The following is a 250847-nucleotide window of genomic DNA, read 5'->3' as shown; positions in this document are numbered from 1 at the left end:
TACTGAGCACTCCACAGTTCCGACTGCCGTCACGGGCGGGAAGAAGGAACTGAGGAGCGGACGGGCCGGCTGGGGTATATATTCAGCGCTATAGCGGCGCCACTCCAGGGGGCGCCCAGCCGGCCCGCCGGAGTTGCTAGGGTAAAAATCTTCCGAAGAGCCGTGCACGCACGGCGCGCACACCTAACTGGAATGCATTGGAGCAATCACTCGAAGAAGATCCCAAAATGCCATTAGCCTTCTTGGCAACAAGGGCACACTGTTGACTCATAGTCAGCTTTTCGTCCACCGTAACCCCTAGGTCCTTTTCTGCAGAACTGCTGCCCAGCCATTCGGTCCCTAGTCTGTAGCAGTGCATGGGATTCTTCCGTCCTAAGTGCAGGACTCTGCACTTGTCCTTGTTAAACATCATCATATTTCTTTTGGCCCAATCCTCTAATTTGTCTAGGTCCCTCTGTATCCTATTCCTACCCTCCAGCGTATCAATCACTCCTCCCAGTTTAGTGTCATCTGCAAACTTGCTAAGGGTGCAGTCCACACCATCCTCCAGATCGTTAATGAAGATATTGAATAAAACCGGCCCCAGCACCGACCCTTGGGGCACTCCACTTGATACCGGCTGCCAACTAGACATGGAACCATTGATCACTACCTGTTGAGCCCGACCATAAGAACATAAGAACATAAGAAAGGCCGTACCGGGTCAGACCAAAGGTCCATCTAGCCCAGTATCTGTCTACCGACAGTGGCCAATGCCAGGTGCCCCTGAGGGAGTGAACCTAAAAGGCAACTATCAAGTGATCTCTCTCCTGCCATCCATCTCCATCCTCTGACGAACAGAGGCTAGGGACACCATTCTTACCCATCCTGGCTAATAGCCATTTATGGACTTAGCCACCATGAATTTATCCAGTCCCCTTTTAAACATTGTTATAGTCCTAGCCTTCACAACCTCCTCAGGTAAGGAGTTCCACAAGTTGACTGTGCGCTGCGTAAAGAAGAACTTCCTTTTATTTGTTTTAAACCTGCTGCCTATTAATTTCATTTGGTGACCCCTAGTTCTTGTATTATGGGAAAAAGTAAATAACTTTTCCTTATCCACTTTCTCAACATCACTCATGATTTTATATACCTCTATCATGTCCCCCCTTAGTCTTCTCTTTTCCAAACTGAAGAGTCCTAGCCTCTTTAATCTTTCCTCATATGGGACCCTCTCTAAACCCCTAATCATTTTAGTTGCTCTTTTCTGAACCTTTTCTAGTGCTAGAATATCTTTTTTGAGGTGAGGAGACCACATCTGTACACAGTATTCGAGATGTGGGTGTACCATGGATTTATATAAGGGCAATAATATATTCTCAGTCTTATTCTCTATCCCCTTTTAATGATTCCTAACATCCTGTTTGCATCTAGCCAGTTTTCTATCCACCTTACCGTCCATTCATCCAGCCCATACTTCTTTAACTTGCTGGCAAGAATACTGTGGGAGACTGTATCAAAAGCTTTGCTAAAGTCCAGAAATAGCACATCCACTGCTTTCCCCTCATCCACAGAGCTGGTTATCTCATCATAGAAGGCAATTAGGTTAGTCAGGCATGACTTGCCCTTGGTGAATCCATGCTGACTGTTCCTGATCACTTTCCCCTCCTTTAAGTGGTTCAGGATTGATTCCTTGAGGACCTGTTCCATGATTTTTCCAGGGACTGAGGTGAGACTGACTGGCCTGTAGTTCCCTGGATCTTCCTTCTTCCCTTTTTTGAAGATGGGCACTACATTAGCCTTTTTCCAGTCATCCAGGACCACCCCCGATCGCCATGATTTTTCAAAGATAATGGCCAATGGCTCTGCAATCTCATCGGCCAACTCCTTTAGCACCCTCGGATGCAGCGCATCCGGCCCCATGGACTTGTGCTCGTCCAGCTTTCCTAAATAGCCCCGAACTACTTCTTTCTCCACAGAGAGCTGGTCACCTCCTCCCCATACCGTGCTGCAGAGTGCAGCTGTCTGGGAGCTGACCTTGTCTGTGAAGACAGAGGCAAAAAAAGCATTGAGTACACTAGCTTTCTCCACATCCTCTGTCACTAGGTTCCCTCCCTCATTCAACAAGGGGCCCACACTTTCCTTGACTTTCTTCCTGTTGCTAACATACCTAAAGAAACCTTCTTGTTACTCCTAACATCTCCGGCTAGCTGCAACTCCAAGTGTGATTTGGGCAACTCCAAGTGTGATCCTTACCCCTCCGGTTGGGAAGTTGAGAACAAGTATGTTTAGCTATGCAGTGCTAAGACTGGGATGAGAAGTTGAAAATGGGCATGTTTGGCGCATATTAGGCTCACAAGGACTTTCCAAGGGTTTTTTTTAATTCAGCTGAGATCACCACATTGAGATGAATGGGCCACTTCACACGTTTCTGAGTCTTCTATGTTGTAGCGGGATCTGTACAGCCCCTTCTGTGTACACTAGGCCCAGATCTGGGGTAAGGGCTTTGCATCTCCACTCCTCTGCTCCCACCTACCGCCAGCTAATACATACAGTCTCCACAGCCCAACCATCTTCTCATGGCTCCTCCAAGTTCACGAGGGACATGGTGTGGCAAGGAAGAGGGGGCAGCCAGTGCGGGGGTGAGAGCAGGGCCAGTGCAAGGATGTTTTGTGCCCTAGGCAAAACTTCCACCTTGCGCCCTCCCCCAGCCCCGAGCCCCCACCCTGAGCCCCCCGCGGCAGCTTCCCCCCCCGCCCTGAGGCACCCCCCCGCGGCAGCTCCCCACTCCCCACACTCTGCCCTGAGGCCAGCCCCCACCACAGCTCACCCCTGCTCCTCCTCCTCCCCGAGCACGCCGTCGCCGCTTCACTTCTCCCACCTCCCAGGCTTGCAGCGCCAATCAGCTTAGGCGCCGAAAGCCTGGGAGGCAGGAGAAGTGAAGCAGCCACGGCATGCTCAGGGAGGAGGCAGGGCAGGGGTGAGCTGGGGCAGGGAGTTCCCCTGCGTGCCGCCGCCACCGCCCCTACTTACTGCAGGCGGCCCTCCCCGCGCTCCCCAGCCCCAGCTCCCTCCGCCTAAATGCCAGCGGCGACCGGGGCAGCCGAAGATCTGGCCGCCACGGTCGCTGCCGAAGAAAATGCCACCCCCCAAATCCTAGCGCCCTAGGCGACCGCCTAGGTGGCCTAAATGGTTGCGCCGGCCCTGGGTGAGAGGCTCAAAGTAGCAGATGTGTGTAGGGATGGATTGGAACAATGGGCGTGGTTGAAGGAATGTTGGAGGAGTTGGAGCTGTGGTAGGTGATTCTGACCATTTGGGGGAAAGTGGGGGTCAGAGCAGGGAGTGGGAGGTGTTGGAATAGTGCAGTGAAGAGTCAGGTAAAAAGGAGGGAGTCAGAGCTTTGCAGTAGGGACTGTTGGGAGGGCTTCAGTTTTGTTTGCCCAAAACCTCAATAGATACTTATGTAGGCTTGGCCAGATTTGATTTAGATCAATATTTGTCGGTAAACATTGGTTTCTGCAGACCTGCTGAAATTGCCAAAAAACATATTGATTGGAAACAGTTGGTGAGAGAACAGCCTTCCCCTTGCACCTGCAGGGATCAGGAGTCACCAGCTCTGCTGTCATAGCCCTGCCCTCTCACTCCCATGAGAAGGACGGGCCCCTAGCCACAGCAGAGGCCACCCCACTGCTGTATGGCTCCTGCCTGGGACAGAGCCATTCAGCAGCAAGGTGGCCTGTCCCCTGGCCAGGGACACAGCTTCCCCCCACCTTGTGCCTGCAGGGATTGGGTGTCACCAGCCCTGCAACCATGCAGAGAGCCCTCTGTGGCTGCAGGGTCACAGCCCCATACCTTCAGTCACCAGCGAGGGGAGGTGGAGCTGACCCCAGATAGGAACTGTTCATCCGTGCCATTCACCCTGCTTCTCGCACGCCAGTGTCTTGGGCCCCTTGGCTGAGCCAGGAGCCCTCTGCAGCTCCTCTGTCAGCACTGCCCTAAGCCTAACATTAAGGGGAAGGGGTAGTTTCCAGCAATCACAAACATAAAAATAGAAAAAAAATCTTATAAATAAACATTGATAGTAATCATCACATTTAGGAAAAAAACCCCAAATTGAATTATGCGAAGCCTACGTGTGTCCCCGCAGTCTCTGAGCACCTCACAATCTTCAATGTATTAATTCTCAGCACCCCTGCGAGGCAGGGTTGGGCTAGTATTCCCATTTTTTATGGACAGGAACTGAGACAAGGAGAGATGAAGGCCTAGATCCTCAAAGATATTTAGGTCCCTAACTGGTGCCTTTGAGTTTCTGGGCCTAAAGTGACTTGCCCAAGGTCACACAGGAAGTCCGACAGAAAGGAGGAATTTGAACCCAGGGGTCACAGGTCCTAAGCACTGGCCCATCCTTCCTCTCATGCCCTCACTCCATGTCTGTCCCTGCTTTCAAAAAGTGTCCATACTGACTCCATGCTGGTCCCTGCTCCCTCTCCTGTTCCTCAACCAAAAGGTCTTTTAAAGGCTGACGCCTGCCTCAATGTGAAGAGGACAGCTGGGGAGAGAGAACCAGGCTGTGCTGGCTAGGCGAGGGATGAGGAACTAACATGCAGCCAGTAATCACTGCCGGTGAGCCAGAGGCAGTGGAGCAGGCAGAACTGGGCTCTGGTAAATAGGGGTGCTGAGAATATTTTTTATGCAAGGAAATGAGATGTCCAAAAACTTTAACAGAGTTAAGGTTTCCCAGCAGTGCCTACTGGCCTTCCAGAATGTGCAGAGTGGTTAAACTTAAACCTCTGAAAAACCAGGAAATACAAAGTTAAGGTACCTGCCACCTCCACAACACAACCTTAACTCTTCCTTCTTTGAGCACTACCCCAGCACCCGAATAACACAAATACTAGCATACTACCCACACAGATGCCACAGAACACTTTGAGAACAGAGTGCATGAGCGTTATAGGACAAAGTCTATCACCTGCTCTTTGCTAAGGCAAAACTCAGGTTTAGGTCAGGCATAGCAAACAGGGGTTACCTACCTATTCCTAGAATCACAGAACCACAGGGTTAGAAGGGACCGCAAGGATCATCTAGTCCAACCCCCTGCCAAGATGCGGGATTTGTTGTGTTTAAACCACCCAAGACAGATGGCTATTCAGCCTCTTTCTGAAAGCATCCAGTGTAGGAGATTCTATGACCTCCGGAGGCAGTTTGTTCCAGTTTCATACTATTCTTACAGTTAGGAAGTTTTTCCTGAGATTTAATCTAAATCTGCTATGCTGTAGTTTGAACCCATTGCCTCTTGTCTTGTTCTCTGTGGCAAGAGAGAACAATTTTTCTCCATCTTTTTATGGCAGCCTTTCAAGTATTTGAAGACTGCAATCCTATTCCCCCCTTAACCTCCTCTTTTCCAAACTAAACATACCCAGTTCCTTCAGCCTTTGCTCATATGGCTTGCATTCCATCCCTTTGATCATCTTTGCTGCTCACTTCTGGATCCTTACCAGCTTCTCTACATCATTTCTACACAGCAGTGACCAAAATTGGACACAGTACTATAGCTGAGGCCTAACTAGCACTGAGTAGAGCAGTACTATCACCTCCCATGACTTGCATACTATGCCTCTGTTCATGCAACCCAAAATTGGATTTGCTTTCTTTGCAACAGCATTGCATTGTTGACTCATGTTGAGGTTGTGATCCACCACAACACCCAGATCCTTCTGAGCAGTGCTGCTGCCAAGCCAGTTATCTCCCATTCTGTATTTCTGCATTTGGCTTTTCCTTTCTTAAGAGTAGCACCTTACATTGTCTTTGTTGAATTTCATTTTGTTGTCTGTAGCCCAGTTCTCCAACTTATCAAGAACCCTTTAAATTTTAGTGTTATCCTCTAAAGTGTTTCCAACCCTTTCCCCCACTTTTTGTCATCTACAAACTTGATCAGTATGCTCTCTATTCCTACATCCAGGTAATTAATAAAGATGTTAAATAACACTGGACCCCGAGCAAATCCCTGTGGAACCCCAACTGACACCTCCTTCCAATCTGACATAATTCCATTAATAGTTACTCTTTGTTTGCAGTCATCTAACGGATTATGTATTCATTTAATGGCAGTTCTACCGAGCTCTCATTTCTCTAGTTTACTTATGAGAATGGCATGTGGGAAACCTTAAGAGATAAAAATAGATGCCTTTTTACCTCTCACTGCTTCTTTTACTTTGTTGTTTAGCCACAGTAGCACTATTTTGGTTCTCTTACAATGTTTTTGAATTTGGGATATACATTTGAGTTGAGCCTCTATTATGGTGTCTTTAAAAATTTTCCATTCAGCTTGCAGGGATTTCACTTTTTGTGCTAGCAGCAAAGAATCCTGTGGCACCTTATAGACTAACAGAAGTTTTGCAGCATGAGCTTTCGTGGGTGAATACCCACTTCTTCGGATGCAAGCAGTCAGTCTATAAGTCTATAAGGTGCCACAGGATTCTTTGCTGCTTCTACAGAACCAGACTAACACGGCTACCCCTCTGATACTTTTTGTGCTGTACCTTTTAAGTTCTGTTTCACTAACTTCCTCATTTTTGTGTAGTTCCCTTTTCTGAAATTAAATGCTACAATGTTGAGCTGCTTTGGTGTGTTCCCCACCACAGGGATGTTAAATTTAATTATATTTTGGTCACTATTACCAAGCGGTCCAGCTATATTCACTTTTTGGACCAGATCCTGTGCTCCACTTATGACTAAATCAAGAATTGCCTCTCTTCTTGTGGGTTCCAGGACTAGCTGCTCCAAGAAGCAGTCATTTAAGGTGTCAAGAAACTTTATTTCAGCATCCCGTCCTGAGGTGACATGTACCCAGTCAATATGGGGATAGTTGAAATCCCCCATTATTATTGAGTTTTTTATATTAATAGCTTCTCTAATCTTCCTCAGCATTTCACAATTGTAGATTGTGATTTATGCATTATCTTTAGAGCCTTGTCCTCCTGGCATTCCAGTAGTTCCATTTCTACAGTAGATATTTCTGTAACCACAGTTTTGGGAACTGGACAGCTCTTGTTGATCACATCACAGTTTACAAGAAAGGCAAAGCAGGATCTCAACTTCTGCAAGTCTTCAAACCTGGCCTGAAATTCATTAAGCAATCCTTGCAATTTACCTTTGTATTCCTCGAGTTTGTGATCTACTTCCATTTCAGGGAATGTGTTTACCCTACTTTTGAGATAGGGAGTGTTGTTGAAGTCTCTTGGCATTATGTTTCTTTTCAGAAGTTTTAACTTATTCTGGAAGCTGAAGACTGTCTGAATAAGGACAGAAATAATCTTCTCCTTCCCTTGGAGTGCTAAATTGAGAGTTTGCAGATGCTACATAATATCAGTGAAAAACATCAGACCCTGCATCCATTGCTCATCTTCCCATTGTGGATAAGACTTTTCTTTTTCTTCAAGGAAAGCATTGATAGACTCCAACAGTTCCACAAACCTATTTAAGACACTGCTGGTTTATAACCACCTCACAATACAGTAGAAAGAGATGTCACTAGGTTTGTCTTCAAGCTCCAGCTCTTCGATGAAATTTTTGAGTGTCAATGAGTCTTCCCATTTGAGCAGATGAAATTGACAATTTCTAGGACCATTTTTGTAACATTTCATAGTTGAAGTATCTGCCTGTGAGATCTTCATGATGGATTACGCAATGAAGAGGGAGAAATTCTGGAAATTTGGGATCACTTTTCAAGAGTCTGATAAGGCCTACTTTTCCCCCAAGCATTGCAGGTGCTCCATCCATTGCAACACTGACAAGTTTATCCAATGGTACATCAGCATTTGTCAATGCTTTGTCAAGTGCATTCTTTACGTCAACACCGTGGGTTATTTCTTTTAGCACCACTAAGTCCATGTAGCAGGGCAGTCACCCCGTTCCATCTCAGAAAGGGTTAAAAGCCACCCCTTGGAGGGGGCTGGGGCTGAGAGCCAATCAGAGAAGGCTGTGAGACAGCCAATCAGAGCTGGCCAAACCAGGATAAACGGGAGTAGACCAGAAGGGATAGTCAGTCTCTCTCCAGCCTTGGAGAGAGATGAATCTGGCTGCCTGATAGAGAGAAAGGGTATCTTGGACAGTGCAGTGCTGGGGAAGGGCAGGAGGAGCTGGGGGCACTCCAGCCTGGCAAACCCCCAGGCAGAGGCCTTGCTTTCAGGGCTGGAGGAGGTACTAGGGCTGTGGGGAGGCAGCCAGGGAAGGAAGAGGCAGCGGATCCAACCCCGTGGCCGATGATGACTGGCCATTTCAGACTGCAATTTGCCCCTGAGGGGAGGGGCTAGATGAAGACTGGCAGTGGGTCACTGAGGCAAAGTGGGTTTAGGGGATTGAGGTTCCCCAGGGAGGGGGAGGATCCCAAGTGCACCACGGCCAGTGAGGGATGTGGGGTCAGAAGTACTATAAGTGGTGGAGATTGACCAGGAAGCAGATGCCGGTAGGGAGACACCAGTCAGCAGGAGGCACTCTGAGGCTGGGATGAGCTAATTCCTAGATGACCGGGAGGAGGTGCCGTGGCGGTGAGTGCACACCGTGCTACAGTCCAACATTTCTTCTTTCAATTACATCAGTGAAAACATAGGGAACAAATATCACTAGTTGTGGTTTATCTTGTACATCTGTAGGTTCATGGAGAGTTCAACTGAATGCTAGAGAATTCTTTAGATCGTTTTGCATCTTGCTTGCAACATCATCACTGATCTGGGAGATACACCTCTCTGCAGTATGGCACAAAATTGGAATTCGCTTTATTAGTCAAAGTTTTGAGTTACTTGGATCTAAAATTGCAACCACTTCTGCAACATTCTTCTTAACAAATTCTCCATCACAATATGGACATTTAGCACGAGAGATATTCCATGACATAACAAAACTAGCTTCACTCATTGTCAGCTTCCTTACTGAACGCCAAGAGTAGTGTCTGTTGACTGTTTAGGCATGATTTTAATGCTTGTTTATCCTTAATTCTAATTCAGGAGGGTATTTAGATGAAAAGTTATTGTGATTCATTCCATAGTGATGTTTCAAGTTGCTCGCTTTATAGTGAGTGAGCAATGCATTGCAGTTAAGGCATAGGGGTCTGCCACCTTTAACAGTGAATGCAAAATCTTCCTCCCATTCTGGCTTAAAACTTCAGTTTTCTTCTTCACGCTTGCATTTCTTACAATTTGAAGATATCATTGTCATCCACAAAATTAACGTATAGTTAACATTTAAATCTAAAACTATTCAAATGAGATTTGTGAACAGTAAATACAGCTTGTACTCTGTGGAATGCAGGGAGATTGTGAGCATATGAGGGCCGCACAGCACAACATTTGAAAACAGAATGATGCAATTTCCTGATATAATGCACATGTGAGAGCTTCTCTATCGGCCTCACTCTCAAGGTTGCTCAGGGCTTAAAATCTTTTGAAGTATTTCCTGCCCACCCCCCAATTCTCTGCCTACCAGATGTGGGGGGGGGTCTCGGGATTTTAGCCTGGGGGTGGCGTCGGGGCTCTTGGCTTCTGCCCCACAGGAGGCACCAGGGCTTGGGGCTTCAGCTCGTGAGCCGCACTTTAACTGTAAAAAAGCTGCATGCAGCTCGCGAGCTGCAGTTTGGCCACACCTTGAATAGGTCTGTCAAGGCTGATTCCCCACTCTGGCACTCTGAGTGCAGAAGGTGGGGGCCCGCAAGGATTCTAAAAAATTAATACCGGCCACTCCAAGCTGGTATTAAACTCCCAAGGTTACAGCTTTTCTCTCCCCTTGGATGGATAGATGCTGCCACCACCCAAGTGCAACCCCCCGCCCCCGCTTTTGAGAACCCAGGAAGGAGCACTTGGGAATCTTGGGAATTCCTTCCTGTGGGGTACCCTCAAGCCCTTTCACACCCCCTCTGGGGAAAAGCTGAGAAAGAAAACAAGGAAATCAGCTGTTGCCACCAGCTAATTAAACAACATATGCACTAACCCAGGGGGAGGCAACCTATGGCACGTGTGCTGAAGGCGGCATGCTTGCTGATTTTCAGTGGCACTCACACTGCCCGGATCCTGGCCACTGGTCTACGGGGCTCTGCATTTTAATTTAATTTTAAATGAAGGTTCTTAAACTTTTTAAAGACCTTATTTACTTTACATACAACAATAGTTTAGTTATATATTATAGACTTATAGAAAGAGACCTTCTAAAAATGTTAAAATGTATTACCGGCATGCGAAACCTTAAATTAGAGTGAATAAATGAAGACTCGGCACACCACTTCTGAAAGGTTGCCGACCCCTGCACTAACCTCTTAGGACACAAAAAACCCAATCCTGTTCTTAAAGATAAATTTTATTAAAAACAAAAAGAAAGAAAATACATCTGGAATTTAGGCTATTGCTAGATTTAAAAAGAGCAAATATAATAATTAAGCATCAAGAATGATTTTCTTGAGGTCCAGTTTAAAGGTTACAAGCAAAACAAAAGCACCTGGAGTTAGCACAGAGGAGTCCACAAGACAATAAGAAATAACCCTAATCGCGTCTTCCTAGACATTCTCTGATTTACTTACATATCTGGGGTTTCAGATACGCAATTCCTAGGTATGCTTTGATGGTTTTCCATACCTGGCTCAAAGCTCTTACAGCATAGTCCCAGCCCTGCCTCTGCTCTGTACCCTCTCTCTGGAGAATGACAGACAGACAAAGGGAAGTTTTTTCCCAATTTAAAAAAGTTCTAGCCCTTCCGTTGACTCTTTTGGTAGGTGCCCACTCCCTTTCCTCTACCTATGGGCTTTTTAACCCTTTACAGGTAAAGCAAGTAGAGAATAGCTACCAAGAGGGATTTTATAGCTAAGTGGCTGGCTGGATGTCCATAAAAGGAAGCTACCCCTCTTCATTTATCCCAAGATCTAGAGGTCTTTTCTGGCCCTGAAATCTATGAAATGTCACTGAGCCACAGGAGGCCAGAATCAAAGCCTAGGTGTTGCATGAGACTGCAGTCTCATAATAAGTTGCAAACCTTTTCTAAAATAATTAACTTTAATCTCCAACTCTGACTACTCACAATGACTCATCTCTTATACATCATCCAACATTCACGATGGCGGTCACTGCCAGTAGAGCCTCTGCTTGGACCTGGAGCAGTAGTACTGCCCAGTTTTAGAGAATCCTAAACCACCAGAGGTGGGGAGAGTGGCATTGAGCCTGTATGCATGAGGGAAGAGCTGTGAGGGTGTAAAGGAGAGCTGTCAAAACACCTGGGCATAAAATTCCCAGGGACAGTAATCCCAAAGGACAGAACCTCCATAATTCCTTGTGTCTTGAATACCCATCTTGCAAATAAAAACATGTTAATAAAGTAATGCATGTTCAGTTGACAATTTTATTTGAAGAGATTAATACAAAAGTAAGAGATAAACATGAACACAGATGCACAAGGCCATCTTATTTAAAATGGGCCAGAGGAGACTAGCAGATAGGTCATTATAGAATCAATCACTGAATAATAATTCAGGTCCCCTAACAAAGGCATACATTCTACAGCTAGTCACAGGGGCACTGATGGTTTCATACAGAAACTATCACTGGATCAATTATATCAGATTTAAAATGTACAAATTACAATTCCACATGGAAAGATGAGGCTCTTCTGTAACAGGGAGCTGAACAAGTGAGCTCCAGACTCCCTGCCAATAGGGAGGGAAACTAGAAATGAAAGCCGCACTTCTCTCCATACCGCTCAGCTTGGAAGGGACTTTTCCTTCTTGTAGGGGACAGAATAAAGAAAGTTCCTTTTCATTCCCTTGCTCCTCTTTGTTCCACACAGAGACTGCTCCTTCTGCCCTCCCATCCCCCATGAGCAACACTGGGTTGACCTTCACAAATCTGAATAAAGGGTTTGCAGACATGGAAGAATCACAGGTGACAGATGTTAATAAGGTCACAATGCACTACAGGAAGGAACAGGGATAGCATGATGATAGGCACAGGGTGAGAACCTGAACAGAATAGAAGAGTCTTTGGTCTGCATCATATTCTGACTGTACCATTATACCAACAGGATTCCCTGAAACATCTGCCTTTTTTAGCTGTCAGATAAACACCTTCTTTGCTGTTCACAAGAACAAAGAGGAATCATTTAGGTTACTGTCTCTCTCATATTGTCTCACCCAGGTGAGGAACAGGCACCAGATATGACACCAGGATACAGCAGGATGGTGTGAGCTCTCTGCTACTACCTGGGCATAAATGTTGCCATGAGGAGCAGAGCACCAGACTTCATTCTCTTCATAAACTGAGAATGCTGCAGAATGTGAGAGACATCAGGAAAGCACCAGCCAGGTCTCCTTGACAGCTTATCCCCCCATTCGATGCAACCTTGAAGGGGAAAAAGAAGTCAAATGGGAGTTTCCAGTATGTGCTGGGCTGGCTACGTGGAGGCTCTGGCCATTCTGTCATGTCAGTGAAGGAAACAACGGTTGTCAAAGGCACCATGGTCATGTTGAGGGACTGCAAGAAAAGGAAAACACCAACAGCTTAGCATTCCTAGAGCCACAGATGCATCTTCCAACCTAGGGCATGTTTCTGCAAAGATAATGGCTGCCCAAAACGACTGGTGCGGCTCCAAATAGCAAGCAGTCTCCACCAGCTATTATTACCTTCTTCTGCAGATTGATCATATTTTCAAAGTGAAAAGAACTCTGACACTGTGGTCAGGCATATCACAGGGAAGTGTTTCAGTGAGGTATAAGAGAAATGTAATACTTCCATGTGTGGGTATGTCCCTTTACCTTCCCCCTTCAGAATGAAGAACTGGGACACTTTACAGAGCAGTGTAGGACAAGAATAGTTACTTACCCTGCAGTAGCTGTTGTTCTCCTAGATGTTTTTGTCAGTGTGGTTCCCACTGTAGGGTGCACATGCACCTCATACATGCAGAACCAGACTTTTTTTTTATTGCCTTGTCCATTGGGGTCACACATGAACCCTGTGCTGCCTGATGTTTCCATGAGAGGGTGCAAAAGGCAGAGCAGCCATGACCACCTCTCGGTTCCCTCACAATTTGAAGCTCCTGGTAACCAAGGATTCCGAGAGCAGACAAAATCTAGAAGAATCACAGTTACTGTAGCGTAACTAACTATCCTTTCTTCCACTATGTATCAGTGTGGAGCCCTACTATAGGTGATTTGAAAGCAGTATCCCCTCAGGACAGTGGGAATGAGGAATTCCAGCTACATCAGTCAAATAGGGATCGTAGTTCTTGTGACCTGTTGTGCCTGGGGCAGCCCTCACTGGTAATGCCAAGGTCAGGGCAGGCTGCAAAAGGGAGAGCAGATACTCCCAAAACTGGTGGGTAACACTGAAGTTACACTCCCCAACCAGTCACAAACTGTGCTTCTGATCCCCCACACTGGTTATCAAGAAGGAAAAAAAGAAATCACACAGCTCCCTTTATTGCATTCAAGTTCTCTGCTCCCAATCAGCACCTAGGTCCAGTACAATGAGAAGTTATTTAAAAAACTCTGCGCACATATATAAAATGTTCTTCTGACCCCAAAGGGTCAGCCACGTTACCAGGTCAGTATGGGTTTGGATCTTACCACGCTGCCAGCCAATCCATTAGTGTCTAAAATGTAAGGTTTCTTATAAAGAAAAAAGAAAGAAGAAGAGAGATGTTAAAGGGTAAAACAGTCACATACATACAAAGACTTCAAAGTCCATATATCAGGTTCCTAGCAGTATTGGTGAGTTTGCTGGCTTGAAAGTCCCTCTGGAATACATCCACAGCTTGGATGGGTCATTCATTCTGTTATTCAGAACTTCAGTTTGTAGCAAAGTTCCTCTAGAGATAAGAAGCAGGATTGAAGACAAAATGGAGAAAATGCAGCTGCCTTTTATAGTCTTTTGCCATGCGGCCTCTGCTTCCTTTGTTTCCAACACAAGCTGCCAAGCACATGGCTTGGAGGACCTTTTCTGTCCATAGGCATCATGCCTTGCTGAGTCATAAGGTGTATCCTCTGCCGTCTTTCAATGGGTCAGTTGTATAGCTGATGGTCCTACATTGGCAATCAAGCAGGCTAGGCAGTGCTGATGCCAAACTGTCTGGGGGTGTCACCCAGAAGCATAGCACAAGTTTGAAATACAGACATACATAAATATATATATAACTCATAATACAAAGGCGATATAAACTCATAAATGAGATTATCGTATCTGGCAAATTATAACATTTTTGCAGATACCATACATAGCATATCTGGCATAACTCATCACAATTTTACAATATTGATATTCATAATATCCACAAGTGTCTCCCAGATTCCATACAGTGTCACAGTTCTACTCTCCTAAACTTGGCATCTGATCAGATAAGTCCAAGGCACAGTGCTTGACAAAAGTCAGTGGTTTACTCCACATCTCTGCCTTGCAAATATCTGATAGTGGCACATGTCTGAAAAAGGTGAAGAAATCACTTGAATGCTGGTGGAGTTAGCCTTGATATTTAGTGGGAGAGGTACACTACCCAACTAATAACATGAGGATGCATCATGTGATCTGTTTCAATATTCTTTGAGATTGAAGAGGTTGACCTTTTGAATGCTCTGGTATTGGGAGAAATAGGGTGACAGGTGGAATGATTTAGTTCTGTCAATAGAGCAGAGACCTGGAAATGACTAGTGTGAGTCATTTCTTTTCTCCCAGTGATAAATGTGCTTTTCAGATGGAGACAGGCAAGCTGATGAATTGGCTCAGATGGACTTCTGAGATCATATTGGAGCGGAAGTTATGATGAGGTCTCAGCATTACCTTATTCCTATGGAACTGCATTTGGGTTCAGCCAAGAGCACCTGAAGCTCAGGGTTAGGGTTAGGGTTAGGGTTAGGGTAACCCTAACCCTAACTCTTCTGACTGAAGTGATAGTGACTAGGAAGACTGTTTTCAGACTGAGGTGGTCCAGGACGCATTCTGAGAAAGGCTCAATGAGAGTCTCAAGAGGACTATATTGAGGTTCCAGGCAGGAGAGGGTTCTCTGACCACTGTGTGAGCATGTAGTAGCTCTTTAAGAAATTTTGATATCATGGGGTAAGAGAAGACCAAACACAATTGCACAGGCAGGTGATAAGTTGAAATAACTGTGAGGTGCACTTCAGTAGAACTGAGTAAGAGACTTGTCTGCTTGAGATACAGTAGATCTTCAAGGATCTTTGGTACTGAGGCCTGGGCTGGGTCTAGGCCATTTTGGGCTACCCATATTGAGAACCTATTTCCTGTGCAAGAATATGTCCTTCTGGAAGATGTTTTCCTGGACCTGTATGGAGCAGTTTCTCTGTGGTGGTCAATCACCCACTAGCCACACCATCAGGTGCAGAGACTCTGGTCTGCATGATATGTCTGGCCACAATGCTGCAAGATCAGACCCAGGCTGCCTGAGAGATGGATCAAAGGCTGAATGGACATCTGGAGTAGGTCTTTGAGCCAGAACTGCCTTGGCCCATATAAAGCCACCAGAAAGATTGTAGCTTTGTCTCTTGATTTTGGAAATCACCCTGGGAATCAAGGGAATTGGTGGGAAGGCATACAAGCAAGCCCTTGTTCCACTGTAGCAAGAAGGCATCTGTTAGCATTCTTGGACTCAGGACTCTTGTGAAGCAATAAGCTCTTGCATTTTGCATTGTCCTTAATAGCAAAAAAGTCTCTCATGGGAGTCCCCACTGATGGAATACCAGTTCTGTGGTAGATCTGTGTAATGACCATTCCTGGTTGGTCACTGACTGTCCTGATTAGGAAGTCTTCTAAGTTGTTGCTGATTCCTGGGAGGTGAAGGGATATTGGTCTTACCACACTCTGATGTTACCAATTCCAGAAATCGGTGGCCTCTTGGCAGAGGAGCAAGGAGTAGGTGCCCTGTTGCTTGTTTATGTTGTTGTATGGCTGCCATGTTGTCTGTGAAAACCTGCATTATCGAGTTTGAGGACAGGCAGGAATGCCAGACAAGCTAGTCAGATGGCTCAGAGATCTAAAACATTCATATGAAGCCCCATGTGATTTGGGGATCAGGTGTCTTTGATCTGCTAGTGGTCCAAGTGAGCTCCCCAACCTGTCACTGATGCATCCATGAGCAGGGTCTTTGTTTGGGAGGGGATTGAAAAAGGGACCCCATTCCATATGATTGCAGGTTCAAGCCACACAATCAGTTCTGCAATGACATGATGTGGTACTATGACCTTCTTGGCCACTGGATGTTTAATCGATGAATAGACAGTCTTGAGCCAGAACTGGAGGGTCCACAAGCAAAGTCTGGCAAGTGGTGTCATGTATATGCATACCGACATGTGGCCTAGCACTGTGAGGCATATTTGTACTGTTGTAGTTAGTTGTGACATCAAATGAAGTAAGAGTCCTAGTAACAACTGGAACCTGTCCTCAGGCAGTGCACTCTTTCTGATGTTGAGTTGATTAGCATTCATAGAGCTGCTATTATCTGCGACAGCATGAGTGACAACTTTTCACAGTTCATTAGAAGTCTCACCCAATTGAACAGGGACAAAGCACAGTCCTAGCTCACTGAGGTCTTCCATTGTGACCTGTCCCAGATCTGTCAGTTGTCCAAATAGGCATTGACATGAATACCTTGACTCCTCAGGTGGGCCATTATCACCAAAAGGTATTTTGTGAAGATCCTTGATGCTGTAAAGAGTCCAAATTGTCATACCTTGTACCAATTCTGATTCAACTCTACCATAAATCTCAGGTACTTACTTTAGGCCAGGTGGATGGCAACATGGAAGTAAGTACACATCCTGCATGTCAAGAGCCACAAACCAGCTCTGAGCCTGCACAGATGGACTTAATGGATTCACAGCTTCACAGATTCCAAGCCCAGAAGGGATCCTTGTGTTCATTTAGTCTGACCTCCTGTATATAATGGCACAAAGAATACTCTTTTATAAAGTTTGTGGACGATATCAAACTGGGAGGGGTTGCAAGTGGTTTGGAGGAGAGGATTAGAATTCAAAGTGGTTTGGACAAACTGCAGAAATATCTGAAGTAAATAGGATAAAATTTAATAAGAAGTAATTCAAAGTACTCCACTTAGGAAGGAACAATCAGTTGCACACATGCAAAATGGGAAATGGCTCCCTAGGAAGGAGTACTGTAGAAAGGGATCGGGGATGATAGTTGACCACAAGCTAAATATGAATCAACAGTGTAACACTGTTGCAAAAAGAAGCAAACATTCTGGGAAGTATTAGCAGGAATGTTATAAGTACGACACAAGAAGTAATTCTTCCACTCTACTCTGCGCTGATTAGGCCTCAACTGGAGTATTGTGTCCAGTTCTGTGTGTCACATTTTAGGAAAGATGTGAACAAATTGGAGAAAGCCCAGAGGAGAGAAATAAAAATGATGAAAGGTCTAGAAAACATGACCTATGAGCAAAGATTGAAAATAATTGGGTTTGTTTAGTATGGAGAAGAGAGGACTGAGGGGGCACATGATAAGAGTTTTCAAGAATATAAAAGATTGTTACAAGGAGGAGGGTAAAAATTTTTTCTCCTTAATCTTTGAGAGCAGGAAAAGAAGCAATGGGCTTAAATTGAAGCAACAGAGGTTTAGGCTGGACATTAGAAATAACTTCCTAACTATCAGGGTAGTTAAGCACTGGAATAAATTGCCTAGGGAGGTTGTAGAATCTCTGTCATTGGAGGATTTGAAGAACAGATTAGACAAACACCTGTCAAGAATGGACTAGTTATTAGTCCTCTGTCGAGTGCAGGGGACTGGACTAGATGACTTACAGAGGTCTCTTCCAGTACTATACTTCTATGATATGAGTCTATAACACAGGCACAGAACTTCCCCAAAATAGCTCCTGGACCATATCTTTTAGAAAAACACCCAATCTTGATTAAAAAATAATCAGTGATAGAGAATCCACCACAATCCTTGGTAAATTGTTCCAATGGTTAATTACTCTCACTATTAAAAATGTACACCTTATTGCTAGTCTGAATTTCTCTTGCTTCAACTTCCAGTCACTGGATCATCTTTTACCGCTCTTTGCTAGACTGAAGAGCCTATTATTAAATGTGTTCCCTATGTAGGTATTTACAGACTAATCAAGTCACCCCTTAACCTTCTTTTTGTTAAACTAAATAGATTGAGCGCCTCGAGTTTCTCATTATAAGGCAAGTTTTCTAATCCTTTAATCATTTTCGTAGCTCTTCTCTGAACCCTCTCCAGTTTATCAACATCCTTCTTGAACTGTGGACACCAGAATTGGACACAGTATTCCAGCAGCAGTCACACCAGTGCCAAGTACAGAGGCAAAATAACATCTCTCTGCTTCTACTCAAAAGTCCCATTTCTGCATTCAAGGATAAATTAGCCCTTTTGGCCATAGCATTGTACCGGGAGCTCATGTTCAGCTGATTATCTGTCATGATCCCACAAAAAATTTCAGGGTCACTTCTTCCCAGGATACAGATACAGTTTTTGTTTCCATTCCTTCTCTTTTGATTCAGATCTCAAAGCCTCTTTGGATTTTTCATTAATAGCAATAATACCTTATCGGAGAAACTTGCTATTTCTGATCTGCTTGTTTGGAAGTTTTCAATATAGAAGATGGTCTTGCCCGTAATCCTTCGCTGGCTCTACAATACCTTCATTAATAGGTAAGGCTAATCATAGAATCATAGAATATTAGAGTTGGAAGAGACCTCAGGACATCATCTAGTCCAATCCGCTGCTCAAAGCAGGACCAACACCAACTAAATCATCCCAGCCAAGGCTTTGTCAAGCTGGGCCTTAAAAACCTCTAAGGATAGAGATTCCACCACCTCCCTAGGTAACCCATTCCAGTGCTTCACCGCCCTCCTAGTGAAATAGTGTTTCCTAATATCCAACCTAGACCTCCCCCATTGCAACTTGAGATCATTGCTTCTTGTTCTGTCATCTGCCACCAGTGAGAACAGCCTAGCTCCACCCTCTTTGGAACCTTTCTTAAGGTAGCTCTGGAAAGATTTTGAAGTCTAATGTCATAGGAGTAAACAATGTAGTAAGAGGAGGCCCTAAGATATAAACCTTGGTATCAGAGGCCTGGTATGAGGCCTAAGGCCTAAACTAAAGTAATGGTCAAGACTTCGCTAACATAAAGCAAAGTTAAGCTGTGAGCCAGAGGCAGGCCCTGCTCACAGAAGCTGGCAAGGAAAGGGCTGATGCTGCAAGAAGATACGTTACCTAAAAGGTACTGAACACTAGATATCAGAACATTCACATACTTGCACATTCCACACAGATAACAAAGAACAGGCTGGCCCATCCCAATGACAGGGGCAAAAGGGTAATATGATGGATAGAGTTGTTTTGATCGAACCAACATGTACAAGGTGAGAGGCGGCACCTTACTACGTAAAGGGGTTGTACCTTGCTGCGTAGAGGGGTTGCCCCTCAATACGTCAGGTGTAATGTGTAACTTGTTTGTATCTGTGTATAAGAATGCATCCCTGGGGCGGTGTCTTTGTCCAGCCGAGGAGGCAGTGGAAAGTCCCGCGACTGACTGAGCCGAGTCCATTGCCAAGAGGCACTTTCTCGTAGTATGCCCTGAATTAGGCTAAGAAACCTACAGGGAACTGCCATTGTGTCCAAGGTCGCAATAAACCTAGTCGACGTGACTTTGCATCTTACTAGACTCTGTGGTTACTGGGGGTTCTCGTCGGGTCTGCTGTGTCAGCTATCTTCGAAGAGCTGGGGCAGCACACAGAGGGAACCATGCACGCAGCCGAGTGATATCAACATTGGAGAAAGCAGAGCACCACACCGGTAGCACTCTGACAACAGGTGGGACTGGCACCAATGCAGGCAATGCCAATTTTGGTGTTTGTTTCACTGCCCCTGCCTACCTCTCGCTGCCCAGAGTGTGGTGTCTACTTGGAGAGGCACTCACTGAGCAGAACCTCTCTTTGGCTCCCTGGGGGTGGATATCTCCTCCAGGTCTGAGGCGATGCTGGTTGATTGCTCAAGCAAGTGAAGTTTGGCAATGAATCCCTTGACTTGCATATCCTCAATGAAAACTATTTTCACAACACACAATTATCAGGAATGCAACACTTCCCTCTGACAGAAAGGGCACTGGCTAAGCCCCTTGATGAGAGGGAAGAGTCCATCACAGATCAGCAGAGCTTACATGCTAAAGGCTTGCAGTCTGCCATGGCAGTTGGTGCAAAATGTCTCTTCCTGCTTTAAGGAGGGTGTATCAGGGAGTGGGGTGTCTCCTAGTGTCTCGTTCCTTCCTTTCTTTTTTATTTTTGTGTGGAATGTCCAGATCAAGGTATTCTTCAAAAAAACACACTAATCTGGAATTAGTCTGGAGGTCAAGGAAGAGTAGGGATGCAGACACTCACCAGGTTCTGTCTCACTGCCATTCGAGAGAACTGAGGGAGGGTCACAGCTGCTTTGCTCATTATGCCCTTGCATAGAAGCATGAAAAGGCACATGATACATGTGTGCCCCTGACAGACACTGCTATTACGCAATCCAATCTTGTGTGCATCTACAGTGGAATTCACACTAACACATACTCGAAGAACAATACTTACCTTTCTGTCACCAATTCACTGTTTTCTCCTAGCCCCAACCTCTTCCCTTACCACCTTACCACAAACCTCCAAGCTCAGAAAACCAATTTCCAGGCTCACAATCCTTCTTGACATCCACCACTACCAGGTTCAGAACCTTACCCACTGCTTGTTGCTGGTCCTGGAGAAGCAGGAGCAGAAGCAGCAGGGAAGAACTGTGGCTACAGGGAGTGAAGTGGATGTGAAATAGTCCCAAAGAACCCTGTATCCCCTGCCTCATCCCTCTTCTGACTGCAGTCTATGTTCTGCAGGGCCAAAGGATCCTGGTGGCACTGCATCCTCCAGGAGCTGAAGCAGCCTAGTACACCAGGAGTCCTCCAGTGGCAATAGATGGTACAGCACCCTGCAGCACACCAGCCAAACTCACCAGTTCTGACATCACTGGTAGGGCTTAGCCCTTAATGACTGTCTCTCTCTTTCTTCCTCATACTCCCTTCCAGACTGGGGACATGTTTCTTCCTCTGTCTCCTCAGCCCTAGTCCTAGGAAATGCTGATCAAAGCCTAAAGCTCTCTATTATTATTGTGTTCTGAATGACTCCAGATGTTCAGCACACACATACTCTCCCCACCACTCAGTGGCATTCTGTAACTGTTTTACAGATTTCTAAACTGCAACCAAGGACCTGCTCCCAGGGAGGAATAGCCTGTATGGCATCCTTACACTTTTAACACATTATGAGCTGGGTGGGTGTGGGAATGAAGAAACTGTAGGCAACAATTCCATGGCAGGGACCTCTAACTTCACCCCAACACTCATTCTATAGAGTGTGGCTGAAGATGAGACATGGTCTGTGCCAAGGGCATGGGCAGAAAGATTACTCCATAGCTGTTTGTTGGAGAGCATGCCCAACTCCATGGCACCAGCTCAGATAGATGGGCACTGGTGCATTGTGGAAGTTAGGGGTTGTGTGCAAAGGACTTGTTTCTCCTGTATGATCCAAAAAGATTGTTAAACTTATACTTGATACTTCTAACCATGTTTTCCTCCAAAAGGAAGAAAAAATAACTTAGACCATAAAATGACAGTATCTGAGAGTGGACCCTTATCTGGAGTACTTTGTTACCTGTGATCACTTCACTTAAAAATATATATTAGAGAAAATATATATTGAATGAAGTATAAAATTTTAAAGACTAAAATGAAAATTGATCAGCCCCTTAGGAGCCACTAAAAATTAAAAAGACAGTAATTTCAGAACCAATAAAAAGGAAATATTTCCTTCTGCAGCACGTGGGCAGCCTGTGGAATTCCTAGAAAGAGAAGGTCAAGACAAATTTTGTGTCAGAGTTTAAGAAAAGAGGGTAATTCTATGTTTACATAACTTTAAAGGTACATAATGTGATGACAAGAATAACCAAGAGTTTAATGTTTCAGGCCTAAGGTGGAAGAAGCTGCTCAGGGATGGGAAGGAGCTCCCCTTTGCACAGCCATATACAATTGGTTAAGAACATTATGGGAGATTTTGTCCACCGTCTTCTCTGGAAGCATTAAATACTTGCCACTGCCAATCTATGTGGACAAATGGTAAGATTCAGTGAACTCCAAACCTTCAATACCAGAGCTATATGAAGGATCTCTCAGACTTCATGTAAACCATATGCCCCATGTTATGGCCTTTGGGGGTGGAGGTGCATAATAATGGAGCTATACCTTCAGAGACTGACACTGATACCAATACCGTGCTCCCAGCACTTGACTTTGTGGGTTGGACTGGAGGCCCACCTCAGCCCACAATACCTGGATCTTCAAGGACACAGGAACCATACAGCAGGAGGCACAATTCCCAGCCTGAGAAAAAAAAGGGGAACCCACGTGTTTTCATAGATTTTAAGGCAAGAAAGGACCATTAAAATAATCTAGTCTGACCTCCTGCATAACAAAGGCCAAAGAACCTCACCCAGTAATTTTAGCATCAAGCACATAACTTTTGGTTGAGCCAGAACATATCTTTTAGAAAGATATCCAGTCTTGACTAAAGACTCCAAGTAATGGAGAATCCACCATATTGCTAACTAAGTTATTCTAATAGTTAATTACCCCCACTGTTAAAGATGTGCACCTTATTTCCAGTCCGAATTTGTTCACCTTCAGTTTCCAATCACTGGATCTTGTTATGTCCTTTTCTGCTAGAATAGGGCCACCTACTATGAGAAATCTCTTCCCCATGTGAGTACCTGAAGACTATGGTCCAGTCACCTCTTAATCTTAGGCTAGGTCTACATTAGAAATGCTATATTAGCACAGCTGCAGTGCTGCAGCTGCACTGCTGTAGCATTATAGTGTAGACACAACAGCGACAGAAGGGGTTCTTCTGTCACTGTAGTAAATCAACCTCTCTAAGAGGCAGTAGCTAGGGTGACCTAGTGCTGTCTATATTAGGACTTAGGTCAGCTTAACTACGTCCCTAAAGGATAGTGATGTAGCTGGGTCGACCTAACTTTCTAGTATAGATCAGCCCTTAGATAGATAAACGTTGGATAAGGTAAGTCTCAAAGGACAATAATTCAGCAGGATAACTCAATGGTCAGACAGAGCCCAATATTAACACAAATATTATAATACTAGCATTATAACAACAACAAAGAAGTGGGTAGCGTGAGCTCTACTGCACACAGTCTCAGAACTGCCCAGTAAAACATTGGCTGCAGTATTAGACCTCTCCTAACCATTTATACACTGGTAACATGGAGTTACAAAAGTTAATCCTGCTGGTTCTCTGCTTGCCTAGTCAAAGATGAGCCTCTAAATAGCATGAGTGCGGAACAACAACAACATCTGTTTGTATGCATGAGGGCCTCTGAACTGGGTCAGTGGTCTTGACACACAGAGTAATATGTACCCTGTTTGACTCCAATAGAGTGCTACTAACAAGAAGGAAGAGCAAACTCTGACTCTTCCCACTCATACAATCCCCAAAGCAATATCATCTTGCATGCCGAGCTCAGAAGAGAAGAAGTTGGGTTCAGAGTTGGCCCTCCATTGTTATTACCTGCATACTGCAGTTCCGGATAATGATGCTGGTCCATTGATCGGTCTGGGTTGGCTCAGCACTGCCAATTATGGCCAGAGCCTGTGGGCTGCTCACCCCTTGGAAGGCCTGGTATAGCTTCTCCTGAAAGTAGCTACAGTTTCCATCCTCCATTGTTTGGGATATGCTGGAAATGACACAGAACACATCTTTGGCAGTCTGAGTCCTTTGGAGCAGAGAAGAAGCCAGTTCTTAATACAGAGCATTTTTCCTCAGTAATGATGCCATTTCAAGGTGTCTATTACTTTGGTAATGACTGCAAGGAGGAATTTTGGAAATGTTAGTGTACAATTCTGTATGAATTCAGCCCATGTCCTCCATGAAAGTAGAAGGGAGAAAAAAAATTAATTAATTAATATTTGGAGATATACCAATCTCCTAGAACTGGAAGGGACCTTGAAAGGTCATCAAGTCCAGCCCCCTGCCTTCACTAGCAGGACCAAGTACTAATTTTTGCCCCAGATCCCTAAATGGCCCCCTCAAGGACTGAACTCACAACCCTGGCTTTAGTAGGCTAATGTGCAAACCACTGAGCTATCCCTCCCCACAAGAAGAATGCCCAAAACACTGACAGTGATTTGCTGCATGTTGAGGAGACTGATGGAGTGCCTCAGATATCCTGTCACCCTGGTTTTTTTGTTTTTGTTTTTTGTTTGTTGGAGGAGAAGGGTATCTCCACTATCACCAGGAAGAGAATGAACCAAATTATTGACCCTGTAAGTCATGGAATAGGAATATCACTTCCTAGAGTACTTCATATAATGAAGGCTTGGCAGAATTTATTTTACTTACACACACACACACACCCCACTTTACAGAAATAAATTTTTATTTTTAAGCATTTTTCTCAATCTTCTCCATTTAAATTTGCACAGATGTGGAAAATTATGGGGTTGTGGTCAGGCAATAACAGCAGTGTGACTTTGCACTCCATATGATTTATGGAAATATGCTCATGAGTGTGAATATGATGTAACTGGAATATACTTTATGCAAGAGGTCTCTTGTAAGGTATCACAACAAAGGTTACAACCTCCTGAATATATTCCTCCTGTTTGTATGCATGTATCATTCTTGTATCTGAAGCTAGAAATATGAAGTATAACTCTGAAGTCCTAGTGTAATTATGCAAAGTGGGGGCCATTAATGGTGGTTTAGAATCTTGATGGCTCTCCTTGACTAGGACAATTGTTTGTAAATAGTTTTTTACCTGCAAACCTTTCTGTCTATACGTGAGCCAACCCAGGAAGAATGGAGACGAGGGGTCTTACATGTGACCATGCCACATAATCTTGGAATCTACCTTAATCCTAGTACTTTTCCATTGATGAGGCAGGGGTGGGGACAAGCACACACAAAATATTCCACCTTGTGCAAAAGCTATAAAAGGGGGTGTAGCAGGACAAAGGGGGCTGCCAGTCATGAGAAAACCCCTGCTTACCACCTGAGATGTCTGCTGGAGCTAACAAAGATTGTACCAGGGAAAGGACTGGGCCCAGACTAGGAAGGGGTCTTGTCTGTGAAAGCAGCTTATTGGAACATCTTTGAGGGTAAGATATTACCTGTAATCAGTTTCTTAATGTATTAGGCTTAGACTTGCGAGTTTGTATTACTTTGCTTTTGTGACTTATTTTGTTCTGCCTGTTATTACTTGAAACCACTTAAATCCTACTTTTTATACTTAATGAAATCACTTTTGTTTATTAGTAAACCCAGAGTAAGTGATTAAAACCTGGGGGAGCAAACAGCTGTGTATATCACTCTATCAGTGTTATAGAGGGCAGACAATTTATGAATTTACCCTGTATAAGTTTTATACAGAGTAAAACGGATTTATTTGGGGTTTGAATCCCATTGGGAGCTGGGTGTCTGGGTGCTGGAGACAGGTAACATGCTGAGCTGTTTTTAGTTAAAGTCTGCAGCTTTGGGGACATGGCCCAGACCCTGGGTCTGTGTTGCAGCAGGCTAGTGTGTCTGGCTCAACAAGGCAGGGTTCTGGAGTCCCAAGCTGGCAGGGAAAATGGGCTCAGAGGTAATTTTGGCACATCAGGTGACAGTCCCAAGGGGATCTCTGTGACCAAACCCGTCACAAGCAGATCTTGAGATTAAAAAAATTCAAGCTTTATAACCATTAAAACACACATTGTCAACAACATGTGTCAAAACATACAAAGTAAATAGCTTCAAATCAAACTCTTAAGTGTTTTACTTTGCCTATCTGTAAATGTCCATTATTATCAATGGAAATATTTTTCATCAGTTTGTGTGTATATGGTGCAAAATGGATCTTTAGTGATATTGAATAATAAAAATCTAATTATTTCAAGCCTAATTATAATACTACTCCTCGAATCCAAGCCCTGCATTCCTGTATTGTTCTGTGCAATACATGCTTAGAACTGGAGCCTCAGAACCTCCCCAGCAGACCTCCACAATTAATAATGTTCAAGTTGCTCTGAAGGGCCCTCTCTTGTAGAGGTTCCTTGTCTCCAGTGCTGCTCAAACCCTTCAAGCATGTGTGAGAGAGATTATCTGAGCCCCATGTGGGGATTTATGAGGAAGATACTACATGAGCTCCACAGCACAACCTGAGCCCTGCACACCCTGTGTGGCAATGACAGGAGAGGGTGCTACCCAAGCCTTGCAAACTTGTCTGAGGATTGGGGAGGAAGGAATGGTGGAAATAGTTACCTGAGCTGGCAGCTTGTCCTCACATTCATTCCAAACTGTACCTTGTGCCTGAAAGTCTGAGAGCATATTCCATCACCCTGGCTCTGTAAGATAGTCACCTGAGGGAAGGGGCTATGTGTCAAGAAATCAAATAGAAGGGAAGTTAAACAGCATAGGTTACCCAACCAGTCCTCAACAAGATCATCCATTAATTAGTAGCAACCTCCTACCAACAGTGCCAGTTATTGTAGCACATCTACCTAACCCACCCCTAGCCAAGTTAATCACTGTGAACAAAGAAATATCCACCCAAACATCAGAGGGGTAGCCGTGTTAGTCTGGATCTGTAAAAAGCAACAGAGTTCTGTGGCACCTTATAGACTAACAGACGTATTAGAGCATAAGCTTTCGTGGGTCAATACCCACTTCGTCAGACGCATGTGGTAGAAATTTCCAGAGGCAGGTATAAATATGCAGGCCAGAATCAGTCTGGAGATAACGAGGTCAGTTCAATCAGGGAGGATGAGGCCCTCTTCTAGTAGTTGAGGTGTGAAAACCAAGGGAAGAGAAACTGCTTTTGTAGTTGGCTAGCCATTCACAGTCTTTGTTTAATCCTGAGCTGATGGTGTCAAATTTACAAATGAACTGAAGTTCAGCAGTTTCTCTTTGGAGTCTGGTCCTAAAGTTTTTTTGCTGCAGGATGGCTATCTTTAACTCTGCTATTGTGGGTCCAGGGAGGTTGAAGTGTTCTCCTACAGGTTTTTGTATATTGCCATTCCTAATATCTGACTTGTGTCCATTAATCTTTTTACGTAAGGATTGTCCAGTTTGGCCGATGTACATAGCGGAGGGGCATGGCTGGCACATGATGGCATATATTACATTGGTGGACGTGCAGGTGAATGAACCTATGATGTTGTGGCTGATCTGGTTAGGTCGTGTGATGGTGTCACTGGTGTAAATATGTGGGCAGAGTTGTCATCGAGGTTTGTTGCATGGATTGGTTACTGAGTTAGAGTTGCTATGGTGCGGTGTGTGGTTGTTGGAGAGAATATGCTTAAGGTTGGCGAGTTGCCGTGAGCGAGGACTGGCCTGTCTCCCAAGGCCTGTGAAAGGCCTTTACACCAGCGACACCATCACAGGACCTAACAGATCAGCCACAACATCATAACTTCAGTTCATATTTACACCTGCCTCTGGAAATTTCCAGCACATGTGTCGGACGAAGTGGGTACTGACCCACAAAAGCTCATGCTCCAATACGTCTGTTAGTCTATAAGGTGCCACAGGACTCTTTGTTGCTTTCCACCCAAACATGCCAGTGACACCCTCAACAAAGTTAGAGAATACCTAAAATCCCCCTTAACTCTTACACATGTTTCCAATCCACTCATGGTCAAGACACCTTCAGTATTATTATCAGCTATTTGTTTTCAGTAGTGCTTTCCAATGCTTCCCAAACATGGTCCTTGCTCTGAAGAAATACACAGAGAAATGGACAGAGGGTACAGGAAAGCTCCCAAAGTGGAACATGGCTATTCTTGGCAGATACCCAAAAAACCAAACAAGCGCTGTGTTAACTACATAGATATTCCTTAGTACTCACAATGTTGCTATAGTCTGCCAGTTAATTTCTTGTAGGAGTCAGGGTAGAAGTGGGTCTTCAGGAGGGAGTTGAACAGGGAGAGGGTGATGACCTAATGGATGAGCTTAGGGAGGGTGTTCATGTGTAGAGAAACATCTGGAGATCCCTGTCAAAGAACCTTTCCCATTATCCCCAAGGGAAAAGTTAGACAAAGGCTGCAATGTGACACTCATGTAACACTTCCCTAGTTAATCCAAAATCTAAAGGGTACAGCCACGCTAGAAGGTGATGGTGAAAGGTAAAACCTGATATCAGAAAGGATACTTGCTGCCTGGCACCACTATTTAGAGACAAGAGTGGTGCCCCAATGATATAGCCAGGGTTTCCGCTTCTTGGCAAGGTATATGAAGGGGTCCTGCTCTGCTGAGAGGCAAGCAGAAGAGAAAAGCAGGAGAGAAGGAAAGAAAATGTTACAAAGGTAAGTGACACCATCAGCACCAGGTAGATCAGACCTTCATTCAGCACAACTGATCAAATTCAGCCATGGAATAAACAGGAAAACTCTTTTTCAGACAAGGGAGTCAAGCCTACTTATGGCAGCACTGAGTGTGACTAAAGGTTTTGTTTTTTTTAAATCACCCTATTAAAAGTCTCATTGAAAACAAACCCCCTATCTCAGTCTGTCTCAGAATCCTCTTCCATACTTAACCAGCACCTCTGCAACATAGGAGCTGGCAAGCCAAACTGCAGCCTGCCCTGACACTTGGGTACCCATGCCCCAGAGACAGTTCCTGAAGCATCAGACTCCCACTGCCTAAGATTTTTCTGCAACAAAGTACTAGAGCCTGAGGAATTCTATAATCACACTTATGATCCATGTTACGCTGTCTCCATATGGAGTTAGGTGGTTCTCCAGAAATGAACTTACTTACTTACTTGTAACCAAGTTTCTTTGAGATGGATGCTACATATTCAACTCATTGGAATGCTCCAAGTGGTGCGACTTAAACTGTAAAATTCTACTAACAGTAGCAGTTGGAGCAGCCACATGCCTCCCTTGCCTCCTTCCCCTCCCAAACTCTGGACATTCCAGGGCAAGGCTTAAAAAAGAGTGTGGCACTCACCTGACTCAGTGTCTTCCCCCGTGACCCCAAGCCATTTGGTAAGTAGGGCTCTGAGGCAGTGGGGAAAGGGAGGCATGGAGTATGATTATGCAGAGTCCATCTCAAAGAACCATGGTCACAAATAAGTAACCCTCGTTTCTTCCTTTGAGTGTCTTCTGCATATTCCCACTCACGGGATATATTAATAAGCACTACTTTGACCCAGGATGGTAGGACCCAAAGTTCTAGTTAAACAAGGAATGCAGGAATGCCCTACCAAACTTCGCGTCCAATCTAGATTCCAAGTCTAAAGAGTAATGTTTAGTAAAAATGTGGACAATACTCCAAGTTGTTGCTCTACTTGTCTCTACGAGAGGAATATGTCTAGGGAAAGCCATGCAAATTGACTTTGATCTAGTTGAATGAGTTTTGATGCCTTGAGGAAAGGATAATCTCTTCGATCGCATGCTCTGGATGTCCCTAAGCCTCTAATTGCCAGAAGCTGGGACTGGATGACAGGGGATGGATCACTTAATAATTGCCCTGTTCTGTTCATTCCCTCTGAAGCATCTGACATTGGCCATTGTCAGAAGACAGGATACTGGGCCTAGATGGACCATTGGTCTGACCCAGTATGGCCATCCTTATGTTCTTATTAATCTTATAAATTGAGCATAAGAACATAAATACCTAGCCTAACCCGCCTAGAATCTGTACAGAAACGCTTTTACCCTTGTTTTTTGGTCTCTAAGCTCTAAACAGCCTTGAGCACTGTCTAAATTGTTTAGCCCTGTCTAACACCATGTCTACACTTACAAGCTTACAGCACCACAGCTGTATCGATACAGTTGTGCTGCTGTAAGAGCACTCGTGTACCTGCATTATGCCGATAGGAGAGAGCTCTCCCATCGACATAATAAAACCAGCTCAATGAGAGAGGTTAGCTATGTCGGCAGGAGAGCATCTCCCGCCAACATGGAGCTGTGCAAATAAGCACTTATGGTGGCAAAACTTATGTCGTCCAGGAGTGTGTTTTTTTCACACCCCTGAGCGACAAACGTTTTGCCAACATAAGTGCTAGTGTAGACATGGCCTAAGTAAAAAGATAATGCTCTCCTCATAACTAATGTGTGTAATTTAACTTCCCCATCATGAGTATGGGGTTTGGGGAAAAAAATGGTAAAACTCTAGATTGTTCTATGTCAAAATCGGAGACTATTTTTGGTAAAAACTTAGAATGAGTGCAAAGAACCACTTTATCCTTATGAAACACACTGAATGGTGGATCATCATTAATGCACGCAGTTGACTTACGCACCTGGCAGAAGAGATTGCTAAAACAGAGTTTTTACAGATAGGGGAAATAAAGACCAGCTCCCAAGAGCAGGGGAGGGCAAACTTTTTGGCCCGAGGGCCACATCTGGGTATGGAAATTGTATGGCGGGTCATGAATGCTCACGAAATTGGGAGTTGGGGTGTGGGAGGGGGTGAGGACTCCGGCTTGTGGGTGAGGGCTCTGGGGTGGGGCCAGAAATGAGGAGTTCAGGTTGTGGGAGGGGGCTCCGGGCTGGGCAGGGGTGCGGATGGGGAGGGTGAAGGCTCCGGCTGGGGGTACAGGCTCTGGGGTGGGACTGGGGATGAGGGGTTGGGGGTGCAGGAGGGTGCTCTGAGCTAGGACCAAGGGGTTCGGAGGGCAGGAGGGAGATCAGTGTGGGATAAGGAGTGCAGGCTCCAGGCAGATAAACGGTAAACATATTTGATATACATGTAGTAAGATCCCTTCCTTGGATGACACTTTTATTAACCAGTTGTCTAGGTATGGATATACATACATCCCCTGCCTTCTTAGAATCATAGAATATCAGGGTTGGAAGGGACCTCAGGAGATCATTTAGTCCAACCCTCTGCTCAAAGCAGGACCAATCCCCAACTAAATCATCCCAGCCAGGGCTTTGTCAAGCCTGACCTTAAAAACCTCTAAGGAAGGAGATTCCACCACCTCCCTAGGTAACCTATTCCAGTGTTTCATCACCCTCCTAGTGAAAAAGGTTTTCCTAATATCCAACCTAAACCTCCCCCACTGCAACTTTAAACCATTATTCCTTGTTCTGTCATCAGGTACCACTGAGAACAGTCTAGATCCATCCTCTTTGGAATCCCCTTTCAGGTAGTTGAAAGCAGCTATCAAATCCCCCCTCATTCTTCTCTTCTGCAGGCTAAACAATCTCAGTTCCCTCAGCCTCTCCTCATAAGTCATGTGCTCCAGACCCCTAATAATTTTTGTTGCCCTCCACTGGACTATCTCCAATTTATCCACATCCTTCTTGTAGTGTGGGGCCCAAAACTGGACACAGTACTCCAAATGAGGCCTCACCAGTGCTGAATAGAGGGGAATGATCACATCCCTCGATCTGCTGGAAATGCCCCTACTTATACAACCCAAAATGCCATTAGCCTTCTTGGCAACAAGGGCACACTGTTGACTCATATTCAGCTTTTCGTCCACCACTGTGGGGAGCTTGGTTCTGTTGAGCTAGGAGAGGTTGTGGGGAGGTTGTCTGTAGGCCAGAAAAGGGGGTTCAGGAAAAGACGGTTACTCACCGTAGTAACTGTTGTTCTTCGAGATGTGTTGTTCCTATCCATTCCAGTTAGGTGTACGCGCCGCGCCTGCACGGCTCTTCGGAACATTTTTACCCTAGCAACTCTGGCGGGCTTGCTGGGCGCCCCCTGGAGTGGCACCGCTATGGTGCTGAATATATACCCCAGCCGGCCCGTCCGCTCCTCAGTTCCTTCTTGCCGGCTACTCCGACAGTGGGGAAGGAGGGCGGGTCTGGAATGGATAGGAGCAACATATCTCGAAGAACAACAGTTACTACGGTGAGTAACCGTCTTTTCTTCTTCGAGTGATTGCTCCTATGCATTCCAGTTAGGTGATTCCCAAGCCTTACCTAGGCGGTGGGGTCGGAGTGAGACGTGGCAGAGTGTAAGACTGCTGAGCCGAAGGCTGCATCGTCTCTGGATTGCTGCACCAACGCGTAGTGGGAAGCGAAGGTGTGGACAGAAGACCAGGTGGCCGCTCTACAAATGTCCTGGATGGGGACATGGGCCAGGAAGGCGGCCGACGAGGCTTGCGCCCTCGTCGAGTGAGCGATGAGGCGGCACGGTGGCACGCGAGCAAGCTCGTAGCATGTCCAGATACATGCCGTCACCCAGGAGGAAATCCGCTGCGAGGAGACCAGTTCGCCTTTCATGCAGTCGGCAACTGCTACAAACAGCTGTGGCGAACGCCGGAAGGGCTTCGTCCGCTCGATATAAAAAGCGAGGGCCCTGCGGAAGTCCAGGGTGTGAAGCTGTTGCTCACGAGGTGAGGCGTGCGGCTTCGGGAAGAAGACCGGAAGGAAGATCTCCTGATTAAGGTGAAAGGCCGACACCACCTTAGGGAGGAAGGCCGGGTGTGGTCGAAGCTGCACCTTGTCTCCGTGGAAGACGGTGTATGGTGGACTAACCGTTAGGGCACGGAGCTCAGAAACTCATCTTGCCGATGTAATTGCGACGAGGAAGGCTGTCTTCCAGGAGAGATAGAGTAGAGAGCACGTGGCCAGGGGCTCGAAGGGCGGTCCCATAAGCCTGGCCAGAATGAGATTCAAGTCCCAGGTCGGGGTAGGACGCCGCACCGGCGGGTACAAGCGGTCCAGGCCTTTAAGGAAGCGGGAAACCATCGGGTTGGAGAAGATGGACCGACCTCCCATGGATGGACGAAAGGCGGACACGGCTGCCAGGTGCATCTTCAAGGAGGAGACCGCGAGTCCTTGTTCTTTAAGGTACCAGAGGTAGTCCAGGATTGTAGGGATAGGGACTAGGAAGGGATTAAGGCCGCGCTGATCGCACCAGAGCGTGAAACGCTTCCATTTCACGAGGTAGGTGGAGCGAGTGGAAGGCTTCCTGCTTTCAAGTAGGACTTCTTGTACTGCCGCCGAACAGTCCCTCTCTGCGTGGGTCAACCACGCAGGTACCAAGCTGTAAGATGGAGGGACTGAAGGTTCGGGTGGCGGAGTCTGCCGAAGTCCTGCGTGATGAGGTCCGGCCATAACGAAAGGGGAATGGGATCCCGAACGGAGAGCTCGAGCAGCAGGGTGTACCTGTGCTGCCTCGGCCAGGCCGGAGCGACGAGTATGACGTGGGCCCTGTCCCTCCGAAGCTTCAGTAGCACTCGGTGTACGAGCGGGAACGGAGGGAAGGCGTAGAGGAGGTGATCCGTCCAGGAGCAGAGGAATGCGTCCGACAGGGAGCCTGGGGAGCGACCCTGGTATGAACAAAACAGATGGCACTTCCTGTTCTCCTTGGAGGCAAACAGGTCTACCTGGGGAAAGCCCCACCTCCGGAAAATTGTGTGCACCACATCCGGACGAAGAGACCACTCATGGGAAAGGAACGATCTGCTGAGATGGTCGGCCAGCGTGTTCTGCACTCCTGGAAGAAAGGACGCTTCCAGGCGAATCGAGTGGGTCATGCAGAAGTCCCACAGGAGCATGGTTTCTTTGCAGAGCAGGGAGGAGCGGGCTCCGCCCTGTTTGTTCACGTAGAACATCGCCGTCGTGTTGTCCGTGAACACTGCCACGCAGCGGTCTTGCAGATGGGCGCGGAAGGCGAGACACGCCAAGCGGATCGCTCGCAGCTCCCGGACATTGATGTGGAGGGAGAGCTCCTGGGGCGACCAGAGACCCTGGGTGTGAAGGTCGCCCAGGTGAGCCCCCCATCCCAACGCCAAGGCATCCGTGGTCAGTGTGACGGATGGACGAGGAGGGCGGAACAGGACTCCTGCACACACGACCTCTGGGTCCAGCCCATAGGCGGCAGGTTTGTATAATTTTTGGTGGGGCCCAAAATGATGGTGCCCCCCCGCTCCCGCCCTGTAAGCTGATATAAAATGAAGCTACAACGCGTCAGTGCCACAAGATTACAAGGGTCAATTAAAAGTGGAAAGTCAGAAGCAGCACTTGCCTACTTCAATATACAGTATTATATTTTGTTGCACCTGTTGTGATGAAGTGGGAATGTTCTTAATATTTTCTCTGAATACTGTGTGGGTGCCTCAGTTTCCCCTGCAAGATGCCAACTGAAGGTGTTGGGGACAAAGAGATCAGGTGGCCTCCTTGTCTGGAAGAGACACAGAGGCCAGAGGAGGGAGTGTCAGTTTGGAGCTGGCTGGGGAAATGGGGAGAGACCCAGAACTTGGTTCTGGGCTCCCCACCCCCCAAGATGGACCTGACAGAGGGGTTCTGATTTCTGTACCAACAAGCTCTGTTTAAACTGTGTTCCCGTCATCTAATAAACCTTCTGTTTTACTGTCTGGCTGAGAGTCACATGTGACTGCAGAGTTGGGGTGCAGGGACCTCTGGTTGCCCCAGGACCAGCCTGGGCAGACTCGCTGTGGAAAGTGCATAATGTGGAAGGGCATGCTGAATGCTCCGAGGTCAGACCCAGGAAGGTGTAAGCTTCTTGCCCTGGAGACAGTATGCTCCAAGAGAGGAGGCTCCCCCAGAGTCCTGACTGGCTTTGTATGGAGTTGTTCCAAAGCATCACAGCATCCCCTTCCACACCGTGCACTTCCCAGAAGTCCACACAGGCACTGACACTCCCTCCTCCGGCCTTTGTCTCTTTTCCAGGCATTAGGAGGCCACCTGATCTCTCTGTTCTCCAACACCTTCAGTTAGCACCTTGCAGGGGAAACTGATTTGGGAGAAATGAAGTAAAAGCTGCCCAAACCGAGCTTGAGCACTCCTGAATTTTGAGGTGTTCAAATCTGGAAGGCAGGTGCTGGGGGTGGGAGAGGGCTGTGGGCTCCATGGGGGAGCATGGCAGCAACTGTCTGGAGCTGCACGGAGCCAGAAACGCTGGTCTGAGTGGCACAGTAAGCGGTTTGGGGGTTGGAGAAGGGGTAGGGGGTTCTGGGGGGCAGTCAAGGGACAAGGAGAAGGGGGGGTTGGATGGGGCAGAGGTTCGGAGGGGCAGTCAGGGGATAGGCAGCAATTGGATAGGCATGGGAGTCCAGGAGGTTTATCAGGGGACAGGTAGGGGGTGGGGTCCTGGGGGGAAGTTGGGTGGGGTCTCAGGAGGGGGCAGTTGGGGACAAGGAGAAGGGAGGCTTAGATAGGGGCTGGGGACCCAAGGGGCAGTTAGGGGCAGGGGTCTCAGGAGGGGGTAATCGGGGGACAAGGACCAGTGGTGCTTAGATAGGGGGTGGGGGTCCTGGGGGGCAGTTGGGACAGGGGTCTGGGGAGGGGGCAATCAGCGGCCAGGGGCTGGGATTCAAAGGGCTCTGGGCTGCTGGCAGCCGCGGGGAGCCCTGAGCCCTTTAAATCCCAGCCGCCGCCGTGGCTGGGATTCAAAGGGCTCTAGGCTCCCTGCCCCTGCGGGCAGCGCAGAGCCCTCTGACTCCCGGCCACAGCTGAGATTTAAAGGGCTCTGGGCTCCCCGCGGTTGCAGGCAGTGCAGAGCCCTCTGACTCCCGGCCGCGGCTGGGATTTAAAGGGCTCTGGGCTCCCCGCGGTTGCAGGCAGCCCAGAGCCCTCTGACTCACCTGCGCTCCAAGCAGGGGAGAAACCTAGCTCCAAATATTGGTGGAGTAGAGCCCCTGATTGTGAATATTCCTGGGGCTTTAGCCCCACGAGCCCATATAAGTTGGCGCCCATGGTCCAGCCACCAGCTGAGCGAGTCGAGGGTAGGCTTCGTGACCGTGACCACCATGTCTATGGGGTCGCGATGTGGGCAGTACACCGCCAGCCAAGATTGAAATGGGCGAAGGCGCAGCCTGGCGTGCGTTGTCACGAATGTGCAGGACGCCATGTGGCCCAGGAGGCGTAGGCAGAACCGCACCGTCGTCGTGGGAAAGGTGTGTAGGTCCCGGATGACGGAGACCATTGTCTGGTGCCGAGATCGAGGGAGGCAGGCCCTGGCTAAACTGGAGTCGAGGACCGCTCCGATGAACTCCACTCGTTGCGATGGAGTTAGGGTGGACTTCTCGGCATTGATGAGAAGGCCCAGGGACCAAAATAGGGATAGTATTTCTGTCATCTGGTCCACTACCAGCTGCCGGGACGTCCCGCGAACCAGCCAGTCGTCGAGATACGGGTAGACATGTATGTGACGACAGCGGAGGGCTGAGGCAACCACTGCCATGCACTTGGTAAAGACCCTTGGCGTGGTTGACAGGCCAAAGGGTAGCACCGCAAACTGGTAGTGCGCGTTGTTGACTACGAACCGCAGGTAGCGTCGATGGGGAGGGTAAATCGCGATATGGAAGTACGCGTCCTTCATATTGAGGGCGGCAAACCAGTCTCCCGGATCCAGGGAGGGAATGATGGTCCCCAGGGTGACCATGCAAAACTTGAGCTTGAGCAGGTACCTGTTGAGCTCCCGGAGGTCCAGTATAGGATGTAGACCTCCTTTCGCCTTGGGGATGAGAAAATATCGGGAATAGAATCCCCTGCCCCGCATGTCGTGAGGCACCTCCTCTATGGCACCCAAGCTCAACAGAGTCTCGACCTCTTGTAGGAGGAATTGCTCGTGAGAGGGGTCCCTGAAAAGGGACGGGGAAGGTGGGTGGGAAGGAGGGGGCGAAACAAATTGAAGGCGGTAACCAGACTGGATTGTACAAAGCACCCAGTTGTCCGTTGTTATTTGGGACCACGCCGGAAGGAAGTGGGAAAGGCGGTTGCAAAATAATCGGGAAGGATCCGGTACAGAGCCTGATGGGCCGTCCTCGGGCGTCCCATCAAAACGCCTGCTTGGGGCCCTGAGGGGCCTTCGAAGGCGGGTGGGTCTGGTTGCGCCTGTTGCCCAACGGTCTACGGCGATTCAGGCCGGGTCGCCGGCTATTATAGGGTCGCGACCTGGGCTGATTAAAGGGCCGGTAGGGTTGCTGTCGGAATGACCTTCGCTGGGTAGCCGGTGTGTGCATACCCAGAGTGCAAATGGCAATTCGACTGTCCTTGAGGGTCTGAATTCTGGAATCCGTCTTTTCCGAAAACAGACCCTGAGTGTCGAAGGGGAGGTCTTGTAAAGTGTACTGCACCTCCGGTGGCAGGGTGGAGGACTGCAGCCAGGAGATGCGCCTCGTGGTCACTCCTGAGGCCAGGGTTCTGGCTCCCGAGTCCGCCGAGTCCAGAGCGGCCTGGATGGAGGACCTGGAGGATTTCTTGCCCTCTTCCAGGAGGGCCGAGAATTCCTGGCGTGGGGCTGTCGGGATCAGCTCCGAGAATTTCGCCAGGGACACCATGATGTCGAAGGTGTATCGGGCGAGGAGGGCCATCTGGTTGGCAATCCGGAGCTGGAGACCCCCCGCTGAGTAGACCTTTCGGCCCAACAGATCCATGCGCCTAGCTTCCTTGGATTTCGGCGCTGGAGCTGGCTGGCCATGTCTCTCCCTGTCGTTGACCGATTGGACCACGAGTGAGTCTGGTGCAGGATGGGTATACAAATACTCGTACCCCGTGGGGGGAACGGAGTACATCCTTTCTACACCGCGAGTGGTGGGAGGGACGGACGCCGGTGACTGCCAGATGGTAGTGGCGTTCTTTTGAATAGTGCGGATGAATGGTAAGGCCACCCGCACTGGGGCCTCAGCCCCAATTACATTAGTCACCGGGTCATCATCCTCAGCGACCTCCGCCACGGGGAGGTCAATAGCCTTCGCCACCCGGTGAAGAAGGTCTTGGTGGGCCCGCAAGTCAATAGGTGGAGGGTCCGCCGTAGACGCCTCCGCCACCGCCTCGTCTGGCGAGGATGACGAGGACCGACCTTGGACCACGGCCTCCGAAGATGGTTCCTCTATGGGGTAGGCAGCTGTCTCGGACCGCGGATGCTCCGCAGGACCAGGTGGCGACTGGGCGTCACCTGGTGGTGATGGGGGGGGCCTGCTTACTGTGGCGTCCGGCACCCTGCGTTCGGAGGCTGGGGTCCGCGGGGGGCAAGGGAGCCCTTGAGCTTCGTACTGGGCCCAGGGGACCCAAAAGCCCCACTGCTGCGCACCGTGGGCTTGTCCTCGCAGGGCAGCCTGAAGATGGCCATTGCTGTCTGTCTGCGAAGCGACCGAGGAGTGACGAGACGGCCACGGAGGAGCGGAGGCACTCATGGACTGCGCCGTCGATGCTGGCAATCTGTCCCCGGACGGTGCCGAGGAGCGGTGCCGGTCGTCGCGGTGCCGAGATGGAGAGCAGAACCATCGACTGCCGTGGTGCCGGGAGCTCGACCGGTGCCGGGAGCTCGACCAGGATCTCGACCGGCGGTGCCGGGAGCGGCTTCGGGAGTCACGGTGCCGGGAACGGTGCCGGGAATCGGACCTTCTGCGGTGCCGACGGGCTGGCGACCGGGACCAGGAGCATCTCCGGGAGTGCGACCGGTACCGCGATGTTGAGCAGTACCGGGATTGCGACCGGTGCCGAGAAGGTGAACGGTACCGCGATGGTGAGCGGTGCCGGGACCTGGAGCGGCGTGATGGTGACCGTCTTCGGGACCGGGATCGAGACCGAGACCTGGAGCGCCGTCTATCCCGTCCGTCAGGGGAAGGAGGCCGCATCATAGCTGACTTAACAGCCCGCACCGGCGGTGCCGGGGGCCAGAGGCTCGGTGCCTCTGTGAGCTCGATGAGCTCTCTCGCCGTCGAGAACGTCTTGGGCATGGACGGGAGCTGTAGCTCGACCACGGTTGGCACCGGGGAGCAGGGTGGTACCGGACTTAACGGCCCTTGCGGCGCCGGAGTCAACGGTACCGTGCACGGTCTGTGCACCGCCACAGCCGGTACCGGAGGCGTCGGTAGTGGCTGGGCTATTGGTCCCGGAGGATGCGGCTTCGAGGCCGTCTTCGCCGGCTTATGTTTCCTCGTTGGGGAGAGGGAACGGTGCCGGGTCGCCGGTGCCGGTTGCGGAGGTCGAGGAGCCTCGGTACTGGAGCGGCTCGGGGCCGCCGGTGCGCTGCGTGCCGATGATGACTTTGGTGCCGCCGGGGTCGGTGCGGGAGGCTGGAGCGTTGCCTCCATAAGGAGCTGCTTTAAACAACTGTCCCGCTCCTTTCTTGTTCTAGGCTTAAAGGCCGTGCAGATAGGACACTTATCTGGACGGTGGGTCTCCCCGAGGCAGCGCAGGCAGGAGTCGTGCGGGTCCCCGACAGGCATGTGCCGCTGGCAAGTCGCACAGGGCTTAAACCCCGGTGCCTTGGGCATGAGCCCGCACCGGTTGCGGAAGAAGAGGGGTAAACCCCCCTTATTCCCTTATTCTATACTATAGCTAACTAAACTTATTCAACTAAACTAACAACTAAGTAAACTAAACAACTATGTACACTCAAGAGTAGAGAAACGCTAGGGCTGTGGAGGAAAGGGAGCACTCCACTGTTCCAACTGGCCGTCACGGGCGGTAAGAAGGAACTGAGGAGCGGACGGGCCGGCTGGGGTATATATTCAGCGCCATAGCGGCGCCACTCCAGGGGGCGCCCAGCCGGCCCGCCAGAGTTGCTAGGGTAAAAATGTTCCGAAGAGCCGTGCACGCGCGGCGCGTACACCTAACTGGAATGCATAGGAGCAATCACTCGAAGAAGAAAGATTTCTTTCAGTGTGGAGTTTTAGTTTGATGATAGCCCATATGGGTTCCAGTGTGAGGTGGTAGGTGACAATGAGGGTGTGTGGTCAAAGCGGGTTTTATTTCTGTATTTAAGCAGGTTCTCTTGGGGTATTTGGGTGGCGCATTCTATGATGCAATCTACTTCTCTGGGAGTGTCCTTGTTTGGTGAAGGCAGTTTTGAGTGTTTTAAGGTGTATATCCTGGACTTGCTCCTCAGACAATATTCTATGGTATCTGAGTGGCTGGCTGTAGATAACAGAGTTCTTGGTGTGTTCGAGTTAGCTACTGGATCTATGAAGATAGGTGTCATGATCTGTGGGGTCCTTGTATATAGTTGTCTGTAGGGTGAAGCTGATTATGGTGTAAAGGAAGTTGATGCTAGTGTAGGACTGTTCCAGAGAGAGTTTGATGGATGGGTAGTGGTGGTTGAAGTTGTGGTGGAAATCTATGAGGGAGTTTAAGCCGTATGTTCAGAGGATAAAAATATCATCAATGTATGTCAGGTATATCATTGGTTCTGTGATGCCTTTGTCCAGTGGTGCAGTCCTAGGACTACAACGGTGATAATGGGCCACTTCACCTTCAGTGGTCCCTTAGAAAATGTGGTAACTACTTATGTTAAACTATCTGTTCGACCTTGTATTTAGCTGTGACACTCTGAGTACCTTTCCCAGACCTCAGGAAGAGCTCTGTGTAGCTCAAAAGCTTATCTCTCTCAGCAACAGAAGTTGGTCTGGTAAAAAAGATATTACCTCGCACTGCTTATCACATTACTGCTTAACAGTAATACTATGCAGAGCAGTGCTAGTTAACAAACCCTCCTGAGTTCTCTGAATTGGCTCCATAGATCTCACCCTCATGACAGGCTCCTCTGGGTGTCTTGTTGGATCCATAGAGGAATGGCTCCTAGCTCTGCACTGAGCGCTTAAATCAGAGCCTGGCTCCATAAATTAGATTCTGTCCTAGTAGGTCCTTCTCACTCAGATTGACTCTTTGTAATAAGGCTGACACTGGGAGGGCTGCAAATTTTTCCTCGGTACTGCAACTGAGTCTCTCTGAAATGGGACAGCTCTGGAAACAGTCTGTCAGTGATCCAGACCTTTTTTTCAGATCCTGACTGTGACGTTATGACTGTGATTCAATGAGATATTGTATGATGACAGGGCCAGAAAGAGTTAATTAACTCACAGACTGACCTGACCCATGGGTGAACCTTAAGGACTGGTTAGGAAGATATGTAAATGAATAGAGCTTTGAAATGCAAGTCTGCATTGTTAGAGGTAGAAGGGGGATGTTTGCTCAGGTCTTGGGATGCAAGCAAACAAGTCTTGTCTATTGCTATAGTTTTAATTCAAAGATCAAAAAAAGGAATATTAACATTTATAATGATACTTGAGTAAAATAGTATTATTGTCTATGTGTCTCTTTGAAGGTTGTGCTAACCTGTATCTGAACTGTTTAATGGGTAAATTACTCTGTGCTAATTGCCAGGATGTTTGGGAGAAGGAATTAAGCCTATTGTTTTCTCAGGCCGAAAGGCTGCTGGAAATGTATAAGAACCCTGGGACACGATCCTTCTTCATCTCAGATCTGCTTTGGGTTTCAAGAGGGGGAAACCTTAAGCCACAAGGATTGAGATCCCCAGTCACTGACTGGAGCCACCCTGAATATGGACATTGGACTATAACCTATGGACTATTTCTAAAAGGACTTTTGGCAACTACAAGCTTATCTCTGCTGTGTATCCGAACCTCAAGAATTGAATTCAAGTCTGTCTGTAGATTAATCCTTTAACCAACACTCTCTCTCTTTTCTTTTTTAATAAATTTTAGCTTAGTTAATAAGAATTGACTATAGCGTGTATTTTGGGTAAGATTTAAGTTATAATTGGACCTGGGTATGTGGCTGATCCTTTGGGATTGGAAGAACCTTTTCTTTTATATGATGAAGTAAGATTCTTAGGAATCATCATCATATCTGACAGGTGTGTCTGGACGGAGGCCTGAGGCTGGGCACTTTAAGGGAACTGCATGGTTTGAACTTCTAAGTGACCAGTAAGGTACTGTAGAAGCTGTTTTGTGCTGGTTGGTAAATCTAAGTATTGGAATAACCACCAGCATTTGGGGTTTGTCTGCCCTGTTTGGTTTGCAGTTCACCCTAATTGAGTGACCTCAGCTGGCTCCCACGAGCAGCACCGTCACAGTGGCGTAGTCGTGCAAGGATCCACAGAACCAGGTCAATTAAGCTTTGGGTCAGAACCCCGCGCTATCCAAATTGGAATTTTGGTATTGAGAGTTTGGTTGGTTAAGGAGCAGTTGCAATGGATGAGCAAAGAGCATATGAGGGTCTTGACAAAAAAGCCCTGGAATATTTGTGTTCAGAAAAGGGGATAAGCTTTAGAAAGAAAGCTACAAATCAAGAAATGAGAGATCTGGTAACGGCCAGTGATCAGGAGGCAGGAGCACAGCCCTTCCCTGATGCTACAGAAAATGCAGAAACAATTAGAATAAATAAGGCAGCAAATAAACTGCAACTGGAGCATGAACAGAAACTAGCAGATCTTCGATTGCTGGAAAGGCAAAAAATAGCTGAATTCGAAAGAGAAGCTGCTGAAAGAAAGAAGGAGGCTGATGAGAGAGAAGAAAAAGCTCGTAAGGGGCGTCTGGAATTACTGGCTGCTGAGGAGAAAGCTCTACAGAGGCAACAGGAGACCCACAAGATGGAACAGGAGACAGCTAAACTCCGGCTCCAAGTAATGGAAGAGCAGAAAAAGTCATCACCCCCTGGTACTCCACTTACCCACCACCGGGAGAAAAGCTGGGAAAGGATATGTCCCATCTACAACGATACTGAGGATATAGAGGAGTTTTTGTCTACTTTTTGAATGCCTCTGCAATCTGTACCGGATCCCCGATGATCAGCGAATGCCTGTCCTGCTGACCAGACTGACTGGAAAAGCCAGGGAGGTATTTAATGAATTGGGGGAACAGGAAGCCTTGGATTATGGGCGGTTTAAAGATTCTGTGTTAAGGCGGTTCAAGGTTACTCCTGATTCTTACAGAGTTAAGTTTAGAAAGTTTAAGATGACTAATGATTGTACTTTTGTGGAATGTGCTCATAAGCTGATGGGTTTTGTTAAAAAATGGGTTATGGGAGCAAAGGCACATGGGAGTTTTGAAAAGCTGCTGGATTTAATAACTTTGGAACAGTTCTTAGACATTGTGCCTGACCATGTGAGAGCAGCTGTGTGTGATAGGGACCCTGAGTCAGTCCTACGGGCGGCAGAGATTGCGGATGCCCATACCCAAAACAGGGCTCAAGAAGGGTGTAAACCCCCGGGGAAAACTAATCACCATTCTCCGCAGTTCAAGAGGAGGGAAGGATTTAAAGGTAAACCGGGCCCTGACTCTTATAAGGTTGCTCACAGGGGCCCAGAGGGTGGGAACTCTCACCCCAAGAATAAACCGGTTAAATGCTATCACTGTGGTATGCTTGGCCACATAAGACCAGATTGCCCGACCCTAAAGAGCAGCCCAAAGACAGCAACCCCAAAAGCCACAGTAAATGCCAACTCCATTACCCTGAGCTCCCAGGCTGAACCAAGTCCCAACAGCTCCACCTTAAGTCCAGGTGCAAGCAGAGCAGTGGCTAATGCCAACCCCATCATCTCCAGTGGTCTGGGAGGAGGTGATGAGCTCACCACTTATGTCAGGACTGAGGCTTGGCAAGGAAGTGAGAGGTTTATTAAGGAGGCAAAGGTCAATGGTGCTGAATGCATGGGGTGGCGAGACACTGGCTCGGATGTAACTATAGTCAAGGGACACCTGGTGAAGCCAGAGGACATGTTGCCAGGGGAGTATGTGACGATAGTGGCCCTATCTGAGTACTCCGTGGACCTGCCAATGGCTAGAATCCACCTTGAGTGGGATGGCTTTAAAGGGGATGTGAAGGCTGCTGTCCGGGATTTGATTCCGGCTGATGTTTTGGTAGGAAATAACATACTGGGGGTGCCTGGCCAAGTTAATGTGGCGACCAGGTCACAGAGAAACTGTGGGTCTGTGGCAGATACCCTGACTGACTGCAGTGAGGGGGATGGTGAACAGACAGAGAGTGTCTCTCAAGATGGATCAGGCGAGGGTTTGTCTGAAATATCAGAGATGGTTCTGAATTTAAACGAAACCCAGGGTAAATTCATTGTGGCTCAGCAGAGTGATGTGTCGTTAGAGAAAGCCAGGAATGATGCTCAGAGTCAGATCCCAGTTAATAAAGAGAGAGGCAGGTTTTTTATGCAGAATGGGCTGTTGTATAGGGAACCTCCTAGGGGAAGGAAGAATTCCCAAGCAGCAGTTCGCAAGCAGCTTGTGGTACCTGAGAGTTACCGCAGTGATTTGTTGAAGTTGGCTCATGATGGTCCTTTTGCAGGACATCTGGGTGTAGGCAAAACGTGTAACAGACTAGAGCAAAATTTCTACTGGCCTCACCTCTTTGGGTCGGTGAGAGATTACTGCAGGAGCTGTGAACTGTGCCAGAAGCGTAAGGGGTTAAGGGGGCCTAGCAAGGTGCCCCTCCAGCCTCTGCCCATTATAGGGGAGGCTTTTGCCAGAGTGGCTGTGGATATTGTGGGGCCATTCCCCAAACCTTCCAGAAATGGGAAGAAGTACATCCTGGTGTTGGTAGATTTTGCTACCAGATATCCTGAGGCTGTAGCCTTGGCTAATATTGAGGCTGAGACAGTGGCAGTGGCTTTGTTCTCTATTTTTAGCAGAGTGGGTTTTCCCAAGGAAATACTGTCTGACCGTGGGTCTAACTTCATGTCTGTGGTTTTCAGGCAGTTGTGGGAGTTATGTGGGGTAAAGCACCTGAAAGCTGCTCCCTACCACCCCCAGACTAATGGCCTAGTGGAAAGGTTCAACGGAACCCTGAAGTCTATGTTGAAAATGTATGTGGATAGACGCCAGAATGACTGGGATGTCCTGCTGCCGTATCTATTGTATGCATACAGGAGTGTGCCCCAAGAGTCTACAGGGTTTGCTCCCTTTGAACTGCTCTATGGGAGGCAGGTCCGGGGGCCCCTAGATTTGGTCCGTGATTCATGGGAAGGTAATGTGGAGGAGACAGAGCAGCCCGTGGCAGAATATGTGGCTCAGTTCAAGGAGAGTTTGCAAGAGATGATGAAGTTGGTTGAGCAGAATCTGAAAGAGAGCCAGGATACTCAGAAAGCCTGGTATGACAGAGATGCTCAGGAGAGAGCGTTTGAAATAGGGGACATGGTGTTGGTGCTAGATCCTGTCCGGAGGAACAAAATGAAGGATGTTTGGACCGGACCCATGGAGGTAGTGGAAAGGATTAATGAGGTTACCTATGATGTGAGGAAACCCCATGGCCGGGGAAGTGTGCAGACAGTGCATGTGAACAGAATGAAGGCCTACCATGCAAGGGAGGTAAATGTGAACATGATCTGTTGTGCTGAGGAAGAGGCAGTTTCTGTCCCTTTGATTGACATGGTTGCTGAAAGCCAAGAAGAAACGCCTCTTGAGAGCATTGAGATGGGGGAGGGTTTATCCACCCCTCAAAGGAAGGAGCTGCTAATGTTATTAAAACACCACAAGTGAACATTCTCCAACAGGCCAGGGCTCACTGATAGGATAACACACTCCATTCAGACGGTGGGTCCCCACCCAGCTCCCAGCAGAGCGTACAGGGCCAAGGGAGAGATGCAAAGGCAGATCCAGGAAGAGGTGAAAAGCATGCTGACAATGGGGGTAATTACCCAATCCATGAGCCCCTGGGCCTCTCCCATTGTGATGGTGCCAAAAAAGGATAAGACCATGAGATTTTGTGTGGATTACCGGAAGCTAAATGCTATCACTCAGCCTGACCCTTACCCCACACCCAGAATAGAGGATCTGTTAAATACGCTGGGGGGGGCCAAGTTTATAAGCACCCTGGATCTGACTAGGGGGTACTGGCAAATTCCCCTAGATGCTGATGCACAAGAAAAATCCGCTTTCATAGTGGAATCTGGCCTGTATGAGTTCAAAGTGTTGCCCTTTGGGATGCGTAATTCAGGGGCTACTTTCATGAGACTTATAAATGAGGTCCTACGGGGATTAGAGTCTTTTGCCAGGGCCTATATAGACGACCTGGCCATATTCAGCAGTTCATGGCAAGATCACCTTAACCACATAGGGGTTGTGCTGCACCGGCTCAGAGAGGCCAATCTAACTGTTAAGGTGTCTAAATGCAGAATGGGAGCTGCTGAGGTGACCTACCTGGGGCACAGGGTGGGCAATGGGCGACTGCGCCCTGAGCCTTTGAAGGTGGAGGCCATTAAGAACTGGCCTGTCCCTAGAACTAAGAAACAGGTCCAGTCGTTCATTGGTCTGGCCAACTATTACAGGAGGTTTGTTCAGGGATTCAGTGACGTTGTAGCTCCCATCACAGACCTGACGAAAAAGGAAAAACCAGACCGGGTGCAGTGGACGGAGGCCTGTGAGCAGGGATTTCAAAGCATAAAAAGTGCTTTGGCCAAAGAGCCTGTTTTAGTCAGCCCAGATTTCAAAAAGCCTTTTTTGCTATGTACAGATGCTTCCAATATTGGGCTGGGGGCAGTGCTAATGCAAGAGGGGGTGGGGGGTAAGAGACATCCCGTAGCGTACTTAAGTAAAAAGTTGTCCCCCACTGAGCAAAATTACACTACCATTGAGAAGGAATGTTATGCCATTGTCTGGGCTGTCAAGCAGCTTAAGCCCTATTTGTACAACCAAAAATTCACTGTGTTGAGTGATCATGCCCCTTTGGTCTGGCTGCACAAGGCCAAAGGTACCAACTCCAGGTTGCTGCGCTGGAGTTTAGCCCTTCAAGAGTATGAAATGGATATAATCCACATAAAGGGGAAGGAAAATATTGTAGCTGATGCATTGTCCCGGATGGGGACTCATTAGGATGCACTCAGCGATGTTTGTGTCATCCCTTCCTGCATCAATTTTGCGTTGGGGGTGTGACGTTATGACTGTGATTCAATGAGATATTGTATGATGACAGGGCCAGAAAGAGTTAATTAACTCACAGACTGACCTGACCCATGGGTGAACCTTAAGGACTGGTTAGGAAGATATGTAAATGAATAGAGCTTTGAAATGCAAGTCTGCATTGTTAGAGGTAGAAGGGGGATGTTTGCTCAGGTCTTGGGATGCAAGCAAACAAGTCTTGTCTATTGCTATAGTTTTAATTCAAAGATCAAAAAAAGGAATATTAACATTTATAATGATACTTGAGTAAAATAGTATTATTGTCTATGTGTCTCTTTGAAGGTTGTGCTAACCTGTATCTGAACTGTTTAATGGGTAAATTACTCTGTGCTAATTGCCAGGATGTTTGGGAGAAGGAATTAAGCCTATTGTTTTCTCAGGCCGAAAGGCTGCTGGAAATGTATAAGAACCCTGGGACACGATCCTTCTTCATCTCAGATCTGCTTTGGGTTTCAAGAGGGGGAAACCTTAAGCCACAAGGATTGAGATCCCCAGTCACTGACTGGAGCCACCCTGAATATGGACATTGGACTGTAACCTCTGGACTATTTCTAAAAGGACTTTTGGCAACTACAAGCTTATCTCTGCTGTGTATCCGAACCTCAAGAATTGAATTCAAGTCTGTCTGTAGATTAATCCTTTAACCAACACTCTCTCTCTTTTCTTTTTTAATAAATTTTAGCTTAGTTAATAAGAATTGACTATAGCGTGTATTTTGGGTAAGATTTAAGTTATAATTGGACCTGGGTATGTGGCTGATCCTTTGGGATTGGAAGAACCTTTTCTTTTATATGATGAAGTAAGATTCTTAGGAATCATCATCATATCTGACAGGTGTGTCTGGACGGAGGCCTGAGGCTGGGCACTTTAAGGGAACTGCATGGTTTGAACTTCTAAGTGACCAGTAAGGTACTGTAGAAGCTGTTTTGTGCTGGTTGGTAAATCTAAGTATTGGAATAACCACCAGCATTTGGGGTTTGTCTGCCCTGTTTGGTTTGCAGTTCACCCTAATTGAGTGACCTCAGCTGGCTCCCACGAGCAGCACCGTCACACTGACATCTCTCTTGGATACCATGCCTGACATAGGCCTTGGCTACACTTGAGAGTTACGGCACTGGTGGTGGCTTTACAGTGCTGTAACTTACTCCCCGTCCACACTGGCAAGGCACATACAGCGCTGTATCTCCCTGGCTACAGCGCTGCATGTACTCCGCCTCCATGAGAGGAATAAAGAGAACAGCGCTGGTGATGCAGCGCTGGGGTGCCAGTGTAAACAGTGATTAATCTTACTACGCTGTAACTGACCTCCGGAACCTTCCCATAATGCTTTTAAGTAAAGATAACACTCTTTGTTTTGTTCTGATGCCTCTGTTTTTTTTGTTGTGAGCTCGGGGATCCCGGAGCTGCTTAGCTAAAAAACAAACACAGCTACTGTTTGCTGTGAATGAGGCAGGCAGGGGGATCCCTTTGGAATGTCCACAGCTAGTGTTTGCTTGAGGAGAGAAACAGCATTGAGGGCGGGGGGAGAGGGGTCCATTTCGGAGCAGCTGCTTATCTGGTCTGTGAGGAAAAAAACAAAGGCGGCTATTTGCATTTAGTGAATGAGAGAGAGGTGGGGGAAGGGGTCGGAACTTGCAAGGCAGGGAATCTACTCTCTCTCTGTCTCCCCCACACTCCCTGTCACACTCCACCCCACCCCCATCTTTTGAAAAGCACGTTGCAGCCACTTGAACGCTGGGATAGCTGCCCATAATGCACCACTCCCAACACCGCTGCAAATGCTGCGAATGTGGCCACGACAGTGCGCTGGTAGCTGTCAGTGTGGCCACACTGCAGCGCTTTCCCTACACAGCTGTTAAAGACAGCTTTAACTCCCAGTATCTGAAAACAAGCTGTCACTTCAGTGCTTCATGCAATAAAGTTGCCTTGAGCCAGTTTTGTCTCTCTTTGCCCTTGTGATAAATGATGAGAAGTTTGGACATTTACAGGGAGAATGCCCTTCCCCCAAACATGTCAAGCATCTGGGATATGTGCCCGATGCTAGGAATACACCTTGGCACCAGATGCATCTTTTGAATCCAGGCTCCTTAGCCTTCTGATCTGTCATGCTATCCTTTATGTAATCCTGTGAACTTATGTACCAACTAACCTATACAAACTGCCTATCTACTTATAGGTTCTGAAAGGATCCTATAGCAACAATGTAATGGTCCAGCTGTCCACAGTTGAAGGCACTGAGGCAATGAAGCACCATGCTCCTTTTAAACACTTGCCCTAGAACAGGGGTTCTCAAACTGGGGGTCAGGACCCCACAGGGGGTTGTGAGGTTATTACATGGGGGGTTGTGAGCTGTCAACCTCTACCCCAAACCCCGCTTGCCTCCAGCATTTATAATGGTGTTAAATATATTAAAAAGTATGTTTAATTTATTTGGGGGGTTGCACTCGGGGGGTTGCACTCAGAGGCTTTCTATGTGAAAGGGGTCACCAGTAAAAAAGTTTGAGACCCATCGCCCTAGAATGTCTAGAATTGGGGAGGGAGGTTGGGGGAGGAAGAGAAGTGGGACGAGCAAGGAACGCACATGGATGCTCCAATGGCTACTTCTAGTAGAATTTTACCGTTCAGGCTGCTCTGGTCAGAGCATTCCCATGAATGGGAATATGCAGAGGATACTCAAAAGAAGAACTCACCCTTGCCCTTCCACAGCCCTGAAGTTTTGGGTCACTGATATTCTCTCCTGCAAACACACACTTATTACTCTGTCCTCACTGGAGAGGGGTTTTGGGGACTACTTCAACAAGCTTCTGTTGTTCTGAGTCAAGCAAACAACCTCACACCTTCCACATTATACATTGTCCTCCAGCCTTAGAACCTAAGGAGTTGGAAAAGGTCACTGACCCTACAAGGCAATTCCCATCCCCCACTGCCAGGGCACAGGTCAAGTAGCATCTGGAAAGGACACCAGCAGCTCTGCTCAGAACAAGTGAAATACAGCACTGCTTCCTATCCTCTCTTTACATAACATGTCTGGGACAAAAATATTGACCCTGATCTCTTCCCTCCCCTCCCCCAGAGACCATCCAAGAGCAGAACACCAACACCCTCCAACCCTGCACAAGACCAGGGCACTGAGCCCACCTGTCCCTACCTTGAGGACCTACCCGAGACCAAAACACTGACCCCAATACCCCACAGGACCCATATAAGATTGGGATGTTGAGCCCTGATTCCTCAAGGTCCACATGCTCTCATGGTACTAACCAGATCTCCTCACCCAAGGACTCAAATGAAGTCAGGACACTAACCCCAGCCCTTGCAAGGATCCATGTGAAACTAGGGCACTGACCCAGAACTGAAGTGTGAACCGCTGCTGCAGAGAGTTCCCAGAGACGCTGGTCACTTTAAGCTGGACAGAGACATTCTGGATTCCATGGGTCCCATTGAACTCTATTTCATAGATCACCTGCAAGTCCAACACAGAGGACGATCAGAGAAAAGGCAAGGACCTGGGGCCTTAACTCCAGCCCTGCACTGCCTCAATAATGGTGGAAGGGTGGTTCAGGTACCTCAGAAACAACATTGTGACAGGTGTTGCCATCCATCTGGGGAGCTCCAGGCTGTGTGACAGGGGTGATTCTCACCTGGAGGCAGAAAAAATAAAAAATCAGTTAATCCAGTAAAGAGTGGAGTGTGACCATCCATCCCTGATGTGGACGTTACTTACCATAACTGGAGGTTCTTCAAGATATGTGGTCCCTATCTGTATTCCTGACTGAGGGTATAAGAGTCAATGCAAGTCAACACTTCTCCAGTTCCTCTTCTTATTGCAAATCCAACAGGATCTGAAGCAGAGGGGAGGGAGGGCAAGTAGTGGAATACAGCTAGGGACCACACTTCTCGAAGAACCTCCAGTAACAGTAAGTAAATTCCACTTCTTTTTCAAGTGATGGTCCCTGTGTGTATTCCATACCTGGGTGATCGGCAAGCAATGTTCAGACTGCAGGAGGGTGCAAGGAAGCTGGCAACAAAGATGCTTGCAATACTCCCATTCCTACCACTTCATCCACAGCTGATGCCTGACCTAGAGCGTAGTGTGTTGCAAACATGTGACCAGAACTCCAAGTTGCTGCCCTGTCCTGCAGTGGGACATCAGATAGGGATGCTATAGAGGCAGGAATTCTTGCTATTTTGTAGCACTCTAAAGATGCATCCCAAAACCCACTTAGAAATTCTCTGGGAGTATATGGCTTGCCTACACAATCTTTCTGATACAGCAGTAAAAAATCTCAGAGATTTCTAATGGATTTGGTTCTTTGAAGATAGAACACCAGGGTGTACTGGACGTCAAGGGAGTGAATCTCTTCTCTTCGGAGGAAGCATGGGGTTTTGGGAAAAATACAAGTAAGTGTATTGCTTGATTGATGTGAAACTCAGAATCAATCTTGGGGAGAAATCTGGAGCATACCCAAGGGAAAATTTCTCTTGTGAAACACTGTACAGGGAGGGTCTGCGATGATGGCTCCTAGCTCACTGACCCTCCTGGCTGAAGTGATGGCCACTAAAAACACCACCTTCATGGACAGGTGGGTCATGGCACATGTTACCACAGGTTCGAAGGGTGGTTCTGTGAGTGTCAACAGGGCACGGTTAAAGTCCCATTGAGGCACAGGTTTAAGGATTGGCGGGAAGGTCCTGATCAAGACCTTCATAAATCGTAACATTGTTTCATGGGTGCTAGGTGTACCCGCAGCAAACTAAGAGCTAGACCTGAATTCTTCAAGAATGGGAGCGAGTCCAGAACAGCCAGAATGCCCATAGTATCTAGTAAATGTCGGTGGAGTCATGCCCAGGCCAAAAAGCACCTCCATTTGGTTAGATAGCAGGTTGTAGTGGAATTCTTTCTACTTTGATTAAGGATTTCCTGAATGGGGGCAGAGCATAAGCATTCTATTTCTGATGCTCATCCAAACACCAGGCCATAAAGTGGAATGAGCCAGGTTGGGGTGGTTGATTTTCCCCCTATGCTGGATTAGGAGATCCAGAAATGGGTGGTCCTGATAAATGGGTGGGTGGACAGTTAGAAGTTCCATGAACTGTCTGGTCCAGTAAGGTACTATGAGAATGATATTGACTTTGTCACTGCATATTTTCTCTATAACTTGGTGTGTGTGTGTGGGGGGGGGGGAATAGGAGGAAAGGAGGATCTGAGGCCATCCATCCAAGACAGCAGGGGAGCAGCACCCTGGGAGTTGCAACCTATGGCTCCCCTAAAACCAACATAAGAGAAGCTTTCTGTTTATCTAGGATGAAAAGAGATCCCATGGTGAGCACCTCATTGTCTAACTATCATGGTTAGAACTGAATCATGAATCTCCCATTCACGATCTGCAGAAAATCTTCTGCTTAGCTTGCCTGCAATGGCGTTGTGAATACCCAGGACGTATACAGCCTGCAGTGTGACATGGTGCCTAACACACCAATTCCAAAGACTGATGTCTTCCGGACAGAGGGGATGAGATCTTGCTCCTCCTTGTTTGTTTATATACACCACCACAGTGATATTGTCCAGCATGAAGGGAAGGAAGGCCTTGCACACAAGGCAGACTGCCCTCAGTTCCAGTAAGTTTATATGTAGCCTGGCCTCCCATGGGGTTCAGGTACCCTGAGCAGTGTAGTTGTTCAAATGAGTGCCCCTCATCCCAGAAGGGAGACGTCTGTAACAAGGGTGGTCCTAGGTGCAGGAGGGCTGAAAGAAGTCCTCACAGTAACCTTTTCTGGATTCGACCACTAAGCAAGGGAGGAGATAACTCTGGTGGGAACAGTAAGCTGGAGTCGATGTGGTCCCTGTTCGGTCAGTAAATCGAGCGGCGCCAAGTTTGCAGACACCATAAGTGGAGTCTGGCAAATTACACCATGTAGGTGCATGCAACCATGTGGCCTAACAGAGAGAGACCTGTGCACCATCATTTCCAACTACTCAGGTAAGCAAGTGATCCATCCCTTGTCACCCATTCCCAGCTTCTGGCAAACAGAGGCTAGGGACACCATCCCTGCCCATCTTGTCTAATAGCCATTGATGGACCTATCCTCCATGAATTTATTAGTTCTTTTTTGAACCCTGTTTTAGTCTTGGCCCTCTTCCACTTTCCACACACCAGAAAGAGAGTCAGGCAACTTCTGAGTTAGAAACACACAGGGATTGAAGATATTACTAGAGATTGGCTGAAGTTGAGAGAACAAGTTTTCCCCAACCTCTCAATATGGGGCTGGTGTCTGGAGTTCAGATAATATTCAAATACAGAACAAAGACCCCAAGGTATTGATGCTAGCCTTTGGGGAAAAAAACAAACAAACAAACACTGGGTGGGTTTTCATAGATTCCAAGATTAGAAGGGACCAACCACTGTGACCATCTAGTATGATCTCTGTTATAACACAGGCCCCAGAATTTACCTGAAATAATTCTTGTTTGTACTAGAGAATCTTTTAGAAAAAGGTCCAATCTTGATTTAATAAATTACCAGAAATGAAGAGTACACCATAAACTTTGGAAAATTGCTCCTACTGTTGATTACTCTTACTTAAAATGTAGGGCTGTCAAGCAATTAAAACAAATAATCATGATTAATCGCACTGTTAAACAATAATAAAATACCATTTATTTAAATATTTTCTACATTTTCAAATATATTGATTTCAATTACAACACAGAATACAAAGTGTACAGTGCTCATTTATATATATATATTTATTTATTTATTACAAATATTTGCACTGTAAAAACAAAAAATAGTATTTTTCAATTCACCTAATACAAGTACTGTAGTGCAATCTCTTCATTATGGAAGTTAAACTTACAAATGTAGAATTATGTACAATAACTGCATTTAAAAATAAAACAATGTAAAACTTTACAGCCTACAAGTCCACTCAGTCCTACTTCTTGTTCAGCCAATCGCTCAGACAAACAAGTTTGGTTACAATTTGCAGGAGATAATGCTGCCTGCTTCTTGTTTACAATATCACCTGAAAGTGAGAACAGGCATTTGCATGGCACTGTTGTAGCCGGCATCGCAAGATATTTACATGCCAGATGTGCTAAAGATTCATATGTCCCTTTATGCTTGGACCACCATTTCAGAGGACATACATCCATGCTGATGATGGGTTCTGCTTGATAACAATCCAAATCAGAGCGGGCCGATACCTGTTCATTTTCATCATTTGAGTCAGATGTCACCAGCAGAAGATTGATTTTATTTTTTGGTGGTTCGGGTTCTGTAGTTTCTGCATCGGAGTGTTGCTCTTTTAAGACTTCTGAAAGCATGCTTCACACCTCGTCCCTCTCAGATTTTGGATGGCACTTCAGATTCTTAAACCTTGGGTTGAGTACTGTAGCTATCTTTAGAAATCTCACATTGGTATTTCTTTGCATTTTGTCAAATCTGCGGTGAAAGTATTCTTAAAATGAACATGTGCTCGGTCATCATCCAAGACTGCTATAACATGAAATATATGGCAGAATGCAAGTAAAACAGAACAGGAGACATACAATTTTCCCCCAAGGAGTTCAGTCACAAATTTAATTAATGCATTTTTTTTAATGCACATCATCAGCATGGAAGCATGTCCTCTGGAATAGTGGCCAAAGCACGAAGGGGCATATGAATGTTTAGTATATCTGGCACATAAATACCTTGCAATACCAGCTACAAAAGTGCCGTGAGAACAGTTGTTCTCACTTTCAGATGACATTATAAATAAGAAGCAGGCAGCAGTATCGCCCGTAAATGTAAACAAACTTGTTTGTCTGAGCAATTGACTGAACAAGAAGTAGGACTGAGAGGATTTGTAGGCTCTAAAGTTTTAAATTATTTTGTTTTTGAGTGCTGTTATGTAACACACACACACATACACACAAACATCTACATTTGTAGTTTCAACTTTCATGTTAAAGAGATTGCACTACAGTACTTGTATTAGGTGAATTGAAAAATATTATTACTTTTGTTTATCATTCCATATTTCATATAGTGAAAATATTTGTAATAAAAATAATATAAAGTGAGCACTTTACACTGTGTTGCAACAGAAATCAATATATTTGAAAATGTAGAAAAACATCCAAAAATATTTTATTAAATTTCAATTCGTATGCTATTGTTTAACAGTGCGATTAATCACAATTAATTTTTGAGTTAATCACATGAGTTAACTGCAACTAATCAACAGCCCTATTAAAATTTTATGCCTATTTCTAGTTTGAATTTCTCAACCTTCAACTTGTATACCTTTGTCTGCTAGACTGGAGAACTCATTATTCAATATCTGTCCTCCCTAGGTATTTACATACTGATCAAGTCACCCCTTTAACCTTCTCTTTGTTAATCTAAATAGATTGAGCTCCTTGAGTTTCACTATAGCAACCAGAGATGAACCCGTGGTGATGTAATACATTTCACTTTAAATAAATAAAAGGCTACAGGAAGTTTATCTCTGAAGTCCGTGAGCCTGAAGTAGTTATTAAAGTCATATTTCACTAACAAAGGTTGGTAGTTAAATGACATAAAATTGCAGACCTGTGGAGGAGAAGACCTTCTTTACCAGGAGGTCTAGTTTCTCAGAGCCCTTATCTGCCAGGGTGAATTTCTGGTAGTGCAGCCAAGCTCTGTCTGCAGTCACCTGTACCACCACCAAGTTGAATATATCCTCCAGTGTTACATAAGTAACAGCCTAGGGTCCGAGGAGTTACAGCAGTTACACCTGAAGGACTCAGCTCATCTGTGGCAGTTGAATGATCTTTAAATGAACAAGACAGTGCTGACAATTGGTTCGGACCAGGACTCACAGAACCAGTGGGCATCTGTGCTTTACGCTTTGGTACCACCTTCAGAACGGGCAGATCTTTTTGCCCACCTTGCCTTCCAACCTGGGGGTCTTTGGCAGAGCTGGGTCCATTGGTTCTGAGCGAGACACGACATCTCACCCAACCTGGACTGGCTCAGGGAGGAAACACATTTCTTATTGACCATCCTTTGCATGGTTCTGTCCTTGTGCCCATCAGAGTGCTCTCTACTTTCATGGGGAGCCCTGAAGGAAGAGCTCTTGGGCTTCAGTGTTAGAGGCTCCACTCCAAGGCACATGCTTGGAGGGCACGGCTGGTTGGTTGAGGCTGACATACAGGGGGTTCTCCTGGGCCTGGATCAGAGAGGGGCCTCATAGCCTCCGCCATCAAGTACTTTCTTAGGCAAAGCCCCCATGCCTCTCAAGTTCTGGGTGGTATGGATCAACAGATACTGCACTTTGCAGAGATATGTGCTGCACTCAGACACAAGCACTGTTGATGTTCATCATTGATGGAGAAGGAGCAAGGGCAGGAGATGCAGTTCTTGAATCCCAGGACTCTGGGCATAATCCTGGAACCAGGGATGGTTTCCCTCAACTGGGGAGGAAAAAACTACTCAAAACTTATTAGAAAATTAAACTACTAAACTACAATATAAACTACTTAAAAATATTTTCTACTTTACAGGTTATAGTGAAGGAGGATATGACTCCAACTCAGGCTATGCAGAGGTAAGAAGGAACTGGAGAGGCATTGACCCGCCCTGTCTCAGATATCCTTGGTCGGGAGCACAAGGGAAACTACTGCACGTGCAGCTCAACGGACACTGCTTTTGAAGAATTTCCGGACTCGAACCTGCATGTGTACCCATGTGTGGAAAACACACAGGGATCATCACTTGAAGAAGAACTGGGGCCTTCCCCCGCCTCCTCTTTCCAAACCACTTCCGAGTCTGAGACCTTTCCCTTCTCAACCACATTTCTGTCTGTGACCTGCCCCTCCACTCCCAATCTATCCCAGAACCAGAGCCTGCTCTCTACCCCATCTCTGCCCATCCCAGGCCAAAGATCTTCCACTCACTCACATACACATCACCTTAGAGTATACCCCATCTCATATCTGAAACCTTCCCCATATTCCTTTTCCAGAGACAATGTGGCTTTCTCCTCCAAAACCTTGTCTCAGACACAGAACTTTTCCATTCCCCCAAAGTGCTTGGCTCAAGCAGCTCATTCTGCATGCCTCAGACTCAGGATTCCCTTCATCTCAGATGCAGGAATTATTTTCATTGGCAGAGTCTCACCTGCATGAGCTGGACAACGGTCATATTAACTGGGACCTGGAAAAGAAAAATCAACAGGTGTGTTTTAACTGTAAGTGCCCAGAGTCACTAGGAAATCACACACCAGTGTCTAGATAATATGGTGATAAGCAGAGCCCTGCCTATTCCAAGGCTATGGAACTTACCACCAACTTTGTGCTCTAGAATCTAGAAGTATGGTCTAGTGGATACGGCACTGGTCTGTGACCCAGGAGATCTAAGTTGTTTTCCTGGTTCTGCTAGTGACCTGCTGTGTGCAAAGCCAAATTAAGGTACTACAGGCCTGTGCCTAGGGCTCCCGCAACTGGTGTCAGATGATTACAGAAGAACTTCAGCTTTCATTTACGAAAATGTAATTTTCTAGGTCCCATGGTTGTGAAGTAAATCTTGAAAATACAAACCAAGTGTAACTGATGCAGTGACATCTGTTTTACTCTGCAGACATTCTGAAAAAACAATTCTGAGAGGAGCAAACTGTCTCATCCATTTCAACAGCATATTAATATTTAGACCAATATTAATTTTAATAAATCTTGGACTGCCAGGGAAATTCCCATAGAACAGCAATGATGGTGTGCCAATATTCAGAAACGGAAAACAGGAGGATCCTAGTAAAATAGGCCAGCTAGCCCAACATCAACCTCAAGAAAAATAATTGAAAAGCTGATATCAAATCAATCAAATTCTGGGAATATAATTAATGCAGTCAACATGGTTTTATAGAAAACAGCTCTTGACAAACAAACTTGATTTAATTATTTGATGTGATTGCAAGTTTGGTTGATAAAGGTAACTGCATAGATGTAATAGATTTATACTTTTGTGAAGCACTTGACTGGGTATCATACAACATTCTGATTAAAAAATTAGCACTATACAATATCAGTACAGCACATATTAAATGGATTAAGAGCTGGCTAGCTGACATATCTCAAAGCAGTTATCAATAGGGGATGTGTTTCTAGTGGGGTTCTTCAGAATCGGTTGAAACCTGATGCTATTCAATCTTTTCATCAATGACCCAGAAGAAAATATAAAATCACTGCTAATAAAATTTGTAGTTGACACAAAGATTGGTGGAGTGGTAATAATGAGTAGGACAGGGCTGTCATACACAGTGATCTGGATCACTTGGTAAACTGGGCCCTGTCAAACAAAATGTGTTTTAATACAGCTACCTGCAAGGTCATACATCTAAGAACAACGAATGTAGATCACTGTTACTGGGTGAGCTGACCTTTTTCATGGGTTGGACCTCAGTCAAATCCTAGTGAGGCAAATACAAAGGAGCACAAACACTGCCAAATTAAACGCAAGAGTGTAATAGGAAAAGCCAAAGAGGAGTTTGAAGAACGGCTAGCCAAAAACTCCAAAAGTAATAACAAAATGTTTTTTAAGTACATCAGAAGCAGGAAGCCTGCTAAACAACAAGTGGGGCCCCTTAATGATCGAGATACAAAAGGAGCACTTAAAGACGATAAAGTCTTTGTGGAGAAACTAAATGGATTCTTTGCTTCAGTCTTCAAGGCTGAGGATGTTAGGGAGATTCCCAAACCTGAGCCAGCTTTTGTAGATGACAAATCTGAGGAACTGTCACAGATTGAAGTGTCACTAGAGGAGGTTTTGGAATTAATTGATAAACTCAACATTAACAAGTCACCGGGACCAGATGGCATTCACCCAAGAGTTCTGAAAGAACTCAAATGTGAAGTTGCAGAACTATTAACTAAGGTTTGTAACCTGTCCTTTAAATCGGCTTCTGTACCCAATGACTGAAGTTAGCTAATGTAACACCAATATTTAAAAAGAGCTCTAGAGGTGATCCCGGCAATTACAGACCGGTAAGTCTAACGTCGGTACCAGGCAAATTAGTTGAAACAATAGTTAAGAATAAAATTGTCAGACACATAGAAAAACAAACTCTTGAGCAATAGTCAACATGGTTTCTGTAAAGGGAAATCGTGTCTTACTAATCTATTAGAGTTCTTTGAAGGGGTCAACAAACATGTGGACAAGGGGGATCCGGTGGACATAGTGTACTTAGATTTCCAGAAAGCCTTTGACAAGGTCCCTCACCAAAGGCTTTTACGTAAATTAAGCTGTCATGGGATAAAAGGGAAGGTCCTTTCATGGACTGAGAACTGGTTAAAAGACAGGGAACAAAGGGTAGGAAATTAATGGTAAATTCTCAGAATGGAGAGGGGTAACTAGTGGTGTTCCCCAAGGGTCAGTCCTAGGACCAATCCTATTCAATTTATTCATAAATGATCTGGAGAAAGGGGTAAACAGTGAGGTGGCAAAGTTTGCAGATGATACTAAACTACTCAAGATAGTTAAGACCAAAGCAGACTGTGAAGCACTTCAAAAAGATCTCACAAAACGAAGTGATTGGGCAACAAAATGGCAAATGAAATTTAATGTGGATAAATGTAAAGTAATGCACATTGGAAAAAATAACCCCAACTATAGATACAATATGATGGGGGCTAATTTAGCTACAATGAGTCAGGAAAAAGATCTTGGAGTCATCATGGATAGTTCTCTGAAGAGGTCCACGCAGTGTGCAGAGGCGGTCAAAAAAGCAAACAGGATGTTAAGAATTATTAAAAAGGGGATAGAGAATAAGACTGAGAATATATTATTGCCTTTATATAAATCGATGGTACGCCCACATCTCGAATACTGTGTAGAGATGTGGTCTCCTCATCTCAAAAAAGATATACTGGCACTAGAAAAGGTTCAGAGAAGGGCAACTAAAACGATTAGGGGTTTGGAGAGGGTCCCATATGAGGAAAGATTAAAGAGGCTAGGACTCTTCAGCTTGGAAAAGAGGAGACTAAGGGGGGATATGATAGAAGTATATAAAATATAATAATAATTGGAGATATACCAATCTCCTAGAACTGGAAGGGACCTTGAAAGGTCATTGAGTCCAGCCCCCTGCCTTCACTAGCAGGACCAATTTTTGCCCCAGATCCCTAAGAGGTCCCCTCAAGGATTGAACTCACAACCCTGGGTTTAGCAGGCCAATGCTCAAACCACTGAGCTATCCCTCCCCCAAATCATGAGTAATGTGGAGAAAATGGATAAGGAAAAGTTATTTACTTATTCTCATAATACAAGAACTAGGGGTCACCAAAAGAAATTAATAGGCAGAAGGTTTAAAACAAATAAAAGGAAGTTCTTCTTCACGCAGCACACAGTCAACTTATGGAACTCCTTACCTGAGGAAGTTATGAAGGCTAGGACTATAACAGCGTTTAAAAGAGAACTGGATAAATTCATGGTGGTTAAGTCCATAAATGGCTATTAGCCAGGATGGGTAAGGAATGGTGTCCCTAGCCTCTGTTCGTCAGAGGATGGAGATGGATGGCAGGAGAGAGATCACTTGATCATTGCCTGTTAGATTCACTCCCTCTGGGGCACCTGGCATTGGCCACTGTCGGTAGACAGATACTGGGCTAGATGGACCTTTGGTCTGACCCGGTATGGCCGTTCTTATGCCCTTAAGGGCAAGATTAGAAAGGCAAAGGCACAAAATGAGCTCAAACTAGCTACAGGAATAAAGGGAAAGAAGAAGACTTTTTATCAATCCATTAGAAGCAAGAGGAAGACCAAGGACAGGGTAGGCCCACTGCTCAGTGGGGAGGGAGAAACAGTAACAGGAAACTTGGAAATGGCAGAGATGCTTAATGACTTCTTTGTTTCGGTCTTCACTGAGAAGTCTGAAGGAATGCCTAACATAATGACTGCTAATAGGAAGGGGGTAGGTTTAGAAGATAAAATAAAAAAAGAATAAGTTAAAAAACACTTAGAAAAGTTAGATACCTGCAAGTAACCAGGGCCTGATGAAATGCACCCTAGAATACTCAAGGAGCTAATAAAGGAGGTATCTGAGCCTCTAACTATTATCTTTAGAAAATCATGGGAGACAGGAGAGATTCCAGAAGACTGGAAAAGGGCAAATATAGTGCCCGTCTATAAAAAGGGAAATAAGAACAACCCGGGAAACTACAGACCAGTTAGTTTAACTTCTGTGCCAGGGAAGATAATGGAGCAAGTAATTAAGGAAATCATCTGCAAACACTTGGGGCAGGTCTACACTATTGGGGAAAATCGATATAAGATACGCAACTTCAGCTACGTGAATAACGTAGCTGAAGTCGAAGTATCTGATATCGATTTACTTACCGTCCTCACGGCGCGGGATCGACGTCCGCGGCTCCCCATGTCGACTCCGCTACCGCCGTTCGCGTTGGTGGAGTTACGGAGTCGACATGAGCGCATTCGGGGATCGATATATCGCGTCTAGATGAGACGCGATATCGATCCCCGAGAAATCGATTGCTACCCGCCGATACGGCGGGTAGTGAAGACGTACCCTTGGAAGGTGGTAAACTGATAGGGAATAGCCAGCATGGATTTGTAAAGAACAAATCATGTCAAACCAATCCGATAGCTTTCTTTGATAGGATAACAAGTCTTGTGGATAAGGGAGAAGTGGTGGATGTGGTATACCTAGACTTTAGTGAGGGATTTGATACGGTCTCGCATGATAGTCTTATCAATAAACTAGGCAAATACAACTTAGATGGGGCTACTATAAGGTGGGTGCATAACTGGCTGGATAATCATACTCAGAGAGTAGTTATTAATGGTTCCCAATCCTGCTGGAAAGGTATAACAAGTGGGGTTCCACAGGGGTCTGTTTTGGGACCGGCTCTGTTCAATATCTTCATCAACGACTTACATATTGGCAAAGAAAGTACGCTTATTAAGTTTGCAGATGATACCAAACTGGGAGGGATTGCAACTGCTTTGAAGGATAGGGTCATAATTCAAAATGATCTGGACAAATTGGAGAAATGGTCTGAGGTAAACAGGATGAAGTTTAATAAAGACAAATGCAAAGTGCTCCACTTAGGAAGGAATAATCAGTTTCACCCATACAAAATAGGAAGAGACTGTCTAGGAAGGAGTATGACGGAAAGGGATCTAGAGGTTATAGTGGACCACAAGCTAAATATGAGTCAACAGTGTGATGCTGTTGCAAAAAAAGCAAACATGATTCTGGGATGCATCAACAGGTGTGTTGTGAGCAAGACACGAGAAGTCATTCTTACGCTCTACTCTGCGCTGGTTAGGCCTCAACTGGAGTACTGTGTCCAGTTCTGGGCACCATATTTCAAGAAAGATGTGGAGAAATTGGAGAGGATCCAGAGAAGAGCAACAAGAATGATTAAAGGTCTAGAGAACATGACCTATGAAGGAAGGCTGAAAGAATTGGGTTTGTTTAGTTTGGAAAAGAGAAGACAGAGGGGACATGATAGCAGTTTTCAGGTATCTAAAAAGGTGTCATAAGGAGGAGGAAGAAAACTTGTTCACCTTAGCCTCTACGGATAGAACAAGAAGCAATGGGCTTAAACTGCAGCAAGGGAGGTTTAGGCTGGACATCAGGAAAAAGTTCCTAACTGTCATGGTGGTTAAACAGTGGAATAAATTGCGTAGGGAGGTTGTGGAATCTCCATCTCTGGAGATATTTAAGAGTAGGTTAGATAAATATCTATCAGGGATGGTCTAGATAGTATATGGTCCTGCCATGAGGGCAGGGGGCTGGACTCGATGACCTCTCGAGGTCCCTTCCAGTCCTAGAATCTATGAATCTATAAGTATTGCAGTAGGACAAGGTTTAGAGAAACAGTCTCTTGACACCTTAAATTATTGCTTTCTAGAGCACCAGGAGAGGCTATGTTTGATCTGGGCCTAACAATCACACTATACCTATTGGGTTCTGGGCCTAACAATCACACGGTAGCAGGTCAGTTACTCTGCTCCTAGAGAAAAGGCTAGGCTGATTGGGGAAGCAGCCACGGCTGGGGCCGTGCCCCAGTCAGGCCACACCTGGCCCTGTTATAAGGGCTCAGGGAGGAGCTGGGTCAGTCTCTCTCTAGCAGTGGAGAGAGAAGGACCTAGCTGCCTCGGAGCAGGGTACCAGAGGTAGAGAGGTACTGGGGAAAGGCAAGAGGAGCTGGGGAGCTCCAGCCTGGCAACTCCCCAGGCTGCAGGCCTTGTTCAAGGCCTAAAGAGAGGTACTGGGCTGCAGGGAAAGGCAGCAGATCCAAAACCTCCCTTGCCAGTGATGAGTGGTTTACAGACTGCAGTCTGCCCCAGTGAGCGGGGGGGCTAGATGATGACTGGCAGTAGCCACTGAAGCAAGGTGGGGATAGAGAGTTGGGGGTTCCCCTGGAAGGGGAGACCCAGATTGTGGGTTACTTCTGGGGGCAGCCCTCCCAAGGTAAAGGGCACCGGGGTCTGGGAGGGGCACGGGGGGGCAGCAGCAGGTGATCCACTGGCCAGCAGAGGGCTCTCTGGGCTGGAATTGAGCTAATTCCCAGGATAACCAGCAGGAGGTGCAGCGCCGGTGAGTTGTCGCCTCGCTACACGTGGTGCAGAATGTGGGCATGTACGGTCCGCCCCTGATACAAGGGGCAGGGCAAGAACTGTGGGACTATTGCCCAGAGATCAGGAAAAAGGGGATGATGGATCCTGGCTATACTGGGGTTTATTTTGCAGAGGCCCAAGGTGCTACCCCTGGTTGGGAACAGGCGTCAGTGCCCTGGTGAAAGGGGGCTGATGACCCCCAGAGACTCTGGGAGGTGCAATGAACAGTTGGGCCAGCTGGCGGAGGAGCAGCAGGCCCTGGTAAAGCACCACCAGAGAGAGGGGGACAGAAATCCCAGCACCAGGACCTGGAGGCCAGGCAGGGAACGTAGGGCATGTTATGCCTGTACAAAGCATAGACATTTAAAAAGAAATTGTCCCTATTGGGCTGGGGGCAGGGCACCTCATCCCAAGTAGGGACAGGGACAAGTCCCTATAAGAGTCCACTAGCTGAGGGAATCCAGGCGGCTGTGGACATGTTGGGCCTGTGGGCAGCAAGGGATTGCCCAGGCCCAGGAAACATGACCCAGGGCAGCCCAGGGAGGGCTAGGCCCAGAAAGGAGGGGAAAAGGCCCAAGGCAGTGAGGAGGCGGGGAGCCTGCTGGGGCTGCCAGAAACTGGGCCACGTTGAGAGACACTGCCCCCTCAAGGACAGGGTGGAGGAGACAGAGATAATGGCTGACTGGCCATTGGCCCACCCACAAGAGGTGGGAGAGGCAGCGATGGAGACGGTTGGGACCCAGACCGTCACTGAGCCAGTTGCCAATGAGGAAACCCAGACAGAGTGAGCCCTGCAAGAGGCCGGGACCCAGGTGGTCGTGGTACAGGACACCAAATGAACCCAGACCCTGAGGATGGAGGGTCCGGGAGATACAGACCTGAGGGCGCAGCTCAAGGCATGGAACAGGCCAGCCGGAAGGTGGAAGCCCACATGTGGGAAATGGTCAGAAGCTGGGAGTCTTCAGAGAGGAAGCATGTGGGCCTGGAGTGGCAGCCCTGGAGGGCCATCTTCGGGGTGCCCAGGCCAAGAGTCCCCCCACCCCCACGGGTGGAGATTTTGAGGAGGGGTATGTGTAGCAAAGAGTTACCCTATTCCTAGAGAAAAGGCTAGGCTGATTGGGGAAGCAGCCACAGCTGGGGCCACGCCCCAGTCAGGCCACACCTGGCCCTGTTATAAGGGCTCAGGGAGGAGCTGGGTCAGTCTCTCTCTAGCGGTGGAGAGAGAAGGATCTAACTGCCTCGGAACAGGGTACTAGAGGTAGAGAGGTGCTGGGGAAAGGCAAGAGGAGCTGGGGAGCTCCAGCCTGGCAACTCCCCAGGCTGCAGGCCTTGTTCAAGGCCTAAAGAGAGGTACTGGGCTGCAGGGAAAGGCAGCAGGTCCAAAAAACCCCTTGCCAGTGATGAGTGGTTTACAGACTGTAGTCTGCCCCAGTGAGCGGGAGGGCTAGATGATGACTGGCAGTAGCCACTGAGGCAAGATGGGGATAGAGGGTTGGGGGTTCCCCTGGGAGGGGAGACCCAGATTGTGGGTTACTGCTGGGGGCAGCCCCCCCAAGGTAAAGGGCACCGGGATCTGGGAGGGACACGGGTGCCAGCAGCAGGTGAGCCACCGGCCAGCAGAGGGCACTCTGGGCTGGAATCGAACTAATTCTCAGGATAACCAGCAGGAGGCACCGTGCTGGTGAGTTGTCACCTCGCTATACACACAAGTAGTTCAAGGACTACTCTTGTGCCATTAAGTAACACTGGTTTCAATGTAATTAATGTCAACATTCCAGGAGAGCGGGGATGGGGGAGAGGGAGGGAAATCACAACAAGTGCTGTCACTGGATACTATACTTTAGATCATTTTTGTTGTCTTTGTCTAGCTTCCTCATTGTAACTAAGTCAAAAGAAATTAAAATGCTCAGAATTGGCATGGAGTCTACTTGAGCAAGTCATAATAATAATCTCAAAAACTCCATGCATTCCCCAAACAAAACAAAAAAGGCAAGGAAAAAAAAACCCTGTATAGTTAAATGATAAAATACACCTGTACCCCGATATAACGCTGTCCTTGAGAGCCAAAAAATCTTACCATGTTATAGGTGAAACTGCGTTATATTGAACTTGCTTTGATCTGCTGGAGGACGCAGTGCCCCCCCACCCCCCCAAAGTGCTGCTTTACCGCTTTATATCGGAATTCGTGTTATATCGGGTTGCGTTATATCAGGGTAGAGGTGTACAAGAGGTTATTTGAGTCAAAGAGTTATCCTTCAGAAAATGGAAGTCAAAAAAAAGCAGCAAATGCTGTGGCAGATAAAGCGTTAGATGGAAATTAGGAGGGCTAAAGGAGCAATTTTTGAAGTGCAAATAGTCAAAAACAGAACATAAACAGTTAGCCAAAAACTCAAAACGTAATAGCAATTTTTTTCAAGTACATCAGAAGCAGGATGCCTGCAACAACTAGTGGGGCCACTGAACAATCGAGGTGCTAAAGGAGCACTCAAGGACAATAAGGCCATTGCGGAGAAACTAAATTAATTCTTTGCACCAGTCTTCATGGCTGAGGATGTGAGGGAGATTCTCAAACCTGAGACATTCTTTTTAGATGACAGATCTGAGGAACTGTCCCAGATTGAGGTATCATTAGAGGAGGTTTTGGGACAAATTGATAAATTAAATAGCAATAAGTCACCAGGACCAGATGGTATTCACTCAAGAGTTCTGAAGGAACTTAAATGTGAAATTGCAGCTTCTGTACCAGATGACTAGAGGATAGCTAATGTGACGCCAATTTTTAAAAAAGGGTCCAGAGGTGATCCTGGAATTTACAGGCCTGTAAGCCTGACTTCAGTACCGGGTAAACTGGTTGAAACTATAATAAAGAACAATATAGAGTGAACATAATTTGTTGAGGAAGAGTCAACGTGGTTTTAGTAAAGGGAAATCATGCCATACCAATCTACTAGAATTCTTTGAGGGGGTCAACAAGCATGTGGACCAAGGGGATCCAGTCGATATAGTGTACTTAGATTTTCAGAAAGCCTTTGACAAGGTCCCTCACCAAAGGCTCTCAAGCAAAGTAAGCTGCTATGGGATAAGAGGGAAGGTGCAGTCATGGATTGATAACTGGTTAAAAGATAGGAAACAAAGGGTAGGTATAAATGGTCAGTTTTCAGAATGGAAAGAGGTAAATTGTAGTGTGCCCCAGGGGTCTGTTCTGGGACCAGTCCTACTCAACAAATTAATAAAGGATCTGGAAAAGGGGGTAAACAAAATGAGGTGGCAAAATTTGCAGATAGTTAAGACCCACGCAGACTGTGAAGAGCTACAAAAGGATCTCTCAAAATTGGGTGACTGGGCAACAAAATGGCTGATGAAATTTAATGTTGATAAATGCAAAGTAATGCACATTGGAAAGCATAATCCCTACAATACAGATAAAATGATGGGGTCTAAATTAGCTGTTACCTCTCAAGAAAGAGATCTTGGAGTCATTGTGAGTGGATGTTTTCAGAGAACTATCCAATGTGCAACGGCAGTCAAAAAAGCGAACAAAATGCTGGGAATAATTAATAATGGGGTAGATAATAGGACAGAAAATATCATGTTGCCTCTCTATAAATCCATCTTGAATACTGTGTGCAGATGTGGTCGCCCCATCTCAAAAGAGATATATTGGAATTGGAAAAAGTTGAGAAAAGGGCAACAAAAATGATTAGGGGTATGGAACGGTTTCTATATGAGCAGAGTTTAATAAGACTGGGACTTCTCAGCTTGGAAAAAAGACGGCTAAGGGGAGATATGATTGAGGTCTATAAAATCATGACTGGTGTAGAGAAAGTAGATAAGGAAGTGTTGTTTACTACTTCTCAGAAGACAAAAATTAGGGGTCACCAAATGAAATTAATAGGCAGCAGGTTTACAACAAATAAAAGGAATTATTTCTTCACACAATGCACAGTCAACCTGTGGAACTACTTGCCACAGGAAGTTGTGAAGGCCAAGACCATAACAGGGTTCAAAAAAGAACTAGATAAATTCATGGAACATAGGTCCATCCATGGCTGTTAGCCAGGATTCTTCGACCATGGGATGGGTGTTCCAAGAAGGAGGAGTGCTAGGCAGAGACGGGCTCCACTTAAGGAAGAGAGGGAAGAGCATCTTCGCAAGCAGGCCAGCTAACCTAGTGAGAAGGGCTTTAAACTAGGTTCACCAGGGGAAGGAGACCAAAGACCTGATATAAGTGGGGAAATGGGATACCGGGAGGAAGCACGAGCAGGAGAGTGCAAGAGGAGAGGACTCCTGTCTCAGACTGAGAAAGCGGGACAATCAGCGAATTATCTTAAGTGCCGATACACAAATGCAAGAAGCCTGGGAAACAAGCAGGGAGAACTGGAAGTCTTGGCGCAGTCAAGGAACTATGACGTGATTGGAATAACAGAGACTTGGTGGGATAACTCACGTGACTGGAGTACTGTCATGGATGGATATAAACTGTTCAGGAAGGACAGGCAGGGCAGAAAAGGTGGGGGAGTTGCATTGTATGTAAGAGAGCAGTATGACTTCTCAGAGCTCCAGTATGAAACTGCAGAAAAACCTGAGAGTCTCTGGATTAAGTTTAGAAGTGTGAGTAACAAGGGTGATGTCGTGGTGGGAGTCTGCAATAGACCACCAGACCAAGGGGATGAGGTGGATGAGGCTTTCTTCCAGCAACTAGCAGAAGTTACTAGATCGCAGGCCCTGGTTCTCATGGGAGACTTTAATCACCCTGATATCTGCTGGGAGAGCAATACAGCGGTGCACAGACAATCCAGGAAGTTTTTGGAAAGTGTAGGGGACAATTTCCTGGTGCAAGTGCTGGAGGAACCAACCAGGGGCAGAGCTCTTCTAGATCTGCTGCTCTGAAGCCGGGAAGAATTAGTAGGGGAAGCAAAAGTGGATGGGAACCTGGGAGGCAGTGACCATGAGATGGTCGAGTTCAGGATCTTGACACAAGGAAGAAAGGAGAGCAGCAGAATACGGACCCTGGACTTCAGAAAAGCAGACTTTGACTCCCTCAGGGAACTGATGGGCAGGATCCCCTGCGAGAATAACATGAGGGGAAAGTATCAGAGGGGTAGCCGTGTTAGTCTGGATCTGTAAAAGCAGCAAAGAGTCCTGTGGCACCTTATAGACTAACAGACGTATTGAGGGGGAAAGGAGTCCAGGAGAGTTGGCTGTATTTTAAAGAATACTTATTGAGGTTGCAGGAAAAAAACATCCCGATGTGTAGAAAGAATAGTAAATATGGCAGGTGACCAGCTTGGCTTAACAGTGAAATCCTTGCTGATCTTAAACACAAAAAAGAAGCTTACAAGAAGTGGAAGACTGGACAAATGACCAGGGAGGAGTATAAAAATATTGCTCAGGCATGCAGGAGTGAAATCCGGAAGGCCAAATCACACTTGGAGTTGCAGCTAGCAAGAGATGTTAAGAGTAACAAGAAGGGTTTCTTCAGTTATGTTAGCAACAAGAAGAAAGTCAAGGAAAGTGTGGGCCCCTTACTGAATGTGGGGGGCAACCTAGTGACAGAGGATGTGGAAAAAGCTAATGTACTCAATGATTTTTTTGCCTCTGTCTTCACAAACAAGGTCAGCTCCCAGACTGCTGCACTGGGCAGCACAGTATGGGGAGAAGGTGACCAGCCCTCTGTGGAGAAAGAAGTGGTTCGGGACTATTTAGAAAAACTGGCCGAGCACAAGTCCATGGGGCCAGATGCGCTGCATCCGAGGGTGCTAAAGGAGTTGGCAGATGTAATTGCAGAGCCATTGGCCATTATCTTTGAAAAATCATGGTGATCGAGGGAGGTCCCGGATGACTGGAAAAAGACTAATGTAGTGCCCATCTTTAAAAAAGGGAAGAAGGAGATCCGGGGAACTACAGGCCAGTCAGCCTCACCTCAGTCCCTGGAAAAATCATGGAGCAGGTCCTCAAGGAATTAATTTTGAAACACTTAGAGGACAGGAAAGTGATCAGGAACAGTCAGCATGGCTCCACCAAGGGCAAGTCATGCCTGACTAACCTAATTGCCTTCTACGACGAGATAACCGGCTCCGTGGATGAGGGAAAAGCAGTGGACGTGTTATTCCTTGACTTTAGCAAAGCTTTTGATACAGTTTCCCACAGTATTCTTGCCGGCAAGTTAAAGAAGTATGGGCTCGATGAATGGACTATAAGGTGGATAGAAAGCTGGCTAGATCGTCGGGCTCAATGGGTAGTGATCAATGGCTCCATGTCTAGTTGGCAGCCAGTATCAAGTGGAGAGCCCCAAGGGTCGGTCCTGGGGCTGGTTTTATTCAATATCTTAATTAACGATCTGAAGGATGGCATGGACTGCACCCTCAGCAAGTTTGCAGATGACACTAAACTGGGAGGAGTGGTAGATTTCTATCCACCTTATAGTCCATTCATCCAGCCCATACTTCTTTAACTTGCCAGCAAGAATACTGTGGGAGACTGTATCAAAAGCTTTGCTAAAGTCAAGGAATAACACATCCACTGCTTTCCCCTCATCCACAGACCCAGTTATCTCCTCATAGAGGGCAATTAGGTTAGTCAGGCATGACTTGCCCTTGGTGAATCCATGCTGACTGTTCCTGATCACCTTCCTCTCCTCTAAGTGCTTCAGAATTGATTCCGTGAGGACCTGCTCCATGATTTTTCCAGGGACTGAGGTGAGGCTGACTGGCCTGTAGTTCCCTGGATCCTCCTTCTTCCTTTTTTTAAAGATGGGGACTACATTAATGATTCATTAAATAGCAGCAAGTCACCAAGACAGGATGCTCTTGATCCAGGAGTACTGTAGGAATGTAGAATGGAATGAATCCTTCATTAAACAATCCTTCATTAAAATCAGTTTCTGTACTGAAAGACAGGCCAAGGTGATTGGGAGACCCTGAGAAATGCACACAAGTGAGCTCTACTTTAGTAATAGCTAAATTAGCTGAAGAGGCGGTGGCAAAACAGTGCTGAAGTCAGGAGAACAGGATGTCAAGTCACAGTACAAGAAGCTGCTGAGGGTGGGGAAGACGATATGCACCTTTAGTATAGTGAAGTCATGGTAATATGAGGTTGCGTCCAGGGTAGGATCAGTGGTGCAGCTGCTGCTCAGGTTGGTGAAGGTCCGAGTACAGCTTGTGCTTTTACTCTCCAGGAAACCTGAGAAAAGGGAACAAGAGACATGAAAAAATAGCAGTAGGAAATGTCATCCTCAATAAAGCTGGAACTGCTACCACCACCACACTCACCAGCAGGATTCCCATCAATACAAAATCCATTGGCACCCATTCCCACTGGCTGTCTTAGTGTGCTCAGTACAGATGATGCTGCAAAGTAGGTCTGGATTGGATCACCAGCCTGAAAAGGAAATTTGGAGAATTTACAAAGTATTCATGGAACACCCATACCAAGTGCAAGGGGCTGAACACCATCAATGCAGGAAGGAATTATAGCAAACCATCAGGTCTGCTAGAGTTAAGATTTAGACCAGCTTTCTGTTTAAAGCTTGACTATTTGAAGTACTCTAAAACCTGCATGGTTACTTGGATTGCCTTGAAATTTGGTGTGCCTCATTTGGGGGTACAGGGGTAGAGTTAGTGACTCAAATTAATTGGTGATCATTTGACCAAGAGTTCCCAGAATACTGTCCCCTGTGGGGAAAAAAGTTTCCTGAAGGTTCGTTAATTTTAATCAATGTATTGTTGTCCAAAGATAGGGCTCAAGCCATGGCTGAGATCATCACTCTGGGGTCTCAATTGCTTGAGAGTTATCCCCCTGTGCTTGTCACATACTAGGCCTTTGGAGGAGCAAGAAAATCATAACATTATTAGCAGAAAAGAGTTGTGTCCATTCAACTGCACACCCATCACCCACAAACTCAGTGGTTACACTCTGCAGGCAGAGGCACTTGTTACCCCCATATTTTCCCCTCCCAAGTATGTCAGGATCTTGTGGGGGGCTGCCTCTTTTGAGAGGGCTGAGCCCCCACTCCCTGAGAGTCAGGATATGGGGAAGAGACCACCAGAGGGGCATGGTAAGCCCTTCCCCCTGCCTCCCCTGTGCCAGGATCTGAGGGGCCTCTGCCTGTCTAGGTGGATTTGACCCCCACTTCCTGCCCCCTCATGTAAGCTGGAGTCTGGGTGAGGCCTTGCCATTCTGGGGGTGCCTTGTCCCTCTGGGAGGTCAGAGCCCCACTTCCTGCTTTCTATGGGAGCCAGCATCTGGCAAAGCCCTGCCCTCTGGGTAGGAAGCTAAGGACAGGCATGCTGGGAGCATGCATCAAGAGTACACTGCTACTGAGAAGTTGAGAACAGACAAGCTTGCTGCACATCACAGGTTTCTCGAGCACTGGGGAGATGGGGATGGGAACATCCACAGAGATGACTGAAGCAGTTGACATCTCAGAACTATTGTTTCTGGCTATATTCATCTGCAGGCGGTGTTCTTGTTCAGCCAAGACAATCTCAGAAATGAATGGGCCACTTCACACCTCTCGCAGCCTCATATACTTTCAGGATTATTCTGTGCTGGATCTGGAGATACCAAAATTGTTGCTGATGATTAAATTCATACAATATTATAGCAAAGTACCAGCTCAGCTGTAGTTAAGATTTAGAAGAGTTTTCTGTTTAAAGGACAACTTTTCTAAGTGCTCTACGAGCCCCACACTTTCCTGATTGTCTTGAAATCTGCTGTGCCTCATGGGAATGTAGGGTAGAGAAGAGAGAAGATGGGAGTGGTGACAGGGAACTTGGAGGATTAGAGGAGGTATGTCAGCCCTGAATTCTCCCCTTCTGTGTGAGCTGAGATCTGGGGGAGCCTTTCCCCTGGGGGCTCTCCCTGACTCCTGTATGTCCTGAGATCTAAGAGACTCTGCCCCTATCAGGTTGTTTGAACCCCTCTCCTTGGCCCATATGTCAGCCAGGATCTGGGAGGCACAAGAGTGGGGACATCCTAAGCCAACACGTTTAAACATCTGAAATCCAGGAAATAAATAGTTACGGTGCACATCATTCCTCTGGGAGAGGGAGACTGGCCAGAGTGTATAGGGGAGGGTTCTGGTTTCAAAATGAGGGGGTGGGGAGCCTGAGGAAGTTGGCTGAGGCAGAGGCAGGAGTCCCAGCTGGGGACCGGTGGTGGAAGTGAGGGGCCCAGATCAGTGGTAGGTTGGTAGGTAAGAGATTAAAGTCCAGGACCTACACAGCAGCATTTTCTGAAATGCTTCCAGTTTCACATGCAGGACCAGAAAGAGAGGCAGAACTGCAGAGTCTCAATCTGTTGATGAGATGATGGTGTAGGGAGGAGGGTTTTAGGTTTATTAGGAAGTGGGGAACCTTTTGGGGAAGGAGAAGCCTATACCGGAAGGATGGGTTCCACTTAAACCAAAACGGAACCAGACTGCTGACATGTAAAATTTAAGAAGTTGTAGAGGATTTTTTAAACTAAGGGCTGGGTGAAAACTGACAAGGGAACAGATTATTCCCCCAGTCCCTAGGGATAAATTTATTACTATATTCCAGTAAAGAGGATAAGAAAGATGTTGGTAAAGTACAGGTAGAAGCTAGTGAGGAAGAATCAAACATAACAATCCTAGTTAAATGTGTCAAATATCAGAGGGGTAGCAGTGTTAGTCTGGATCTGTAAAAGCAGCAAAGAGTTCTGTGGCACCTTATAGACTAACAAACATATTGGAGCATGAGCTTTCGTGGGTGAATACCCACTTCATCGAATGCATGTAGTGGAAATTTCCAAGGGCAGGTATAAATATGGAAGCAAGAATCAGGCTAGAGATAACGAGGTTAGTTCAATCAGGGAGGATGAAGCCCTCTTCTAGCAGTTGAGGTGTGAACACCAAGGGAGGAGAAACTGCTTTTGTAGTTGGCTAGCTATTCACAGTCTTTGTTTAACCCTGAGCTGATGGTGTCAAATTTGCAGATGAACTGAAGCTCAGCAGTTTCTCTTTGAAGTCTGGTCCTGAAAGGTTTTTTGCTGCAGGATGGCTACCTTTAAATCTGTTACTGTGTGTCCATGGAGACTGAAATGTTCTCTTACGGGTTTTTGTATATTGCCATTCCTAATATCTGATTTGTACCCATTTATCCTTTTACATAGGGACTGTCCAGTTTGGCTGTGTAGTGAGCAGGTGTGGCTCCCTGCCGCCCCGGAGGGGGAAGAGCCCATCCGGAGGCCGGAGTGGGCGGAGCTAGGGAGCTCTGAGCCCGCCCCTCAGAGGGTCAGGTGGCGACCCACAATTATAAAGGCTCGTCCTCAGAGCTCAGTAGGGCCCCAGCTGTCGGAGAGACCAGACGTCTCTAGCCCAGCCCGCGACTGGGAAAACCCCATGGCCCAAGGCGGCTGGCCGGGCCTGCCCTGTGCCTGCTATCCAGAGGAGCTGCCGGACCTGCCCTGCGCCCGCTATCCGGAGGAGCTGCCGGACCTGCCCTGCACCCGCTATCCGGAGGAGCTGCCGGACCTGCCCTGCGCCCGCTATCCGGAGGAGCTGCCGGACCTGCCCTGCGCCCGCTATCCTGCCGATCACACCCTGCCCCGAAGAACCCATGGTCCTGGATCCCCCAGAGGCCAACGCCAGGACCCAGGTATGCCCCGAGGGGGAGTGAGGAAGTAGCCCGGGGGCAGCCGACCCCAATCTGGCTGCAGCACTGCCAGAGCCCATGTCAGTGTGTTGCAGCCAGGATCCCCACTGACTAAGCAGTGGGTCTTCTGCTGCTGCTAGGGCCCCAGGCTGGGACGCAGTGGAGTGGAAGGGCCTGCGTCCCCCCTGCCACCCAACTCATGGGTGGCAGACTCCCCCTCGCCCAGGCCTGAGGAGGCTTGGGCCTATCGCTATTGCTCAGCCCTGCCTGAGGGTCTGAGCTCCTGACTCAGTGTTTGTTGCCCTGCCCTAACCTAGGGCCTGGGCTTATTGCTACTGTTTATAGTGCTAGTGCTCAGCCCCGGCCCAAGGGCCTGAGCACCTGATCCAGTGTTGCCCTGCCCAGACCTAGGGCCTGGGCTTACAGTATTCGTTCTGGTTACAGCAAGGGCTGCTGAGGGAGACCCCGCGGCGAGACTAATTTCCCAACATCAACTGTGTGTAGTGAGCCGGTGTGGTTCCCCGCCGCCCCGGAGAGGGTTGAGCCCTGGTGAACCCTTGTACAGGCCAATGTACATAGCAGAGGGGCATTGCTGGCACATGATGGCGTATATTGGTGAATGAACCGGTGATGGTGTGGCTGATCTGGTTAGGTCCTGTGATGCTGTCGCTGGTGTTGATATGTGGGCAGAGTTGGCATCGAGGTTTGTTGCATGGATTGGTTCCTGAGTTAGAGTTACTATGGTGCGGTGTGCAGTTACTGGTGAGAATATGCTTCAGGTTGGCAGGTTGTCTGTGGGCGAGGACTGGCCTGCCACCCAAGGCCTGTGAAAGTTTGGGATCATTGTCCAGGATGGGTTGTAGATCCCTGATGTTGCGTTGGAGGGGTTTTAGCTGGGGACTGTATGTGATGGCCAGTGGAGTCCTGTTGGTTTCTTTCTTGGGTTTGTCTTGCAGTAGGAGGCTTCTGGGTACACGTCTGGCTCTGTTGATCTGTTTCCTTATTTCCTCATGCGGGTACTGTAGTTTTGAGAATGCTTGGTGAAGATTTTGTAGGTGTTGGTCTCTGTCTGAGGGATTGGAGCAGATGCGGTTGTACCTCAGTGCTTGGCTGTAGACAATGGATCGTGTGATGTGCCCGGGATGGAAGCTGGAGGCATGAAGGTAGGCATAGCGGTCGGTAGGTATAACGAAAACCTACAAAATCTTACATCCAGAGGCTGTGTTTGAACATCCCAGGAGTGGGGATTCTCACAGCAGAGTAGGTAAGGCTGGCTCCCAGAGTCAAGGATTGAAGTGGCCTAGCAGATGACCAGTCCAGATAACACCAGGGGAACGTCTCAAGGAGAAAGAAAAAGAGAAAGCATGAACTGGCCTTAATGGAATGGAGGAAATAGAACCCCACACTAGGGGTTCAACCTCTCCAAAAATCCACAGGTGGGAGCGATTGTGTCCTGCAGACAGCGAGTTTGGGGACATTATTGAATATTTTATCACCTTTGAGAGGCTGTGTGTGCTCCATGAGATTCCTGAGGATCAACGGATGACCATCTTGGTTGCAAAGTTCTCTGTGAGAGCTCTGGATATATTCAATAAAATGTCAATTGATTATGGTAAATTTAAGGAATTGGTTGTAAAACAGTTTCAGATTACACCTGAAATTTACAGAGTAAAATTTAGAAGCTTTAAGAGAGGGGCTGGATTGAGTAATGTGGCATATGTAAACTAAATGGGAGATTCACTGGATAAGTGGGTAAGGGGAAAAGGTATTTCAAGCTTTAAAGAAATGTGTGTTTTGGTGGCTCAGGAACAGTTCCTGAATATGTCTAATGATGATGTAAAACAAATGGTCAAAGAACTTGCAACTTTTGCTGATGAATTTGAACAATCCCAAGCATCGATCACAATCCCAAGGTATCGATCACAGGCAGAGGGGTTTAAGTTTATTGGGAAGCAGACTTCCTGTTTTACCCCTGGGAAGGAGGAGGGTGGATGGGAGGCTGGATGCTATAAAATCATGAATGGTGTGGAAAAAGTGAATAGGGAAGTGTTATTTATCCCTTCACATAGCACAAGAACCAGAGGTCATCCAATGAAATTAATAGGCAGCAAGTTTAAAACAAACATAAGGAAGTACTTCCTTAACACACTCAACCTGTGGAACTTGTTGCCATCAGAAGTTGAGAAGGCCAAAAGTATAACTGTATTGAAAAAGGATTAGCTAAATTCATGAAGGCTAGATCCATCAATGGCTATTAGACAAATGGTCAGGGACGCAACCCCATATTCTGGGTGTCCCTAAACCTGTGACTGCCAGAAGCTGGGACTGGACAACAAAGAACAGATCACTCCAAATTGTCCAGTTCTGTTCATCTGGCACCAGCCACTGTAGTGGGTTAGATGGAGTAGTGGTCTAACTCCTTATGGCATTCTTATATCCCCCTTGCCGCCACCAAGAACCCCAGAGAAAAACAATTAGATTTTTGTGAGTGCTCTTCCAACTCACCCGGTAAAACGCAGAGGAAGATGGCAGGTCTTGTGATGGTGGAATGAATGATGGTCCGCCATACTGTGCCAAGAACACAGAGAAATCTGATTTTTTAACTTTTTGCGGCTGCTGGAAATAGTTCAACTTTGCTAAAGTTGGGGAGGGAAAAAACAAACAAATCCACCATCAAATCACTAGACAAAGATTGTGGAAAGGCTAACGTTGTGCCACTATTCTAAAAGAGATGACTTGGGTAAATATAGGATTGTTAGCCTGACATCAATGCCATGAAAAAAAAGGAAAAGATGATATGCAATTAGTAAAGGAAGATAGTATATTTAATGCCAATCAACATGATTTCAGGGAAAATATTCTGTCAAACAAATTTTATCTTTTTTTTATTACAATACAAGTATGGTTGATAAAGGTAACCGTGACATAATATGCTTAGACTTCTGTAAAGCATTTGACTTAGTCCCACATGATATTCTGATTTTAGTAAAAATTAGCACTCTACAAACCAATGTAGCCCATATTAAGTTAATTTAAAACTGATTAAATGATAAATCCCTAAGTAATTATAAGTGAGGATGTGACAGGGTAGTCTACCCCTTAAAGGCAGTAGCTCAGTAGTAGTCGTCAGCGCACCCGACCACGTGGCATGGCCCTTCAAGGGTTTGAAAGGTCCAATAGAAGGACCAAATGGGGATGTGGAGAGGAAATAGTCCTGGGAATGAGCAGTTCTTGGAAGGAAATCCTGTAATTATATCCTTTAAGGGCCTAGGGCCAGGAGCCATGCAGAGAGGGAAGGGCAAGGCTCCTCTCTCCTCCCAACCAACTGAGAATGAGCTGGGAGAATGTTTATATTGTGTGCTTAATACACACCACATATATTAATATGTATTAAGCACACAATATAAACATTCCATTATATTGTATTGTATTATATTTCTAGCACTTACATGGCCTGAATTGGCCTATGTCTTTTCATAATCCTGTTCATTTACGTATAGCACTTTGCAAAGTTGAAGTCAGCTTTGGCATTAGGAAATGGAAATCCTGTCAAAGGCAAAATACATTAATGTTCTGCCCTAATACAGGCTGGGGAGAGAGGTACATTACCTTCAAAGACCAATACCTGGAATGCTAGTATCCAAAACAAAGATAAGGAAGGTACAGAACAAGTTAAGGAACTGGTACAAACTAGATTTTAGTGATGTGTAAGGAGTTTTGTAACTTATAAAATCATCCTATGAATACTACCAGCGGAAATGTGAAATTTGGAAGCACATCTTCTGCGTAAGATTAATTTTAAAATGCTGAACAATATAGCCTTCCAGAAACGGATATCATGTTGAATCTTTTTCCTAGATTATATTATTAATTTTTAGCAATAAACCTGACTGATATTTGTTATTTGGCCTCAAGTAAATTACATAAAGAACCAAAAAGTGTGGACAAACAATCAAGTATGCAATTTACAAAATATGTCATTGATGTATAGCCTGGTATAAGAAGAGAGATAGGAGGATCGAGGATCCTGCGATAAGGAGAGAGAGAATGACTGTTTGAAGCACAACTCCAACTCAGGGAAGGGGGGTGCTCTCCTGAACTGGCACAAAGAGGTGACCAGGACTCTTACTGGGAGTAGGGTGATCTGGGGGGCTACTAACAAAGTCAGTCGCCCTCTGTAGAAAATTTAATAAATCAGACTCTACGAAGGGTATGGATGTTTCTGAACCAAGCTAAGCCTGGTAATTGAATGAAAGAACTGAAAGGGGTATGGAGTGCACCAGTAGAGCCACAAAGAGGCATGCTGGAGAAACTTATCCCTTGACAGAGGAATAGTCATTGGGGAGCGGGGGTGAAGGGGCTTTCTAGTGAGGTCTCACAGGGATCTCTTCTCAGCGCAATGCTATTCAATAACTTTATAAATTATCTGGAACAGATATAAAATTGCAACTAGCAAAACTTCCAGAGGGCATACAGTTGCAGAATGGCAAATAAAGGGGCTAAATCAGTTATATAGACCGATCTGGAGAGTTTGGTAAAGTGGGTTCATTTGAACAACGTGCATTTTAATAGTGCTGAATCCAAGGTCATGCATCTAGGAACACTAAATGTAGGTCAAACTTACAAGATGGGGGCCTGTGTCTTTGAATGAAGTGACACTGAGAAGGATTTACAGGTCATGATAGATAAGTAGCTGAACATGAGCTCCCAGTGTGACCCTGTAGAACATAAGAACAGTCATACTGGGTCAGACCAAAGGTCCATCTAGCCCAGTATCCTGTCTGCCGACAGTGGCGAATGCCAGGTGCCCCAGAGGGAATGAACAGAACGGGTAATCATCAAATGATTCATCCCATCACCCATTCCCAGTTTCTAGTAAACAGCGACTAGGGACACCAGCCCAGCCCAGCCTGGCTAATAGCCATTGATGGACCTAAGGGTATGTCTATGCTACAAAAAATGACCTGCAGCAGTGAGTGCCAGAGCCCAGGTGAACAGACTTGGGCTCATGGTCCCGCATTACAGGGCTAAAAATAGCAGTGTATACTTTCCCACTCAGGCTGGAGAGAAGGCTCTGAGACCTGGCCTTGCCCAAAACATCTATACTGCTATCCTGTAGCGCGAACGCCAGCAACCCAAGCCAACTGACCTAAGCTCTAAGACTTACTGCCATTGGGCTTTTTTTTTTTTTTTTAAGTGTAGATGTACTCTTTTAGGGCTAACATAGTCCTTGGATGCATCAGCAAGGGAATATCAAGTTGGGGTAAGGAGATGGTAACGACCCTGAAAACAGCATTAGTGAGACCATTACAGAAATATTATGTCCAGTTCTACTGTCCACTCTTCTAAAAGGATATTGAAAAAATGGAAATGACTCAGAAAAGAGCACAAGAATGCACTGAGGTTTGGGAAAAAGGAACAGGAGTACTTGTGGCACCTTAGAGACTAGAGGTTTGGGAAACATGCCTTATAGGTGAGAACCTTACAAAGCTCAATGTATTTAGTTTATCCACTCAAGAAAGAGATCTTGGAGTCATTGTGAATAGTTCTCTGAAAACATCCAGTCAATGTGCAGCAGCAGTCAAAAAAGCTAACAGAATGTTGGGAATCATTAAGAAAGGGATAGATAGTGTGACAGGGTCGGGCCAGATGGCTACAGGAGTGATAGAAGGCAGATATATTAGACCCAGGTTAAGCAGGTCCCTTTTCCCTGGGCAAGGTAACAGAGGCAGTTCCAGAACAATCAGGAACTTGCTGGAACAAATTAAGGCAGACAGGCTAATTAGGACACCTGGAGCCAATTAAGAAGCTGCTAGAATCAATTAAGACAAGCAGGCTAATCAGGGCACCTGGGTTAAAAGGACCTCACTTCAGTTAGTGAGGGGCGCATGTGAGGAGCTGAGAGTAAGAGGCACAAAAAGCTGAGAGTGAGTAGGAGTACTGCTGGAGAACTGTGAAGTACAAGCGTTATCAGACATCAGGAGGAAGGTCCTGTGGTGAGGATAAAGAAGGTGTTGGGAGGAGGCCATGGGGAAGTAGCCCAGGGAGTTGTAGCTGTCACGCAGCTGTTACAGGAGACACTAGAGACAGCTGCAATCCACAGGGCCCTGGGCTGGAACCCAGAATAGAGGGCGAGCCCGGGTTCCCCCCATTCCCCTCAGTGGCATTCTCTGCTTGGGTCACTACATCCTTGTATGGTGGAACTATTCCTGTTTCAGCCATCATCACTGCAGCCTGGGTTCAGCAAAAGGCTGTATGACATGCAAGGATTTTGGAAATCTGTTTCCTTTTGATGATAAAAAGCCACAAAACACCATTTTCTCAAGAAGGAAGAGAAGAGACTATTCCAAGGGGAAGGAAGAAGGTCTTGAAGTTAAGGCACAAAACAGGGAATAAGGAAATCTAAGCTCTGTTCTTGTCTCTGCCACAGACTTTGTCTGATCTTGAGCAAGTGCCTCCGGACAAAATTTTCCAAATCAGTCTGATCCTGGGTGCCTCTGTTTCTCAATACCCAACTTAAGACATCGATGGTCTGATTTTCAGAAGTGCTGAGTGCCTACACCTCCATTAAATGGGAGATGAATATTTTGTTTTGTTTTTTTAAATCTGGCCCCAGGCATCCCAAGATCATAGAAAATTAGGGTTGGAAGAGACCTCAAGAGATCATCTAGTTCAACCCCCTGCTCAAAGCAGGACCAACACCAACTAAATCATCTGAGCCAGGGCTTTGTCAAGCTGGGCCTTAAAAACCTCTAAGGATGGAGATTCCACCACTTCCCTAGGAAACCCATTCCAGTGCTTCACCACCCTCCTAGTGAAATAGTATTTCCTAATATCCAACCTAGACCTCCTCCACTGCAACTTGAGACCATTGCTTCTTGTTCTGTCATCTGACACCACTGAGAACAACTGAGCTCCATCCTCTTTGGAACCCCACTTCAGGTAGTTGAAGGCTGCGATCAAATCCCACCCTCCCTCTTCTCTTCTGCAGACTAAAGAAGCCCAGTTCCCTCAGACTCTCCTCGTAAGTCATGTGCCCCAGCCCCCTGATAATTTTTGTTGCCCTCCGCTGGACTCTCTCCAATTTATCCACATCCTTTCTGTAGTGGGGTCCCAAAACTGAATGCAATACTCCAGATGTGGCCTCACCAGCGCCGAATAGAGGGGAATAATCACTCCCTTGATCTGCTGGCAATGCTCCTACTAATACAGCCCAATATGCCGTTAGCCTTCTTGGCAACAAAGGCACACTGCTGACTCATATCCAACTTCTCATCCACTGTAATCCCCAGGTCCTTTTCTGCAGAACTGCCACTTAGACAGTCGGTCCCCAGCCTGTAGGGGCATGGGATTCTTTCATCCTAAGTGCAAGACGCTGCACTTGTCCTTGTCAAACCTCATCAGATTTCTTTTGGCCCAATCCTCCAATTTGTCTTGGTCACTCTGGACACTATCCCTACCCTCCAGTGTATCTACCTCTCCCCACAGCTTAGTGTCATCAGCGAACTTGCTGAGGGTGCAATCCAGATAATTAATGAAGATGTTAAACAAAATCACCTGCAGGACCAACCCCTGAGGTACTCTGCTTGATTCCGGCTGCCAACTAAACATCGAGCTGTTGATCACTACCCATTGAGCCCAACAATCTAGCTAGCTTTCTATCCACCTTATAGTCCATTTATCCAATCCATATTTTTTTTAGCTTGATGGCAAGAAGACCGTGGAAGACCGTATCAAAAGCTTTGCTAAAGTCAAGATATATCACATCCACTGCTTTCCCCATATCCACAGAGCCAGTTAGGTGCCCATATTAAGATGCACAATATTAAATATTAAAAAACACCCTGAAAATTTTGGCCTTACCTTTTGGTGAGCTGAAATATGAATTGAAGAAGCAGGGGGCTGCTTCAGCTAATACATCACCTAGTACACCACATCCTTGCTCCTCCTCCCTCCCCCCAGAGCCTCCTGAATGCCGCAAAACATATGATTGCTGCAGGCAGGAAGTGCAGGGAGGGAGGGGGGAGTTGTTGATCCATGGTGCCGCTGGAGGGTGGGAGGGGTTGGGGGGGTGGAGGGGTGCTGATAGGTGGGCTGCCAGCCCACCTTGGTTCCAAGCTCCGAGGGCCAAACAATGTGATACCCAAACATTGCGAAAATTTAAATAAGTATGTTCTCTAATAGATCAGCGACGTAACAATGAAGCAACGTTAACCGGGACGACGTTAAGTGAGGAATTACAGTACAGGAGAAGCATGTTTTAGAATCCATGAGGTGAAAAAAAAATAAACTAGACCTGTAGATGGGTTTATTCCCTGTTTTATATAAGTTTTTAATGTCATCACCATGATCCAGAACAGGGGTGGCCAGCCTGTGGCTCTGGAGCCACATGCACCTCGTCACAGGATGAATATGTGTCTCCTTGCACAGGCACTGACTCCGGAGCTGGAGCTGCAGGCGCCAACTTTTCACTGTGCTACAGGGCGCTCACTGCTCAACCCCTGGCTTTGCCCCAGGCCCCGGCTCCACTCCACTCCTTCCCCCGACCCTTCCCCTGAGTCTGCCACACCCTTACTCTTCCTCCCTCACCCTGCACCCCGAGCCTCCTGCACACCACAAAACAGCTGATCGCAGCGGGCAGGAGGCACAGGCTTGGAGGGTTAGGTGCTGATCAGTGGTGCTGCTGGTGGGTGGGGGACGCTGGTGGCGGAGCGGGGAGCTGACGGGGCTGCTGATGTGTTACTGTGGCTCTTTGGCAATGCACATTGGTAAATTCTGGCTCCTTCTCAGGCTCAGGTTGGCCACCCCTGATCCAGAAGAAGTAATACCACATGGCTGATAAACCTCTGCAGGCTTTTTGAAAGAGAAATTGTTACATTGGTATATATATTATATAATGTGATATACTGACTTCAAAGCACTTTGGCTCAGGCCCATAGCAAGTAAGTAAAACATTTTTGTTTTTTTAGCCAGATGAGTGTAGGCCATATGAATCTGTATATTTGACTGGATCCTTGAAAGAGCAACAAGTGAATGAAAAACATATTATACATTAAGGAAATGTGAACTTAAATATCAGAGGGGTAGCCGTGTTAGTCTGGTTCTGTAAAAGCAGCAAAGAATCCTGTGGCACCTTATAGACTAAGAGACGTTTTGCAACATGAGCTTTCGTGGGTGAATACCCACTTCTTCGGATGCAAGTGAACTTAAATACAAACTAGTAGGGAGAGTCAGGGGCAGGCACAGTAGCATAATACAGAAATTTTCAGATTACATGAGCAAATAGTCTGATCTAGTCGGGTCTCAGTCTCTGACAATGGTCATTGCCAAATGCTTCAGAGGAAGATGTAAGAAAACACATAATGGCCCATTATGGAGTAACATGCCTCTGGGGCAGCTGTTTTCTAACTCAAGATTTATGCCATGAAGCCAAAGGGTTTATACCCCTTTTAGCATTCTTATCTTCTTTACTATCCTTGTGAATGTTATAATTATTCTCATAGATGTCTTAACTTTTTAAATCTCACTGAGCTCTTGCCTCAATAATACCTTGTGGCAATCTTGTAGATTTCTTGGCCAGCTTCAGCTCAAAGGTGCATAACTCCTTCTCTCACCCTTGGCCTGTAGTGATGCTGGCAAGTGCTGTGGAACAGCTGACTGTTCACCCCTCATATTCACAAGATATTACAGAACAGATTCCCTGATCAGGGAGAACTTGGGAATTCAGTGTGCGGAGGGTAAGACTACTTACAATCACTTAGCTGCACACAGAACAGAGACTCAGATCCGCTGGGGTCAGTGACTACTTCAGTGTGATGAGGGGTGTTATTTCTGAAAATAAGAGACTTCTCCACGCACACTTGACTCACAATTCTGCACAAAAAACAGAAGAGAGAGAGAGATAACGCTAAGGATACACTTACATTCCATGTCCCTCCACGCCCCAACCAACTGGATACCGAATTCTTCTTAATTTCCTAACACAAGTTGTTTTGCATTATTAAACAGTTATTGTGTCTCACCCTAGAAGGAGCTGTGGGTGAGAAGTGATCTGTATATTTGCGAGGCACTTTAGGATTCTTCATACAATGCAATATAGGGCCAGCATGGATCTCCTCTGTCCTGTCCACAATCTCATAATCGCAGGAGTATGAGCCTTCTCCCAAATCTCCCCCTTTCTAGAACAGTCCAGCCCAGCCCAACCTCCACCCCCTTCTCTCCAATCTGTCTCCCTATCCCCTGCCTCTCAGTTGCCATCCCTAATTATAAAGTCATCACGTCCAGCCTTGCAAAACTGTCATGACAATGTATGAACCCTGGCCAAACATCCCCAGCTCCTCCCTCATAATCATTTAATTGACCTCAGGCATTTGAACATCAGGAGAAAGATCACACAAACACCAAGTGATATTGAAATAACTGTGCTGGATTTTAGTTTCTATTGGAAGTGTTCAGACAGTGAGAACGCAAAGAAAAAACTGGACATGCACCAGTCCATGGGGCCAGATGCAGTGCATCCGAGGGTGCTGAGGGAGATGGCTGATGTGATTGCAGAGCCATTGGCCATTATCTTTGAAAACTTGCGGCGATCAGGGGAAGTCCCAGATGACTGGAAAAAGGCAAATATAGTGCCCATCTTTAAAAAAGGAAGAAGGAGAATCCAGGGAACTACAGACTGGACAGCCTCACCTCAGTCCTGAGAAAAATCATGGAGCAGGTTCTCAAGGAATCCATTTTGAAGCATTTGGAGGAGAGGAAGGTGATCAGGAACAGTCAACACGGATTCACCAAGGGCAAGTCATGCCTGACCAAATTGATTGCCTTCTATGACGGGGAAAGCAGTGGACATGATATACCTTGACTTTAGCAAAGCTTTTGACACAGTCTCCCACAGTATTCTTGCCAGCAAGCTAAAAAAATATGGATTAGATGAATGGACTATAAGGTGGATAGAAAGCTGGCTAGATCGTTGGGCTCAACGGATAGTGATCAACAGCTCAATGTCTAGTTGGCAGCCAGTATCAAGAGGCGTGCTCCAGGGGTTGGTCCTGGGGCTGGTTTTGTTCAACATCTTCATTAATGATCTGGATGATAGAATAGATTGCACCCTCAGCAAGTTCATGGATGACACTAAGCTGGGGGGAAAGGTAGATACACTGGAGGGTAGGGACAGGGTCCAGAGTGACCTAGACAAATAGGAGGATTGGGCCAAAAGAAATCTGATGAGGTTCAACAAGGACAAGTGCAGAGTCCTGCACTTAAGACAGATGAATCCCATGCCCCGCTACAGGCTGGGGACTGACTGGCTAAGCGGCAGTCCTGCGAAAAGGACCTGGGGATTACAGTGGATGAGAAGTTGGATATGAGTCAACAGTGTGCCTTATTGCCAAGCAGACTAACAGCATATTGGGCTGTATAAGTAGGAGGATTGCCAGCAGATCAAAGGAAGAGATTATTCCCATCTATTCGGCACTGGTGAGGCCACATCTGGAGTATTTTGGCCAGTTCTGGGCCCCCCTACTACAGAAAAGATGTGGATAAATTGGAGAGAGTCCAGCAGAGGGCAATGAAAATGATTAGGGGGCTGGGAGGAGAGGCTCAGGGAACTGGGCTTATTTAGTCTGCAGAAGAGAAGAGTGGTGGGGGGGTTGATCGCAGCCTTCAACTACCTGAAGGGGGTTCCAAAGAGGATGGAGCTTGGCTGTTCTCAGTGGTGGCAGATAAGAGAACAAGGAGCAATGATCTCAAGTTGCAGTGGGGGAGGTCTAGGTTGGATATTAGGAAAAACTCACTAGAAGAGTAGTGAAGCACTGGAATGGGTTACCTAGGGAGTTGGTGGAATCTCCATCCTTAGAGGTTTTTAAGGCCCAGCTTGACAAAGCCCTGGCTGGGATGATTTAGTTGGGTTTGGTCCTGCTTAGAGCAGGGGGTTGGACTTGATGACCTCCTGAGGTCTCTTCCAACCCTAATCTTCTAGGATTTTATGATTCAAAGTGTTACTGCAATCGCCTTGCACATATGTATGTTAGTTACTTCAGTCAGGCATCAGCATTATCATGGTCCCTTAGCCATTGCTTAGCCAAGATGTCTGCATGCAACATGGAAGTGTATCAGGCAGTCAGTCCCTCACACCTCAGCTACTGCTGCCTGGGAGATAGAAGGAGGCGGCTTGTTATGAGTGGAATTAAAGAAAAAACAAACCCTTGAGATTGTGAATTCACCCTTCAATTAATGTAACTGTAAGCATAAACCCCACCCAAGACAAAAGGTGTATGTGAACCTTCCCAAGAGCTTTTGGCTGAATATTGGGGTTTTTTGTTGTTGGTTTTTTGGGGGGGGGGGCAGGGAAGGGGAGAGAATACACAGAAACTGAGACCAGACCAGAACCAACTGGGGCTATGTCTACACTACTGACCTTACAGTAGCACAGCTGTATCACTGCAGTTGCGCCACTGTAAGGTATTTTGTGTAGCTGCTCTATGCTGGTGGGAGAAAGCTCTTCAGCCAGCACAATTAACCCCCCCCCCCCACCCCAAACGAGCAGTGGTAGCTACGTCAGCAGAAGAGGCTATCCCACTGACATAGCGCAGTCAACACCGGCACTTTTGTCAGTGAAACTTATATCAGTCGGGGTGTGGTTTTTTTCACACCCCCGACCAACAAAAGTTTTGCCGACAAAAGTGCATGTGTAGACAAAGCCTGAGAGAGCGACACAGCCTCAAGGTGCAGCTGAAAGCATGGTGGCTGACCCAGTAGGAAACCTAGAAGAGAATGCTCTTAGTGCTGTAGGGAAAAAAAGCCATTTCCTGCTATTTGATTCTCTCTGCATTCAGAGACACAGAACTTTGTACATTCTTTGTGTAACACCAACAGACCCTGTTCGTCAGCAGGCGGGATTGAACCTGGGACGCTAAATGCACGAGCCTCTACTGCATGAGCTAAAAGCCCCATGGCCCTTAGCTAAGGCTGTTGATCAGACTCATTAATCTCTAAGTGGTCTCGGTGCCATTAGATGGGACAGAACACCACACCTAGGAGGTGTGTGGGATACATTTGTAATAAACAAAACTGCATCAAAGATATACCTGCCTATCACCAATTTCTACTCCCGGGCCCCAGACTTTGACTAGCTGCTTGGGTTGAAAAGGGGCAAAAATGCATTACAGCAGTCTGGCATCAGCACTGCCCTGGGCCTTTCACCACTGCTTTGCAAGGGTTTCTGTATGCAGCACTGAAGAGCATCAGGAAGCTGGGCCCACACACCTTACCTGGTGCTGCCTGGAAGACAGAAGGAGAAGACAGCCCTTGAGTCCCCCAGATCACAGCCAAGGTTACAGTCAGTATCACAGCAGCAGTTTATATCACAGGATCCAGAATGCAGGTTGCAGATACAGGTGGGCAAACAGGCTAAGAAAAGAGAAAGAGACACCAGATCAAGGGGAGAGATGACCCCAGACACTGTCATCTAGGTGATGTGGGAGGAAAGCTGGTTTGGGGGAGAGGGTACCCTCAGGACCGCCCTGTAAGGGGTAGGTGAGGGAGACCAGCCAGTGGGAGATTCAAGAGAGACAGGCTGATATGGAAAAGGACCCTGGGTATCGCCCTGAAGGGGATGAGGGGGAGTGACAAGCCAAGTCAAGCAGGGGAACCCAAGGACTATCCTGCAGGGGAGGGGGAGGGGAAGAGAGGCTGTGTCAGCAGAGAGGGAACCCCAGGCACTGTACTCCAGGGAAACGTCAGGAGACAGCCCAGGTCAGGGTGATAGGGGACCCTGAGCACTGTACTGCTGGGAATGGGTGGAGAGACAGGCTGGGTCCAGATCAGTGACAGGTCACAGGGGACCCTGGGCACTGCCTTGCAGGGCATGGGGCAGGGAGCAGTAAGGTGACCAAATGTCCCGATTTTATAGGGACACTCCCGATTTTGGGGTCTTTTTCTTATATAGGCTCCTATTACCCCTCACCCCCTGTCCTGATTTTTCACATTTGCTGACTGGTCACCCTAGGGAGGAAACAGGCTGGGCCGTGGGGGGGTGGGAGGGCGGCCTGGGCCTGGGCAATGCCCTGCAGGGGATGAGCGAGAAGGGACTATGGGCGCCTCCTCACCTTCGGGAGCGGATGAGTCTCCCTGGACGACTGGAGTCGTGCTGGCCTCCGGCTCCGCGAAGCTGCCTCCCTCTGGGCTGGGGCTTCCGGGGCCCGAACTCCCCCCCGGAGTCGTGCCGAAGCTACCAGGGTCGGTGGCAGGGCCGGGGCCGATCCCCACGGTCGGGCTGGGGGGGCCGGGGCTGCCGGGGCCGATCCCCGAGGTCGGGCTGGGGGACCCGGGGCTGCCCCCCGCGGTCAGGGTGGGGGGGCCGGGGCCGATCCCCGCGGTCGCGGTGGGGGGGCCGGGGCTGCCGGAGCCGATCCCCGCGGTCGGGCTGGGGGGGCCGGGGCTGCCGGAGCCGATCCCCGCGGTCGGGCTGGGGGGGCCGGGGCTGCCCCCCGCGGTCGGGCTTGGGGTCCCAGCCCCCCACCGCGGCTGCAGCAATAGCAGGAGCGGGAGCAGCAGACGCTTCAGGCCCATAGCATCAGCCCGTTGCCAGGGAACCGATACACTAACGTCTAGCGTCATGTCGTAAGAGATCTGGTCTCGCGATGAACTTTAGCGTTGGCGCGTGTCGAAGCCACCCCTCCCCCCCACAGTATGTACGTCAATCTCCTCGGCCCGCCCTCAAGCGCCGCAGTCGCGGTCGCCGACGCCTCGTGGGGGCTGGGCCTGGGCGCGGGGATTCGGGCGGGCCCCAGGGCGACGGGGGGGCCCTCCCCGTTCCCATAGCGTCACCCACAGAGCTCGCTCCTCATGGGCTGACACAGCTCGGGGCGCTCCCTGCCGAGCTCCCCGCCCTGCCCGGGGTGTGCGAGCGCGCCCGGCTCCACAGAGCGGTGCTCCGAGCCGGGAACCGGCTGTACCATCGCCCTGCGGCTTCATCCCCAGTAAAGCTGGTCCGGTCTCCCCAGTGCCTCCCTCCTGCTGCCGGGGTGGTGCAGTCTCCCGGTCCGGGAAGTGTGTGCGTGTCATGATAACACCAGTGGTGCGATGCACCAGTGCCGAAGACACGGTTGTGTGGGGTCAGGGCAATGGTCCATCTAGCCCAGTACTCCATTTCTGTTAGCAGCCAGTGCCAGAGGCTTCCGAGCAAATGAACAGAACAGGCCGTCCACTCTCATCCAGTCCCGACATCTAGCAATGAGGGGCTTAGAGACACCTGGAACATGGGGTAGTGTCCCTGCCAACTGAAGGACCTATCCATCGTCCATTAATTTATCTCCTTTTTTTTAATAGTGTTATATCTTCGGCCTTCACAACATTCCCCTGGCAACGAGATCCACAGGTTGGTTGACTGTGTGTTGTGTGAAGAAGTACTTCCTTATGCTTGTTTTAAACTTGTGACCTATGAATTTAATTGGGTGACGCTGGTTCATGTGTTATGTGAAGGGGTAAATAACACTTCCTTATTCACTTTCTCCACACCAGTCATGATTTTATAGAGCTCGATCATAAGAATGGCCATAGTGGGTCAAACCAGAGGTCCATCTAGCCCAGTATACTGTCTTCCAACAGTGGCCAATGCCAGATGCCCCAGAGGGAATGAACAGAACAGGTAGTCATCAAGTGATCCATCCCCTGTCGCCCATTCTCAGCTTCTGGCAAACTCAGACTAGGGACACCATTCCTGCCCATTCTGGCTGATTGTCATTGATGGACCTATCTTCCATGAATGTATCTTGTTCTTATTCATAGAATATCAGAGCTGAAAGGGACCTCAGGAGGACATCTAGTCCAACCCCCTGCTCAGAGCAGGACCAGTCCCCAACTAAATTATCCCAGCCAGAGCTTTGTCAAGCCTGACCTTAAAAACCTCTAAGGAAGGAGATTCCACCACCTCCCTAGGTAACCCATTCCAGTGTTTCACCACCTTCCTAGTGAAAAAAGTTTTCCTAATATCCAACCTAAACCTCCTGCACTGCAAGTTGATACCATTACTCCTTGTTCTGTCATCTGCTACCACTGAGAACAGTCTAGATACATCCTCTTTGGAACCCCCTTTTAGGTAGTTGAAAGCAGCTATCAAATTCCCCCACATTCTTCTCTTCTGCAGACTAAACAATCTGAGTTCCCTCAGCCTCTCCTCGTAGATCATGTGCTCCAGCCCCCTAATCATTTTTGTTGCCTGCTGCTGGACTCTTTCCAATTTTTCCACATCCTTCTTGTAGCGTGGGGCCCAAAACTGGACACAGTACTCCAGATGAGGCCTCACCAATGTCAAATAGAGGGGAATGATCACGTCCCTTGATCTGCTGGTAATGCCCCTACTTACACAGCCTAAAATGCTGTTAGCCTTCTTGGCAACAACGGCACACTGTTGACTCATATCCAGCTTCTCATCCACTGTAACCCCAACGTCCTTTTCTGCAGAACTGCTGCCTAGCCATTCGGTCCCTAGTCTGTAGCAGTGCATAGGATTCTTCCATTCTAAGTGCAGGACTCTGCACTTGTCCTTGTTGAACCTCATCAGATTTCTTTTGGCTCAATCCTCTAATTTGTCTAGGTCCCTCTGTACCCTATCCCTACCTTGCAGCGTATCTACCACTCGTCCCAGTTTAGTGTCATCTGCAGACTTGCTGATGCTGCAGTCCTCGCCATCCTCCAGATCATTAATGAAGATATTGAATAAAACCGGCCCCAGGACCAACCCTTGGGGCACACCACTTGATACTGGCTGCCAACTAGACATGGAGACATTGATCACTACCCGGTGAGCCCAATGATCTAGCCAGCTTTCTGTCCACCTTATAGTCCATTCATCCAGCCCATACTTCTTTAACTTGCTAGCAAGAATATTGTGGAAGACTGTATTAAAACCTTTGCTAAAGTCAAAGAATAACACACCCACTGCTTTCCCCTCATCCACAGAGCCAGTTATCTCATCATAGAAGGCAATTAGGTTAGTCAGGTATGACTTGCCCTTGGTGAATCCATGCTGACTGTTCCTGATCACTTTCCTCTCTTCTAAGTGCTTTAGAATTGATTCCTTGAGGACCTGCTCCATGATTTTTCCAGGGACTGATGTGAGGCTGACTGGCCTGTAGTTCCCTAGATCATCCTCCTTCCCTTTTTTAAAGATGGGCACTACATTAGCCTTTTTCCAGTCATCCGGGACCTCCCCCAATCACCATGAGTTTTCAAAGATAATGGCCAATGGCTCTACAGTCACATCCGCCAACTCCTTTAGCACCCTCGGATGCAGTGCATTGGGCCCCATGGACTTGTGCTCATCCAGCTTTTCTAAATAGTCCTGAACCACTTCTTTCTCCACAGGGGGCTCGTCATCTCCATGCTGTGCTGCCTTGTGCAGCAGTCTGGGAGCTGACCTTGTTTGTGAAGACATTGGCAAAAAAATCATTGAGTACATTAGCTTTTTCCACATCCTCTGTCAGTAGGTTGCCTTCCTCATTCAGTAAGGGGCCCACACTTTCCTTGACTTTTTTCTTGTTGCTAATATACCTGAAGAAACCCTTCTTGTTACTCTTAACATCTCTTGCTAGCTGCAACTCCAAGTGTGATTTGGCCTTCCGGATTTCACTCCTGCATGCCTGAGCAATATTTTTATACTCCTCCCTTGTCATTTGTCCAAGCTTCCACTTCTTTTGTGTTTAAGATCAGCAAGGATTTCACTGTTAAGCCAAGCTGATCGCCTGCCATATTTACTGTTCTTTCTACACATCAGGATGGTTTGTTCCTGCAACCTCAATAAGGATTCTTTAAAATACAGCCAGCGCTTCTGGACTCCTTTCCCCGTCATGTTATTCTCCCAGGGGATCCTGCCCATCAGTTCCCTGAGGGAGTCAAAGTCTGCTTTTCTGAAGTCCAGGCTCCATATTCTGCTGCTCTCCATTTGTTCAGGGAGGGCAGGCAGGGCAGAAAAGGTGGGGGAGTTGCGTTGTATGTAAGAGAGCAGTATGACTGCTCAGAGCTCCAGTATGAAACTGCAGAAAAACCTGAGTGTCTCTGGATTAAATTTAGAAGTATGAACAACAAGGGTAATGTCGTGGTGGGAGTTTGGTACAGACCACCAGACCAGGGGGATGAGGTGGACGAGGCTTTCTTCCAGCAACTAACAGAAGTTGCTGGGTCACAGGCCCTGGTTCTCATGGGTGACTTTAATCACCCCGATATCTGCTGGGAGAGCAATACAGCAGTGCACAGACAATCTAGGAAGTTTCTGGAAAGTGTAGGGGACAATTTCCTGGTGCAAGTGCTGGAGGAACCAACTAGGGGAAAAGCTCTTCTTGACCTGCTGCTCACAAACAGGGAAGAAATAGTAGAGGAAGCAATAGTGGATGGGAACCTGGGAGGCAGTGACCATGAGATGGTCGAGTTCAGGATCCTGACACAAGGAAGAAAGGAGAGCAGTAGAACAGAGACCCTGGACTTCAGAAAAGCAGACTTCGACTCCCTCAGGGAACTGATGGGCAGGATCCCCTGGGAGAATAACATGACGGGGAAAGGAGTCGAGGGAAGCTGGCTGTATTTTAAAGAAACCTTATTGAGGTTGCAGGAACAAACCATCCCGATGTGTAGGAAGAAAAGTAAATATGGCAGGCGACCAGCCTGGCTTAACAGTGAAATCCTTGCTCGTCTTAAACACAAAAAGACAGCTTACAGGAAGTGGAAGATTGGACAAATAACCAGGGAGGAGTATAAAAGTATTGCTCAGGCATGCAGGTGTGAAATTAGGAAGGCCAAATCACACTTGGAGTTGCAGCTAGCCGGAGATGTTAGGAGTAACAAGAAGGGTTTCTTTAGGTATGTTAGCAATAGGAAGAAAGTCAAGGAAAGTGTGGGCCCCTTGCTGAATGAGGGAGGGAACCTAGTGACAGAGGATGTGGAGAAAGCTAGTGTATTCAATGCTTTTTTTGCCTCTGTCTTCACAGACAAGGTCAGCTCCCAGACAGCTGCACTCTGCAGCACAGTATGGGGAGGAGGTGACCAGCTCTCTGTGGAGAAAGAAGTAGTTCGGGACTATTTAGAAAAGCTGGACGAGCACAAGTCCATGGGGCCGGATGCACTGCATCCGAGGGTGCTAAAGGAGTTGGCCGAAGAGATTGCAGAGCCATTGGCCATTATCTTTGAAAAATCATGGCGATCGGGAGAGGTCCCGGATGACTGGAAAAAAGCTAATGTAGTGCCCATCTTTAAAAAAGGGAAGAAGGAAGATCCAGGGAATTACAGGCCAGTCAGTCTCACCTCAGTCCCTGGAAAAATCATGGAACAGGTCCTCAAGGAATCAATCCTGAACCACTTAAAGGAGGAGAAAGTGATCAGGAACAGTCAGCATGGATTCACCAAGGGCAAGTCATGCCTGACTAACCTAATTGCCTTCTATGATGACATAACCGGCTCTGTGGATGAGGGGAAAGCAGTGGATGTGCTATTTCTGGACTTTAGCAAAGCTTTTGATACAGTCTCCCACAGTATTCTTGCCAGCAAGTTAAAGAAGTATGGGCTGGATGAATGGACAGTAAGGTGGATAGAAAACTGGCTAGATGGTCGGGCTCAACGGGTAGTGATCAATGGTTCCATGTCCTGTTGGCAGCCGGTATCAAGTGGAGTGCCCCAAGGGTCGGTGCTGGGGCCGGTTTTATTCAATATCTTCATTAACGATCTGGAGGATGGTGTGGACTGCACCCTTAGCAAGTTTGCAGATGACACTAAACTGGGAGGAGTGGTTGATACGCTGGAGGGTAGGGATAGGATAAAGAGGGACCTAGACAAATTAGAGGATTGGGCCAAAAGAAATATGATGAGGTTCAACAGGGATAAGTGCAGAGTCCTGCACTTAGGACGGAAGAATCCCATGCACTGCTACAGACTAGGGATCGAATGGCTGGGCAGCAGTTCTGCAGAAAAGGACCTAGGGGTTACGGTGGACGAAAAGCTGAATATGAGTCAACAGTGTGCCCTTGTTGCCAAGAAGGCTAATGGCATTTTGGGCTGTATAAGTAGGGGCATTTCCAGCAGATCGAGGGATGTGATCATTCCCCTCTACTCAGCACTGGTGAGGCCTCATTTGGAGTACTGTGTCCAGTTTTGGGCCCCACACTACAAGAAGGATGTGGATAAATTGGAGAGAGTCCAGCGGAGGGCAACAAAAATGATTAGGGGTCTGGAGCACATGACTTATGAGGAGAGGCTGAGGGAACTGGGATTGTTTAGTCTGCAGAAGAGAAGAATGAGGGGGGATTTGATAGCTGCTTTCAACTACCTGAAAGGGGGTTCCAAAGAGGATGGATCTAGACTGTTCTCAGTGGTAGAAGATGACAGAACAAGGAGTAATGGTCTCAAGTTGCAGAGGGGAAGGTTTAGGTTGGACATTAGGAAAAACTTTTTCACTAGTAGGGTGGTGAAGAACTGGAATGGGTTACCTAGGGAGGTAGTGGAATCTCCTTCCTTAGAGGTTTTTAAGGTCAGGCTTGACAAAGCCCTGGCCGGGATGATTTAGTTGGGTTTGGTCCTGCTTTGAGCAGGGGGTTGGACTAGATGACCTCCTGAGGTCCCTTCCAACCCTGAGATTCTATGATTCTATGATTCTTCCTTGTGTCAGGTCCTGAACTTGAACATCTCATGGTCACTGCCTCCCAGGTTCTCATCCACTTTTGCTTCCCCTACTAATTCTTTGTGAGCAGCAGGTCAAGAAGAGCTCTGCCTGTAGTTGGTTCCTCCAGCGCTTGCACCAGGAAATTGACCCCTACACTTCCCAAAAACTTCCTGGATTATCTGTGTTGCTCTCCCAGCAGATATCAGGGTGATTAAAGTCTCCCATGAGAACCAGGGCCTGCAATCTAGTAACTTCTGTTAGTTGCCGGAAGAAAGCCTCGTCCATCTCATCCCCTTGGGCTGGTGGTCTATAGCAGACTCCCACCACGACATCACCCTTGTTACTCACACTTCTAAACTTAATCCAGAGACTCTCAGGTTTTTCTGCAGTTTCATACCGGAGCTCTGAGCAGTCATACTGCTCTTATATACAATGCAGCTCCCCCACCTTTTCTGCCCTGCCTGTCCTTCCTGAACAGTTTATATCCATCCATGACAGTACTCCAGTCATGTGAGTTATCCCACCAAGTCTCTGTTATTTCCAATCACATCATAATTCCTGGACTGTGCTAGGACTTCCAGTTCTTCCTGCTTGTTTCCCAGGCTTTGAATCCTGTTATAGTCTTGGCCTTCCCAACATCCTCTGGCAAAGCGTTCCACAGGTTGACTGTACGTTGTGTAAAGAAATACGTCCTTTTGTTTGTTTTAAAACTGCTGCCTATTAATTTCATTTGGTGGCCCCTATTTCTTGCATTACGAGAGAGTAAATAACATTTCCTTATTTACTTTCTCCACACCATTTGTGATTTTATAGACTTCTATCATATCCCCCCTTAGTCATCTCTTTTCTAAGCTGAAAAGTCCCAGTTTTATTAATCTCTCCTCATACGGCAGCCGTTCCATACCCCTAATAATTTTTGTTGCCCTTTTCTGAACTTTTTCCAATTCCAGTGTATCTTTTTTGAGATGTGGTGACCACATTTGCACGGAGTAGTCAAGATGTGGGCGAACCATGGATTTATATAGAGGCAATATGATATTTTCTGTCTTGTTACCTATCCTTTTCTTAATGATTCCCAACATTCTGTTTGCTTTTTTGACTGCTGTTGCACATTGAGTGGATGTTTTCAGAGAACTATCCACGATGACTCCAAGATCCCTTTCTTGAATGGTAACAGCTAATTTAGACCCCATCATTTTATATGTATAGTTGGGATTATGTTTTCCAATGCATTGCTTTGCATTTATCAACATTAAATTTCATCTGCCATTTTGTTGCCCAGTCACCAGTTTTGAGAGATCCTGTTGTAGCTCTTCTCAGTCTGCCTGGGACTTAACTATCTTGAGTAGTTTTGTATCATCTGGATCATCATTTGTATCATCCCCCTTAGTCATCATTTTTCTAAAGTGAGCAATCCCAATCTTATTAATCTCTCACATGGAAATTGTTCTATACCCTTTATCAATTGTGTTGCCTGCCTTTGCACTTTTTCCAATTCTAAGATAGCTTTTTTGGGGGAAACCAGAACAGCATGCAGTATTCAAGGTGTGGGCATACCATGCATTTACATAGTGGCATTCTAATAGTTTCTGTGTTATCATCAATTCCTTTCCTGATGGTCCCTAACATTGTTAGCTATTTTGACTGCTGTTGCATACTGAGCGGATGTTTTCAGAGAACTATCCTCAATGACTCCAAGATCTCTTTCTTGAGTGGTAACAGTCAGGTCCAGATTAACTTTTTATGGGCCCTGCACCAAGCATATTTGTGGGCCCCATTGGGGAATGAAGGTGCCAGGGGCAAGAGCACAGTGGGCAGGGTGGATTTGATTTAAATCATTATTTAAATCACTAGTCAGGAAGACTCGATTTAATCATGGTTTTCTACATAAAAGTGCATTCTCGTTGGTTGTTATAACCTTAATACATATTCTTCATAATTCAGAGATAGATGTTGGTTTCATTTTTAGAAGATACACACTATACATTTTTAAACAGTGATTTATTTTGAAAACTTCAGATGAGTTTTACAGCTATATCAGAAAATGAATGATTGTTTGGTTATTTCATTTACCAAAAGTAATTGAAGCAGATATTTATGAAGTTATTGAGAGGTGAATTATCTCCAATTCAACCGGTTAATCATTAATATTTGGAGGATTTTCTTGCCATGCTGTATTAGGAGGAGGAGATCACCAGAGAGAGAGACATTTAAATTGTTTTATTTAACTAAAGCAACATCAAGTATTCTGGATTTTTTTCTTCAACAGCAAACATAATATTTTAACAAAAAAGCATATGTCCCTTGCTTCTCACATTTGTCTCCAGACTTCTTCTCTTTGTCCAGATCTATTCCGCCCCCAGCAATCTTCTATTCATTGAACTTTTTGAAACTTTTCACTTTTAGAGAGAGGTAAGGGATTGACTCTGTTTGCAGAGGGACAATAGCGTTGAGGTCTGTTATTTCTCACCTCTATATATTATTTATTTATTTAAAAAAATTTTTGCTATTAACATTTTGCTATTACCTCTGGACACAAATCCACAGTTTGAGAACTGCAAAACTAAGCGTCTCTGATGGTATCTTCTAGACTGAGCGCTGAGTCCCATTGGGTAGATAGAAAGATTAACCTAACTAATCTATACAGAAGCCTGTGGAACCCCATAAGACTGGGTCCCTAATCCATGAACTATTAGAACTCATTTACAAAACTTTTCTTAAACATTACAGGAATATATTGTCTCATACTATAGAAATAGAATTTATCATCCCTATTCCATGATGAGATATAATGTATCTTAATTAAAACTATCGTTAGATAGGTTTTCCTCAAAAAGCATTTTATCAAAAAAATCCAATTTAAATAAAATAATTGATTTTTATCCACCCTGACAGTGGGGCATGGTGGTGGTGGAGGATTGATCCCCAGCTGGAGTGAGGCAGGGGCCAAGGACAAGAGCACAGCGAGGCATGAGGTGGTGGGGGATTGGTTCCCAGCTGGAGTGAGGCAGGAGCCAGGGGCAAGATGAGCACAGTGGGGCATGGGGGTAGGATTAGTCCCTGCTTACTGGAGCAAGGCAGGGGCTGGGGGCAAAAGCACAGTGAGGCGGGAGCTAGGGTTGGTCCCTGGGGCAAGGGAGGGGCAGGAGGTAAACTGCAAGCACAGCAAGGCTGGGGAGGGGGTAAACAGGATCCTCCCCCCTGCCCCTGCCCGAATAGAGCAAGTACCTACCTTCTCCCTGGTTCTAGCCCATTCTCTTCATCTCTCTCTGCAGTGAGCTGCCCCTCCTCCAGTGTGATGAATTGGGAATGTTCTTAATGTTTTCTCTGAATACAGTGTGGATGCCTCAGTTTCCCCTATGCATTTCTTAAGTATCTAGGTGGTGGGATAAGGGTGTGTGATTGTTGCAGAGCCCTAGGCAGGTGTGATGCTGTCTGCACAGAAAATGGCTGACAGGGGTGCAGGGTCTGTCTAGGAGTTAGGGTGAGGGAGGGGGCTCAGGGTTGGGGCAGGAGGTTGGGGTGTGGAGTGCTTACCTGGGTCAGCTCCTGGTTGGTGCGAGGGGTGCAGGTGGGAATGTGTGTGTGGGGGGGTGCAGGAGTTCCTGTTTGGTGCTCAGGGTGGGGGGATGTCGGGGGGTGCAGGAGTCAGGGCTGGGGTCGTGGGTGTGTGTGAGGGAGATACAGGAGTCAGGGCAGGGGGCTGGAGGTGTGGGCTGGGGTTGTGGGGGTGCTTCCAGCCCCCTGCCCTGAGTGGCTCACGGCAGGGAGCTGGAGGGGGTATGCCCCGATTCCACACCCTCCCCAAGGCCCCGCCCATGCCTCTTCTCTGCCTCCTCCCCCGAGCAGTGAGCATGCTGCGGCCCAGCTCCTCCCCCTCCCTCGTGCCAGCAAACAGCTGTTTGGCAGCAGGGGAAGTGCTTGGAGGGGGAGGGGCGAGAACGCGGCATGCTCCGGGGAAGAGGTGGGGGAGAGGGGAGCTTGGCTGCCAGTGGAGCCTGCCCTGCTGCAGCAGGAGCCCGCAGTACCAAGCTTCTGCCCGGTGTCCCCTCAGGAGAGAGCGGGGGGGCAAAGAAGAGCGGGCTGGGCCGGGGCCCCTTTGGAGCGTGGGCCTGGCGCCAGTGGCACCATGGTAAACCTGGTTCTGGTAACAGCTAATTTAGACCCCATCATTTTGTATGTAAATTTGGGATTATGTTTTCCAGTGTGCATTACTTTGCACTTGTCAACATTGAATTTCATCAACCTTTTCGGTGCAGTCATCCAGTTTTGTGAGATCCCTTTGTAACTCTTCATAGCTTTAGACTCAACTGTCTTGAGTAATTCTGTATCATCTGCAAATTTTGCCATCTCTCTGTTTACCTTTTTTTCCAGATCATTTATGTATATGTTGAACAGCACTGGTCCCAGTATAGATCCTTGGGGACCCCACTATTTACCTCTTTCTATTGTGAAAGCTGACCATTCATTCCTAACCTTTGTTTCCTGTCTTTTAACCACTTACTGATCCATGAGAGGACCTTCCCCCCTTAATCTATGGCTGCATAATTTGCTTTAAGAGCCTTTGGTGAGGAACCAGTCAAAGGCTTTCTGAAAGTCCAAGTATATCCACTGGATCACCCACCTTATTGTCCTTGATTCTGCTGGTCATAGATTCCTCCTTGTGTGCCATAGCTTCCCTTATCAGTTTTCTACAATTCCTGTGAGCTATATATATAAAATTAATAGCTACCTTCACCTCCCCTCTATACCACAGCATTTTTTTAACCAGTACAGCTTTCTTCTTCACGTGTGGCTTTTGAGGCACCTAGTATGGTGTTCTTAAATGATTCCCAATTATCATTCACATTTTTCTGATTAAGTTCTTCCTCCTGGTATATGATTTGGCTCATAATGGTTTTCAGTTTTGTGAATAGGCCCTGGTAAAGCACCAAGTATATATATTACCAGTCTAGATTTTATTCTGTTTGCACATTATAAATGTGATCAAGTCATTATCACTTGTACCTAAGCTACCACTAATGTTTAGGTCCATGATTAGATTCTCTTTATCTGTTAAGACAAGATTTAATAAATAATTATCTCATGTTGGCTGCAACACTTCTTGAGTTAGAAAATTGTCATTTATAATGTTTAGAAATTCCAAGGATATTTTAGTACTGGCAACATGAGATGGCCAGTATATGTCACTCAAATTGAAGTCCCCCATCATCACAGTTTTTTTCCTCCTACACATTATAGATTAGGGTGTAAGGAAGCATAGTACAAGATATTATGCAGTTTCCTAGTGTAGTGTTGATAAATTTTCACCACCAATTAGTAGAATATCAACAGTTATTTCCACCCAATCAGCTCCTTATAGATCTGGGCCATGATGGTTTGATACACTTGAATTGCTGAGGTAATCCCAAACTGAAATCACTTAGGCATACTGTATATGTATCAAAATTGGAGTTAAAGGTGCAGAGTTATGACCTTTCTCTAAAAAGAACGAGGAGTACTTGTGGCACCTTAGAGACTAACAAATTTTATTTGAGCATAAGCTTTCATGGTTTTTCGCCTTCCTCTGCAGCATGGGGCACGGGTCACTTTCTGGAGGATTCTCTGCAGCTTGAGGTCTTCAAACCGCAATTTGGGGACTTCGATAACTCAGACATAGGCTAGGGGTTTGTTATAGAAGTGGATGGGTGGGATTCTGTGGCCTGCATTGTGCAGGAGGTCAGACTAGATGATCATAATGGTCCCTTCTGACCTTAAAGTCTATGAGTCTATGAGTCTATGGGCTAAAACCCACTTCATCAGATGCATGCAGTGGAAAATACATTAGGAAGATATATATACACAGAGGACATGAAAAAATGGGTGTTGCCATACTAACTATAATGAGAGTAATCAGTTAAGGTGAGCTATTATCAGCAGGAGAAAAAAAACTTTTGTAGTGATAATCAGAATGGCCCATTTCCAATAGTTGACAAGAAGGTATGAGTAACAGTAGAGGGGAAAATAGCATGGGGAAATAGGTTTTACTTTATGTAATTATCCATCCACTCCCAGTCTTTATTCAAGCCTAATTTAATGGTGTCCAGTTTGCAAATTAATTCCAATTCTGCATCTGTGACAACCCACTTATTAGAAGAGTTAAATGCTTGTAAATTGAACCCCAAACAGATGGCTGCTTGTGCATTTGATGGAGCTGCAAACTTCTCTAGAAGACATAGTGAAGTACAAGCTTTGCTCAGAGAAAAGTGTAACCCTAATCTCTCCTGTACACACTGCAGAAGCCGTCTACTCCAACTAGCACTAGTATGAGCTGCAGAATCTTCAAAAAGCATTAAAAAGTCATAAATTTAATGTCTTCATGATATTCTTTTTTCAGCAAGAGTCCAAAAAGACTGAACATCTTGGAAAAAATACACTGGGACTGAAGTTCAAATTAGTCAGCCTGTGAGTTTTCCCAGTTGTTCTCATGAGTGATCCTTGGCTGTTGTCTTAAAATTACTGCAACCATTATTACTGGCTTTGAAAAGTATCTATCGAAATGGGACAGATTTTAGTAGTAAGGCTGGTGGACTACTTTTGTTACTAAGTTCAGAGAAGACTATCACCATTCTTTCTCTTGTAAGTCTACTGTAGAAACCACTTGGCTCATTAAACAGTGTCATCCAGGCATCTGCTACAACAGTATTAGATCTCTGTCCAGCCAGAGAAGCTACATTTGGATCAGTCAGAGAGATATCAATTGAAAAAGTACTGGAAGAAGCAAAGACTTCAGTCCAGAAGTTGACTAATGAAAGCACTTATATTGAATCCTTAAGTGAAGAAGACAAGAAGTGTTTGTTAAGCCAGCTGAAAAAGTACACAGGCTTGATTCTTACATCTCTACAACAGTGACTTCTGGATTCTATCAACCTTTACGTAGTTTTTACAGATCCCTCTCCTATAAAACAGTTGAGTGGAGTGAGGCACTACCTGCAATAAGGCTGCCATGTGATCAGGACAGAATAAAGAATTTGAACACAGAGTGGACTATCCTATAATGAATGAATGAAGATTTGACTTCAACTTCTTTTTTTATCATCACTAATGGCTCAACCCTATCTTTGTGCTATGTTTCCTGGGATAAAAGAAGTAGGAATTCATCTCTTTCTAGTCCCAGTTACAATAGCTATGGTTGAGCCTTCTTTTTCATCATTGAATACAATTTTATGTTCTGAAAGATGTCGCCTTCTGCCTGATCACGTGAATGAACTAATGAGCATATCAATTGAAGGAATGGAAGTAACGGACACACAAGAAGCCACCGAAGATGAACGCACTACATTCAAGAAGTTCATGCACATAGTTGTGCAAAAATATAACAAGAAACCAGGAAGGATGAGATATAATGTTTCATAAAAGGCTTGAGTAACCAACTTTAATTTGTGTGATTTTAAAACATGAGTTAAATCTAATAAAATGGTCATGAAACATTTTTCTGTTTTTACTATGGTGCCATAGAGCCCATCTTCACCCTCATGGTCTCACACCTCATCGGCCCTGACCCCCACTCTGTAAATTCGAACACCCCCGTCTAATTTCATTTCCTGGGGAAAACACAACCTGTATCTTGGTTCTCAATGTTCATTCCTGTTATGCCAAACACATTTGGTCAGTTGACCAAATGTGGTAGCTGCCTTTCTGATGAGAGAATTAAGCTAGTCATCTAGAGAGAGATTATGATACAGATGATCCTAGACAGCAGAACTTATGCACAACTTCTACCAGGATGGTAGCTATTGAAGCTTCTGGTGCAGTCAACACACCTTGTGCCATAATCATTTTACATACACTCATGTTTAGTCCAAATTCATCACAAGCTGCTAAGGCAAAGCTGTGCCAAAGTTGCTGGAGCTCCTCTTTACTGTGTGCAATGAGCATTCCATCATCAGCAAAAACAAGTTCTGTTATCAACAGGCATCTAACTTTGCCTCTTTTTTGCTTTTAGATGTGCAATGTTAAAGAATTTCCCATCTGATCTTGTATGCAGACGTATACCTTCAGTACTAGATGAGAAAGCATGACAAAGCAGCAGAGAAAAGAACATAGGCATCAGGTTTGTATAATTTTTGGTGGTGCCCAAAATGGTGGTCGTACCCCCCTGCTCTCGCCCTGTAAGCCGATATAAAATGACGCTACAACGCGTTGGCACCACAAGATTACAAGGGTCAATTAAAAGTGGAAAGTCAGAAGCAGCACTTGCCTGCTTCAATATACGGTATTAAATTTTGTTGCACCTGTTGTGACAAAGTGGGAATGTTCTTAATGTTTTCTCTGAATACTGTGTGGGTGCCTCAGTTTCCCCTGCAAGGTGCCAACTGAAGGTGTTGGGGACAAAGAGATTAGGTGGCCTCCTTGTCCGGAAGAGACACAAAGGCCAGAGGAGGGAGTGTCAGTTTGGAGCTGGCTGGGGAAATGGGGAGAGGTCCAGAACTTGGGTCTAGGCTCCCCACCCTCCAAGATGGACCTGACTGAGGGGTCCTGTTTTCTGTACCTACAAGCTCTGTTTTAGACTGTGATCCTGTCATCTACTAAACCTTCTGTTTTTTACCGGCTGGCTGAGAGTCACGTCTGACTGCAGAGTTGGGATGCAGGGACCTCTGGTTGCCCCAGGACCTGCCTGAGCACACTCGCTGCGGAAAGCACATGGTGTGGAAGGGCATGCTGAATGCTCCAAGGTCAGACACAGGAAGGTGTAAGCTTCTTGCCCTGGAGACAGTACGCTCAGAGAGAGGAAGCTCCGAATATACCAAAGAGTGCTGGTGCCAAAATACATCCCTGTTTGAAACCACTGTGGCTGTGAAAGCTGTCAGATTGATCAACCTCAGATTTGACTGTAGTTTTATGCCATCATGGAAGGCTCAAATCAGACTGAGGAGAACTGGGGGGACAACCAATTCTCTCCAACACTAGGAAAAGGTCCTTTGTGCTGAGCAGGTCAAAAGCCTTTGGGAGATCTTCTACCATAATAAACATGAGTATTAATAGAATAATCCAGGAGGAAAGTTTAAGTTACCCATTGTCAGAGGGAGGAAGATGAACAAAAAGGCAAAGCATGAGATGATAACATGTCCTCTCCCTGGAGACAACTGTGTTGTAGACTGGATGGTCAGTGACCACGTGGAAGGGTAGATGCTCAGTACCACCACATGAGCTCTTGGAGAGGAAGGTTCACTCTGGAGTGAAAAGATGTCAGTTGGGAATAGCAGCGCCGAATTGGTGCATTTGGTAAGAACAGCCACTAGGTGTCACAAAACTTGTATGTATATACATACATGTTGGTGTGTGTAATTGCTGTTACTGGGCTATCGCTGTGCCAATGGCGGAAGAATTTTCAGGGGCCCCCTGAAGAAGTAAACAAAGAAAGAATCGAGGGGTAACTATGATAATCTTATTCATGGACTGAGAGTGAGCTTTGAATGCAGCAAAAAAGTAAGTTATCAGAAGGGAGAAGAATTAGTTCTGCCATTCCTCAGAAGGAAGTCACATGGACTCCAGGGCCAAGCTAGCACAAACCAAAATGGCTATCTGTACATATGTTCTGAACTTGAAGTTGAAAATGTAAGCGATCATCCAGTTTTTCAAAGGACCAGACAGGATATAACATACTAGTGGGACCACTGGTCTAATTCAGCGTGGCATTTCCTGGCTCTCATAGAATAGGGACAAAAGACGACCATTTTAATTATTTTTAAAGGAACATTTTTTCAGTCTCATAACTCACATGGCTCATGCCCCCACATCTCCACCTCCCCCCCCCACACACACACTTTTCTGAGATATCTTTATGATTGAGATAATGGATGGACAATTTCAGCCCAATGAGAGATTTTTTGAAAATTACAATGGAGTGAAAATAGGGTTTAGACCTTAACTGCTGTGATACTAATCTCAAATTTGACACCACTTCAGGGGATGCTCCTCCCAGATAATCTGACACTGAATATCAAGAAAGGAGAAAATTATGGCGTTATTTAGAAACAGCCTGAAGGGAGAAATTAAGGAATTAAAATCTATAGCATCACTGTGGAGTCTGTTAAAATCTAGTTAGAGTCCTACAAAGGATAAATGCCCTGGGGGGAAAAAAACAGGAAGTAAATGCAAGAAAAATAGTATTTGGGAGCGATTAGAGTAATTTAAACTAGGTTTAAATGTCAGCCTTATTTTTAGTTCTCCAGTAACTTTGGTTAACAAAATTGGTTTGACTTGAAGAATGCAGAAGATATCTCCTTAGCCAGGGATAGTCAAGTCTTTTTTCCTCAAGGTCCAAATTTCTTGGTCAAGGTATAGTCAAGGTCCAGACTCCAGAGAAAATAATAAAAAAATCCCTAACAACGATCGTAAGTAAATAAAAAGATTTCAGGGTCCATTCAAAAGCATCTGGCAGTCCAGATTTGGCCTACGGTCTGCCTATTCACCAGAGTAAAGGAGGCAATGTGTGAAAACTGTTTTTGAGGTATAGGTAAGAAGTAGTTCATTTGAAATGAAGACTTGAACATTTCTTTGAGTCACTGAAGCTCAAAAACAGATTGTTACAGCCCCTTCAATCTTTCAATATAGTTAAATCTCCCAGAAAGCTCATTCACAGGCTAGACTTAATGAACAGAGATTGTAATCAAGCAAAGGTTACAGTATGTGTATATACAATTAATTCTGCTACCTGCTTGCATCCTAGAGAGTGACCAAAGGGTCTTTCTGTACTTCACCATTATAAAAGATTGATTTTTGTTTAGTTGGGTCTAGGGGCTAGATGATCAGCATGCTAGTTCTGGGTTTGCAGTTTTCTTCAATTTATCATATATCTTTGTTATTTATAGTGGTGGATATTCTACAGAATGGCAGCTAATTTTGTTTTCTTCTTTTCTGCTAAGTATGAAGAAAACTGGTCAACCTGTTATTGTATTATGTGCCATTAAAGATCCCCCTGAATATAAAACCAATCTGTAGAAACTCCATAATTAAGGTTGCAAGCAGGGTTCCATTATGAGCCCTATATTCACTCCTCCCTGCCTCAGAAAATTATCAGCTTAAGTTTGGCATGTCAGCAGTTACCAGGCTAAACTTATTTTCATTCTACTGTAGTTTTCAGGGCCCAGTAATTTGAAGGCAAATCATCAAACCAACTGTGAATTAGCGATCCTTAAGTCTGAGAATTTTAGCATTTTGCTTCCCAGAATTTTGCTCCCCAGAATTAATTATCCTTCACTTACACCAGGTTCAGTCATGTTCACCTCTGCTGAGGGCAGTTGAGTGACACTGGGGTAACACTTGAGAGAAGAATGAGGCCTAAAGTATTTAATTTGTTTGGTTTCCTTATTCTAGAAAACATTTGATTATAAAAATTACACATTAAAAACAGATGAAAGCCATTTAGTCTATGATCTAGAGCAGACATCTCAAACTCTGGGGCCTGGCCCCATCTGGGGGAAAGGAACTGAATTTGGACTCACTTCTGTTTACAGTCCTAAAATTAAGAATATGCCAGTGGCTGGGAACCTCCCTGTTAAAGTCCTTCCTGCACCCAGCTGGGTTGCAGGGACTGAGTGTATAGGGTGACCAGACAGCAAATATGAAAAATCGGGACGGGGGTGGGGGGTAATAGGAGCCTATGTAAGAAAAAAGACCCAAAAATCGGGACTGTCCCTATAAAATCGGGACATCTGGTCACCCTATGAGTGTAGATTCTCCTGCACTGACTCCTCCAACCATGCTGGAATCTGCTGTTGGGTTGACATTTAGTACAGGGAGAGGTCCCCACTCCTCTACTCAGTGCTTCCCCTGCTGGTACACAGGTAGATGGAAAAGACAGAGTTAAGCAGAGGAAGGAGTTTGTCATCTCAGGGTCTTGCTGGCAAGGTGTGGTCTGGCCTCTTTAGATCATAACAGGAAGTAGGGCGATAATTGGTGAGTCTTCACTGGGATCCCCTCAAATTCTTCACTGCCCCCAATAATCCCCTTCCAAGCTGCCAGACTCCTGTCACCACCCATGTTCCCCTGACTCCCTTCAAAGCTTTTGATATGGTCTCCCACAGTATTCTTGCCAGCAAGTTAAAGAAGTATGGATTGGATAAAAGCTGGCTACATCGTTGGACTCAACGGGTAGTAATCAATGGCTCGATGTCTAGTTGGCAGCCGGTATCAAACGGAGTGCCCCAGGGGTCAGTCCTGAGGCCGGTTTTGTTCAACATCTTCATTAATGATCTGGATGATGGGATGGATTGCACCCTCAGCAAGTTCATGGATGACGCTAAGATGGGGGGAGTGGTAAATACGCTGGAGGGTAGGGATAGGATCCAGAGTGACCTAGACAAATTGGAGGATTGGGCCAAAAGAAATCTGATGAGGTTCAACAAGGACAAGTGCAGAGTCCTGCACTTAGTATGGAAGAATCCCATGCCCTGCTACAGGCTATGGACTGACTGGCTAGCAGCAGTTTTGCAGAAAAGGACATGTGGTTTACAGTGGACAGGAAGCAGGATATGAGTCAACAGTGTGCCCTTGTTGCTAAGAAGGTTAATGGCATATTGGGCTGCATTAGTAGGAGCATTCCCCTCTACTTCGTACTGGTGAGGCCACATCTGGAGTATTGCGTCCAGTTGGGCCCCTTCCCCCACCCCCGCTACAGAAAGGATGTGGGCAAATTGGAGAAAGTCCAGCGGAGGGCAACGAAAATGATTAGAGGGCTGGGGCACATGACTTATGAGGAGAGGTTCAGGGAACTGGGCTTATTTAGTCTGCAGAAGAGAAGAGTGAGGGGGGATTTGATAGCAGCATTCAACTACCTGAAGGCGGGTTCCTAAGAGGTTGGAACTAGGCTGTTCTAAGTGGTGGCAGATGAGAGAACAAGGAGCAACAGTCTCAAGTTGCCACGGGGGCGGTCTAGGCTGGATATTAGGAAAACCTTTTTCACTAGGAGGGTGGTGAAGCACTGGAATGGGTTACCTAGGGAGGTGGTGGAATCTCCATCCTTAGAAGTTTTAAAGGCCCAGCTTGATAAAGCCCTGGCTGGGATGATTTAGTTGGTGTTGGTCCTGCTTTGAGCAGGGGGTTGGACTAGATGACCTCCTGAGGTCTCTTCCAACCCTTATCTTCTATGAATATCCTACTCCCCACTAAATTCCCTAGTTACACTTCCGCTCCGGACAGATTAAATGTGACAGTGACCACAGGAACCTACAGCAGTGATCTGAAAAGGACCACAGGTCTGGCTTGTCAGATTATTGTGGAAAAGAGATTTTTAAAGTTGTTTATAAGTATTTTTTAAAAGGTAAAAATGCTGCTCCCTAAATACATTCCTGGAGTTCCTAAAATAATACAACAAAGAGTCCTGTGGAACCTTATAGACTAGCAGAAGTATTGGAGCATAAGCTTTCGTGCGTGAATACTCACTTCATCAGACACATCTGATGAAGTGGGTATTCACCCATGAAAGCTTATGCTCCAATACTTCTGTTAATCTATAAAGTGCCACAGGACTCTTTGTCGCTTTTTACAGATCCAGACTAACACGGCTACTCTTCCCAGCACCCTCTTGGATCCTCAGGGTCCCTGCAGTCTTGGTAGCTCTTGCCAGGCTTCTGTTCCCCCTGTCACTCCTATCCCTTCCTAACTGGACTGTTTTGTCAGGCTCAAACCTCTGAGCACAAGTCTCAGACAGGAACTTCCTGCTTATTACAGCTCTCACCTATGTCTGCTTTCTTCGACCAGCTATAGTTTCCCGTGTCTCCTGGCTGGCACCCCTAGCCCTTTTAACTGGAGTGTTATCTCCCCAGGGTCTGGCTTGAGTTAATCACATGACCTTCTTTCATCATTAGCCACCTTGGAAGGTGAGCTGATATTGTCACAGGTGAGGCTGAGGCCCCAGTTCCCCTTAAAGGGGCCAGCAACCACGTGACACTTCCCCAGAAATAATACAATGAATGCCATTTCTTCCTGTTTTCCTCTCCCCTTTTCCACTTAGGATAGACACATTTGCTGCTGTTGCTCCCATGTCTCTCTTTGCACTTGGAAGACATACAGCCTCCCAATTGTTCCTCTTCCTCTTGGCATCTTTCTCCTTCTTAGGGTGATCAGACAGCAAGTGTGAAAAATCAGGACAGGGGGTGGGGGGCAATAGGCACCTATATAAGACAGCCCCAAAAAATCAGGACCATCCCTATAAAATAGGGACATGTGGTCATCCTACTCCTTCTTCCCTTGTCTTGCAGGAGTGGAGAGGGACCTCTAAGGCCTTGTCTACACTACAAGACTATTTCGAATCAACTTAGTTCGAATTTGTGGATTCGACCTTATGAAGTCGAATTTGTGTATCCACACTAAATACACTAATTCGAACTTCTGAGTCCACATTAACGGGGCCGGCGTCGACTTTCGAAGCGGTGCACTGTGGGAAGCTATCCCACAGTTCCCGCAGTCCCCGCTGCCCATTGGAATGCTGGGTAGAGCTCGCAATGCCTGCTGGGGGAAAAAATGTGTCGAGGGCGGTTTTGGGATACTGTCGTCATTGAACCGTCAATCACGCCCTCCCTCCCTGAAAGCGCCGGCGGGAAATCTGATCGCGCCCTTCTCTGGTCGGTTACAGCGCGGACGCCACAGCACTGCGAGCATGGAGCCCGCTGCAATCATCGCTGCACTTATGGCCGTTGTCAACTCCTCGCACCTTATCGTCCACCTCTTCCACAGTCAGCTGCTGAGAAATCGGGCAAGGAGGCTCCGGCAGCGCGGTGAGGAGAGTGGCGCAGGCCTCTCACAAAGCAGGGTACGCCGCGCCGTGGAGATCATGGTGGCAATGGGTCAAGTTCATGGTGTGGAACGGCGATTCTGGGCCCGGGAAACAAGCACGGACTGGTGGGACCGCATAGTGCTGCAGGTCTGGGATGAATCACAGTGGCTGCGGAACTTCAGGATGCGTAAGGGCACTTTCCTTGAACTGTGTGACTTGCTGTCCCCTGCCCTGAAGCGCCAGGACACACGGATGCGAGCAGCCCTGAGTGTGCAGAAGCGAGTGGCCATAGCCCTCTGGAAACTTGCCACGCCAGACAGCTACCGGTCAGTAGCGAACCACTTTGGCGTGGGCAAATCTACCGTGGGGGTTGCTGTGATTCAAGTAGCCCACGCAATCGTTGAGCAACTGCTCTCAAAGGTAGTGACTCTCGGAAACGTCCAGGTCGTCATAGATGGCTTCGCCGCGATGGGATTCCCAAACTGCGGTGGGGCTATAGATGGGACTCACATTCCTATCCTGGCACCAGCCCACCAGGCCAGCGAGTACATTAACCGAAAGGGCTACTTTTCAATGGTGCTGCAAGCACTGGTGGACCATAGGGGACGTTTTACCAACATCTTCGTCGGGTGGGCGGGCAAGGTTCATGACGCGCGTGTGTTCAGGAACTCTGGTCTCTTCAAACGCCTCCAGGCAGGTACTTTCTTCCCGGACCACAAAATAACGGTAGGGGATGTGCAGATGCCTACAATGATCCTCGGGGACCCGGCCTACCCGCTAATGCCCTGGCTCATGAAGCCCTATACAGGCGCCTTGGACAGTGAGAAGGAACTCTTCAACTACCGGCTGAGCAAGTGCAGAATGGTCGTGGAGTGTGCTTTCGGACGTCTCAAGGGGAGATGGCGGAGCTTACTGACTCGCTCGGACATCAGCGAAAAGAATATCCCCATAGTTATTGCTGCTTGCTGTGTGCTCCACAATCTCTGTGAGAGCAAGGGCGAGACCTTTTTTGCCGGATGGGAGGTTGAGGCAAATCGCCTGGCTGCTGTTTACGATCAGCCAGACACCCGTGCCGAGAGAATATCCCAGCGGGAAGCGCTGTGCATCCGGGAGGCTTTGAAAGCTAGTTTCCTCGCAGAGCAGGGTAACCTGTGACTGTCCACTTGATTTTAAGAGAGCCTGATCATGGGCCTGTGTCTGTATGTGTCGAGTTAGATCTGAGCTCACAAACCCGGTTCTCCAAGTTTCCCCCACTTCCAAAGCACGTTTTAAAACTAATGAAATGTAACAGTAATTAATAATAAATCTTTCGTTGACTTTGCATTTCTGTTCCTGGGTTGAAACATGGAAGCATACTGTGCTGGGTTCGGTGTGCACTGATGTACAGACCGCTTGTCCAATACAGGACGGACAGCCTCCTGCTCCTACATAGGTCTGTGGGGTGGGGACGGTTTACAGTGGTTGTGCATGTAGGGGTGGGTTTGCAGGAATGGGTGGGTTTGCAGGAAGGGGCGAGGGGTGCCGTCTTTGGATAGGGGTTTGCATGACGGCTGTGGGCTGTGGGTTTGGGCGTTGGAAGGGGTGAGGGGTGTGGGGGAAGGGTGAGTATCTGTCCCTGGATGAGGGCTCTTTTTGGGGCTCAGGGCAGCGGAGAGGCTCGTGGCTACGGTCGAAGTGCATCGTAAGGGAAGCCTGCCTTTACATTCGGGGATGGCAGGCGCCAGGACCCTGGACAAGCATACCCTGGACAACGAATCACCCGGGGCAGCATACACCACACAGACTGACCCTGGTGACTAGTGACTGCAGTCTGTGTGTGCCCTGCAGTTGACCCTGCCCCCAAGTCTGTACCCTGGTAATGTGGGCTATGCACTGCAATTAAAAATCCCCCCCACACACACACAAAGTCTTCTGACACGAGAAACGTGACGGAAACAGTGAGTAACAGCAAACCGCTTTTAATAATGTTATACACAGTGGGGGGTTGAAACTTGGATTTGGGACTGGGTGATCCTGTAAGGGAAGAACTTCTACAAATTTAGAGCGCGAGAGGTGTCTTGTACATTAGCGCTCTGCTGCGGTGCAGTGACAGTTCTCACGGCCCCTACCGCCCCTCCTCCTTGTTACTTTGGGTGAGGGGGGGACAGGACTTCTTGGCGTTGGAGGGCGGTTGCAGATGCAGTGCAGGGGGGCTCTCTCCTCCTGCCTGCGGTCCTGCAGAACATCTACAAGGCGCCGGAGCGTGTCCGTTTGCTCCCTCATTAGACCAAGCAGCGTTTGAGTCGCCTGCTGGTCTTCCTGCCGCCACCTATCCTCCCGTTCGATGTGTGTGCGATGCTGCTGACACAGGGTCTCCCTCCACTGTCTCTGCTCTGCCTCCTCTGCTCTGGAGCTGGCCATCAGTTCCTGGAACATCTCGTCCCTAGTCTTTTTCTTTCACCGTCTAATCTGAGCCAGCCTCTGCGAGGGGGATGCCAGGGCAGTCCGGGAAAGAGCCGAAGCTGTGTGATACGAAAAAGTAAGTGATTTCCTTGACCAAATACAGGTTTGCGGACAGTGAACACAGTCAAGTCAGTTTAAGAGAGCAAGACTATACAGGGCACCAAGTCTCGCGAGATCTCAGAACTAGTTTGAGATTTCGGAGTACGCTCTCATTGGCGGCGCCATTGCACAGGAGAGCGGACAAGCGGGGAGAGACAGCTGAATCCGTCTTGCAGACAGTCCTGGTAAGCCTTACAGTAGATAATGCTTATCAGGTAGTGGATAGCTGTGCTCTCCTGCTAAAGGCAATGTGGAAAGCAGAAAGGATGAGCCTTTTGCAGCCCCTCCCGCCAGTGCACGGGAAAGATCAATGTATGCTTGTTCTCTGTGGCCTCTAGCATGTGGCTGTTAGGCGAGGGTCATTGTTATGCAACCTAATTTTAAACCATTAACAATAGTAACAATACACTAATTGCCCTACTTAGATGCAGTATTTCCAGAACGAGATCACCCTGAGGCGGGTCACCCATGCCCAGAAAGAGAGGATGCTAAGGGAAGCGCTGCACCGACCAGGACCATATGCAGCAATGCTCGTGGAGGCGATGATCCCTCTGTATATCCGGATGTCCTGGCAAGGAAGAGTTTGCTTCAACGGAGCGCCCAACAAGGCACCTCTCCCAAGAAACCTCCTGCGGAGGCTTTTCGAGGAACTGTATGACACCTTCGTTGAATTGTCGCTAGAGGATTTTTTTTCAATCCCTCTTTGTGTGGACCTACTTTTCGTATAGTTTAATATGTACAATTTTTTATATAGTGTTTCTATTTTTTACATACATATTTTATAAAAAATAAATGTTTACACGTCTATAGCACTTACCGCCTGATCCTTCCCCTGATTCTGAGTCCGGGTTAACGGCAGGGGAGGGTTGGTAGGGGATCTCTGTGAGGGTGATGAAGAGATCCTGGCTGTCAGGGAAAACGGGAGTGGGTTCGCTGTCGCCTGCGCCGTCCTCCAAAGACCATTCCTCATCTTCCCCATCGGCGAACATCGAGGAGGAACTGTCCCGGTACACTATTCCGTCCTCGGAGTCCACCGTCACTGGTGGGGCAGTGGTGGCAGACCCACCTAGAATGGCATGCAGTGCCTCGTAGAAGCGGCATGTCTGGGGCTTGGCTCCGGAGCGTCCGTTTGCTGCTCTGACTTTTTGATACCCTTGTCTTAGGTCCTTGACTTTCACGCGGCACTGCATCGCATCCCGGCTGTATCCTTTGTCTTTCATGGCTTTCGAGACCTTCTCGAAGGTCTTTGCATTCCGCTTGCTGGAGCTCAGCTCCGAGAGCACAGACTCCTCGCCCCACACAGCGATCAGATCCATGACTTCCCGGTCAGTCCATGCTGGGGACCTCTTTCTATTCTGGGATTGCCCGGACTCCTCTGCTGGAGAGCTCTGCATCGTGGCAGGTGCTGCGGAGCTCGCCCCGATGTCCAGCCAGGACGTCAGATTCAAAGTGCCCAGACAGGAAAATGAATTCAAATTTTCCCGGGTCATTTCCTGTGTGGCTGGTCAGAGAATCCAAGCTCCGACTGCTGTCCAGAGCGTCAACAGAGTGGTGCACTGTGGGATAGCTCCCGGAGCTACTAAGTTCGATTTGCATCCACACCTAGCCTAATTCGAGCTAGCCATGTCGAATTTAGCGTTACTCCACCTGCCGGGGTGGAGTACCAAATTCGAACTAAAGAGCCCTCTAGTTCGAATTAAATGGCTTCCTGGTGTGGACGGTTGAGCGGTTAGTTCGAATTAACGCTGCTAAATTCGAATTAAAGTCCTAGTGTAGACCAGGCCTAAGAGAAGGTGCTGAGCAGCCCCAGTGAGACTAGTTGTTTCAGAGGAGGGAGTGGAGCCACTGCATTTTTCAAAGGAAGGGATGGGCAGGGCCGGCTCCAGACCCCAGCGCGCCAAGTGCGTGCTTGGGGCGGCATGCCATGGGGGGCGCTCTGCCTGTCGCCGGGAGGGCGGCAGGCGGCTCCGGTGGACCTCCTGCAGGCGTGCCTACAGAGGGGCCGCTGGTCCCGCGGCTCCAGTGGACCTCCCGCAGGCACACCTGCGGATGCTCCACCAGACCTGTGGGACCAGCAGACCCTCCGCAGGCACGTCTGCAGGAGGTCCACCGGAGCCGCGGGACCCAGAATGATGGAGCAGCTGAAACAATGGACCAGGAACCCTAAACGTGTTCTGTCCCCATGCTTGCTACCTTCTGTCCCTATGAGTTGCTATTGACTATTGCTTCATCTGTCTTTACAGAAATGGATATTCTGTGCACACAAAACAAGCTAATCCGTCTCACTGAAGCTTGCCACAGTACCGGTAAGGCTGTTATTTTATATTTCTCGCTAATAATTGTTTTATTAATATTCAGTTTATGAATATTGCATCTACCACATGTGAAAATGGAACATGAGCTCACTAGCTTTGGTAAAAGTGGGTCCTGAGTTAATGAGTTGTTAGAGAACCACTGGCTGAAGCCAGAATTCTTAATGTAAGTGTATAATTTAAGGCTTTTGCTAAGTAACATCCTGTTAAAGCAAATGTCATAGGTTAATTATACACAACACAAAGATATATTTTCTTTATTCATTCCAAATTTCTTGCTTTTTAATTTAATTGAGCGCTCCCTTGTTTTTGTGTTATAAGATTGGGGAACATGATTTCTAACAAACTTTCCTAGGCCGTGCATTCTTCTATATCTTTCTATCATGTTTCCTCTTGGTCTCCTCTCCTCCTTCCCAAAAGTAAATTAGTCCTAGTCTCTTTAAGCTCTCCTTGTACGGAAGTCTCCTCCTCCTCACAGCCTTTAAGCATGTTCTTTGTCTTTCTCAGGATTTACCATTTCTAATCTGTCTGTTTTGAGTGATACCATATGAGAATGTGCCCCTGTTGCCCTTCTTCCTGGGGTTGTTATATGACTGCTGATCTTTGATGGTGAAATAAGGAAGAAGTTCTTGACTTTACATGCAGGAATGTCTGAAGTGTTCCTCTGTCAAGGCCAGTGTTGACATGTAGACAGATTCTTGAATCTGCCACCTGGCTTTGCTTCTGAAATATGTAGAAAATGGTTACCACAGCTGCATGCATAACTTCCCTCTTCCCCTCCTTCTCTGCAACCTGCTGCAAGCAAAGACAATGTGGATCTATTTATATTGCATTAGGGACTGGCAAAGGCACCTTCTATTTTCCACTTCATGATTAATTGTTTCAGAAACCTTCATACCCATTCAATCCCCAGAGATAATCTCATTGGCTTTTAATTCCTGCAGATTTGTTCCCAAATTCCCACCCAGCACGTTTTCTTGTGGCTGTTTCCTTGCCTGCTCTCCATAGGGAAGGAGTCTCTCTGGCTTCCACTGTAACCTTCTCCATTCCTCCCTCCTCTCCTGTTCCCTGGACATCAAGCTAGCATGTCCTAAATTCCAATCTGTGCTTGGATTTTAAGGCAGCATGTCCTATCTCCTGGGAAATTTTAAACAACTAAAAAAAATATTGTTTATATGTCATACAATTAATCTGTGGAACCTACTGGAGCAAGATATTATTGAGGCAAATAGGTTGGTAAGGCTAGAAAGAAGGGACTGGACATTTGCATGAATAAATATTGCATCTGCAATGATGCTAATTGTGATAAAATAATAAAGGCTTGTGATCAACAGATTTCAGCATTTAAGGTGATCACGATTTGGTACAGGAAAAATTTCTCCTACTATTTCAGATGCAGTCAACTCTGGTTTTCAGCACCTCCAGTAATAGGAGATTGGCAGCCATTTGTCAGCTTTGTTATTCTGATTTCTGGGCTGAATTCTCCCTCCAGACCCTGAGCTGTGTGGAAATTACATATGGTTTCCTCTTTTTTATTTTTGTATTTTAAAACTTCCTCCCCAGATTGTCTGGAACCTTATCAGAGTACAAATGCTTTTCTGCCTTTGGGGGTTTGTTTTCATAGAAACCTCAGTAACATAGTAACTATGGTTGCCTTTCCGTAGTTTGTAACTAACATTTAAAATTCTACCCATAAACAGAGGGAGAAAACAAGTCAAATTGCAAAAGCTGGATCCCGCTTCCCCATCCAGACTGAGTCTAAATGAGAACGTCGCATGATGCTACAGAGTTTGCTCTCCCCCACTCTGGGCCATGGGGAAGTTCCATAGACCACCGTTTCTCAAATGCGGCCACCGTGGCCGCATGCGGCCATCAGGGGGTTTCCCTACGGCCACAGCAGTTTCCTGGGCAGTGGGGAGGGGGAGCATCAGCCCCTCCCCTTCCTCACTGTTGCTTCTGCATGTGCGGCCTCTCTGGAGACACAGGTGGGACACACAGGTGAGGAGGCGAGCGGCGGGTGGGAGCCTGGCGAGGGAGTAAGGAGGCAAGTGGTGAGCCAGCAGTAGGGTGAGGAGGTGGGCAGACGTGGGGTCGGGTCCAGCTCCAAGCTAGGGAGTGAGGAGGTGAGCGGTGAGCCACCAGTGAGCAGGGGTTCTCACGGCTGGCAGTGGGGAGTCTATGGCAGGGGAGTGAGGAGGTAAGCGGCAGGTGGGGGGGTAAGAGGAGGTGAGGAGTGGGTGGGCATCTGAGGAAGGACGCAGGAGGCAAGCGGCGGGTGGAGGACTGAGGAGGGTCGCAGGAGGTGAGCGGCCGGTGGGGGACTGAGGAGGGTCGCAGGAGGTGAGCAGTGGGTGGAGGACTGAGGAGGGACGCAGAAGGCGAGCGGCGGGTGGGGGACTGAGGAAGGACGCAGGAGGTGAGCAGTGGGTGGAGGACTGAGGAGGGACGCAGGAGGCGAGCGGTGGGTTGGGGACTGAGGAGGGTCGCAGGAGGTGAGCAGTGGGTGGAGGACTGAGGAGGGTCGCAGGAGGTGAGCGGCCGGTGGGGGACTGAGGAAGGACGCAGGAGGTGAGCAGTGGGTGGAGGACTGAGGAGGGACGCAGGAGGCAAGCGGCGGGTGGGGGGATGAGGAGGCAAGTGATGGGCACACGGGCAGTGGGTTGAGCCTCCCTGTGGGGAGGTTAGCCCCCGACTCCGCCCCTTCCACCTACAGTCAGAGTCCTGAGACCCTCTGCCCAGACCTGTGGCTGGAACCACAAGCCCCCCGCCTGGAAAAGTCCTGAGCGCCCCCCACCCCTCGGCTGGAGGAGCCCTGGGCTGGCTGAAGCCCCGAGACACCCCACACACACACACACACACATAGTCCTGTCCGGAGGAGCCCTGGGCTGGCCGAAGCCTGGAGTGCTTCCCTCCCCACCCTGCCCCTTGGCCAGAGGAACTCCAGGATGGCCAAAGCACCGAGCTTCCCCACCTCCCCAGAGGAGCCCTGGGTAGCTGCAGTTGTGCCTCCCCTCCCCAGATCCAAGCCTCCCAGATATGTTTTTCATTGTTATTTGGACTTCTATTATGTCAAAGCATTTTTAAATTTACTTCAGAATTGTTGTACAGACAACTACTTTTACCAAAAAAGCAAAAGAAACAATAATAAAAAAGACAAGACCATGCAAAGCACCTTATTTGTGTTTCTATTCTGTTAGGTCCAGTAAAGAATAGATATAACTGTGCATTATTTTTATTATTGAGTCTGCAAAAAAATCCCAAAACCTTAAATAAATAAATTACAATGATTTGGATTAATATAGGTGCATATTACTTTATTAACTTTAGGAAAAATAAATAATTTTAGGAAAAAGTGTCAGTGTGGCCATGAGCAAGAGTTGGTGGCCACACTCTGAGGCCACCAAAAATGTGTTGCGAGAACCCCTGCCAAAGACTACTGTCTTCTGTGCCCCTACAAAGGAGGTTTCCATACTTGGCTGGGTCACATTGCATCCCCTCAGTCAGGGGATTCATATTTTGGGGTAAATTGAATAACTGCATAATCATATATCCACAGAACCCATGTCCTGCCTTGCCTCTACCCTTTCTGAGTATGCAATGGACTCATTTCACTGTCAATCCATTGGTTAGTCTGCATGGTCTTTGGGTCAGAGACCTATCTTCTAGGCATCTTTTTTGAAGTGCCTAATATGCTTTTGGGTGCTATAAAACAAATAACCTGCCACAGGGCACAATAGCCCCCTCTCTACAGGAACCCTCCAGTGCCTATACTGATGGATGTTAATTATGTAAGTATTCCAAGGAGAGAGAACTAGGAGCAATAGGATGTAATTAAGACAAAGATAATTTAGGAGGAACCTCAGGAAACATTTCTGGACAAGATTTTTCATACTGTGGAATAGTCTCCCAGAGGAAGTAGTGGAAGCCTCAATACTTAGAATGTTTAAACCCAGACCGGACAAAGCAATCATGGATATACTGAAGCTTTGCACTGGTCCTGGGGTGAATGGACTAGATGCTGTCTATGGCACATTTGTTAGTGACTGAATGGATCCTGAGTATGGATTACTGCCCAGTTACCAATATTGATGGTGGTATAGCCCACCTATTTAATGTGTGGTTTCTTTCTGAAAAGTGTCTGTAAAAATGACCCCTTCTTCCTGAACAGATCTGCTACCTCTCTTTATTCAGAGACATATGTGCAGACTTTACTGACAACAGTTAATATAATGAGGCTGCACAGTTATCAAGGGCAGAATGTGGCCTGCAGAATCTTTATTACTGATGGTGATGTGTGAACCAGAGTGAGCTGAGCTTGCCGTTCAGATCAAAGGCTGAGTTTGCCAGGTGAGCAGTGAGAACAACCATCTTTTTACTTGTATTGAACCAACTTCTGTTGGTGAAAGAAACAATATTTTGAGCTAGAGAGCTCTTCCTCAGGTCTGGGAAAGGTACTCAGGGCTTCTACACACTAGCACTTACTTTGGTATAACTTAAATCATCCAGGGGTATGGAAAAGCCACTTCCAGAGCAACATAAGGTACACCAAGCTAAGCGCTGGTGTGAAAGCTCTCTTGCCGACATAGCTACCGCTGCTCGGAGAGGTGTAGTAATTATGTCAACGGGAGAGACTGTCAGCATCAGCAGTGCTCCAGTGGCACAGCTGCATCTGTACAGCTGCCTCACTGTAGCGGTTCTATTGTAAATACAAGGTTGAGCAGATAGTTCAGTATAAGTCGTTGGCACATATTCTAAGGCACCATTCAAGATGAAGTGGCCCGTTAACAGCTCTGTAGTCAAAGGACAAAAAAGGGGGTGAGTTGGTTTATTACGACCATGATTTTTAGTGTCTAGCAAAGTTGTGAATTTAAGCATCCAGGCAAGCTGGCCTATGTCCTAAATGGTCACATACACCAAAAATCACAGCAATATTAATGTTACTCCCAGTCACTTAGTGCCAGTCACTTACCCAGATCAGTTGAATCTCAGATCTCAAACCAAAGACAATGCCTATAGACAAATGAAACTTCTATCATAAGCAAACTCTTTATGTCCTTTGGGGTTAACCCAGGCAAAACAACTGGGGGTCTTTTGCTTATGCTTAGAGATTCTTGCCCCTTTAGAGTCCAAGCAGCAAAAAGAACCTGCACAACACTTTCAAAAGACAAGCCTGGGAGCTTAATGTCATAACTTTGCTAAACACTAAAAATTATGATCTTAATAAAGACACTGGATTTATGGCTTATTACAACAATCTGTAATCCACTAGCCCCCCCGTTTTTGTCCTATGATTATGGGGGTGTTAATGGGCCACTTAGCCTTGAATGGTCCCTTACAATATATGCTAACTAGTTATGCTAAGCTATCTGTTAGACCTTGTATTTAGCTGACACACGCTGAGTACCTTTTCCAGACCTAAGGAAGAGCTCTGTGTAGCTCAAAAGCGTGTCTCTTTCACCAACAGAAGTTGGACCAATAAAAGATATTATCTTACCCACTGTCTCTCTAATATCCTGGGATCAACACAGCTACAACACTGCTTATCTTTTTTACTTTGTAAACTGGGCAAACTGCTTCTGGGATTAGAGAGATGATAAACATGTAGGCTGCAAAGTATTTTTATAGTCATTTTTCAGAGTTTAGCCATTCTTTGAAGCAGGGTGCATGTGTCACAAGCCAAACAGTAAACCAACCCTTCCTCTCTGCAGGAGCTCCACGTGTGTGAAGGTGAGGGGCCCAGGGCACAGAAGGGGTGGGGTGAAGAGTCCAGATTTGTACCGTTGTGATTAGAATTGGTGGATGCAGCAAAGTTTGCAAAAATTAATTATAAATCAGCCTCTCTCTTTTTTTCTCCTTTCCCAGCTGTAATTTCCATTTTTCTTGTGTGTTTGGATCTAGGTGGTGAACTGTAGCAGATGGAAGTGAGGGAGGGCAAAGCTATCTCCTTTTAAGAGTAGCTCTTCCTCTCATATACAGCCTGGCCAGAGCTAAGGGAGTCTGAGTGTTAGATGACTTCAAAGACTGATGAATAATTGCTTTCTGTTTATGTCCAAGACACTATTTTTCTTTGAAAAGTGCCAGCACAGCCAGACATATATCTGCCTCTGCTTATGTCCCAAAAGGGGAAGGCACAAGGTATTCTCTTTGGCAGCTTTTGCTTCCTATTACCAAACACTTTGTGGCACTCTCTTTGTGGAAGCCCGGGACTGAAGCAGGTTGCAAGCATGAGTTAATTTCTGCCTTAATGAAAAATCACAGGGTGACCTGCTTCTAAGTTCCTTCTGAGTCATGCAGAGTTAAACTAACCCCTCCCACAGCCATGGACCGTTAAATAGCTCTGTTTCACATGCACCTCTCGCTAAGCAGCTCAGAGCCAGCAGAGGCTGAGAAAGGAGGGGAGAGAACACTGGCACTGATGGACGAGCCAAAGGGTAAGAACAAAAATGAGTTGCTCTGAACTTAAAAAGCAAAATCCGCTTCTAGGGAGGAGGTGGGGGAGAGGGACTTTGGGGAGCTTTTCAAATGGCTCTGACCTGCTGTGACGTCAGCCTCACCGCAAACAAAAGTTTGACAAGTTAATGAATATTCATGAGAAGTTTATACTCATTGAGATTTGTCATTCAGGAGTGAACTAATTTTGAGACCCTCCTGCAGCCAAATGCATCTCAGAACAGCACAGACTACACAGTCACATTCATTTCTCATTACGGAACTCAATGCATATGTTCTGAGACGCTGAATTCATCGTCAAATAGATTTATTTTGGTCTACGCTGCATGCAGTCTTCTACATTCCTTCCCTATTGTGAAATTAGCACACAATTCTCATCTTGGAGTTCAGTTTCTCAGTGTAGAGGAGCACTGACAAGTGATCCTGAGCCCTCCCGCGCTCGTGTGTGGGGGCGGGGGGAGGTTGATGGGGGAGGGGAAGAAGGATTTGCAGTGGTTGTAAAGAAAAGAGGAGGCAAGATGTTTATAACCTTTGGCCCTGGGGCTGTGTTATGTGAATGTCAGCCCAGAGGGTTACCAGTTGTTGTTTCACTGCAGTTTAGAGACAGCAGGTATGTGTGAAATTAGCCCCTGGGGGCTCATGTCATGAAGAGAGTGGGTGTCCCCTGTGTCACTGTAAAATGAGAACAACCTTGGAGGGTGTGTTTCTTGCAGAGGGTGCTTCTGGTGGTAGAAGTCTTGCCATGAGACCTCTCAACACAGGGCAGGGAATATTTGGGCAAAAAAGGGCAAGCACTTGAAAGAGCATAAAGGTGTGAGGGTGCCCTGCTGGGGGGTAAGGGCTTGACGGGGTATGAAGGTGCTCCTGCAGCAGAACACAAGGAGTTCTCAAAGCCTGAGGACTCTTGGTACGCAGCTGGGAGAAATCTCACAGCAATATTCTAGGGAAGAGAGTCTCTTATGGAGGCACGTGAGGAGAGAATGATTCTTAACCCATGTTTGTTGGTGGCCGGGTTGTTTGACAGCAGGGTGGTTCCTGCTAGAGCTAACAGTTGCTCTCCATTCTGGTGCTGGCATCTCAGATTTATCGTCCTGGGGACATGAGTAGGTACGCTGGTGACACCTGTAGCACATTGGCATGAGGTTTCACGTCATCAATGTACACACCCTGGAGCTGAAATTTAGCCCAAACATTGACATCAGCATGGCAACCTTTTTCACAGACCAGCCTGCAGCAGAATTAAGTCTTCACCTTTTCTCAATACATGATGAGGCTTCTAGATGGCATTGTCATGGAGCCTTCCTTTTATAATCAGCTGGAATATTACACATAGCAGAAAACATATCACCTATCATCTGTTATGTTCAACATCTGGCAGAAACATTTCCTACTTTAGAATCTGTTTTTTCTGTCTGGCCATTTTACACTCTGTATCGTAACTTGCACTTTACAGTCTGCTCTGATCTATAATTCAGCCTGATGTGAGGATGTGTAGCAAGGATCCAGGCAAGTAGGAGACTGGGTAAGGTTCTAGGAAGAAACTTTGCAGTGAAACAGGGAGAGAAACTTTACGGATAATATTGTTTCTTATTCTAATAAAGTTCTTTGTTCAGTGTTAGAAGAAAGTGACTCTTTCTGTAATTCTTTACCATTGTCACAATGACAGAGTGTCAGCAGATGATTCATTCTGAACCAGAATAAATAAAATGCCAAAGTTCAGCTCTCCTCAAGAGTTTTGGGGAGCGCATTGGATGGTCTAAGTGAAAGAGTTAGGTTTATTAGGAACAAAAATTATATCAGTGGTACAGGTTTGTTACTAGATGGAGATAGTAAAATTGTTAGCAATTATGCAGCAACGTTTAATATTTCTGTACTATATTTTGAAAGAAGGACGATGATTTAGTCATATCAGATGAGGCTGATGAACCATTTTCCAGTCCATTAGTAACAAAGGATGCTAAACAACATTTACCAGGTATAGGCATTTTTAAATGCACAAGCCCAAATAACTTGCACTCAAGAAGCCTAAAAGAGGTGGTTGAGGAGATCTCTGGCTCTTAGTAAATCTTGGAATACTGGGGAAATTCCGGAAGACTGGAAGAGATCTAATGTTGTGTTGGTATTCAAGAAGACCAAGTGGAACAATCTGGGTAATGATAGCCTGACATCAGCCCCACGGGATTTCATTATAAAGAGTTAAAAGACACAAATATAATTAATGCCAATCAACGTGGTTTTATAGAAAATAGGTCTTGACACACAAACTTGATTCAATTTGTTATGAGATTAGAAGTTTGATAGATAAAGGTAATCACATAGACTTTTGTATGGTGTTTGACTTAGTACTGCACAGCACTTTACAATATCAATAACCAGGATGCTATTTTTTAATGTACATGGTTGATTAAGAACTGGCTAACTGGCAGATCTCAGTAAGTAATTCACAATCATCACTGAATGGAGGTGTTTCTAGTGGTGGATTGGTCATTGCCATTTTGAGTTGTATTCATAAGAGCATCACGTGGTACAAGAAGGGGATAGTCCTCTACAGTTCTGCTGTGTAATTCATGTAATTACCCGATCATAAGAATGGCCATACTGGGTCAGACCAAAGGTCCATCAAGCCCAGTATCCTGTCCTCTGACAGTGGCCAATGGCAGGTGCTCCAAAGGGAATGAACAGATAGGTTATCATCAAATGATCCATGCCCTGTCACCTAATCCCAGTTTCTGTCAAACAGAGTCTAGGGATGCCATTCCTGCCCATCCTGGCTAATAGCCATTGATGGACCTATCTTCCATAAATCTATCTAGCTCCCTTTTGAATCGCGTTATAGTATTGGCCTTCACAACACCCTCTGGCAAAGAGTTCCAGAGGTTGATCGTGTGTTGCATGAAAAAATACTTTCTTGTGTTTGTTTTAAACCTGTTACCTATTAATTTCATTTGGTGGCCCCTTGTTCTTGTATTATGAGAAGGAGTAAATAACACTTCCTTATTTACTGTCTCTATACCACTTATGATTTTATAGACCGCTATCATATCCCCCCTTAGTCGCCTCTTTTCCAACCTGAAAAGTCCCAGTCTTATTAATCTCTCCTTATACAGAAGCTGTTCTATACCCCTAATCATTTTTGTTGCCTTTTTTCTGAACCTTTTCCAATTCCAATATATCTTTTTTGAGATGGGGTGACCACATCTGCACTCAGTATTCAAGATGTGGGCGTACCATGGATTTATATAGAGGCAATATCATATTTTCTGTCTTATTATCTAGCCCTTTCTCTAAGGATAAGCAAAAGACCCCCAGTTGTTTTGCCTGGGTTAACCCCAAAGGACATAAAGAGTTCCCAACATTCTGTTTGCTTTTTTGACTGCCGCTGCCCATTGAGTGGATGATTTCAGAAAACTATCCACAATGACTCCAAGATCTCTTTCTTGAGTGGTAAGAGCTAATTTAGACCCCATCATTGTATATGTATAGTTAGGATTAAGTTTTCCAATGTACATTACTTTGCATTTATCAACACTGAATTTCATCTGCCATTTTGTTGCCCAATCACCCAGTTTTGTGAGATCCTTTTGTAACTCTTCACAGTCTGCCTGGGACTTAACTATCTTGAGTAGTTTTGTATCATCTGCAAATTTTGCCACCTCACCTGAAAGATATAGAAAAACTGATAGTAGCTTAGAGAAGAGCAAGAAACATAATCAAGAAGCTTGAGTGACTGACAGAAAAAGATTACAAGAACTAAGTAGGTAATAGCCCCTGAGGACTCCCCTGACTTGCATCGCTGCTTCCAAGGCCCCTGCATAGCTTTGTAGGGGTGCAGAATCACTGGTGCAAAGGTCTGTCCTGGCCTCTGTGACCCAGGAACCTGTTTGGGCTAACTGGCAGAGGCACGGGGGCGCATACAATTTTACCAGGATCCCCTGGGTCAAATATATGCACAGTACTTCACCAAAGGGTGGCTTGTGATGTCTCTACTGAGAGTCAGTAGCCCACTGTTCATCATACTCATTTTGAAATGTATGTAAATGTTTAAGGAATCATATATCTGTACTGAAAGTTATATTCTTAAGGCAGGTCACCAGAAGGTGATCAACATGCCCCCATCAGGCAGGAGGGACAGGACACTTACCTCTTTCTGGCTGGTTATGTGTGTATTGTATATTGTCTGCTTTACAATGGACGCCAAATGCTAATCAAGAGATTGTAAAATCAACAAAGGAGCACACAGGAGAAAACAACTAGCAGGGAGGGACCATGTTTATGAGTGAAGACAATGGATAGTTGGGGTGCAGAGAGATGCCCTTCATCCTTCACTGAGGACACAAACTGTCAGTGTGTTCTGTCTTGTGAAAGGAAGGTCACAGATAACCTGACTGGAAAACGCTGCAAAGACTTTGGGTGAACTAAACTTCATTAGACAGGAAAGTACCTTTGTAATTAAGTATAGGCTCTAGACTGTGTGTTATGATTTTGTTTTACAAGTAACCATTTGTGTCCAGTACTTCAGCTTGCTACTTCTCAAATCTCTATACTTTGTTAAATAAATTGTAACTTGTTTTCACTATAAACATGTCTTAAGTGCTGTGTGTTAAACAGAGCGGTGATCTGAGGTGGAACTGGTAAGCTGGGTGCACTGCTTCTTTGGGGACAGCGAATCTGTGAATACTATGAGCGTTCAGTGAATCAGAGTCTGGACACTCCAGAGGGATGCTTGGAGAATTCAGGGGTTGGAGTGTGCCTGTATCTAGCCTGTACAGAGAAAGGGGAGTGTTTTGTGTTGCTCGCGGCTATGGTGTTGGGGAGCTCACCCATGGCAGGCACGGACAAGGCTTGGCAGCAAGGTGCCTCACAGCCCTGGGGACTTCTTGGACACATCACAGCCACCCCCTCTGACTGTCCTGGAATGCCCCTTGCACCCCAGGACTCCTGCTGATGTGGTGTGCAACTAGCAGAACCTGCTCCATACTAGGTGTATTCCCCAGTGGGCCATTACACCAACCTAATTCTCCTTTCACACCAGGCAGTCACTAACTTCCATGAGTTGACATCTAGTTTGCACCAGAGTCAGTGGAGAATCAGGCCCTAAGGATGGAGATGATTTATTTAGTGTGGTGCAAGGAGTTATAATTAAGAGCATTGGAAGGAGTTTAAGGAGCTTTTTAGGTTGAATATTGGGACAGATTAGCTGATAGTGAGATTTCTTGGGTTGTGGGATCATCTCCAAGGGGACGGGTGAGGTCTATTGCTAGTCTGGAAAATGTATAACAGAACATACCTGCTTTGGCTTCTGGGAGATAAGCGAGATGGGATACCTTCCATTTCTTACACTAAAATTCCTTTCCCATCTATCCTAGGTGTACGTGAAAGCCGACTTCTTCTCCCAACTGTGGAGAAGGTCCCCTCGTAGAGCAGGGATGAGGTTCTCTGGCAGGACACTTCCTGCCCAGGTTTTGCTTTTCAGACAGTTGTCACTTATAGCCTCAGGAGAGGAGGAGATGAGTTTAATTGAACAGGAATGACACCCAAAGCAACACCGTGATCTGCAAGAGCTAGGTATTATAAGTAGCAATGCAGTAAAGAGCCAATGGGAGGAGTGTGAGTGGCTGAAAGGAATAGAATGTAATCAGCCAAACCCATGTCAAGAAGATTCTTTCTGCATAACATTCTAAGATAAAGACTTTCCTATCCATCCATACAGCTGCTTTTATCATATCACCTCAACATTACCACAACATCCTTTTCTCACGGTCTTGACAAATGCAATCTTGCCCTACACGTATCCATTCAGAATGCTAGTGCAAGAACCAATCTCCTAGCTAGCTGCTCTGACCATCTCACTCGTCTCTTTGCATTCCTCCTCTTCTCTGTTGCTTGAAACATAAACTGCTTGTCTTCATGTCAAGACCCTTCATGGCCTATTCCACCCCACCTACCAGCTCTTGTTCATTAGCAAAAATGTGAACTCCTGCCACCATTCCTCACTTCTTACATTTTCAAACAAGCACTTTTGTGCATTCTCCCATGCTGCCCCTCACAGTTGGGAAGAGTTTCCTAAAAACATGCACAAAGCTACCTCATTGTCTTCCTTCAAAACTCTCTACAATCTTTGCTGTGATGCCTCCAAAATCTTGACAATGGTCAGGCTACTGGCATTCTGAAACCCCCGCCTGTCCTGTAGTGCTGACCAATGTTGTCTCATTGTCTTCTTATACCCCCACCATCTGTTTGTCTGTATCCAGCTGTTGTCTCTTGTCTCAAATTGTGAGCTCTCTGGGACTGGGACCATCTTTTTGTTCTGTGTTCGTGCAGAGCCTAGCACAGTGGTGTCCTGGTCTTTGATTGGTCCCTAAGCCAGCGCTATGGTAATACAAATAATAATAAGAGAGATGAATGTTCCCAGCTGTGTTTATTCTCAGCAGCTGTGAGACTGGTCCTGTTTCTGATTATACACAAGTCCTGTTTTCCTAACCAGGGATGAATACACTTACATAAGGTAGTTCTGATTTGGACAAAGGCATTTTAATTTAATTGAGGTGCAAATTAAGTTAAAGGATCTTGGTTTAGAATTTGTATTTCCTCCCATGTTTTTGTTCCTCTTGAGAATGCTTGGTCTGAGTATTTTGGATCAGCATTAGGTCCTTTCTAAGGAAGAGAATTGAGAATGAAAAATCACCCAACTTTCACCCTAGAATGAGGCACAATATTTTTTGTTTTTTTGTGTGTAGACTTTTATCTTCTCGATCAAAGCTCAGGCCATTAGCTGGCCTTTGAGCTTTGCATGGGGCCAGGAAAATGTGAATTAGCAACCCCAGATAGGGACTTCTGTTCTGTCATCTCACAAATTGTCTATTATTTCATTCTTCCCACAGGCCTCTGAAGAAAGCAAAGCTGTGGTAACTTTGCCGTTACTGCTGCTGTGATTTCCGAGGGCTTGTCTACACATACAGCACTGCAGCAGCATAGCTGCACTGATGTAGCGTGTCTGGTGAAGACATTCTATGCCAACAGGCGAGTGCTCTGCGGTCAGCATACTAAAACCACCTCTGCGAGGGGCGATAGCTGTGTGAGCAGAAGCTCTCCCGTCGTCATAGCGCTGTCTACATGGGAGGGTAGGTCAGTATAACTACATCGCTCAGGGGTGTGGATTTTTCACAGCCATGAGTGATTTAGTTCTATGGATTATAGAAGGTCTGTAATGTAGATCAGAGCTAAGAGCGACATTATGGTAAGGAGTGCAGCGTGAACTCCCCTCTGAGAGCTTCAGCAACAGCTCAGTAACACACCAATAAGGGGAGGAAGGACAAGGTGAGGAGGAGAAGGATGAGAATTCAGAGCCTCTGCAGATGAGAAGGAAGCATTCTGGGGAGAAGCACATAGGATATCAGGGAAGGGTGCAGGGAGCAGACACAAGAAGGGAGGAAAGTCTGAAGAGGCTGCTTGAACGGTGCTGGAAATAATAGCACAGCTACTGCAACCCAAGGTTTTATATTTGGGGAAAGCAGAGCTTGTCGTTGAGCTTGACATTCCACACAGAAGGAATGGGGAAGGAGCACTAGCTGTGTCAATGTTCCTGGCTACTCCAGTGCCAGCCTGTCCCAGCTGGGGCTCTGTAGGGAGCAGGGCAGGAACGCTGGCTGTGAGAAACTCAGTGAGGCAGTGTGCTGTGATGTATAGTGCACTGGACTTGGAGTCAGGAGACCTGGGGCTCTATTCCTGATTGTGACACTGGTTTGCTGAGTGACATTGAGCAAGGTCCTTCACCTCCAGTTCCTCAGGTGTACAGTGGAGATGATACTGACATTTGTGAAGGGCTTTGATCTATGGGTGAAAAGGGCTCTACAGGAGCTTGGTATTATTCCTGGGGAAAGACTAAGGTTTAGTAGCTGCAGCAGGGCTCTGAACAGTAGGTGTAATGACCAGTTCCAGCATGGGGAAATATTTTTTTTCTGTAAAACTTAAAACTATTTCCCCATGCTTATTTCCCCCCCTACAGTTCCTCATATCTCCTTGTCAATTACTGGAAATGGGCCATTTTCATTACCACTACAAACAGCTCTTTTTCTCTCCTGCAGTTAAAGCTTAACTGATCACTTTCCTTATAGTGTGTATGGTAACACCCATTGTTTCATGGGTGTGTGTGTGTATGTTCCTACTGTATTTTCCACTACATGCATCCGATGAAGTGGGGCTGTAGCCCACGAAAGCTTATGCTCAAATAAATTTGTTAGTCGCTAAGGTGCCACAAGTACTCCTGTTCTTTTTACTCTCTAGAGTGGGACTGATTTAACCAGGCTCCTGCCATTGCCAGAGGGAGAAGTGCAAAGGCCCAGGAGATAGAGGAGGCACGTCGCCTTGCCACAGGAGGCATAGACTGGAATGGGGCGGGACAGACACCAGAAGCATGAGGAAAAGGAGAGGTGAGAGGGGAAGAAGCCTGTGAGCTAGAGAGGGTTTCAGGCACAAGCCCTAGATTGAATTTCTTGTCACAGGGAACTTGCCATATTAGGAAAAATAATGTAATAAATGAGGAGACAGCAAACTTCACAGTCTGCTGTTTCATGACTTGTCAGGACAGAGACACTCTTGCTGGTATCAGGATAAATGTTTGGACAGTAAACTGTTCTAATCACTGATCCTGAACCAAACTAGTAACACCAACCCCCATGCTTCCTGCTGCCTGCTCAGTCAGCTAGGCACACAGGACTCAAACCTGCAAGGCACTCTGCTCAGCTTCTCACAAGGGTGCTATCTCAACTTGTGGTGACTTCAGTAAGAGCTGAGGGCATTCAGCACTTTGCAGGATTGAGCTCTTGGTCACTGGGGAAGCTGGGGGCAAAGAGATGTTCCATGCAGCTTTTTCTTAATTTGGTCAGGTTCATGCTTAAGTGGTTCATGCCCTTCCATTCCCCCACCTACAGCACCCTCAGGCTTTGCCCTGGAGATGCCTCTTTCTAGTATACCAGATGCACACAGGTGGTCACAGTGCCCCAAGTGTCCATCCACTCGCTTTCCCCAACCAAGAAGGGCATGGCCACGACCTGTGGCTCCCCCGCAGTCTGGGCAGCCGCACCATCCAATAATAAGCCCTTTAATTTAGTCCCTGTATTTATAAAGTACCTTTCACTGTGTTGTTTGGGCTCTTCCCTGCTCTGAGTTGGGGATTATCCGTTGATACAAGTGGTGGCAGGAAACTAGCCTAACCAGGATCTTGTGAAGCTTCATTGTCTTCTGTATGTCTGTAATGCCAGTCACTGTAGCAGCTATGGGCTAACAACACTCTCGGATTAAAAAGTGCTATAGACAGGCTAAGTAATATTATTGCTTCAGTCCCAGCTACTCCCTTTGTCTGTAGGTAGAGTGCAGGAATTCTGGCTGTTGGGAGTGTGATGGGTTGGACACACACCACTGTCCAGGATGCCACCTGGTGTGCTGGGGTCCCACTCAGCCCTCCAGCCCTGCCAGCCTGGGTTTCCCTTGCACTGGGTTGGTGTGCCAGGCTCCCAGGCCCCTTTCCGGCACACACCCAGGCAAGACCACACCCAGTTCCAGACACAGACTGCAGTCAGATGTGTGTGAGAGGATTCGGCCAGCACTCGTGTGCACACCCACTGTGGAGAGGTAAACCCCAAATAATATTGTCTTGTGCTATATAGAAAGATCTGTACAGCAGAAGCTCATAAAAATTCGCCCTCTCCCTCAATGTGAAGAGAGAGATGCACAACTTCCTGCTCCTCCCCCCCAGTTAGAAATTACACAACCTGGGTTTAATAATAAACAAAACAAATTTATTAACTATAAAAAGCAGATTTTAAGTGATTATAAGGGATAGCAAACAGAACAAAGCAGATTACTGAGCAAATAAAACAAAATACGCATACTAAGCTTAAGATCTTAAAGAGACTGGTTTCAAGAAGTAATTTCTCACCCTAAATGTTATTTTAGGCAAGTTGCAGAGTTTCTGTAACTTAGAGTTCCAGTTTTTTCTTCTTACAGACTGGACCCCTGTCTCAATCTGGACTCACCCCTGCCTTTTCCCTCAGGTTAGTTCCTTTGTCCCTCCAAGTACTTTCAGCAGCCTTTCTTGGGTAGGCAATGGAGGAGAGTCCTGTTTGCCTTATTCCGCAGCCTTAAATACAATTAACATAAGGTGGGAATCTTTTGTTTCCCAGTCTTGACCTCACTCTCTTTTTAGTGGAAAATTACTAGCAGTCCAAGATAGTGTTTAGTAACAGGTGACAGGACCATCTGACCTAGTAGTGTCACAGCTACATTCCAGGACGCCTCTCAGGAAGAGGAGAGATTAGTATCTTTAAAGTCTTATTGTTTCTTCCTAATGGCCCATCAAAGCTGATGGCCTGTTATCTGGTGCGTGTTTCCCAAATACACACACAGTTGTAATTGTTACATAGTCAATATTCCTAACTTTAGATACAGAAATGATATATGCATAGAAACTGGATAATCACATCCAGTAAATGATAACCTTTCCAATGATACCTTACAAGACCCATCTTTCATAAAATATCTTAAGCCATATTCATATCATAACCATATTTCTATGAAGAATATGGGTGTAACATCACAGGCTCCCGGACATCGGAGTACCAGACCCTGTTAGCAGGACTGGCAGTGAATGGTGAAGAGTGCTTGTGTTGGGATGCTCATAGCTGCTCCAGTCACAGTAAAAGTTTGTGTGGGGAATGTTGTTGCCATGTGCTAGCTTTGCTGTGAGGATGGCTGCAGGAACAGTCATAGATTCCAAGGTCAGAAAGGACCGTTGAGATCATCCAGTCTGACCTCATGTAGAGCGCAGGCCAGAGAATGGTCCCAGAATAGTTCCTATAGTTTAGAAAAACGTCCAATTTTAATTTAAAAATGATTAGTGATTGAAGAACCATCACAGCCCCTGGAAAATTGTTCCAATGGTTAATTGCTCACCATTAAAAACTTACTCCTTATTTCCAGTCCTAACTTGTCTAGCTTCAACTTCCAGCCATTGGGTCATGTTAGACCTTTCTCTACTTGATTAAAGAGCCCTTTATTAAATATTTGTTCCCCGTCAGCTACTGACAGACTGTAATCAAATAACCCCTTAGCCTTCTCTTTCTTAAGCTTAATAGATTGAGCTCTTTGACCCTGTCTTTATAAGACATGTTTTCAAAACTGGTAATCATTCCTGTGGCTCTGGAACAGGTCTGGATCGCTTTTTAGTGACTCTGGTCTCTCTGTACCATCCCAGGGATCTGCTCACCATGTGACAGACTGGCAGCAGCTCCAGATTTCGTATTGTTAATCTGAGATCATGGGGAGAAGTTGTTTCACATCCCTGGTTCGGAGGCTGGTAGTAACACCCAGGGACAGGCTGCATTGTTCTCTTGTCAGATTCCATTATAGTCTCTGCTCTGCACCAAAGAAATCAATGGTGTTGTTATTTGAGGAGAAAGTAGTTAATCCAGAGTCTTACTCAGATGCGGTGTCTGACCGTGTCCTGCCATGGAACAAGTCCTGACCGTGTCCTGGCAGGAGGGCATTTTCTAGATCAGAACCCATGACCATCGCTCTAAAGCCTGACTTCCATTTTGGACTGGGCACACACACACTGGACACTTCTGTTGTAGTTTGTGGTGGGTGGCACTCACCACTTTGAGTGTACCCTCCCTGGTGTCAGGGTGTGGTGCTGCCACTTTCTTCAGCTCCCAGTGCTCACATCAGGCTCTCAGCCTACCTCTGAAGGTCATCTGTGGTTCAGTCCTCCGGCCAGGGCACACAGTTCAAACCCCTCCTGGGGTACAGAAAACAGAAGATGTTCCTTGCCCTTCAAGGCCAATTTTAAATAAAATGCTTTCTTATCCTTCTGCAGCTCAACTTCCTCTATGGAGTTAAATCAGCAGGTTCCTCCTGAACTCCTGCCACTGACTGTGGCCAGCAGTAAGTCCTGTCCCAACCTGGTTCCTTTGGCTGTAGCCTAGGGAGCATCTCTCCTTGCTCCCTGGGCCCCAGCCAAGAACAGCCTTGCTAGCAGCAGGTAGCTCCAATTATTTCAGCCTGCTGGGCCTTGACTGGCTGTTGCTGATCCCCTGCCCTTCTCGTTGGTGGAAGACCAGTTCTCAATGGTTCCCAAATGGCTGCTCCCCAGGAGGCTTCTCTAGGCAAGCCCAGAGGTCTAATACTTGCTGCTCTATTTCTCTCAGAAAGCTGTTTCCTGGGCAGGGTGCAGCAGGGCCTCCAGCCGGGGGTCATGCAGGCCTGGTAGGGAGGAATCGGGGTGTTGGTCTTGTCAGAGAGTAATGTCCCCTCGTAGCTGAGGGAGGAAAGTCTGTGTTCCCCTGTTGGGATTCTGAATGATGTCATTGTGAAACCAAGGGGTTATAATGCCAGCTACCACCAGGTAATGCAGCGTTGGTATCTTTTTCATTGTCTGCATCCCTTTTAAGGAGATGTGGTCTGTGACTAGCTTGAACGAAAGCCCTAGAATGTTACATCACAGAGCCACTACTGCCCATTGTATGGCCAAGCATTTGCTCTATGATAGAGAATCTGGTTTCCTATTGCTGGAGTTTCCTGCTTAAATAAAGAACTGAACGTTCTACTCCTTGGAAGTGTTGCGGAAGTATGACTCCTAAGGCTACTTCAGATTGTTCATGTGCAAGATAAATGGTAATGAAAAGTCTGGACATCAGAGTAGAGTTTGTTGCTCCAAGATTTTCTTTATTCTTTTTAAAAAGTTTTTGACACTCCTGAATCCACAGAACTGTTTTAATCACTAGTGTCTTTGTAACATCTGTTAATGGAGCGGCCAACATCATGAAATGAGGTATAAAGTGACGGTAGTAACCTACTCTTTGGAACTAGCAGAATGTTAGGCATCATTAGGAAAAGGTTAGATAATAAGACAGAAGATATCAGACTGCCACTATACAAATCCATGGTACACCCTCACCTTGAATACAGCAATCAGTTCTGGTCATATCATCTCAAAACTGATATATTAGAATTGGATTAGGTACAGAGAAGAGCAACACAAATGATTAAGGTATTAAATTAATAGGCAGTAGGCTTAAAACAAAAAAAGGAAGTGCTTCTTTACACAACTCACAGTCAACCTGTGGAACTCATTGCTAGGGACAGGGGCGACATCTTATATGGGCTCGAGGTGCTTAAGCACCAGGAATATTCAAGGCTGAGGGCTCTGCTCCACCAATATTTGGAGCTGGGTTTCTCCCCTGCCCCACCTCAGAGCTTCCCTGCCTGAAAGAAAACAGCCAGTGCCTCTCTCCTTTGTTTGTGCTGCTTGAGCCTAAGGCTATAGAGATCAGCAGCCTCTTGGAGCACCGGGGGAGGGGAAGAGGGAGAGAGAAGGAGGAAGGAGGCACACAGGTGCTTGGGAGCTCTCTCCCCCACTCCTCCCCCCCCCCCCCGCACCCAGGGGCAGCAGCAGGGGTGGGGAGGCCACACATGATGGCAGGCCCCCGCCCCGGTGTGACGAACTGGGAATGTTCTTAATGTTTTCTCTGAATACTGGGTTGGTGCCTCAGTGTCCCCTATGCAGTTCTTAAGTATCTAGGTGATGGATCAGGGTGTGTGATTGCTACATAGCAAAGGGCCAGTGCACCTAAATGCCTGACACTGTCTCCTAGCAACTGATGGCCTGGGCCTCTCCTCTGCAAAGGTGCCAACTGAAGGTGTTGGAGACAAAGAGATCAGGTGACCTCCTGGCCCGGAAAAGGAACTGAGCAGAGAGGAGGGGGAGCTGGAGGGGGTTTGGGAGTCTGGAGCTGGCTGGGGACGAGGAGTGAAGTGCAGACAAGGGGGATCTGGCTCATTGCCCCCAGAATGGACCCGGCCAAGGGGTCCGGTTCACTGTACCTACAAGCTCTGTTTTAGACCATGTTCCTGTCATCGAATAAACCTCTGTTTTACTGGCTGGCTGAGAGTCACGTCTGACTGCAAAGTGTGGGGGCAGGACCCTGTGGCTTCTCCAGGACCCCGCCGGGGCGGGCTCACTGTGGGAAGGGCACGGAGGGGCAGAGGATGCTGAATGCTCCAAGGAGAGACCCAGGAGGTGAAGCCGTGTGAGCTTCTTGCCCTGAAAAAGTCTGCTCCAAGGAAGAGGAGGCTCCCCAAAGTCCTGACTGGCTTGGTGGGGAGCAGTTCCAGAGCATCGCCCGGTGACTCCGTGACACCCGGTACCCACCATAGGGGAGGCGAGTGGGCTTTCTGGACCTGAGAGAGTCCCTAGGAGCATGTGCAGTGACTGTGGTGCAGAGTGAGTGTGCTGTGGGGGGAGGGGGGGGAGAGGAGGGGTCCCTCCCCTGGAGCTTGCTGCTGCCGGTAACGGGGTGGGCGGGGAGTCCTCTCTGGCCATAGCCCTGGGGCAGCCTGTCTGCATCCCAAGTTCCTTATCCCCAGCCCTGCCCCACCCCAGAGCCTGCGCCCCCAGCACCCCAACCCTGAGCACCCTCCTGCACTGTGAACCCCTCATCCCCAGCCCCACCCCAGAGCACTCACCTGAGGGGAAAAATGTGCAACTTAAATTTGGTGGTCAGTTTGGAGTATTATTGTATTTAGCACAATACTTGATTATTTTACACCCCTTTAATGTATATAACTAGTCGTATACAGGTGTTACAAAGTGGGAATGTTCTTAATGTTTTCTCTGAATACTGTGTGGGTGCTTCAGTTTCCTCTATGCATTTCTCAAGGATCTAGATGGTGGGATAAGGGGGTGTGATTGTTGTAGAGCCCTAGAGTGCCAGTGTGATGCCGTCTGCACAGAGAATGGCCAAAACCCTGTCTCCGGGCAACTGGTGGCTTGGGCCGCTCTCCTGCAAGCTGCCAACTGAAGGTGTTGGAGAACAAAGAGATCAGGTGGCCTCCTAATTCCTGGAAAAGAGACAAAGGCCAGAGGAGGGAGTGTCAGTGCCTGTGCGGACTTCCGGGAAGTGCATGGTGTGGAAGGGGATGCTGGGATGCTTTGGAACTACTCCAAACAAAGCCAGTCAGGACTCTGGGGGAGCTTCCTCTCTCTGAGCGTACTGTCTCCAGGGCAAGAAGCTTACACCTTCCTGTGTCTGACCTCGGAGCATTCAGCATGCCCTTCCACACCATGTGCTTTCCGCAGCGAGTGTGCCCAGGCAGGTCCTGGGGCAACCAGAGGTCCCAGCACCCCAACTCTGCAGTCAGACGTGACTCTCAGCCAGCCGGTAAAAACAGAAGGTTTATTAGACGACAGGATCACAGTCTAAAACAGAGCTTGTAGGTACAGAAAACAGGACCCCTCAGTCAGGTCCATCTTGGAGGGTGGGGAGCCTAGACCCAAGTTCTGGGCCTCTCCCCATTTCCCCAGCCAGCTCCAAACTGACACTCCCTCCTCTAGCCTTTGTGTCTCTTCCGGACAAGGAGGCCACCTAATCTCTTTGTCCCCAACACCTTCAGTTGGCACCTTGCAGGGGAAACTGAGGCACCCACACAGTATTCAGAGAAAACATTAAGAACAGGTGCAACAAAATTTAATACCGTATATTGAAGCAGGCAAGTGCTGCTTCTGACTTTCCACTTTTAATTGGCCCTTGTAATCTTCTGGTGCCGACGTGTTGTAGCTTCATTTTATATCGGCTTACAGGGCAAGAGCGGGGGGGTACGACCACCATTTTGGGCACCACCAAAAATTATACAAACCTGACGCCTATGGCTAGGGATGTTGTGAAGATCAAAAGTAAAAGGCTAAAAAATAATTTGGTAAGTTCATGGAGGATAGGTCCATCAGTAGCTATCAACCAAGATGGTCAGGGAGGCAACCCCATGCTCCAGGTGTCCCTAAACCTCTGAGTGCCAGGAGCTGGGACTGGACAACAGGGGATGGATCACTCAATAATTGTTCTGTTTATTCCCGTTGAAGCACCTGGCACTGGCCACTGCCAGAAGACATGATAAAGGTCTAGATGGACCATTGGTCTGGCCCAGTATAGCTCTTCCTATAATGGTAGTCAGCTCAATCCCACCTTTACTTGCTGGGCTGTCACCAAATGGATGTTGATTCCTAAGGTGTCTGTATAATAGACAGAGATGCTGTCTGAGGGGCGAACAATGATCTGTTAGGTCCCATTCAGTCCATTCCCCAGGTTCTTCTCAGCAGCACATTATCAGTTTTAAATGTCTCAAATGGTGGGATGAGGTAGCTGGTTCCACACCCTGACCCATCTCCCTTACTTTTCTTTCCACCCCTTTACACCCCGCTCCTCTTTGTGTCCAGATCCTGCTTTATGCAGTGTAGAGGCCTTAATGGGAAAACAGAATATCTGGCACATCTTCTTGTATAACAATTTCCAATTAGCTCTGAGGGAGCACTAGGGAGGTAACCAAGGGGATTGCTGACACTAGCCAGCCTGCATGCCCAGGGTCCCAGACAGCTACTTGCCATCTGAAGAACATGCTAACTAGGGAGCACTTCTATGCAGAGGAGAAGCCGGGTGCCTCTGTTTTACCCTACTGCATCCCAGTATGATGGGTCAGTAGTTATCAATAGATCTGGGCTGCTCTACTCCCTCTCACACCCTGGTTCACCTATTAGTAAGGGCAAGAGTCCACCTGTGTGACAAGTATTAGCATCCCACCATGCACCCTTGGCCAGGCTGGAGAGATTTATTTTTCTCATTCTTTCCTCAAACTCAGTCCTTCCCTGATCACTGGAGTTCTTCTGTAAACTCTCTACATTTGTCATAGTGTTTAAGGCAAGAAATTGCCATTAGATCATCTAGTCCAGGGGTCCCCAATGCGGTGCCCACGGGTGCCATGGTGCCCGCGGGGGCATCTAAATGCACCCGTGTCCTGGCTGGCGGTGGAGCATCCGCCGAAATGCTGCCAAATTTCTGCGGTGTTTCGGCGGCGACGCCTCTCGATGATGTCACTTGTCAGTGGCAAGTGGCGTCATCAAGAGGCGTCGTCGCCGAAACGCCGCAGAAATTTGGCAACGATGCCTCTCGATGCCACTTGCCGCTGACAGGTGACGTCATCGAGAGGCATTGCCACCGAAATGCCGCAGAAATTCGGCGGTGACGCCTCTCGATGATGCCATTTGCCACCGACAAGCGACGTCACTGAGAGGAAACGCCACAGAAATTCGGCGGCATTTCGGCGGATGTTCCACCACCGCCACGGTCCTTTGTCTGGCGCCCACCAGACGAAAAGGTTGGGGACCACTGATCTAGTCTGACCTCTTCTACATCACAGGCCAGAGAATTTCACCCAGTTACCACTGAACTGATCCCAATGACTTATATGTAGCTAAGGCATATCTTCCAGAAAGGCCTCGTCTTGATCTGAAGACTCCAAAAGATGGAGCATCCACTGCTTTCCTTGGTAGTTTGTTCCAATGGTTAATCACCGTCACTGTTAAAAATGTGTACTTAATGTCCAATTTGAATTTGTCTGGCTTCAGCTTCCAGCCATTGGTTCTTGTTCTGGTTTCTCTGTTAGATTAAAGAGCCTATTAGAACCTCGTATACACTCCCTGTGAAGGTTTTTATTCACTGTAATCAAGGCACTTCTCAGTCTTCTTTTTGATAGGTTTAATAGGTTGAGCTATTTATGTGTCTCACTGCAAGGCATTTTCTGTAGCCCTCAAATAATTTTTGTAGCTCTCTGCTGCATCCACTTTATAAACTCGTTTCTGATTTGCTGCCCCTCCTAACGTCTCGATGTCTGCCAGTTGGCATCAAGGGATCCCTGGATTACAGAGGGCATAAGAGGTGCATAGGAGTTTACAGGGATCCCCTGGGTCTGATTTCTATATAATATTGTGCCAAAGGATGGCATGTGTGGTCTCTACCAGCAGCCAGTAACACACAAGTGGTCATAATAGCAAAATATATGCAAGGATAATATTTAAGAAGTTATGTGTATATCCTGGAAATTATGTTCTTGATGTTAAGAGCAGTTTGGCCTGGGACAGGAGTTGCATATCTTTCTTTGTCTGGTCAGAGGTGTATTGTGCACTGTGTGTCTCACAATGCAAATCTAGTTTTATGTGAAGCCAGATGCTAATTAAAAGACTGCAAGGTTGGCAAAAGACTGAGGCCATGGGGAAGAACAATCAGCAGAGGATGTCCACTTTATGAATAAAGATCAAAGGAGTGGGGATTTTTAGGGGATTGCAGAAAGACCCACAGGGTCCTTCACTTAAGGGACAAGCTGTCAGCGAGCTTGTCATATGAACAGAGGATCATAGCCTGCCTGGTTGTTAGCTTTTCTCACAGGGTTTATCTTTGAGACACAAGAATGTCTTGGCAGTTAAGGCTAAGCACTAGAAGGTGTATTATCATTTTATTTTAGATGTAGCCAATTGTTTCCAAAACTTCTTACTAGCTATTATTTGAATCTCTGTTCTTTGTTAAATAAACTTAGTCTTGTCTTCACTATAAACATTTAAGTGCTGTAAGCTGAGTGAAGCGATGATCCTGATGTGAGATGGGTGAGCTGAGGTGTATTGTTCCCATGGGAACAGTGACTCTGTGAGTCTTGTGGAACAGAGGCTAGCACTCCAGGGGGTCACTCAGAGGAATCGGGGGTTGCATTGTGCTTATTGCTTACCTGCAGAGAGACAGCAGAGCCTGCGTAGGCTGAGAGGAGAATTCTTATGTTGCCCTTGGCTGGTGAAGTGAGGGAGTTGACCCCAGGCAGGCATAGACCGGGTTTCCTCATGCTAAGAGCAGATGGTAATGAGGTGCCTCCCAACCTGGCTATCCCTGGGAAGTGTCAGTGTCTTTCTCAGATATTCCTCATCCCTAGGTTTCTCCCTCTTTGGCGTATCTGGGGGTTGGGTTATTTTCTCCAGGCTTATTGTCTGCATTTTTCCAAGTTGACTCTCACTTTGTTTCCTGCCCATGGCTCTAACCTCTGTAGTTCCTTTTTATGTCACTTCTCTGTCCTCACCGGGATGTGCAGCTCCTCCTGACAAAGTATTGTGCAGCTTGCCATTTTTAATAACAAGTTCTTTCATCTTCCAGATCGGTCATAAAGATGTTGAATAAGAGATGCTCTGATATTGTTCTCTGCATCACCCGTCATCTCAGTATGTTGTCTTAAGTTTATAGCTGTCCTATGGTTTTCAATCCATTTAACAATGCTTCTATCCAAGCCAATTTTAATTAATTAGGAGAGCAACATTTTGTGCCCCTGTATTTCAGGATTTTTATACTGGTGCTCATAATGGAGTCTTCAGCTCTTTTCCTTTCTTTGGTTATGGGAAACAGCTTGGGGTAAGGTGTGTTGTTTGACTGGCTTTTGTTCTCCTCCTCTGGATCTGGTTAGAGAACCTTTATCAAAGAGGAAAGTCTTGCATTGTGATCAAGACTCTGGATTAATCTAATCTGATCTGAAAGTTCACTCTGTAGCCAGATCCCCTTGGCTGAGACTGCCTGATCCCCAGCTCTCACTGCCTGATCCCCAGCTCTCATACTGTATACTGGGCTCTGTGACCTGCCTTGTTCCAGAGGAATGCAAATGGCTTGTTGGGTTGTAGATGGAAATGCAAAACCATGAGCTTTCAGTCCATGCATGCTACACTGGGTGCTGGACCTGTGGGATGGGAAAAGGTGGCTCAAAGCCACCAGTGTTCCCTCATCCTGGTGGCAGTCATGATAGGGTGACTTGATTTTTCACACTTGCTCTCTGGAGGGGGTGGGGAGTAATAGGAGCCTATATAAGAAAAAGCCCCAAATATCAGGACTGTCCCTATAAAATCTGGACATCTGGTCACCCTAATCCATGACCAGTTTGGTCCCAGCATAAATTAGAGTAGTTTCAGGGTTACTCTAACCTACTCTGGATATTACTGCTCCCTATGGGCCGTTCTGCTGGCCCGGGATCACAAGGTGCTCCAGACACCCTTCAGGAAAGCCCCATGCAAAATTTAAAAGACAACTGAGCATTCATGAGTTTTATTGCCAACGCAGTTAGTAACAAACCAACTTTTTCTCTCTTACTCCTTTTCCCCCAGATCTGTTTATACAGTAGACCCTCAGAGTTATGAACACCTTGGCAGTGGAGGTTGTTCGTAACTGAACAAAACATTGATTGTTCTTTCAAAAGTTTACAACTGAACTTGGACTTAATACAGCTTTGAAACTTTACTATGGAGAAGAAAAATGCTGCTTTTAACCATCTTAATTTAAATGAAACAAGAACAGAAACAGTTTCTTTCCTTGTCAAATCTTTTTTTTTAACTTTATTTTTTTAGTAGTTTGTTTAACAAACTACTGTACTGTATATGTATATGTATCAGAGGGTAGCCGTGTTATTGACACCTCCTCATCAGTTATTGGGAGTGGACCACATCCACTCTGACTGAACTGGCCTTGTTAACACTGGTTCTCCACATGTAAGGTAAGTCCCGTCTCTTCATGTGTCAGTATATTTATGCCTGCATCTGTAATTTTCACTCCATGCATCTGAAGAAGTGGGTTTTTTTACTCACAAAAGCTTATGCCCAAATAAATCTGTCCTTTAAGGTGCCACCAGACTCTTCATTGTTTTTTGTACTGTGTATGCATTTTTCTTTTGTTTTTGTTTTGTTTTGTTTTTTGTCTCTGATGCTCTTTGGGACCATGTCTTAGTGTTTTTTTGTTTTTTGTTGTTGTTTTTTCAGGTAAAGCACCTGATACACTGAAGGCCAAACTTCAGCCTCTCAATCTATGTGCCTTGTGTATCTGGGATTTGACTTCTTGAACCAAACTCTCTCTGTAACTTGGGGTTTTCTGTAGTGTCCATTACCATAGTGTGTAGCTTGTACTTAAGAGACTCATAATATCCTTCAGAAGGACATGCCATCCAGGGAACATCCCCCAACTGATCTCCTCCACTTGCAGATGACCCTGCCCTCCACGCCCCATCCCTCACATGATGCTCCCAGACTCTCATCATGAAGATGGAAAGACTTTTTAAGTTAAACATTTTACTTTTTTTTTTTTTTTACTGTTTCCCAAAATCTGATTTCACATCATCTTCCGAGTTTCTATGATGTGGATCTTTCCTCCTCTCGGCCTTCACAGACAAGGTCAGCTCCCACACTGCTATCTTGGGCACCACAGTATGGGGAGGAAGTGAGCAGCCCTCAGTGGTAAAAGAACAGGTTAAGGACTATTTAGAAAAGCTGGACCTGCACAAGTCCGTGGATCCAGATCTAATGCATCCGAGGGTGCTGAGGGAATTGGCTGATGTGATTGCAGAGCCATTGGCTATTATCTTTGAAAACTCATGGTGATTGGGGGAGGTACCGGAGGATTGGAAAAAAAGCAAATATAGTGCCCATCTTTTAAAAAATGGAAGAAGGAGAACCCAGGGAACTACAGACCGGTCAGCCTCACCTCAGTCCCTGGAAAAATCATGGAGCAGGTCCTCAAGGAAACCATTTTGAAGCACTTGGAGGAGAGGAAGTTGATCAGGAACAGTCAACATGGATTCACCAAGGGCAAGTGATGTCTGACCAAACTGATTGCCTTCTATGATGAGATAACCAGCTCTGTGGATATGGGGAAAGCAGTGGATGTGATATATCTTGACTTTAGCAAAGCTTTTGATACGGTCTTCCACAGTATTCTTGCTAGCAGGTTAAAAAAGTATGGATTGGATGAATGGACTATAAGGTGGATAGAAAACTGACTCAACAGGTAGAGATCAATGGCTCGATGTTTAGTTGGCAGTTGGTTGTGACTTGTTCGGTCACAGAAATCCCCTTGGGACTGTCACCTGATGTGCTGAGACTACCTCTGAGCCCAATTTCTCTGCCAGTTTGGGTCTCCAGAACCCTGCCTTGTCAAGCCAGACATGCCAACACAGACCCAGGGTCTGAACCACGTGCCCCAAAGCTACACACTTAACTGCAAACGGCTTAGAAAGTGCTCCTGCCTCTAGCACCCAGACACCCAACTCCCGATGGGATCCAAACCCCAAATAAACCCATTTTACTCTGTATAAAGCTTATACAGGGTAAACTCATAAATTTTCCACCTTCTATATCACTGATGGAGAGATGTGCACAGCTGTTTGCTCACCCAGGTATTAATTACTTACTCTGGGTTAATTAATAAGCAAAAAGTGATTTTTATTAAGTATAAAAAGTAGGATTTAAGTGGTTCCAAGTAATAACAGAAAGAACAAAGTAAGTTACCAAGCAAAGTAAAACAAAACACCCAAATCTAAGCCTAATACATTAAGAAACTGATTACAGATGAAATCTCACCCACAGAGATGTTCCAATAAGCTTCTTTCACAGACTGGACTGCTTCCTAGTGTGGGTCCAGCAATCACTTACACCCCCATAGTTACTGCCCTTTGTTCCAGTTTCTTTCAGGCATCTCTTTGGGTTGGAGAGGCCTTCTCTTAAGCCAGTTGAAGACAAAATGGAGAGGCTTCCAGGGCCTTTTATATTCTCTCTCGTGGGCGGAAACCCCTTTGTTCTTCTGTGCAAAGTCACAGCAACAAGATGGAGTTTGTAGCCACCTGGGCAAGAAACATGTCCATGAATGATTTAGCTTTTTGCAGGCCGACGCCATTGTTTACATGTTAGTTTGACTGTTCCCAGGAAGGCACAGATGTGGATTGGCGTCTCCCAAAGTCGATTGTCAGTTAAGTGTTTCTTGATAGGACTATTCTCAGTAAGCACCCATTCTCAAGAAGCTGATCAAATGCTTCACTGAGGCTACTTAGAATCAAACACATTGAGATACAAGTACATAGCCAATATTCATCACTTCAAATACAAAAATGATACATACATATAGACACCATATTCATAACCAGCAAACTACAACCTTTCCATAGACACCCCCACTTGACCTCCTCTGTACAAGGCCTGGTGCAACCATAGGACCCTGGTTGCAACAATGATCTATACAGTCACAGTTCTTGTCAATCATGTCACACTGGTATCAAGCAGAGTGCCCCAGAGGTTGGTTCTGGGGCTGGTTTTGTTCAACGTCTTTATTAATGATCTGGATAAGGGGATGGATGCAGGGCCAGCTTTAAGCCAATTCCACCAATTCCCCCGAATCAAGCCCCGCGCCTAAGAGGGCCCCATGCCCAGTGGCAGGGCCGCCCAGAGTGGAGGGGCAAGTGGCCAAGAATCCCTAGAGGCGCCTTTTTAATTTTTACTCACCCAGCGGTGCTCTGGGTCTTTGGTGGCATTTTGGCGGCAGGTCCTTCACTCGCTCTGGGTCTTCGGTGGCACTTTGGCGGTGGGTCCTTCAGTGCTGCTGAACACCCGGAGCAAGTGAAGGACCCGCTGCCAAAGACTCAGAGCGCCACCCGGTGACTACAAGCCCCACGTGTTTTTTTTAAGTGGTTTTTTTTTTTAAGTCATCCCTGCTGGGGCCCCGTCGAAACTGTTCGAATCGGGCCTCACATTTCCTAAAGCTGGCCCTGGATGGATGGCACCCTCAGCAAGTTCGCATATGACATTAAGCTGGGGGGAGAGGTAGGTACGCTGGAGGGTAGGGATAGGGTCCAGAGTGACCTAGACAAATTGGAGGATTGGGCCAAAAGAAATCTGATGAGGTTCAACAAAACAAGTGCAGAGTTCTGCACTTAGGAAGGAAGAATCCCATGCACTGCTACAGGCTGGGGACCGACTGGCTAAGCAGCAGTACTGCAGAAAAGGACCTGGGGATTACAGTAGATGAGACAGCAGTGTGCCCTTGTTGCCAAGAAGGCTAACGGCATATTGGACTGCATTAGTAGGAGCACTACCAGCAAATCAAGGGAAGTGATTATTCCCCTCTGTTCAGCACTGGTGAGGCCACATCTGGAGTATTGCATCCAGTTTTGGGCCCCCCCCACTACCGAAAGGATGTGGACAAATTGGAGAGAGTCCAGCGGAGGGCAACGAAAATGATCAGGGGGCTGGGGCACATGACTTATGAGGAGAGGCTGAGGGAACTGGGATTGATGGAGCTCGGCTTTTCTCAGTAGTGGCAGATGACAGAACAAGGGACAATGGTCTCACGTTGCAGTGGGGGAGGTCTAGGTTGGATAGTAGGAAACACTATTTCACTAGGAGGGTGGTGAAGCACTGGAATGGGTTACCTAGGGAAGTGGTGGAATCTCCATCCTTAGAGGTTTTTAAGGCCCAGCTTGACAAAGCCCTGGCTGGGATGATTTAGTTGGTGTTGGTCCTGCTTAGAGCAGGGGGTTGGACTAGATAACCTCCTGAAGTTTCTTCCAATCCTAATCTTCTATGATTCTATATTTCCCTGGTTCTACGGCCCTACAACGGGCTTTTGTGTCTGACTCTTCCCACTGGTTCTTATTTAAAATACCAGAACATAACTTGTTTCCTGTTATTTGTAGTGGAAATGGAACCAGCAGAAGGAACAGAGCATGGTATTCATGCTGAGTGCCATCAGCTGAACTCTTCTCCACAATTCTAGGAACTCCTGACTGTGAAACTGACCTCTGGGAGGTCAGGTTTAGGCTCTAAAGAGTAATGAACACAGATGCAACCCTCAGAGGAAGGCAGAAGGCAGCTATATTCTGTGCTAGGGAAGTAGAATCATAGAACCATAAGGTTAGAAGAGACTGCAAGGGTCATCTAGTATAACCCCCTTGCCATGATGCCGGATTTGTTGTGTCTAAATCAGTGGTGGCTCTTCAAGTGCTTGCTCATGTCGATTCCATTCTAGGTGTGTGTGCCCATGTGCACAGTTGTCAGATTTTTGCCTTAGCGGTATCCGTAGGGTCGGCTGTGGCCAGGGCCGGCTCTGGCTTTTTTGCCGCCCCAAGCAAAAAAAAACAACCCTGTGGCGCAGCCCAGAGCAGCAAAGCGGCGGGGGGGGGGGGGGGGGGAAAACAACCTGTGGTGCGGCAGGAGTGGCAAAGCAGGGAAAAAAACAAAAACTCGCAACCCGTCCGGAGCCAGGGTGCAGGGGGACTCCCTGCACTGCAGACGTGCCCCGGCTGCTGGAGGGGTGGGGGAGGGAGTGGGGGCAGAGAGAGAAGGGGGGTGGCCAGGGCTTCAGCGGGGTGCTCGCCACGCAGCCCTGACCACCACGCCACCTGCCGGGAGGGCTCTGCGCCACTCCGGTCGGCTGGGAGGGAAGGACGTAGGCTGCCCTGCCGAGTTTGCTGCAGGGCACTCCCTTCCTCTGCGCCGCCACCCCCTACAGGGCGGCTGGATCGGCGAACCAAAAAAAAAAAAGAAAAAGCGGCCGTGCTGCCCTAGGATTGGGCAGAAGTCGCCTCGTAGAATCTTCCACCCCAAGCATGAGCTTGCTCAGCTGGTGCCTGGAGCCGGCCCTGGCTGTGGCACCCTCTGAAGTGCCACACTCATGCGTTGGGTATATCAGGCACTGCCAGCCCTATGCCCTCTCAGTTCCTTCTTACCGCCCATGGTGGTTGGTCCGAGCGCCAATCTCCTTTGCCTAGCAAGTGGTTAGTGGTTTCCTTGTATTAGAGCTTTAAATAGTTTTGTTTACAGTAGTTAGCTAGTGAAGTAGTTGTTAAGTACTGTAGTTAGTAAGTTAGGGGCATGGACTTTGCCCCAGGGTTTTAAGCCCTGGGCTGACTGTAACAGGCCTATGCCTGTTAGTGACCCCACCATGGCAGCTGTCTGAAGTGCTTGTGGGGATCGCATGTAAAAGAGAAGTGTTGCATCTGTAAGAACTTTCATCCACGGTCACAAGAAGACCATGGCATCCATTTGAGGGCTCTCCTCATGGAGGCTGCTCTCCACCCAACCTTGGAGCAGTCCTGGCTGGACTTGACTCCCAGTGCACCCCCAGCATCGGACTCTACCCAGCACCCATCCCCTTTGCTGGTGCCCAAGAAGAAGTCGAAAAAGCATGACCTGGCACCAAGCAAGAAGGACCAAGGGGCATTGGCTAAAGGCCTGTTCGGGCCGCCTGCCAACCCTGGAGCTACATGGGGATACATCCCCTAGGGGACCTCCTACCCCCGAGGGATCCACCACTGAGTTCAGGGAGTGGTAGGGGACCCAGAATCATGGTGGAGCAAACGCCTTCTCAGCCCCTCCTGGTGCCCAGAGAGCAAAGGACTCTCCCAGTGAAACTGGTACCACGTGCTGTGATGAACCCGGCATAGGTTCGCTGTGACGGCACCCCCCATAAGGCTTTATGGAAATATGCTTATGGATATATATGACATAACTGGAATATGTTCTGTGCTACATATGCCATGTAACATATCTATGTAAAGGTTATGATCTACTTGTGACGAAGTGGGACTGGTTTTAATGTTCCCTCTGAATACTGTGTGGGGGCCTCAGCTCTGGCTGACCCTCTGTCGCCTAGCAACTAATGGCCAGGACCTTCCGCCCTGCAAGGGGATGCTAAAGGTGTTGGAGACAGAGAGATCAGGTGACCTCCTGGCCCAGGAAGGAGACACAGCCCAGAGAGAAGGGGCTGGAGGGGGTTTGGTAGTTTTTGGAAGCTGGCTGGAAGATGGAGGGGAGCCCCGAGGAGGCTCAGGCCTCCCAGCGGGGCTGTGGCCTCCCTGGGGCTCCAAATGGACCTAACTAAGGGGGGTCTTGTTGTCTGTACTGGCAAGACCTGTTTTGGACTGTGTTCCTGTCATCTAAATAAAGCTCTGTGTTACTGGCTGGCTGAGAGTCACGTCTGACTGTGAAGTGGGGGTGCAGGACCCTCTGGCTTCCCCAGGACCCTGACTGGGTGGACTCACTGTGGGAAGCACACGGAGGGGCACATGCTGAATGCTATGTGTGAGCTTCCTGCCCTAAAGATAGTCTGCTCCAAGGGAGAGGAGGCTCCCCAAAGTCCTGACTGGCTTTGTGGGGAGCAGTTCCAGAGCATCGCCCGGGGACTCCGTGACACTACTGAATCTATTAATCCTATTTGTATGCATGTAACATTTTTGTACTCAAAGTTATGAAGATTGGCTATGTACTGCTTGATTTCTAAATAACCTTAGTAGAGCATTTGGTCAGTTCCTGGAGAAAGGAATTCGCAAAATTAAGTGCCCAATCAGGAAGCACTTAAGGAACAATGCATCTGGGAATGCCCCAATCCACATAAGAAGTCTTCCTGGAGACATTCATGATACCATGTGGGCAATGACTTCTGCCTGTAAAAACTGTGGGTACGTCTACACTACGGGATTATTCCGATTTTACATAAACCGGTTTAGTAAAACAGATTGTATAAAATCGAGTGCACGCGGCCACACTAAGCACATTAAATCGGTGGTGTGCGTCCACGGTCCGAGGCTAGCATCGATTTCTGGAGCGTTGCACTGTGGGTATCTATTCCGTAGCTATCCCATAGTTCCTGCAGTCTCCCCCGCCCCTTGGAATTCTGGGTTGAGATCCCAGTGCCTGATGGGGCAAAAATCATTGTCGTGGGTGGTTCTGGGTAAATGTCGTCAGTCATTTCTTCCTCCAGGGAAGCAACGGCAGACAATCATTTTGCACCCTTTTCCCCTGGATTGCCCTGGCAGATGCCATATCATGGCAACCATGGAGCCTGTTTTGCCTCTTGTCGCTGTCACCGTATGTGTACTAGATGCGCTGCTGAATCGACTCTGTCAGCGGCTACACAGCAGCATTCATTTGCTTTTGCATGATAGCAGAGATGGTTATCAGCCGTTCTGTACCATCTACCATGCCATTGTAAATTGGCAATGAGATGACGGTTACCAGTCCTTTTGTGCTGCACCATCTGCTGCTGTCATAGGTGCCCCTGGCTGAGATCGGCCGGGGGTGCAAAAGACAAAAATGGGAATGACTCCCCAAGTCAATCCCTCCTCTATGGTATCTAAAAATAAAATCAGTCCTGCCTAGAATATGGGGCAAGTGTACTAGAAAACCAGTGTATCAGAGAACCAAAGAGCACAGCTGCTCCGTGTCAGATCCCACAGAAATGAGGAGCTGTATGCCATTCACAGGGGGTGCCCCTGCAACAACCCCACCTGTTGATTCCCTCCTCCCCCAGCCTTCCTGGGCTACCGTTGCAGTGTCCCCCATTTGTGTGATGAAGTAATAAAGAATGCAGGAAAAAGAAACAGTGACTTGTTAGTGAGATATGAGGGGAAGGCAGCCTCCAGCTGCTATGATAGTCCAGACAGGACATTAAGCAGTGTGGGGGAGAGGAGCCCAGCATCCCACTGCTATGATAGTCCAGGCAGAACAGAATATTTTCTTTACACATGAAAGGTGGGGGCTGATGGAGCTCAGCTCCCTGTTGCTATGATGAAGATGGTTACCAGCCGTTCTGTACCATCTACTGGGAATGATCGGGAGTTTTTTACCCAGGCGCCCCCAGCCGACCTCACCGGAGGCCAGCCAGGAGCACTCACGGGCTGATGATGAGGACGGATACAAGTCCTTTTGCACTGCACCATCTGCCACAAGGCTGATGATGATGATGGATATCAGCCATATTGTACCATCAGCCACGCATGAGGGGGGGCGAGGATGTTGCCGTTGACTGCTGCAGCATCGCGTCTATCAGCAGCATTCAGTAGACATAGGGTGACATTTAAAAGAGTCAAGAGAGGATTTTTTCCCTTTTACTTCTGGGGGTGGGTGAGGGGGGTAAATTGACGAGCTATGCCCTGAACCACCGCGGACAATGTGTTTGACACTACAGGCATTGGGAGCTCAGCCAAGAATGCAAATGCTTTTCGGAGACTGCAGTAACTGTGGGATAGCTTGAGTCCTCAGTCCCCCCTCCCTCCCTCCATGAGTGTTCATTTGATTCTTTGGCTTTCCGTTACGTTTGTCACGCAGCAGCGTGCTGAGTCCCTGCTGTGGCCTCTGTCTGTAGATTTTTTTAAAAATGCTTTGGAATTTCGTCTTCTGTAACGGAGCTCTGATAGAACAGATTTGCCTGCCCACATAGCGATCACATCCGTATGGTCCATGCTGGAGCTCTTTTTGAATTTTGATTTCGGACTGCATCGCCACCTGTGCTGATCGGAACTCCACGCTGGGCAAACAGGAAATGATATTCAAAAGTTCGCGGGGCTTTTCCTGTCTACCTGGCCACTGCATCCGAGTTCTGATTGCTGTCCAGAGCGGTCAGTGGTGCATTGTGGGATACCGCCCGGAGGCCAATACCGTCGATTTGCGGCCACACTAACCCTAATCCGATATGGTTAATACCGATATTAGCGCTACTCCTCTCGTTGGGGAGGAGTACAGAAACCGGTTTAAAGAGCCCTTTATATCGATATAAAGGGCCTCTTAGTGTGGATGGGTGTGGCGTTAAATCGGTTTAACGCTCCTAAAACCGGTTTAAACGCGTAGTGTAGACCAGGCCAGAGAGTCATGCATGGACATGTGATTTGTCCAGGTGACTCCAGAACTCCATCTTGGAGCTGGACTTTGCATAGGAGAGAGGAGGGGGTCGCCACCCACAAGAGAAAGTCTATTTATGCCCAGAGGAGACTCCTCCATTTTGTCTTCAGCTGGCTAAAGAGAGAGCTTCTCCACCCCCGAAGATATCTGAAAGAAACTGGAACAAAGGACAGTGACTGCAAGGGGTGTAAGTGATTGCTGGACCCATACTAAAAGGAGATTAGTCTGTAAAGGGAAGCATTCTGGAACTTGTGAGGATCTTATCTGTATTCAGTTTCTTACTGTATTAGACATAGATTTGCGTGTTTTATTTTATTTTGCTTGGTAATTCACTTTGTTCTGTTTGTTACTACTTGGAACCACTTAAATCCTACTTTTTGTATTTAATAAAATCACTTTTTACTTATTAATTAACCCAGAGTATGTATTAATACCTGGGGAGGCAAACAGCTGTGCATATCTCTCTATCAGTGTCATAGAGGGTGAACAATTTATGAGTTTACCTTGTATAAGTTTTATACAGGGTAAAACGGATTTATTTGGCTTTAGACCCCATTGAGAATTGGGCATTTGAGTGTTAAAGACAGGAACACGTCTGTTAGCTGATTTCAGTGAAGCCTGCAGCTTTGGAGCAAATAATTCAGACCCTGGGTCTGTGTTGGAGCAGACGGGCCTGTCTAGCTCAGCAAGGCAGGGTGCTGGGGTCCCGAGCTCGCAGGGGAAGCAGGAGCAGAGGTAGTCTTGGCACATCAGGTGGCAGCTCCCAAGTGGGGGGTTCTGTGATCTAACCCGTCACACTCCCTATGAGGGCAAGCCAGCCATGAAAGCTTCCCAGAAGGCGAGTGAACACTGCCAGTCTCCAGAGCTGAGGCAGAGCTCTTTGTCGCCCTGCCCCAGGTCACCACGTCAACCCAGGTCACCAGTTCACCGCTTCAGATCACCGGCACCATGATCCTGGTCTCTGCCCTCTTGATGAGACTCACCCAGAGGGAGGTGCCGGTCACCGTACGGTTGGCACCGGTTGTCCTCCTGCTGACCCTCTCCATGATGTCGATTGCCGTCACCTAGACCACGGGAACGTTTCCCAACACGGTGCCATTCCCCCCTACTCCCGGCACCAACGATCTGCCTATTCAAGGCACCGTTCACCTATGGCGTTGGTTAGCCACCAGACTCAGGCATCGATGGCCCCGCTGTGGTCACCAGAGGAGGATTCCTCTGGCACGGTGAGGGAGTTTAGCCCCTTGCCGAGAGAGTACTGTCATGACTGGGCTCCTGAGGCTGCATCAACCTCTGTGATGCCGTCCTGGCAGCAGGGTAAGTGGTCATATAATAGCCCTATTGAAGTACCTGGGGCATGCCGGTTATGCCGATGCCCCCTTCGCACCAATCGTTGGTTGCCTCTTCAGACAAGCATCAGATGGCACCAGCGGCAGCACCGGGCTCGGTGCACAAAGCGCAATCAGACCCTGGGATGGAAAAGCAGTTACCCGCCCCAAGTCCCCTTTCCCCCACAGGGATGATGCCCCTGTTCCTCCTCCAGTGGTCCAGTCCTCATCCTCTCCAGATGAGGCTGTGTTGGGTCCTTTCGCATTAGCCCACCAACAATTTTAAGGAGCACCAAGCCCTGCTCTGAGGGGTGATTATGAACTTAGGCCTAGAGGTGGAGGAGATGGCAGAGCAATCAGACACCTTGTTTAATGTGCTCTCAGCATCAACCCCTGCACATGTCTTGCTTCCGGTGCATGAATGGGTCCTAAATATTGCCAAAGCCCTCTGGAAAACCCTGTCCTCAATCCTGCCCACCTCCAAGAGAGTGAAAAAGAAGTATTTCGTCCCTGCCAAGGGGTTTGAATACCTGTACATCTATCTGCCCCTGGGGTCGTTGGTCGTTTCTGTGGCCAATGAGACAGATAAAGGCAAATCCAGTTCCACCCCCAAAAATGAGACCGGACCTTTTCGGAAGGAAAATTTATTCTACGGCCAGTCTTCAGTTCAGGGTCATGGACCACCAGGCTCTTTTGGGGAGATATAACTTCAACTTATGGGACTCCCTCCATAAGTTCAAGGATTCCATGCCCCAGGATGTGGCCCAAGAATTTGGGGCTCTTGTTGAGGAGGGTACTACAGCAGCTCAGTGTTCCCTCCAAATGGCGTGGGATGCGGCCTATTCGGTGGCCAGGATGGTCACCTCAGCAGTGGTCATGAGGTGCAGTTCCTGGCTTCAGACTGCAGGCCTCCTCAGGAGATGCAGTGCTCGATCCAGGATCTCCCGTTTGATGAGGTTGGACTCTTTGCAAAGCAGACTGATGCGAGGCTGCATGGACTAAAGGACACTCGGGCCACCCTCCACTCACTGGGGTTGCATACACCTCAGTTGACGAGGAAGCAGTTCCGGCCACACCCACTGCTAAGGCCTGGGCAGCCTCGACAGGGATCTGCAAGGAGAAGGAATAGGGACATCAGTTTTAGTCATTGCTGCCCTTCCTCCTCCCATTCACCCACACAACCCGGCCCAGCGTAATATCACGGGGGCCAGAAGCATTTGTTTTGAGGGTGCAGTCGAGAGTGATGCCCTTGTCAGCTCCCTGGATCCGTCTCATCCTTTCCTCAGCTGTCTTTGTCCCTACCGTTTAGCCTAGTCGTGAGTCACCTCAGACCATTGGGTGCTATAAATGGTATCTCTGGGCTACACCCTGCAATTCTTGTCTCCTCTCTCTTCCCCATCCCTCTTCAGGGACCCTTCTCAAGAGCGACTCCTTGTTCAGGAAGTCGACAACCTCCTGCAACTGGGGGCAATGGAGAAGATCCCTCGGGAAATGAGGGGGAAAGGATTCTACTCCCACTATTTCCTAATACCAAAAAGGATTCTACTCCCACTATTTCCTACTCCTAAAACCCATTCTGGACCTGTGGCAACTCAACAAATATCTCAAGAGTTGAAGTTCTGCATGGTTTCTCTGGCCTCCATCATCCCCTCCCTGGATCCAGGAGACTGGTACACCACTCTGACTTGAAAGACTTCATGTGGGGCAGAGCCTTCCTTCTGGAGGCTCATTTCCAAGCCATGTCGGATGTGATCTCCCCTGTAAGGGGCCACCCGCTCACCACCACCCGTACTTACCTGACATTGTTAGGCCACATGGCATCCTATACTTATGTGGTCCATAATGCCTGGCTCCATCTCTGGCCACTGGAGGCATGGCTGGCATTGGTCTACATCCCCAACAGGCACAACCTAGACCTGGTAGTCAAGGTGCTGGACCACATCCGGTCATCACTGGTGTGATGGTTGGACCCCAGATCGGTGTTGGAGGGAGTTTCCTTTGCAGCCCCATCCCCATTGCTGCCCTTGGTTTCTGACATCTCAGACCTAGGCTGGGGAGCCCACCTGGGCGAGTTCAGCACACAAGACTGCTGGTCATGGGTCGACCGCTCCCTGCACATAAATGTCAGGGAGCTCAGAGTGGTACGCTTGATATGTCAGGCTTTTTGGTCCCACTTGAAGGGCAAGATGGTTCAAGTCCTGATGGACAATACTATCACGATGTTTTATATCAACAAGCAGGGCGGAGCCAGGTCATCAGCCCTTTGCCGGGAAGCTCTCCGGCTCTGGGACTTTGTGTTTACAGTATGCTATTCATCTCATGGCTGTGCACCTCCTGAGGACCAGGAGCATATAGCAGATGGCCTCAGCAAAACCTTCTCGTCTCGCCACCAATTGTCTATCCACCCCGAGGTGGTCAGCGTGATCTTCCAAAAGTGGAGATCTCCCCAAGTGGACTTGTTTGTGACTCGCCAGAACAGGAAATGCCATATGTTCTGCTCAGTTCTGGGGATCAACAGGGGCTCCTTGTCAGACGCCTTCTTACTCTTGTGGTCAGGGGCTCTGATCTACGCTTTCCTACCAGTGCCATTGATCCACAGAGTCCTCATGAAGATCAAGCAGCACAGGGGCAAAGTGATCCTGATAGCCCCGGTTTGGCCTCGCCAACATTGGTTCGGCTTGCTGCTGGACCTGTCAGTGACAGCCCCGCTGCAGCTGCCTTTCTGGCCAGATCTCCTATCCCAGAACCATGTCAGGCTCCTGCACCCGAACCTGGCAGCGCTGCACCTGATAGCTTGGTTGTTGCATGGTTGTATGCCAAAGAGCAGGAGTGTCCGGCCTGTGTCCAGCAGGTCCTATTGAACTCCACCAGAGCAACCTACCTGGCCAAATAAAAACTGTTCGCGTGGTGGGCCTCGACCCAAGGTAGAATCATAGAATCATAGAACATTAGGGTTGGAAGGGACTTCAGGAGGTCATCTAGTCCAAACCCCTGCTCAAAGCAGGACCAATTCCCAACTAAATCATCCCAGCCAGGGCTTTGTCAAGCCTGACCTTAAAAACCTCTAAGGAAGGAGATTCCACCACCTCCCTAGGTAACCCATTCCAGTGCTTCACCACTCTCTGAGTGAAAAAGTTTTTTTACTAATATTCAACCTGAACCTCCCCCACTGCAACTTGAGACCATTACTCCTTGTTCTGTCATCAGGTACCACTGAGAACAGTCTAGATCCATCCTCTTTGGAACCCCCTTTCAGGTAGTTGAAAGCAGCTATCAAATCCACCCTCATTCTTCTCTTCTGCAGACTTAAACAATCCCAGTTCCCTCAGCCTCTCCTCATAAGTCATGTGCTCCAGCCCCCTAATCATTTTTGTCGCCCTCCGCTGGACTCTTTCCAATTTTTCCACATCCTTCTTGTAGTGTGGGGCCCAAAACTGGACACAGTACTCCAGATGAGGCCTCACCAATGTCGAATAGAGGGGAATGATCACATCCCTCGATCTGCTGGCAATGCCCCTACTTATACAGCCCAAAATGCCGTTAGCCTTCTTGGCAACAAGGGCACACTGTTGACTCATATCCAGCTTCTCATCCACTGTAACCCCTACGTCCTTTTCTGCAGAACTGCTTCCTAGCCATTCGGTCCCTAGCCTGTAACAGTGAATGGGATTCTTCCGTCCTAAGTGCAGGACTCTGCACTTGTCCTTGTTGAACCTCATCAGGTTTATTTTGGCCCAGTCCTCTAATTTGTCTAGGTCCCTCTGTATCCTATCCCTACCCTCCAGCGTATCTACCACTCCTCCAAGTTTAGTGTCATCTGCAAACATGCTGAGAGTGCAGTCCACGCCATCATCCAGATCATTAATGAAAATATTGAACAAAACTGGCCCCAGGACCAACCCTTGGGGCACACCACTTGAAACCGGCTTCCAACTAGACATGGAGCCGTTGATCACTACCCGTTGAGCCCGATGATCTAGCCAGCTTTCTATCCACCTTATAGTCCAATCATCCAGCCCATACTTCTTTAACTTGCTGGCAAGAATACGTGGGAGACCGTATCAAAAGCTTTGCTAAAGTCAAGGAATAACACATCCACTGCTTTCCCCTCATCCACAGACCCAGTTATCTCCTCATAGAAGGCAATTAGGTTAGTCAGGCAAGCTTTTTTGCAGTCAGTCCTTGACTACCTTCTGCATCTCAAGCTTCAGGGCATGTCCCTTTCATCAATTAAGGTCCACTTGGCCACTCTATCAGCCTTTCACCCCCCCTTCCAGGGCAGGTCGGTCTTTGCTCATGACCTGATGGTCCGGTTCTTGAAAGGTCTGGAGTGACTCTCTATTCCCATGTCCGAGGCCCCGTCCCTCCGTGGAACCTGAATCTAGTGCTGATGCAGCTCACGAGAGCTCCCTTCGAGCCCTTGGCTTCCTGTTCCCTTCTTCTGCTCTCCTGGAAGGTGTCATTCCTGGTGGTGATAACGTCTGCCTGAAGGGTCTCTGAGATTAGGGCACTTATCTCTGAATCGCCCTATACGATGTTTTTCAAGGACAAGGTCCAGCATTCTCCGGCAGTTTGAAAAGTCAGTGCCTGTGTTCCATTGTCCTACTGTTCTTACAGTTAGGAAGATTTTTTCTGATGATAGGTCCATCAATGGTTATTAGCCAGGATGGGCAGGAATGGTGTCCCCTGTTTGCCAGAAGCTGGGAATGAGTGACAGGGGATGGATCACTTGATGATTCCCTGTTCTGTTCATTCCCTCTGGGGCATCTGGCATTGGCCACTGTCAGAAGACAGGATACTGAGCTAGACAGACTTTTGGTCTGACCAATATGGCCCTCCTTATGTTCCTGAGATTTAATTTAAATCTGCTGTGCTGTAGTTTGAACCTATTGCCTCTAGTCCTGCTCTCTTTTATGGCAGCCTTTCTTGCCACAAAGATAGAGAAAATTTGTTCTCTCAAGTATTTGAAAACCGCTATCATGTCCCCCCTCTTAATCTACTCTTTCCCCAAACTAAACATACCCAGTTCCTTCAGCCTTTGCTGATATCACTTGCATTTCATCCCTTTGATCATCTTTGTCGCTCACCTCTGGATCCTTTCCAGTTTCTCTACATCCTTTCTATACATTGGTGACCAAAACTGGACATAGTTCTCCAGCTGAGGCCTAACCAGCGCCGAGAAGAGCAGTACTGTCACCTCCTCTAACTTACATGCTCTGCCTCTGTTAATACAACACAAAATTGCTCTCTCTGCTCCTTCTTGTACATCCTTAACTTTTTGTCCCAGAACATACAGAAATGGAGACCATATGGAAATGAGGTTGCTGTTCTATACCAACTACAAGTGGCTATTTGCTTTATTTGCTAGAACTAGTGGCAGCTCAGATGTTTCTAGAGTTTTCTCCAAAATGAGTCCCTGCCATCCATGTTGAGGGAGAGCAACTCACATGGCTTTCTAAGGGCCTGACACACAAACCATGAAAACAAAGAAAAGCAGAAATGTGACTGGAAACCACAGGCATAGGAAGTGCTTTATGATGCCTTCCCCCTGCGCAGATGAACCCAATGGCTGCGCCCAGGGTATGTATCCTCCTCTTCACGTGCACAGAGCCAGAGATAGTTATGCCCAGAGAATATGCACCCCTCCCCGTCTTACCCATCTCCACACACTGGCCGGAACAGAAAGTGACTTTGCCCATAGGACATGCTCTCCCCAGGCTGGGCCAGCCTCCCATCCTGTTTGTAGTTCTGCAGCCAGTTTGCTACAGTTTCCTGTTCTGATGGGAAGTGAAACTTAAGAGAGGAAAACTGTCTGTGCATGAAGAAATCTCTCTAGGGCTCTCCTCATGCAACTCCTTCTCTGTGCTCATCAGCACAGGCTTCTGCTCTTTGTATTTTGTTGCCTGAGGCATTTTGGGTAGCTGAGAATTTCTTAATAAGCAAAGACTCATGGGAGGAGGAGAGTGGGGAGCCCCATTATTAGTTAGCACATTTGCATCGCACGTACCGGAATGCCTGGCCCTGGGGAGAGTCTGCATTGCTGAGGTTTGGCAGGTGGCTCGTGGCACCAGGGTCTTTTTAAGGCAGGAGAGGATGTTTGGTGGTGGCAGGGGCAGCTCTAGGAATTTCGCCGCCCCAAGCACGGCGGCACTCTGCGGGGGGCGCTCTGGCGGTCGCCGGTCCCGCGGCTCCAGTGGATCTCCTGCAGACGTGCCTGCGGAGGGTCTGCTGGTCCCGCGGCTCCGGTGGACCTCCTGCAGACGTGCCTGCGGAGGGTCTGCTGGTCCCGCGGCTCCGGTGGAGCATCCACAGGCATGCCTGCGGGAGGTCCACCGAAGCTGTGGGACCAGCAGACCCTCCGCAGGCATGCCTGTGGGAGGTCCACCGGAGCCACCTGCCGCCCTCCCGGCGACAGGCAGAGCGCCCCCTGCGGCATGCCGCCCCAAGCGTGCGCTTGGCGCGCTGGGGTCTGGAGCTGGCCCTGGGTGGTGGGAGGGTTGGTGAAGGAAGTGAAATGTCTAATCACTGCACAGTGATTGCATATTGCCAGTGCCAGGGAACGCTGCAGTTGGATGCACTGCTGGGATTGAAGTAGTGTTTGGATTGCGCTGGTCTGTGGCAGTTCCTCGTGCCAGCACTTCCTGATGGGACCATCAGCTTCGGCAGTGTCTAAGATTTAATTGAAAAATGAAATGTCTGGCCTTTATGGCTGGGAATAAGAACAAACGTATTGGGTTAACCCAAAGGTCCATCTAAGCCAGTATCCTGTCTTCCGACAGTGGCCAATGGCAGATGCCCCAGAGGAAGTGAACAGAACAGGTAATCAAGTGATCCATCCTGTCACCCATTCTCAGCTTCTGGCAAACAGAGGCTAGGGATATCATCCCTGCCCATCCTGGCTACTACTATTGATGGACCTGTCCTCTGGGAAATTATCTAGCTTTTGGGGGGGTTTTGAACCCTGTTATAGTCTTGGCCTTCACAACGTCCTCTGGCAAGGAGTTCCACAGCTTGACTGTGCATTGTGTGAAGAAATACTTCCTTTTGTTTGTTTTAAAACTGCTGCCTATTAATTTAATTTGGTGACCCTTAGTTCTTCTGTTACGAGAAGGAGTAAATAACACTTCCTTATTTACTTTCTCCACACCAGTCATGATTTTATAGACTCTATCATATCCCCCATTAGTCGTGTCTTTTCCAAGCTGAAAAGTCCCAGTTTTATTAATCTCTCCTCGTATGGAAGCTGTTTCATACCCCTAATCATTTTTGTTGCCCTTTTCTGAACCTTTTCCAATTCCAGTATATCTTTTTTGAGATGGGGGTGACCAGATCTGCATGCAGTATGCAAGATGTAGGTGTACCATGAATTTATATAGAGACAATATGATATTCTCTGTCTTATCTATCCCTTTCCTAATGATTCCCAACATTCTGTTAACCTTTTTGACTGCCACTGCACATTGAACATATGTTTTCAGAGAACTATCCACAATGACTCCAAGATCTCTCTCTTGAGTGGTAACAGCTAATTTAAACCCTATCATTTTATATGTGTAGTTGGGACTGTTTTCCAATGTGCATTACTTTGCATTTATCAATATTGGACAACAAAATAGCAGATGAAATTCAGTCACCCAGTTTTGTGAGATCCTTTTATAACTCTTTGCAGTCTGCTTTGGAATATCTCGTGATCCAATGTAAAGGGGGAAGGTTGAGTCAGAATGAAACAGCTGCTTTAAGGGCAAATGCTCCCCTCCTTCCTCAGTTGTGGTAGCTCTAACCAGCAGGATCATTGTGCTTTCTCTGTAGGGCAGGGGTCATGGAGGGGAACTCCACACAGGAAGGTTTAGTGACTGGCCAGATCCACAGCCCTTAACTCTCCATGTAGGTGATGCGAAAGGGCTTCATAGCCTGTAGTAGCAGAACACGTGTGCAGCTGCTCAGTGCTGAATGGTGGGGATAGTTCCTTTTCCCTTGCCATCTCTTAGATTTTTCGTGCAAAGTACAATTACTCATGCTTTGCATGAGGCTGGGAAGAAGGTCAGTATATCTGATGTCCCCTTCGCTCCATGTAAACAAGCTGGGAAGTGCAGCTGGGGCGGCTATCTAATGGTCTGAGCTGTCTGTGCTGTTGAAGCAGAGACTGATTTAGTGGGAATGTCTCCAGATGGAAGGAATTTGCTTGGTGCTGATGCAATGAATGGGGAGATTGTCAGAATGTCCTGGCTGGGTCACAGGGAAGTCCTGTCTGTAACCTCCATGACATCACTTCATCGGAAACAAACTGTCTCCTCGCTGCCAGCACACACACAAAACATGGGATTCCACACTGAGCACAAAGCCCCAGTATGCCCACTTCCAGGCTGCACAATCTGCTATGGGGGTGGGGGAGGGAGAGGGAGAGCCTGATTGTTCCTTCATTTCAGGAACTGGGGCCTCTCGGCTTTTGCCGTTACAAGCATTCTTGGGCTTGCAGGATTGCTGCCGGCTCTCTGCCCAGGGTCTCCGATGATGTGCACAGATACCATGGCCCTTATACCCTAATATCCACAGTGGTTAATAACAATCAGAGAGCCAACATCTGGCTAGCCAAGCAGCAGTAGCTCACGGTTCAGGAGGATCAGACAGTGCTGTTAATTCTGCCTTGGGACACGTGGGATCCTGCCCCACTTACACAAGAGAGAAAAAAGCAGCCTAAAATAAATTTTTCTCCATCCCAGGCCCAGGCCCCAATCACAGCTCTGAATGTAACAGAAGGGTCCATGGGCTGCTCTGGTGCCCAACGCAGTGCTGTGTGCATGTGCTTGCAACAGTCGCACGACAGAAAGAGCAGGGGTATGGAACGCTGCGTGAACGTGAGCATATGGTGATTGCTGCACCCCATCTGCCTGATTTAGAGCCACTGTGGATCTGCAGCCTCCTGAGCCACAGGTGTCACATTGTCAGGGTCTCACTGACAAACAGGCTTGTTTCTTGCAGATGATGGATTAAAATAAACTGTTTTTAAAAAATCGAATCTCATTTCAAAGACTCCAAGTGATGGTGAATCCACCACCTCCCCAGTGAGCTGTTCCAATGTGTACTCACTCTGACTGCTAGGAACTCACATTTTATTTCAAGGCTGAATTAGCCTAACTTCAACTTCCGGCCACTGGATCTTGTTATGCCTTTGACAGCAAGGTTGAAAAACCCCTTGCTATCAGATCTCTCTTCCATGTGGAAGTACCTCTGTTCTGTACTGTGCTCAAGTCACCTTTCAACCATCTCTTCAATAAATTGATTAAGTTTAGTTCCTTTAGCTTCCCATCATGAGGTTTATTTTCCAGCCCCTGGATCACTTTTGTGGCCCTCCTTTAAACTCTCTCTGGTATTTCCATATTCTTGAAGTGCAGATCCCAGAACTGGACACACTATGTTCGTAGTGGTCTTTAAAATGGTGTGTACAGAGGTAAGATCACTTCCTACTTCTACTTGATAGTCTTCTTTTTATACATCCAAGAACAACATTAGCTCTTTCTGCCATTGCATTGCAATGAGAGCTCATGTGGAAGTACCGGTAAATGTCTGCGATGACCTTCTCTGAGTCACTGCTTTCCAAGACACAGGCTCCCATCCTGTAGGACGGTGGTTCTTAAAATTTTTCTTTCGTGGACCACTTGAAAATTGCTGAGGGTCTTGGTGGACCACTTAATGATCTTTCCAAATGTTGTTTGTACTGTTAGCTAACTGTTGTAAAGCACTTTGGATAAAAGTGCTATATAAAAAAAACTTAATAATAATTAACGTTTTTTGTTCTACAAATAAAAGCACACAATTCATATTTTAATATCAGTAGTGTTACCTTTCTAATGCGATGGATGTGCCCTCTCTCCCCCACCACAGCAATCGCAGAGCTGAGGCTGGGAAGGAGGGGAGTCTCTCTCTGGCAGCCGCAGCCCTGGAGCTGGGGAAAGTCACCTCTTTCTCTGGCCGCCGCAGCCGTGCACATCCCAAATTCTTTCCACCCCCTTTTCTCACCCCACTGCCACTCCCACCTACCCCCTATTCCCCCCAAGGCTATCACCTCACTTTACATGTGCATTTTCTCCATGGTCCAGGCACCTAATTAGTGGAGCCACGCCTCCATGACTCCACTAATTAGGTGGGTGGCCCTTCATTCTCTCGTGTGCGGCCACCCAGGCGTGCACCTTAGAGGGAACTATCTGCGGACCACCTGAATGGAGCTCGCAGACCACTGGTGGTCCACAAACCAGTTTGAGAACCTCTGCTGTAGGAATAACCTGCAGTCTTAGTTCCTAGATGTACTGCATTTGGCTGTGTTAAAACACATTTGTGACACATTTACAAGCACAGTCCCTGCTCCAGTGAGATTAAATCTAAGGACAGAGCCCCATGTACTGTTCTGTTTCACAGCCATAAAACCTGTTGCAGAATCATGCTCCAGAATTTGAACTTACAAAATATTTTTAAATGAATGTGGCCCCTATAGTTGTGAATAAAATCTCCCAAACATTGTAAGAAAGTTTGAGTATAAACCAATCTTAGTTAAGCAACTGCTTAGCTGATTACCTGTACCAAGTTTCTTAGTGTTTGTTGGATTAATAATATTTGAAATTATTAATATTGATATGGGAAATTACCAAACATCAATTTAACTAGAAATTCCTTTATTAAATCAAGAAGGCCAAATGGTATTCATACATTTGCTCTAAACATGCCTAAAAAGCCTAACTAATAAGCAATATACTACCTCCAAACAGTAACAAAACATTTATAAGCATTTGAGCCACGATACTTACAAACAGGCTAAACCCAGGGGTCCTTAGACCATCCTGGTCGGTTCCAACGTGGGCAGGCAGGTGTTAGCAATGGACCCTCTAAGAGTTTACTTTTTATTCACTTTAACAAACAAGTGATGTCATGGCTGAGCACTGACTTCAGATGAAAACGAAATTGGAGACAGTTCAATCTTATTTCCAGTCTTAATCCAGATAAGATTTACAACCACCTTTCTCCCCAAGGCCTTTCCTCCCTCCTTGCTGCCCCACAGTTTCTCTGGGCTCACACAGGCTTTAACACTAGTGTGTGGGGTTGGGAAGGGCCATGCTGGCTCTTTATAAAGGTACGTCCATACTACCCGCCCAGGTCGGCGGGTAGCGATCGACTTCTTGGAGTTCGATATATCGCGTCTCATCTAGACGCGATATATCGAACTCCGAACGCGCTCCCGTCGACTCCGGAACTCCACCACCGCGAACGGCGGTGGCGGAGTCGATGGGGGAGCCGCGGACTTCGATCCCACGCCGTCAGGACAGGTAAGTAGTTCGAACTAAGGTAGTTCGAGTTCTGCTACACTATTCGCATAGCTGAACTTGCGTACCTTAGTTCGAAACCCCCCCCCCCAGTGTAGACCAGGCCTAAGTTGCTTTTCTCTTATATAAAATAATCTACAGTCACCCCCATCAGTCAGAGGCTTCTTTTTAGAAACTTCCCTTTATCTCATTAGTTATTCTTTGAACAAGACATCCTCCCTACTTCATTCCTTCTGGCCTGGCAACTCATTATTTTCAAGGCCTTCCTTCTACTTGCTACTCAGGGCCTTTCTTTACAACACAGATCTATTTCCTTAACCAAATTTAAGATCACTTTAATTTTATACTTATCCTAGAGGGTTCTTTTAATTTTGAAAGAAAAAGACTTGAGAGTTGAATTTAGTTGTGTTAAGTTTTATTGATTATCCTTAACCACAGCAACTAATAGTACAGAAGAATGTAAGACCACAAAAATAGTAGTGGACTATGATTTGGTGCAAACAGACTAGAAAGTTGGTCAATTTATAATCATTCAAGTTTTTTCAGAATGAAATCACACAATCACAATAGAAAATAACATTTATACTCAATTACTAGCTTGGGAAGGTGACTTTGTTTAGATTTTTGACTAAGAGTCCCTCAAATAGGGCCTCACTTGTGCCAATTTATTATTAACTCCAGCTGAGGAAAAACAATTCAAAACTAGGTTACAAAACAATTTGGTCAGTTACTTACATGCCAATTCACCAAGGTCTCCTTCCCTTATCTATAATAGTCAGTCCTTTATAATGTATTTCTCACAGAATGATATTCGCCCAATGTCTATCTAACACTCCTAACTACCTAAAATAAACTCCTACATTTCTTACAGATCGTCTAGACTGAGTGTTGGTGGAGCCATATTGGCCCCAGAATATTAGAGAGATCAGATGGGTGAGGTAATATCTTTGACTGGACCAACTTCAGTTGATGAGAAAGACAAGCTTTCCAGCTTGCACAGAGCTCTTGTCTCTCTCACCAACAGAAATTGGCCCAGTCAAAGATATTACCTCACCCACCTTGTCTTGGTAGAGACAGGGCCCAGTACAAAAAGCTTGCACACTTGGTCTCATTTTATGTCAATATATACCGAGAACTTAAAGACAGTATGAAACCATTAACTGTAGTAGACAGTCTATAGTGTAGTGTTTATAATCCTAGTTAGAAACAGGAACTTGTTCAGTTTTAAAGCTACTTTACAGCAGTCTTGATAGAGCTGCAAACTTTCTAATTGCACAAAACTGAGCACCCTAGCCCTGCCCCTTCCCTGAGGTGCTGCCCCCCACTCAGTACATTCCCCCTCCCTTGGTGGCTTGCTCTCCCCCACCCTCACTCACTTTCACTGGGCTGGGGCAGGGGGTTGGGGTGCGGGAGGGGGTGAGGGCTATAACTGGGGGTGCAGGCTCTGGGGTGGGGCTGGGGATGAGGGGTCTGGGGTGCAGGAAGGGGCTCCAGGCTGGGCGGTGGGGCCAAGGGATTTAGAGTGTGGGAGGGGGTTGTGGGTTGAGGCAGGGGGTTGAGGTGTGGGAGGGGGTGAGGGCTCTGGGTTGGGGCTGGGGATGAGGGGTTTGGGGTGCAGGAGGGGGCTTCAGGCTGGAGGGGATGTCTGAGGGATTTGGAGTGCAGGAGAGGGCTGTGGGTTGAGGCAGGGGGTTGGAGTGCAGGAGGGGGTGAGGGCTCTGGGGTGGGGGTGGGGATGAGGGGTTCAGGGTGTGGGAGGAGGCTCTGGGCTGGGGCAGCAGGTTGGGGTGCAGGGGTGGTGAGGGCTTCGGGCTGGGGGTGCAGGCTCTGCAGTGGGGCTGGGGATGAGGGGTTTGGGGTACAGGAGGGGGCTCTGGGTTTGGGGGGCGCTCAGGGCTAGGGCAGGGGGTTGAGGCTCAGGCTTACCTCGGGTGGCTCCCAGTCAGCAGGGCTAAGGCAGGCTGCCTGCCTGTCCTGGCTGGCACCGCGGTGCATGCGCCATGAAAGCAACCAGCAGGTCTGGGTCCTAGGCGGGGGGGCCAGGAGGCTCCATGTGCCACTCTCGCCTGCAGGCACCGCCCCCCCCCGAGCTCCCAATGGCCAGTTCCCCCGGCCAATGGGAGTGTGGAACTGGTGCTCGGGGCGGGGGCAGCGCATGGAGCCCCATGCCCCACCTCCCGCCTAGGAGCCGGACCTACTGGCCACTTCCGGAGTGCAGCACGGTGCCAGCCAGGATAAGTAGGGACTAGCCTGCCTTAGCACCGCGGCACCGCTAACTGGACTTTTAACGGCCCGGTCGGTGGTGCTGACTAGAGCTGCCAGGGTACCTTTTTGACCTGGTGTTCCGGTTGAAAACCGGACACCTGGTCACCCTAAGTCTTGACTGGAACCTGTCACAAAACAAGGATGCACACTGTAACTCTGTGGCAATCTCTAAAAAACATACCAAAGCATGTCCACTTCCTCACTAATTAGGCACTCTGTTTCAGGAAGTGGTCAGCAGACTGATTTAGGCCAAGAGACAGATTGTGTGTTACTTAGCACCAGCTCTTTGCTCAGCAGTCAGCTTTCATCTCAGTTATTGTTCAGAGCAGAAGTTGACACTTCAAACACAGACATAACTATAGTCTTTTCCCAGTGAGCTGATGGACATCCTGAACTGCTGGAAAATAGAAAGAGACCAGTTACAGGCGCCTGCCTGAGACTGGTACTTGATGTCACCAGGAGGACTCCCGGGTAGCCAGCCCAGGACCTCAGACTACTCTCTTCCAGGCTTCTTCAGCTTTCAGGGAGTGATATGCTGAAGGAGACAGACTATTTTATCCTATATCTGCTGGGTGGCCCAAGTTGATTCCTTTTCTTGGAGGTGCTGTCGTGGACCAATCAGATGGCGATCCATACTTCTTCCAAAGCTTCCAAATGTCCAGCCAAAAGGAGAGTAGTCCTCTCATCATCCAATCAGGAAAGAGACATCAGCTTTTGAATTCTTGCAACTGGAACCAGAACTTTCTAGTCTCTTTTGTGCAACACATCTTGTCACACAAGCTTGTATAAGAAAAGTTAGGCCATAGCTGTTTGTAGAACCATCTTGGGGATACCTTGGGCTGGCTTGCTCCAGACACCAACTTATCTCTGCAAGTTGCTTTCCACAGGCTCTTTTCTGGTGCATCCCTTGGCCAGTTTTGCAGTTATGCTTGCTCAAGTTGCAGTTTCTCCATCAACACTGCTAGCTGCTGAAATGTCCAGTTTAAAGTTCCTCATTCTGTATCTGGCACATATAACATTGATGTTTGATAAATTAATAGGATTTTTAATTCTTTCACTCATAGACAGGTAAAAAGGGGAAGTCAAGTTTCTTTAGCTTCACTGTCTTGCAAAAGGCTGTAGCAACACGGAATTTCTTCAGACTTATAGAAGAAATCTAGCCACTAGATCTTGAGTTTTTGTTCTCTCAGCCCTCTGTTCTGTCTTTTAGAAAAGGCCTTAATACCTGGGCAATTCCTAAATAGCAATAACTCATAGTTTTGGGCTTTAGTTGCTACAATAGCTAGTAAAGTAGTTCAGTGATGTGATCTTGAATCTACAGGGAGCCAAAGACTATAGTTCTGCGAGGTGTGAAATGTCCTATTCAGCTCTGTAGGTGTTGACTCTGAAAGACAATGATGACTTAATTTTTTTAATTAACTATTTCACTGCTGATCATTTTTGCTGAAGAATCTATTCAGGAAGTCAGGAGGGGTCCCACAAAGATTTTTTTAAGGTGTGGGAGATGACAGCATGTTTGAAGGAAAGAAAGGAGGCAGATGAGAGAGAGAGAGAGATTAAGAGTGAATAAGAAGAGGAGATGGAGTCAGGGGGACAGGTTTTGGGATTATATCTGGGGTGAAGCAGACTTCCGGAGGGAGCTGATAAATGAAGGAGTTTTGGTTCATTTGAGAATTGAGTGTATTTATGAACTTGGAATCTGCAGGTTTTGATCACAGTGAGTTTGAGGCAAGGCAAGTTCCTGGTGTGTTTTGACTGAGGCACTTCAGAAGCTGATGGAGGTTCTACATACTGGGTAGGTTATATGATTTTTGTAGAGCAGAATTTGCAGTTACAGTATCTCACTTCTGCCTGTCACAGGAGGATAATGTGACTACCCTCTGTGCACCCCCATGATGGATTAGAGGCGCTGATTTTTCAGCAGCTGGCATCTTCCTCTGCCTCAGGAACACCATGAACCTTAGTAAATGTTTGCAGACTCAATGGGCCAAATCCACACTTGAGGTACTCAGGGCCGGCTCTAGGTTTTTTGCCACCCCAAGCAAAATAAAATTTGGCTGCTCCCACCCCAGCCCTGGGCTCCCCCCCGCACCCCCCTGCTGCCCCAACCCTGGGTTCTCCCCCCCCCACCTGCACCCCCTGCTGACCCAGCTCTGGGCCTCCCCCTTCCCGCACCCCCCTGCTGCCCCAGCCCTGGGCTTTTCCCCCCCCCACCCGCACCCCCTGGCACCCCAGGCCTGGGCTCACACACCCCCCGTACTGCACCAGCTCTGGGCACCCCCCTTCTTCCCCACCAGTGCCCCCCCACCCCCTGCTACCCCAGCCCTGGGCTCTGCCCCCTCCACCCGCACCCCCTGCTGCCCCAGCCCTGGGCTCTTCCTCCCCCTCCCCCACCTGCACCCTCCTTCTGCCCCAGCCCTGGGTCACTGGTGACTTGCTCCCAGGGAAAGTCATTCAGCAGGAATTTTGGATGTGCACAGAACACAGACAGGATTGGTTCCCATATGGTTACAGAACTGGAGTAAAGTGGAACAATTTTCAGCGTGTGTGATTGGAGGATATCTGGATGCATATTATAAGACTGTCCTCCATAAATGAGAAAAAGACAAGGTGCCTTTATTATTCTTTTGTTCCACTCTTTGTTTCTATGGGGAATTTGCCAATGCAATATCACTGTCTTCCTTTTAAACAACTTAAAAAAAAAAAGCAGCAGCAGCAATGGCTGTTGAAAATAGCAATTCCAGTCCTAAAAACCACTGGGAAGCATTTCTTGCTTAATTTTATCTACTTTTTCTACAGCAAATTACAGTGGATCAGTATATTTGATTTGGGAGAAATGTAGTAACAGCTGCCCAAATTGAGCTTGAGCACTCCTGAATTTTGAGGTGTTCAAATCTGGAAGGCAGGTGCTAGATTCCCTTTCTGAATATTAGCTAAATCTGGAAAGGAAAAGACAATTTCTGCTTCCATGGCTCAGAAGTGGAAATCCTCCTAAGTGCCTGGTACTGTATCTAAAGCTGCCCAGGTCCAGCAGAGCCTCCCCGCCCTCACTTTTCATTTTAAATTCTAGTGGGATCCACGTACCTCCCTTGCTAGGCTTCAGATACAGAGGGGCACTGTCCATTTAGTCCACCCAATTCCTTCTTTGGGGGCTGCAAGGTGAGGTCACACCAGTATCCCTAAGCCAGTCTGGGGATGTCTTCTGAAGGGGATATCTGGGCCAAAGCCGTCTACTCCTTGGGCACACTTGTTCCCCATTCACAGTGCCATCCCACTCTAGCAGTGAGCTCAAGCTGCAGCATGAGGTTTCAGCTACCATACTCCCTGCTCCAGGGCTGGCTCTATAGGCAGGGAGCTAACCAAGGAACTACAGCTCCCAGGGCCCCCTGTTGGTTCTCAGCTCCCAGGCTTGATCCCTGCTAGCTGCCGCCCCTGCAAATGGGCTGCCCCAAGCAGCTGCTTGGTTTGCTGGTGCCTAGAGCCAGCACGGATGTACTCTCCATTGACTTACAGTATTCACCCATATACACCTGGTCAGAATTAGGCTCCATATGTCTTTGTCCATTTGGTCAGCCTTAGCTGTGCCAGTGGATAGACTGCAGGAACTACATGGACTCTGAGCTGTTGCAATGACTCCTTGCTGAGGAATTTCGTAGACTGACTCCCGTGTTCTCACCGATGAGTGTGGCAGCAGAGCAGGTAAATCCCTACTCATTGCTTTGGAGATGTAATGGAAGATAACCCTTTGCAATGTGGAACATTCCTAGGCTGCTAGACTTCATGTCTGCTTGGCTGCCTTTCTGGGCAGGTCACAGTCAATGGGTTCTCAGCCTTTAGATATTTCTCACCTAATCAGATAGGCTTTAGGAACTCCAAGAATACATAACATCCTGCAGGCCACAGTAACTGCACAGGCAGCCGCAAGTACTTCCCACCCTATAGAAGGAAGCCACTTGATAAGCTCCCAACCCTTTTGTTGCTGCCCAAAACAAGCGGTCCACTGGGCCATCAGTAAGCAGCTCCTCTTGTATATGCTAGTGAGGAGCTCCATGAACTCCCAGTCGCTAGGTGGGGTTCACAGGAACGCCTTCCTCATTCCCTAGCATTACCCCAAGACTCCTGGGCACCAGACTGTGTGATTGCCAGGGGTTTCCTGTCTTAACAATTAGGTGTGCTGTTTTTCTTAATAAAATGTGACTAATTATTCCTAGCTGTGACTCCCTGGATAGCCAGGGCCCACTTGATGTGAGCATGCAGAGAAAGGGGTAGCATCTCTTCTGCCATACCAAAGCAGATATATTCGTTCAGAGTTGTGCTGGTAATTGTTAGTGTGACAATTTTCCAGTGGAGGGCATCTGAACTGAAACACAGGTCTTTGGCCCAGTCCTTGGGCTTGGCTGAGCAGTTCCTGGCCCAGAACATGAGGGCGCTTATATGGCTGTGCACCATTCTTACATCCCCTCAATACTGGGACTGCCTAGGGCTTGTTTCAGCACCCCCAAAAGTTAGAATAGCCTCACTTTAAGCAGGGCATCAGCCTAATTTGAGCCCGCTGGTGACAGCCAGCAAGGACTGCTTAAGTGCCTTTGCTCTTTGGGCTATTCCATCTCTTCCAGCCTACACCCTCCTTCACCATATTGGAGGTTTCAAGGGAGTGTGGCAAAGAGCTAGGCCATGTCTACACTACAAACTTACATCAGTTTGACTATGCTGTTCAGGGGTGTGAAATCCAAACTCCTGAATGACACGGTTATACCGACCTAACTCCAGGTGTCGACAGCACTATGGCAATGGTAGGGTTTCTCCCCTTGCCATAGCTACTGCCTCTCATGGAAGTGAATTAACTATGCCAATGGGAGAAACTCCCCTGTCAGTGTAGCGGTATCTTCACTGAAGCGCTATGCCGCTGTAGTGTTTAAATGTAGACCTGCGCCTAGTTACATCTGCTCTTCACCCTCCAAGGTTTCCCGCACACTAGAGACTCATCATTTGGCTGGTTACACCAGTTTTACAGACTCTGTTCATCACCACAGGAGTGCACGGGGCCCATAGCATGAGCCAGGATGTGACCCCTTGTGCCTTGGCTACTGGCATTCAGGTCTAAGAGCAAAAATCAGCTCTTAAATGTGGACTCATGAAGGAAAGCATTACATGTTAATCAGAGTTTTGTGTGTGTTGTATCCTGCACAAAGGTCCTGTAATTCATGGTGAGTGGAGAGAGGTTCACGCTATACTTCCCCCCAATACCCTATTGGGTTATTGGATGGTTGAGCTGAATTGCAGAAGCAGAGATTGATTCCAAGTACCTGCCACCCACTCAGGTGAAGTCTCTTTCAGTACTGGCAGAGCTCCCCTTTTAAATATTAGTATGGGACTTTAGAACAGCCTTTCAGGTCATTGTCTGGGAAATGCTGGCACCTGTAACAGGTGAGTTCCTCCTCCCTCTGCACCTTCATGTTAGCACCTGCTACAAGCTCAAGGCCTGAGACCGCTCTTAAAAGCAAGTCCTGGTGCAGACTAAGCCAGGTTGGCCCATAGCAGGACATTTCTTTTTGGGGGTGTAGTCCTGACTTTTTTTTTAAGTTCAGGAGACTAGGAGTGGATGGGTCACTACAAAAAGTAATTTTCCCTCTCTTGATATTCACCCCTTCTTGTCAATGGTTGGAAATGGGCGACGGCCACCTTGATTGCATTGGCCTCATTAGCACTGACCCCCCACATGGTAAGGCAACTCCCATCTGTGCGTGTGTGTGTGTGTATTTATTTTTATATATATATATATATATAAACACACACACACAGAGTGGTTTGCACATAGGCCTCCTAAACCCAAGGTTGTGAGTTCAGTCCTTGAGGGGGCCATTTAGAGATCTGGGGCAAAAATCTGTCAGGAACAGTACTTGGTCCTCCTGTGAAGGCAGGAGGCTGGACTCAATGATGTTTCAGGGTCCCTTCCAGTTCTATGAGATAGCTATATCTCCATATTATTATATACTGCTTACTGTATTTTTCACTCCATGCATCTGATGAAGTGGGTTTTAGCCCACAAAAGCTTATGCCCAAATAAATGTGATAGTCTCTAAGGTGCCACAAGGACTCCTCGTTGTTTTTGTGAGGACAATAGCACTGAAAAGTGCAGGAACATTGTTCCCGAGCCACTAGCGTACTGATTCTGTATCACATGCAAGATGCCTTTGTTTACAGCTGGTTTTCTGGTTTGCTTGAGACATGACCAGTTTGTCTTTCCATCAATATTTAGTGGGAAAGTAGCTGTGAGCTGGGCAGGGGGCCTTGCACCCGGAGCAGGATTCCCTGCTGATCAGGGATTTCAGGTATTCATGATATTTGACGGGGCTCTCTTATCTTCCCTGAGTTCTTGGCCTATACACTGAGGGGAACAGTCCTGCTTTCCCTGACCAGTTCCCATGTCAGGGACGTCTCTGTCCTGGCTCATTTCTCTGAATGCAGTGAGGTCCTCGCGGCAGAATCACTCATCAGCCTTGCCAGCATCATTCTCGCTGATAACTAACTTGGAACCAGAAAAGCCATTGGATCCTGTTTTGTTCTGGGACCTGACCCAATGGCTGAACTGAGCCAGCAGGAGACCCTGCAAAAACAGAGACCAAAATTAGAAGCAAAGGCAGGGATGCCTGAACATCTGGGCTGGGCTCCAATCTCTGGGGTGAGGTGCTTGATGCCTGACCAGCTGGGCTGGATTCCAACATTGGGTTGGGGAGGGGGCAATGATGTACTAGCTGTGACCATGTATGACGCTGTTTCACTTATGCTGGAAGTGCAGGGTGAAAGAGCAGATCTCCGGCACTGTGGGGTTGCTGAGTTGACATGGGTCATGAGTTTACACCAACCTGTATCGTTAGGGTTTCCAAATCGACTGTATGCTCTGGGGAAAGCCCAAGTGCCTGAGTCACGTGGGCAGCAGTGGGTGCAGCACTGCCCCATACCAGTACAGGGCTGAGTGGTGTTTGCAGGGCACCGCACAGTATTCAAGAATTTAAGTGAATAAGGTGCCCCAGGGCAGCTCAAACTGGGTCAGCAGAGCACTTGCTGCTCACATGAGCATCTTGGCTTCTCCTGTACAGCTGTTTCTAGCTGTGGCAAGGAGGTGTTTCCCTACAATGGAGAAACAGCTACTGAGGGGAAGCCCAGCAGCCTCTACCTCCACAGGGGCTGCTCCACCCACAAGAGGAGGGCTGCTAGGAACCTATTGCCACTTCTGGGAGAGCGTCACAAGCCACCAGCAGGACCAACTTGACTGGGATCTGGTGGCAGAGCCAGGATGCTCCTCAGTGAGGTACTCCAAGGGGAAGAAAGGGCTGGGAGGGGAGAAGGGGCTGGTGGGGGCAGGAAGAGACAGGGCCAGGTGGAGCTGCAGAAAGGAGCTCACTTTGATTTAATGTTGTTCTATATCCACCTACAAAGGAGACAAGGTGGGATATGGGAAGGTGTCTGGATACAGCCATGGAAATGGGACAGAGGGGAGTGGGGGAAGATGACTGGAACCCAGATAGAGTCGGGGGAGGGAATGACTGGATCCAGCGTGGGAGATGGGGTGGAGGGGGAAGGTGACTAGAGATGGGATGGGATGGAGGGGAGGGTGACTGAAGCCGGTGGGGGGCTGAGAGGGGAAGATGACAGTGGAAGGTGACTGGAGCTTTGATGGGGCCGGGGCGAGAGGTGACGATGAGGGTTGCGGGGGAAGGTGACCTCGAGCCAGGATGGGGTGAGAGGGGGAAGGTGGTGATGGGAGGAAGGTGACTGAAGCTGGGATGGGGGATGGGCAGTGGGGGGGAAGGTGAGAGGAGATGGGATGGGGGGGAAGGTGATGATGGGGAGGAAGATGAGTGGAGCTGGGATGTGGAGTGGGGCAGAGGGAAGGTGACTGGGGTGGGGGGAAGGTGACTGGATGGGGGGGTGGGAAGGTGACTGGAGCCGGAAAGGGGTGAGGGGGGAAGGTGACGATGGGTGATGGGAGGAAGGTGAGAGGAGCTGGGATGGGGGATGGGCAGTGGGGGGGAAGGTGAGAGGAGATGGGATGGGGGTTGGGAGGGAGGTGATGATGGGGAGGAAGATGAGTGGAGCTGGGATGTGGAGTGGGGCAGAGGGAAGGTGACTGGGGTTGGGGGAAGGTGACTGGAGCTGGGATGGGGGATGGGGCATAGGGAAGGTGATGATGGGGGGGAAGGTGACTATGGGTGATGGGAGGAAGGTGAGAGGAGCTGGGATGGGAGGTGGGGAGGAAGGTGAGTGGAGCTGGGATGGGGCTGGGCGGGGATGGTGACAATGTGGGGTGGAGCAGAGGGAAGGTGACTGGAGCCGGCATGGGCTGGGGTGAGGGGTGATTTCAGAAGAGGCTTCACTTGGGAGTGTTGAGACCCCCACTCCGTACAGAGACAGGAAGGCTGCATATACAGCTCACAGTGAGCCCAGGTAGTGGTTGCCATGGGAGCCACAGCTTTCTGTATTGCCCGTCTTTGTGCATACTGTTTGTGTTAATGTATGTTGTGAAGAACAGGTTTGAAGGGGCTACCTGGGCCTGTTGCTGCTACCCCTGCATTTTGTTAGAATCCACATTTGGTTGATGTGGCCTTGCAGTCACGTTCTCGACTGTACATGCCAGATCCTGCCATGGCCTCTCCCTGGGCAGGCCAGTCAGACATCCTGTGCTGTGGCAGAGAGAAGGAACAGTGCTGACTGTCCCATCACCTGCAATAGCTGTGGCTGCTGCTCTGAGTGCTTGGCATGGTTCCTAACATCCACTCTTCTTTGCTGGTCACAGGTACCAAACCAAGGACATCCTGGCCTAGAAAGGCCCTGCTCATCCTGGGGTTCCTCTTTGCTTTGGCTGCGATTGCCTTAGTCGCGATGGCAGTGAGTCAGAACAAGCCACTCCCAAAGAATATTAAGGTACTGTGAAGGGGCCATTACAAGAGAAACAGCATAACTGGGTGGGGCATGGGTAGTTCCAAGACACCCCTGAATTTTCATGTCTTTCACCCACCATCTTTTGGGCCTTGCTAATTCCCTCTGTTATCTTCCTGAACCTCAAGCATTTTCTCTTCTCAATTTCCCTGTAAAAACAAGCCCATTTCTGGTGGTCTTCATAGGTAAATCTGCACTAACCCACCGGTTAGTTCCATTTGTGACACTATAGCTTCCAAGTTCGTACTCCCTTTCACAGGTGCCAGCTTCCTCCGGGCCCCCAAGGGTGCTCAACCTCCCACCCCACCTCTTCCCACGCAGATCACCCCCCCTCCCCCTCAGCACTTCCTGCACGCCTCAGAACAGTTGATCGGAGCAGTCAGGAGGCACTGGGAGGGAGGGGGAGGAGTTGATTGATGGGGCCACAGACGGACGGGAGGCTCCAGTGGGGAGCTTGCTGCCGGTGGGTGCTGAACACCGACTAATTTTTTTTCCAGGGTGCTCCAGTGATCTGCCCCATTCCTGGGGGCACCCAATACCATCAGTGTCTCTACTGATGCTCAGTGCATGCAGCTCAGAACCAGCTGTCATAGAGAAATCCTGGAGCACTGGGCCTGGGGCAAGATCTGAGGCCTGAACCAGAGGCTGTGAACCAAAGTCAGGCCATGGATTAAAGCAGATGCTCACAAGTTCACTGCCCAGTACACGACCTTGGCAAAGTTGTTGCTAGTGTACAATGCACTAGATATTGACATAAGTATATTCCAGCTAGTGCAGATCCATCCCCATTTAGCACAAGATAAGATGGTTTGACAGAATAATGAATGGGGAGGTTTTGTCCAAGATATCAGGAACAAGGGGAGGTAACAAACAAATATCATGAAACACATAAGGTGGTATATTCTTGTTTGTCATAGCCTATAAATGTCGGGGTACTTTGCCTTAATTCTTTGTTCGGCCAAGGGGACAGCAGAAATTCCTGCTGCTGACTGAACTGTTCCTTGCCATAAGGCACTCGTGTTAGTGTACTGGTAACCACCGAGGCAGGGCGCTAGAACTATGTCTTGGCAATAAACCTGGCCAAGTGCCTGTGTCACTGAACCGTGCCTATGGTCTTTCTTTATGAGTAAGATGAAAGTGTGCTGAATGAGTGGGTTGTACTCGAGGTCTGCAAACGAGCTGTCTGTGCGGAGCTGGACAGCACGCTGAAAAACACACACACACAAGTTGACTGACAACCCTGGCACTAGGCATAAGCAGACTAAACAATTGCTTAGGGCTCTGAGCAGCTCAAGGGGGATCCTCTATTCGCTTTTTATTATAAGAACTTGCCTGTTTCAGTATTGGGGAGGGGGGGGATATTTCTGCTCAGGGCCCCCAATGGGCTAGCATCACCTCTGCTGTAGCTACACTTACTAGTGCTCCCAGTAAGTGAAGAGTGCTCTTGTCCCACTGTCTGGCCCCACTGACTACTATTCACAGTGTCCCGTGCATTGGTCCAGAGATAACTGGTTTGTTTTATCCACAGTACGGGATTGTGCTGGATGCTGGTTCGTCTCACACTAACTTGTACGTGTATAAGTGGCCAGCGGAGAAGGAGAATGACACTGGGGTGGTGCACCAGGTGGAAGTGTGTAAAGTAGAAGGTAAGCCACGAGGGAGGAGGAAGGGGGGAACAGGAGGGGCGATGAGGTGATGAACAGAGAGTGCAGGAGGAGGAGGAGATGGTGAAAATAATGTAATGCTTGTCAACTGGTACAGCTTCCAACCTGCCCTAAATCACTCCTCACCTGTGTAGAGGCCAACTTGCCTCTCCTGTCTGGTTTTGTTAATGCAGAAATCAACAGTAAAATGACACAAAACTAAGCTCTTACCGTCTTCTCAGTGTGGGCTACGCCTAGATTCTGCCCTCAGGACTGCTCCATCCCCATTCTAAATCCTGTCTACCAGAGATCCACTTCCATTTCCCTCATAGCCTGGTGGGGTAAAATGCCATCTGCTGCAGTGAGTGCGCAGAATTCAACTAACTTTTGCAGCAGAGTCAGCACCTGCTAACGGGGAGGTGCAAACATCACCATCCCGTTAGACACCTACTAGCCAGAGCTTTCTATAACCTTGCAAAACAGATAAAATATCCTCAATCGAATCGCAGTGCCATAGAAAAAAATCTCTGCGGCAGAAGTGACCTCTGGGGATTCCAGAAGAAATCCCAGCAGGCTGCTGAGAAGTCACCCAGTTTTACTGACCGGAACTGCTGTATCAAGTACATCCAGGACTGGTCAATACACAGTGCATCTCTGATCACATCTACCTTATTCTCCATATAGTTGAACTGTCTAATATGCTCTATAAGAGAAGCACCACATTATCTGCATATAAACATAACTCCAGTTCATCATGGCAGCTGGTGTCTGTAGTCTGTATTCCTTGATTAGTTGTTAAACATAAGAATGGCCAAATGAGCTATTAAATAACCATATAGACCCAGACACCCAGATCATATTCAGGTTGGCAATACTTTCTTAAAGTCATCATGTAAATGGGCCTTTGTGTGATCCAGGAAGCTCTTGGCAGGGCTGGCCCTAGACCAAATGTGCTCCAGGCGAGGAGCATCTTTGCCGCGCGTCCCCCGCCCCCTTGATTTGTTAAACTTTTGAATACCTTATTTTTTACAGTTACACAATAAAACAAGGTTCACAATGTCACAGTTGGGTTCGCACTTCACTTCAGTTCATTCTTATATCTCACTGACTGGCGATGCCCCGCCCCTTAGCTATCCGCACGGGCATGGCTGACATCATTCTAGGAGGTTCAAAGAAAATGTAGTTTCCAGAAAGTCTGGAAGGTTCCACAAGATTCTACAAAGGTCCAGAACATTCTAGGAGGTTAGTGAAAAATGAATCCACATACAGAATACCTGAAACATTTTACTTCAAACACTCTATTTTCCCTTTTGTTGCTAACAACAAAAACAGCACTCCGAGCCTGGCATCCCTCACACCTGACATCCCAAGCGCTCGCCTGGGTCACCTGCCCCTAAATCAAGCCCTGGTTCTTGGTGCCAGCTGGCATAGGGCACCGGGGGTGCATAGGGTTTTACAGGAATCCCCTGGGTCAGATGTATATTAAGGTAACCAAAGAATGATATGTAAGGTCTCTGTCAAGAGCCAGAGCCCCCTGGTCATCATAATCTCTTTGAAATGCATATCCGGATAATATTTAAAGAGTTTTGTATCTATACTGGAAATTATGTTCTCATACCCTTGGAGTTAAGGCAAGTAACCATGAGATGACAGGCCTTAAACAGAGTCCTTTGAAGCAGGAGATAGCAGACATTTATCTCCTGTCTGGTCATTGTGTCTCACAACATATGCGTATGGAGCCAGATGCTGATTAGAAGATTGCAAAGTTGACAAGAAAGGGCAGTCACAGGAAAAACAATCAGCGGAGGGTGACCTGTTTATGAAAAAGAACAAAGGATGGTTCTGATATAAGTAAAGACAGCAAGAGACACCCTGCAGCCTTCTCCTAGGCAATAAGCTGACAGGTTGCTTGTCTCATAAAAAGGGATCAGAGCCTGCCTGGCTGGAAAACACTGGTGAGCAATACTTCATTAGACATGAGAGCAGCAGCAGTAGGTGAGATCAGTTGAAGCAGCCAAGCTAGGAGTGCATTCAGGAGTAGGTATCAAGGTATGTGGAATGGTGGGCCCTTTATTCTTGTATTTTCTGTTCTGATAGTGCAAAGAACCTGAGCCTGAACAGGGAAAGTCCAGGCATTTCCCTGATGGGAGCAGAGGATGTTACGTCTGTTTATTTTTGTTGGGTTTTTTTACATTGCTATTTGGAGTTTATTGGTTTTAAGAAATTGTAAATGTCATTAATGGGGTGTATAAATACCAACATGGTAGCTGGTGAAAGATGTCTATCTGTGCTGGATCAGGCAGGAGATGAGGTGTCGGTACAGTAACTCCTCAGTAACATTGTAGTTATGTTCCTGAAAAATGCGACTTTAAGTGAAACGATGTTAAGCTAATCCAATTTCCCCATAAGAATTAATGTAAATAGGGGGGGGTTAGGTTCCAGGGAATTTTTTTTTCGCCAGACAAAAGGCATTATATACATTTTAAACCTGCGCCATCAGTTATACTGGAGCCACCTCCAGTCATGGGGGGCTCCAAGGTACCTGAACCAGCTGCCAGAGAGCCAGAAGGGCAGGAAGACCCTGTCCCACAAGCCGCCTCCTCCTCGCCAGACGAGGCGGTGGTGGGCACCACCACCACCCTTCTGGCGATGGACACCAGGGGACACCAGGACCTTAGAAGAGTGACCCTAAACCTGAATCTCTTGGAAAAGTGGAAGCGTTTTTCCATCTGGTCTCTGCAGAGGGGCACCGAACCGCAGCTAGTGCCAATTCCCCTTGTTTTGCACTACCTGTTATACCTCAAGCAGCAGGGATTGGCAATATCATCTCTTAGGGTAAACGTGGCTGCCATTTCAGCCTTCCACCCGGGGGCAGCTGGTAGGTCAGTCTTCGGCAATCCCATGGTGGGCTGGTTTCTCAAGGGCGTGGACAGACTTTATCCCCAGGTACGATGGCCCATTCCCCAGTGGGACCTCAACCTGGTCCTGTCCATGCTCATGGGGCCTGCTTTCAATCCCATGGCAACCTGCCCTCTGTCCTACCTTTCCTGGAAGGTGGCCTTTCTGGTGGCCATAACCTTGGCCAGAAGGGTATCCGAGCTCAGAGTGCTGACTTCCGAGCCCTCCTTTACAGTCTTTAATAAAGACAAGGTGCAGCTACACCCTCACCCTGCATTTCTGCCAAAGGTAGTCTCCCAGTTTCATGTGAACCAAGACGTATTTTTACCTGTGTTCTTTCCTAATCCTCATGCAAGTAACAAAGAACACATGTTCCATTCCCTGGGTGTCAGGAGTGCCCTAGCATTCTACACTGAGCACACAAAGCCATTTCATAAGTCATTGCAGCTCTTTCTTGCAATCGCAGAAAGGATGAGAAGCAGCAAAGAATCCTGTGGCACCTTATAGACTAACAGACGTTTTGCAGCATGAGCTTTCGTGGGTGATGCCTTGCATCCGAAGAAGTGGGTATTCACCCACGAAAGCTCATGCTGCAAAACGTCTGTTAGTCTATAAGGTGCCACAGGATTCTTTGCTGCTTCTACAGAACCAGACTAATACGGCTACCCCTCTGAGAAAGGATGAGGAGGCTCCTGATCTCATCTCAGCACATTTCATCGTGGATCACGTCCTGTATCAGGACTTGCTACGACCTGGCAAAACTTCCAGCCCCTCCGCTAACGGCACACTCCACAAGAGCACAGGTGTCATCCGCAGCGTTCCTGGCACAGGTCCCTATCCAGGACATATGCAAGGCAGCAATGTGATCTTCCATCCACACCTTCACATCGCACTACACCATTACTCAGCAGGCGAGGGGTGATGCAGCCTTTGGTAGGGCAGTCCTGCTCTCAGCAACCAGGTGAACTCCGACCCCTCCCCCAGGGAAACTGCTTGGAAGTCACCTATTGGAACGCACATGAGCAAGCACTCAAAGAAGAAAAAACTGTTACCTACCTCTAGTAACTGTTGTTCTTCAAGATGTGTTGCTCATGTCTATTCCAAATCCCACCCACCTCCCCTCTGTCGGAGTGTTCCGGCAAGAAGGAACTGAGCAGGCGGCAGGTCGGCAGGGACCTACATACACCACCATGAAGGTGCCACACCAGGAGTCTCAACAGCTGATCCGACGGGTACCGTTAGGGGAAAAAACTTCCAATGATCATGAATGCAGCGCACGCACATGAGCAACGCATAGAACAGCATTTACGAGAGATAAGTAACCGTTTTTTCTCAAGTATCAGAGGGGTAGCCGTGTTAGTCTGGTTCTGTAAAAGCAGCAAAGAATCCTGTGGCACCTTATAGACTAACAGACGTTTTGCAGCATGAGCTTTCGTGGGTGAGTACCCACTTCTTCAGATGCAAGAGTCTTGCATCTGAAGAAGTGGGTATTCACCCACAAAAGCTCATGCTGCAAAACGTCTGTTAGTCTATAAGGTGCCACAGGATTCTTTGCCGTTTTTTCTCAGAGCAGAGAGACTCCAAGATGCATGGCCTGAAGGACTCCCAGGCGACCATGAAGTCTCTGGGTGTGCACACCCCTGCTACCCAGCATAAACACTTCAAACTGCAGCCTCAACAGCAGCACTCCTACCCTCCTCTACCCAGACAAGACTTCTATAGACGGAGGGGTAGGAATGGCAGGCGCAGACCATCACACCCCACATCAGGTCAGGGCCAGGGCCCGACCAAACCTTCCTCGGGCTCTAAGCAGGTCTTTCGAAGGGACTCCCAAGGACGGCACACCCGCCATGGCACTGGATGCTTCCCCTTGTTTTATGAATCATCTATCCCACTTCTACCGTGCTTGGTCCCAAACAACATCAGACCACTGGGTCCTTTGCACAGTAGAGGTGGGATATTCGCTCCAATTCTGCTCCTCCCCTCCTTCCCCGTCCCTCTTCATGGACCCCTCTCACAAGCAACTCCTTATCCAGGAGGTGCAATTGCTTCTCACCATAGGGGCAGTGGAAGAGGTTCCACGGGAGCTAAGGGACAGGGGATTCTAGTCCTGTAATTTCCTAATCCCCAAGGCAAAGGAGGGTCTCAGACCTATTTTAGACTTGAGAGAACTCAACCAGTTCATGGTGAAGTTGAAGTTCCGCATGGTCTCCCTGAGCACGATAATCCCTTCCCTGGATCTGGGAGACTGGTACCCTTGACATGAAAGACATACTTTCACATAGCCATTCGGCCTGCGCACAGACGGTGCCTATGGTTTGTGGTCAACCACAAACATTATCCGTTCATGGTCCTCTCATTCTGTCTATCAACGTCTCTCTGAGTGTTCACCAAGTGTATGTCAGTCGTAGCAGCCTTCCTCTGCAGGAGGCAGGTGCAGGTATATCCCTGCCTCGACGACTGGTTAATACGGGGGCGTGCCAGGGAGCAGGTAGTGTCTCAAGTCCAATTAATCAGATTCACTTTCGAGAGACTGGGACTCTTCCTCAACATGAACAAGTCAACCTTATCACCGACCCAAAGAATAGAATTCATCGGGGCAGTGCTGGACCCGGTACAGGCAAGGGCACTGCTGCCAGAGACCCGGTTCCAAGCCATAGAATTATAGAATCTCAGGGTTGGAAGGGACCTCAGGAGGTCATCTAGTCCAACCCCCTGCTCAAAGCAGGACCAATTCCCAACTAAATCATCCCAGCCAGGGCTTTGTCAAGCCTGACCTTAAAAACCTCTAAGGAAGGAGATTCCACCACCTCCCTAGGTAACCCATTCCAGTGCTTCACCACTCTCTGAGTGAAAAAGTTTTTTTCCTAATATCCAACCTGAACCTCCCCCACTGCAACTTGAGACCATTACTCCTTGTTCTGTCATCAGGTACCACTGAGAACAGTCTAGATCGATCCTCTTTGGAACCCCCTTTCAGGTAGTTGAAAGCAGCTATCAAATCCCCCCTCATTCCTCTCTTCTGCAGACTAAACAATCCCAGTTCCCTCAGCTGCTCCTCATAAGTCATGTGCTCCAGCCCCCTAATCACCTCTGCCATGTTTTACATCAAAAAACAGGATGGAGCCCGTTCCTCCCCCCATGTCAGGAAGCCCTTCAGCTATGGGAGTTGTGCATAGCCCACTCCATTCACCTGGAGGCGTCACATCTCCTGGGAGCACAGAATGAACTAGTGGATCACCTCAGCAGATCGTTCCAGATGGATAGACCACTCATTGCGGATGTTATACATTCCATCTTCCAAAGGTGGGGGTTTCCCCAGGTAGATCTGTTTGCCACCCGGAGCAACAGAAAGTGCCCAACATTCTGCTTCTTCCAGAAACACAGCCCGGGCTTGATCTCGGACGTATTCATGCTACCCTGGGGGGACTGCCTCGCGTATGCCTTTCCACCAGTCCCACTCGTATACAAGGTACTGCTCACAATCCGCAGAGACAAGGCAGAAATAATTCTGTTGGCCCCAGCATGGCCACGCCAACATTGGTACACCACGCTTCTGGAGCTGGTGATCCTGCTACTGCTTTACCCAGATCTCATCACCCAGGACCACAGTCACCTTCACCACCCAGACCTCCAGTCCCTCCATCTCACGGCATGGAAGCTTCATGGTTAAACCCAATGGAGCTCCTGTGCTCGGAACCGATAAGGCAGGTTCTGCTTGGCAGTAGGAAACCATCCACCAGAGCCACTTATCTAGCTAAGTGAAAGAGGTTCACATGCTGATGTGCCCAGCATCACACACTTCCACTCCAGGCGCCTATACCACTCATTCTGGATTACCTCCTGCACCTGAAACAACAGGGCCTAGCAGGGTCATCCATCAGGTTACACCTCGCTACTATATCTGCCTTCCACCCAGGAGAGTTGGGGCGTTCCGTGTTCGCCAACCCTATGGTAGGCTGTTTCCTCAAGGGCCTGGAAAGATTATATCCACAGACTCGAAGACCTGTGCCTGCATGGGACCTCAATCTGGTCCTCTCCAGACTAATGTGGTCCCCCCTTTCAAGCCATTGGTGACTTACTCCCTTCTGTATTTGTTGTGGAAGGTGGCATTCCTGGTTGCCATCGCATCGGCTAGGAGGGTGTCCAAGGTAAAAGTGCTAACCTCTGACTCATCGTACATGGTCTTCCACAAGGACAAGGTGCAACTCAGGCCTCACCCAGCCTTCCTTCCCAAGGTCGTGTCCCAATTTCATACTAGCCAAGACATTTTTCTACCAGTCATCTATCTCAAGCCTCATACCAGTGCATAGGAGCAGAGGCTTCACTCACCGGATGTCCAGCATGCACTAGCATTCTACATCTACCACACTAAACCTTTCAGGAAATCAAACCAGCTGTTCATTGCGGTGGCAGACCGGATGAAAGGGCTCCCAGTCTCTTCCCAATGCATTTCTTCCTGGATCACGGACTGCATCCACACATGCTACGAGCTGGCTAAGGTCCCAGCCCCAGCTGTTATGGCACACTTCACAAGGGCACAAGCTTTGTCAACAGCTTTCCTGGCCCAGATCCCCATTCAGGAGATCCGCAGAGCAGCAACCTGGTCATCGATGCATACGTGTACCACTCACTATGCTATCACCCAGCATTCCAGAGATGATGCAGCATTCGGCAGAGCAGTGCTCCAATCGGCAATTCCTTAACTCTGACCCCACGTCCGGGGGAGAGCTTGGGAATCACCTGATTGGAATCAACGTGAACAACCACTCGAAGAAGAAAAACTGTCGTTCTTTGAGATGTGTTGTTAGCTGGCAAGAAGGAACTGAAGGGGGATCGGGTCGGTGGGGTCATATATTGAGTGCCATGAAGGTGTCACTCCCGGGGGCTCCACAGCTGACCCGATGGGAGCTGCTTAGGGAAAACATTCTGATGACCATGCACACAATGCATGCACACCTGATTGGAATGGACGTGAACAACACATCTCGAAGAACAACAGTTATGAGAAGGTGAGTAACTGGTTTTTTCCAGGTTTCAGAGTGGTAACCGTGTTAGTATGTATCAGCAAAAACAATGAGGAGTCCTTGTGGCACCTTAGAGACTAACACATGTATTTGGGCATAAGCTTTCGTGGGCTAGAACCACTTCATCAGATGCATGGAGTGGAAAATACAATAGCAGGTGTGTATATATACATAGTACATGAAAAGATGGGAGTTGCCTTACCAAGTGGGGGCTCAGTCTAACGAGACAATTCAATTAACAGTAGAATACCAAGGGAGGAAAAATCACTTTTGTAGTGGTAATGAGGGTGGCCCATTTCAAACAGTTGACAAGAAGGTGTGAGTAACAGTAGGGGGAAATTAGTATGGTAAAATTAGTTTTTGTAATGATCCATCCACTCCCAGTCTTTATTCAGGTCTAATTTAATGGTGTCTAGGTTGCAAATTAATTCCAGTTCTGCAGTTTCACACTGGAGTCTGTTTTTGAATTTTTTTTGTTGAAGAATTGCCACTTTTAAGTCTGTTATTGAGTGACCAGGGAGGTTGAAGTGTTCTCCTACTGGTTTTTGAATGTTATAATTCCTGATGTCAGATTTGTGTCCATTTATTCTTTTGCGTAGAGACTGTCCGGTTGTGGGGCATTGCTGGCACATAATGGCATATATCACACTGGTAGATGTGCAGGTGAACGAGCCCCTGATGGTGTGACTGATGTGGTTAGGCTCTATGATGGTGTCCCTTGAATAGATATGCGGACAGAGATGGCACCGGGGTTTGTTGCAGGGTTTGGTTCCTGGGTTACTGTTTTTGTTGTGTGGTGTGTAGTTGCTGGTGAATATTTGCTTCAGGTTGGGGGGCTGTCTGTAAGTGAGGACTGGCCTGTCCCCCAAGGTCTGTGAGAGTGAGGGATCGTCCTTCAGGATAGGTTGTAGATCCTTGATGATGCGCTGGAGAGGTTTTAGTTGGGGGCCAGCTTTTTCTCAGGGTCACACTATAAGTGCTTCTTTGGCTGTCTCTGGGACTTCCTTGGGGCCTTCTCTGTGGTGTTTCTCCTGGCTCTCTCTCACACACCCCACTCCCTCCAAAAATACCCAGCCTTCTGTGTTTTCATTCAGTCCCCAGTCAAACCCCTCAGCCCACATAGCTCAGATTCCTAACCAGCCTTTGCAGGCGGCCTGTGTTTTAGGTGGTGGCTCTAGTGCTTTTTACATTTGTTCTGCGTGACGGGCAGCTGTTTCAGCCACCAGCTTCCATGAAGTTTCACCCACCCACAGCATAAGGATGTGAACACTTACTTGATAGAGGAGGAATTCTTAGCAGTCTATCAGACAAGCTTTAAGGCTGGGTTTAATAGGAGGGCTGCTATTGATGTCTCTGCAGTAGAGGTTAGGAGTAATATGCAGGGTTCACTGTGGGCTGTAGGAGTCAGTTAAGAGAGCATGAAATGGAATGTCTTATTCTTCCCCTTCTTCCCAGGTCTGGGGATCTCGGGTTACTCCCAGGACACAGAGAAAGCTGGCCTCTCCCTCCAGCACTGCATGAAAAGAGCTCAGGAAGTGGTTCCAGAACAGCAGCACAGAGAGACCCCTGTCTACCTTGGGGCTACAGCTGGAATGCGGCTGCTCAGGTACTGCAGACATGTAGCCTTCACCTTCTCTCAGGCCTGGTCTACACTACACAGTTAGGTGTAATGTCAGTGTGTACACACTACAGCTTTGCTCCTGACAATGTAAGTGCCCTACTACACCAACAATGAGTCCACCTCCATGGGTACATATGGCTTACCTCGGTGTAGTTAGGGTGACAGTGTCTGTGTAGACACTCCGACTGTTGGCTGTCTTGTCAATTTCACAGCAAGTGACTTACGTTTTTAGTAAAAACAGCAAAGAGTCCTGTGGCAACTTATAGACTAACAGATGTATTGGAGCATGAGCTTTCGTGGGTGAATACCCACTTCGTCGGATGCACCCACAAAAGCTCATGCCCCCATACATCTGTTAGTCTATAAGGTGCCACAGGACTCTTTGCTGCTTTACAGATCCAGACTAACACGGCTACCCCTCTGATACATTTTTAGTGTAGACATACCCTCGGGGACGGGAAATACCCCTTTCCCTGCCCTGACTTTCTTTCCCCATACAGTGCCCATGCACTGTACTGGCTCCATTACAGGGAAGCTCAGATGGTGGTAGCATCATCCCAAACTGGCCCATATGAGTGGATGCCTGGACATCTCTTGTATCCTAGTGAAACAGAGGCATATCCCCATCCCTGCTCCTGGCACCTTGGCTGGCCAGGTTACTCCCAGATGAGTATTGCCTACAGAGACTCCAAGAAGGTAGAGTGTGGCATGCTGTTTCTTTTGTAGCAGTGATACAATGGCTTGTGAGGGGAATCCCAGGGTGTGATGTCTAAGACTGCAGTTCTTTCATGAAGGTTGCGGAAGTCACAGATTCTGTGACTTTTTCTGCAACGTCCGTGACTTCCACTGCGGCTGGTGCGGCTGACCCCAGGGCCACCTGAGCACCCCAGGGCCACTTGAGCACCCCAGGGTCAGCTGCTCAGGTGCCCCACGGCCAGCCTCACCAGACGCTGCTGGAGCAACCCGGGGCCAGCTGCTCTGGCAGTACCTGGGGCCAGCTGCACCAGCCACTGCTCTGGAGGCTCTGGGCAGCTGGTTCCAAGGACCGCTGGAACAGCGGCTGGTGTGGCTGGCTCTGGGGACCTTCCAAGCAGTGGTCCTGGGGGGCCTGGAGGCCACCCAAGCAGCAGTGGTCCCGGGTCAGCTGGAGCAGTAGCTTGGGGTGCCTGGGAGCCGTCCAGAGAGCAGTCCCCAGGAGCAGCGACCAAGGGACAGTCAATCCCCGGCACTGAAGCAGCCCACACCACCCCCATCCGGACACACACACACCCCCGCCCCCGAGCTGTAGGGCCCAGAAGTACAGATTTAGTCGTGGGTATTTTTGGTAAAAGTCATGGACAGGTCACAGGCTGTGAATTTTTATTTATTGCCCATGACCGATCCAGAAATACCTGTGACTAAAATACACGTGCCTAAATGTTAGCCTTAGCGATGTCCTCTAATGGGTGTGCTCAGTGGTGTGTGCCTGTGGGGAGTCCTGCCCTGCTTCAGGAAGTGACTGCTGTTATCGGTGGCAACTGAGTGAGCATCAGAAACAGCGGCGGACAAGCTGGGATGGTGAGACAGTAAGGAATGATGTCACTGAGGACATCTCGTGTGTTAGATTCAGCTTGCACTTCTGTCTTACCAAAAGTATCTCAAGTGTGTCCTCGGGGGTAGAGTAAAACCAACAGGCTGCCGAGAGCTTCTAGACTGGAGTCACTCAGTCCTTTCCTCTATACATCCAGCTTGCAGAACAGAAGTATAGCTGACAGGGTCCTCTCTGCGGTGGAGAAGACGTTGCGCTCATCCCCCTTCAACTTCCAGGGTGCCAGAGTCATCAGTGGTCAGGAAGAAGGAGCCTATGGCTGGATCACCATTAATTATCTGTTGGGCAACTTCAAGCAGGTAATGTATCCAATCGCTGGGGCAGGTGTGGTACTGCTGAAATGTGGGCGGGTGGGACCTCGTAAACCGTACTTGGCAAGAGGGCTCCTGCCAGCACCGGCTTCTCTTACAACCCCTTTCACCAGGGGTCAGAAAGTGACCCCACACAATTCTTCAGCAATCCAGCTTCCAAGGGCTCATTAGCAAACTAAATGCATCAGCTCTCACATGCGAGGTGGTGTCATCATGGGCTCCACACAATTGGTACAAGCACAATTTGTCAGTGCATTGTAACAGAAAGCTTCTAGAATTCTTCCTGCAGTTTCAGCTAGACAAGGTATCCTCCTTCATGTCCTGTCCTAAATCATTGCTGTGTTCTTTTAAACAGTTACTGTGTTCCACCCCAGAGTGGGAGCATTTCAGTGGCTGGCAGAATGATTCCTCTGTATTGTTGGTAAAGTGTTGGGGGTTCTGTGGCATACACGGCACTAGTGAGAGGTGTGTCATATTTTTTTACTATCTCTCATAGGGATCGTTCAGCTGCAGATTGTGTATTCTAACCCTCCCACGGACACCTGCTGTACATCATCTCCTCTCTCTTTTGAACCCCCATTTTGCCCCCCTACCCTATTCTCCTCACAACCTGTGCCCTGCTCCAGGTCCCCATGCCTCCCTTCTGCCCTGTGCTACCTTCTCTCTCTCTCTTCCCAACCTTTCCCCTTACTCCTGTTTCTCTCACCCCCAGGCCAGTAGCCTTGTCTCATTGTCCCTGTTTTCTTTTAAGCCTGGCTGGCTGAACTTTCTGCCTCACCTGAGATCTAGCAGAGGGACATCAGGGGCCCTGGACCTTGGCGGAGCCTCCACCCAAATCACCTTTGTACCGGACCAAGAGCCGATTGAATCTCAGGAGAACTCACTGCACTTTCGTCTCTATGGCAAGAACTACAACGTGTATACGCACAGCTTCTTGTGCTATGGGAAGGACCAGGCTCTGCGCCTGAAGCTGGCCAGTGACCTACAGGCAAGTGTGAGAGCTCCAGAGCTGGTACGTGTGGGGCTGAGAGTTTCTGGACCCTCCCCACCTTTGGCATTTGCTTTTTGCACACACCACTGTGGTGCAGCCCGGTGTGGCTGGAACCTGAACCTCACAACAGTGGATTTCAGTGGGGAAGTCTCATTATCCCTGACTTACAGCCAGGAATAAAGGCCAGAGGTTTCAAACGTGGCCACCAATTTGGGGTGCCTCTGTTCTTGGGTACCCAGCTTGGAGCTATCAGGGGTCTGGTGCTGAACACCCACAGGTCTGATTGAAGGTAGCAGGAGCTGTGGGTGCTCAGCACCTCTGGAAATCAGGCCCAAAGTATCTCAAACTCCTACTCATTTTGAGTGCCTAACTTTGGAAATGTGGCTGCAGATGACTTGCCTGCAACCACACAGGAAGCCTTTGGCTGAGCACGACACAGAAAGCAGGACTCCTGAGCACAGAGGATGAGTTTGTGGTTGATATGAGAATCCTGGCATGTTATATCTGTCCCCAGTTCCAGGGCAGCTTTCTTAGGTCAGTACATCCTGTTGCTGTTTTCATGGTCCCATTCTCTGGAACTGAGTGCCAATGGCCTGGGTTGTTTTACCTGCAGAGCACACAGAATGGCAGCCTCCTGGATCCCTGCTTTCACCCAGGATATTTGAGGATTATGAATATAAGTGACCTCTACACGAACCCCTGTATAGCTAATGGTGAGCAGCAGCTTCCATTCCCACAGCTTCACCTCCAGGGGAAAGGGGATTACCAAAGGTGCCGAATGACCATCCAGAAGATCTTCAACACTAGCCATTGCCCTTACTCCAGCTGCTCCTTCAATGGGATTTTCCTGCCTCCGTTACAAGGGGAGTTTGGGGTGAGTCTGGATGCCCAGTGGCCTGCTCTAACCCAGAGCAGACACAAAGGGTTTGCTTAGGGTATGTTCCCAGGGGGCTGGAGGGAAGACTGGGAGGCACTTGAGGGGCTGGGGGCTGTTTATAGTGTGGACTGAGCCTGTAAATGCCACCAGAGAACTCATCTGACCTAGTTATAACAAATCTGGTTTGAGTTGTGTCCACACAGCAGACTTTTGTACATCACAGCTATATGCCACACAAGTTTGTGTCCCCCACCTCCCACACTGCCAGTGTTTGTGTCAGTGCATTCTGGAGAGAGAAAGTGCCTGGAGGTCAGATACCCAGAGTGGCACTGGTAGCTTGCGAGGCAGTGAACTCTGAGATGATCTACAGAGCAAAATAATGCCACAAGACCTGGTGACAGGAGGCCAGCCTGGACCTCTGCCAGGGCCAATGCGCTCTTAGCTGCCCTGATCACTAACCAATCTGACCTGTGTTGTGCATGGGACATAGACCGCTTCTGCCATGTCCCTTCTAACCTCCCCTAGTTCTCTCTCTTTCCCACCCTCAGCTCTTCATCCCATTCTTATTCTCCTTAACTACTTAGTCCAGTCTCCACTCCTCAGATGTCTCATCCGCATCCCACTCTTCTTGCCCTCCAGGGTCCCAGTCTCCCCCTCCACCATCAGTCCCTGTCTCTTTGCCCAGCTAATTCCAGTCCCTGCGCCCCAGCTTCTTGTCCAATCTATCTTTTCCACCACCCCATGCAGTCTCCCAGTCTCAGGTGTCTTGCCCAACCAGTCCCGGCCTCCATACCGTCTCGCACAGTTCTCACTACCAATTTCCTTGCCCAGGCAGTTGCATTGTCCACTCCCCTGCTCTCTGTCCTAGTCTCCCTCCTTCCCCTGGTTCCCAGTCCCGGTCTCTCCCCAGCTCCCATTCCCAGTTTCTCTCTTTTTTCCCCTCTCCAGTCCCAGCTCCCCAGGCTCCTTGTCACAATCTATGCCTTTCCCCTCCCACAAGACTGGCTCTTGTCTTCTCTGCTTTTGAATCATGTGGTTTCCTCCTCCATGCTGCCTGGGCACCATTAGGAGAGTAATTGAGAGCAGAGGAGAAAGAAGCTCCTTGCTCTCAGTTCCGGTGCCCACCTTGGGCTGGCCCACAGCAGCCAGGAGCTGTAATTGCAGGAAAAGTCTGGCTTCACCCCTGCAGCCCTGATTTGAACATCCCCACACAGTTGTTCTGTGGGGATGATGCATGCACAGTCTGACACATGGAGGAACTGTGAGGGGAGGAGGCATGCTCAGTGTGCACAGAATCTTTGGAAATTTTAGCTGCTAAACTTTTTTAGGAAGTCTTTCCTGAATGTGTTCAAACAGATTTTTTCAAAAGCTTATAACTTGGCCAAATTTGAGCAGATTTTCATGGGAACAAAAGGCACATTGCTGACACCAAGACAACTCCCCTGACAGATTTCAAGTCCCTGCTTGAAAGCATATGGGTGCTATTGCTTCTCAAGGAAACAGTTTCTAGAATTTTTTTTAACATCAGAAAAACACTGTATTTTTCCCGAATCTCATTCTTAGAAACAGCTGAAACATTTTGCCTGAAACTTCAAAAAACAAAACAAACACCCTCCCCCACAACACACTAGCTTGAGGTAGGCACCCGGTGTGGGAACTTTCAAATCTGGCAAAGTTATAAGCAACTGAAAAGAGGCTTTTATAATGGGAAGTGTCATGCAAATGTAATAGGCAGTGCTACCAAACCCACCTATAGGAGGCAGTGACTGTTGAGTCGCTCTCCGTTGTTCCACCCCCATGAGAGTGTGAATACTTGGCGCCTATAATCTTGACCCAGCCAGCTGCAAAACCCTCTCCCCAGACACCCAGATGTGCAGACCATGGGCATGTTCATGGAGCCCTATGCAAGCGGGAACTCACCTGCGTGCTGGGATTTCTGTTTACACAAAGACTTTGAATTCACAGCGGGAGCCCCATGCTCTGGCGTCATTGCTCGGATTTGGACTCTGTTTTCCACACTAAGGCTAAGCAGGTTTAAAATTTTCTCCCCTTCCAGGCATTTTCTGCTTTCTACTTTGTGATGAACTTTTTAAACCTGACAACAGAGAAGAGCCCAGTCCCTCTGAAGAAAGTGACAAGCACTGTGGAAAGATTCTGCTCCAGACCTTGGCACGAAGTAAGAGTGTGACCGGCTGCAGCAGCGTGAGGCTCTTGCTCTGCAATAGCACCAGGAGTCAGGGATCAGCCCAGGTGGTGATGGCTGTGTGTGGGAACCAGGCAGCAGGTGTACTTCCCCCCTCACAAACCCCATTGCTAGGGAACCTCTAGACTTGCCATTGTGCAGAATCCTCCTTATGCTGATTTACAGCACGTGTACCTTCTGCACTCTGGCGCTGCTTGCTGTGGTGTCTGTAGGAGTCCTTTCCTGCTCTGCTTTTGGCTAAGTGACATCTCTGCTGGTGAGTGGCTGTTAGGAGGGGCCCACACATACATAAATACTTCCCACCATCCATTCAGTGCTAGGGGAGAACTTCTGGAGCATCTGATGCTGCTAGAATCTAGATTAATGCTAATGATGGAGTGGGTAGATGCTGCCAGCACCTGGAGAGAGGTCTCTGGTGCAAGCCAGGCCTGTGATAACCACGTGGAGCAGCAGGCAAGTAAAGTCTTTGTCCTGCTGCAGGTAAAGGCAGAATTTCCCAATATAAAAGAGAAGTACCTGAGTGAATATTGTTTCTCCGGGACCTACATCCTCTCCCTCCTTGAGAATGGCTATGGATTCACCATGGAGAAATGGCAAAGCATCCAGTTCCTTGGAAAGGTAACTTCACATGTGCAGAGAGTTTCTAGATAGGGAGGGCTATGCCTGTGACACTACACCCTATATACCACCCCCTCTCTGTGGGGCTATAACACTTGTGACACCACCTCCACCCTGCCCCCGCCCACACACACACACAGACACCTTGCCCCATACCACTGCCCCAGAAGAGACCTCACCCTCTGAGTCCCTCTTGTCCATACCAGCCCACTCCCTGTACGTTCCTTAGTCTTGGTAGTTAATTCGGGTCTTGTCCTCTGTCATAGGTCTTCCCCCCCACTTGGAGCTTTTGGGTTCCAAGATGGGGACCTGCATGGGCTCCTCTAAACTAATCCTAGTCTAGATCCGGTTCTGCTGCCACCAGTTAAGTTTAAAGTGGGTAACACACTGCCTGTCCCCCAAACTTCCCCTGGGGAACCCAGATTCAAACCCCTTGAATCTCACCAGAGAGAGAGAAACAGCCAGTTCCCCTCCCCCACTTCCCTCTCTCCAGCCTACTCCGGAGAGATACACACCGAGTCAAATCCTTGACTCAACACAAAGAGGGATTCACTTTTCCCCCCTCCCCTCCCCTGAAAATCCAACCAAGGGAAGAAATCAATCATGTTCTAAAAAATAAAAGATTTTATTAAAGAAAGAAAAAAAAGTACACTATCTCTGTAATACCAGGATGGAAAAATATCACAGGGTCTGACTTATACCCCCCTTCCTCCTCCTCAGAATAATCAAAGTAACAGCAAACAGGAATAAAGAATTTATCCCGCAAACACACAATTGCAAATACAGAAAGTAACTCAAAAAGACTAATCCGCCTTTTTAACTAATACTCACTATATTGAATAGAAGAGGCTATTTCAGGAAACTTGGAGAACTTGAAAGATATGACTGGCCTCTCTTAAATCCAAAAAGAGACTAACTCCAAACAAAGAAACAAAGACTTCCCTCCACAGAGATTTTTAAATTATCTTGTCCCTTGATTGGTCCTCTGGTCAGGTGTTCATTAGGTTACTGAGCTTGTTAACCCTTTACAGGTAAAAGAGACCTTAACCCTGATCTGTTTATTTATGACATCCTCTTTTCCAGATTGGCAGCAGTGACGCAGGCTGGACTCTGGGCTACATGCTGAACCTGACAAACATGATCCCCGCAGAGAAGCCCCCGACGCGCCCTCTCTCCCATGCCAGTTATGTGGGGCTCATGGTGTTCTGCTCTCTCGTGTTGGTGGCTGTGCTCCTGCTTAGCTGGCTTACCTTCCACAAACCAAAATGCCTGCAGAAGGGACTCATTTAGGGAGTGGCAAATCTCGCAGTAGAGGCTGTAATGGGCCCCTGACACACCAGCTGCTGCACAGAGTTCTGAGGTCACCTGCAGAGCCAGCCTCACCCAGCAGAGTCCCTCCTGCCTTTCACTGAAGCTACTGCCTGTACAAGGGCATTCAATCTTCTCCTCTGGCTCACACCTGCACTGATGGATGCACAGGCTCCTCTTCTCTGTGGAGATGTATCTTGCTGGGTCACATAAAGCAGCAGCTTTTCGGCTCCTTTTGCTGCTTGTTCTTTTTGGTCTTGTTTAGAGAGAGGCAGCAGTAATCCTTGAGGGAATTGCTGTCACTTGGAAGCGCCAAGCTGGCTGTGGGGCTAATCTCAGGGTTATGCAGGAAGCCATTGCACTGTGCAGAGATCTATTTCCTTTCCCTGGAGACGGTCCCCACAGCTGCTCAGAGCCTGTCTGAGCAGGGCATCCGCACCAGCACAAACCAAGCTTGCTGCCCTTGACCACCTTCAGCTCCTCGGGAGCATGCTGTGTCCTAGCTCTGCCTACCATGTAAAACCTTCTGGATCCCAGCTGCCCACGGCTTGGCTGGCCACACAGCCGGACAACATATGGGACAAGCAGATGTGAGGGGGAAAGGAACAGAAGATGTTGGGTCTGGAGGAGGCCAGCAGCCTTGGCTGAGCCCTGGCAATGGACCTGAAATACTAGGAGGCAAAATGTTCCTTCCACAGAAGATTGCTGTATATATGAAAGGAAACCTCTTCTCTCACCACCTTCCAGAATTTATCACTGGCCCATAGCAGGCCCCTGTCCAGATTGAGTCTGATGTAAGGGACCTGTCTATCTGGTCACACACATTCTTAGCCAGACACCGCTGATCTCTCCAGGAATAACACATTGGGCAAGGATCATTCGCAAACAGCTTGGATTTATATTGTACCTGCAGGCAGGGTTCCCAAATGTACACACCAGCCCATTTTCTAGCCTTTAGTATGGGATAGCAACTGATCAGATTTCAGCCTCTTGTAATGTCACTCTTCCCACTTTTTGCTAAAGAACTGGAGTGGAAGCTGGGACTCAACTTTGATAACAAGCAGAAAACACTGTGAGGCATCTTCATACATCAAAAGGAGCCAGTTGCAAATCTCCTCCCCTGATAGCGATCCCCCTGCTTTGGAGGCAAAAAGGAAAGGAGATTCCCCAAAGCCAGTGATGTTGGGTAAAGGGTTGGCAAATAAAGGTATCTGCTTAATCCCCAAGCAGAGGTGTGGAGGGGAATCAGATGGAGGGGGCTTTATCCTCATCAGCACAACCTCCTTTCAGCAGACAGAGATATATAGAGTTTAAGGCCAGAATGGTCCACTAAGATCATCTAGTCTGGCCTCCTGCATAACACAGGCCTGAGAACCTCACCCAGTAATTTCAGTAACAAACCCATAACTTCTGTTTGAGCTAGAGCATATTTGTTTAGAAAGGTATCCAGTCTTGCATTAATGTTAAGTGATGGAGAACCCACCACAACCGTAGGTACATTGTACTAATGGTCAGTTGCCCTCACTGTGCAAATCTGTACCTTATTTCTAGTATGAATTTGTCTAGCTTCAGCTTCCATCCACTGATCTCATTATGCCTCATTAAAGACCCATTTACTGTCAGAAATCTCTTCCCCCTTGTAGGTACTTGTAGACCATCATAAAGTCACCTATGAACCTTCTCTTGGATAAACTAAATAGAGCTGCTCTAGACTCTCACTGTAAGGCAGCTTTTCTAGACCTCAAGGCATTTTTGTAGCTCTTTATTGAATATTTTCCAATATCTGAACATCCTTTTTTAAGCACTGACATGCTGTATACAGAGGTAAGACCTCACCCCTGCTCCTGCTTGATATTACCCTCTTTATAAATCTAAGGATTACATTCCCCCTCTTAGCTACAGCATCACGTTGGGCACCCACGTTTGGTTTATCTACCATGACCACTAAGGGTATGTTTATGCAGCAAAAAAACCCTCTGCAGCAGTGAGTCTCAGAGCCCAGGTCGACTGACTGGGGCTTGTGGGACTTGTGCTGTGGGGCTAAAAATAGCCATGTAGCCAGTGATGAGCTGCCAAAATATTAACAACAGGTTCCCTCCTCCTCACCCCACGAGGGAGTTGTAGCCGCCGCCCCCGCCCCCCGAGCCTCCTACCCAATCCAACCCCCCGCATTCTTTGACGCCCCCCTGGGACCTCTGCCCCATTCACCCCCCTTCCCTGACCCCTGACTACCCCCTGCTGCCCCATCCAACCCCTCCTCTCATTCCTGATTGCCCCCTGAGACCCCTGCCCCATCCAACCACCCCTTCTCCCTGTCCCTGACTGCCCCCTGCCACCCCATCCAACCCCTGCTCCTTCCTGACTGCCTCCCCAGGACCCCTGCCCCCATTCAATCCCCCTGTTCCCTGCCCTCTGACCGCCCCACCCCATCCACCCCCCCCACGGCCCCCCAAACTCCCCTGCCCTCTTCCAACACCCCCTCCCTGCTCTCTTACAGCGCTCCCTGGAGCCGCTCCGCCGGGACCAGCACCAGCACTGGTGCCGTGGAGCCCGAGCCAGGCTGGGCCGGAGCTGCGGCACCAGGACCAGCACTGGCACTGGCGCTGCAGGGCCCGAGTCGGGCCGAAGCCGCAACCGCGGGGGCCGGGACCAGCACCGGTGCCGCGGGGCCCAGCACTGGTGCCCGGGACTGGCTGGGCCGGAGCCAGCAGTGGTGCCAGCACCATGGGGCCCGGGCTGAAGCCGCAACCACGGGGCCCGGGCTGGAGCCGTGGAGCACGGGCCCAGGACCGGCCAGGCCAGAGCCGGGACCGGCTGGGCCAGAGCCGGCGCCCGGGACCGGCCGGGCCGGAGCCGCAACCGCAGGGCCGGGCCCAGCACCAGCGCCCAGGAGCTGCAGCGCCAGGACCAGCGCCGGCGCTGCGGGGCCCGAGCTGGGCTGGAGCCGCAACTGCGGGGGCCAGAACCAGCACAGGCACCGCGGGGGCCGGGCTGGAGCTGTGGAGCCGAAGCTGGGGGCACTCGGCGGGGGCCGGGACCAGGCTGGGGCTGGGGGCGCTCGGCCGGAGGGTGCCAGGCTGGAGGGAGCCGCGCTCTGGGACCAGGAGCTGTGCTGGAGGGAGCTGATGAGCCAGTCGCACCTCCCCTCCCCACCCCGCTTACCTGCCTGCCTGCTGCTTGTTCAGGCTTCCCGCGAACATCTGATTCGCGGGAAGCAGGGGAGGGGGAGGAGAAGGGGGGCGGAGCAGGAGAGGAGGGGGAAGTGAGCTTGGGCCAGAGCTTTTGTTAAATAAAGCCCTTATAGAACCGGTTGTCCTGGAACAACCAGTTCTAAAAGGGCTGCTAAATTTAACAACCGGTTCCTGCGAACCGGTGCGAACCGGCTCAAGCTCACCACTGCGTGTAGCCACTCTGACTCAGGCTGGAGACTGGGCTCCGCAGCCCCCTCCCCTTGCCCTTTACATCTAGATATAACCTTGCATCTGGCCATATCAAAAGGCCCAGCTTACCAGCCAATCCAGTTGGTCTGTATAACTGACCTGGCATCTTCATTATTTACCACTCTACCTATTTTCCTGTCATCTACAAATACACTGAGACCCTGGAATGGTCCCAGGGCCAGCGACTTCATTCTGCTCAAACTGCACTCAGCACTGGAATACAGGGAATCGTTTGCCCTGTAAATGAAGTATGTGATCAGGGCTGCTCCAGCTGAGAATAGTGACTCTGACACATCCCATTTCCTTCCACCAACTCTGCATTGTCTAGGGAACCTCCTTCTGCAGAGTGTTCCCTGAGGGAGTTGTTTCTACAGGGCTAACCGCCCCTTCTTGCTGTTAGAACAGGATGGAGAGTCTGCCCCAGCCTGCAGTCTAGTCCTCTCCCTCTTCTCAGGTCAGCAGTCACAGTTCATCACTGAGTGGGCAGCCCTGAGTTCTGGTAAGTGATGGCTGTAAGTGAGTTTTGCCCTATGGCTGGGAGTTGGAATTGCCAAATGTCAGGAAATTCTGAGTTGATGAGCCAGATTAATTGAAGCTGGTGTGGGGAGAGGGGTAAATTAATGCCCCATTCCAGACTGGCCCCTTCTGTCTTAGTAGGGGATCATGCCAAGGGAGATCAGACAGATGTTTTGGGGTCTCTGTTGGAGAAGCAGTGTTGCCAGTTCTCATGATTTAATTGCGAGTCTCGAGCTATTTGGTGTTTTTTTTTTCCTAAAACCCAGCTCCTGGAATTGTGATTAGATGAGAATCTCAGATTTCGTTTCTTTTCTTTAAAAAAAGCAAGTTTCTAGCCCTGATGGTTGTAGAGAAACTTGAAAACGTTGCCTGAATGAACCCTAAAGGCCCAGAAAGCAAAGAAAAGGAACCCTAAATGTGTGTGTGGGGGGGTTTAATCTTATGATTTGCTAAGCTCATCTCATGATTCATGGGAGCCAGATCTAGGATATTTGAGGACTTGAGGTGGTCACTACTGAGAAGGGCAATTTTCATCTGCCATCCCCATAGGAGCCCTGCAGGCCAAGGCTGTATAGAGAATGTGCTGAATCTATACATCCCACCAGCCTCCTGCCTTCCAGGCCAGCACTGTCTATGCCGTGGACTGGAGCTGGCCTGAGGTGCTCTCTTTACTGGCCATTTCCCCCTGCTCTGACCCTCAAGGACTTTCTGCTTAGGGAAAGCTGCCCAAAACCACAGCGTTATCGGCTTTAAGGCCAGACTTCTCATCTAGCACAGGCCAAAGAGGTTCACTAGTTAGCCCTACATCGAGCTCAGGAATTGGAGCCCGTTTAAAGCGTATCTTACAGAAAGGCCTCCAGTCTGGATCTGAAGACTCCAAGAGATGAAGAACCCACCCCTTCCTGTGTAGTTTGTTCCAATGATTAATCACCCTTTTAAAAACTGGTGCCTCATTTCTAACTGATGGGCTTCAGCATCCAGCCGTTGGTTCTTGTTCTGCCTCTCTCCTCGAGGTGAAAGAGTTTGTTAGTCCCCAGTATTTTCTCCTTGTGCAATTACTTCTACGCTGTAATCACGTCACCTCTTGGCTCTTGCTCTTCTTTTATTAATTAAACAGACTGAGCTCCTCAAGTCTCTCCCTGTAGGGTGTTTCCCCAGCCCTTGCATGGGAGTCAGCAGAGAACCTGGGTTGAATTTAGCCCAGTGTGTGCAGGGCCTCCCTAGCTCTGTGACTCCTGGCTCCAATTCTGAGCAGCCCCTTTCCAGGCAGGCTTCCTGAGTTGAACTTTATAACTTTCCAGGCTGCAGCAGGGGCCCACAGTGCAATCAGACTCTGCTCCCGCCAGGCCTGATAAATTCCACCAGCTGTTCACCTTCTCCCCTTCACACAAAGGTCAGGCTTGAAACGTCACAGCAGTAGGGCTGAGACTCGTGCAGGGCTAAAGGCTGGGTAGGTGCCCAGCCCTCCAGTACCATCCTGTCCTCTAGCTACCGACTTAAACAACCCCACTCACTCCCCACTCCCAAACCCAACAACCTCCCCATGCAGCCACTGGCTGCAAATGCTTCCCTTGGCCTATCGTTAAAACCTAGTCAAACAGGCTGAGTTGCTGGAGTCTCTTGTTTGGGGCAGATGACATGACGGTGGGAACAATGCAGGATGGCAAATTCTGACTGCTTGGGATTTGCTGCTTGGACCACAAGCCCTTCACTCCCATTCTAAAAAAACCACTGCTGTGTAATGCTGACGCTAGCCAGTGTTTCTTATGCCTTGTTCTCCGCACTGAGCACCAGCTTGCACCCCAGACCCAGAATTTTGCTGGGGCAGCTGGTGTGTGCTAGTGCTGAGGGGCATATGCCAGAGCCTAGGAGCTGCTGGGTGTGTGCCCCCACAGGGCTCTGGGGCATGTGCTGAGGCCAGAGGGACACTGGGGTCACACACTTTCCTTGACACCATTCTGAATCCCTAGCTTTGCTGCCCAGGCCTGCTGCAGCAGATTGTTCGGTTTACACACATATAAACTTCGGTATCCTTATTAAAATCAAGACTTGTTGATCAACACCTGTGGAGTTTCCTCAGTCTTTTCCAGAGGGTGGAAAATTGGCCATAATGAGGAAGAGGGGAGTCATTTCATTTTTGGAATGAGATGGAAAAGTCCCAGGAAGGACTTTTCTCCATTGCATGTTTTCTAGGGTCTTCCCTAGTCCAGTTTTAAACATCCCAGTGATGGGGCTCCTACCCCATCTCCTGGGAGACAGTTCTCCAGCTGGATCCATCTGCCTCCTAGTGAGTGGTGGGGCCCTGCCCCATCCCCTCAACAACCCAGCTTGAGGTGTCTCACCATCAGGAAGATTCTCCTGAGCTTCAAATTAAATTTTCTGTTTTTCAGCTTGATCCGATTCTTCATAATCATGTCCCCTTGGATTGTATCCTAAATCAGCCCTCTCCAACTGTAATGTTTATGCATGGCCACTATTTATAGATATGTCATCCCCACCCCCCCCAAATTGCCATTTAGCCAAATCAAATATATTTAGCTCTTTTAATCTTTCTCTACTGAATCTTTCTCTCCAGCCCCTGCTCATTTTTTGGTTCTTCCCTGAAAATTCCTCCAGTTTTGCCAATATCTCTCTGGTAACAAGATGCCCAGAACTGCAAATAGTCTTCCAGGGCTGTGTTTAGAGGGACCGTCCTCTTCCTGTCCTGTGACCTGAGGCCTTTGCTTGTGAAACCTGGGATCATATTGGCTTTTTTGTTTTTCTTGCTGCCCTCTCATATTGCCGATTCCTACCCTCACTTCTCACTATCATTGCCTCCCGGTTTCTCCCTCTCTGAATTTCTAGGGTTTGGATAAATGTTGCCAGCTGTAGTAGCTGCATTTTTGCAAAGTAAGCCTCGTTTTCTTTCCTGTCCCTATTTCTAACACCTAGAGCTCTTTGTGTTGTTTCACTATCCTCACTGGTGTTTGCAACTCATTTGGTATCTGCTGTAAATTTCATTTCCTTCATTACTTATTCGCAGGTGTTAACAAAGACCAGTACCACCTGCTACCCACCTTCCCCCGATTTACTGCTCATGGTTCCTTTCCCCTGTAAACTTACTGTGAGTTCTTTCTGTGCTCCATTACTTCCTTAGGGCCACGAGGGAGATTTACCAAACCACCGGTGCCCAGAGCAATCTTGGCATGTTTTCCACCATTAGGGCCCCAGGCTCCTTCCTGTTACAGCATCAGTCACAGGCCACCTGTGAATAGCAGAGCTGTGAGGGTGGGTGTGGTGGAGGGAGGGGCTTATGCCCAGGTGTTACAGTATCTCATTAAGCCCACGACACAGTGTTCCAATGGCTGAGTAACACCATCCTACACAAGAAATCTGCCACCCTCTCTGAGTCCACCTTCCCTGCCAAAAGCCAGTGCAGCCCACTAGTGCTCAGAGGTCACACCAGTTTCCTCCTTTCGCTCTCTTCAGCCCGGGACACCTACCATCTGCACCTATAGAATCCCTCAAAGCCCTTTCCAAGTATTATGCCTTTTGCTTTTTTCCTGCAAGCATTAACAGAGGCTGGTGCCTGCTGCACCATTTCTTATCTGATGTATTTAGCACCTGTACAAAGCACAACTAGAGACAATACCTGCTCCTGAAAGCATATCACCTCCTGAGACAGAAGATGAGACACAGGGGCAAGGAGTTAAACTGGGGATGGAAGAAGGGGGTTAATATATTATTAAATGTATATTTATTCCTTTTCCTTGTATGTCTGGACCTCCCCAAATTGAGTCATTGTGAGTTTTAAGGATTTGCTCTTTCCATAGAATGGGGTCCTAAATGAGGCGTGGGGTGGGGGCCTGGTGCCTTGGACTGGGAACCTGGGGTGGGGGCCGGCATGAGAGAAGGCACCAAGACAGGAGCAGACAAAGGATACCCTGGCCTGGTGCAGTGAACGGGGTGACGGCAGAGTGTGATGTGGAACAAGATCTAGAGATTGGTGCAGAACTGTGCTCAGCGGGTCAGGAAGTTTATTTTGAGTGGCAGGATTCAGTGAGCAGGGGATGTGGCAGGACTGACCCAGCCAAACGAATTTCTAATGGTGGCTGGGGGTAGGAGGATACTCCCACATCTCCTGGTGCTACAGGCTGCAGATAGACCTGTCTGCCCTGATTTGCTTACCAGCCTACAATACTTGCTTTAGTAGCAATAAACAGCCATTCCCCAGAATCGTGCTGCCCTTACCTGGAAAATCCTTGCAGAATGATGGAGGAAATGGAGCCCAGAAGGGTGCCATTGGAACAGACATTTCGCTCTGGGACATGGGGAGTAGGGACGGCCCATGGAGGAGCTGCTGGGGGCAGAAGTTATAAACCTGGGACTCAAACAGTGCTTAGCTCTGAATTGCCCCACTCTGCACCGTGAGCAGGGGCTGGTGGAGCAGGCTTCTCCCATGGGCGTGAGGGGCACAGCGTCTCACATCCCAGTGGGGATGGGGAGGGAGGGGCATGAAGCCCTGCTCCTAGCTGGCAAATTTTTCTTGTCCTCAAATACTTTGGGGTTGGTTGGTTTGTTTATCTGACCCAGTGTTTTGGCTGCTCTGGTCACTAACGAGGTGGCACGGGCAGTGGCTGGAGCTTTGGGAATGCTGGCTCTGTGCTCAGCTCCAGCCCTCCCTTTCTGGGCGGTGTTCCCCGTTATGAAATAGGCCATAATGATGCCAACCTGTCCTTTGTAAAGCACATTGGGACCCAGAGCTGAGAAGAACTGGATATTATTGCTGGCAAGTGCTGTGAAGGCCAAGTCACTGATCCCCCCAGATGTCCTGTTCCTCTGGTCTCTGAACAGGGCTCCTCTTGCATTTGGGTCCCTCTTCTGTTCTCTCTCTTGCTTCGCAAGCCAGCAGACATGGCAGCTGTGGGGCCTTTGTGTCTCCTGAACCCCACAGCAGCCAGCTGTCCAGCGATGCACTTCTCCTGCAGTGACAGTGGCTTCAGGGCCCTGTTTACCATCCAGTTAATAAATGAACAGGAATCAGTGAAACTTTCCAAACACAGAGCTGGCTCTGTAGTGATCCTGGCTCTGGGGTGGGTGGGTGGGAGCCCTGATGCTAAAGCTCAGAGCTGGAAAGCATTCCAAGCTGTGCGGGGGCATTCACAGCCCAGTTCCAGAGACTCTTTCCCTGACCCCAACCCCCACCGCCCAGCAGGTGCAGTGGGCTGGCACTTGGCTGTGAAACTGGAGAGAGCTGGTTTTCGTTTGCACTTTAGTTCCTGTCAGGAAGGGAGCTCTGAGATCTGAGTTAATCCCAGTTCTAAGGATGTCTCAATTGCTCTGGCCTCTTGTGAGATTCCTGCTTCTGATCGAAGTGGCAGCCTCTGTGAACTTTTTCCACCACCGCTATGAGCAGCTGGTGCAGGCCCTGTTCAATGTGCACAACGAGTGTCCTGATATCACCAGGATTTACACTATTGGCCGCAGCATCCAGGGGAGACATCTCTACGTCCTGGAATTCAGTGACAACCCTGGAATCCACGAACCCTGTAAGTACCGAATGAGAGGATGTTCCCGGGGGGAGGGGGTGGGCCTGTATCTGTGCAGGCTGCTGTCTGTGCCATGCCAACCCCCACCCCACAGATCGTTCTACATGGTACAGGTTATGGGGCCAGACTGCTTCCTCCAGGGAAGTCACTGTCAGGAAGGGATCTGGTGCTTTCCTGACAGCCCTAGACTGTGCTATGATCAGTAGCCTCCATGCTCAGCGCGGTCCAGAGAGCCCATACCATAACTGTAGGCACACAACGCCCACTTCAGCAAGTGGGATAGTAGGCCCCATAACCAGGAGACAGGGTGCAGCAGGTATGGGGGTTGACAGGGACCCAAAAGCCTTCAGCCATGGAGACAGCTAGAGGTTACCTCTGCACATGGGGAGGAGCCTTAGCCCAGTCAGGCACATTAAATGCCCTAGTTAGTAATTGGCAGTTTTTCACACCGCCCTGACCCACCCAGGGCACTGTGCTAGGCAGAGGTGATCTGTGATGGGAGGGAGGAAAGACAAGGTCCCCCCCCCACCACCATACTGGCTGGCAGAGTCTGTGATGGGATGCACTGGCTGAGCCCCTCCACAGGGCACTGGGCTGGGCATGTGTTGCCTGTGATGGGAGGGCGGGACAGGCCATGGTGGGGGGCTGAAGTCCTGCATTGAGTCTGACCTGCCGTGACATACAGAGGGCTGTGAGTTGGTGCAGAGTTTAAACTTGGCTTTAATAGACTAAAATCTTTGTCTAAAGCAGTTTCTCGCCCAAAGCAATCTCCCACCATTACTAACCAACATGGCTAGGGTCCAACTTGTGTGAATGCAGCAGCACTGTCCTTTTCTGCTTCCTCGGTGAAGGGTGAAAAATATGTCTCTTTGCCTTTCTCTTATACCCCAAAGTCCATTGTTTTTGTCCCCCAAATCAGGATGGCCCCCGATAACTCTTTCCTGGGCTGCTGGTTCCAAGTTGTCTTTGTGTTCTCCTGTTGACTCCATATGCAAAAATGGGCTTCCATTGTATTGGCTTACAATGCTTAATTTACATAGTTGACAGTGAGACCGGTGAATCATCTTTTGTCTCAAAACCTGTGTTTAGTAAATATACACAACTTCTTAAATAGCATCCATCCGCACGTCCTGGCATGGTTCCGAGGATCAGCATGATGTAAGCTTTCATTAGATACCTCACAGGACCCGTTTTGGATCGATACTGTGAAAACAGCATGTCGGGTGTGATGGCTTTGTCAGGCCTGATAGCAATTGCTGTAACAGAAAGAAGTGGGCATTCACCCACGAAAGCTTATGCTCCAAAACATCTGTTAGTCTTTAAGGTGCCACAGGACTCTGTCGCTTTTTACAGATCCAGACTAACACGGCTACCCCGCTGATACTGTAACAGAACAGTGAGACCTTTGCCAGTTGGCACTGAGGCGTTCTTAGGGTCACAGGTGCTTTCTCTGCTTTGCAGACAAAACCTGTCAAATTTAGATTGGATTGGCTGCCCCATGTGAGCAGAACCTGCTGGAGTGGGGGAAAGGCAACCTCTCCTCTGGGTGAGAGGCTGTCCATCTTCTGACTCCAGGAAGTCCAAGGTGCTGGGGAGAGTGCAATCACAGCCTGTGCTTCATGCCTACTTCTTCCCAGCTGGTGAAATCAAGCAGGGGATACAGCATCCACTCTTAGGAGCCCAACAGCACCTCCTCTGGGGCCTGGGCAGACAGTGAGGTACTAGCACTCTCCAGCAAACAGCTTGGCCCTTACCAAGAGACAGTCTCCTAACACTCGTAACTAACACCCCTAACACTCATAACTACTTACTACCCTGCTCTAGCCTTTTAGACTGCTAGGGGTGAGCTCAGCATATGCCCTAGTGCACATGCAGAGGAGCCAGGCCTGAGCCTGAATGTCTACACCACAATTAAACAGCCCCTTAGCCCGAATCAGCTGGCACAGGCCAGCTGTGGGTTTTTAATTGCAGTGCAGAGATACCTGGGGACAGGAGAGGGAACTATTGAGAGGCTTATGGTGACTCACCTCTGCAATCACTAGAGCTCAGATTGCCCTGACAATCCAGCCTCAGCCTGGGAGTGGCAGGGAGATGGCTCTGGTCCTGAGAATCAGTGAATTAAGCCTCCATGTCCTCACTGAGTCTAAAATTCAGTAAAGACGAATGCAAAGTACTTCACTTAGGAAGGAAAAATCAAATGCACAACTACAAAATGTGGAATAACTGGCTAGGTGGCAGCACTGCTGAAAAGGATCTGGGGTCATAGTGGCTCACAAATTGAATATGAGCCAACAGTGTGAAGAAGTTATGAAAAGGGCTAATAGGAGTGTCACATGTAAGACATGGGAAGTAATTGTTCCTCTCTACTTGGCACTGGTGAGGCCTCCGCTGGAGTTCTGTGCCCAGCACTAGGCAGCACACTTCAGGAAAGATGTGGACAAACTGGTGAGAGTCTAGAGGGGAGCAACAAAAATGATCAGAGGTTTAGAAAACCTGATCTATGGGGAAAGGTTAAAAAAACTGGGCTTGTTGAGTCTTGCAAAAAGCAGACTGAGGGGGATGTGATCACAGTCTTCATGTAAGTTAGGGGCTGTTACAAAGGAGACTGTGATCAGTTGTTCTCCATGTCCACTGAAGGTAGGACAAGGAGTAATGGGTTTAATCTGCAGCAAGGGAGATTTAGGTGAGATACATTAGAACCTCAGAGTTATGAACACCAGAGTTACGAACTGACCAGTCAACCTCGCTCCACATTTGGAACCAGAAGCACCCAATCAGACAGCAGCAGAGACCCACCCTCCCCACCCCAACAAAAACATACAGTGCAGTACTATGTTAAAGGTTAAACCACTAAAAATAAAGGGGATGTTTAAAAAAAGATTTGAAAAGGAAAGAAACTGTTTCTGTGCTTGTTTCATTTAAATTAAGATGGTTAATAGCAGCATTTTTCTTCTGCACAATAAAGTTTCAAAGCTGTATTAAGTCAGTGTTCAGTTGTAAACTTTTAAAAGAACAACCATTACATTTTGTTCAGAATTACGAACATTTCAGAGTTATGAACAACCTCCATTCCCAGGCATTCGTAACACTGAGGTCAGGGCCGGCTCCAGACCCCAGCACGCCAAGCGCGCGCTTGGGGCGGCATTTTGCCAGCAGGGTGGCAGGCGGCTCCAGCGGACCTTCCGCAGTCATGCTTGCGGGAGGTCCACCGGAGCCGCGGGACCAGCAGACCTCCCGCAGGCATGACTGCGGAAGGTCCGCCGGAGCCGCCTGCCGCCCTCCCAGCGCACCCTCTGCAGGCGCTTCTGCAAGAGGTCCCCCGGAGCCGCGGGACCGGCAGCGCGCCCCCTGCGGAATGCCACCGTGCTTGGGGCGGCCAAATTCCTAGAGCCGCCCCTGACTGAGGTTCTACTGTATTCGGAAAATCCTTATAACTAGAAAGTGAGTTAAACTGTGGAATAGGCTTCCCCGTGGCTGGAGGTTTTTAAGAACAGATTGGACAAACGCCTCTCTGGGATGGTCTCGCTATACTTGGTCCTTCCTTAGTGCAGGTGTCTGGGTTTGTGCTCCCAAGGTCCTGTCCAGCCCAACATTTCTATGCACAGGTGCCAGCTTTCAGGTTTCCCTGGGGGACTCAACCCCCGCTCAGCTCCAGGCCCCGCCCTCACTCCACCCCTTCCCCCAGACCCCCACCCCGTCTCTTCCCGCCCAGTTCTGCCCCCACCCCCAAGCGTGCCCTGTCCCTCGCGCCTCCCCACCCCACCCAGCGCCTCCTGCACGACGGAACAGCGCCGCGGGTGGAAGGCGCGGGGCAGGATGGGGAGGAGTTGTTTGGCAGAGCACTGGGGGGAGGGGGAGAGCTGGCTGCCAGTGGGTACTAAGCACCCACTAACTTTTTTCTGTGGGTGCTCCAGCCCTGGAGCACCCACGGAGTCGGCACCTGTGTGTCTATGATTCTAGGATATATTTAGCCATTAGGTCCTAGGGGGTGGCTGTGGAGCCAGGCACAACTTGCTAGCGATTTGCTTGACAGCCACTGGAGAAGGGCTCGAGGTGGGTACAGGGCACTTTGCTCTCTGGTGAGGGATGCTGCCCTGCAGGCGTCTGCCCTGCCCCCTCCCTCGTACGCTGGGTTCTCTGCCTCTGGAGGAGAGGAAAAGGGGCTCTGGCCTAGATGCTTGGCCTGGTTCTCATCAGACCCTTTGCCTTCCCTGTCTGGCTGAGGTCAGGGTCTGGGTAAGAGCTGGCCCTGATGATTACTAGGAAATTCCAAAGCGTGTAGAGTTCAGTGTCCCATTTCCTCGTGTGGATGGATGGCACCGGTGCTCTGGGATCTCTCCAGCTACCTGGTGCAATTCAGGCCCTGTCCTTGGCTAATAAATCCACATTCCCCCATGTGCCGTTCCCCCCCCCCCCGGTGGAGCTCAGCTCCGGCACTGTGTCACTCCCTAGAACTGAACACTGGAGCGCCGAGGGCAGGCTGCTCTCAACAGGGGACTCATGCAATAAGCTTACTGTCATTACGCTGACAGAATAGGCTGTGCAGAGCTCCAGGGAGGGAGTCCCAGCCTCCTCAGGCCCACATCCAGCGCTGGCCAGAGGGAGCTTAAGAGGGTTTAATGGGGCAGCTCTTGCTTTCAATGCATCTTTATAGGAAAGAATCTGGGGGTAGGCCAAGGCTGAGAGAGTGAGTTTATCCTGCTGTTTAATTTAAAACATCTTGAGGCTTGTGAAGTCAGGAATGTGACATGCCAACAAGCCGCACTGAGAACAAACAGTGAAGGGGAGTTCTGGGCCAAGGGAGAGACCGGCACAAATAGCTTGCTCTTCATGGAGTTTGAGCCAGTGACTCCCTCGCTCCCTCTGTATCAAAGTCGTGATGCCCCTGCACCCCCTCCAGCTTCAGAGCACCCCATGGTTGTGCCCCCCAGTATTGGAGCAGTAACTCTCCTGCACCTGCCCTCCCCGCCCCAGTGTCCGAACAGTGACACCTACACCCACCTCCCCTCCCCTCCCGTACTAGAGCAGTGACCCTCTGTTCCATGTGTTATGCTGCATTTCTTGTCCTAGTCTGATGCTGATCAGCTGTTAAGCAACCACTGTGTTCTACTGTGGCAGTGGCAGTGTCTCAGTGGTGGGCCATGCTTTTGGGGTAGGTCCCACTCCTGCTGCACTTTGACAGTGGAGGGGTTGGGCAGTGTAAGAGACTGCAGATACTATTATTGATTAGTGAGTTTACTTATTAAATGAAAGAGAACATTATTACTTATCTGAGTACCTAGGAGCCCCAGTCCTGGCCCAGGACCCCATTTGCTAGGTGCGGTACAAACAAATCATTTGGGTCATTCGTTGGTTCTGCTCAGAGGTGTCACTGGGTTGCCCCACTGAATGTTGGCTCCTTGTTCATGGGGAGTATCTGGCTCCGTACCATATCTCAGCCCCTCCCCCCCCTTGTTTATGGTGTCACTGGGTCTCTTGTTTTTCCCAGTGGAGCCAGAGTTCAAGTATGTTGGGAACATGCATGGGAACGAGGTTCTGGGCAGGGAGCTGCTGCTCCAGCTCTCTGAATTCCTGTGTGAGGAGTATCGCCGGCGGAATGAACGGATCACACGGCTCATCTGGGACACACGCATCCACATCCTGCCCTCCATGAACCCAGATGGATATGAAGTGGCTGCCAACCAGGTACCAGGCAAGCATTCTCCTCATCTTACCTGGCAAGGGCATGTCATGCCCTTGTGCTGTAGAACCCTAGTGCCTCTTCCACCAGTAATTGCCAAGGATGAATAGAAAATAATAGCACAGGCATGTAGGGGCAAAATCAGAAAGGTACAACATGAGTTATACCTAGCAAGGGACACAAAAGGCAATAAGAAGAGAAAGATTAAGGAACATGTAGATCCACTACTTAGTGGGGATGGAGCGCTAACAACAGACATAAAAAAGGCTGAGATATTTAATGCCTATTTTGCTTCCATCTTCACCAAGCTGGAGGGGTTGCAAGAACTTTGGAGGACAAGATTAGAATTCAAAATGACCTTGACAAGTTGGAGAACTGGTCTGAATTCAGCAAGCTGAAATTCAATGAAGACAAGTGCGAAGTCCTTTACTTAGGAAGTAAAAATCAAATGCACAGCTACAAAATGGGAAATAACTAGCTAGGCAGTAGCATTGCTGAAAAGGATCTGGGGCGGGTACAGTGGGTCACAAATTGAATGAGTCAACAATGTGATGCAGTTGCAAAAAAGGCTAATATTTTCAGGGGTATAGTAACAGGAAGATTGTATGTAAGACGTGGGAGGTAGTTGTCCTACTATACTCAGCACTGGAGAGGCCTCAGCTGGAGAACTGTGTCCAATTCTGGGCCCTACACTTTAGGAAAGTTGTGGACAAATTTGGAAAGAGTCCAGAGGAAAGCAACAAAAATGATAAAAGGTTTAGAAAACCTGACCTATGAGGAAGGATTTTTTTAAATGAGAATCTTTAGTCTTGAGAAAAGACTGAGGGGAGAGGACTTGATAAGTCTTCAAAACTGTTACCGGCTCTTATAAAGAGGACTGTGATCAATTGTTCTCCATGTCCTCTAAAGGTAAGACAAGAAGTAAGGGGCTTAATCCGCAGCAGGGGAGATTCAAGTTAGATAACAGGAAAATCTTTATAATGCGCAGGGGAGTTAAGCTCTGGAACAGGCTCCCAATGGAAATTGTGGAATCCCTGTAATTGGAATTTTTTAAGAATGGGCTGGACAAACACCCGTTGTGCTCGGGCAGAAGTAAACCTGGACCATCCCCAAGAGACTGAACTAGATGACCCTTCCTGCTCTACGTGTCTATGATTGGAGGGCGAGACCATCATTCTGCTGTCTCTTCCACCTGCACCCTCCAAATCCCTGGTCTCAGCTTGTGTTTCATCCCATCCCCCTGCCCTTGCTCCCTCAATGTGTGTTTCACCCAACTTGGACCCCATCCTGGGGACCATGGGTCCTTCAGCACATCTCACCCCAGCCTCAACCTCCAAAACGTCCAGGTCCTCAGCCTGTAATTTACCTCACTTGGGCCCCTCACCATTGTCTCTGTGGCTCTATTGTTTCCATTATTGCTACAGATTGTGGACTTTACAAGTCTTCAGGGAGCTGACTCTTTTATTTGTATTTCAGTCTCCCAGAGCTCAGCTAGCTCTGACCTGCATCTGCCCTCTCTGAGTGACAGACTGGGAGCTGACCAGGAAACCTGCTGTCCTCCTTTATTCTTGCTCTGCCTTGTGTGGGGTGGGTGTCAGATATTAAAGATCACAAGAGCCATGGTGCTGTCAATGGATTGTAGAGAAACCCTGTATCTGGACATCTGACTCTAACCCTGCAGAAGTTACAGGCACTGGGCCGCTCTGCCTATGCTGCAGGGTGGGAGGGTAGACCATAGCCCCCAGGCTAAGTAGGTAAGTGATTCATTTAAGGGGACACCTCTCTGCTGCCCAAGAAGGCAAGTTGCTGAATCCACACAGTGTTGGGGGCATGTTCCCTACACAGCAGGGAAAACAGGCAGCTGAGAAATGTTGACAAGAGCAGGATGGGAGGAAGACTGGTCCTGTGACTAAGGAGGCCTGGGGCCATCATATTCTCTAGTCCAGACAAGCAGTGCTCAGTGCTGAATCAGGAGTGTTGTGTGCGAGGATAAAGTAGCTTTCCACCCCCTTATGGCCCCCCAAATGAAGCTAGTTCAGCACCCAATGTGAATTGGAGTAGCCTTAATCTGATAGAAAATTGAATGCACAGGAACATAGGAATCGCCAGAGCGGATCATTGGCAAGGTCCATTGTCACAGAGTAACGGGTCCCTTTAAGGCAGTATGGGACCAGCCCCTCGTGAAGTAGCTGCTTCCCACCCTGAGGGAAGTGGGGCAAAGGAAGGTCACTTGGTCCTTATAAAAGGGCTCTGCGAGCTCAGTCTGGGAGTGGAGCCACAGGGACTGGTGGCGAGCTCTTGTGGAAGGCACCGAGCCAGTCTCTGTAGGAGGCTGAATACTCCAAGCAGTACTGGATTTACCATGGTGCCAATGGCTCCATAGCGCCGGGCCCAAGCTCACAACGCCCCATAACACTCGCTCCCTCCCCTTGCGCAGCGCTGCAGAAGCGGAGGCTCAGAGTGAGCAGCAGGGATCCAGCATGGGAGCTGAGAACCCACAGGACACTGGGAGCTGTAGTTCCTTGGCCAGCTCCTGCCTATAGAGCCAACCCTGGAGCAGGGAAGGAACTACATTTCCCAGCATTCCCTTGGTCGCTATCAACAGGAAAGGGAGGGAGGAAGCTGAGACCCATGTGCTGCAGCTTGCTGTGAAAGGGGATCTGGTTGCTAGAAAGGGTTGGCCCTGTGAATGGGGAACAAGTGTGCCCGAGGAGTAGAAGATATCACCCTCAGAAGACTTCCCCAGACTGGATATGGGATGCTGGTGTGACCTCGCCTGGCAGCCCCCAAAGAAGGAACTGGGTGGACTAAATGGACAGTGCCCCTCTCTATCTGAAGCCTAGCAAGGGAGGTACGTGGATCCCACCAGAAGGTAAAATAAATAAGGGAGGGGAGGCTTTACTAGAGGACCTGGCAGCTTCAGATACAGTACCATAAGAACATAAGAACATAAGAACATAAGAAAGGCCGTACCGGGTCAGACCAAAGGTCCATCTAGCCCAGTATCTGTCTACCGACAGTGGCCAATGCCAGGTGCCCCTGAGGGAGTGAACCTAACAGGCAATGATCAAGTGATCTCTCTCCTGCCATCCATCTCCATCCTCTGACGAACAGAGGCTAGGGACACCATTCTTACCCATCCTGGCTAATAGCCATTTATGGACTTAGCCACCATGAATTTATCCAGTCCCCTTTTAAACATTGTTATAGTCCTAGCCTTCACAACCTCCTCAGGTAAGGAGTTCCACAAGTTGACTGTGCGCTGCGTGAAGAAGAACTTCCTTTTATTTGTTTTAAACCTGCTGCCTATTAATTTCATTTGGTGACCCCTAGTTCTTGTATTATGGGAATAAGTAAATAACTTTTCCTTATCCACTTTCTCAACATCACTCATGATTTTATATACCTCTATCATGTCCCCCCTTAGTCTCCTCTTTTCCAAACTGAAGAGTCCTAGCCTCTTTAATCTTTCCTCATATGGGACCCTCTCTAAACCCCTAATCATTTTAGTTGCTCTTTTCTGAACCTTTTCTAGTGCTAGAATATCTTTTTTGAGGTGAGGAGACCACATCTGTACACAGTATTCGAGATGTGGGCGTACCATGGATTTATATAAGGGCAATAATATATTCTCAGTCTTATTCTCTATCCCCTTTTTAATGATTCCTAACATCCTGTTTGCTTTTTTGACCACCTCTGCACACTGCGTGGACATCTTCAGAGAACTATCCACGATAACTCCAAGATCTTTTTCCTGACTCGTTGTAGCTAAATTAGCCCCCATCATGTTGTATGTATAGTTGGGGTTATTTTTTCCAATGTGCATTACTTTACATTTATCCACATTAAATTTCATTTGCCATTTTGTTGCCCAATCACTTAGTTTTGTGAGATCTTTTTGAAGTTCTTCACAATCTGCTTTGGTCTTAACTATCTTGAGTAGTTTAGTGTCATCTGCAAACTTTGCCACCTCACTGTTTACCCCTTTCTCCAGATCATTTATGAATAAATTGAATAGGATTGGTCCTAGGACTGACCCTTGGGGAACACCACTAGTTACCCCTCTCCATTCTGAGAATTTACCATTAATTCCTACCCTTTGTTCCCTGTCCTTTAACCAGTTCTCAATCCATGAAAGGACCTTTCCTTTTATCCCATGACAGCTTAATTTACGTAAGAGCCTTTGGTGAGGGACCTTGTCAAAGGCTTTCTGGAAATCTAAGTACACTATGTCCACCGGATCCCCCTTGTCCACATGTTTGTTGACCCCTTCAAAGAACTCTAATAGATTAGTAAGACACGATTTCCCTTTACAGAAACCATGTTGACTATTGCTCAAGAGTTTATGTTTTTCTATGTGTCTGACAATTTTATTCTTTACTATTGTTTCAACTAATTTGCCCGGTACCGACGTTAGACTTACCGGTCTGTAATTGCCAGGATCACCCCTAGAGCCCTTTTTAAATATTGGCGTTACATTAGCTAACTTCCAGTCATTGGGTACCGAAGCCGATTTAAAGGACAGGTTACAAACCTTGGTTAATAGTTCCGCAACTTCACATTTGAGTTCTTTCAGAACTCTTGGGTGAATGCCATCTGGTCCCGGTGACTTGTTAATGTTGAGTTTATCAATTAATTCCAAAACCTCCTCTAGTGACACTTCAATCTGTGACAGTTCCTCAGATTTGTCACCTACAAAAGCCAGCTCAGGTCTGGGAATCTCCCTAACATCCTCAGCCGTGAAGACTGAAGCAAAGAATCCATTTAGTTTCTCCGCAATGACTTTATCATCTTTAAGCGCTCCTTTTGTATTTTCATCGTCAAGGGGCCCCACTGGTTGTTTAGCAGGCTTCCTGCTTCTGATGTACTTAAAAAACATTTTGTTATTACCTTTGGAGTTTATGGCTAGCCGTTCTTCAAACTCCTCTTTGGCTTTTCTTATTACACTCTTGCACTTAAGTTGGCAGTGTTTGTGCTCCTTTCTATTTGCCTCACTGGGATTTGACTTCCACTTTTTAAAGGAAGTCTTTTTATCTCTCACTGCTTCTTTTACATGGTTGTTAAGCCACGGTGGCTCTTTTTTAGTTCTTTTACTGTTTTTCTTAATTTGGGGTATACATTGAAGTTGGGCCTCTATTATGGTGTCTTTAAAAAGGGCCCACGCAACTTGCAGGGATTTCACTTTAGTCACTGTACCTTTTAACTTTTGTCTAACTAACCCCCTCATTTTTGTATAGTTCCCCCTTTTGAAATTAAAGGCCACAGTGTTGGGCAGTTGAGATGTTCTTCCCACCACAGGGATGTTGAATGCTATTGTATTATGGTCACTATTTCCAAGCGGTCCTGCTATAGTTACCTCTTGGACCAGCTCCTGCGCTCCACTCAGGATTAAATCTAGAGTCGCCTCTCCCCTTGTGGGTTCCCGTACCAGCTGCTCCATGAAGCAGTCATTTAAAGTATCGAGAAATTTTATCTCTGCATTTCGTCCTGAAGTGAAATGTTCCCAGTCAATATGGGGATAATTGAAATCCCCCACTATTATTGGGTTCTTAATTTTGATAGCCTCTCTAATTTCCCTTAGCATTTCATCATCACTATTACTGTCCTGGTCAGGTGGTCGATAATAGATCCCTACTGTTATATTTTTACTAGAGCATGAAATTTCTATCCAGAGAGACTCTATGGAACCTGTGGATTCGCTTAAGATTTTTACTTCATTTGAATCTACACTTTCTTTAACATATAGTGCCACTCCTCCCCCTGCATGGCCGGTTCTGTCCTTCCGATATATTTTGTACCCCGGAATGATTGTGTCCCATTGATTGGTCTCAGTCCACCAGGTTTCTGTGATGCCTATTATATCTATATCCTCCTTTATCACAAGGCACTCTAGTTCACCCATCTTATTATTTAGACTTCTGGCATTTGTGTACAAGCACTTTAAAAACTTGTCCCTGTTTATTAGCCTGCCTTTTTCTGATGTGCCAGATTCTTTTTTATGTGACTGTTTGTCATCTGATCCGGCCCTTACATTATACTTCTCATTCCTCTGCTCCTGACTATAACCTGGAGATTCTCTATCATCAGACTCTCCCCTAAGAGAAGTCTGTGTCCGATCCACACGCACCTCTGCAGCAGTCGGCTTTCCCCCATCTCCTAGTTTAAAAACTGCTCTACAACCTTTTTAATGTTTAGTGCCAGCAGTCTGGTTCCACTTTGGTTTAGGTGGAGCCCATCTCTCCTGTATAGGCTCCTCCCATCCCAGAAGTTTCCCCAGTTCCTAATGAACGTGAACCCCTCCTCTCTACACCATCGTCTCATCCACGCATTGAGACTCTGAAGCTCTGCCTGCCTACCTGGCCCTGCGCGTGGAACTGGTAGCATTTCTGAGAATGCCACCATAGAGGTCCTGGATTTCAGTCTCTTCCCTAGCAGCCTAAATTTGGCTTCCAGGACATCTCTCCTACCCTTCCCTATGTCATTGGTACCTACATGTACCACGACCACCGGCTCCTCCCCAGCACTACACATAAGTCTATCTCCAGGCGCGTAGGAGAATTTCTACATCTGAGCCATGGAAGCAGAAGCAGAACAGGCTGCTGTTACTTAATTTCTCCCAAGTCAAATATGCGGATCCACTGTAACTTGCTGTAGGAAAAGTAGGATAAAATTGAGCAACAAATGCTGGCAGCTCCCTCGTGCTAACTAGGACTGGAATTGGTATTTTCAACAGTCATTACAATTTTTTTTTAATTTTTTTAGTTTTGTTTGTTTAAAAGGAAGACAATAATATTGAATTGGCAAATTCCCCATAGAAACAAAGAGTGGAATATCAAAGGCACCTCAACTTGTCCTCATTTATCTAGGACAGTCTTATAATATGGATCAGCCTTGGGATTGCCACCCCTCCCTTGACTAGCAGCTGCAGCTGTCTAAGGCTGGCCTCTGGCAATTGGCCTCATGGCTGTAGCCAGAGAAGCTGCAGGTGGCTCTGTGACTACTGGGGACCATTAAGCTAGAGCAGATAAAGAAACTGGAATTAACCTCAGGGAACAGAGGTCACCAGTAGGAAAGGAATGTCAAGGGGCGCAGGGAAAGAGGAAGCAGGTCAGGCATGCAGCGAGAGAATGGCCCCAGCTGGGTGGGAGCATGTCCAAAGTAGAAAGGAAACAAGTATGGGGAGAGGTGGTGGTGATCAGGTAGCAGACTAGCATGTAGATGGGAGCAGAGGGAGAAAGGCTGGTGGCTTCAGATTCCCAAGGGTTAAATCCTCACTTTGGGGAAATGGTGTTTGCAAGTGGCTTGCTCAAATGGCAGGATGGGTGCTAAGGGAGGGATTTGTCAGAATTGATCAGGTATCTGCTGGCTGTGGAACTCTGAGCTGAGACCAGGACCACATGCAGTGACGGGGGACATGGGGTGGTACTGGAGACATGGCTAGAGAAGGTCTGAATGAGGAAGGAGATAAATCTGTGGGGAGTTTCCCGGATCACTATGAAAGTTCTGCCCACATGGGTACAGCTCAATGAGAAGAACTGGGGGCTGAGGGGGCTGTGTAAGGCGATGCAGATAGTCATGCAGAGGTGTGTGATCAAAATGAAAAATGTCTCTGAGATTCAGTTCCAGGTATACTATAGCACCAATGGCACTGCCACACCAGGCCCACAGTCGGAGCCCACAAATGACCACATGGGGGCCCACAAAAGGTTAATCCGGCCCTGACTCCAAGGGACCGAGCCTGGGGGTTAGTGCTCTGTATTGGAGCAAGAAAAGACTCAAAGGTAGCCCAGAAAAGGGCTGTGAACAGGGCCCAAAGGGTGGGCTGATGAAATGCCCACAAAGGGCAGAAGAGCTTGTGTTGCTTGGGACTTTTTTGTTGCCCTGTTGGAGGCCTGGAAGGGGTTAAGTTTGTGGCTTGGCTGGAGGGCCAAGGCACATCTCCAGTCCTGACCCGTGTGTGTGGAGTTTATTAAAAGAGCCCTGAGGAAGAGGGAAACTGAGGTAGGGTGCTGCAGCGCCACCCCAGGCCATGAGTGGGGGGTTGGGAGGTGGGTGCGCAGTTAGCATCCATCTAATCTAGTCTCTTGTCTCTGACACTGGCAGCACCACATCAGCCAGAAGGGGGACAAACTGCCCTGCAGTTGGCAGATGTGGGATATGCGGGGCCATGGAAGGGCTCATCCGGATCAGGCGGATTTAATCTCTGGTCCATGAATTTTATTGGCATTAACCACACTAATGCTGGATGCAGAATGCAAACAATGGTCCCATAAAATAAATGTAAATAGCGTTCGTGAAGGTGCAATGCCCAGTACTCAGGTGCATGCCTGAGTCTGTGTATGATTTCCCTGTCCCTACTGGAATTCATCCCACTCTCCTGGTGCTGTTAAACATGGTCCATGGGCATGGAAATCAGGGTGGTCTAGTTATGGCTCTGTCATTGACTGCTGCCTGACCTTGGGCAAGTTGCTTACTCAGGCCGTGCCTCAGTTTCCCCTTCTGGGAAATGGAGATAACGATACTGACCCTCCACTGTACCATGCTCAGAGAGTGCTGTTTATTCCCCGGGACAGCAGTGACTCATATCTGGTGGTCGCAGACACTACCAAAGCCCAGTTATCTTTTGTAGCTATTGGGACTATCCAGGCTCTTCCCACATGGTGTTTGGATTGAGCCTGCGCTCTCCCTGGTCTCACAGGAGTTATGTGCCTTCTCCCTCCAGGACCCGGACGCCATTGGGTACCTGACGGGCAGGAACAATGCCAACGGAATTGACTTGAACCGTAACTTCCCCGATCTCAACACTTTCATGTACTACAATGAAAAAAACGGTGGCCCCAATCACCACATCCCTCTGCCAGCCAACTGGAAAAGCCAGGTATGGACCAGGGATTTCCAGCAGCAATACAGGATTGCACCAGCACCGCCCGCATGGAGAAACACCTACCCCTACTCTGTACTTCCCAGCCCCCCTTCTCAGAGAAACAGCATCTCCGCTAAGGGCCCCAGGTACTGGTTTATGTCTGAAGAACATTATGACTGGCTGGGATGATTTAGTTGGGTTTGGTCCTGCTTTGAGCAGGGGGTTGGACTAGATAGCACCTGAGGTCCCTTCCAACCCTGAGATTCTATGATTCTATGACACACTTTGCATCACAGGGCTTTCAAGAGGAACCTGACCCAGCAGTTGCCCATTTTAGTGAACACCCTGAGTTCCATCTCGTATAAGTCTGCATTGGAAAAGTGTTTTTGTCTAAAAAATCCTGTGAATACTTTTACTTTGGGGGGATATGAAAGCAATTAGTCAAATGGGGTGTCTAAAATGAGATTTACCAAAAATCTCGACTTTCCAATAGTTTGAGTTGCTCTGTCTAAAAACACTGTGTGTAGCGTTTACACACTACCTGACATACTTAGGCTGGTGAACCAGCCTAAGTATGTCAGGTACTTCAAACATATGAAAATGACTTCTTCCCGCTCCCCAGACTCCCTTCCCTCTGGCCCTGTGTGCCGGTGTCGCAGGGAGGCATGTCTGGCGTAACAACCCCAGCTTTAGAAATGTCTGAAATCTTTGAGCACAAGTGAAAATGTGACACACACACCCCTCCCCCCGCATGCTCTCCTCAGTGGTGAGTGAGGTGCTAGTCCGGCTTGGTGAGTGATTGCTGCCCTCTGGGTAGCGATGGATGTGTGGATTCTGTAGCTGACATGTTAGAAGTGAATTTTGACAAGAAGATTTTAATGAAGAGGGAAGTGAGGCAGATGGGCCAGGCACACACGGCAGCATGGAAGGATGCCCAAAAAGGAGAGGCACAGAAGGAAATTAACAGGTTGTCAAAGTTGGTGTAGTTTGCCTAGTGGAAGGCTCATGGGAATATGGTCAGCGATAAGGTCAGATATGCAGGTGGGAGTGGGCTGGGCAGGGTCTTGAGTCTGAGCAATGGAGAGGCATCATGGCCTTCGGCGATGGGCCAGGAGAGCAATTCTGGCAGTGGTGTTTGGACAGACTGTAGGGGCAAGGCAGGTACCTTGGCAGCTATAGAGGAGGCAGGTGCCATGGTCAGGGCAGCAAATGTTCAGGCCTGCATGAGCAGTTCAGCCATCTGAGGAGAAGTGGAAGGCTTCCAGATGTGTGCTGGAGAAAGAGAGAGCAGGATGGGGTCACATCAGGATGTGAGAGGCTGGGAGAGAGGGGCTGGTAACAGGGCAGGTGGTGGAGGACAGCAGAGAAGGAGAAGGGAAGGGGAGGCATATGGAGCCCAGGCTAGGAGGTAGCACCCTATCACCCCCACTCCCCCGAGCACTATCCACGAGCCAGGCTGTAAAGAGACTCCGCACTGAGCCTAGTGCTGCAATGGTTCTGACTCTCATGCCAGCATCTCCTTTGCTTGCAGGTGGAGCCAGAAACACTGGCTGTCATTCACTGGATGAGCCGCTACAACTTTGTCCTCTCAGCCAATCTCCATGGTGGCGCTCTAGTGGCGAATTACCCCTACGACAAAGCCCAGGAACAGCGAAGCCGGGGCTATCAGCGCAAAAGCAACACCGCGTCCCCCACTCCTGATGACAAGCTGTTCCGGAAGGTGCATGAGAGCTCCTAATGAGGCTCGGGCCCCACATGTCAGATCTCACAAGATCAGCTCTTCTTCATTCAGTATCTGAACCAGACTGTAGGGGTTGAGGATTTAGGTCTGGGATTTGAATCCGGACTTCCCCACCTTGATCCCCCAGCCCCTAAACAAACATGTGATGGGATTTGGATCAGAAGTTCCAGTTTTAGCCCAGCCTTTGTTTTTAATCATCTGCAAAAAGCTCTTTGAAATAGGCAATAAGATGACATGTGATGTTGGGCTAATACATCCCTGGTATAAACACCACTGATGTCCATGGTGTTTGCGCCATGAATGAATCCGGCCCATTTCCCATGCACGGGAAAGTCTAGGCACAAGCCTCTCCTTATCAGTGCAATAATCCTTTCTATAGGTCTGAATCTGCAAAGTGCTGAGAGCTGCCAAAGCTGGCCTGAGCACCCTCAATTCCCGGGGGCTTCAACAGGAGCAGGATTGGGCTCTGTGTGACACTAACGAGCCCCCAACTAATCAGTTTTACTCTTCCTCCTCCTTGCCCCACCCACCTCTCTGGAGAGGGTCTGACGGGCCTGCACTGCGGTAACCTGCAGTTTGGTGTGTGCTCTGAAGTCATGTCTGACTTTCCACCATGTTTCCCAAGTCAGCCTGTGCAGACAGAGGGGTCGTTTTACTGCTCATCAGTGATCAGTGAGCAGAGAGAATCCAGGCTCCACAGCTGGAATAAAAATGTATCAGGATGATAAATCTCCTGCTTCCGGGGTCGGACCCAACCTCTGCCTCCTGGGGCCTTGGAAGAAACTGCCCGAGGGGCTGGCTATTCCATAAATGTCCATTATGGGCTTTCTTGCACCTTCCTCCGGGTCTGTCTGTTGTCAGAGACAGGAGACTGTGCTCCTCTCTGCTCCTACGGGCTCTTGTGTCTGGGTAGGGAGCAGCAGGGACCGTAAGTGGTAAACAGAGTGTTCAGGCTGACCTGCCTCCTTCAAAAAGATATGGGTGACCTTGGCCTCCAAGGGTTACTTTCTGAAGAGGCGGGATCTTATTGCTATGGCAGTGAGAGCCAGAGCTCGGGCTCCAATCAGAAAGCGCTGTCCTGGATTTCCCATTACAAGTTGGACTGAATTTACATTGCAACAGAGCCCTTCCCCCGACCCCACCTGTCAGGGCTCTCACTGGGCGGCAAACCCCAGGAAAGGGATGGGACAACCCCACCCGACTGTGCAACGGCATCCCCCAGCTCGAATTCTCCATAGGCTTTGTTGGCAGGTTCCTGAGCTCATGGGGTTAGGGCTGGGGTGAGGTTCCCCTGCTGGGGGTGGGGCTGGGGTCAGGTTCCCAAGCCCATGGGGTCAGGGCTGGGGTATAGGTTCCTATGATGGTGTGTGGGGGGGTGTCTGTGTGAAGACCAGTGGTGGGGCTGTGCTGGGCCTGCTCTCTCTCACTTGGGTTTAGCTCCATTGGAGGGGCTCCTGCTTGTCCCTAGTGTACATGGGAGCAGACTCAGACTGAGGGACATGGGCCAGAGGGTCGAAGCCAGCACTGTGACCGGCCTCATGCTCTCTCTGCAGCTGGCCAAAGCCTATTCCTACGCCCATCACTCGATGCACCAGAGCCCAACCTGCGGAGAACAGTTTGCAGATGGCATCACCAATGGGGCCTCCTGGTATTCTCTCAGCAAGGGTAAGGGCTGGGGGAGCGGGAACCAGGAGTTGGAGGAAGGTCCAGAGTGAACAGCAGAGGGAGAGGTGAGGATATGGGAGGTCTGGGCTGCAGAGGGCGTAGTGGGACAGACAAGGGTTGGGGAAGGGATGAGCAGGGTCGGGGGAGAGGGTAATAGCTGGGGAAGAGGTATGGAGTTTATGGTTTGAGGGAGGGAATGCGGAGGTGTAATGGCTATGGGGAGGGTACAGGGTTAAGGGATGGTGAGACAGTATGTGGAGATAATGGCTGAGAAAGGGGTATTGGGATATGACGGTGCACCCTCAGTGAGTGATGACCAATCCCCCAGAATCTGGGTACTCAGGAGTACTCGTTTCTGTCAAACCTTGAGTATGAAGCTGCGGGGGGGGCCACAATGTGGAAGTGACAAGACATAAAAGCAGCAATAAAATTAAAAACAACAACAAATAATAATGGAAAAAGTTGATATCACTGGCTGTACACTGCCAGTCATGAGTGCTGACAATTGGTAAGGGAAGTTAGATTTTCCATGGATACCATGTCTAGTAGGGTTAAGGACATCAAGAAGCATTTAAAAAGAATATATTAGGAGAAGAAGACAACCTAGCAATGGTATAGGTCCATTATTAACTAGGGATGATAAAATTTCTATTCTGTATTTGGGAAGAAGCTGGATGGCACAGTCACAGCTTGCGCTGATAATGAAATAGTTTATTCTGAGAGTAACATGGGAGGATGTTAAACAGCAACAGCTAAAATTAAACATTTTCTGATCTGTAGGACACAAAAACTTGCACAAAAGGAGGAGCTCTCTGAGCCAGCGATTAATATTCCTTAGCACAAAAGGATGCATAAAGTAAAATATGGCATCTAGCAACTATGTGTGATAAATGTTTCACTTTTTTGTCAGCTATAATGCTTTTTTATAATGCAGTTTGTTGAAACATTTAACAAATGAAAGTGTGTTGGAAATTGCACAAGTAACTTTCCAAGCTTCAAACTGACAATATATTATTGACCTGAACCATAGTACCTGAATATTCATTTTCTGAATGAAGATGTCTGTCTTTTTACAGAAAGTTTTGAGTTTGGGGGTTTTTAGGTTCAGCTTTTGCAGGTGACAAATCTGAGGAACTGTCACAGATTGAAGTGTCATTAGAGGAGGTTTTGGAATTAATTGATAAACTCAACATTAACAAGTCACCGGGACCAGATGGCATTCACCCAAGAGTTCTGAAAGAACTCAAATGTGAAGTTGCGGAACTATTAACTAAGGTTTGTAACCTGTCCTTTAAATCGGCTTCGGTACCCAGTGACTGGAAGTTAGCTAATGTAACACCAATATTTAAAAAGGGCTCTAGGGGTGATCCTGGCAATTACAGACTGGTAAGTCTAACGTCAGCACCGCGCAAATTAGTCGAAACAATAGTAAAGAATAAAATTGTCAGACACATAGAAAAACATAAACTGTTGAGCAAGAGTCAACATGGTTTCTGTAAAGGGAAATCGTGTCTTACTAATCTATTAGAGTTCTTTGAAGGGGTCAACAAACATGTGGACAAGGGGGATCCGGTGGACATAGTGTACTTAGATTTCCAGAAAGCCTTTGACAAGGTCCCTCACCAAAGGATCTTACGTAAATTAAGCTGTCATGGGATAAAAGGGAAGGTCCTTTCATGGATTGAGAACTGGTTAAAAGACAGAGAACAAAGAGTAGGAATTAATGGTAAATTCTCAGAATGGAGAGGGGTAACTAGTGGTGTTCCCCAAGGGTCAGTCCTAGGACCAATCCTATTCAATTTATTCATAAATGATCTGGAGAAAGGGGTAAACAGTGAGGTGGCAAAATTTGCAGATGATACTAAACTACTCAAGATAGTTAAGACCAAAGCAAATTGTGAAGAACTTCAAAAAGATCTCACAAAACGAAGTGATTGGGCAACAAAATGGCAAATGAAATTTAATGTGAATAAATGTAAAGTAATGCACATTGGAAAAAATAACCCCAACTATAGATACAATATGATGGGGGCTAATTTAGCTACAACGAGTCAGGAAAAAGATCTTGGAGTCATCATGGATAGTTCTCTGAAGATGTCCACGCAGTGTGCAGAGGTGGTCAAAAAAGTAAACAGGATGTTAGGAATCATTAAAAAGGGGATAGAGAATAAGACTGAGAATATATTATTGCCCTTATATAAATCCATGGTACTCCCACACCTCGAATACTGTGTACAGATGTGGTCTGCTCACCTCAAAAAAGATATTCTAGCACTAGAAAGGTTCAGAAAAGGGCAACTAAAATGATTAGGGGTTTGGAGAGGGTCCCATACGAGGAGAGATTAAAGAGGCTAGGACTCTTCAGCTTGGAAAAGAGGAGACTAAGTGGGGACATGATAGAGGTATATAAAATCATGAGTGATGTTGAGAAAGTGGATAAGGAAAAGTTATTTACTTATTCCCATAATACAAGAACTAGGGGTCACCAAATGAAATTAATAGGCAGCAGGTTTAAAATAAATAAAAGGAAGTTCTTCACGCAGCGCACAGTCAACTTGTGGAACTCCTTACCTGAGGAGGTTGTGAAGGCTAGGACTATAACAATGTTTAAAAGGGGACTGGATAAATTCATGGTGGCTAAGTCCATAGATGGCTATTAGCCAGGATGGATAAAAATGGTGTCCCTAGCCTCTGTTCGTCAGAGGATGGAGATGGATGGCAGGAGAGAGATCACTTGATCATTGCCTGTTAGGTTCACTCCCTCTGGGGCACCTGGCATTGGCCACTGTCGGCAGACAGATACTGGACTAGATGGACCTTTGGTCTGACCCGGTACGGCCATTCTTATGTTCTTATGTAAATACCAAGTTCTCCCTGTAGGTCTGCCCCAGTATTTGGAGGACTGGGAATGAGATATTATATGAGGCTGTGTCAGTTTACTGTGACCTCATGTTCCAAGTCTTTGAAAGACTGCTGAAGTCAGGACTTGATGTTTTGTGACAAATGCTTGGTTTTTTTTTTTTAAATTTCATTATGCTACCTTAATACATCAAAGCACTAAAGTAAAAGTAAAGGATTTATGGGCACAAACGGTTTTAATTTTGGTTTTGAAGCTGACATCTCTAACTCATAAAAACATCCTAAATTGTATCTTCATTTTAAAATGGGTTTACAAAATCTGACCCTACATTTTATCCCTGTCCATAACAACTTATTTTCTTAATTTATTATTTTCCCCCATAATAGGCAAAGTAAGGTAGAACTTGCATAACACCATGTTTTAGAAGAAATGCAAACTGTTGAGATTGGGTACCTGTTTGCCATATCACATTTATTCAACTTAATAGAATAACATTTTGAATATCTAAGTAGAATGTAAACAATGTGGTGTAATTCTCTGGCCTGTGCCGTGCAGGAGGTCAGATGAGACTATCATAATGTTTCCGTCTGGTCTATAACTTGTGCACTTGGAGAGGCACATGCAGCTCCTAAGCACAGAGCTCCGGAGAGCCCCGTCTGGCGGGTATTGTGGTAGAGGAGGGGAAAATTTGATTGCAAAGAGGATAGAGAGAGGCAGCACTGAGAGGGGCTGTGAGAAAGATTTGAGGCAAATGCCGGGGAGATGAGGGGGTGTTTGGGGGACTGGATATGGGACGGGCTGCTGGGAAGGGGGGAAGGATAGCTCAGTGGTTTGAGCATTGGCCTGCTAAACCCAGGGTTATGAGTTCAATCCTTGAGGGGGCCACTTAGGGATCTGGGACAAAATCAGTACTTGGTCCTGCTAGTGAAGGCAGGGGGCTGGACTCAATGACCCTTCAGGGTCCCTTCCAGTTCTAGGAGGTGGGTCTATCTCCATTATTATTATAATAATGAAGGACAGAAGAGGCAGGCCATATATTTGGGGGGAAGAAGGGGAGTGTCCTTGGGAAGGAGGCGGGGGGGGCTGTACTGGAGGAGAGGGCATGACATGTCTCTGGGCCTGGCCACAACCTCTCCTTGTCTCCTCTCAGGCATGCAGGACTTTAATTATCTTTACACCAACTGCTTCGAGATCACTCTGGAGCTGAGCTGCGATAAATTTCCTCCTCAAAAGGACCTGGAGAAGGAGTGGCTCGCGAATCGTGAGGCGCTCATCACCTACTTAGAGGAGGTAAAGAGGCCACACGTAGACCCTGATACCAACCTCATGTGGGGCTGAGATCCCTGGCCCCTCCCCCCTGTTTTGCATTGCAGGGGGAAGAGATGCAATGGTGGGGGGTGCCAGCAGAGGCTGGGAACATGGAGGGAGGCCCTGGGGCTCCCTCTCTTGATGCTTTGGAGGCAGCACTGAGAGACTCCAGCAGTACTGCTCCCCCCAGCCGTGGCTTAGCCAGAGAAAAGCCAGCCCAGCTACAGGTCTTTGGCAGGCAGAGAGAATGAAGTATCACCAGGGCTCTGTTCTCCTGCTCCAGTTGGGCCTGGTAGGACCCTGACAGGGAGAGAGGCTCCAGCTCTCAGGAGTGAGTGACTGTCTGTCTATCTGCAGGTTCATCAGGGTATCAAAGGGCTGGTGTCCGATGAGAACAACAATGGGATTGCAGGTGCTGTGATTTCTGTCAATGGGATCGGCCATGATGTCACTTCCGGTGCGTTGCCCATCCCTCAACTTGCTGACCCTTTTGGTAACAGCCCGTTTAGCCTGATTTGGGAGGAACACAGTGTGACGGGCCCCCTGGGGTGCAACCTGGAACTGGGGTACCACTGAGCCCTCTGTCTCACCAGCCTGGGCTCCCTCTCACACTGTGCTGCTGTGACAAGCTGCAGACCTGCTCCCAGTCCTGCACTTGCACAAACCTTTACCCAGGCAGGGACACACCCAGCTGCAGTTACATGAAGGCTTCTCCCTAGCACCACAGCCTAGGACCCCAGAGCTGTACCGTCTTGTCCTGGTCAAAAGGCTGCCCAATATACATTTATGACCCAGTCCGTACCTCCCTCAATGTGCAGAGGACAGTGCACCAGCTCCTGTTCCCAAGCAGATTCCCCAAGTACTTCTGGCAAAACACACTGTTTCGGGTTGAAAAAAAATGTACAACAAATGTATTAACTACGGAAAGATAGATTTTAAGTGATTATAAGTAATGAGCACACAGATCAAAGCAGATTACCTAGGAAATAAACAAAAATTCAATCTAAATCCTATACACTAGACCAGATTTGAATCAAGCAGTATCTCATCCTGTAGATAGTACAAACAGTCCACCAAGCTTCCATTCACAGGCAGGCTTCCTTCCTTCCCCGCCTGGGACCTCCTTCCCCAGTTCAGTCTTTGTTCCTTAGGTGTTTTCAGGTGCTGTGTTGTAGGGGGAGTAAGGCCCCTTGGTGACGCCACTTTCTCCTTTTATAGCTTCTTCCATCTTGCTAGAAAGATCTTGCGCTGTGACCCGAGTTAAACAGTCCCCATTGTGTAGTGCTATCCCTGAGAGGTTTCTATTGTACCCAGTTCCTGGGGCAATCCTTGTGAGTAGGTGTATTTTCCTCAATGGGCCATTAATGCTGTTTGGCCTTTGCATTGTTGTACCCGAAAGGCTGCATAGGGGTGTTTTTAACTTCACTACATACTTCAGTAACAGACACATGGCAAAACTTCATAATTCTAGATACAAAGATAGCACATACAATTTAACAGGATATTAATACTCAGCAGATTCAGACTTTATGCTTTGTGAGGTATCAGTTTAACTTTGTGAACAACACATAATCCTGTCGCCATGGTAAATACGGGGTGCAGAGTGTCACACATGGTGAGCCAGGCAGTGATGTATGTCGCACGGCCCACTGTGGGAAATTAGTGAACCTCACAGTGGTGAAAGGTGAGAACCCTTTGAGAGGCAGGAAGGGCAAAACGAGCAAAGCCCTCCAGCCACTCCCCCCCGTCTGGCACGCAGCAACCTCGAGCACTGCAGATTATTAAAATGCTCTGTGTGTGTGTGTGTGTTGGCTTGAGGGCAGGGACAAAGGTTAACTCGTGTAATGAGTGAAATGGCATATGGGCTCGGTGGATGCAGCTTCACATTTGGGATGGATCAAAAAGTGAAATGGATTTGTTGGTTCTGATTCTTCTCTGGAGAATTTTTGTTCAAATCACAAACAGACCTTCCAAACGTCACACGTGTTGCATGACTTAGGGTCACAGTTGTTAATCAGCTAAGCGTGAGCGCCCCGTGGAATGCTGTAGCTAAGAGGATGAACACAGGCCTTGGACATATAAGCAGGAGAGTATCAAGTAGGAGTATGTAGGTGGCATTCCCTCTGTATATAACATTTGTGAGGCCATTGCTGGATCCTGTGTCCTGTTCTGGTGTCCAAAATATGATCTGAGGGCTGGAAACAGGCCATATAGGAAGAGACTTACAAAGATCAGTCTATTTAGTTTACGCAAGAGAAGGTTAAGAGGTTTCTTGACTCTGGTCTACAAGCATCTACGGGGGGAAGATATGTATATGTTGTTTCATATTTTTATCAGTGACTTGGAAGAAACCATAAAATTATCACTTGTAAAATTTGCAGATGGCACAGAGTGGGAGAGTGATAGATTACTAATGTACTAATGTGGACACGAGAACAAATGGATATAAATTGGCAGTCGGGAAGTTTAGGCTTGAAATTAGACGAAGGTTTCTAACCATCAGGGGAGTGAAATTCTGGAACAGCCTACCGAGGGAAACAGTGGGGGCAAAGGACCTCTCTGGCTTTAAGATTAAGCTTGATAAGTTTATGGAGGGAATGGTTTGATAGGATAACGTGATTTAGTCAATAGGTCAATAACGTGCGACCACTGGTAATTAGTACCGAGGGTCAATGTTGGGATATTGAAAGTCTTTTTCCTGAGTGTCTGGCTGGAGAGTCTTGCCCGCATGCTCGGGGTTCAGCTGATCGCCATATTTGGGGTCGGGAAGGAATTTTTCCTCCAGGGTAGATTGGCAGTGGCCCTGGAGGTTTTTTCGCCTTCCTCCGCAGCATGGGGCAGGGGTCGCTTGCTGGAGGATTATCTGCTACTTGAAGTCTTTAAATCAGGATTTGGGGACTTCAACAGCTGAGTCAAGGGAGAGAATTATTTCAGGAGTGGGTGGGTCAGCTTTTGTGGCCTGCATCTTGCGGGAGGTCAGACTAGATGATCATAATGGTCCCTTCTGATCTTAAGTTCTATGATTCTATGATTACGCAGAGGACAGGTCACTGATATACAGAGATCTGGATCGCTTGGTAAGCTGGGCACAAGCACACAATGTCTGTTTCAATAGAACTAAATTTAAGGTGATACCCAGAGGAACAAAGGCTGTTAGCCATACTTACAGGCTGGGGTGGGTCTATCCTGGGAAGTAGTGACTCTGACAAAGACTTGGGGGTCATACTGGATATTAGCTGCGATGCTGTGGCCAAAAGAGCTAATGCAGTAGTTCTCAACCAGGGGTCTGGGGCTCCCTAGGGGGCCTCCAACTGGTTTCAAGGGGGCCTCCAAGCAGGGCCAGCATTAGACTCACTGGGGCCCAGGGCTGAAAGCTGAAACCTCACTACATGGGGCTGAAGCCCAGATCCCTGTGCCCCGCAACCCGGGGCTGGGGCTGAAGCTGAAGCCTGAGCAATGTAGTTCGTGGTGGCCCCTGTGATATGCGGTCCCAAGCAATTGCCCTGCTTGCCACCCCCTAACGCCGGCTGTGGCTTTTATATGCAGAAAACCAGTTATTGTGGCACAGGTGGGCTGTGGAGTTTTTATAGCATGTTATGGGGAAACCTCAGAAAGAAAAAGGTTGAGAACTGATGGCCTAATGCAATCTGTGGCTGTATAAACAGAGGAATATCAAGTAGGTATAGGTGTAGGGAGGTTCTGTTACCCCTCTATTTGGAACTGGTGTGACTGCTACTGTAATGTTGTGTCCAGCTCTGGTCTCCACACTTAAGAAAAGATGGTGGGAAACTGGTGAGGTTTCAGAAAAGAGCCACAAGATGACTTAGGCTGTGGCTACACTTAGCACTTCAAAGCGCTGCCGCGGTAGCGCTGCCGCGGCAGCGCTAAGTGTAGTCAAAGCACCAGCGCTGGGAGAAAGCTCTCCCAGCGCTGGCCGTACTCCACCTCCCTGTGGGGAATAACGGACAGCGCTAGGAGCCGCGCTCCCAGCGCTGGGGCTTTGACCACACTGGCGCTTTGCAGCGCCGCAATTTGCAGCGCTGGAGAGGGTGTGTTTTCACACCCTGCTGCAGCGCTGCAAATTTGTAAGTGTAGCCAAGCCCTAAAGGATTGGAAAACCTGCTAACAGTGAGACTCAAGGAGCTCAGTCTATTTACCTTATCAAAGAAAAGGCTAAGGGATGACTGGATCCCAGGCTATAGCTACCTACATTGGGAACAGAAAGTTGTTAATAGAGGCTCTGCAATCTAGCAGGCAAAGGTATGACAAGATCCAGCAGCTGGAAGCTGAAGCTAGATAAATTCAGCCTTGAAATAAGGCGCAATTTTTTAACAATGAAGGTTATTAACCATTGGAACGACTGACTTAGGGCTGGGGTGGATTCTCCATCACCAGAAACTTTTTTAAATCGAGATGTTCTAAACTATCTGTTCTAGTTCATCCAGGCTCATAGACTTGAAACAGGAATTAATTCAGGGACATGGATGTCCTGTGTTGTACAGGAGGTCAGACTACATAGCCACAGTAGTGTCTTCCAGCAGAGGCACCATAGTGGTGAGTCGTACCCCGTCACACATGGTGGAGAATGTGGGCACATGGTCACCCCTGACATAAGGGAAGGATAGAGGACTGTGGGGCTAAGTGCCTGTCTTGGAGATTTGAGAGACTGAGGGACACAGAAGGTGGAGAAAATGGAGCCAGGGTATGCAGAGGCCTTCTTTGCAGAGGGTTCTTGTGCCTTCCAGGACTGGACTCCAGAGTCATTGCCCCTGCAGAAAGGGGCTGACCAGCAGCATGGGTGGCTTCAGGCCCTGCTGCTAAAGGTACTTGAAACCCAACAGAAGGCACAAGAGCACCTGAGGGCCTATATGGCCCGGCTAGCAGAGCAGCAGTTGTACCCGTTCAAGTCGCTGTGGGGGGCAGTCCATAGAAACCACAGAGAAGCAAGGCATCAGGACCAGGAGGATGTTACACCTGTGGGCGACAAGGACACTGGAAGGCAGTGTCCCTACCAGGATGGGTGATGGAAACCTCACCCAGAGAAGGGGACGATAATAGAGCCCAAGAAAGCCCCACCTGTGAGAAGAACAGGGAGGGGACGGTTGTACTGGACCTGTGGGCAACAGGGGCACCTGAAGAGGGAGTGCTCGGACCTGAGTGGTGGGGTTGAGACTAGCCCTGGGGAAGGGGCTAAGCAAGGGAAGGACCATGGGAGGCCCTTAGCCAAAGGGAGGCACAGGTTGGCTGTCGGTGCCATGAGGAGGGCCATATAAGAAGGTACTACCCCCCTAGGAGAAGGCAGGGTAGCAAAGGAGTGCCCGGGAACAAGGGTAGGTCAGAGACTGTCAAGAGGGATGTGGCAGTGATGACCGAGGACCTGGCAGAGAGCCATCTCCCACATCCAGCAGGAGGAGGTGGGGAGGTGGCGGATAAGATGACTGGAATGGAGAGGACCCAGATGGACAAGGGAACCCACACTGGAGCAGGACAGGCTGTGGTAGGGACCCAGACCCTGGAGGAGGGAGGAAGATTACTCCTCCTGGTAGAGAACCTGAGGCAGGAGAGGGACGTCCTGCAGGCACAGCTGCATGGTAAGCAGGGACGGTTATACACCCCCTGGGGTGGTCAGTCTTAAGGGAGTGGGTGTGTGATGGGGCATCTGCCCCACATTGGCCCATAAGGGGTTAAAAGCTGTCCTAGGGAGGCTGTACTGGAGGCAGCCAATTAGAAAGGGGCTGAGAGGAGCAGCCAATCATGGTGGCAGGCTCATATAAGAAGGGCCGCAGGGCAGAGCAGAATTCAGTAGCTGACTGGAGCTTGATGGGAGAAAACCGGGCTCCTAGCAGGAGGAAGGAGCGTCAGCACCTGGGACAAAGCAGAGCTGCAAGCAGGGACCGGGGGAGCTGCTAGGGCCTGCAGGCTGAGGTAAGGGCAGAAGAGGGTGCTGGAGCTGCATGGGAAGCAGCCCAGGGACAATGGACTGCAGTTGCCACTGAGGGAAGTAACTGGGTGAAGATTGCAGGTCCATCAAAAGGGGGGAATACAGAGTGTGGCACAGCCAGAGGGCAGTGTCACTGAAGAGGACCTTGCAGTCCTGGGAGTGGCGCAGGTCCTGGAATGAAAGTGGTGGCAGTGAGGTACCACCAGAGAAGGGTGCACTGGTGAACAGAGCTAATCCCCAAGACAGCCAGCAGGAGGTGCTGCAGTGTTGCGTGATCCCTGTCACAGTGAGGTTTTCTAAACTTTTTATAATTTTTGTCTCTCTCCTCTGGACTGTCTTCAATTTGTCCAAAACTTTCTTCAAGCACGGTACCCAGAGTTGGACACAGTACTCCAACCGAGGGCCTCACCAGTGTCAAGTAGAGTGGGACAATTACCTCCCGTGACACTCCTGTTAATACACCCCAGAATGGTATTAGCCTTTTCTTGCAACTGCATTACATTGTTGACTCATATTCAATCTGTGATCCATTATAACCCCCAGATCCTTGTCAGCAGTGCTGCCACCTAGCCAGTTATTCCCCATTTTTTGTGGTTGTACATTTGATTTTTCCTTCTTAAGTAAAGTACTTTGCACTTGTCTTTATTGAATTTCAGCCTGCTGAATTCAGACAAATTCTTCAACTTATCAAGATCATTTTGAATTGTAATCCTGTCCTCCAAAGTGCTTGCAACCCTTCTCAGCTTGGTGTCATCTGAAAATTTTAAAAGTATACTCTCCAAGTCATTAATGAAGATATTGAATAGTACCAGACCCAGAACTGTCTCCTATAAGTACCCACTAGATACATCGTCCCAGCATGACAGTGAACGATTTATAACTACTCCTTGAGTATGGTCTTTAAATCAGTTGTACACCCACTTTATAGTAATTTCATATAGACCACATTTCCTTAGTTTTCTTGTAAGAATGTCGTGGGGCTGTGTCAAGAGCATGACTAAAATCAGATCTATCACATCTCCTGCTTCTCCCCTATCCACTAGCCCGGTAACTCTGCCAAAGAAGGATATTATATTGGTGTGGCATGGCACTCCTTCCCCATTAAGCAGTGGACCTACACTTTCCTTCGTCTTTCTCTTGCTCCTAATGTATTTAAGGAACATCTTCATATTGCCTTTTATGTCCCTTCTAGGTGTATTTCATTGTGTGCCTTGGCCTTTCTGATTTTGTTCCTACGTGCTTGTGCAATTCTTTTCTACTCGTCCTTAGCAATTTGTCCATGTTTCCACTTTTTGTAGGATTCCTTTTTGATTTTCAGGTCTTTAAAGAGCTCCTGGTGAGCCATATTGGCCTCTTACTATTCTTCCTCTCTTTCCTTTGCATCAGGATAGTTTTCAAATGTGCCTGTAATATTGTCTCCTTGAGAAACCGCCAGCTCTCCTGAACTTTTTTCCATTAGATTTTCCTCCCATGAGACCTTAGCTACCAGTTCTCTGAGTTTGTTAAAGGCTGCTTTTTTGAAGTCCACTGTCCTAATTCTGCTGCTTTCATTCCTTCCTTTCTTTAGAATAATAAAAATCTGTCATTTCATGATCACTTTCACCCAAATTGGCTTCTACCTTCAGATTTGCTACCAATTCCTCTGTGTTGGCCTGAATCAGGCCTAAAATAGGTGTCCCCCTGGTTACTTCCGTCACTTTGCCCTGGTCTACACTACGAGTTTAGGTCAAATTTAGTAGCGTTAGATCAATTTAACCCTGCACCTGTCCACACGACGAAGCCATTTTTGTTGACTTAAAGGGCTCTTGAAATCGATTTCTGTACTCCTCCCCGACAAGGCGATTAGCACTGAAATAGACATCACCGGGTCGAATTTGGGGTGGCGTGGACGCAATTCGATGATATTGGCCTCCAGGAGCTATCCCAGAGTGCTCCGTTCTGACCGCTCTGGACAGCACTTTGAACTCAGTTGCACTAGCCAGGTACACAGGAAAAGCCCCGGGAACTTTTTGAATTTCATTTCCTGTTTGGCCAGCGTGGCAAACTCAGCAGCACTGGTGACCATGCAGTTCCCCGAGAATGTTTCTAAGCTCCCCCTATCATCTCCGTCCCTGAGGTTATCGCAGTTTAGAAGGCCAAAAAAACGCACTCATGATGACATGTTTTCCGAGCTCATGCAGTCCTCTCGCACTGACAGGGCACAGCATAATGCATGGAGGCATTCAGTGGCAGAGACCAGGAAAGAATTGTTGTGTTTGCTTAACGGCAAAAGTATCATGCCTCGCTAGCGATCCTGCCCGAGCCAGGTTGCTGTGTCACATGCAGTCCGCGCTGTGTCAGCCTTGTGCGGGGCATGGCTGCTTTGTGAGCAGGAAGGCCATAGATATAGACATTGCATTAGGTAGCTTCTGTAGCTAGAGAAAACATGCCTGTGCATTCAGCAAAGTCTGTGGTTAAAAAAAGAGAAGCCCTATAGTATAGCAGTGATCACATTCACCTAACATGTGAAACATCCTCAGTTCGAAACCAGGCAGAAACAGGTCACTGTTCCGTTTTCTGACTCCTCTCCTGCATTTTTAGTCTTAGAACAGACCACGCTGTGAAATTTTACTTTGAATTATATCAGTTATCAGTTAAATAATATGGAAGCTCTCTAAGTTATAGTCCTGGGTTCCTTACCCTTTCAGCTGCTCTGATAAATTAACATTTTTTGTTAGGGTGGGGGAAAATTTTCATGAAGCCTTTTATAGGGACTAAATGCTATCTAGGACTCAGAAATAACTTTAACGTGGCCCATAGCGTGCGATCCTTCGTTCTGGATTTGTCATTCCACAAGTTGAACTGCTCCTTACTACTGTCCAGACTTCAGGAGCCATGGGAGCAAGGGGCAGGCTAGGGTAGGTGCGACCAGGGGCTGCTCTAGACATTTTGCCGCCCCAAGCACAGCGGCATGCCGCGGAGAGCGCTCTACTGCTCGCTGGTCCCGCGGCTCCAATGGACCTCCCGCAGGCGTGCCTGCGGAGGGTCCGCTGGTCCCGCGGCTTTACCAGCAGACCTTCCGCAGGCACGCCTGCGGGAGGTCCACCGGAGCCGCAGGACCAGCGGACCCTCCACGGGCATGCCGTGGAAGGCTGCCTGCCTACCTGCCGCCCTCCCGGCGACTGGCAGAGCGCCCCCCGCGGCATGCCGCCCCAAGCATGCGCTTGGTGTGCTAGGGCCTGGAGCCGCCCCTGGGTGCGACCGTGCGGGGCTGCTGGCTGGGAGAGCAGCCTGAGGCAGAAGCCTCCAGCTCGCATGATATTCCAGGCAGGACTGAATCTCCATGAGACGAAACTTAAAGAAGAGAATGACCTGGAGTCACTCCCATTCGGTGCTCTAGGAGGAGAATAGCCATGTCTGTCCAGGCACCCCTGATCGACCTCACCGAGGTCTGCCAGCTGAGCGGGGCTGAGCGGGACCCCGGCTGGCAGGAGCCAGCGGACGGAGCCCCAGACTGGCAGCGGGCTGAGCCGCTCAGCCTGCTGCCAGCCTGGGGCTTCATCTGACGCCCCACTCAGCCCACTGCATGCCTGGGGTTCTGATCATCCAGGCAGGCAGTGGACTGGACCCCGGAAAAAAGGCGCGAAACGATTGTCTGCCATTGCTTTCACAGAAGGAGGGAGGGAGGGGGACCTGACGACATGTACCCAAAACCACCTGCAACAAAGTTTTTGCCCCATCAGGCATTGGGGAGCTTAACCCAGTATTCCAATAGGCAGCGGAGACTGCAGGAACTGTGGGATAGCAACCCACAGTGCACCGCTCTGTAAGTCAATGCTAGCCACCGTAGTGAGGACGCACTCCGTCGACTTAATGTGCTTAGTGTGGACATACGCAATAGACTGTGTAAAATCGAATTCTAAAAAATCAACTTCTATAAAATTGACCTAATTTCGTAGTGTAGCTGGGGACAACATTTTGTGCCAGATAGGCGCCGACTCCGTGTGTGCTCCAGCCCTGAAGCATGCATGGAAAAACATTAGTGGGTGCTCAGCACCCACCAGTAGCCAGCTCTCCCCTCCCCTCCCCCCCCGAGCTTCCCATCCGCCGGTGGCCCCGATGATCAATTCTTTCCCCTCCCTCCCAGAACCTCCCACCCGCTGCAGATCAGCTGTTCTGTGGCGTGCAGGAGGTGCTGGGGGGAGGGCGAGGAGCGGCAACAGGGCACGCTCAGGGGAGAGGGCGAAATGGGGTGGGAAGAGGCAGCGGTGGGAGTGGGGTCTAGGATGGTGGGGTGGACTGGGGGCTTGGGGGAAGGGGTTCAGTGGGGCCTTGGGCAGAGTCAGGGGTTGAGCACCCCCAGGGCCCGGAGGAAGTCTCCAGTATGTTCCAAGAACTTATTGGAAATTTTGTGTTGCACCATATTACTCTTCCAACATGCCAAATGGTGTGCCGCATGTATCCCCTGCCTCAACTACAAGACCACTCTCTTCTCACAGTCAGAACACAACCCAAGCATCCTGATACCCTGTGTCTGGCAAATAGCTGTATAAAGCCAGTAGCAAAGCGTGTGTCCTGTCACCTCTAGGGACTGTCATGTTTGATTTTTCAGCTTGGGCGCCAGATGTATTATTTCAAAAAGAACAAGGGGCCACAGACAAGACTCTGCTTGATCCACTCCCTTGGTGCTGGCCAGCTGCAGCAAAGAGAGTAGAATCCACCCACATGTGCCCTGCTGAGGATTCCTTTAACTGGGGGAGTCTCCACTGAACACTGAGCCAGCATAGCTGGCCTCACATCAAATTCCCTGCAACCCCTGGTGCAGAAAGTGAAGAAGGGGAATGGTTGGAATGTGCTGTGACCATTGCCAGCTGGTGCAAGTTAGAGCAACCCCCAGGTTGTTTGAGTCTGTGCCAGGACCGGAGCAGAGAATCAGAGAGCCATAACAGGATGTCGGTTCTCTGCATCTCCCCTTTCTTCCTCTCCTGGGCTGCCCAGGTGGCTGTGCAGGCGGAGGGCTAGGAGCTTCCCGAGATTCAGGCAGAGCCAGTAAAGCTCCTATCCTGTTCTCCCGGGGGTTCCCACAGGCCATCGGGGAAGCAGGCAATGGAGCAGCTAGAGCTACTCCCTTCCATATACTCTGATAGCTCAGGTGGAAGAGGTCAGTTCTGAATGTCCTGGGTTGGTTTGACCAGAACTGTTTGGCAAATTCAACATAAATTTCTGACATGTTTTGGTGAACCTGAATTGGCATTTTTGGCGAACAAAAGTTCATCCAAAAATTGTACCCAGCTCTAATCAAGACTGAGCAGCACCGGCAAAGGGGTTTGTGTGGGGTGTGGAGGGGAAAGGAAGTGAGTCTTTCTCAAGCTATGCCCGTATTATTCAGCTCTTACAAATGTAAACCAAAGCCCCCTATATTTGGGCTAGGTGAGTGCACTTATCCCAGCGCTTTTTTCAAATCGACTCTCACTGGTAAGTCCCTGCACGCTGTGGGGTTGTTCTGGGGTGATGGGAAGTTTGTCTGGATGCATGGGAGCAGAGTGTGTGGGAGGGGTGGGAGTGCTGTCATGTGACACATGTAAACTAGCCAGGACAGAGCCCTAGGTGAGGCACAACAGGGGCAAGTCTGGTGAGTGAGACTGGACCAAGTGGAACATTTCTGGCTCCCGTGCCTCTGACTGAGCGCACTCTGGCTGCTGCTCTCTCTCATTCCAGGTGACCAGGGAGATTATTTCCGGTTGCTGCTGCCTGGCACTTACACCATCACTGCCTCAGCAGATGGGTATCGACCACAGACGGTGACAGTAACAGTCGGCCCAGCCGGGCCTTCGCTGGTGAGTTGTGCTGAATAATCAGGACATCTCAAACTGAGTGAGAGATGGGGTGGAAGGGCCGCCCAGAGGGGGGGGCAAGTGGGGCAATTTACCCCAGGCCCCAGTCCCAGCAGGGGCCCCCACGAGAGTTTTTCGGGGCCCCTGGAGCGGGGTCCTTCACTCGCTCCGGGGACCCCGGAAAACTCTTGCGGGGCCCGGGCCCCCGGAGCTTCTTCGCTGGCAGGGGGGTCCTTCCTCTCCGGGACAGAAGGACCCCCTGCCGCCAAATTACAGCCAAAGCGGGACCCGCCGCCGGAGTGCAGCCGGGTCTTCGGCGGTAATTTGGCGGCGGGGGGGTCCTTCCGTTCCGGGACCCGCCGCCGAAGTGCCCCGAAGACCCGCGGTGGGGGCTGCACTTCGGCGGCGGGTCCCACTTTGGTGGTAATTCAGCGGAGGGGGGTCCCCGCCGTGGGTCTTTGGGGCACTTTGGCGGCGGGTCCCGGAACGGAAGGACCCCCCGCCGCCGACTTACCGCCAAAGCGGGGCCCCCCCGCCGCCGAAGACCCCGGGCCCCCGGAATCCTCTGGGCGGCCCTGTGGGGCGGGGGGGGATGACACACTCTGCTGGCTGGGTCACATGGTGCAGTGATAGGCAGAGGTAGGAGAGAGATGTATAGTGCAGATCCTGTCTCTGGCCATCCAGCCTGGGCTGTGATTCCCTGCTGCCAGCAGATGGAAACAGGGAGCAAAGAAACCACAAGTGACCAAGGGCATTGGGTGGGGCTGTTCTACGCACACGTATTTTTCTGGCTCTCGGCAGTGGAGAGAACTGGCTGGGCCAGACTCCTGCCAGGCATGGGCGGCAGGTTGTATATTTGTCCGGTGCCCGGGCTCCAGGAATATTCAGGGCCGGGTGCCCTGCTTCAGCAATATTTGGAGCTGGGTCTCTCCCCCGGCCCTGCCTGGATCGGGCCCCAGCCCCCGCGGGCCTCCCCCCCCCCCCCCCGCTGCGTCCCTGCCTGAAGCAGGTCTCAGCCCCCGCCTGCCAGCCCTCCCCCCGCCAGATCGGCTCCCGGCAGAACTGCTGTCTGCTGCCGCAGGGTCCTAGCACCTGCCATTCACTAATGGCAAGGCAGGTTGCCCTTACCCTGCCCTTCCGCCCTCACCCTGAGCCTCCCCAACGCCCCAAACCCGTCATCCCCAGCCAGAGGCCTCATCCCCCCGCACCCTGATCCTCAGCCCTAGCCAGAGCCCTCATCCCCCCGCACCCTGATCCTCAGCCCCAGCCAGAGCCCTCATCCCCCCGCACCCTGATCCTCAGCCTCAGCCAGAGCCCTCATCCCCCTGCACCCTAATCCTCAGCCCCAGCCAGAGGCCTCATCCCCCTGCACCCTAATCCTCAGCCCCAGCCAGAGCCCTCATCCCCCCCGCACCCTGATCCTCAATCCCAGCCAGAGCCCTCATCCCCCCGCACCCTAATCCTCAGCCCCAGCCAGAGCCCTCATCTCCCCGCACCCTGATCCTCAGCCCCAGCCAGAGCCCTCATCCCCTCCGCACCCTGATCCTCAATCCCAGCCAGAGCCCTCATCCCCCCTGCACCCTAATCCTCAACCCCAGCCAGAGCCCTCATCCCCTCCGCACCCTGATCCTCAATCCCAGCCAGAGCCCTCATCCCCCCGCACCCTAATCCTCAGCCCCAGCCAGAGCCCTCATCCCCCCCGCACCCTGATCCTCAATCCCAGCCAGAGCCCTCATCCCCCCGCACCCTAATCCTCAGCCCCAGCCAGAGCCCTCATCCCCCCCCACCCTAATCCTCAGCCCCAGCCAGAGCCCTCATCCCCTCCGCACCCTGATCCTCAATCCCAGCCAGAGCCCTCATCCCCCCGCACCCTAATCCTCAGCCCCAGCCAGAGCCCTCATCCCCCCGCACCCTAATCCTCAGCCCCAGCCAGAGCCCTCATCCCCCCCGCACCCTAATCCTCAGCCCCAGCCAGAGCCCTCATCTCCCCGCACCCTGATCCTCAGCCCCAGCCAGAGCCCTCATCCCCTCCGCACCCTGATCCTCAATCCCAGCCAGAGCCCTCATCCCCCCGCACCCTAATCCTCAGCCCCAGCCAGAGCCCTTATCCCCCCGCACCCTGATCCTCAGCCCCAGCCAGAGCCCTCATCCCCCCCGCACCCTAATCCTCAATCCCAGCCAGAGGCCTCATCCCCCCTGCACCCTAATCCTCAGCCCCAGCCAGAGCCCTCATCCCCCCTGCACCCTAATCCTCAGCCCCAGCCAGAGCCCTCATCCCCCCTGCACCCTAATCCTCAGCCCCAGCCAGAGCCCTCATCCCCCCCGCACCCTAATCCTCAACCCCAGCCCTGAGTGCCCTCATCCCCCCGCACCCTAATCCTCAATCCCAGCCAGAGGCCTCATCCTCCCGCACCCTAATCCTCAGCCCCAGCCAGAGCCCTCATCCCCCCTGCACCCTAATCCTCAGCCCCAGCCAGAGCCCTCATCCCCCCCGCACCCTTATCCTCATTCCCAGCCAGAGCCCTCATCCCCCCTGCACCCTAATCCTCAGCCCCAGCCAGAGCCCTCATCCCCCCGCACCCTGATCCTCAATCCCAGCCAGAGCCCTCATCCCCCCTGCACCCTAATCCTCAGCCCCAGCCCTGAACGCCCTCATCCCCCCGCACCCTAATCCTCTGCCCCAGCCAGAGCCCTCATCCCCCCGCACCCTAATCCTCTGCCCCAGCCAGAGCCCTCATCCCCCCGCACCCTAATCCTCAATCCCAGCCAGAGCCCTCATCCTCCCGCACCCTAATCCTCAATCCCAGCCAGAGCCCTCATCCCCCCGCACCCTAATCCTCAGCCCCAGCCCTGAGCGCCCTCATCCCCCCGCACCCTAATCCTCAGCCCCAGCCAGAGCCCTCATCCCCCCCCACCCTAATCCTCAGCCCCAGCCCTCATCCCCCCCACACCCTAATCCTCAGCCCCAGCCCTGAGTCCCCCCCACATCATGAGCCCCACAGCCCTCACCCCACACCCCAAACCTCTGCCCTAGCCCTGAGCCCCCTCCTGCATCATGAACCCCTCATCCCCAAGCCCCAGCCAGAGCCCTCATCCCCCCCACACCCTAATCCTCTGCCCCAGCCCTGAGCCCCCCCACATCATGAACCCCTCATCCCCAGCCCCAACCCTCATCCCCCTGCACCCTGATCCTCTGCCCCAGCCCTGAGCCCCCCCACAGCATGAACCCCTCATCCTCAGCCCCACAGCCCTCACCCTGCACTCCCTCCTATCCCCAAACTCCCTCCCAGAGCGTGCACCACCTCCCCCTTCCTACGCCCCCACCCCCAGCCCAGAGCCTGCACCCAAACTCCGTCCCAAAGCCTGCACCCCTCACCCCCTCCTGCACACCCACGCCCTGCCCCAGCCCGGAGCCTGCACCCAGCACCCAAACTCCATCCCAGAGCCTGCACCCCTCACCCCTTCCTACACCCCCGCCCCCAGCCCAGAGCCTGCACCCAAACTCCATCCCAAAGCCTGCACCCCAATCCCCAGCCCAGGACCTGCACCCCATACCTCCCCCCGAAACCCCGCCCAGAGCCTTAGGCAGGTGGGGGCAGAGTTTGGGGGGGGCAGAGTTGGGGGGGGGCGGGTTCTGGGCACCACCAAAATTTCTACAAACTTGCCACCCATGCTGCCAGGTACCTTTCCCCACAGCCTTCCCCTTCTTGTCAGGGTGAGTTAAGTTTAGAGGGGAGTGTCTGCTCCCTGGTGCATGACCAGAGCCGTGGCTTGGGACAGACAGAGGCAGTCCTGCTCCGTGGGGTAGGTGAGACCCATGGTTTCAGTGGCCTGGCATAGTTTGTTTCCTGCTTTGTGGCCAAAGATATTTTCAGCCCACAGCAGGGGCCTCACTCCTCTCTGAGAGGAACTCTGTCAGGGTGAGGCAGGGACATGTGCTCACAGCCACGTGCCACACTGCTCTGGGAAGTGGTGTGGCCAGGGAGTGTGGAGATCTGCTGCTGGAATAGTGCGCCCACAATTCAAGCAGGATATTCATAAATTGGAGAGGGTTCAGAGAGGAGCCATGAGAATGATTAAAGGATTAGAAAAGCTGCCTTATAGTGATAGACTCAAAGAGCTCGATCTGTTTAGCTTCACAAAGAGAAGGCTAAGGCGTGACCTGATTACGGTCTCTCTCTCTCTTTTTATATATATATATAGAGAGAGAGAGAGAGAGAGAGGTATAACATGATCCAATGGCTGGAAGTTGAAGCTAGACAAATTTAGATGGGAAATCAAAGGGTACCTTTTTAGCAGTGAGAATATATAATAATATGGAAATATACCTATCTCCTAGCACTGGAAGGGACCCTGAAAGGTCATTGAGTCCAGCCCCTGCCTTCACTAGCAGGACCAGGTACTGATTTTGCTCTAGATTCCTAAATGGCCCACTCAAGCATTGAGCTCACAACCCTGGGCTTAGCAGGCCAATGTGCAAACCCCTGAGCTATCCCTCCCTCCAAAAATAAATTAGCCATTGGAGCAGTTTACCAAGAGTCATGATGGATTCTCCATCACTGACACTTTTGAAATCACGATTGAATTTTTTACAAAGCTCTGCTCTAGGGATTATTCAGGGGCCATTCTCTTGCCTTTGCTGTTCAGGAGGTCAGGTTGGACGATCACTATGGTCCCTTCTGGCCTGGGAACCTGTAACTATAAAAGCAGAAATGCTCTGAAATCACCAGTGGCTTTGGGGGGAGGTGATTTTTGTGGAATTTCCACAGCCTCAGCAGGTGTTTTGTCTCCTGGTGTAATAGGAGCTGTCATGAGGCTGCTCTGCTGCACCGCAGGTTATAAGTGTTAGTCCCCATAGCACTCAGTGAAATCACTACTTCCCCCCCACCATTAATACTATTCACTATTATATATTCTTCCTATCTCTCTGTCGATCGGCCAGCACTCTGCTCAGCTCGTCTGCCTCCTGGGGGAAGGAGTTATAGCTACTGTCTTTTAAAAAATTGGGCTTGTGCCTTTTTTGTGCCTTTGTGATAAAGAAGCATGGAAAGTAATTAAAAAACCCTGCTTATTGTGTGTGCTAGGAATAGTAGGTCTGGTCACATCTGGTTTCCCTGGAAGAGTTCTTGGGGTCTCATCAATGCATATTTCAAAATCTCTTTCGCCTTGACTGAAGGGGTGATGTGCTAAGTCTTTAACAAAGACTTTCTTGCTCCAAAATCTTTATTACTCTTGGAAGTTAAATGTGTGTTTAAACCCTGCACACACACACACACCCAAAACCCCAGAATTTTAAAGAGCTCAGCTGAAATCCTGTCCTCTCTCAGCAGTTCACATTTCACTTTCTCAACTCTAGTGGTGTCATTATTTCACTAGGTCACCTGTTGCCATAGAATCTGCTAGGCTGGAGGCGACCTAAATTTCTAATGTGAAAAACAAGCCGGGGGAGGGGAAGACCCTTCAAAATATATCTGTCTGGCCTTGTGCGTCCATCACTGAGAGGCAGAAAAAGTCACACGAGTTGTTTCCCCTTTGCAGGTCTCCTTTCAAAGAAGTATGGGCCTTTGGTGCCCTGGGAGCGTTCTACATTAGCAATGTAGCTGTTTGCCAGCATAGGTTTGTCAGTGGAAAATCAGGTTCTAGCTGGTTTGAGCACTTTGTTCCTGTCATGTCACAGCATGCCCCTTATCAGCTTTGCTTGTCTCAGCCTTGAAAGCTAGAACTCTGTCCTGGCAACCAGGACTGACCTATCTCCAGGCCTCCGCTAGCGAGAGATGAGCAGAAAGAGACATGTTTTTCTTCCTTTTCATGCCAGGTCCATTTCCAGCTCAAACAAGACACAATAAAGGGGCCCATGGAAAAAAAGGCCCCAGCCACCAGCCTGAGCAGCAAAGCCCTTCAGAAGAAGGTAGTGCCGAGAGCAGCCCGTAAGAAGACACAGAGATGAAGATGGCGCAATCGGCCAAGAACTGGAGGAGTCCTATGAAGCAGCTGAGATCGAGAACTCCAGCAAGTGAACGTCCTAATGCAGCATAACAAGCCCAAATTGCCTAGTTTATTAAATGCAGAAATATTTAACTCCTGAGAAAATAGTGAACTCATTGATAAAGAGCTGCAGAAGTCTGAGTCTGAGAGCCCTTGGGCCAGTCAGTCTCTCTGTCTCCTACATCTCTAGGTCTGTGTGTTGTCCGGACACATACCTGGGCCCTTTACCATTGGACTGGTCTCCACAGGTCATACTAGAGGTTCAAACAGTAATGATTAGACCCTATTCTGTTAGGAAGCAGGGGTGCTGAAACCATGTATTTGGGTTGTTATTACTACTTCCAGCCAGGAGGTGCAGCAGTGCCCCCAGCACCCCTAGTTCCAGCACCCAGGTTCAGATGCTGGGTTTGTGATGAACGCTATTGCACTTGCAGGCTATGGGATGAATCCTGGCTCTAGCGCTGTGGGTCTGACTATTAGTCTGAGCCCCAAGGAGGCTGGTGTCAGGTGGGGACCCTGAAGCTGAGGGAAGGCCAGGCTGGTGGTTCTGTTTGAAAGCAGTTAGTGATATGGCCGACTCCGAACATGGTTTGTGCCCATGAACAGTCTGACTAACACTGGTTAGTGACCCCAGCAGCTAAGAGTTCATTGGCCCTGTAGCCAGATCTCGTGTAATTGTTCTTTTGTTGTATGGATGGGACACTCAAACTGTGTCTGTGTTCCTGGCTTGGCCGGTTCTCTCTTTCCCAGCGCTTTACGTAGTAGGACATCCCAGAGTGCATTGCCCCATGGGGATGACTGATCCACCAATGTTAAAAAGGCTAGTGTGATCCTAGGATGTATGGGGTGAGGTGTTTCCAGAAGAAATAGGGAAGTATTCATGTCATAATACAAAGCACTGGGGAGATCTCATCTGGAATATTGGGCAGTTCTGGTCACCCTTGTTAAGAGAGATTAATTCAAATCAGAACAGGTGCAGAGAAGGGCTACTAGGATGAACCAGGGAATGGAGAGTCTATCTTGTGAGAGGAGATTAAAAGGGCTGGGCCTGTCTAGTCTAGTTCTGTAAAATGAAGGCTGAGAGGGGAAAGGCTAGCTTTCGATAAATACAGGAGGGGGGTAAACACCAGGTAGGGTGAGGAACTATTTCAGTTAAAGGCCAACGTTGGCACAAGAACCCAATGGGTATACATTGGCCATGAGTAAATTTATTCTGGAATTTAAAAGAAGTTTTTTAACCAATAGATGAGCGAGGTTCAAGGAACAGCCTTCCAATAAGAGGAGTGGTGGCAAACAACGTAATGAATTTTAGTGCAGAACTTAGTCCAGTTATGAATAGCATTATATGATGTGGTTGTCCATGATAGCAGGGCCTGGACTCAATGACCCAGGTGCCCCTTCCATTCTGATGTTCCATGAGCTGCCGATGCCACCCTGGGTGTGTGAGACCTCCCAGCAAAGCCACTGGGATCTTCCCAGAATGCACTGATCTAAAGAAAAGGAAGCGGTGTCTTCAAATCAAGCCTGCATGCCTTTCTGGAGGATATATGTTAGCCAAACACAAGCTATTGGGGTCAATACAGGGGTGAAATTTAATGACCTGTGAGCTACAGAAGAGCAGACTAATGCCAGAAGGAACCACTAGATCATCTAAACTCTGAGTCTATGAGTACATCTATACCGCAAAAAAAAGACCCATGGCAGCAAGCCCAAATTGCCATATAGACACTGGGGCTTGGGCTGGAGTGGGCTCCGGAACTCAGCGAAAAGGATGGGTGGCTGAGGCCAGGCTGCAGCCCAAGCAGGAATGTTTACACAGCTATTTTTAGCCCTATAGCATCAGCCTGAGTCAGCTGACCCAGGCTCTGAGACTTGGTGTTGCAGATTTGTTGTTGTTTTGGTTTTTGCAGTGTAGATGTACCCTCAGACGCTATGGACAGGCAGCCTGGGAGGCCTGGATTTACAATGTGCTCAACACATAGCTGTGGTGTGAAAAATCATGCTTGTCATAACTGGGTCCAATAAGTCATGGCCCAGTCACAAAAACATGGTGCTACTTGGTATTGCAGGCAGGGTTGTTACACCCTAAGGCACTAAGACGTTGCTCCAGAATCCAAGGGGGTTCAGTTGGGATGCAAAAGCAGCAAAGACAAGACTTGATGTTTCTAGAGTAAAACACAAACAGGTAGAACATTTTTGGCCTTCTTTAAATTAGCAAAAAAAAGGCACAGACACAACTTTCTCTTCCTTTTGTAGCTCAGCTTTATGGTCCTCTACAGGAGATCATACCTAAATCCAGTTCTGGTATCCCCTAGGAACTTGCCTTCTGTAGCATGCTGCTGAGGATCACAAAGCTGTGAGTCATTGTGTTACCTCTCTGCCTCAGCAACAGTGAGTTTTGCTGACAATTAGACTATGGGTCAGCTCCCCGTCACATCAGCCTGTCGTCCTCACCAGCAAACTCCTCAAGGCTCTCCCCACCCAGACTTCACCCAGCAGGTAACACTCAGTGCACTCCAGCTCTCAAGCTCCTCCGATGTTTCCCTGCAATGCACAGCCCCTACCATGGTGCATTCAGAGAAGATACTAAGTTCACTGCTCTGTTGGAGTCAGTACATCACACTTTATTAATTTAACTGGGTAAATACCCTTCAAACCCAGCACTGAATTGGGTTATAGGAAAATTAGAGAGTTTATTAATAAGAGCATGGCTTATGTGATACAGTTAAAAAGATAAAAGTAGAGATGGTTACAAGCAAATAAAGTGGAAAAAATACATCTAAAACTTAGTCTAGCAAGATACAGTCTGCTCAAGATGGCTTCTCTCAGCCCAGTCTCCTTTTCCTGCTTTTTGCTGGCCAGCCTGGCCAGGACTCATCACAGAAATAAAATAGCTTGTTTTCTTTGTGTCCTAAAGTGAAGGATAAAGATGGATTCTCACTCTGCTCCTTATATTCCACAGGGATGTCTTTGTCTCACAAGTCAGGAAGGCCTCCTGAGCACACAGTCTCCTGTGTCTCTGGAGTGCAGGAGGCATGTTTCTCTGTCTTTGAGTATGGGCTCAGGATAACCCCTGCCGGTTTAGCTTGATGGCTTTGTGTACTGCTAATGTAACTGGAAGTAAACCCTTTGTCTAGGACAGACCTCCTTACCACCTTTACCTAGGCTAGGCTGTCTGGTCTTAAACCATGTTTTAATAACCTCATACAGAGGGAATTGATAACTTCCCATATAACATTAACACAGGCACTTTACAATATTAATAACCAATGTCTTACTAGCTTTCATACCATACCTCACAAGGTGTATGTTGTACAAAAATGTTTCCAGTAAGGTGTAGGGTGTGAATAGGAGGAGGTGACCAGCTCTCTGTGGAGAAAGAAGTAGTTCGGGACTATTTAGAAAAGCTGGACGAGCACAAGTCCATGGGGCCGGATGCACTGCATCCGAGGGTGCTAAAGGAGTTGGCCGATGAGATTGCAGAGCCATTGGCCATTATCTTTGAAAAATCATGGCGATCGGGGGAGGTCCCGGATGACTGGAAAAAAGCAAATGTAGTGCCCATCTTTAAAAAAGGGAAGAAGGAAGATCCAGGGAACTACAGGCCAGTCAGTCTCACCTCAGTCCCTGGAAAAATCATGGAACAGGTCCTCAAGGAATCAATTCTGAACCACTTAAAGGAGGGGAAAGTGATCAGGAACAGTCAGCATGGATTCACCAAGGGCAAGTCATGCCTGACTAACCTAATTGCCTTCTATGATAAGATAACCGGCTCTGTGGATGAGGGGAAAGCAGTGGATGTGCTATTTCTGGACTTTAGCAAAGCTTTTGATACAGTCTCCCACAATTTTCTTATCAGCAAGTTAAAGAAGTATGGGCTGGATGAATGGACGGTAAGGTGGATAGAAAACTGGCTAGATGGTCAGGCTCAACGGGTAGTGATCAATGGTTCCATGTCTAGTTGGCAGCCAGTATCAAGTGGAGTGCCCCAAGGGTCGGTGCTGGGGCCGGTTTTGTTCAATATCTTCATTAACGATCTGGAGGATGGTGTGGACTGCACCCTTAGCAAGTTTGCAGATGACACTAAACTGGGAGGAGTGGTTGATACGCTGGAGGGTAGGGATAGGATAAAGAGGGACCTAGACAAATTAGAGGATTGGGCCAAAAGAAATATGATGAGGTTCAACAAGGACAAGTGCAGAGTCCTGCACTTAGGATGGAAGAAGCCCATGCACTGCTACAGACTAGGGACCGAATGGCTGGGCAGCAGTTCTTCAGAAAAGGACCTAGGGGTTACGGTGGATGAAAAGCTGAATATGAGTCAACCGTGTGCCCTTGTTACCAAGAAGGCTAATGGCATTTTGCGTTGTATAAGTAGGGGCATTTCCAGCAGATCGAGGGATGTGATCATTCCCCTCTATTCAGCACTGGTGAGGCCTCATTTGGAGTACTGTGTCCAGTTTTGGGCCCCACACTACAAGAAGGATGTGGATAAATTGGAGAGAGTCCAGCGGAGGGCAACAAAAATGATTAGGGGTCTGGAGCACATGACTTATGAGGAGAGGCTGAGGGAACTGGGATTGTTTAGTCTGCAGAAGAGAAGAATGAGGGGGGATTTGATAGCTGCTTTCAACTACCTGAAAGGGGGTTCCAAAGAGGATGGATCTAGACTGTTCTCAGTGGTAGAAGATGACAGAACAAGGAGTAATGGTCTCAAATTGCAGAGGGGGAGGTTTAGGTTGGACATTAGGAAAAACTTTTTCACTAGTAGGGTGGTGAAGAACTGGAATGGGTTATCTAGGGAGGTGGTGGAATCTCCTTCCTTAGAGGTTTTTAAGGTCAGGCTTGACAAAGCCCTGGCTGGGATGATTTAGTTGGGTTTGGTCCTGCTTTGAGCAGGGGGTTGGACTAGATGACCTCCTGAGGTCCCTTCCAACCCTGAGATTCTATGATTCTATGATAATAAAGGGGTGCCTAGGGTCACACATCCCATCTTCATCCTTTCCATTTCTCTCCTTACCTCAGGCCTATCCAGAGACATCCCCAAACTGTCTTGCAAACTCCTCCTCTTTCCCAGGTGTCTCTTGGTCTCATCTCCATCACTCCTGAGCCACTCAATAGCTCATCACATGGGTCCTATTCAGCATCAGTTCTCTCAGGGAGAAATCCCTCCTTGGCTCTGGTCTTCTCACACACAAACCACTGACTCTCTGTCTTACTGGGCTGCAGTGAGCGACTCCGCCTCATACCTCTGTTTGCTTCCAGATGCTGCTTCCCTACAATGTCTCCTCCTGAGAAAGGACCGTGGCTCAGGACTAGAAAGCGGTGGTCACTTTTATATTGTCTCTGTTGCCGGGGGGCACTGGTTAGGAGCACATAACTACGTCCATTTGTGAAAGTGATTTCACGCTGACTGCCCACACGGGTGGGGGACGCATACAGGTTAGGTTCCCACTTGTAGCCACAGCTGGATTCAGATTCTCTATGTCTCCTTGAGGTTGAGAGAAAGCAAGGGGGCGGCTGAGCCATTCAACCGCTCTGTGATTTACCACCACCTTCCCCAGCCAAGTCAGGCTGCCAGAGCCATGTTCTTGTCCCTTCTTATTTCAGCCAGATTTTCTCATAAGAACCTGCCAGCCATTGATTGTAAACAAACATTCATGTATGAAAAGTGTTTAAGCTGAGTGCACAGGGAGAGGTCCAGCTCTCGGCCTATCAGACTGCCTGTGGCCCTTGTGGCATGTAGCATGGCTGGGGTATATTTAGCCTGTCTGTCTGGTGTAATTCAGAATGCAGGCTATTTGGGGCAGGGCCTATGGCTTGCTCTGGTTGTCCAGAGCTGACACCACTCAGTGAATAATAACCAGGCCTCACACTGTTAGCTGGACATGCTACTGATCCCCATTAGCTGCAGAATGAGAGCACACTCATCGCCCTCTTGTGTTGTTGGAGAGCATAGCAGAAAAAAGTGTGTGTCTGTCTTGCTTTCCAATTTCAGCAAGACCCAGTGCCTCGGGATTCCTTCACAGCTCTGCGTTTGGAACAGGGCTGCACTTCTAGAGGACTTGGTGGTTTCACCTGCCAATGGCCTGTCTCCACTCTAGGTAGAGATGCCTGCAGTACTATAGTTCTGGGTACAGAGGCCCTTTCATTGTAAAACTTCCCATGAAGTGTAACTTTCTGATGGAATCTGCCTCAGAACTGGAATTCCTCCTGTTTATTCTCAGCCCAGTGAGGAATATTTTGTGTGTGGACAGTTTGGCAGAGATCCATTTGGCTCTTTTTGAGTTATCCATGTGTGGTAAAAAATGGTTACAACATGTTTCCATTGCGTTTAGCCATTGCTCACTTAAACCTGCTCTCACATAGCCTCAATGTGCTGGAAGAAGTGTGTGCTAGAAATGACATTGCTAAATGTATGCAGCTAAGGTGACCAGCTGTCCCAATCAGGGTCCATCCTGATATTCAGGGCTTTGTCTTATATAGGCCTCTATCGCCCCTCCACCCCCGTCCTGATTTTTCACACTTGCTATCTGGTCACCCCATATACAGCACAAGGGTTTCCACTAATTTGGGGAGGCAGTTCCAGTTAAAAGAGTTGATAGTGTTGGATCTATTTGGGTCAGAGTCTTTTAATAATTATTAACTAATTAATTAATAATAGTAATAGCCCTGGTAGCACTTCACATCTTCCAAGTGCTGTAGCTAATTCACCCCACAACCCTTCTGAAGGGAGGATCAATATTTCAGGTTGGGAGCTCTCCCTGCATGAGAAATTGGGAGCTGTATGAGAGAGAGGGAGAATTATTTCAGCTGAGACTGTGCATTTGCTGCTCTGTACATGTGACATGCTGTTTTCTGTGGACTCAGTGGGCCATAGTGGAGGGAGTTTCAAATAGCTGAGGTAAAAGGAAATGAAGGCTGCCTGGCTGGGGATTACAGCAAAGATGGCCTCAGGGCAGTGGCTGAATCACTGAGATGGCCCTGGAGGATGTGAAAGACATCAGGGCAGTGCATTCATGGGCAACACCTGGGTTAGGAAAAGTCAAACAGAGATGTGAGTGAAAAGGGGAGAGTGAAATCTGCCTGGTGAGGGAGAAAAGGAAGCAGCTGAGAATTCCTTAGGGCTAAAAATATAAAAGTATTCTTTAAACCTGAAACTCTTCTTCGAAGACTGGAGAGGTTGGGACCAAAGTTAGGTAAGGAGTGAATTGGGAATGGACAGGGCAAAGAGAAGAGCAGAGAAGCCAGAGCCATTGAGGTGAATAATAACGACTGGAAGTACGAGAAGCAGGATGTCTGCCTGTGTGACTGCACCCTTTCCTCTCTCAGGGGCGAGGAGGGCCATTACAGTATGAGCAAGGAGCAGAGAAGCTGGAAGACGCTTCTGAATTGTGAGTTGCTCATTGGTATAATTAACTATAGGTAAGGCTAAGATTTTGTTACGGATATCTTTAGTGAGTCACTGACAGGTCATGGGCAATAAAGAAAAATTCACAGAAACCTGTGACTTTTACTGAAAATATCCCTGACAAAATGGGGCGCTCAGCTGAGGGGTCCCCAAACCACTTGCAGAGGTTGGGCAGCTGCAGGGGCCACTCTGAGCTTTGGGGGTCCCCACTACGCATGGGGGCTTGGAGCGCCAGGGTCCCCTGCTGCCCCGGAGCACTGGGGGGCCCCATGGCAGATGGAAGCTGGGGCAGGAGGGTGGCTGCTGCCCACGGTGGCCAGGAGCTGTGGTGGTGGTGTGACCTTGCAGCTCCTGGCTGACAGGGCTGAATTCATGGAGCTTGCTGGAAGTCACGGATTCTGTGACTTCCGCGATTTCTATGAAAAAATCTTAGCCTTAGCTATAGGCTGCAATCCAGTAGGAGCCAAGGCAGGATGGAAGGAAGCACTTGGAGCTAAGGAAATGTTACGATGGTTAGTTCCCAGAAAGGACCCATCTTTCCATGAGTGGATACAGAGTTTGGTGTTTGTGTATATGTTTATCTATTGGTACTTTTATCCATTGCTATGATGTGCTGTCTGCACATACAGCCCCTCTTTATCTCCCTTATTCTTTGTATTTTCCGTATTGTTATATAGTGTAACAAACCAGTGGCCGCCCGCCACATAGCTGAACGTTCCTTCAGATAATGTCTTTATTGGACCAACTTCTGTGGGTGAGAACCCAGGCTCTGGCATCCTCCCTCCTGATAGCCTGTCAGAGCTGGGACTCCAGCCCGAGCCTGAGCGTCTACCTGGAATCTTACAGCCCTGCAAGCCTGTGTCAAACGACACAGGCCAGCCCTGGGTGTTTAATTGTAGTGTAGAAGCTCCCGGGGAAGGGAATAGTGTGGAACGCTGAGTTCTGGGATCCGTCTCAGCTACACCGGGGCAGCACTCAGCCAGAGGGTGGGGATGTTACTGAACTGAAACAAAACAGCAGGGCTGGGCAGCTGCTGTTCCTGAAGCCAAAGGTTCAATTTAAAAGGAGCCAAGATTGATTGCAGGAGTGACAGGCCTGGTGGGTCACCTCTGGGGAAGTGACTGAATCTCACACTGGTCTGTGCCAGGCCATGACCTGTTGCTGCAGTGGGTCATCTGTGCTAGGTCTGGGACCAGTTCCACTGCCAAGGTAGATGGGACAAAGCCAAGTGCAGCCCACAACAAAGCATGTGAG

At 48.2% G+C, this 250847-nt stretch overlaps 3 protein-coding genes across 16 annotated transcripts; 2 read left to right on the top strand and 1 right to left on the bottom strand.

Annotated features, from left to right (window-relative positions):
• Positions 1 to 11183: 11183 nt before the first annotated feature.
• TCTN3 (tectonic family member 3) lies at positions 11184 to 88525 on the bottom strand. Of its 4 annotated transcripts, none has more exons than XM_045023032.1 (14): positions 87978 to 88525; positions 87141 to 87279; positions 83624 to 83745; positions 76378 to 76508; positions 70528 to 70636; positions 70320 to 70438; positions 56798 to 56833; positions 50216 to 50290; positions 49996 to 50112; positions 28224 to 28322; positions 26336 to 26433; positions 23606 to 23810; positions 22267 to 22404; positions 11184 to 12485 (listed from the first exon to the last, which is right to left on the bottom strand). In XM_045023032.1, the coding sequence occupies exons 1-14, from the start codon at positions 88486 to 88488 to the stop codon at positions 12264 to 12266; spliced, it is 2121 nt and encodes a 706-aa protein (XP_044878967.1). In that variant the 5' UTR covers positions 88489 to 88525; the 3' UTR covers positions 11184 to 12263. The 4 variants fall into 4 exon arrangements, with proteins under 4 accessions (XP_044878967.1, XP_044878968.1, XP_044878969.1 ...); XM_045023033.1 differs by having other exon boundaries at positions 11185 to 12485; positions 28224 to 28319; positions 87978 to 88524; XM_045023034.1 differs by having other exon boundaries at positions 11188 to 12485; positions 23606 to 23771; positions 87978 to 88521.
• On the top strand, positions 88050 to 194923 carry ENTPD1 (ectonucleoside triphosphate diphosphohydrolase 1). Of its 10 annotated transcripts, none has more exons than XM_045023040.1 (15): positions 88788 to 88924; positions 89200 to 89248; positions 114059 to 114121; positions 115828 to 116125; positions 118296 to 118474; positions 120026 to 120558; positions 173615 to 173742; positions 175286 to 175403; positions 184781 to 184931; positions 186674 to 186833; positions 187597 to 187833; positions 188450 to 188710; positions 190770 to 190889; positions 191397 to 191534; positions 192618 to 194923. In XM_045023040.1, the coding sequence occupies exons 6-15, from the start codon at positions 120474 to 120476 to the stop codon at positions 192822 to 192824; spliced, it is 1605 nt and encodes a 534-aa protein (XP_044878975.1). In that variant the 5' UTR covers positions 88788 to 88924; positions 89200 to 89248; positions 114059 to 114121; positions 115828 to 116125; positions 118296 to 118474; positions 120026 to 120473; the 3' UTR covers positions 192825 to 194923. The 10 variants fall into 10 exon arrangements, with proteins under 10 accessions (XP_044878978.1, XP_044878971.1, XP_044878975.1 ...); XM_045023039.1 differs by adding an exon at positions 102501 to 102608 and having other exon boundaries at positions 88788 to 89248; XM_045023037.1 differs by having other exon boundaries at positions 88788 to 89248.
• Positions 194924 to 201974: 7051 nt separating this feature from the next.
• On the top strand, positions 201975 to 242275 carry CPN1 (carboxypeptidase N subunit 1). 2 transcript variants are annotated; one of them, XM_045024634.1, is made up of 9 exons: positions 202004 to 202326; positions 207815 to 208011; positions 216729 to 216884; positions 218401 to 218589; positions 220164 to 220275; positions 224286 to 224425; positions 224801 to 224900; positions 236082 to 236200; positions 242013 to 242275. In XM_045024634.1, the coding sequence occupies exons 1-9, from the start codon at positions 202104 to 202106 to the stop codon at positions 242142 to 242144; spliced, it is 1368 nt and encodes a 455-aa protein (XP_044880569.1). In that variant the 5' UTR covers positions 202004 to 202103; the 3' UTR covers positions 242145 to 242275. The 2 variants fall into 2 exon arrangements, with proteins under 2 accessions (XP_044880570.1, XP_044880569.1); XM_045024635.1 differs by lacking the exon at positions 224801 to 224900 and having other exon boundaries at positions 201975 to 202326; positions 242013 to 242052.
• The last annotated feature ends 8572 nt before the right edge of the window (positions 242276 to 250847 follow it).

Source organism: Mauremys mutica, chromosome 7 (assembly GCF_020497125.1).
Source record: "Mauremys mutica isolate MM-2020 ecotype Southern chromosome 7, ASM2049712v1, whole genome shotgun sequence".
In the NCBI taxonomy this organism is placed as follows: Eukaryota; Metazoa; Chordata; order Testudines; family Geoemydidae; genus Mauremys; species Mauremys mutica.
The sequence above is the reverse complement of the archived record's forward strand: the minus strand, read 5'-3'. Positions and strand labels throughout refer to the sequence as shown.

Coding starts and splice junctions, on each gene's coding strand:
- TCTN3 (XM_045023032.1), bottom strand. CDS start 88,488: ATGACGCTAGACGTTAGTGTATCGGTTCCCTGGCAACGGGCTGATGCT. Junction 83,746..87,140: donor TGTCTTCCAGGCAGCACCAG/GTAAGGTGTGTG, acceptor TTTTTTGTGCAG/AATTGTGAGTCAAGTGTGCG. Junction 70,439..70,527: donor TATTGATGGGAATCCTGCTG/GTGAGTGTGGTG, acceptor CCCTTTTCTCAG/GTTTCCTGGAGAGTAAAAGC.
- ENTPD1 (XM_045023040.1), top strand. CDS start 120,474: ATGCACCTCTCGCTAAGCAGCTCAGAGCCAGCAGAGGCTGAGAAAGGA. Junction 187,834..188,449: donor AGCTGGCCAGTGACCTACAG/GCAAGTGTGAGA, acceptor TTTTACCTGCAG/AGCACACAGAATGGCAGCCT. Junction 191,535..192,617: donor GCATCCAGTTCCTTGGAAAG/GTAACTTCACAT, acceptor CCTCTTTTCCAG/ATTGGCAGCAGTGACGCAGG.
- CPN1 (XM_045024634.1), top strand. CDS start 202,104: ATGTCTCAATTGCTCTGGCCTCTTGTGAGATTCCTGCTTCTGATCGAA. Junction 220,276..224,285: donor CTGGTATTCTCTCAGCAAGG/GTAAGGGCTGGG, acceptor GTCTCCTCTCAG/GCATGCAGGACTTTAATTAT. Junction 224,901..236,081: donor CGGCCATGATGTCACTTCCG/GTGCGTTGCCCA, acceptor CTCTCATTCCAG/GTGACCAGGGAGATTATTTC.